General features: G+C 42.0%; 1 pseudogene; it reads right to left on the reverse strand.

Moving 5' to 3' along the window:
* Nucleotides 1-31,024: 31,024 nt before the first annotated feature.
* On the reverse strand, nt 31,025-231,120 carry LOC149456515 (uncharacterized; annotated as a pseudogene).
* Between the last annotated feature and the right edge of the window lie 57,238 nt (nt 231,121-288,358).

Genomic DNA, 288,358 nt, shown 5'->3' on the forward strand with positions numbered 1-288,358 from the left:
GGCAGCAGCATGAGGAGGCGGTACAGGGGCCCATGACAGATTACGGGCCTGGCAGCAGCATGAGGAGTCGGTACGGGGGCCCATGGCAGATTACGGGCCTGGCAGCAGCAATGGGAGGCCCGTAATCTGCCAGCACCCTATGACAAAATGGAACCCACCAGCAGTGTGAGGAGACCTGAAAGTGGCACATGGCAGAGTGTGGCGATGGAGACAGCAGCAATGGGAGGCCGTACAGGGACCCATGACACACTCTGGACCTGGCAGCAGCATGAGGAGGCGGTACAGGGGCCCATGACAGATTACGGGCCTGGCAGCAGCATGAGGAGTCGGTACGGGGGCCCATGGCAGATTACGGGCCTGGCAGCAGCAATGGGAGGCCCGTAATCTGCCAGCACCCTATGACAAAATGGAACCCACCAGCAGTGTGAGGAGACCTGAAAGTGGCACATGGCAGAGTGTGGCGATGGAGACAGCAGCAATGGGAGGCCGTACAGGGACCCATGACACACTCTGGACCTGGCAGCAGCATGAGGAGGCGGTACAGGGGCCCATGACAGATTACCCAGGAGGTGGTAGAGGCGGACATCTTTGCTGGACCAAGGACGTGCAAACATGGAGGCAAAAGCGGCGTGACCTGTCCAAGTTGCTGGTGCGGCTGTGCCGGCACCACGTTCACCCAGTGGGCCGTAAATGACATGTACTGTCCCTGACCGTAGTTACAGCTCCACACGTCGGCGCTGCCGTGCACTTTGGCAGAGACCGACATGCTCAAAGACTGGCCCACCATCTCTTCTACATGTGAATGCAGGGCTGGCACTGCCTTTTTGGCGAAGAAATGCCGGCTTGGCACTCTCCACCGCGGCGCGGCACAAGCCATCATTTCTCGGAAAGGTGCTGAGTCCACCACTTGGAAAGGGAGGGACTGCAGCACAAGCAACTTGGACAGGAGGACGTTCAGCTTCTGCACCGTCGGGTGCGTGCTCGCAAACTGTTGTCTCTTGGAAACGGATTCCAAGAAAGACTGCTGACGGAATCCGTGAAGAGGAGTAGCAGGAGAAGGAGCATCTGAACGAGCGGAAGATGCCAACGAGCGACAACTCCCCTCAGCAGAGGTGTTGGAGCCTTGACTGGCTGATAGAGGGCGATTGACGTCGGGTGACGGAGCAAGTAACGGAGCGGGTGATGGAGCGGGGGCTGGGGCAGGCAGAACCGCCGTATCTTTATCACGGTTTTCCCAGGCCACCGAATGGCGACGCTGCATATGCTGACGCAACGCTGTAGTCCCAATATGGGCCCCCTGGCCACGCTTGACTTTCTGGCCACATAGTCGACATACGGCTACGTTTACTTCCTCGGGCGAGTAGGAAACTTTGCCCCCGCTACTCCTCACTGGCTGACTGCTACTTCCTCCGTGCACACCGGCACCACTACTGGCCGTGGTGGTAGGCTGCAGTGGAGCTGGTGCTCTACTCCGTGGCCGTTTGCCTCCACTGACACTGCTGCGACCCTGCTGCCTCCTGGGCAACCCACCGACTGTTTTGCTCGCTGCCAAGCTGGCACCCTCTTCTCCTGATGATGCGGAAGCAATAGCCTGATGACGACGAGGCTGCCAAGTGCGATCATCATCATCATCATCAATTAGGGTCTCCGCCTCACTACTAGCCCCCTCGGCTGCGTGTGGGTCAGGAGACAGACCTGTCTCTAGACCGGCTACCGAGCCACTCTCCTCGCCAGTACTTCTTCGCCTGGCTGCTGAAGAGGCGGATGTCTCCCCCCGTTCCTGACCGCCCTCTGTTAGCTCTTCCTCACTGTACAGTGGGGCTGAGCCCACAGCATGCGATACATCGCTTGATGAGGGAACACCAAAGGACAGGGGCAGGTAGAGGACACGTGATTTCAGTGGGCTTGCTCCCGGGCCATGCCAACTAACGGTTGTGTCTGACGTACCCACCGACCGTTGGCTGTAGGTGTCAGAGGTGACCTGGGAAGAGGAAGACGACCGAGCCAACCAATCGATGACGGCAGGGTTGTCGGTGGAGACACGACCGCTGGATGACACCGGGAGCACTGGCCTCTGGCTGCGACTAGTGCTGCCTCGACCCCTTCCTCTGCTGCCACGTCTGCTCGCTCCTGAAACATTGCCTCCTCTGCCACTCCTCTGCGTGTTGTCTGACATACTCTTTAATTCAATGATTCTGTGTCCCTGAGTAACGATTCTGTGTCCCTGAGTAACAATTCTGTGTCCCTCAGTAACGATTCTGTGTCCCTGAGTAACGATTCTGTGTCCCTGAGTAACAATTCTGTGTCCCTCAGTAACGATTCTGTGTCCCTGAGTAACGATTCTGTGTCCCTGAGTAACGATTCTGTGTCCCTGAGTAACGATTCTGTGTCCCTCATTAACAATTCTGTGTCCCTGAGTAACAATTCTGTGTCCCTGAGTAACAATTCTGTGTCCCTGAGTAACGATTCTGTGTCCCTGAGTAACAATTCTGTGTCCCTGAGTAACAATTCTGTGTCCCTGAGTAACGATTCTGTGTCCCTGAGTAACAATTCTGTGTCTGTCCCTGAGTAACAATTCTGTGTCCCTGAGTAACAATTCTGTGTCCCTGAGTAACGATTCTGTGTCCCTCAGTAACAATTCTGTGTCCCTGAGTAACAATTCTGTGTCCCTAAGTAACAATTCTGTGTCTGTCCCTGAGTAACAATTCTGTGTCCCTGAGTAACAATTCTGTGTCCCTGAGTAACAATTCTGTGTCCCTGAGTAACGATTCTGTGTCCCTCAGTAACAATTCTGTGTCCCTCAGTAACAATTCTGTGTCCCTGAGTAACAATTCTGTGTCCCTGAGTAACAATTCTGTGTCCCTGAGTAACGATTCTGTGTCCCTCAGTAACGATTCTGTGTCCCTGAGTAACAATTCTGTGTCCCTGAGTAACGATTCTGTGTCCCTGAGTAACGATTCTGTGTCCCTCAGTAACGATTCTGTGTCCCTGAGTAACGATTCTGTGTCCCTGAGTAACGATTCTGTGTCCCTGAGTAACGATTCTGTGTCCCTGAGTAACGATTCTGTGTCCCTCAGTAACGATTCTGTGTCCCTGAGAAACAATTCTGTGTCCCTGAGTAACAATTCTGTGTCCCTGAGTAACGATTCTGTGTCCCTCAGTAACAATTCTGTGTCCCTGAGTAACAATTCTGTGTCCCTGAGTAACAATTCTGTGTCCCTGAGTAACGATTCTGTGTCCCTCAGTAACAATTCTGTGTCCCTGAGTAACAATTCTGTGTCTGTCCCTGAGTAACGATTCTGTGTCCCTGAGTAACAATTCTGTGTCCCTGAGTAACAATTCTGTGTCCCTGAGTAACGATTCTGTGTCCCTAAGTAACGATTCTGTGGCCCTAAAGTCTCTGTGGCCCTAACTCTGTCCCTACTACACAGAGGTCTGTCTCTCTTGAATGACCGGAGGCTAATGGAGAATTGTAAGATGGCCGCAATTTATAGCTCCACCATTACACAGTGCTGGCTGGCTGGCTGCTGATTGGCTAATGCGATCACATGTCATGAATGAATGCATTATGGGTCAGCGCGCCTTGTCTGCGCGCCTTCCCAGAGATCCCCGCTCCGTCGCCACACATGTCGCCGCCATTTTTGGGAAAATTCGATTCGTGCATCCGAAGTTTGCTAATTTTCGGATTCGGCGCGAATCCAATTTTTCCTGATCTTCGAAACGAATTCCACTTCGCCATGTTCGATTCGCTCATCTCTAATTGTCACTGGAGATGTTAGTGTGAGTCAGTTCCCACCCAGTATCAGTTAGTGTCAGATTGCCCACCACACTATCACAGTCCCACTTTAAGTTGCTAATAATCTCCCTTACTAGTATAACAATAAATAAATATTCCAATATATATACCATAGTTTGTAGAAGCTATAGCTTACACACAAATCAAACAACATAATTGGGATTTTTTTTCCCCCAAAGACATGTACTGTAGCAGAATACAATTTTGGCCTAAATTTATGAAGAAATATGATGTTTTTATTTTTTTTTTATATTGGATATGTTTTATAGCAGAACGTAAAAAAGTATATATTTTTTTAATTTTCAGCCTCTACTCGTGTAAGAAAATATACATTTCAATTGGGTACAGTGTTGCATAACCATGCAATTGCCAGTTAAAGTAGCTCAGTGTCAAATAGCAAAAAATTATCTGGTCATGAAGGGGGTAAAATCTTCCAGAAATTAAATGGTTGCATTTATTTTGAGAAGTTTCCTGATTGTAGTTGCGGTCTATGGTTGGTACCAAGAATAGGAGCTAAGGGAAGGAAGAGATCCAGTGGAAAAACTCAGAAGACACCCTTAGGGACTGAATGAGACCCTTTAAAGGGGAATGTGACCTATTTTGTTTTGATAGGTCAATATATTCAGGTGAGTGCACTGTGTGAATGATGGTGGGACTCACTTGGAACATATTGCATGAGAAAGAAATAAGGAATGCCTGGGTGTATATATTCCATGATCACAAAAGGTTTAACATGGAGGACTTTACTTGCATTAAATTAAATTAAACACTTTACAAAGTGCGTATATAAGTCATATATTGTTTGGATTATTGTATATTAGTCTACTACAGGAGGAGGTATTTAGTAGGTGAGATATATGCACAGGATGTATTGTATTTAGTATATATTGCTCTGCTCTTTTTGTTAGCTTATTATGAGAAAAGCTGAAGTATTCACATTTCTTTAGAATTGGCTAATTCTTAAAGAACATCTCAAAAAATGAAGAAATGAAGTGATATCTAAAATGTAATAAAAAATAGTAAGCCAATTGCACAAGCAGGAAATTAGATATTTACATTCCATATACCAAGAGGTAACAGAACAACTAGTGTACCATTCTTATATGTTATATAATTTTTCGTTTTAATGAAAGTAGAGTTCTATTTTAAGTTGAAGGTCAGGAATCTAAGTTCTGTAATGCTTTTGGTATATAACCCCATTATTTATTGTCTGTTACATCTTTGAACAACTGTATCATAAAACAGTGCAGTGTAGTATAGTATAGACGTATCACATAGCATCTGCATATGTAAGTGCTACTTTTGTAGATAATCTCCTAAAGGGAGCATAGTCTGCTCTTGTTTTAAATTAATACCAATACACCTAATACCATTTGTTTCAATTAAGATTGTTACATGACCTTAATTAGCTTATTTAAAGTAGCATATCATATATTTCATATCATAATACATTTTTAAAAATAAAGATTCTTTTCAAACTATTGTGTTTCATACTGTAATACATATCACTGGTTTCTGATTTACAGCTTATATATTCAGAATTTTCTTTGCAGTCCCTTTCTCTCATTGATCTCCATGGAAACACAAAAACTAGACAATAAAAGCAAGGCTATTATAAAATAAGAAATATTACAGCAAGCACAATTACATATGAATAAAATCATCTTCAAAGCATGTAGAAGTATCCTCTTAAAAACAGACTTGAACACCACTTTGTCATTTGTCCACACACTACAATAGGTTGCAGTTTCTGAGGTTATCCAAAGTTAAGTTTATGAGCTTGTAAGGGGGACTTTGATTGGATAGGTGTTGGTGCAAAACTGTACAAGTTTCCATCCTGCTTTTTCTTGAATAGAGCAGCTAGTCGCCTGTAGTTGGTTTACCTTACTCCATATTGTGTCATATTTCTGGCCAAAGGCTCACTCATGACACTCCCCAAGCCTGAGATCTTAACCACTTTAACTCCACCCTATAGCAGGATTACTGCTACAAGGCAGACTCCCTGCACAAAATCATGTATATATACACGTGATCCATGCTCCAACTGTGATCGCAGGCTGGGGGTGCCTGCACCCGCCGACCCAGCAATGCCATGATTCGGTGCTGCACCAATCAATCAGCAGATTCGGGTCAGTGATGTGCAGCCTGGATCTGCTAATTGATCACTGCCCTATCAGAGATCTTCCTGTACCTGTGTTTACAGAACACAGGCACAGAAAATGAATCAATCTTCTCTCCCTGGGACACATTCCGTTCCAGAGAGAGAGGAAAAAAGATCTATATGAACAGCACACTTTTACAGTAAAAGCATGGTTAGGTCACATTTAACCCCCTGATCACCCCCCAGTTAACCCCTTCACTGACCTATCACCAGTGTCATTAGTACAGTATACAGATTTTTTTACTGATCACTGTATTAGTGTCACAGGCGACTTCAGCTAGCATTAGCATCAGTTAGCATCCCTCCCAGATAGCATCAGATTTTCCACCACTACATCAGTCATCACAATTACCCTTTGACTGCTAGGAACATAAACAATAAACCTCCACTGCTAGTATAGTGTCTGATCGGATCAATATCTTTGATCAGAGCAGAACTATACCAGCGTTCACAATAGTATAGTGTCCCCAAAAATGCAGCGTTATCGGGATCAGCCCCAGTACCTACCAGCCACCTGCATTTATCCCCTACACTTAACCCACCCCCCTTCTCCCCCAGCAAGTGCAATGTCAGTAGATCACTGACACTTGATACATTGCACACAAAACTGCAGGGTTAGCAAGATCAGGCCTGATCTCTGCTTTCACTAGCAGGTAAATAGTAGTGGTTCAAGCAGTTCCTGGACAGCTAGGTGCTCATTTTCCCATGAATTGCACTAGGTACATATAAATTTAGTGGCTACAATGTCCAACGAAAGGTACTCTCGTGAAGAGGCCTACAGGATTCTGATTATGTCAGATGAGAGTGAAGAGCAAGCATGCCAGATATGGGGTCAAAATGAATAAGACCTCTAAGAGGGCAACAGGCTATACATGTAATTTTCAGATATACAAGGGAAAAGATAGTCATGTGGTGCCCCCCCCGGATGCCCAGACTACATGGGATTCAGTGGCAAGATAGTTTGGGACTTGATGTCACCCTTTTTACATATGGGGTACCACTTATATGTGGACAATTTTTATACAAGCGTGCCACTATTTAGACATTTGGACGATCTTGGAATTGGTGCATGTGGCACCATGCAATCTAATTGCCAGGGCTTCCCCCAATGGCTTGTAAATAAATTTCTTAGAAAGGGGGAAAAAGCTTGCTTGAGAAATGATGTATTGCTCGCAGTGAAGTGGAAGGACACATGGGATCATTTAATTCTGTCTTCCATTCATGCAGACACAACCATCCACATTTCCAAGGCAGCTGGTGTTGTTGAGAAGCCCCTCTGTGTCCACGACTATAACCTTAACATGGGAGGGGTGGACATCAATGATTAGATGATGAAGCCGTAGTTTCCCGAAAAGCCTGATGCTGGTACAAAAAGTGTCTGTTTATTTATTTCAATTGGCTCTATAAAACACTTTTGTGCTTTACAAAGCAACTTTACGAAGTGGATCCTTCCTAAAATTCCAGGAAGAGATCATCACGGCCCTTTTGTATCCAGAAGGTGCTGTGGCCCAAAGCCCCAACACAGTTGCAGTGAGTCATGTTCCTGATGTCATTCCTGGAAAATGAAGAAAGAAAACAAAAACAAAAAAGAAAAAAAAATTATATCTGCAAAATACTCACCAGGCCTCTTATTAAATTCCTTGGGGTGTCTACTTTCCAAAAAGAGTGATAGGTAGTGAGGAAGTGACATAAGAAAGTTACGCACCTACAAGCTTTCAAAGTGGTCATTAGATTTCGAGCTCCTGTAAGTGGCTAGGCTCCCAAAAAGTCTCACACATGTGGTATCCCCATACCAGGGGGCGGACTGACAACGCATGGGGCCCCCGGGCAATAGGGGATCATGGGGCCCCTGTGTCCTTGCCCAAACTCAAAAAAGCCTATGAAAAAGGTACCATGGGCATCTCATGGGGCCCCCTACTGACACTGGGCCCTCGGGCAGTGCCCGAGTTTCCAAATGGCTAGTCTGCCCCTGCCCCATACTTGGTAAAAGTAGCAGAATGTATTTTGGGGTGTAATTCCATATATACTCATGGCATGTGAGAGAAATATGTGACAACTTTGTATAAAAAAACATTTTTGTCATTTTCCAAAAACTTGAGTAAAAAATAAATATTCCATGAACTCAACATGCCTCTCAGCAGATGACTTAGGGTATCTACTTTCTAAAAAGGGGTCATGTAGGGGTATTTTTACTGCCCTGGCATTTTATCACCTCAACAAATGTGATAGGCAGTCAGAAAGTAAAATCTGTGTTAATTCTAGTATCTCTACAATAGCTTGTAGATGCTATAACTTTCACTCAAACCAATTAATATACAGTTATTGGAATTTTTAGCAAAATACATTTTGGCTTAAATTCATTACAAAAATTTAGTTTATTGGATATTTTTATAACAGCAATTAGAAAATAGTTTTTTTTGCAAAAAATAAAAAATCCAGAGGTGGTCGAATACCACCAAAAGAAAGCTCTATTTGTGTGAAAACAATTACATAAATTGACTTTATGTACAGTATTTCATGATCGCACAATTGTCAGTTAAACTAGTGCATCACCGTATAGCAAAAAATGGCATAAATTCCAACATCTAAACCATAGTTAACTATAACTTTCACACAAACCAATTAATATTCGCTTATTGGGATTTTTTTCCCAAAGACATATACCAAAATTCATTTTGGCGTAAATGTATGTCGAAATTTGAGTTTATAGGATATTTTTTATAACATAATGGAGAAAATATTTTTTTTCAAAATTTTCAGTCTTTTATTGTTTACAGCGCAAAAAATAAAAAAAAATGGAGGTGATCAAATGCAAACAGAAGAAAGCCCTATTTGTGTGAAAAAATAACATAAATGTTGTTTGGGTACAGCATTGTGTGACCGTGCAATTACCAGTTGAAACAGCACAGTGTCAAATAGCAAAAAATGGGCTGGTCAGGAGGGGGGGGGGTAAATCCTTTGGTGGGCAAGTGGTTAATATTTGAAAATAAAAGAATGCCCACACATAAAATTTTACTTCACAAAAATGTCCATGACATGTGAGATCTCATTTGACATACGATCAGATTTCTTTGCCACAGAAAGCCACACATGAGAGTAATCATTCTGTAACTGTCATTTCTGTGCAGAATGCAAGCATGTTTTTAAGACATCTTCTGTCTACACCTCCATTCCTCGCCTTGGGAGCACCACAGAGTTAGGTCCACTTCCTCATGTATGCTAAATCAACAGCATTAGCTTTCATCACCTCCTCACAGGACCTGCAGGTGAGGGTCAGTGAGCCTCAAGATGCCCTCTTTAGTATACCAGTCTCTCTCTGCTTGCCCCTTCTATAGCTCAGCTCAGCTGGGCATACTCTCAGATGGCACACTTGTTTCCAAGCTTCACCATTACTCACATCAGAGACACTGTGCAGACCTCCAAAGACTTATGCATCCTGCTGCATGGCCTGCAGAAGAAAGACAGGGAAGATAGGGCAACTACAGCTTTTCCTTACATGTCCAGGACCACCTCACTTGGTACTTCAGCCCTGCAAAGGGCCCCTTTATATCAATACAGATCTGGGGTGTTATTCTACCATGCCCTGTATATTTTGGGCTCCACCCACCACTGACATTTATGTGGACACTAACCCTACCCATTATAGCACTAGAAGAGGGATTTCTCTAAAAGGGGAGCCAGGGGCGGACTGACAAATCATGGGGCCCCTGGGCAATAGGGGATCATGGGGCCCCTGTGTCCTTGCCCAAACTCAAAAAAGCCTATGAAAAAGGTACCAGGGGCATCTCATGGGCCCCCTACTGACCCCGGGCCCTCGGGCAGTGCCCGAGTTTCCAAATGGTCAGTCCGCCCCTGAGGGGAGCTTAAACCTAATTACAACTTTCCCTTTACCATACTATGTGGGAACAGAGCCATTTAGTGGCAGAAAAGCTTAATGCACCTGCCAACAAGCTGAACTCATGTAAGGTTTGGATATATTTTCAAAAATACTAAAAGTCAAGTCACAGTAGTGGTTTCCTTAGCATCTGTCTGATACAGGATAGCATGAAATGTGACCATTGTTGGGTTCCAAAAGAATGTATCCATTCCATATGTTGTCATATGCTTTATCAATAAACATCATTAAACATAATTTTTTTCTGATGTTTTCTGATTAGCTATATGATGTGTTCAATTCTCCTGATCTTGTCCAATGGGGTTGATCCTTGGAGATGCAGAGTAGAGCTGACATTATGACACCAGTACTGCTATCTGCATCAATGCAGAGTGAATGAAGGGCATCTTGGGGCACCACCTCAGCAAGCAAATCCATGACACCTGCATTTAGAGAATTGGCATAATTCAATTGGAAAGTATGATGGTTGTTTGTGGTTAAAAGAACAACTGCAAGATCCAATGCTGAACTGTGGGCATTGTAGCTTGAGATGATTTTTTTTATTTTTTTAAATACTGCTATATGACCATTTTATGTTTAAATCATAGCCCAGAGTTAGGCTTCAGCTTAGAGGAAAACATCAATGAATTCTAGCTCAAAGGGTGCTTTAACACTTTTGATTTCCATAGCTGTCTTTGTAAACACTTTACATATGATGTATAAACCAACTTACATATTGATGAATCTGTTTAACATTTGTACTATGTCTGCTCTACTGTATATTACTAGCTAATAATTCATGCATTTCTTGTATAATAGAAAAGTTTATGAAAGAAAACTGTTTGTGAGAGGCTGCTGTTACCAAACTCTCATTACACTTAGCAAATTTCTAGTGGCATCCCTTGCTATCATGCTGATAATCTTTCATCACTTTTCTGACTTTTCTGAGTTACTGAGGCCAGTCAGAATATCAACCAAGAAACTAGCATTTTCAAAGAGTCGATGATGAAAGCCTCATATTTCTTGCATGGTAATTTTCCTTTAAGGACTTTAATCCCACACAGTAATTATTTTTATATACCTTTTTTAATTTAAAAGCAACAAAACTAATGAGGATCAAAGGAGTCTTACACTAAATGTGCATATAATAAACATTCACATCAAACCTCAATGCAGGATGCTGGGTAACTTCTGGACCAAATGCCTTCCTTGGTGACTGGGCTGTAATGGACACAGCCAGAGAGTTGGAACTGTGACTTTGGTATCATCATTATCATGATGACATAACAACTGGGTATTAATTGCTAATTCTGCCTCTCCAATGACATTCACTACCCTAGAATGACACTTGCATAGCTCAGAATTTGTTACAAAACAGTTTCCCAATTTGCTGCAATAATAATGTAATTCTATGCTCCACTGCCACCACCCAAGCAGCCACTGACAGCCCCACCTACACACCTGTCCACGCTTTATGTATAAAATCCCAAGGCTATGATGGCTCTTGGGAATATGAGTGTGGTGGGACTCATCTATACCTGTACACATATGGCATTGTGCTGATTCTTCTAATCAGCAACCCCACAAGGGGCAAGCTCTGTCCCAGGTGGGTTTACTTCAAAGTTCTACAAGACCTATAAAGACCTACTTTTACCCTTCCTGCTCAAGGTGCTTAACAAATATTTTTACCCCAAACTCTTCATGCTCATATCTCGCTGATCTCTAATCCAGATAACAATCCCTCCCAATTATCTTTCCATTTCCTTAATAGGAGATGATTTAAAAATCTATGCTAAGATGCAAGCCTCCAATTTACAACCACTTCTTCCCCAGCATATACACTCGGACCAGATGGAATTTGTACAAGGCCAAGCAACCCAAAACAAACACCCTTAAGATGCTCCTTAATATAGATCATATCTGCACCCACCATACTCCCCTTTGCCTTCTCTGTTGATGTGGAGAAGGCATTAGATAGGATTAGCTGCTCTTTTCTCTAACAAGCCAGCAAATAGGGTTGGGCCCCATCATCCTCTACAAAATCCTGGCTATATACACTGTCCCAAGTGCCAGGGTTAGAGTCAAATGGCTCTCTCCTTCATGGATTTCCTGCTACAAATACTACTCTTCAGGGCTGCCCCCCTCCCCTTTATTTTAAAGTGATGGAGCGCTTGGCTAAAACCATCTGTAATAACTAGACAGGTGCAGTTCATTTTTTTCTGAATCAAAATTCGGACACATCTTCCATTATTCAGAGATTCAGATATTTCCGAATTCCAATAGTAACAAATTTAAACAAACCTGAAATAATGAAACGAAATTCAGACGAAATTCGAATTGATTCCAAATTTGAAAACACATTCAAAATTGAAAACCAATTCAAAATTGAAAACAAGAAAAGAATGAAATAGAACAGAAAATAAAGAAATAGAAAAGACTAGACAACAAAAGAACAGAATAGAAAAGAATAGAGAAAAAAAGAACAGAATAAAAAACAAAAGAATAGAACAGAATACAGTAGAAAATAATAAACGTAAAAGTAGTAAAACAGAACAAAATAGAATAGAAAATAAAGGAATATAAAAGAATAGAATCCATTAGAATAAAATAGAAAAGATTAGAATAGAAAATCAAAGAATAGAATACAAAATAACAGAATAAAAATGAGCAAAATAGAACAGAAAATAAAGGAATAGAATCAATCAGAATAGACTAGAAAATATAAGAATATAATAGACAAATCAAAGAACAGAATAGAAAAGATTAGAACAGAGAATAAAATAATAGAATAGAAATTATTATAATAGAGGATCAAATAATAGACTCTAATAGAAAAATAATAGAAAATAATAAAATAGAAAGAACATACAGTTGCAAGAAAAAGTATGTGAACCCTTTGGGATTACGTGGAGTTTTGCATGAATTGGGCATAAAATGTGCTCTGAACGTCATCTAAGTCACACCAATAGAAGAACACAGTCTGCTGAACATAATACTACACAAACATTAGATTTTGCCATGGTTTAATTGCACATAACATGTAAACATTCACAGTGCAGGAAGGAAAAAGTATGTGAGGCCCTAGCTTAATGACTTCTACCAGAGCTAATTGGAGCCAGGAGTGAGCCAACCTTGACTCCAATCAGTGTGATGATATTGGATGTGTTGCTGACAGCTGTCTTGCCCTTAAAAAACACACACCTGTTTTGGGTTTACTGGTTTCAAGAAGCACTGTGTGATGTGAACCATGCCTCACAGAAAAGAGCTCTCAGAAGACCTACGATCAAGAATTATTGACTTGCATGAAGCTGGAAAGGGTTACAAAAGTATCTCCAAAAGCCTTGGTGTTCATGTGTCCATGGTAAGACAGACTGTCTACAAATGGAGAAAGTTTAGCACTGTTGCTACTCTCCCTAGGCGTGGTCGTCCTGTAAAAATGACTGCAAAATGACTGTTTGAAGTTTGCAAAAGAGCACCTGGATGTTCCACAGCACTACTGGCAAAATATACTGTGGACAGATGAAACCAAGATTGAGTTGTTTGGGAAGAACACACAACACTATATGTGGAGAAAAAAAGGCACAGCACACCAACATCAAAACCTCATCCCCACTGTAAAACATGGCGGAGGGAGCATCATGGTTTGGGGCTGCTTTGCTGCCTCAGGGCCTGGACGGATTGTTGTCATTGATGGGAAAATGAATTCCAGAGTTTATCAAGACATTTTGCAGGAAAACGTACGACCATTTGTCCACCAACTGAAGCTCTGCAGAGGATGGGTGCTGCAACAGGACAATGACCCAAAGCATACAAGTAATTCAACAAAACAATGGCTGCAACAGCACAGAATACGCCTTCTGGAGTGGTCCAGTCAGAGTCCTGACCTAAACCCGATTGAAATGCTGTGGCATGATCTTAAGAGAGCGATTCACACCAGACATCCCAAGAATATTGCTACACTGAAACAGTTTTATGAAGAGGAGTGGTCCAAAATGACTCCAGATCGTTGTGCAGGTCTGATCTGCAACTACAGGAAATGTTTGGTTGAGGTTATTGCTGCCAAAGGAGGGTCAACCAGTTATTAAGTCCAAAGGTACACATACTTTTTCCTCCCTGCACTGTGAATGTTTACATGTTATGTGCAATTAAACCATGGCAACATCTAATGTTTGTGTAGTATTATGTTCAGCAGACTGTGTTATTCTATTGTTGTGACTTAGATGACATTCAGAGCACATTTTATGCCCAATTCATGCAAAACTCCACGTAATCCCAACAGGTTCACATACTTTTTCTTGCAACTGTAACTGCCTTTCAAATTTTGAATAGAATGAATTTGAATACAAACAGAATACAGCAGAATAGAATATAACAAATTAGAAAAGAATTGAATAGATTAGAAAAGACTAAAATACTTTACAAAAAACTGAGCTGTGCTATGGTGACGTGAGTAGTAATCACTGTGAAAATTTTGCTGAAATAGAAATTTCCAATATGGAAGTAAAAAAGTTTAGAGAAGAAAGGAAGGTTGTGGGAAGTGGAGATTTGAGATTATAGAGAAGTAAAATAAAGAATGAGATTTGAAATTATTACATATTTCCTTTTTTGAGATAATAGGGTGATAATAATAGAGTGGAGAAGCTGTATATCTAGTAGTGTTTGATTGGTACATCTTGTAGTTACTTATGTAACGGTACATCGATGATCTTTGAGCCATAAGTCCCAGTGTTTTCGGAATTTAGCAGATGAGTTGTGTATTTGAGCAAAGGTTTTTTAAAAGGCTGCATTTTTGTTCAGGATTTCAGTTACTGTGTGAATGGATGGCGTTGTAGTTTGTTTCCAAAGCCTGGCAATACTCAATCGTGCCGCTATCAAAATATGCATTAGTACAGTTCTGGCCAGGAGTCTATTCCTATTCCCAAAAGTGCCAGGGCTGGATCAGGAATTGGATAGGAGTTTGTAATTGATGTTATAAACATGAAGATATCTGACCAGAATGGAGTAATTTGTGGACATTCCCACCATATATGGTACAGGGAACCTTATTGGTTACAGTTCCTCCAGCATAATGAGGAGTAGCGGTTGGATGAATGTGCTGCCAAATGTTGTAGAGTTATGTACCATCTGTGTAATATCTTTTGGGCTGATTCCCAATGGTTAATGCATCTGGTAGTTTTACTAGTCCAGTTTCCTGCTGTTTGCCATTATTGAATCTGGAATTGTTTCCCAATGTCTTATTCCCATTTATGCATCGTTGGTAATTTTCCTTGGTGACAATGTTGAAGAAGGATATTATATATGAATGAGATAAGTCGTTTGTGAGAACCTATTCTTTCATAAAAGTTGTTCAAAGATCTGGGGACAGAATCCTCTTGGTATTCCAGGTTGCGTAATGCCTGACAAATTCTTAATAATTTGAAAAAGTCCTTATGCGTAATTTTGTATGTTTCAGAAAGTTGTTGAAATGTTTGTAGGGTACCATTGGCATATAGTTGGGCAAGATTTTGAAGGCCTACTTTTGACCAGGATTTAAGTTCTAGATCAGGTGTCATCGATGATATGGAGAATAGAGGAATGAAGCCATTAATTGTAGGGCGATTTCCCTTTGAGGTTCGTAGAATAGACACCCAGGTGCGCTGAGTCACATTGATTGTGTCTAGGCAGTATCTTTGGGTTCTATGAGTGAGAGTAAGAGCTCCCAATGTGGCTTGAGTGTCACTATGGATAAGGGACTGTTCTATCTGTACCCATCGTTTGTCTATTTGAGACGACCACCAATGCTGTGCCTGATCCAACACTATTGCTTTTAGTATAATTGTAGATTGGGGGCTCCCATACCTAAATTTGATCAAGAAATGTATAGTGTCAATTTGTTGACCCATGCCTTTTTGTGTTCCCCGATGTAGGTGTTTAATAGTGATTGTAGTTTTTGTAATGATGAAGATAGTAATGGTATTGGGATGGCTCGAAAGAAATATAAAATGTGTGGTAAGAAATATTTTTACAATAGCAATTCTCCCAATCCATGAAATAGTGGTGTGAGAGAACTCTTTACATAGTTCTGTTATTTTAATGAGTAGATTGGAAAAGTTGATCTTAAATGTGTTCGAGTGGGGAGATGTTAATTTTATTCCTAGGTATGTAATTTGTGATGATGTGGCCCATGAGAAGGGAGAGATTGATGAAATTCGTTTATGTAATTTAGATGGGATTGCTATCGGCAACAAGGAAGATTTGGCTTCATTTACTTTGTACATGGATAATAAGCTAAATTGCAAGATTACCTTTTGTAATGCTATTATTGAGATGATGGGGTCGGTCATAGCAATTATGATGTCGTCAGCATATAGTCCTATTTTATGTGTTTTGTGACCTATTTTGATACCTCCAATGTCAGGTTGTATACGTATCGCTTCTGCCAATGGTTCTATGCATAAAGCAAAGATTAAAGGTGATAAGGAACACCCTTGCCTTGTACCATTCAATATCTGGAATGGGTCAGAGAGTATACCAGATGACCATACTCTAGCACTAGGGCATGTATATAAAGCCATATTTGCTTTCTTGAATTAACCTGTTATTCCAAATTTTTCTAGTACCAGTTGTAGGTATGGCCAGTATATTCTGTCAAATGCCTTTTCTGCATCTAATGAGATGAGCAGAGATGGTGTTTGTGGGTAATTTGCCCATTGAGCTAAATTTATGAATCTACGTGTGCCGTCTGGTGCTTGACGTCTGTTGATAAATCCAACCTGATCTGAATTAGTTTTGGTAACAATGATTGAAGTTGGTTGGCTAGTAGTTTGGCATAAATCTTCGTATCTGTATTTAAAAGTGATATAGGTCTAAAGTTGACTGGTGATGTGGGAGGCTTGCCTGGTTTTGGCAGTGTGATAATAAGGGCTTCTAATGTTTCTTTTGGGATATTTTGGATGTTGTTAATTTATTAACAAATTTATGTAGATATTGGATAAGGGTTGGAGCAAAGGTTTTGTAATATTCATTGGTAGAACCGTCAGGTCCTGGTGATTTATGAGAAGGGATATCATTAATTATTTTATTAATTTCAGAGGTGGTGAAGGGTTGTGATAAAGAGTCTAGTTGTTCTGTGGAGATCTTAGGAAGTTGTAGTGATTCCAGAAACTTATTGATTTGGTTATCAGTAGGAGGTGTAAATTCTTGAGAGTTTTTTATGTTATATAGTGTTGCATAGTATCTACTAAAACCATTGGCTATATCTAGTTTTCCCTTAGATGGGTCTTTTGGATATGCAATTTTCGATTTGGATTGATACCGCTTAAATTGTTTTGCTAAATGTGGCCCTGCTTTATTTGCCTGCGTGTATGATATAAATTTACATTTTTTTATCATAAAGTCATATTGCTCCATGAGTTGAAGCCTTATTTTCTCTCGTAGAGAGCGTAGCTGAGATAAAATCATTTGGTCTGGGTTTTGTTTGTGTTGTGATTCCAGGAGTTTAATTTGCGATAATATGTCTGTAATTGTTTTAGCTTTCATTTTTTTTTTCGTAAGCCCCTAATTTGATTATTATTTCTCTCATGTATGCCTTGTGTGCATTCCACAGAACAAAATCATCAATCTCGGTATTGTTATTGATATGGAAATAGGACAGTAATTCCTTCTCTTTTTGAGATTTATAATGTTGGTTTGTAATTAGGACTGAGTTTAGTCTCCATACAGAGAGGTTGTTGGGGTATGCTGTTGTAAACATTTCTGATGTTAGCGGGGCATGGTCTGAACATGTGATGGAGCCAATTTCAGTTCTAGATATTTGCTGTAAAGATCTTTTATCTGTTAAAAATAAATCAATCTGTGAGCAGGGGCGGACTGACCATTTGGAAACTCGGGCACTGCCCAAGGGCCCAGGGTCAGTAGGGGGCCTCATGAGATGCCCCTGGTACCTTTTTCATAGGCTTTTTTGAGTTTGGGCAAGGACACAGGGGCCCCATGATCCCCTATTGCCCGGGGTCCCCATGAGTTGTCAGTCCGCCCCTGTCCGTGAGTATAAATTTTGGGAGTGAGAAAAGAATGTATAGTCTTTTTCGTCATCATGGAGATATCTCCATGTATTATATAGATCTTCTGATTCTATAAATTATGTTAGAGTATGTGATTGTCTGCGTAGTTTGTTGGTCGAGTCTAGGTTTGTATCTATTACCTCATTAAAATCTCCGCAAATGATAAAGATCCTTGTCTTAGTAGTTTAATTTTGTTTGATAAGCTTTGGAAGAAGGTTTTATGTCCTTTGTTTGGTGCATACACATTTACCAATGTCTTTAAGAAATTGTCGATATGTGCAACTAAGATAATATACCTTGTGGGTCTGAGAATATTGATTGAATTTGTATAGATGTTGTGTCTTTTATTGCAATCATTACTCCTTTGTTTTTTTTATTAGCATTTGAAAAAAAGTATTGTGTGAATTTCCTATGTTTGCATGTAGGTGGGTTAGTCTTGTTAAAGTGTGTTTCTTGTACACACAGTATATCAGATCTTTTTTTTAAAGATTCTCTCCATAGAGATGTGCGTTTGTAAGGGCTATTAAGTCCTTTAACATTAAAGGACGTTATGATGACCATTTTTGGATTTTATATAATTGCTCTACAGTAACTAGTATTGTAGTTATAAGTTGTAGGTACCAAGCACAGCACTGATCACCCCCCCCCCCCCATGCTCTGAAGGGTATCCATCAATAGAAATGTTAGCTGAATATGAGGATAAGGAGAATGCAATAAGCTCGTAAGAATATAAAAGCGTAAGATGTATAAGAAAACATCAACAAAATAAAAACTTGTATGAGTGTGCATAGCAGACTCATTATCTGGTGGAGTGTGTAGTATACCTGTGAAGTATAGGGGCTAACTCTTCCCTGCTAATGCCGAAGTAGGCACTGAGACATCCCAATAGGGAACAGATAAAAGAGACCAAAAGTCCCAGTGTTCAGGTTGTCAGGGTTGTAACCCAGTCTGCATATATTTTGGTATGCATTTCTTTATGCATATATTGTGGCTCTGTAGTATAGTGATATTCCATGATGCCAGAATTTTTATGCCATCATTAGGGGTCAGAATTGGGATTAATTTCTCTTGAAAGTTGGCTAAGATTTTTATGGGATATCCCCACTGATATCTTATTTTGTGGGTTATTAGAGCTGATGTGATGCGTTTGAATTCTTTGCGTTTTTGTGCGGTATAGGCTGATATGTCCGAAAATATAGCAAATTTTTCATATGGAGTGGAAGTTTTCTCATATCTATCATGAGTGCTTCCTTAGCATGAAAAAAATGTATTCTGGCAATAACGTCTCTAGGGACGATATCTGGCAGATGTTTAGGTTTCATCAGTCTATGGGCTCTATCAATAATGAGCTCAGGTTGTGACATGTTTGGTAGAAGTGTTTTCAGTAGTCTACCCAGGTAGATAGATAACTCTGACGGAGTGACTGATTCAGGGATCCCTCTGATTTTAACGTTATTCCTCCTTGTGCGGTCTTCCATTTCAGCCATTTTTCTTAAATTTTTATGATTTTTTGTGATTGTGTCTCATAAGCATCTATCAAGGAATTGTGTGCTACAACACATTTCTGAATTTTCCTTTCTGCTGCATCTGTACGGTCTTCAATTTGGGTTAATTTTTTTTTTTTAATAAAATGTACAGATTTTTGAAGATCAGGTTGTATGTCTTTATGAAGGGGCAATAGCATCTGCTTCATTGTAATGGGTGTGACAGGGGAGTCTGAAGCAGGCAGCTCTGCCATTAAATATATTGCTTCAGTCAGATCTGTTGTTTCAGCAGAAGTGTGAATTGTTTTATTTTTACTTACAGGAGCCATTGTACACGGTGATAGGAGAGGAGATGAAGCTGGTCTCTTGCTCTTTTCCTTCACTGGTGACAGAGGATCAGCTATGTTTATGTCAGAGGCTGATGAGGATAGTGATATGTCTTCCTGTTGCAGCTCTGACTGTTCCTGTGTGTTAGAGCCAGCACCATCTTGGCTGTCTGCTGTGTGAGGCTGTGAGAAGAACTGTGAGTTTCTTCGGTCCCTTGGGGATTTTCTTCCCCTTTGTCATCATGGGTGGTAAGCGTTACTGGTCTGAGGTCTGTTGCTGTTTATGTCACAGCTATCTCTGATGCCTGAAGTCCCTTTGGGTTGCTATTACAGCAGGGTGTGTGAGGAGCTCCTGTTCAAGGCAGCCATCTTCCCGTGTGGCTCGGACACACACACCAATCTTTACTGCCATTTCCCATTTTTATCTGTAATTCTCTTTTTCACATGGCAACTGTGACTCCCTTATTGGTCTATCCGTGTTTTTCTGTACTTTGAAAAATATTTTTTAATAAAAACTGATTGAATAAAATGTATGTAACCTTAAAAATAAACTTCTCTTATGTGCTCCCATTTGGTATTGAAACTTTTTTTTATATCCGTATGATAAGTAGAAAAGAAAACTATTTTTCTCGTTTTAGAAATTAAGAGCTGTCGTGTTCACTGCACATTTCCTATGCTATGTCAAAAATCCTAGTTCTCATTTTGGACTACAGAATAATTAACCATTATGTTGTAGAGATAAAGACTATGTAGTTGAGTGGAAGGGCCACTTAGTTGCCAAAATGCTATGTTGTTAGTCCAGCACAAGGTTTAACCACCTCCCGCCCGCCATATAGTAATATGACGGACACAAGGTGGTTCTCTCTTTCTGGGAGGATGTCATAAGACATCCTCCCATTCTAGCCGTGCATGCGTGGCTCCCAGAGCGCGCATGCGCGGCGATTGGCGGTGCGCTGTGTCCCTCGGACACAACGGATCACCGATCCACAGAAAGAGCCGAAGATGTCGGCTCGGTCATGTGATCAGCTGTGTCCACTTACAGCTGATCACATGTAAACAGGGAAATGCCTGTTATAGGCATTTCTCTCCTCTTGAGCTGTCACGCTGACAGCTCGAAAGAAGAGGAGAGACGGTAATCGGAATTCCGCGGAGGGGACATGTACACTGATCATCAGAGCACTGATGATCAGTGTGCCCTGATGATCAGTGTAGCCCCAGCAGTGCCACCTGTCAGTGTCCATCAGTGCCAGCTCTCAGTGCTCATCAGTGCCACCTGCCAGTGCTCATCAGTGCCACATCAATGGCACATATCAGTGCCTACCAGTGCACATCAATGCCACATATCAGTGCCCATCTGAGCTGCCTTTCAGTGTCACTCATCAGTGCCAGTCAGTGCCACCTATCAATGTCAACCAGTGCCACCTATCAGTGCTGCCAGTCAGTGCCGCCTATCAGTGCCAGTCAATGCTGCCTATCAGTGCACATCAGTGCCACCTATCAGTGCCCGTCAGTGCAGCCTACCAGTGCCTGTCAGTGCCACCTAACAGTGCCAGTCAGCGCCGCCTATCAGTTCCAGTCAGTGCCGCCTATCAATGCTGCCTATCAGTGCCACCTATCAGTGCCATATATCAGTACTGCCTTTCAGTGCCCATCAGTGATGCCTGTCAATGCCCATCAGTGCCACCTACCAGTGGCTCCTCATCAGTGCCCATCAGTGCCACCTATCAGTGTCCATCAGTGCAGCCTATCAGTGCCCATCGCTGCAGCCTCATTAGCGCATATCAGTAAAGGAGAAAAATCACTTATTTACAAAATTTTATAACAAAAACTAAGAAAAAACATTTTTTTTCAACATTTTCAGTGGTTTTTGGTTTGTTTAAGAAAAAAAACCCAGAGTTGATTAAATACCACCAAAATTAAGCTCTATCTGTCACAAAAAAATGATAAAAATTTCATATGGCTACAGTGTTGCATGACTGCGCAATTGTCATTCAAAGCGCAACAGCGCTGAAAGCTGGAAATTGGCCAGGGCAGGAAGGGGGTATAAGTGCCCTGTAGGCTTGTGGTTAAAAGCTGAGTGCCTTTCTGGAAGATCAACAGATATTTTTTGTTACTTGCAAAATTTTAAAGTGATAAAACATGGAGAAATGTATCAATGTATTGAAGAGACGTACTGTATGTGTGATTTTCTTTTATTTGCCTTGATAAACTCTTTAGGATTACAAGCTTTGGTGTCATTTTGTTTGATGGAATCTGCAAGACCATGAAATACTGTGCTATCATCTTATAGTGATTTCTATGTAAAAAAAATGTTCTTTTGACATATCTACACCAACTACATTATGAGATGCAGGAGAGTAAGCTTGAGATCTGACCTACATCAAAATGAGTTTCATACTGCCCTAGGCCACTGTCCAGGGTCTCACAAGGCAGAGGAGGAAAATCTGATAATCTGCCATCATTTATGTCAATCTATTCTATATAGAAAGTCCCCTTTAAAATCTTCAGTCGATGGGAGTAAAGAAAATCATCACGCTTAAGCTAGTTTATATTTAGAAATGATGAAAAAATAGTAAACACTGGAATTTTTATAAACGAATCTAGTGAACCGTTGCATTTGTCCTTGTAGCAAATGTGTCATGTTCCATTTCTTCTTTTGTAAATTTAAGCAATGTAGCCATAATATCTGCTTTCCTGAAAGTATGAAACATTCTTTACTTTTAGCAGCAAACTAAGGATGACAGTTATGGACATAAAAAAATCTTAATATTTTTTGCTCACAGACTTGCAAAGTATTTTTCCCACAGCTATCTCTGTTTATTTTCCTAATGCATTATTTAAATGCTAATTCCTTATAGTACGACCACATTTTTTTTCCTTCGGAGCAAAATACTACCTGCATAGTTGCTCAGTTTTTCAGAGCACTTACAAACATGTCTAAATTGATTCAGTGTTAAGTAAAGTTCAATGTTTAAATTGAATTCAAAATGCTCACAGTTAAATGTGTTCCTCATTTGATCCACTGCTATTTTAAAGGATCTCTTCACACATCTGTTTATATCACATGCAAATATTATTCAGAAGTTGTCACTTGACATATAACATTATAAAAAATAATGCAAACTAAGTGGTAATAACATGGAGAATGTGTTCCTAGAAGCCTTCACCAGAGATTACCATGCTGAATAAATGTGTACATCTTGCCAAAGGCAAAAACTCATTTTATTTCACCTAATTGCTCTTTATGAGTAGGGCAGATCAATCTGAGTATAATATAAGAGAAGACAAATTGGTACTAAATGGGACAGTATCAGCAAATGAAAAAAAAAGTTCATGTTTGAGATTACAGTTCAAACACACAACCAGCAATTCAGCCAACATCAGGCTCCTACAGAAATAAAGCAAGCCTGTTGCTAAACAAAAACAACTAAATTAGAGCTAGCCTGTATAAGAACACTTACTTTTAGTGACTCCAATTTTTCTCTGCTGAATGGGAGATTCTGACACTTTAGGGTGCATCCAAAGCTCGTTTTCCTGCTGTGGTGTCACCCACTGGCTGCTATATCAATTTAGAGATGGTTAAGTATGTCACAGGGAACACTAAACGTAGAGTTCTATGGGAATATAAAACCTTGCTAGTAGCAGGAACTCCCTTAAGTATCACATAGAAGTTTTAGTGTTTAGGATGTTAGATCTGTTTTACTACTTCCAATGGTGGATAAAATACCAGGGGAAACCTTTAAATATTACTAGAACCTGCAGGGTACCTATCACTAAAATTAAAGTGGTTATAAAGCCTAACCATTTTTTACTTTAATGCATTCCTTGCATTAAGGTAAAAAATGTTTAGGCATGAGTATCAAATCCCTGATCACCTGCCCTATGGCCTATGCACCATGGTGATGATGTACTGCTCTGGTGACTATATATATATATATATATATATATATATATATATATATATATACACACGCTCAGCATAAATAAGTACACCCCTTTTGAAAAGTAAGATTTGAATCAATATTTCAGTGAACAGAAGAGCAATTTCCAAAATGTTGACAAAACTGACTTTAATAGTACATTTGTTTAGTTCAATTCTTAAACACACTCCAGCGCTCAAACCAGGGTACTTCAGATAGTGTGTAATGCTTCCTCAGGTGCAAGCCTCCATGAATCAGGAAAATTCCAGAGAAATTTGAAAAATGCATAGAAGAGGGTGCAGACTCCTCAATCATTACTTTTATAAAGAGCTGAGGAATAGAGCTGGAATCCCGAAACACATTAGCTCTACCTACCAGATGATTCCAAGACGGGATGGATTTTCAAGGTTGCAATTTCATATATGCCTGCTGTATTCATGCATTTGTGAATATGTTTTTGTCTCTCAGCATTTTGATTACATTTTTTAATAGTCATGCACGAGGAGTCTGTGCCCTCTTGTTTGTGTTTTTATGTTGGTTTAGTTCATTACATGAAAGTAGGGTTAATAATATAAACTTAGATTACAAAATCTTCAGTTTTACTCAACTTACTACTACAGCTAGTATTTTGTACCACTTCCATGATTTGTAAGGACAGCACCAAGTCTTCTAGGCATGGAATGAACAAGTTGGCGACATGTTACAACATCTATCTTTTTCCATCTTGTCCAAGAAGGACCTCTTTTAGAGCCTGGATGCTGGATGAAGAGTGATGCTCGTCTTGTCTCTTCAAAATCCCCCATAGGTGTTTGATTGGGTTTAGATCGGGTTCAGATCAGGAGACATATTTGGACACTGAATCACTTTCACCCTGTTATTCTTAAGAAATACAACAGTGGCCTTAGTGTGTTTCGGATCACTGTAATGTTGGAAAAGTGCACAATGAAAAGGGCACGGAGTGACGGTAGTATCTCCTCTTTCAATATAGAATAGAACATCTGTGAATTCATGATACCATCAATGAAATTCATCTCCCCAACAGCATTCATGGAGCCCCACAGAAGGCCACTGACACCACCATTTTTCACTGTAGGCACCCTGCATTTGTACTCCTCACCTTTGCAACACTATACAGGTTTGAAGCTATCATTTTCAAAAACATTTATCCTGGTCTCATCACTCCAGAGTACAGAGTCCCAGTAGTCTTCTTTTTCAGCATGGGCCCTGGAAAATTCTATGGGCTTTTGGAGAGGCTTCCTTTGTGGACGACACCCCTTGCATGCCATTCCTCTGCAGTGTATGCCGTATTCTGCCACGAGATACATTCATCCCAGTTTGGCTTTCTACTTCTTTACTAACTGCAGTGAACATGCATGGTAATTTTCTTCAATCCTTCTCATCATAAGATGCTGCTGTCGAGGTGGTAACTTCCGTGGATGGCCTAGACGTCTTTGTGAGATGGTTGCAGTTTCAGCTTTATTACATTTTTGTATTGTTTTTGCTACAGTATTCTGACTGATAAGTAAAACTTTGCTGATCTTCTTGTAGCCTTCATCTTTCTAATGTAAATAAATTATTTTCTTTCTCAGGCTTTGAGACATTTCTCTTCCATGTGGTGTCATTGCTGACAGCATGAAATGGTGAGGGGTTTTCTTTGTTAAGTAATGGCATTTTATAATCAAATGTCTGCTAGACACCTGTTTAATGAATAATTATACTGACCTGTTGTTGAATTCTTGGTAATTGGGATTTGTTGTATAAAATTTACCTTTGCTCCTAGGAGTTTTATTGGGTGTATTCATTTTTGCAGCATAGTCTTGAGTGAATTTGTTACGAAAAATAATTTTTTGTGCGTTGAAATTAACAAATTTTGTTTGAAATAAATGGCCCACATTTGTGGGAGTATTTTGTAGTATAGTGTCCCATAGAAAATGTTGATTCTGAAAGAAAAGTAAAGACCCCTGAAAATCAAAGTGAAAAAATGATGCAGCAGGCTAGTCCATTTTGCTGAAATTTCATTGTAGCAAATCAAAAATGGTACTCAGTAGTTTGTATGGCCCCATGTGCTGGTATGCTTACCTGACAATGTCGGGGCATGCTCCTAATGAAATGACAGATGGTGTCCTGGGGTATTTCCTCCCAGATATGGACCAGGGCATCACTGAGCTTCTGGACAGTCTGAGGTGCAACCTTGTGGCATCTGATGGACCGAAACATGATATTCCAGAGGTGTTCTATTGGATTTAGGTAAGGCAAGCATGGGGACCATTCAATGGAATCAATTCCTTCATCCTCCAGGAACTGCCTGCATATTCATCACTGACCCACCATCAAAACTGTCATGCTGAACAATGTTACAGTCTGCATAATGTTCTCCACGGCTTCTGCAGACCCCTGAACAGGGTGAACCTGCTCTCACCTGTGAAAAGCACAGAGCACCAGTGGTGCACCTGCCAATTCTAGTGTGTAATGGAAAATGCTAATTGAGTTCTGCAGGGCCGGTCAGTGAGCACAGGGCCCACTAGAGGATGTTGAAGTCTGTTTCTGATTGTTTGGTCAGAGACATTCACACCAGTGGCCTGCTGTAAGTAATTTTGTAGGGCTCTGGCAGTGCTCATATTGTTACTCCTTGCACAAAGGAGCAGATAACGGTCCTGCTGATGGATTAAGGACCTTCTACAGCCCTTTCCAGCTCTCCTAGAATAATTGCCTGTCTTCTGTAATCTCTTCCATGCTCTTGAGACTGTGCTGGGAGACACAACAAACCTTCTGGCAATGGCACGTATTGATGTGTCATCCTGGAGACGTTGGACGCCTGTGCAACCTCTGTAGGGTCCAGGTATTGCCTCATGCTACCAGTAGTGACACTGACCCTAGCCAAATGAAAAACTAGTGAAAAACAGTCAGAAAAGATGAGTAGGGGAAAAAGTCAGTGGCCTCCACCTGTAAAACCATTCCTGTTTTTGGAGTTCTCATTGTTGCCCATCTAGTGCACCTGTCGTTAATTTCATGAACACCAAAGCAGCTGAAACTGATTAACAACCCCCTCTGCTACTTAAATTACCAGATAAATATCCCAAAAGTTTAATTGGCCTGATGCTGATGCATCCTGTCAGCAGACAGTGTCACTAATCACTGTTACACCAGTTATAGTGTCCCTGATCACTGCCACACCAGTTACAATGTCTCAGTTCCTTGCCACACCTGTTACAGTGTCCATGATCCCTGCCACACCAGTTAAAGTGTCCATGCTCATCACCACAACAGTTGCAGAGTCCCTGGTCATTGCCACACCAGTGATAGTGTTCCTTCATTTTACAAAAAATTGTAACGAAAATTTACACGTTTAAAAAACTCAACTTTAAAATGCCTCTTACTAAATACCTTAGACTATCTACTTTGCAAAAAGGATTATTTTTGAATAAAAATGGTATGTGTACTGTACTAGCAGTTAATGTGACAATAAAAGTCTGGAGTTCTGTCCTGCAAACATCCAATGGTCACCCTAAGTCTATCACACCTTTGTTACCTCTCTCTGCACTATACTTCCTGTCTCAAGAGCTAATAATAGATTCATGGACCTCCGCTCATATATATACATATATATATATATATATATTTATTATCAACCCACTCACTCATGCAAAGGGATTTCCAACATATGCAGGTTGTTAACAGCCCAATCGGCTTCACAGAAACTACCCACAATGGATAAATGGGAACACAATCTACATTTCACGGCAGATGTTTGTGTCTGGCACCAAGCGATCAGAAACCCTTTAAAATATTGTAAATGCCTATCACACTGGGAATCAATCCTACAGATTCTACGTTACTGGTACTACACACCTGTAAAACAATCTTGTCTATACTCAACCCACTCTCCACTGTGCTGGAGAAACTGTGGCCTCACAGGCACAGCGTCTCATGTTTGGTGGAACTGCTCAGAGTTAGTAATTTTTGGAATGAAGTACATGCCTTATTGTTCCTACTCACTAGGATAAACTGTCACATTACCCCACAACTAGCCTTGCTGGGATTAGGGCTTGATACATGGCCCATGCATTATCATGTCATAATAACACACATACTAATTGCTGCACGTCTAGCCATTGTATGAATCTAGCAAAACACCAAAGCCCCCACACTCCATCTTATAGCCATACTCAGCCATTATTTACATATGGAATACATGCATGCTAAAGCACATCTTATGCTACCTAAAATTCTATGATCATTGGGCTCCATGGCTGTCTGACTCTAGATGTAGATTGGATGTGCCATAGAGATTTTATCTAAATATCCAAGAAGCATTCTTCTTACCGTAATCCCAGAACCCAGCTTTATAGTCTTTAATTTGTTTGTCTTCAGGTACCCAGAATTATAGCTGTATTAGATAACTATTGCCCTCTTAGACTTTTACATTTATCATATCGGTCTTATACCATCTAGCCCTATACAGCACCCAGATTTTCATATTCATGTTTATACTGTATATTTACATACTTACATATATACTTATATGCATAATCATTCCTAGTCTTCTACCATAATTGTGACTTAATCTCTGCCCGCTAATAGTTTTTTTTTCATATGAGAAGCTCTCCACCAACATATCAATGAGAGCTTGGAGAAAGGCTTAATTTGACCTTCCACATCCCCTGCAAAAGCTGGTATATTTTTTTGTAGAAAAGAAGGGTCACTCCCTTCATCCCTGTGTTGATTACAGGGATTTAAATAAAATTACCACAAAAAGCAGATGTCCATTACCTATAATTCCTGAACTTTTCAGCGCTTTAGGACAGCTAAAGTTTTCACAAAACTTGACTTACGAGGGGCATACAACCTAGTGAGGATTCATGAGGAGGACAAATGGAAGACAGCCTTTTGCATTAGATTCACTTTAAATATCTAGTCATGCCTTTTGGGTTGTGTAATGCACCAGCAACCTTTCATAATTTCATAAACTATATTTTCAGAGACTTTCTGGATCTGTTCATGATTGTGTATCTTGATTACATCCTGATGGCATCCTCATCTTCTCAATATCCATAGAGGTGCACCTTCTGCACTTAAAAAAAGGTACTTGGTCCTCTACAAGAGCATGGACTATATGCAAAAGCTGAAAAATGTGAATTTGAAAAAGAAATAATCCAATCTCTGGGACTTATTTTTTCTATCTCAGGCATTTCCATGGACCCCCAGAAAGTCAAGTCTATCCTTTAATGGCCTGTACCAAAGGACAGAAAGAACATGCAGAGCTTTGTTGGATTTTCCAATTTCTATCGCAAGTTTATTAAGAATTTCTCTGCCATCATTTCTCCCATTAATCAGCTGACAAAGCAAAATATTAAATTTCAATGGGCATCTTTGGCACAAGCTGCATTTGACCAGCTAAAGACTTTGTTCACAGCACCAATTCTACAACACCCAGACCCTGCATCACCTTACGTTCTTGAGGTGGATGCCTCAGAAAATGCAGGAGGTGCCATCCTGTCACAGCGCCAGGTCGTGAAGTCCCCCTTACATCCTATTGCTTTCTTTTCTACAAAACTCAGCCCTGCAGAAAAGAATTATGATATGGGGGATCTGAGCTTTAAGCAATTAAGTCAACACTGGAAGAATGACGCTACTTGCTAGAAGTGCCAGCTCATCCTATTTAGATCTTCACGGATCATAAAAATGTAGAGTACCTCCAAAGACCAAGTGATTAAGGCCTTGTCAAGCTAGGTGGGCATTATTTTTCTCTCGCTTAACTTTCCACACAACTTTTAGGCCAGGTTCCAAGAATGGCAAGCCAGAAGCATTATCACCCATGTACCCAGATGAAGTGCCTTGTCAATCAGATACAATTCTACCAGCCCAAATCTTTTTGCTGTTTCTAGCAGATTTTATTACTCAGATAAAGCAGGCATCTGTAAAGGATAACCTACCACAAGATGTCTGTCTTCAAGAACAAGGAGGTCTATTTCTGCATAACCAGAAGGTGTTTGTACCTCCAAATTTACGTTCCAGAATCCTTCGTTTATGCCATGGCCATCCTTTTGAGGGAAATTCTGAGGTATCCAAAACAGAACTTGTACAGTGCTCCCTTTGGTGGCCTAGTTTACGGTCAGACTACCAGAATTATTTCAGGACCTATGGAGTTTGCATTCGAAGCAAGAAAGACAAAAACAAAATCCTGGGGTTTGCTAAGGACCTTACCCATTCCCAGAAGGTCTTGGGAAATGATCAGTATGGATTTTATTGTCAAGCTTCCTCCATGTGAAAAATGTACTACCATCTTCGTGGTAGTCGACAGGTCAACCAAGATGGCTCATTTCATACCTATGTTGGGTACTCCCTCAGCAATAGAGACTGCACATATTTTTGTCAAAGAAGTGGTCAGACTTCATGAGATGCCTGGCAGTATCACTTCAGATTGAGGCGTGCAATTTACATCTAGGTTTTGGAGGGATCTTTGCAGAACACTAATGATTGAAACTTGTTTATCTTCAGCCTACCATCTGCAAACAAATGGCCAGACTGAACATACAAATCAAACTTTGGAGCAGTACCTTTGGACTTTTCATCTTTTGCACTAGATGATTGGGCATCACTCCTTCCCCTGACAGAATTTGCTTACAATAAAGCAGTTCACTTGGCCACATGGCAGGCCCTATTCTATGCAAACTATGGATATTTTCCAACATTTGTACCTGATTTCACCTGTTTATTCTGTTCCCACAGTCCAGAGAAGGTTGAAATTCTTGCAGTCAGAAAACAAGGTGTTGCAAGAAGCTATTACCAAGGTCCAGCAAGATAACAAAAAAACAGAGTTAGCCTTACCAGTAACTCCTTTCCTATAAGTCTTCCAGGACAGCCCCTTTGAGATGTAGAGCTCCTCCCTCCAGGACAGGAAACATGTAAGCACAGTGCTTTAAAAGGCGGAACTCCAGGCCTCCCTCTTCAGTTTCACCCAAGAACCACAAGAAGACATTAAAAGACATAACCATTTATGCATAAACGTACATTACCATTCAGTCTTAGGGTGGGAAATCCCAGATGTCCTGGAAGACTTATAGAAAAGGAGTTACCTGTAAGTCTAACTCTGGTTTTCTGGTTTTCTCAAAATGTCTTCCAGGACAAACCCCTTGAGATGATAATCAAGAACCTATCCATTAGGGCTGGGATACTGCCTGGAGGCCTTTGTGCCCAAATGCCTGATCTTCGCTAGAAAGCAGATCAAGTCAATAATACTTCACAAAAGTAGAAAAGCTGAACCAGGTGGCCGCCTTACAGATTTGTTCTGGCGAGACACTGGCTCTTTCTGCCCAGTATGCTGACATGTATCAGGTTAAGTGTGTATTAACAAATGGGGGCAGAATCTCAAATAAATTGTACATTTCCACAATTGCCATCCTAATCCATCTAGCTATGGTGGATTAGGAACCCTTCCGCACTCCTGCAAAAAGAACAAAACAGAGTCCAAATTTCTGAGTATAAATAGCTCTGGTAAATGGTTTGCAGCCGTTCACAAAAGTCCTAATTACTCCGTCAGAAAACCCCTGAACTTTCAGGAGTTGTTCTTCAGTAGCCACGCTGCCAACCTCAAGGTTCTTACTCCATGGACCATGACCCTTGGGCCGCTCTGTTGCCTAGATGGGCTCCCCAACCAAAGCTGCTGGCATCAGTAATAATGAAAACCGGATAAGGTGTGTTCCACTCCAGACCCTTGGTTAGATTGTATTGCTTCCACCACCACCAAAGGGATCTCTTGATTCTGAATGGGGTCCAAAGCAGATCTGTTCCCATTCCAAACCCTCAGAAGAAAAGCCTGCAGTGGCAGCTTATGGAATCTTGCCCAGTGGACAGCTGGAAACATGATGTCATGAGACCCACTGCCCTCATGATGACCCTTATTGTTATGGACAAATTGCTCTGCAACCCTGCCAGCACCTGATCTATCCTGAGAAACTTCACGGGAAAAAAAATCTCTCTCTACCGAGGAAATTGCGTACCCCAGACAGGTAGCTCTCTGTGAGGGAGATAAGCATGATTTGTCCCTGTTACAAGCCACCCCAGACTCTGAAGGAAGTCCTGAGCAACCTACAGAACCTCTGTCAACTGTTGTCGAGACCTGGCCATGAAAAAAAGATTGTCCAGATAGGGAATGATCATAATAGACTTCATTCTTAAGGGAGTCAAGGCCTCCACAAGCACCTTCATAAAAATTTGGTGCTGAGGCCAGACCAAAAAGGTAGAGCCCGACACTGCCAGTGATGGATCTCTGAACCCATCCTTACTGCTATTCTTAGGTATTTCTGACACGCATGTTGAATGGGAATGTGGAGATAGGCATCCCTCAGATCCAGCATAGCCATGAAACAACCTGGGTAAAGGATGTTCCTTACAGAGAAGATGGATTCCATCCTGAAGTGTTTGTATCTTAAAGACTGATTGAGAGGTCACAGGTTTAAGATAATGTGAAACTTGCCCGAGGGCTTTTGAGCTACAAAAACATGGGAATAACACCTGCTCCCCTGCTTGTTCCGGGGAACTTGGGTAAGGACCTGATGATCTACCAGGTCTCCAATTAGGCCACACAGAGCCTGTGCCTTTTCCCGATCCCTGGGAAGGTTGGTTACCAGATACCTGTGGGGGGACTGGAGTCGAACTCTAGCCTGTACCCTCTTTCTATCAAGTCCAGAATGTACAGGTTTGAGGATATTGAAGTCCACTGAGGGAGAAAGGTCCCTAGTCTTCCTCCCACTCGGATGCTCAAGTCATTGAGACTTGGTGGGGCCCTGAGGGGGATTGAATAAGATCCCCCTCTTACCCTTGTTCTTGTGCCCTGTCCATTGTTTCTTGGGCTGAACATCCTTAATTTGGACCTGCGTGTTTTGGAGAAAAAACCTGCTGGAGTAAGATCTCTTCTTACTCTCTGGATATGCCCTCTTTTTATTTGTCGTACGCACCAGAGTCTCCTTGAGACCTGGACCAAAAAGGTTATCACCCGTAAAGGGTAAGACACAAAGGTGCAATTTGGATGCTGAGTCCCCTGCCCAGGTCTTTAACCATAATGCCCTTCTGGCTGAATTCACCAGGGCTGAAGACCTCGCCACTAGCTTAACTGATTCGGCCGAGGCATCCACGAGGTAACCTACGACTTTAAACAGCAAAGGAAAGGATTTTAGAATTTGCTGCCTAGAAGTCAATGCCGAGAGATGTGTCTGTAACTGGGTAAGCCAGCACTCCAAATTTCTGGCTACACAGGTGGCCGATAAAGCCAGCTTAAAGCCAACAGGGGTGGAATCCCAGGCCCTGCAGATTAAGGTTTCCCCTTTTATCCATAAAATCCTTTAGGGCCCCCATACCTTCAAATGCTAAGTCTGTCCTCTTAGAAAATCCAGAAGGGGTAAGCGTCCAACTTTGGAACTTTGTTCCATGGCTGAGATATGTCGTCCTCAAAAGGAAATCTCCTTTTAAGATTACCTGAAAAAAAGGGCTTCCTTTCAGGGTTTTCCCATTCCAGCTTAAAGGTATCAACCAGGGAACTATGGACTGGAAAGACCCTAGTCTTTTTTTGCATGTAGACCCTGATACATATATAACAGGTAATGCTTAGATAGACATACATCCTCCTCCTTTATCTCTAAGGTTTCATATATAGCCTTAAGGGGTTGTCTACATCATCATGGAACAATTTGGTAACCTACGACTTTAAACAGCAAAGGAAAGGATTTTAGAATTTGCTGCCTAGAAGTCCCACAATGTACTGTGGCCGGGCAGAAGCTACAGGCAAAGTGACGTAACTGTAAGTCGCTCTGGCTGTACTAACACAATGAATGAAAATGAATGGGACTCGGTGATCATGTGATCGCTATGCAATCACATGATCACAATGTAAGCAAAGCTGTTATGAATTAATCTTATTCATAACAGCTCTGCTTCTCTTCCTAGTGAGCTGTGATTGGCCCACAGCTGTCACATGATCCATTGGCCCAAGTGGCCAGCTCCAGCCAATCACAGATCACTATCTTGAGCTGTCAAAAACCTAACTCATTCATGACAGTTAATGAATTAGTTAGGTTTATTGCAGGAGACATGATCTTTATTTCTCCTGCAAAGCAAAGTGTAAAAGAAAAAAAAATCCCTGATCACCCCCCCCCCCCCCCAGTTGTACAATTTTACATGGTAACATTGTACTATTCTGATAAAAGTAGTAACAAAAAATAAATATTAAAAAAGTGTTAAAAACAAAATACCATATTGAGAATTGAAGAAAAAAAAAATTAAGGGTTTTTTTTTTAACTACTTGCCAACCATTTACCCAAATTTTGCGGGAGAGCAACAGCTCTTGGCAAAGCAATGTAATCATATGGCGCTTCCTGTTTTGGGGTTTGAACTTTCCTGCACACCCTGCTGCCCCCCAGGACGGTCCAGAGAGAGAAGAGAGAACACGGCACCGAGTAAAAACACTACATTTTACACACACACGTTAGAGTAGCACATTTAACCCTTTGATCTCTCCTAGTAACCCTTTGATCGCCCCGTCACCCAGCCAGTGCCATTAGTACAGTGTCAGTATATAACATTTTTCACTGATCACTGCATTCCTGCCACTAGCGACATCAGGTAACATCAGGGTCAATAAGCAGCCCACTCAGCCAGGGTCAGCTAGCGTTACATTGCCCATATACTATCACACTCATGCTATAGGTCGTTGATCACCCCCATTGCTAGTTTAGTATTTGTACAGATCAATATAATTATCATGAACAGAACTATACTAGTGCCTCCTTTGTATAGTGTCCCCAAAAATGCAGTGTTAGCAGGATCTGCCCCATTCGCTGCCAGCACTAGTGTTTAGCCCCTCCGCTGTTCTTCACATAAGATTTGTATCAATTGATGGTGGGCCAAGGCAATTTATACACACAACAATACATCGCCACCCACCCAAATTCAGCTCTTGCCAGACAATTTGCATGGAAACCTATCACAGTTTCTGAATTTAAAACTTTTTTGGGCCTGTCCCTCAATATGGGCATTACAAAAAAGAATGAATTGCGGTCATATTGGTCATATTGGTCCACAGACCTGATTCATTGTATGCCATATATGGTCAAAATGGATCAGCAATGTACTGGTATGTCGCTGGATTTTGAGGGCAAAGGGGATATCTAGAGTTTACCAGACCCCAGAATTCTCAAAAAAGAATACCTATCAATGCATATTGCAGTTAGAGGGAAATTTTACTTTATCTGTGATAGCAATAAAAGTGATAAAAAAAAAATAAGGACAGTGTAAAAAAAAAAAAAAAAAAAGCACCCGTGCCCCCCTACGCGAGTTGACCCTGGGTCGGTATGTAAACAGCGGCTTCACCAGGCATGTGAGGTATCACCGCAAATGTCAGATCAAGGGCAGTAATTCTAGTACTAGACCTCCTGTGTAAGAAAAGGCTTGGTCTTCAAGAGTGGGTGATGTGTGGCATAAGCTTCTAATATTGGCCCTGAAATGCCAGGATAGTAGAAGCAACCCCTCCAAATAGTCCCTTTTTGAAAGAGGACACTGTAAGGTATTTGCTAAGAGGCATGGTGAGTATTTTGCAGATCTCAATTGTTGCCACATTTTTGTGAAAAACAAAGAAGGAAAACAAAAATGTATTTATTCATTTCAAAACCCTGTGACAAAAATGATATCTTTAAAATACTCACCATGCCTCTTATCAAATTCCTTGGGGTGTCTACTTTCCAAAAAGGGGTCATTTGGGGTGATGTTTGTATTATCCTGGCATTTTAGGGTCTACGAAACTGTGATAGGTAGTGAGGAAGTGATATGAGGAAATATGCCGTTTGAAAGCCTGGAGGTGGTCATTGGATGTGGGGGCCTGTATGTAGCTAGGCTGCCAAAAAGTCTCTCACATGTGGCATCCCCATACACGGGAGAAGTAGTAGAATGTATTTTAGGGTGTTATTCCACATACGCACATGGCATTCATGAGCAATATATCATTAAAGTGACAACCTTGTGTGATAAAAAAAAAAGGCATTTCCAAAACATTTGTGGCAAAAAATTAAATGTTCCATGGACTCAACATGCCTCTCAGCAAAATCCCTGGGGTATCTACTTTCAAAAGAGGGGACATTTGGGGGGGGGGGGGTTGTACTGCCCTGCCCTTTAGCACCTCAAGAAATGTGATAGACAGTCAGAAAATAAAAGCTACGTAAATTCCAATATATATACCATAGTTTGTAGATGCTATAACTTTCATACAAACCAATTAATATACACGTATTGAGATTTCTTTTACCAAAGACATGTAGCAGAATACATTTTGGCCTAAATTTATGACTATCTTTGAGTTTATTGGATATTTTTTATAACTGAAAGTGAAAAATATTATTTTTTTTCAAAATTTTCGGTCTTTTTTTATTTAAAGCGCAAAAAGTTAAAATTGCAGAGGTGATCAACTACCACCAAAAGAAAACTCTATTTGTGTGAAAAAATGACATAAATTTAATTTGGGTACAGCATTGCACGACCGCACAATTACCAATTGAAATAGTGCAGTGGCGAACAACAAAAAATGGCCTGGTCAGGAAGGGGGGTAAATCCTCTGGAGGGCAAGTGGTTAATTGAGGTGATAACCCTATGGCAGGCTGTAAATGACTCATCCTTAATTAGGCTATCCACACAATTGCGGCATAAGGGCTTTTCCCAAGCTAATCCCAATTTTGCCGCACAAACTGCACACTTCTTTTTAGTGGCCTGACTCTGTGTCTGGTCCTGGGTATCGCACCGGGAAGAGGAGGTACTGTACAAAAAAACCGGGAGCCACCAATACCACCCTTCAGCCTAGAGCTCCAATACAGGTTCCTTTGAATGTGTACCTATCCTTTCAGAGCAAAAATAAAAAACTGAGGAGGGAGGGCACCACCTTTTAAAGTACTGCGCTTACGTATTTTTTGTCCTGGAAGATGTTTTGAGAAATTTTGTTGATAGAAAGTGGAGAGGAGACTTGGATCTCAAACAAGATGACACAGTCTGGCTGTCAACTGTTAGTCAACTGTCCATCTGGCTGTCAAATGTCCGTCCAAAATGTTAGGCCCAGATATATTGGTCCATTTGCTGTCAAGAGACAAATTAATCCAGCAGCTTATGAATTTTTACTCCCTGAAACATATAAAATTAATTCTGTCTTTCATCTATCCTTGTTAAAACTTACAAGACTAAATCCATTCCTGGGACTTGAGTCAGGTCCACTAGCACCTACAGTAGTCAATGGCAGCGAGGAATATTAAGTCCAAGGAATTTTGGACTGCAGGAGAAGAAGGGAACTATTCAGTGCTCATTTAAATTGAAGGGCTATGGTACAGAAGAAAACTCATGGGAGCCAGAAGCAAATGTTGAGGTCAGAAGCCTGATAAAGGGGAGTCCCTGGTACAATCAGGCCGATCGGGCTGCTGGGCGGGGCCTGAACATGGCGGCAGGGGAGAGCTCAATGTAGGAGCTCGTGGACGGAGCTCCGCTGTCTGACCTCCCCAAACCTCCAAGCCTACCCCCTGAGGCATGTTAGAGCCCTGCGGTGTGGGACTTACCTGGCCTGACGGCTCCCGGTGGAGGAGAGGTTGATGCAGGCGAGGGGAGAGAGAGGAGCGGCTGGAGACTGGCAGAGAGAGAGTCCCTGGACGCTGGGAGATTAAGGGGGCCGGCGCAATCATGTGACCGGCCGCAAGGCACCACTGGGAGATCGGGAAGCCGGCCGGCGTTTTGCAGAGAGAGAGCAACGCCGACCTGCTTGCCGGTGGCCGACACATTCTCCCCCTATCCCCCTGGTACCCCTTGAGCCTAAAATAAAGTGGAAGGAGAACTACTGAGACATGGACAAGGAGTCTGAAGAGACCCTGGGGAGTTCCCCCACATGAATGGACCCTCAGAGGAACTGAGCGAGAAGGCACTCACTGGAAGAGGACATAGGAGGAGGGTGAGTGATTATGAATGAACTTTGACTTGCATTTGAGGAACTATTGTGCTGACCCCCAAGAAATAGAGTGTAAGTGAAAGGGGGAACCCCTGGAGACTGTACAAAAGGTGGAAGAGGCTCGCAGAAAGAAGAAGAGAGGCTTAAGGGGAAGGAGAGGGAGAGGAGGGAAGGAAGAAGAGGAAAAAAAAAAAGAAAAAGGAAAACCAACAGGGGGACAGGGCAGAGATTTGAAAGTTTAAAGAATTATTTCCCCTCCCTACCCACGAATTTATAAAGGAGTATAAGAAGAATAAGTGCCACAGATAAAAATGAAAAATAAAAATGTAAAAGGAAGTGGGCTTAAAGGGTCCCAGACTGGTACAATTAAAAATACACATCCCAAGGAAACGTAACCCCAGAAAGACCCCAGAGCAGGACTGAAAAAGGAGAAGCAGATCTTAGTATGGAAAGAAGTCCTAGAGTATCATTAGGCCTTGATACTAGTAATCAGCAAATATCAGGCAATATAGAGATGGAAAAAGATCTACAAATACCTAATAAAAAAGAAATGGCAGAAATGTTTAAAGAACTGGAGAAAACAATAAAACAAGAAATGGTAAATATCCGCAGTGATCTGGGACACCTGTTGGAGAGAGTTGAGGAAACGGAGGAGAAAGTTAAAGGTCAGACCCAGGCTATCTCTGAACTTGAAAAAGAACTAACTAATATAGGGAAAGCCCAAGAAAAACTGTTATATAAGGTTGAGATACAAGAAAATAAAGACAGGAAGAGAAACATCTTGATACGTGGGGTCCCAGAAAACCCAAAGGGAGAAAATTTGCAAGAGGTGGTTTGTAAAATATTTAACACTATAACAGACAGCTCTGAAATGGAAAGGTCTAAAATAGAAGGAACCTTTAGAAAAGGAAAAATTCTGAGAAATCTGGGGAAAGAAAGGCCGAGAGATATACTAGTTAAATTCTATGAACTTCGGGATAAAGAAAAAATCTGGAAGAAGACCAAGGGAAAATCAGTAATTAAGTATGAAGGAGGAGACATACAGATATATGCGGATCTGGCTCCAGAAACTTTGTGGAGAAGGAGAACTTTGAGACCCCTATTGGAAAGGTTGAAAGAACAAAATGTGCAATATAGATGGGGGACTCCCGAATGCTTAATAGGATGGAAAAATGGGACTACAGCATACCTCAGGTTTCCAGAAGATTTGAAAAATTTCTGTGACAGTTCAAAAATCCAAAGAATGGAAATTCCTGGCTGGGAAGAAGAACAATGGGAAAATAGAATGAAGAGAAAAGAGGACTGGCAATATGTGGGGGGGAGGAGGTGGAGGGGAGAGGGGGAGAGGGATTTAGGAAGAGAAATAGGGTTTTTTTTTTTTTTTTTTCTTCTCCTTTATCTTTTTCTATCCCCACCCTATCGCCCTCGTTTTTTTTTTTTTTTTTCTCTGTGCCTGTGATAAATCTGGGTGGGGCTTGGGGGGTTATGGGGAGGTTAGACAAGGGGAAAGTCGTCCATGGATGGAGTCTTAGCCCAAGGATCAAATCAAAAGTGGACTTTATAATCCATAAATGATTAATAGGCAAATGTTAGGCCTAAAAAGAGGGGGGAGGGGGGAGGGAGGGGGTTGGAAGGTTGGAAGGGTGGGAAATGGGAGAGGGGGGTTGTTTCCTCTGCAAGATAAAAGACGATATAAAAGCAAGTGAGAAGGAAGAAGGAGGAGAGGAGAAGAAGGGAGGAGAAGAAGAAATGAGAAAAGGAGAGAGAAATGAAAAATATAGATGGAGGAGAAAAGAGGAAATTTAAGGAAGATGGAAGAGATTCAGTTTATAACATATAATATAAATGGGTTGAACTGCCCTGGGAAAAGATATAGATTATTTAAAGAACTACACCATAGAGCTGCCTCAGTGATATTTCTACAGGAGACACATCTTGAGATAAAATCAAATGTTAGGCTGAGGTCTAGAAATCACCCAACATGGTACTATGCAGATTCCCCGGTTAAAAGAGCAAAAAATAGGTTTGGCAAAGAATATTAGGTTTGAGTTGGAAGATAGAAAAACAGATCCAGATGGGAGATTTTTGTTTTTAAAGGGCAAGTTACAGGAGATTGAGTGTACACTGGCCAATATCTACTGTCCTAATAAAAAACCGGAGGAGTATCTGAAAAAAGTGTTGAGGAAGTTGATGGACTTTAAAAAAGGACGTCTGATCCTGGCAGGGGATTTTAACTTATGGACCCACAAAGGGACGCCACCTCCCATATAAAGACAGAAGGAAGTAGAGCCCTGAAATTATTGAAAAAAGAATTACACATAAGTCAATTAGTAGATGCCTGGAGAATTACACACATGCAAGATAGAGATTATACTTTCTTCTCAAATATGCATAAGAGATATTCAAGATTAGATCATATATCAATAGAACATCAATTAATTGACCATCTGACCCAGGTAGAAATAGAGACAATATCTTTATCAGATCACACCCCAGTTATTATGAAAATAAAATGGGGGAGGAGGAAAATCGGAGGGCTGGGATGGAAATTGAATGAGACATTTTTAGTGGAAAAGGAAATAGCTCAGAAAATAGGGGAGGAGATCGGACGCTTTTTTAAGGAGAATGGGACAGGGGAGGTGTCAACGGCCACAGTGTGGGAGTCTCATAAAGCTTATATAAGAGGAATATTAATGGCGATTGGGGCAAGAAAGAAAAAAGAAAGAAGGGAGAAAATGAATGAGCTCTTAGAAGAAATAGGTAAATTAGAACAAATACATAAGAATAGAATAACAAAAGAAATAGAGCTGAAGTTAAAAAAAAAGAAAGAAGAATTGAAAGAAATGATAGAAGAGGAGAGGAGAAAGTATATAATAGAGTATTGAGTGAGAGATATAGATGGGGAGAAAGACCTGGAAAGTATCTGATGAGAGCCCTGAGGAAAAAGAAAAATAGAAATTATATAGAAAAAATAAAACATGCTAAAGGAAACCTGATGCATTCAAATAAAGATATCATCAAAGCCTTCATAGAATATTACAGGAAACTGTACAATATAAGCCCCCTGGAAGGTTCAGAAGCTATAGACAGTGAGAAGAACCAAAAAAGAAAGAAGTATTTGGAACCGGCTGGGTTACTAAAATTAAGCAAGGATCAATTAAATTCCCTAGATGCAGATATCTCACAGGACGAAATAAAATTAGCATTGAAGGGGAGAGTGTCGGGGAAAAATCCAGGACCAGATGGATATACAGTGAGATATTATAAAAAATTTAGTGAAATTTTAGTACCAAAACTTAAAAATTACATGAATGCACTAGGTGGAGAGATGGAAGTAAGAAGAGAATCATTACAAGCCCAACTCGTGCTCATTCAAAAAGAGGGAAAAGATCCCTCTCAGTGTTCGAGCTATAGACCTATTTCACTATTGAACACAGACACTAAGTTGTATGCAAAGGTCCTATCAAATAGATTGAAAGAGCTAATGCCTGAATGGATACATGAGGATCAGGTGGGCTTTGTTCCAGGGAGGGAGGGTAAAGACAATGGGGTGCGATCACTGATGCTATTCCAAAAGAGTAAAAAGGGAAAAGAACCGGTGGTGTTACTCTCTATAGATGCTGAAAAAGCGTTTGACAGAGTGAACTGGAGATTCATGATGGATACTCTGGAAGCCTTGGGAATTGGGCCTAGGATGAGAGAGTGGATAGGAAAGCTGTACAGATACCCCTCTGTGGTTATTGGGGTAAATGGGGAGAGGTCAGAACCCATTGAGATGTCAAACGGAACAAGACAGGGATGCCCATTGTCCCCATTGTTGTATGTTATATCACTAGAACCATTATTGTCAACAATAAGGCTGAATAGAGATGTAAAGGGAATCCTGATAGGAGATACAGAACATAAAGTTGCTGCTTTCGCAGACGACTTGCTGTTCTACGTAGGAAATCCCAGGATAACACTTCCAAATTTAATGAAGTCATTAAAGGAGTATGGAGAACTATCCAATTTAAAGATAAATCCAACAAAAACGGAGATTCTAAATATAAACATCTTAAAAAATGAAAAAGAAAAGATACAAAATGAATTTCCCTTTAAATGGAAAGATAGGGATATAAAATATCTAGGAGTAAAACTTACAGCCTCACACAAACATCTATATAAATTAAACTATATTTGACTGATTAATGAGATTAAAGACGAGTTAAAAAGATTGGAGGGAGGAACCCCGACATGGATGGGCCGTATTAATCTGGTAAAAATGGTAATAGTACCAAAAATTATATATAGATACCAAATGATCCCAATTAAACTCCCAGAGATTTTTTTTTAAATAATTAAGAAACTGATAACAAAATACATATGGAGGAATAAAAAACCAAAACTGTCATACGAACTGTTAAGTAGGAGGAAAGAAAGAGGTGGTTTAGGGCTCCCAGACTTTAAAAGATATTACAAAGTGGTAATATTGGCAAGAACCATAGATTGGATATTTAATTATAAAAAAAGCTGGGTGAGAATAGAGAATGAACTCAGTGGAATAGACTTGGGAAGAATGATATGGGTGCCAACACAGTATAGGGGTTTAAATGATAATGTAAATACATACACTTTGAATGTTTTAAAGATTTGGGATAATTTACACAGAAGTATGAAATGGACTTTTAATTCCACACTGATTCCACTAAAAAACACGGAGTTTTTTCCCCCAGGCAGAGAAGAAATAGGAGGGAGGTGGTTTTAAAAAGACAAGGTGCAATTAGGAGATATTTTGGTTGGAGATGAAATAGGATCATTTGGCGAATTGAAAAAAAAAGAGGGAGAGATCTTCACTAAACTAGACGAATGGCGGTATTTCCAATTGAGGTGTTTTGTTAGAAGTTTGCCAAGACCTTTAAGGACAAGAGACAATTGGAACTTGTTCGAAAAGGTATTGGGAACACAAGGTGATGGGAAACATGGGATTGCTAGAGTTTATAAAATACTCACTGAATTAGACACAAACACAAAGCCAACATATACAACAAAATGGGAAATGGATATGGGAATTGTGATAGATGAGGAAAAGCAGAGGAGAATGTATAGATTAACTCACGAGAACGTCTCTATGAGAGAAGTAGAGATGAACTATAAGTGTTTGACAAGATGGCACATTTCACCAAAGTAGAAAATAAGATGTGTGGAGAGAGTTCACCGTTGTGTTGGAGGGGATGTGGAGAAATAGGCACAATATACCATATATGGTGGGGATGCCCAAAAATCCAGATATTCTGGAAAACAATAATCCACTTAATAAGAAAATTGACAGAAATAGACATAGATCTAGACCCAGAAGTATGTATTTTGCATAGCACGGATATAACAATAAATAAATATAAAAAATCAGGGATATGGTACTATATAAATGCTGCAAAAGCCCTGATACCCAAGTTCTGGCGGCGAATAGAGGCACCAAAGGAAGAGGACTGGATTGAAAGAGTTGAGCAGATCAAAAAGATGGAAAGGTTGTGTCATACCCAAGAAGATAAGATGGAGGTTTACTATGGGAAATGGGAGAACTGGGAAAAAGCTAGATTATATATGAAGTATAGGAAAGAATAAAGAAAACAACAGAAAAATTTCACTTGCTGATATAAGAAGACGCAGAGAAAAGAAAGAATAGGCAGAGGGGATATGGGGTGGGGGGCGGAGGTGGGAGGGAAATGTAGCATAGAGTATATAAAGTAGAAATGTTGGATAATATAATATTATAGAATATATTTTTATATATATATATTTATATTGTGATGATGAAATGTAATTAAAATGAAAAATTAATAAATATTTAAATTATAAAAAAGAAGCCTGATAAAGGCATTCTTTCAGGTCCATCCTGAAAAGATGTTTTCAGATGGGCATCTGGAGGTTGCTCACTGGGAGGGGGCAATGTAAGAAAACCTATGTACATGTTGGAAGAAGGCTGGCATATGCTCATACTTATGTGCATGTTCATAATTCTGAGAAAAAGCTCAATACAAAATAGTCATTGTCACACAAGTGTTAGCGTGTCCAGAAAACAACTGTGCATACACATGTGCATGAACACATGTATGAGCACTGGCATCAAATGGTCTATTTAGGCTGCACTCTAACATGGATGGATTGCTGAGTGGTCTTCAGCTAGATCCTGCTTTAACTGAGCCTTGACCTGCTATACCTGGTTACCTGTGCATGACTCGGCTTTCCTCTGACCTCTCATTGGATTTTTGCCTACCTACTGTGTCTTTGGCTTGTATTCTGACTCTGCTCCTGTCTTGTGTTCCTGTACCTTGCTGCCCAGCTGTATACTGATCCCAGCTCATATCCTGACTTCCTATATGCCTGATGTTCCTGTACCTCACTGCCCGGCTGTTGATGACATTGTGGGTTGTGTTCTGGCTGCACTCCTGTCTGCCAAGCAAGTTTCACCATATCCCTGGTTCCTGCTTCTATGATCATCTGCTTCTGGCAAACCCCAGCTGGCACTGCCTGCTACACCGACTCTTATGCCACTCTGTTTCCCCACACTCCCTGTCACTACCAGGGGTGTTGGACAAGAGGTGCAAAAGAAGACCTTTCTCCAGCTCGATCTCCACTAGGTATGTGACAGGCTGTAAATTGGAAATTCATCAGTCACAGGAATCCCTGTATTGTTACCTACAAATAACTTAAATAAACCACAGAAACACTTTTGTAAAGACCTGAAGAACATGCTATGTGTTTACATTTTAAGTAGATATCATACTCTGCAAAAACATGAATGATGAAAGAGAAGAACTTTGAGAAAGCAACTTACAGATGTAACAAAAATAGCACAGGACATAGCCATCACCAAGACAACTGTATTTACTTTTTCGTTCATTTGCATAAAAAAGTACAGGTCTATGAAGACTATAACAATGGTTCACTGTCATTTCCATGGTCATCCCAAAACCTTGACCTACAATTCAGATAAAATGAAAAAAAAAACAACACTTTTAGATTTTTATTTAATATGAATGTAGCTCCTTATTTTCCAAATTCTTTAATACTGCTTGTGTCAGGGCTCCAGGGTGTGACCAGAGGTATGTGACTGACGCAGGGAAATGCAGGCTTCAAATAAGTTATAAACAATATAATTTATTAAAGACTAACAGTACAAACATAAACGCAGTGCAATACTAAAACATAACACAGTGCAAACGAACCAAACCAAACCACCCACAGATAACAGTACATACAATGCAAGCGTCGTCAGGCAGCCCGGGTCAATAACAATCGGGCAGGTAGGTACAAGGGGTCAGGCAGAGAATGGTCGGGGTCACAAGCCAGGGATAAAACAGGAGAAGTCAGCAGAGGTCCGGATCAGGCAGGGTCAGCAACGAATCAGACAGAGACAGGAACAGGAATGCAGGAACAAGATACAGGGCCCAGGAAAAACACACACCAAGGCAGAGACTGCAGGTCTGGCCATCCCTTAAATACACCTGCATGATCAACTTTAGGTGTTTGGCTGGCTGCAGGGTTGAGTCTCTGATTGCTGGGAGCACCCGCTGTTCAGCCCTGATACTGCAGCCCACAAGGCAGGTGAGTCCCACCATTACTGGCAAGTCCATTCCTGACAGTACCCCCCCTCAAGGAGCGGCCTCAGGACGCTCCAAACAGTCCTAGCTGGGCAAAATGTTCCACCGCCCGGGTCTGGTAACTGGCGAGATATCAAAGACTGGCACATTGGGCAGGACTCCGGGCAGCGGCACATCGGGCTGGACTCCGGGCAGCGGCACATCGGGCAGGACTCCGGGCAGCGGCACACCGGGCAGGACTTTGGGCAGCGGCACACCGGGCAGCAGCACATCGGGCAGGACTCCGGGCAGCGGCACATCGGGCAGGACTCCGGGCAGCGGCACATCGGGCAGGACTCCGGGCAGAGGCACATCGAGCTGGACTCCGGGCAGGACTCCGGGCAGAGGCACATCGAGCTGGACTCCGGGCAGAGGCACATCGAGCTTGACTCCGGGCAGAGGCACATCGAGCTGGACACCGGATCACCAGGCGGAGCAGCAGGCACCGGGCCACCAGGCGGAGTGACAGGCATCGGGCCCCCAGGCGGGGCGGCGGGCACCGGGCCCCCTGGAGGGGCGACAGGCACTGGGGCCCCAGGCGGGGCGACAGGCACCGGGACCCCAGGCGGGGCAATGGGCATTGGGCCCCAAGGCGGAGCAGCGGGCACCGGGCCCCCAGGCGGAGCAGCGGGCACCGGGCTCCCAGGCGGGGCGACAGGCACCGGGCTCCCAGGCGGGGCGATGGGCATCTGGCCCCCAGGCGGGGCGACGGGCCCCGAGGCGGGGCGACGGGCACCGGGCCCCCAGGCGGGGCGACGGGCACCGGGCCCCCAGGCGGGGCGACGGGCACCGGGCCCCCAGGCGGGGCGACGGGCGTCGGGCCCCCAGGCGGGGCGACGGGCGTCGGGCCCCCAGGCGGGGCGACGGGCGCCGGGCCCCCAGGAGGGGCGACAGGCATCAGGCCCCCAGGAGGGGCGATGGGCATCGGGCCCCCAGGCGGGGCGCCGGGCCCCCAAAGGGGGGGGAGACAGGCATCGGGCCCCCAGGCGGAGCGGTGGGCGCCGGGCCCCCAGGAGGGGCGACAGGCATCGGGCCCCCAGGCGGAGCGGCGGGCACCAAGTCATCAGGCACGACAACGGGCATCGAGTCACCAGGCATCAGGTCATTTGGCTCGCCAGTGGGAACCGCGTCATCTGGCATGGCAGTGGGCACCGAGTCACCAGGCACGACAGTGGGCTCCGAGTCAATTGGCATGACCGCGGGCACTGGGTCAGACATTGGATCGTCTGGCTGGACAGCGGGCATCGGGTCACCAGGCATCAGGTCATTTGGCTCGACAGCGGGCACCGCGTCATCTGGCAAGGCAGTGGGCACCGAGTCACCAGGCACGACAGTGGGCTCCGAGTCAATTGGCATGACCACGGGCACTGGGTCAGACATTGGATCGTCTGGCTGGACAGCGGGCATCGGGTCACCAGGCATCAGGTCATTTGGCTCGACAGCGGGCACCGCGTCATCTGGCAAGGCAGTGGGCACCGAGTCACCAGGCACGACAGTGGGCTCTGAGTCAATTGGCACGACAGCGGACACCGGGTCATCAGGTACCGGATCGCCTGGCTCGACAGCAGGCACCGGGTCATCTGGCGCTGGATCGTCTGGCTCGACAGCGGGCATCGGGTCACCAGGCATCAGGTCGTTTGGCTCGACAGCGGGCACCGCGTCATCTGGCAAGGCAGTGGGCACCGAGTCAGCAGGCACAACAGTGGACTCTGAGTCAATTGGCACGACAGCGGGCACCGGGTCATCTGGCGCTGGATCGTCTGGCTCAACAGCGGGCATCGGGTCACCAGGCATGACAGCAGGCACTGGGTCATCAGGTACCGGATCGTCTGGATCGACAGCGGACACCGGGTCATCTGGCGCTGGATCGTCTGGCTCAACAGCGGGCATCGGGTCACCAGGCATGACAGCAGGCACTGGGTCATCAGGTACCGGATCGTCTGGATCGACAGCGGGCACCGGGTCATCTGGCGCTGGATCGTCTGGCTCGACAGCGGGCATCGGGTCACCAGGCATGACAGCAGGCACTGGGTCATCAGGTACCGGATCGTCTGGATCGACAGCGGGCACCGGGTCATCTGGCGCTGGATCGTCTGGCTCGACAGCGGGCATCGGGTCACCAGGCATGACAGCGGGCACTGGGTCATCAGGCATTGGATTGCCTGGCTCGACAGCGGGCATCGGGTCACCAGGTATGACCGCGGGCACCGGGTCATTAGGCATTGGATCGTCTGGCTCAACAGCGTGCATCGGGTCACCAGGCATGACAGTGGGCACCGGGTCATCAGGTACCGGATCGTCTGGCTCGACAGCGGGCACCGGGCCCCCAGGCGGGGCGACGGGCACCGGGCCCCCAGGCGGGGCAACGGGCACCGGGCCCCCAGGCGGGGCGATGGGCGTCGGGCCCCCAGGCGGGGCGACGGGCGCCGGGCCCCCAGGAGGGGCGACGGGCATCAGGCCCCCAGGAGGGGCGATGGGCATCGGGCCCCCAGGAGGGGCGCCGGGCCCCCAAAGGGGGGGGAGACAGGCATCGGGCCCCCAGGCGGAGCGGTGGGCGCCGGGCCCCCAGGAGGGGCGACAGGCATCGGGCCCCCAGGCGGAACGGCGGGCACCAAGTCATCAGGCACGACAACGGGCATCGAGTCACCAGGCATCAGGTAATTTGGCTCGCCAGTGGGAACCGCGTCATCTGGCATGGCAGTGGGCACCGAGTCACCAGGCACGACAGTGGGCTCCGAGTCAATTGGCATGACCGCGGGCACTGGGTCAGACATTGGATCGTCTGGCTGGACAGCGGGCATCGGGTCACCAGGCATCAGGTCATTTGGCTCGACAGCGGGCACCGCGTCATCTGGCAAGGCAGTGGGCACCGAGTCACCAGGCACGACAGTGGGCTCCGAGTCAATTGGCATGACCGCGGGCACTGGGTCAGACATTGGATCGTCTGGCTGGACAGCGGGCATCGGGTCACCAGGCATCAGGTCATTTGGCTCGACAGCGGGCACCGCGTCATCTGGCAAGGCAGTGGGCACCGAGTCACCAGGCACGACAGTGGGCTCTGAGTCAATTGGCACGACAGCGGACACCGGGTCATCAGGTACCGGATCGCCTGGCTCGACAGCAGGCACCGGGTCATCTGGCGCTGGATCGTCTGGCTCGACAGCGGGCATCGGGTCACCAGGCATCAGGTCGTTTGGCTCGACAGCGGGCACCGCGTCATTTGGCAAGGCAGTGGGCACCGAGTCAGCAGGCACAACAGTGGACTCTGAGTCAATTGGCACGACAGCGGGCACCGGGTCATCTGGCGCTGGATCGTCTGGCTCAACAGCGGGCATCGGGTCACCAGGCATGACAGCAGGCACTGGGTCATCAGGTACCGGATCGTCTGGATCGACAGCGGACACCGGGTCATCTGGCGCTGGATCGTCTGGCTCAACAGCGGGCATCGGGTCACCAGGCATGACAGCAGGCACTGGGTCATCAGGTACCGGATCGTCTGGATCGACAGCGGGCACCGGGTCATCTGGCGCTGGATCGTCTGGCTCGACAGCGGGCATCGGGTCACCAGGCATGACAGCAGGCACTGGGTCATCAGGTACCGGATCGTCTGGATCGACAGCGGGCACCGGGTCATCTGGCGCTGGATCGTCTGGCTCGACAGCGGGCATCGGGTCACCAGGCATGACAGCGGGCACTGGGTCATCAGGCATTGGATCGCCTGGCTCGACAGCGGGCATCGGGTCACCAGGTATGACCGCGGGCACCGGGTCATCAGGCATTGGATCGTCTGGCTCGACAGCGGGCATCGGGTCACCAGGCATGACAGTGGGCACCGGGTCATCAGGTACCGGATCGTCTGGCTCGACAGCGGGCACTGGGTCATCAGGCGTGATAGGATCATCAGGCTGGATCAGTTCATCAGGCTGGGTACAGACATCAGGCTGGGTACAGACATCAGGCTGAAGTGCGGGTGCCGAGGCACCAGGCTGAACCACGGAAGGCAGGTTCTCAGATGGCAGGCTCACCGGTTTGGATACTGGCAGGATGGTACTGGTTGGAAAGAATTTCCGCTTTTTTCTGGTTTTAACTACTGGGGCACTGCAAGTAAACGCAAGTCTGCAAACGAATGGAGCAGCTGAGGACAGAGAAGAGCTGGAAGATGGAACAGAGGAGGGAGCAGTTGCTACAGAGGACTTCTTTACAGGGTTAAAGAAAGGATAGGTGCAGCGAGTGGGAGCAGAGGACTGGTATGTGGTAGTTAGAGTATACTGGGCAGTCACTGGGGGTGCTGTCAGGGATGCAGGAAGAGTGCCTTGAGTGGAGGAATGATGTTGTAAGCTGACTGAGGCTGGGTGCAACAAGTCTGACCATGTCTGCAGTATGGGTTGAACAAAGCTCAGCTTACACAAAGCCTGTCTGACCAAAGACTGCACTGCGTTTATACAATCTCTTAGTATCTGTGGTGAACATGCAGAATAACGCTCCAGAAAGTAATCCACATCATCCTCTAATAACCATACCAGGGACTCTACCTGGTCGGCACTAAATGGGGGCAAAAATTCATCCCTGCATTCGGGGGTACCAGATGAAACCAACTCAGCACAAACCTGAATCAATGGCTGCACCTCAGAGAATTCTGTGCCCTGATCTACTAGAACATGAGCGATCCATATACATTCTAGCAGTTCATCCCTGGGATACTCCTTCAGAGTTTGATAAGCATACTCTCTGTCATCAAACACTAGAAGAGATAAATACACAACCTCATCAAGATCCATCCTTCCCAGCAACAAGCCAAGATGGCTTCCCTGTGCAGCCACTTCTGGTCAGGATTGGCCTTGGTGTAATGTCAGGGCTCCAGGGTGTGACCAGAGGTATGTGACTGACGCAGGGAAACGCAGGCTTCAGATAAGTTATAAACAATATAATTTATTAACACTAACAATACAAACATAAACGCAGCGCAATACTAAAACATAACACAGTGCAAACAAACCAAACCAAACCACCCACAGATAACAGTACATACAATGCAAGCGTCGTCAGGCAGGCCGGGTCAATAACAATCGGGCAGGTAGGTACAGGGGGTCAGGCAGAGAATGGTCGAGGTCACAAGCCAGGGATAAAACAGGAGAAGCCAGCAGAGGTCCGGGTAAGGCAGGGTCAGCAACGAATCAGACAGAGACAGGAACAGGAATGCAGGAACAAGATACAGGGCCCAGGAAAAACACACACCAAGGCAGAGACTGCAGGTCTTGCCATCCCTTAAATACACCTGCATGATCAACTTCAGGTGTTTGGCTGGCTGCAGGGTTAAGTCTCTGATTGCTGGGAGCACCCGCTGGCCAGCCCTGGTACTGCAGCCCACAAGGCAGGTGAGTCCCACCATTACTGGCAAGTCCATTCCTGACAGCTTGACACAATACAGCCTGGAAATGGCAACTATATAAAAAATACAACCCAGAACCCTCACAAATGGACAGGTGCATATTAATAGATATAATTTTTTTTAACAGAGCTTTAGCAAGAAAGCTTTATTGAACTTTTTTTCATTTGCAATATAACGGAAATGTCAAACCCTTGAGGAGGAAAGTACAGAGCAGGGAAGAAGGGGGGAGAAGAGGGATGGCAAGCAGAATCTATCAAGGCAGACCAGATTTTGTCATATTTGGCAGGGCAGCCTCTACTGTGTCAACTTTCATTCATAGGAAATGCAGAGCTAATTGTTAAACTCCAATCATTATAGGATGGTGGCAAGGGAAGTTCCACTTAAGGAGAATTTCTTTTCCAGCATAGTAAGATGCATAAAGAGTAGTAACTTATGTTTTTGAATAGGAAGATCATCATAAATACCCAGTTATAGAACAAGGGGATTCAAATGATACAGTTAGGTAAAGTGCATGGGATGGTCTATTCATGATTATAGGTAGAGATGAGCGAATTATTCAAAAATTCGATTCGGCTGATTCGCCGAATTTGAGGAAGAAATTTGATTCGATGCAAATTTATTCGCTACGAATTTAACTTATAAAAAGGGTTTCTAGGCTTCAGAGAGCCTTTAAATTAGTGCAGAACACTGTACCTTTAATTTAAATGCCCTTGGAGATGAGGAAGGAGAAGGAGAAGGATGAGAAGAAGGAGAAGGATGAGAAGAAGGAGAAGGATGAGAAGAAGGAGAAGGATGAGAAGAAGGAGAAGGAGAAGGATGAGAAGAAGGAGAAGGATGAGAAGAAGGAGAAGGATGAGAAGAAGGAGAAGGAGAAGGATGAGAAGAAGGAGAAGGATGAGAAGAAGGAGAAGGATGAGAAGAAGGATGAGAAGAAGGAGAAGGATGAGAAGAAGGATGAGAAGAAGGAGAAGGATGAGAAGAAGAAAGATGAGAAGAAGAAGAAGGATGAGAAGAAGGAGAAGGATGAGAAGAAGAAGAAGGATGAGAAGAAGAAGAAGGATGAGAAGAAGAAGAAGGATGAGAAGAAGGAGAAGGATGAGAAGAAGAAGAAGGATGAGAAGAAGAAGAAGGATGAGAAGAAGGTGAAGGATGAGAAGAAGAAGAAGGATGAGAAGAAGGAGAAGGATGAGAAGAAGAAGAAGGATGAGAAGAAGAAGAAGGATGAGAAGAAGGAGAAGGATGAGAAGAAGAAGAAGGATGAGAAGAAGAAGAAGGATGAGAAGAAGGAGAAGGATGAGAAGAAGAAGAAGGATGAGAAGAAGAAGGATGAGAAGAAGGAGAATTCCAAGCCGGCAAAAAGTGTATCTGCAGAGCTCCGCTATTTCTTAGCGGAGCTCTGCAGATACACTTAGCGGAGCTCTGCAGATACACTTAGCGGAGCTCTGCAGATACACTTTTTGCCGGCTTGGAATTTTTCTTATTTTCATCCTACTTCTTCTTCTTCTTCTTCATCCTCATCCTCAGAAGAAGAAGAGGATGAGGAAGAAGAGGAAGAAGAAGAAGTAGGATGAAAATAAGAAGAATTCCAAACCGGCAAAAAGTGTATCTGCAGAGCTCCTCTATTCTGCAGATACACTTAGAGGAGCTCTGCAGGTACACTTTTTGCCGGCTTGGAATTCTTCTTATTTTCATCCTACTTCTTCTTCTTCTTCTTCTTCTTCTTCTTCATCCTCATCCTCAGAAGAAGAAGAAGAGGATGAGGATGAGGATGAAGAAGAAGAAGAAGAAGAAGTAGGATGAAAATAAGAAGAATTCCAAGCCGGCAAAAAGTGTATCTGCAGAGCTCCGCTAAGTGTATCTGCAGAGCTCCGCTATTTCTGACAGTTCTCTGACATTCACTCCATACAGCGGTTGAAACATTGTATCTATTTGTTTCCATAAATGGAAACAAATAGATACAATGTTTCAACCGCTGTATGGAGTGAATGTCAGAGAACTGTCAGAAATAGGCTATTTCTGACAGTTCTCTGACATTCACTCCTCAACCGCTGTATGGAGTATTGAATGTCAGAGAACTGTCAGAAATAGCCTATTTCTGACAGTTCTCTGACATTCACTCCATACAGCGGTTGAAACATTGTATCTATTTGTTTACATAAATGGAAACAAATAGATACAATGTTTCAACCGCTGTATGGAGTGAATGTCAGAGAACTGTCAGAAATAGGGGAGCTCCGCTATTTCTGACAGTTCTCTGACATTCAAAACTCCATACAGCGGTTGAGGAATGAATGTCAGAGAACTGTCAGAAATAGCCTATTTCTGACAGTTCTCTGACATTCACTCCATACAGCGGTTGAAACATTGTATCTATTTGTTTCCATTTATGGAAACAAATAGATACAATGTTTCAACCGCTGTATGGAGTGAATGTCAGAGAACTGTCAGAAATAGCGGAGCTCTGCAGATACACTTAGCGGAGCTCTGCAGATACACTTTTTGCCGGCTTGGAATTCTTATTTTCATCCTACTTCTTCTTCTTCTTCTTCTTCATCCTCATCCTCTTCTTCTTCTTCTGAGGATGAGGATGAGGATGAAGAAGAAGAAGAAGAAGAAGAAGAAGTAGGATGAAAATAAGAAGAATTCCAAGCCGGCAAAAAGTGTATCTGCAGAGCTCCTCTAAGTGTATCTGCAGAATAGAGGAGCTCTGCAGATACACTTTTTGCCGGCTTGGAATTCTTATTTTCATCCTACTTCTTCTTCTTCTTCTTCTTCTTCTTCTTCCTCCTCTTCATCCTCATCCTCATCCTCTTATTCTTCTTCTGAGGATGAGGATGAGGATGAAGAAGAAGAAGAAGAAGAAGTAGGATGAAAATAAGAAGAATTCCAAGCCGGCAAAAAGTGTATCTGCAGAGCTCCTCTATTCTGCAGATACACTTAGAGGAGCTCTGCAGATACACTTTTTGCCGGCTTGGAATTCTTCTTATTTTTATCCTACTTCTTCTTCTTCTTCTTCATCCTCATCCTCTTCTTCTTCTTCCGAGGATGAGGATGAAGAAGAAGAAGTAGGATGAAAATAAGAAGAATTCCAAACCGGCAAAAAGTGTATCTGCAGAGCTCCTCTAAGTGTATCTGCAGAATAGAGGAGCTCTGCAGATACACTTTTGCCGGCTTGGAATTCTTCTTATTTTCATCCTACTTCTTCTTCTTCTTCTTCTTCTTCTTCATCCTCAGAAGAAGAAGAGGATGAGGATGAGGATGAAGAAGAAGAAGAAGAAGTAGGATGAAAAGAAGAATGAAAAGAAGAAGAAGAATGAAAAGAAGAAGAAGAAGAATGAAAAGAAGAATGAGAAGAATGAAAAGATTCTTCTTCTTCTTCTTTTTTTTATTCTTCTTTTCATTCTTCTTCTTCTTTTCATTCTTCTTTTCATTCTTCTTTTCATTCTTCTCATTCTTCTTTTCATTCTTCTCATTCTTCTTTTCATTCTTCTTCTCATTCTTCTTTTCATTCTTCTTCTTCTTTTCATTCTTCTTTTCATTCTTCTCATCCTTCTTTTCATTCTTCTTTTCATTCTTCTTCTCATTCTTCTTTTCATTCTTCTTCTTTTAATTCTTCTTTTCATTCATTCTTCTTCTTTTCATTCTTCTTCTTCTTCTTTTCATTCTTCTTTTCATTCTTCTCATTCTTCTTTTCATTCTTCTCATTCTTCTTCTCATTCTTCTTTTCATTCTTCTTCTCATTCTTCTTTTCATTCTTCTTCTTCTTTTCATTCTTCTTTTCATTCTTCTTTTCATTCTTCTCATTCTTCTTTTCATTCTTCTTTTCATTCTTCTTCTCATTCTTCTTCTTCTTTTCATTCTTCTTTTCATTCTTCTTCTCATTCTTCTTTTCATGAAGAAGAAAAGAAGAATGAAAAGAAGAATGAAAAGAAGAAGAAGAATGAAAAGAAGAATGAGAAGAAGAATGAAAAGAAGAATGAAAAGAAGAATGAGAAGAATGAAAAGAAGAATGAAAAGAAGAAGAAGAAGAATGAAAAGAAGAAGAAGAATGAAAAGAAGAATGAAAAGAAGAAGAAGAAGAATGAAAAGAAGAAGAAGAATGAAAAGAAGAAAAAGAAGAATGAAAAGAAGAATGAAAAGAAGAAGAAGAATGAAAAGAAGAGGAAGAAGAATGAAAAGAAGAATGAGAAGAATGAAAAGATTCTTCTTCTTCTTTTCATTCTTCTTTTCATTCTACTTCTTCTTTTCATTCTTCTTCTTCTTCTTTTCATTCTTCTCATTCTTCTTTTCATTCTTCTCATTCTTCTTCTCATTCTTCTTTTCATTCTTCTTCTCATTCTTCTTTTCATTCTTCTTCTTCTTTTCATTCTTCTTTTCATTCTTCTCATTCTTTTCATTCTTCTTTTCATTCTTCTTCTCATTCTTCTTTTCATTCTTCTTCTTCTTTTCATTCTTCTTCTCATTCTTCTTTTCATGAAGAAGAAAAGAAGAATGAGAAGAATGAAAAGAAGAATGAAAAGAAGAAGAATGAAAAGAAGAATGAAAAGAAGAATGAAAAGAAGAATGAGAAGAATGAAAAGAAGAATGAAAAGAAGAAGAAGAAGAATGAAAAGAAGAATGAAAAGAAGAAGAAGAATGAAAAGAAGAAGAAGAAGAATGAAAAGAAGAATGAAAAGAAGAAGAAGAATGAAAAGAAGAAGAAGAAGAATGAAAAGAAGAATGAGAAGAATGAAAAGAAGAAGAAGAAGAATGAAAAGAAGAATGAAAAGAAGAAGAATGAAAAGAAGAAGAAGAAGAATGAAAAGAAGAATGAAAAGAAGAAGAAGAATGAAAAGAAGAAGAGGAAGAATGAAAAGAAGAATGAAAAGAAGAATGAGAAGAATGAAAAGATTCTTCCTCTTCTTCTTTTCATTCTTCTTTTCATTCTTCTTCTTCTTCTTTTCATTCTTCTTCTTCTTCTTTTCATTCTTCTTTTCATTCTTCTCATTCTTCTTTTCATTCTTCTTCTCATTCTTCTTTTCATTCTTCTTCTCATTCTTCTTTTCATTCTTCTTCTTTTCATTCTTCTTTTCATTCTTCTCATTCTTCTTTTCATTCTTCTTTTCATTCTTCTTCTCATTCTTCTTTTCATGAAGAAGAAAAGAAGAATGAGAAGAATGAAAAGTAGAATGAAAAGAAGAAGAAGAATGAAAAGAAGAATGAAAAGAAGAATGAGAAGAATGAAAAGAAGAATGAAAAGAAGAAGTATTCCAGTACAGCAAAAAGTGTATCTGCAGAGAGCTCCGCTATTTCTGACAGTTCTCTGACAGTTCCAGCGGTTGACAGCGGTTGAAACATTGTATCTATTTATTTCCGAATAAAAACATCTGTATCCTAAATGGAAACAAATAGATACAATGTTTCAACCGCTGTACATGTGAAGGAACTGTCAGAGAACTGTCAGAAATAGCGGAGCTCTCTGCAGGGACACTTTTGCCGGCTGATCGGGAAAAATCTGATTCGCGCACCCGAATTATGCAAATATTCGGATTCGACGCAAATCGAATTTTTCCTGAAATTCGAAACGAATTCCACTTCGCCTGGTTCGATTCGCTCATCTCTAATTATAGGCCCACATGTGCAAGAATGTGGGGGCAATGCCATACTATATTATAAAGGGTGCCAGTGGCACTCTGGAATAAGTTACAAAGGGTAGAGCATTGCATTGATGTGATGTAACTACTGAGGTGCATATTATAATCCATGTAAAAATTTAATTTGGACAAATTTGGTCTTTGCCGAAATTATATGTATAGTGTACTGGGCCTCCACATTTTCCCATTCCTCCTCTGAAAGATTAGGTATATAATTCTTCCATTTCTGGAACAAGGAAGAGATGTTAGAGATAAGTAAGAGATGTCCTTGATAAGTTAAGATAAGCATCAGGCAAGGACAGGTAATCACTCACAGGAACAGGAATACAGGAGGGGGAGCTGCAGATCAGACAGCACAGGCTAATAGTGCTACTGGGTTTAAATAGTCAGATTGGCGCCAACATTAGCAACAGGTTACCGAGTGTGTGCACGCACGAACGCAAATGCACATGATTATGTGCAGCAGAACGGGCTCTTGCACATCTGTGCCTACTCCGCTGTGCACTATGACGAGTATCTTCCTGACAAAGGAGTCATTTGGGTGGGTTTTGTACTGCCCTGTTATTTTAGCACCTCAAGACATGTGACAGGCAGTCAGAAAGTAAATGTTTCATAGATTCCAATACACGGTAAATATCATAGTTTGTAGATGGTATAACTTTCACACAAAACAATTAAGAGTAGAAAATATTATTTTTTTCAAAATTTTTGTTCTTTTTTCATTTATATCACAAAAACCAGCAATGAACAGATAACACCAAAAGAAAGCTCTATTTGTGTGAAAAAAAGGATCCAAATTTTTGTTCTTTTTTTCATTTATATCACAAAAACCAGCAATGAACAGATAACACCAAAAGAAAGCTCTATTTGTGTGAAAAAAAGGATCTAAATTTTGTTTTGGTACAGATTTGCATAACCGCGCAATTACCAGTTGAAATAACACAGTGCCGAATAGCAAAAAATGGCCTCGTCAGGAAGGGGGAAAACCTTCTGGGGCTGAAGTTAAACAGTTTCAGAAACAGTTTTGTTCCTTTTGGGATAAAGGTTTTACATAAAAAAAAATAAAAACTGTTTATTGTAAACACCTGTCAGTGGTAAATGGTTTGTTCCAACCCTGTAATTGCTACATCTGCAGGACTGTTTGTTCTGTTGAAAAACATCAGACTAATTGGCAAGATCACCAAGTGAAAATAAAAGAAAGAAAGTTTAAACAAGAAAATGAATGCACCCATCACATCTACTATTGGTAAGCAGCAATATAATAAATGTATGCGCTTGTCTTTAATACTGTTTTAGGTGCTTCAGAATATTTTTAATGGGAGGCCATAGTTCTACTTTAATGAGATAACATAAATTGATAATTTTACATAATTTACTGTACATTGTAGCCTGTATGCTTTTGTCCACTTGCATCTTGGGAGCAAAAAAATTTTGAATATAGGATTTGGTTATTGACACACAAATTAATGTGCGTATGCCCATGTAAATGCATAAGTTTTAATAAACCAGGTTCTATGTGTTTTCTTTGTTTGTCTACAGCTTGATAGTTATTATTGTTATTATTATTATTACAATTTTTTTACTAAAGTTAGTATTCACAACATTACATGAGATGTAAAGGCTGTTCCCTTTCAAAGTCTATGTCCTCTTTGCAAAATGATTGCTAGTAAGCATAATGGACCCATGTTCCCTTTAAATACACCCAAAAAAGTAAAACAACAGAAAGTGCTATCATATGATTGGCTGATTTAAATGAATACAGCTTTCTTTATCATACAAATTCATCTACCGTAATTAAACTACTTTGCTAAGTGAATAGATTCATTTCTAATAGTAAATGAACCAGATTTAATTTTTTGCACAACCGAATCTGTGCTTGTCATTTGGTAACATTATAAGCACACAGTGTTAGGTCTTTCCGTTCCCTATCGGGGGCCCCTATTTGCCTTATTTAGCAGACCCCTCCAAGTTACCTGCATGTCACATTTTGTCGAGTCCTAAATACCAAGAAGCTCTGCTTTGAAAATAGCCACCATCTCCCACGGTGGCTTTTTCTGCATCCAACCATATCCCCCCATGCCACACTATACTGTATGTTAGTGGGCTGCTGGTCAGTGGGTGTTATTGCAGTGCACCCCAGGACACTCAATTAGAAAAATAAATTCAAATTTTTAAAGAAAAACTCAACTTCCCTAAAGCTAAAGATGCTAAAATGAAATCCTTAGATTAACTGAGGGCCAACAATTTCTCCTGGGAGGGGAGTGGGAGTCAACAGTTCCCTACACAAGATGATAAACAGTTTCTATTATAGCCATTATTTTTTTATTAGTTTACATTCCAAGTAAAAGTCACAAAAGGTTATCATTTAGCTTTAAATGTGTTGCATCCATTATTCTGTGATAGTAACTTTCCAATAAAACAGAGGTTACAAATGCAAACTTTCCACAATATTTATTGAGCAATAACTTTACAATGTAAGTAAGAGGGATTGCATGCCAATATATAAAGAAGGATTTCAAGTAAAATTTATTGGCAGGTGGATAAAGGAGAATTAAAGCTCCTGACATGTCAACGCAGTAATTGATTTAGTAATTATTAACAGATTTTCCTGATGTCATCAAGATCTTTAGGTCAGCAGCTTCTAGCAAACAGCATGCACACTGCTTCCTAAAAGCTAGTTAGGATAAGAGGATATGATATATAAAATGAATTTCCCTTGTGTACCTGAAGAATAAGCAGGAAATTGTAAACAAGTGGCAGTTAAAATATTATATTGTATTGTCCCAGAAGTTAAAAAAGGTGAAATAGTTCACTTCAAGCAATTTGATTTTAGCTTAGCTGCAGTAACTTATGGTTGACTAAGAAATAATAGCATTTATATTTGATACTGTATTTCTAAAGTAAATGCTCTTGAATAGTTCCTGTAATGGTAAGTAAGCACATTTTTGGAAACAGTGTGTGTATGTACAATATACTTTTTTTTGTGCATGTGTATATGTAAAAAGCAAGATGACAAGGCAGTTCAATGTTGATTATCAGTGTGTAGTTGGGTTGGCATTATGGTTAAGGGAACCTGTTACTTTGCACTGAATAGATGAAGTGATAGGTTCCTTTTAATCACTTGAGCTCCAGAAGGTTTTACCCCCTTCATGACCAGGCCATTTTTTGCTATTTAGCACTGCGCTACTGGTAGACTGGTAATTGTGCAGTCATGCAGCACTGTACCCAAATAACATTATTCTATCATTTTTTTCACATATATAGAGCTTGCTTTTGGTGATACTTGATCACCACTGGGTTTTTTTATTTTTATTATATAAATGAAAAATGACCAATAATTTTGAAAATAAATAGTTTTTACTTTCTTCTGTAACACATATCCAATAAAAATGTTTTTAAAAATCTAATTTCTTTATAAATTTAGGCCAAAATGTATTCTCGACAACTTGTCTTTTGTTAAAAAAAATCTCAAGTGTATACTAATTAGTTTGTGTTAAAGTTATAGCATCTACAAACTAAGGTATAGTTATAAATACAATATAAGTATATACTGGAATTTTTACTTCTTTTTTCTTGTACTTATAATGGTGATGATCAGCGACTTATAGTGGGGAAATCTGACACTAACTGATGCTGGCTGGGAGGTAAGTTAAGTGACTACCTGATGCTGACATTACCAGAGACACTATTACAATGATCATTGATAATACTATACACTGTCACTGTACTAATGCCGCTGGCTGGGAGGGGATTAACATCTAGGGGTGATCAAAGGGTTCACAGTGTGTCTAACAATGTGTAATGTGTGTACTGTGTGCTGCTTTTTACTAAATATCTGTTTGTTGCCTCATCCTGCTTTGCCTCTGTTTCCTCTGTACAGAGCCCTGTGTTGCTTCTGATTTGAAGCAGCTGATCAGTAGGTCTCCACCATGATTCATTGGCTGAATCCTGCTCACAAAATCCAGCTGTGTTGATCTGAGACATTTGATCCTATAGATTTCTTTGAAGATGACTACTTTAACACACTCACAATCTCATCACCTTCACAGTGTCCTCATCTTCAAACACTTACAACCTTCACAACTTGAACCCTTCTCTTTTCCCCTCTGCAACTGACCGCCTCTATGACAGAATCTCTCCCCTGTCCCGCCCGACCTGGCCACTGCTGTCTACAACAGTCTGCTTTCATCCACACTAGACTCACTTGCTCCTCTAACAACACGAAGCATCAGGCCCCTCCCATTACAACCTTGGCAGACTGACAACACCAGAAATCTTAAACGACATAGTAGTGCTCTGGAGCGATTGTGGCATAAAACCAAATCTCGCCAAGCATTCACCCTATATAAATCTGCTTTCTTAACATACAATTCCTCTCTCCATGCTGCCAACAAACCTGCTTTGTCACTCTCATCAATAGTTTGTCATCCAGTCCTCGTCGTCTCTTCTCTACTTTTAACTCTCTACTTTCTCCACCTCCACCCAGTACCTCACTCACTGCTCACGAAATTGCAAATCATTTCAAAAACAATATTGATGCAATTTGTAGGGACATTGCCACTGCACAGACATCCATCCCAATTAGCATACCTTATACTAAACCTCCCTCAACACTTTCCTCTTTTGACCTTGCTACTACCAAAGAGGTCACTAATGTTTTCTCAGAAGCCTGTCTCACTTCCTGCCCCCTGGATCCTGTCCCCTCACAGTTACTACGGTCACCCTCTTCTTCCATCCTATGCTCCCTCACTCACATCTTCAATCTCTCCCTCTCTAACGGTGCCTTCCCCTCCCCTCTAAAGCATGCACACATCACTCCCATAGTTAAAAAGCCCTCCCTGGATCCCACCAACCTGAAGAACTTAAGACCCATCTCCCTGCTGCTATTTACCTCTAAACTCCTAGAATGCTTAGTCTAAAATCGCCTGAGCTCCCACCTCACCGACAACAACCTTCTTGACACATTACAGTCTGGCTTTCGCTCACTACACTCCACTGAAACTGCCCTACTAAAACTCACTAATGATTTACTAACTGCTAAAACCAATGGCTACTACTCCATGCTCTTACTACTGGACCTCTCTGCGGCTTTTGATACTGTTGACCATCCCCTCCTCCTCAAAAAACTCCACTCTCTTGGCCTGCGAGACTCTGATCTCTCCTGGTTCTCCCCCTTACCTATCGCAGCGTTCCTTCAGAGTTACCTATCAGTCTGTCTCCTCCTCTCCACTCCCTCTTTCTGTAGGGGTCCCTCAAGGTTCCGTCCTTGGACCCCTACTCTTCTCCATCTACACCTCCTCAATTGGTCACTTGATAAACTCCCATGGCTTTAAGTACCATCTCTATGCTGATGACACACAAATCTATCTTTCTACTCCTCACCTCACCCCTTCAGTCTCCTCTCACATTACTAACCTACTAAGCGACATATCGGCATGGATGTCACTCCACTTCCTCAAACTCAATCTTTCCAAAACTGAGCTCTTAGTATTCCCTCCAGCCCATGCCCCCTCCCCTGACTTCTTCATCAAGATCAATAACACAAACATCAGTTCCTCCCCTCATTCCAGGGTACTAGATGTAATCTTAGACTCCCATCTGTCCTTTCAGCCCCAAATCCAATTGCTGTCAAAATCTTGTAGACTTCACCTATGCAACATCTCCAAGATACGCCCGTTCTTAACCTCTGAAACTACTAAGCAACTTATTCACTCCCTTGTTATCTCTTGCCTTGACTATTGTAACTCCCTCCTCATTGGCCTACCTCATTGCAGGCTATCCCCTCTTCAGTCTATCATAAATGCTGCTGCCAGACTCATCCACTTTACTAACCATTCTGTATCTGCCACCCCTCTCTGCCAATCCCTCCACTGACTTCCCGTTGCCCAATGAATAAAATTCAAAACATTAACAATAACATTTAAAGCCATTTATATCTCTGCCCCAAATTACATCACCAATCTTGTCTCCAAATAACACCCAAACCATACTCTCCACTCCTCACACGTCCTCCTGCCCTCTAGCTCCCTTGTCTACTCTTCCCATGCTCATCTCCAGGACTTCTCCAGAGCTTTCCCCATTCTCTGGAACTCTGTACCCCAATTTATCAGACTATCGCCTACTTTGCTCACTTTTAGGTGATCTCTGAAAACCTATCTCTTCAGGGAAGCCTATCCTGCCCTCAGCTAATAATGGAATCTTCTACTCCTCCTACAAGTCCATCCCTCACAGTTACTACCTTTTGTACAACTAGCCCCTCCCTCCTAGATTGTAAGCTCCAAGGAGCAGGGCCCTCCTATCCCTCTTGTATTGAACTGTATTGTTGCTGCATTGTCTCCCGTTATATTGTAAAGCGTTGAGCAAACTGTTGGCGCTATATAAATCCTGTATAATAATAATAATAATAACACCCATACCAAAAGTTACTGTTAGCACGTCAATGAACAAAATAGCTCTGCATTCCTAAACATGTGGTGTCCAATACAACAAAACTCTCTTTTTTGTATATTTAGCAGAACAAAGGGAGAGAGCAAATAAGAGTTCAAAGTTCATTGTTTACATTGTTTACATACTACTTTAAAATGTAATCTCTCAAAAGTAGGTCCCTACTATTCCTTTTTTTAAACTTGTATTGTGATTGTACTTTCTCTTTTTACTTGTTAAAGCACTGCACACATTGTTGATGCTATATAAATGCTGCATAATAATAATAATAAAAAAAAAATAATAATAATAATTAACTTTAACAGCAGGTTCCTTTGCATGATGTTAATATAACGTTGTACAGTCTCTCGAATGCTATTTTTAATGATTTTTTAAGTTCTTTTTTTAGTTTCTACACTCATTATTTTTACTTAACACATCAGAATTGTGAAATCTAAAATTAAAGTTTGCCTTTACGTTTAGGAGAGCTTTCTCTTTTGATATAAAACATACAACTGCAACATACAGTACATGGGTAAAAATAACATGTTTGCAGAAATAGCATAACAATAAAATAAGAATGAGTTTAAATTGAGCAGGGAGGAATTTGAACTACAGCACCATTAATGTTATATTTTGGATTTGTAAAATTTACAAGATTGTGTTTGAAAAAGAGTTGATACACTAACTTTTTTTCACTTTCAAATGTGTTTTATTGAGGAAAAAAAAACTTACAACCGTGGTAGATAAGTACAATATGGCAAGGTCACAAATGAATAGGCAGGGTCATAGATCCAAGATTACTCTGTAAAATTAACCATGTGAAAAACAACACAATATGAGCTATGAAATAACATCATCGGCTGCACTGCAAAGCCTGGTTACACTTACATAAAAAAATAGCAAAACAAAGGGAGGGTCCAACAGCAGGCAACAAGCTTCCTAGCAATAAAAAGCACTTCATGTAAGAAAAGTATTCTATATTTATCTTCTGGGTTAAACAAAGCTTTGGGTCGACTGTCAAAGGTGAGCCCATTTTATCATGAAGGAATTGAACCACTTGAGACTTGCAATTCTGTATAGCCAGACAATCCCATAGTATATGAGAAAAGGTCCCCAGATGAGAAAAGGGGTCGGAACATTTGGGAAATGTAGGGGAATAAGGGGGGTGATATTTGGTAATGCGCACTGGGGACAGGTATGCTCTATGGAGAAGCTGTGTAAGGCGATCTGAGATCTAGGGAGACACCTGCTTGCAAGCATCCAATATCTCTTCCCTGTCCCCATCCTCCATGTCCCTGACATCTAGCACACATCTGTATTTACGCTGATAGGCCAAGTTAGAGCTGAGGGAGTGAGAAGTTTATTATTAAATATTGAGAATGGTTTCTCAGCGTCTGTTCCTAATATTGTATCCAGGGTGGGAAGGGCTGGGGGACAAGAAAATTGTGTGTGTAGAGCATGCCATAGTTGTAAATAGGAAAAGAGCATATGATTGCGAAGGGAGAACTCCTCCTTAAGTCCTTGAAAGGATTTAAGTCTAGCTCTAGTGAAAAACTGATATAAATATAGGATGCCCCTGTAAGTCCAAAGACAGTTGTCGTGTAAAGTTAAGAGTTCAGGTAGTTGATTGTTACATGTGCAAGCATGGAAAGGTGGTGCCCTTGTCATGTGTACCATGAAGTCTCAGATTATCAGGTGGTGTTAGGCCATGCTAGAACGGTCATAGTGTTCCCATGTTCCCTGCATTCCACGTAATATAACATGCAAAATGTGGGTATCAAAGTGGACAGCTGGATAGCAAATTAAGAACAGATACCACTGTTTGTCCTGTTTATCTAGATAAAAGAGGTGAGAGAGCTGCAAAGTTATGTAATGTAGGTTAAAATCAGGTAGGGCTGCTCCCCCTAGAGAAACAGGATTTTTCATTGTTTGCTAGGGTAGCTTGTGGTGACTAGATCCCCAAACAAACTAATTGAGAAGAGTGTATATAAGTGAGAAAAATGTAGGAGGGATGTAGACTGGGGCATGCATCAAGAGATACAGTGTTTTTGTCAGTAGAATCATTTTGATTAGGTTGATTCTCTCCATAAACCCTAGGGGGAGGGGGCTGCACACCTGGGTCTTGGATTTAATCAAAGCAAACAGGGGTTCATTATTAGGGGTTATGTAGTTGGCAGGAGAACAAATAATTTGTACCTGTAAATATCTAAAAATGCTCACACTAGCTAAGGGTTAGGTGATACACGAACTATTTAATGTTAGTTTAAAGAAAATGTAAGGATATTTTTTCTCTCAATTTCCAAATGCTGCTGCACTTCCTTGAAGGGTATATTGCTTCTTGATCTTGTGAACTATTGCTTTGTACCTGTGATATAAGCCCCCCCCCAGCACTGGCTGCATTATAAATATTGAAGGTGGCTCATTTCCCTTATAGGGTTTTATAGAGCCACTCATGACTGCACACTCACAGCTGGCACTTGCAGAAGCTGCATGCATATATAGAAAAAGATAGCTAGACAGCAAGTCACTTCCCCTCTCCTGCCAACTGGTGTCTCTTTTAAACTGGCATAGAAGTGGACTTCTCTTCCATGATGTCCATGGAAGAAATGCTCTGAGAAGCAGAGCTGGTAGCAGTGTGCAGATAGCTTTTTAATTGTATGTACGCACATACTGAGCTAATCATGCACAGAGTAATATTTACAAACTGGTTTAAAAGTGTTAGCATAAAAAACTTGAGCATTCAATAATGCTTTATCTGGAGGTTACCCAAAAATTGAAAATTAACATCCTTCTATGTGGGTAATGTGACAGATGTTAGGGCTGCAAATTTTCTCTTAAAATTACCAAAGAAAAAAAATATAATGAGTATAAATGTGTCAGCAACCAAAACACTCCCCCAGTGTCTCACACACTGGTTCCCCACCGCAGTCTGTGGCTCCACTTGCCGTCCATCAGGTTTCTCTTGTGTTATGTAGTGATGTAGTGGACATTGGCTAAAAATATAGCATATGGAACATTGATGCTGCACTGCTCTAAGTGTCATATGATATCTGAAAAAAGGCTACTGACATCTATATCTAAAGCTTACACTATTCAACACTGTACTAGTGATATTATTAAAAAAACAAAAAATGGCATTAGGATGTAAGGATGGTTTTAAAACCTGGCCAACGTTGGCCATAGCTGTTGATGGTGATGAAGACAGAAGTCAGCTCCAAAGGACTGATAAGTATTAATCATTTTATTTTGCAAAGAGCTTATTTTTTTAATTTATTTTAGATGGTGATAGAGTTGCTTCACAATGGCTGATGAACCATAAATTAAGCCTGTTATGCGTCATCTGTTGGATGAAAGGTTTTACTTCTCCAAGAAGGAAGACTTTGAACTTAAATGGTTACCTTCCACAACTTCTAAATAAAGCATTCATTTTTATTAGAAAAAACATCTCAAGTGTTCTTTTACCATGTGCTTCATATACATAAGCTTCGCTCACATATCCTTCCTAAACCACTCTTTCAATCCATACGTGTTTAAAAGGTTACAAAAATAGTTTAGAATTTACACCCTAAAGCCTTCCTAGTCTAGGTGACATATATTAAGGATACAATAAAGCAGACATAGCATATATTAAAGAACCTTTCACAAATGCAGTCTACTACAATGTACATTGTTCAGTAGATGTTAGGAGTTTTGGCCTGCTTTTCTGTAAATGATGCATGTTATCCTGGTGGGGCTTACAGCTTCTAATTCATTTTCATTTAAAAGCCTCATTTAATTTGACTTCCTCAATTGTCGTGATGATCTGTCGTTGCCTTGGTTACTGTGATGAAAGAGTAAGTACAGCTCATCTTTCACCATCGTGAGGAGAAAGATATTATAATAAGTAAGATTCCAAATGAATGGAATGTGGAGAATATTTCAAACATTAACATAATTTCATTTTCAGTTGAAGCTGAAAATTGAATATCTTTGCAGCATATCAGTTTTCCAAACACCTTTAAGAGGACAAAATCTGTTCCTGTAAAAAGTCTAAAATTTTATCAATGAACCTCTGCAATGCAGTATGTAATAGCCTAGAAAACCCCCTATTATCAAGTTGTATTTTAGTGTTTAATCGTCTTGCGTAATCTCATGCAAAAATATATTTTACATTCTTCTAGGCAGATAGTGTAATGTCATGAATGATTTAACTGCTTTCTATTAGCTGTAAGGTGGCCTGTAGCACTGAATGCTTCTGAACAGCTTTGTTTTAAATAAAATATACCTTTTAAAATACTGTGCATGTGGATGCCTTCTGAAAGGTCAATACAATATGCACTCCTTCTATTCAAAATACTTCTTTCTTTGAATATAGTGCTATCAGGATTGTTGAAATTATTTTGACACAACTGTGTCACATAACAAAATTATTGGACGTATAGCATTGTTTCTAAGAAAAGAAGAGAAGAAAAGAGAAGAGGAGAAAAGAGAAGAGAAGAGGAGACCTTCACTGTGCTGAAAATCCAAAGCTTTGAGGTGTTGAGTGCCTTGTGCTTTCTATATTTTTCCATTACTTCTGCCAGCCCCTATATCACTACAGGACACAGTAGTGTTATGTGGCCATCATAAGGAACTAGAGAGTGGGCTATAGGCACAAATGGTAGGACAGGTGAGCATTAGAATTTTCTTTACAGAGAATACTTTACAAATAAATTTAGCATAAATCACATCAGCACATCTTACATTCATTAGTTAAATATTTTTGTTAATTTATTACAATTACTGATTTTTTCACTTCCTGGTGGTTCAGTGAGGCACTGGTGATGTAGGTCTGGCCTCACCGCTTCAGTCTGGAAAGGCTACATCACAAGCGCTTTCCTGAGAAATCTTGTATGTAAACTGCAAAATGTCATGAGATCTTAAGAGAAGCACATCCCCCACCCCACCCCCAGAAGCACTATCTCATATTCCAGAAGACAGACTCAGAGTTCCAGGCAAAGTCCCAGGAAGTATAGGCAAATAAATTCCCAGCCCTTAATGAAAATGGCCACAGTGAAAAGAATGGAGAAGAAAATAAAAATAAGGCATGCAAAGAATAAAAAGTCTACAATTATCTATAAGTATATGTTTGTAGAGTGCCATTACGAAATGCTTCTTTGCTGTAATTTTTAACATAAGGGTGATTTTCCTCTTTAGCATAGTCAATTTAAATATTGGTGGCCTTCAGAATGTTCATTTCCCTAACCAATATTCCAGCCGGCATCTCCATATCCCAACCCAAATACCTGGTGCATTTTAGCCAGAATCATTTAAACAAAAAACACAATGTAAAATAGAAGAACTTATTTGCAACTTTGGTGCAGATCAAGGCCCAAAAAACTCTTCTCTGTTAGTTTTAGTAATTATAAACATAAGAACATTAACAAAATGATGTACAGAATATGAGACTGAAAGTGTTTCATTTAAAATTTACCTGATGAGGAAAACATATGCAAAAGTGAAGCACAGTTAAGGTCACCAAATGCCTTCAACTGGGGTATCAGGCTTTATACATAGACAAATACAAATATAGGTAGTTTTGGCTGTCACAATGTTTTTATCCAGTAGTAATAGGTCTTAAATAACCAGTGAAAGTAACAGTCAAACCAGATCTAAAAACAAAATCCCTATGTAATGATAATGAGGTCTAGGGAATGAGGTGTCATAATCAAAATTCATATTCAGCCTTTACATTCTCTAACCCCCACCCCAGCACTTATCGATAAGGATTTACACATTTCTAACCGCATTAGTAGTATCTGGTAAACTTTTAATTAGCTGGTTGTAAAAGACAGGCAATATGAAAATCAAGGATGTTTTTTAGAGATGGGACCTTCCTATGGAGGCTGTGGATTATTATGTAAGTAGGGTTGAGTATATTGCAAGTGTGCAAAGGTCATTTATTTAGGAATTACTGTACTTTGCTATGACCCAGAATTATTTTTGGTTTCATAAATGGTTTAAAAACTAGGAGCGTGGCCATGGGAACTAAATTTGCTTCCAGCCTGGCAAATTTATTTATGGCCAGGTGGGAGGATATAATTTATTCTAGAGATTGGCCGGATCTAATATTCTACTGGCGCTATATAGATGATGTCTTCCTTCTATGGCAAGGTAGTGAGGAATCCCTCAATAATTTTGTTGGGACTTTGAATATTAACAATCTAAATATATGTTTATCCCATACTCATAGTTGGAGCAAAGTTAACTTTTTGGCTTTAACTCTAATGAATGAAAAATTGTTACTAAGTCTTTCTTTAAGTCCACTGATAAAAATAGTTATATCCCAACTGTTAGTTGTCACCATCCTTTTTGGTTGAATAATATTCATAAAGACCAGGTTTTAAGAATAAGGCAAAATTGCAATAATTTAGATGACTTTTATGCACAATCTGAGATGCTAAAGGACAGATTAATAGAAAGAGATTATGATAAGATTTTTTTGGATAATGCTATAAAGCAGGCAGCCGATACCAATAGGAAATCTTTGTTAACTGTCCAGAGGGACAAAAGGAGATCTGAAAGAGTTTGCCCCTTTGTTACTTAATTTTCCATACAGCTCACACAGGAGAACAATATCATCACTAAACATTGGGGGATCCTGAGAAGTGATCCAGTCTTGGCAGAGGCATTACCAGAAAGGCTTGAAGTTGTTTTCCTCAGAGCACCCACTCTAAGGGCTAGAATAGCTCCAAATGTATTTAACCCTCCCAATGGGATATCATTATTTTCTGACTTGAACGGTTTCTATCCTTGTAATAGATGTATTTTATGCAAATTAGAGGGTACTAAGCAAACTAAGATTGGCTCCTTTATGTCTCACTCTGCAGGAAGGAGCTATTTCATCACCTCTAATAGCAGATATGTGGTATACCTATTTGAATGTCCCTGTAAGAAACAGTACACAGAGAGGACAACTTAAAGGATCGCCTGAGAGAACATCTTTATAATATAAAAAAAAAACTAAGGAACACTCCCTTTTGAGACATTTTAGAAAGTATTACCATAGGAATCCTGCAGCCATTAAATTTACATGGATTGATCTGATTTTTCCGCATTGGAAGAGGTGCAATAAGTGCAGGTTGGTATCCATGCTTGAACGAGATGGATATACAAGATGTGGACTTTGTCCCCTTGGGAGTTCAATATTAAAATAGATATTAATTGTTTCATTGATAACAGTTAAGGTTTTTCCTCCCTTTTTTGGTTATTATCTTGCATACTTTTTCTACCTTTATTTATTAATAATTTTCTGTATCTAGTATAATACCATTTTTTTATTCAGCATTAATACATTTTTATTTTTTGTTTTTTGGTATTTTTTTTATTATGGCTATATCTCAGTTGCTTTTATAGTATGATAATTTTCTTCTTTCTTACACTGACCTATTATGTATTTGACTGTTTTTTAATGCCAAAAATAGCCTGCTTTTTATTGAACTTTTATCTTTAGTTTTTAAATTTCATAATATTTAAATATGATGTATTTTCCTCATCAGGTGTAGACTGCAATACTATAGGGTGGGCATGGTTTGTGTCTGCTGTTTAATGTTTCTAATTATTCATGTCAGTGTTTGGTGCAATAATAATATTGTTTATTTTTTTGGATCATGATAAAATGGTTTCAGTCCATGCAGCCTACATTAAATGGTGTATGTTCTGTTTATTGTTTGATCTAGCTATCTATCTTCAGAGCAAATAAAATTAGGTAGGTCTGTGTAGCCTACAGCAAAATAGCACAAGTTAAATCACATTGCATGTGCAGGCTATTTATGGGATATGAGCAGGACACAAGCAGGAGGTGGATCCCTTTAAGGACCTGCGTGTGCACAAAACACATCAGGGAGGGGCCTAGATGCTGGCATCATGCCACTGAGCAGGGGCGGACTGACAACTCATGGGGCCCCCGGGCAATAGGGGATCATGGGGCCCCTGTGTCCTTGCCCAAACTCAAAAAAGCCTATGAAAAAGGTACCAGGGGCATCTCATGGGGCCCCCTACTAACCCTGGGCCCTCGAGTTTCCAAATGGTCAGTCCGCCCCTGCCACTGAGTCTGCATTTGGATCAGTGGCCATCTTTGTAAGTCTGGCTGCATCTGTTTGTTTGTTTTTTTCCACTTGGATATGTTTTAAATCTATTTAATTGGTATTTATTAATGATAATACTACACTATATATGCTGACCAAATCTATAGATTATGAAATATAATATTTCTCTGATATGATTTGGCAAATGAAGAGCTTTTACCCAGAAGTGAAAGGTTTAACACAACAATTTTCATGAAGTGTCACTGACTGGTTGGCAAATCTATTCTCTTTCATAATTGGCTAACTTCAAATCCCCTGTATTTAGTATACACCAACCAATTTAAAACAAATCTTGGCACACCCTTTATGGCATTTAAGCATGACAGTTCATGACTGTTTCCTAGGAAATTAAGTATTCATGAAGGGCTGGCCACCTTCATTGCATATCTAAATGAGATATCGTTTGAAGTGCATATTGCAAAGCCAGCAGGTTTGTCCCATTGTTAGATAAACTAGCTTTGGCAAGGAACTGTCTAAAAGAGGATTCTCAGCAAAGACTTCTGTTATACAGTAAAGAAGGTGTAATTAATAAAATATTCCCTTTGGCGACTATGGTATCTATAGAACAGGAATTTATGGGAAGACATATTGCACACCCAGACTGATACAGCTTTAACTGAAATATGTTCATAATTACAATATTATTTACAGTGTTTAATGGAGATTTCACATAAACTCATTATATAACAATATAGTTCATCTTGGGCCGTGTGGTGAGCAATTTTCCACTAGGATACAGTTTTGAAAACAATCCTTCCCAGATTCGAGTAGTGACCAGGGGGTGTCTATGCCATCTGGAGTGCCATAGTAGGCTCTTTATGGTTTCATTTCTGGTGAGTGCATATTGATGGTTGTTTCACAGCACAGAAGACATGTCATGGCTTTTGGATTGGAGACACTTGGTTTTGTCATTCTTCCTCAGCATTTGGACTTTATTTAGGAACTGTTATATGGGTGTATTAATTTGATTCTGATTTTTATTCAAATTTATTCTCCATATTTATTTATTTGAAGTATTTATTGTTCATATTTCTATTATTTCATGAATGAACATTTACTGGATTATGCGCTGCACTATTTGGTTTATATTTAATGGCATTATACCAAAAATTAGGAAAGCTGGGAAAACAGGCACTTTATTACAGCACTGTCATAAGTATCAATAAAGACAGCACCTGAAAAAACATATCCCTCTTAATTGTAAATAGTTTTCAAAGCTTAGTTAATTTAAACCATCAAAGTAGTATTTAACCCAAAAGCAAACATGTATTATATTACAGATTACCAATTCTTTGATGTGGTGGCTGCATTAGATTTCTCCTTCAAATGTAGCAGTTAGAGGGTTGAGGCAAACAATTTACCACTGGGAGGTGCTTACAATCGTCAGCTTCTATTTATTCATGTAAAATCTTTATCCCAAAAGAAAAAAATATGCTTTTGCTGTAACTGCTTGTGTAACTGCAATGTGAGCTTGGGTTTGGTTTTAGTTTGTTAGTGCATTTAAATTTGCTGGTACATCCAACACTCCCCTCAACCCAGATGGATAATGTGCTGTCCAAAGGTGCCCCTGTGCTCCTTTATACAGAGTTGGGGAATTGTAATATAGGAAGTGTGTTACTGTCAAGATCACCAGCTAAAAACAAAGGGAATAAGCTAAAAAATAAAACTATTGCAGCCACCACTTCTAAGGGTTGGTAGGCTGCAATAGAAGAGCCATTTAAACTGCACTATTGCAGTCTGTCACTGCCATTTGGTCTATTGTGTTCCAGTAGTACTGATACCAGTTATTGCCTGATCTTCTGTTATTGACCCAGTCTGACTCTGCTCTGGCATTCCCTGTCACTCTACCAGGGACTCCTGAACCAGGGCTGTAAGAGAGGCCTTCCCCAACACTTCAGGCTCCACCACCAGGTACGTTGCAATCTACCTTTAACACTGCAGGTTGTGTTCTGTTTGTGGCAAATTTCTCAGGAACCTGACCACTTACAGTCTGTTGTGATGTGATGTTGGGCATAACTACTGGTAATACAGAAGCATGAGAGACCCTGGACTCAAAGCTGGCAAATAACTATTAGAGAAAGAGTATCCCAAGGGTTTATTGTGATCGTTCAGGAGAACATTCACTGCAACTCATTCATTTTTTTACATACTTTAATATTAACATAATTACTAGAGATGAGCGAATCGAAGTAGCCGAAGTGGAATTCGAGTCGAATATCGGAAAAATTTAGATTCGCGCCGAATCCGAAAAATAGCCTAATTCGGACGCGCGAATCGAAATTTTTCCGAAAATGGCGGCTGACATGTGCGGCGACGGAGCGGGGATGTCTGGGAAGGCGCGCAGACAAGGCGCGCTGACCCATAATGCATTCCTCAAAGACATGTGATCGCATCAGCCAATCAGCAGCCAGCCAGCTAGCACTGTGTAATGGTCGAGCTATAAATAGCGGCCATTTTGGAATTCTTCATTTGCCTGCAGTCATTGAACAGAGGCAGACCGCTCTGTATTAGGGACAGGGACAGAGTTAGGGCCACAGAAACGATACTTGGGGACAGAGAAACGATACTTAGGGACAGAGAACTATTACACAGGGACACAGAATTGTTAATTAGGGCCACAGAATCGTTACTTAGGGACAAAGAAACGCTAGTTAGGGCCACAGAATTCATACTCAGGGACAGACAGAATTGTTACTGAGTGCCAGAGAATTGTTACTTAGGGCCACAGAAACGTTATTAGGGCCACAGAATTGTTACTCAGGGACAGACAGAATTGTTACTGAGTGCCAGAGAATTGTTACTTAGGGCCACAGAAACGTTATTAGGGCCACAGAATTGTTACTCAGGGACAGACAGAATTGTTACTGAGTGCCAGAGAATTGTTACTTAGGGCCACAGAAACTTTAGTTAGGGCCACAGAATTGTTACTCAGGGACAGACACAGAATTGTTACTGAGGGCCACAGAACTGTTACTTAGGGCCACAGAATTGTTACTCGCACAGACACAGAATTGTTACTCGCACAGACACAGAATTGTTACTCAGGGCCACAGAACTGTTACTTAGGGCCACAGAATTGTTACTCGCACAGACACAGAATTGTTACACAGGGACACAGAACTGTTACTTAGGGCCACAGAATTGTTACTCGCACAGACACAGAATTGTTACTCGCACCGACACAGAATTGTTACAGAGGGCCACAGAACTGTTACTTAGGGCCACAGAATTGTTACTCGCACAGACACAGAATTGTTACACAGGGACACAGAACTGTTACTTAGGGCCACAGAATTGTTACTCGCACAGACACAGAATTGTTACTCAGGGACACAGAATTGTTACTGAGGGCCACAGAACTGTTACTTAGGGCCACAGAATTGTTACTCGCACAGACACAGAATTGTTACTCAGGGACACAGAATTGTTACTGAGGGCCACAGAACTGTTACTTAGGGCCACAGAATTGTTACTCGCACAGACACAGAATTGTTACTGAGGGCCACAGAACTGTTACTTAGGGCCACAGAATTGTTACTCGCACAGACACAGAATTGTTACTCGCACAGACACAGAATTGTTACTGAGGGCCACAGAACTGTTACTTAGGGCCACAGAATTGTTACTCGCACAGACACAGAATTGTTACTGAGGGACACAGAATTTTTACTGAGGGACACAGAATTGTTACTGAGGGACACAGAATTGTTACTCAGGGACAGACACAGAATTATTACTCAGGGACAGACAGAATTGTTACTGAGGGCCACAGAACTGTTACTGAGGGCCACAGAACTGTTACTTAGGGCCATAGAATTGTTACTCGCACAGACACAGAATTGTTACTCGCACAGACACAGAATTGTTACTGAGGGTCACAGAACTGTTACTTAGGGCCACAGAATTGTTACTCGCACAGACACAGAATTGTTACTCGCACAGACACAGAATTGTTACTGAGGGCCACAGAACTGTTACTTAGGGCCACAGAATTGTTACTCGCACAGACACAGAATTGTTACTGAGGGACACAGAATTTTTACTGAGGGACACAGAATTGTTACTGAGGGACACAGAATTGTTACTCGCACAGACACAGAATTGTTACACAGGGACACAGAATTGTTACACAGGGACACAGAACCGTTACTTAGGGCCACAGAATTGTTACTCGCACAGACACAGAATTGTTACTCGCACAGACACAGAATTGTTACTGAGGGCCACAGAATTGTTACTCGCACAGACACAGAATTGTTACTCAGGGACACAGAATTGTTACTGAGGGCCACAGAACCGTTACTTAGGGCCACATAAACGTTAATCAGGGACACATAATTGTTACTGAGGGCCACAGAACCGTTACTTGGGGCCACAGAAACGTTAATCAGGGACACAGAATTGTTACTGAGGGCCACAGAACTGTTACTTAGGGCCACAGAATTGTTACTCGCACAGACACAGAATTGTTACTCAGGGACACAGAACTGTTACTGAGGGCCACAGAACTGTTACTTAGGGCCACAGAATTGTTACTCGCACAGACACAGAATTGTTACTCGCACAGACACAGAATTGTTACTGAGGGCCACAGAACTGTTACTTAGGGCCACAGAATTGTTACTCGCACAGACACAGAATTGTTACTCGCACAGACACAGAATTGTTACTGAGGGCCACAGAACTGTTACTTAGGGCCACAGAATTGTTACTCGCACAGACACAGAATTGTTACTGAGGGACACAGAATTTTTACTGAGGGACACAGAATTGTTACTGAGGGACACAGAATTGTTACTCAGGGACAGACACAGAATTGTTACTCAGGGACAGACAGAATTGTTACTGAGGGCCACAGAAATGTTACTTAGGGCCACAGAAACGTTACTCAGGGACACAGAATTGTTACTCAGGGACACAGAATCGTTTAATTAAAGAGTATATCAGACAACATGCAGAGGAGTGGCAGAGGAGGCAATGTTTTAGGAGCGAGCAGACGTGGCAGCAGAGGAAGGGGTCGAGGCAGCACTATTCGCAGCCAGAGGCTAGTGCTCCCGGTGTCATCCAGTACAGTGAGGAAGAGCTAACAGAGGGCGGTCAGGAACGGGGGGAGACATCCGCCTCTTCAGCAGCCAGGCGAAGAAGTAGTGGCGAGGAGAGTGGCTCGGTAGCCGGTCTAGAGACAGGTCTGTCTCCTGACCCACACGCAGCCGAGGGGGCTAGTAGTGAGGCGGAGACCCTAATTGATGATGATGAGGCTGATCGCACTTGGCAGCCTCGTCGTCATCAGGCTATTGCTTCCGCATCATCAGGAGAAGAGGGTGGCAGCTTGGCAGCGAGCAAAACAGTCGGTGGGTTGTCTCCATCGCCACACTCTGCCATGTGCCACTTTCAGGTCTCCTCACACACTGCTGGTGTGTTGAATTTTTTGACATAGGGTGCTGGCAGATTACGGGCCTCCCATAGCTGCTGCCAGGCCCCTAATCTGCCATGGGCCCCTATATACCGCCTCCTCATGCTGCTGCCAGGTCCAGAGTCTGTCATGGGTCCCTGTACGGCCTCCCATTGCGGGTTGTCTCCATCGCCACACTCTGCCATGTGCCACTTTCAGGTCTCCTCACACACTGCTGGTGTGTTGAATTTTTTGACATAGGGTGCTGGCAGATTACGGGCCTCCCATAGCTGCTGCCAGGCCCCTAATCTGCCATGGGCCCCTATATACCGCCTCCTCATGCTGCTGCCAGGTCCAGAGTCTGTCATGGGTCCCTGTACGGCCTCCCATTGCTGCTGTCTCCATCGCCACACTCTGCCATGTGCCACTTTCAGGTCTCCTCACACACTGCTGGTGTGTTGAATTTTTTGACATAGGGTGCTGGCAGATTACGGGCCTCCCATAGATGCTGCCAGGCCCCTAATCTGCCATGGGCCCCTATATACCGCCTCCTCATGCTGCTGCCAGGTCCAGAGTCTGTCATGGGTCCCTGTACAGCCTCCCATTGCTGCTGTCTCCATCGCCACACTATGCCATGTGCCACTTTCAGGTCTCCTCACACACTGCTGGTGTGTTGAATTTTTTGACATAGGGTGCTGGCAGATTACGGGCCTCCCATAGATGCTGCCAGGCCCCTAATCTGCCATGGGCCCCTATATACCGCCTCCTCATGCTGCTGCCAGGTCCAGAGTCTGTCATGGGTCCCTGTACGGCCTCCCATTGCTGCTGTCTCCATCGCCACACTCTGCCATGTGCCACTTTCAGGTCTCCTCACACACTGCTGGTGTGTTGAATTTTTTGACATAGGGTGCTGGCAGATTACAGGCCTCCCATAGATGCTGCCAGGCCCCTAATCTGCCATGGGCCCCTATATACCGCCTCCTCATGCTGCTGCCAGGTCCAGAGTCTGTCATGGGTCCCTGTACGGCCTCCCATTGCTGCTGTCTCCATCGCCACACTCTGCCATGTGCCACTTTCAGGTCTCCTCACACACTGCTGGTGTGTTGAATTTTTTGACATAGGGTGCTGGCAGATTACGGGCCTCCCATAGCTGCTGCCAGGCCCCTAATCTGCCATGGGCCCCTATATACCGCCTCCTCATGCTGCTGCCAGGTCCAGAGTCTGTCATGGGTCCCTGTACGGCCTCCCATTGCTGCTGTCTCCATCGCCACACTCTGCCATGTGCCACTTTCAGGTCTCCTCACACACTGCTGGTGTGTTGAATTTTTTGACATAGGGTGCTGGCAGATTACGGGCCTCCCATAGATGCTGCCAGGCCCCTAATCTGCCATGGGCCCCTATATACCGCCTCCTCATGCTGCTGCCAGGTCCAGAGTCTGTCATGGGTCCCTGTACGGCCTCCCATTGCTGCTGTCTCCATTGCCACACTCTGCCATGTGCCACTTTCAGGTCTCCTCACACACTGCTGGTGTGTTGAATTTTTTGACATAGGGTGCTGGCAGATTACGGGCCTCCCATAGATGCTGCCAGGCCCCTAATCTGCCATGGGCCCCTATATACCGCCTCCTCATGCTGCTGCCAGGTCCAGAGTCTGTCATGGGTCCCTGTACGGCCTCCCATTGCGGGTTGTCTCCATCGCCACACTCTGCCATGTGCCACTTTCAGGTCTCCTCACACACTGCTGGTGTGTTGAATTTTTTGACATAGGGTGCTGGCAGATTACGGGCCTCCCATAGCTGCTGCCAGGCCCCTAATCTGCCATGGGCCCCTATATACCGCCTCCTCATGCTGCTGCCAGGTCCAGAGTCTGTCATGGGTCCCTGTACGGCCTCCCATTGCTGCTGTCTCCATCGCCACACTCTGCCATGTGCCACTTTCAGGTCTCCTCACACACTGCTGGTGTGTTGAATTTTTTGACATAGGGTGCTGGCAGATTACGGGCCTCCCATAGCTGCTGCCAGGCCCCTAATCTGCCATGGGCCCCTATATACCGCCTCCTCATGCTGCTGCCAGGTCCAGAGTCTGTCATGGGTCCCTGTACTACCTCCCATTGCTGCTGTCTCCATCGCCACACTCTGCCATGTGCCACTTTCAGGTCTCCTCACACACTGCTGGTGTGTTGAATTTTTTGACATAGGGTGCTGGCAGATTACGGGCCTCCCATAGATGCTGCCAGGCCCCTAATCTGCCATGGGCCCCTATATACCGCCTCCTCATGCTGCTGCCAGGTCCAGAGTCTGTCATGGGTCCCTGTACAGCCTCCCATTGCTGCTGTCTCCATCGCCACACTATGCCATGTGCCACTTTCAGGTCTCCTCACACACTGCTGGTGTGTTGAATTTTTTGACATAGGGTGCTGGCAGATTACGGGCCTCCCATAGATGCTGCCAGGCCCCTAATCTGCCATGGGCCCCTATATACCGCCTCCTCATGCTGCTGCCAGGTCCAGAGTCTGTCATGGGTCCCTGTACGGCCTCCCATTGCTGCTGTCTCCATCGCCACACTCTGCCATGTGCCACTTTCAGGTCTCCTCACACACTGCTGGTGTGTTGAATTTTTTGACATAGGGTGCTGGCAGATTACAGGCCTCCCATAGATGCTGCCAGGCCCCTAATCTGCCATGGGCCCCTATATACCGCCTCCTCATGCTGCTGCCAGGTCCACAGTGTCTCATGCCATGTGCCACTTTCAGGTCTCCTCACACTGCTGGTGTGTTGAATTTTTTGACATAGGGTGCTGGCAGATTATGGGCCTCCTATAGCTGCTGCCAGGCCCCTAATCTGCCATGGGCCCCTATACCACCTCCTCATGCTGCTGCCAGGTCCAGGCGAACGTAGTCACACAGGGGAGGAACTTCTCAGTGTAATGAACAGAGAAATCGACAGATGGCTGTCTCCGCGCAAACTGAAAATGGGAACCATGTTGACCGACAACGGAAAGAACATGGTGTCTGCTCTGCGTCAAGTAAGGTTGTGCCATGTGCCATGCATGGCTCACGTGTTCAATCTGGTTGTCAAGCGGTTCCTAAAATCCACCATCCCACTGCAAGACATCCTTAAAATGTCACGTAAACTTTGCATGCATTTCAGCCATTCCTACACCGCAAAGCACACCCTCCTTGAGCTGCAGCGGCAGAACGGAATTCCACAGCATCGCCTGATCTGCGACGTTGCAACAAGGTGGAATTCAACCCTACACATGGTAGACCGCCTTTACGAACAGCGAAAGGCCATCACCGATTTCCTGATGTTACAAGCGGATAAAGGTACTCCCCTGTGTAACTTCGATGTCAGCCATTGGCAGCTCATGCGTGACACCTGCCGCTTGCTCAGGCCCTTTGAGGAGGCCACGCTATTCGTGAGTCGGCAGGACTATGGGATGAACGACATCATTCCTCTGTTGCACGTCCTGGAACAAATGCTGTTAACAATGGCTGGTCAGGGTGCGGTAGACGTGGCGCACCGATCTCAACGCCACATGACCCCTGTGGGGGCAGGACAGGAAGAAGAGGAGGAGGTAGAGGAGGACATTGGTGCTCAGGAATTATTGAGTGAAATGGGTGGTTTTTCCACTCAGCGGACAGGAGTGGAGGAGCAGGAGCATCTGGTAGAGGAGGAGGAGACAGAGGACCCAGACGCACCGTGGCAGTATGCTGTGGAGATGGAGGCAGGGAGTCCCTCGCATTCCTTGGCACAAATGGCCCATAGCATGCTCGGTTGCTTGTGTAGCGACAGCCGAATAATAACTATCAGACAGAGGGATGACTTTTGGCTGTCCACCTTGTTGGACCCTCGCTACCGTTCAAAAATGGTGGCCTTTTTCACACCTGCTGAGAGGGAGGCCAAAATAACGTACTATAAAAACCACCTATGTAGTCAGCTGGTCTCTGCCTGTCTGCGCCAACGTCCATCCTCAGACACTGTGGGCCCTGTGCGCTCGCGTTCCGCTGCCATGGCAGCAGGGGAGGGGTGGGGTGGTAGGAGCAGTGGCAGCTCCACCAGCAGCGGCTGCCTCAGTCTGCAGTCGATGATGAGTAGCTTTCTTCACCAGCGCAGTGAGGAAACTACTAACCAGCCGCAGCAGCAGCAGCAGCAGCATCAGGTGGACCTGGAGCAGGACCTCAAACAACAGGCTTAGGCCTACTTGGACAGCACCCTGCCAACCGAGGTAGACAATCCCCTTGACTACTGGGCAACGAAACTTGACCTTTGGCCCCAACTAGCTGAATTTGCCCTTGAAAGGCTGTCATGCCCGGCCAGTAGCGTGGCATCGGAGCGCGTGTTTAGTGCGGCAGGAGGTATTGCAACTCCGCGGAGGACACGACTGTCCACCCAAAGTGTGGAGAGACTGACGTTTGTGAAAATGAATCAGGCGTGGATTAGTCTGGATTTCAAACCACCAGTTCCTGACACACCTGACTAAATCCGCCATGAATCATGCCCCAAACATGTGCAACTTTCAGGTCTCCTCACCCTGCTGGTGTGTTACATTTTTTGTCATAGGGTGCTGGCAGATTACGGGCCTCCCATAGCTGCTGCCAGGCCCCTAATCTGCCATGGGCCCCTATACCGCCTCCTCATGCTGCTGCCAAGTCCAGAGTCTCTCATGGGTCCTTGTACGGCCTCCCATTGCTGCTGTCTCCATCGCCACACTCTGCCATGTGCCACTTTCAGGTCTCCTCACACTGCTGGTGTATTCCATTTTTTGTCATAGGGTGCTGGCAGATTACGGGCCTCCCATAGCTGCTGCCAGGCCCCTAATCTGCCATGGGCCCCTATACCGCCTCCTCATGCTGCTGCCAGGTCCAGAGTCTCTCATGGGTCCCTGTATGGCCTCCCATTGCTGCTGTCTCCATCGCCACACTCTGCCATGTGCCACTTTCAGGTCTCCTCACACTGCTGGTGGGTTCCATTTTTTGTCATAGGGTGCTGGCAGATTACGGGCCTCCCATAGCTGCTGCCAGGCCCCTAATCTGCCATGGGCCCCCGTACCGACTCCTCATGCTGCTGCCAGGCCCGTAATCTGTCATGGGCCCCTGTTGTCGCTTGTTGGCATATTCCGCTCGTTCAGATGCTCCTTCTCCTGCTACTCCTCTTCACGGATTCCGTCAGCAGTCTTTCTTGGAATCCGTTTCCAAGAGACAACAGTTTGCGAGCACGCACCAGACGGTGCAGAAGCTGAACGTCCTCCTGTCCAAGTTGCTGCTGCCAGGCTCGTAATCTGTCATGCGCCCCTGTACCGCCTCCTCATGCTGCTGCCAGGTCCAGAGTGTGTCATGGGCCCCCGTACCGACTCCTCATGCTGCTGCCAGGCCCGTAATCTGTCATGGGCCCCTGTACCGCCTCCCCATGCTGCTGCCAGGTCCAGAGTGTGTCATGGGTCCCTGTACGGCCTCCCATTGCTGCTGCCAGGCCCGTAATCTGCCATGGGCCCCCGTACCGACTCCTCATGCTGCTGCCAGGCCCGTAATCTGCCATGGGCCCCTGTACCGCCTCCTCATGCTGCTGCCAGGTCCAGAGTGTGTCATGGGTCCCTGTACGGCCTCCCATTGCTGCTGTCTCTATCGCCACACTCTGCCATGTGCCACTTTCAGGTCTCCTCACACTGCTGGTGGTTTCCATTTTTGTCATAGGGTGCTGTATGGCCTCCCATTGCTGCTGCCTCCACCGCCACACTGTGGCTCCACACTCTGGTTTTGGCCCCGTGACTGCCCAAATGAGTGAAGTGTGCAGTGATTCTAAGATCGACGGCACTCATCTGCATGTCATACTGACTGACAGTATTATTTCTCTTCCCCAGCAGACTCCAAGGGCATTTAAATTAAAGGTACAGTGTTCAGCACTAATATTAAGTCTCTCTGAAGCCTAGAAACACCCTTTTTTAAGTTAAATTCACAGCGAATATATTCGACTCGAATCGAAATTTTTCCACGAATTCGCCGAATCAGTCGAATCGAATTTTTGAATACTTCGCTCATCTCTAATAATTACAATTTCTTTATACGTTTTACCCATATTTTTTTTCTGTAAGGCTACCCTTTCCCTGGTCAAGCAATCACAGGAACAGCCCTGTAAATACAGCGGTGAACATATTTGATTTTTGATACCTTTGTTTTATTCTTTTACCTCTTTTATTCATCTTTATTCTTCTTATTCTCCTTTCCGGAAATTGTTGTCACATACTTATCTGATTCCATTGTAGCCTGCTCTAATCCACAGGAATACAGATTCCTTGATGTATAATCAATTCGTTTGTTGATATTTTGCTATACTGATGGCTTCAGGCCATAGATAAATACTAGTACAATTGTGCACTTTTTTGTATTGTGTTAATACTTTTATCAGTCATTTTGCCCTTGGCGATGGTATTCTCAGTCAACCATTGAATTTCTACATACCTTGTTTGTTGTGCTTGAATGTCAACCTATTATCTACTGCTTTATTGTATGTACTTTAAAACACTATTTACAATAAAAATATTATGAATCTAAAATATTAGCAGCTGAAAGGATACTGCAAGGACGAACATAATTGGATTTTGTGGGGACACCACATTTGGTTGGAGCCTTATCTCAATTCCCTTATAGTCCTTATTAGCCTCTTCCTGTGGGACAAAAATGAAAGGCTAAGTTTACTTTTGCAGAAGATATTCGTACACTGTACACCACACTAGTAGTCCCAGACCCTTTAGACATAATAATTTCTCCTGAGATTTTCTTTTTCCAGAATGTTGTCCCAGAAGAAAGAAGAGATTCCCATTGAGCGAGCTGACCAATGACTGCTTGCTATTGGAGCATTATGATGCTTACAGGCTCTGGTGTTGCTGGTGCAGTGAATGCCGTGGGGCTTGTCTTCTGTAAAAGTGTATTTACCCTTTAAGAAAAGAGAAGACTAAAGAAGAGCTAAAATGTTGCCACATGAAAGTAGTAAGTGTCAAGCCTTGTAACCACTTCCCCTCCTCACTTTACTCCTCCGCCCCTTCCTCCTTTACCACTTCTTGCTTCTTCTCCACTGCTTTAACATGCTAATATCAGTTGGAGAGACTAGTTTTATTTTAATCACTAGTCTTCATAAAAATAACATGTGTTGATACTGATATAAAAGTCCTTGTTTGGGTATTTTGTGTTGTGAGGTGACAATGCTTTGCCCTATTTCCAAGATTCTCCTGTCTTTAAACCATCCAGTCACATGCTCTCCCAAAGTAAACTATATGATTCTGTGTTAACACACATTGTCGAGGCATTTTCCACTGTTGTCACCATTTGAGTTTATGAAAAGGGAAGTTTGTCCTGCCTTTTTGCTGTATTGGAAGCCCCCCCCCCCCCCCCAGTCAAATTGCCTGCAATTTGACTGCTATGTAGTCTCTTGGCCCTGGTGTGGGGGAAATTACTGAGCCTCACCACTGCCTACTAGGATAGCAGGGTATTTGACATCCTGTGAAAATGCATTTCAAACCATTGAAAGAATGTATTCTAAGTGCCCAGCTACCCCCTGGAGGCAGTAATAAGGCATGGTTAACATTCTGACATTGTTAAAGAATTAAGATTTTTTTTTCTTTTTTTGGCAAATGCTTTATTTTTAAATTACCATTACAGGTGATTTAACTTTCAATAAAGTTTATTTTCCGTTTTAATAGAAGGCTCCCTTTAATAAAAAGGTCTGTAAAAAATGCAGCCAGGCACAATTAGGAAATTTGCTCTGTGAAAAACACGTGTGACCTGCCTTGTTATTACTCTAGTGTATGTAGAAAGGGAAAGGCCTGCTGGACATTAGCAGTATGAAGATATAACAAAGGAATAAATATGCTTTGAAATACACAGCATTTTGCTACTTACAGGGCATTAAGTTTGTGTTTATATCTATGTTAGGAAACCTGCCAGTGACTAAGTGCACTTGCAATGCACTTCCAAGTGCACTTGGACTGCACTTGCAGTGCACAGCCTATTTGCCTTTAGTAAATAAACCACATAGTATTATTTCCTATGTGTCCAGACTTCAGGGACGCCCTGTAGTTTAAATGTACTCAGCACTATTAAAATGCACATAATTTCCTGAGACAAATATTTTTATGGGTTTAAATCGACTGTAACCCATTTGTTGCCAGGCCCTGTGCTCCAATTTTAAACTCAGCTGGATGGACCATTTTTGCAATTTTTCCATTGCTTTTTCATTTTTCCCTTACAACTTTCAGAGTTTGTAGAAGACTCCCCAAATCATATATTTTCTGATAGCACATGACCAGGAGAATAAAAAGAATTTACTACTGATTTTTAAGGCCCCACGATATATGTGCAAATGTTTATCAAATCAATATTTTAACTGAAAATACAATAAAATCATTATTAGCACATAAAAACACAGCAAATTTTACAAAATTCCTGCTAAATACAAAAGTTTAAAATGTATTGAGTTAATAAATAACAAATATTTATACATTTTAAATTGTGCCTTTTTGTGAAATGATGAAAATCATACATACGTAAAAATGTAATTATCTGAATTTCGCTAAAAAGCTGGATGTTTTCCTTCTTCACTTACAGCTTTCAGGGCTTGTAAAAAAAAAACATATATTTTCTGGCAGGTGTGAAGGCAGGAGACAGGTGGAGGGGAGGTAACATTTTAGGGACTGCTAGAGGGGATGAAGCAGAGGGTCAGCAGGTAAAAGGCGGCAACGTTATTTTCCCAAGGGGGTAATTTTAGGTAAATAGCTCTGATCAGTGGCTTGTTAGCTGATGATTAGAGCTATTGCTTTGTTCAGCAGAGTCTGCTGAACATTTCTGCTGTAAGTTCATGGTCAGTGAAGTAACCATGAGCTTAAAGCAGAGGAGGAATGTAGGTTCCTATGGTGTACAGACCTGGCCTGCTGTAGGTCTGTATGCTGTATGGACCTGGCAGTGAAAGGGTTATTATCAGACTGGGTGTACATACTGTACTGTAGCCATGCTTCAGATTTGAGCACCCTGCAAAGATCATGAAAAGACTGAAGTGTATAATGTTGAAACAGGTGGGAAAAAAATACTGGCAGTACAGGAAAGGAAAAACACGCATCTTTTAGACTTAGCAGACTCTCTAATGGAAAATCCTTCTATGTGCAAGCCTGCGTGTATATATACAGTATAATTACAATATACTGTACATAGCAACAAGGTTAAAAAAAAAACATTAGAACACATTGATAACATTTTTTACATCAATGTAGTCTCATCTCCGCCACCCCCTCTGCCAATCCCTCCACTGGCTTCCGATTGAGCAACGGATCAAATTCAAAATCCTAACACTGACGTACAAAGCTGTCCACCATACTGCCCCGTACTACATCACTGACCTAATATCCAAGTACTGCCCAGCACGCACACTCCGCTCCTCACAAGACCTCCTTCTCTCTAGTTCCCTGGTCTCCTCCTCCCATGCCTGCCTCCAGGACTTCTTCAGGGTGTCACCCATTCTCTGGAACTCCCTGCCCCAACCCATCAGATTATCACCTACTCTCCTCTCCTTTAGGCGCAACCTGAAAACCCATCTCTTCAGGGAAGCCTACCCCACCCCCTGCTAACCTGCCGACCTCCTCCACTCTTCCTACCACTCCATCCCCCACAGCTATCTCCTCCTGTACTACTATCCCCTCCCTCCTAGATTGTAAGCTCGAAAGAGCAGAGCCCTCGATCCCCTCATGTTTTCCATTGTATTGGTATTGTTCTGTCACATGTTCTGTCCCCCTTTGTAATGTACAGCGCTGAGCGAACCATTGGCGCTTTATAAATACTGTATAATAATAATAATTTACAAATATTTTTGGTTAGGGAATGTTTTGTTCTATGATTACACATTTCAGCACTATTCCTGTTTATTGTAGTGCATCCTTTTTAATGGTCTTTTCGAAAGTTTTAGCTTGGACAACTAATAGCTACTGTTTCTTTTTTTTTCTTTCTGAAAAGGAAAGCATTTGGCCCTTTCTTAAAGCAAATTAAAAAGAAAGTAAATGGTTACCAGGCAGAGAAATGACTCCAGGGCCAAGAATCCATTTTTTTAGAAACACAATAGCTCTTATGAAATGAAAAGCTACCTAGGCTTCTTCAGCTGAAATTTTCTGCATGATTATGTCCTTTTATGTTTGAAATATAAAATAAATCTATCCATGGCACTTACCCTGTTTCAGCCTTAACATACCATCTCCACCCCTCTTAGGTACAAGTTACAGTACCTGAAACCTCAGCTTGGGTTGTATGCTCTCTCAGCAAGGTATAGAGGCATTGAAAATTCTGTCATATTTTAGATTAAAAATGTATGACATAGTATTCTGTCTTTACTCCTTGTATCCATTGTGTAGTTTTCCCTTTGTAGATAAGTTCACAGGGGCATTTTTTTAATATACTACAAAATTGCTGAAAGCCTGTGTACATTAAATATAGCATATGAGAAAGAATATAATCAATAACACAGCGCAAAAATAAAATATACCAATATTTTTTTTAAAAGATTTTTTAAAAAGTGATAAAGTCCACTGTCCCAAAAAATGGTGGTTAAGTGTTCCAATAAAAAAAAATCTGTGCCAAAATGAAATGTGTTCTTTAAATGATATCACCACACAGTGCTCTGTGATCAGCTTCTAATACAATCCACACTCACCAGATTTGATGAACTCTTAGCTTGTAGGGCTTAAGAGTCAACAAGGCTTTTACTGGTGAAGTGTGTTCTCAGGAATAACCAGGATTCAGAATGGGAGTACTTGCTTTCCAACAATCCTCAAGCAGGCAGAAGAGATGCAAAAACAAGAGGGACACTAATAGTGTAATACTGTAGCACTTCTTTATTAAATAAAACCAAAGTACATATTGCACTCACATGTTATAAAAAATATATAGGCCTTAAAATGGTATATGCTCCATGCTTTCCCACATCAATGCAGTGCTTAATTGGCAACAATGGCTCCGGAGTGCTGCTGGTAGCGTGAGCTCCACTCACTGGACGCGATGTCATGAAGCCCTAGCCGGAACTGGAAATTACATCGATGCATTTCCCCCCTCCTCCAGGGTGTTCTCACAGACCTGTCTGTGACTGATATCATGCTGGATATCTATACTGATAAGGACTGGGTAATATGTTAGGAACGTAAGAATGCCCAATTGTTTGATCGAAATGAAAATTACCAACCTATAGAAGACTAAATTCAAAGACACCCCGAAAATGAAAGTGAAAAAATTATGCAGCAGGCTAGTCCATTTTGCTGAAATTTCATTGCAGCAACTCAAAATGGTACTTGGTAATTTTTATGGCCCCCACATGCTTGTATGCATGCCTGACAACATCAGGGCATGCTCCTAATGAGACGATGGATGGTGTCCTGTGGTATTTCCTTCCAGATCTGGACCAAGGCATCAGTGCGCTCTTGGACAGTCTGAGGTACAACCTGGCGGTGTGGAATGGACTGAAAAATGATATCCCAGAGCAGGGATTGACTGACAACTCATGGGGCCCTGGGCAATAGGGAATCATGGGGCCCCTGTGTCCTTGCCCAAACTCAAAAAAGCCTATGAAAAAGGTACCAGGGGCATCTCATGGGGCCCGAGTTTCCAAATGGTCAGTCCGCATCTATTCCAGAGGTGTTCTATTGGATTTAGGGCAGGTGAGCATGGAGGCCATTAAATGGTAGCAATTCCTTCATTCTCCAGGAACTGCCAGCATACTTTCGCCACATGGGGCTGGGCATTGTCGTGCACCAGGTGGAATCCAGGACCCACTGCACCACCGTAGGGTCTGAGAATGAGTCCAAGGATATCATCTCAATACCTAATGGCAGTCAGGGTGCCATTGTCTAGCCTGTAGAGGTCTGTGTATCCCTCCATGGATGTGCCTCCCAGACCATCACTGACCCACCACCAAAACAGTCATGCTGAAAGATGTTACAGACAGCATAACGTTCTCCATGGCTTCTCCAGACCCTTTCACGTCTGTATTATGTGCTCCTGCTCTCCTCTGTGAAAAGCACAGGGCACCAGTGGTGAACCTGCCAATTCTGGTGTTCAATGACAAAAGCCAATAAAGCTCTATAGTGCTGGGCAGTGAGCACAGGGCCCACTAGAGGATGTTGGCCACCCTCATGAAGTCTGTTTCTAATTGTTTGGTCAGAGACATTCACACCAGTGCCCTGCTGGAGGTCATTTTGAAGGGCTTTGGCAGTGCTCATCCTGTTCCTCCTTGCACAAAGGAGCAGAAACCGGTCCTACTGATGAGTAAAGGACCTTCTACGGCCCTATCCAGCTCTCCTAGAGTAACTGTCTGTCTCCTAGAATCTCCTCCATGCTCTCCAGCAAGTCTTTTGGCAATGGCACATATTGATGTGCCATCCTGGAGGAGTTGGATTGCCTGTACAACCTCTGTAGGGTCCAGGTATCACCTCATGCTACCAGCAGTGACACTGACCCTAGCCAAATGCAAAACTAGTGAAAACAGTCAGAAAAGATGAGTAAGGAAAAAAATATCAGTGGCCTCCACCTGTAAAATCATTCCTGTTTTGGGGGTCGTCTCAGTGTTGCCCACCTAGTGCACCTATTGTTAATTTCATTAACACCAAAGCAGTTGAAACTGATTAATAACACCCTCTGCTACTTAACTGACCAGATCAGTATCCCAGGAGTTTAATTACCTTGATGCTATACTCTGATTAAAAAGTATTCCTTTAATTTTTTGGAACTAGCAACCACACAGCAACTTTTTGAAGGGCACAATCCAACCTCCTGGCATCTGCCACATCCCTACCACCATCGGCCATGATGTCTAAGCGCTGAAAAGACCTCAGACTGCTGCAGATCATTACTGTATCTCCTCAGTGAGCCCAGGCATCAGCCAAGATGGCGCTGCACAGAGAACGGAGCTCTAATGATAAGTCCTCTGAACCAAGCTCTCCGATTGCTAGCTCTGGTAAAATTAGACCCAGAATAGAAGAACTGACCCACACACAGGCTGCTTCAGCTCTCTTCATGCTGTCTCTCCCAGACACCCAGCAGTCATCAGTGATAGAATATTTCCCAGCCTCAGATCAGCCCATTTCTGACCAGACTATGAAGAATATGTTGATTTCTTTAAAACAAACGCTCTATGCTGTTCTTTCCATGGCAGTATCCTCTCTAGCCCTTACTGTGCATGCTCAAGACCAGCGCATTATACACATAGAGTCTAAAATGGCAGAGATATCCAATGCACACAATGAGCTTGTTGATGTGGTCACAGAACATGAAGATTAGCTTCAGCTTATAAAACTCAAGGTTCAGCAACCTGAGTTCATGCAATATTTGCAGACCCTGATGCACTCTCTAACACCAGACCTATCCAAAAAGGACATGGAAATAGAACTCAAAGGATCCCAAAACCATCCCACCTACCTGCGCCCATGCCTAGGAATGTATTGACTGCCATCCACTTTTTCACCACTAAAGAAAGAGTAATGCTTGCAGCAAAGAGGGCTGATAAACTGTCTGAACCCTTCACTAACATCAGACTTTATACCGACCTCTTCAAACCAACAATGGAAAATAGAAGAAAATTTTCCACCACCACCAAGGCCTTGCAAAACCATTGTATTACCTACAAATGGGGGTTTCCTACCAAATTACTGGTAACTCACCAAAGACGAATGCATGCCATACAGACCCTAGGGGGAATACAACTACTAAGAGCGCGACTCCAGATCCCGCCTGAATCCCAGACACCCACCCTTCCTACCTCTTCCCACATGGAAACTGAATGGGCTTACCAATTCACCTGATGGAACCTTCTTTGCCCTAACTGTGCCACCTTGCTGTTCCAGTGGTCTACCCAGGTCACTCCGAAGTTGTACCAAGACCTGAACTACATCCACCAAATCTATCCTCTAGCCTCCTCCACAACAACCTGATTACTCTTCCTTGAGGTCTCTGCTCCATAACCACCTTCATCTCACTATGGCCTTTAAACGTATGTCACTGAACTTCAGGGGTTTCAATAGTCCCTAGAAATGAGCAGCCCTGCAGAAAGAAGCAAACAACCTTCATGCTGACATTCTATTTGTGCAGGAAATGCTCTTTGTCTTGACTAAAACCCCGTCATTCAAATTTAAATACTATGGCCAAATTTTTTTTTCGTCAGGACCCACACAAAATAGTTGGATTTTAACAGCCATTCAGGACACTTTATTTTCAACTACACCAAATGCACATAGACCCACAAGGCTGTTACATCATCATTGTGTGGAACATCAACCAGACCACCTACACTCTGGTCAATGTCTACATTCCCAACATGAAGGGGATTCACTACTGTAAGTGTCTCCTGAAGAAATTAGATACTTTAAGAATAGGCAGCTTGATTATAAGGGGAGACTTTAATGTAGTGAGTGATCTCACTAAGGACATTTCTATTGGCATAGAAGTGAGACATATATTTGCATAAGAGTGAGACATTACTTACTTCTCTCCTGCCTACCTGTCATACTCCTATATAGACTACTTCATAGTTAATAAATGGACTCTCCAAAAGGAAACAGAATTGACAATTGGTACCATTACTTGGTCCGACCACACCCCTATCTCATTAACTCTTGGGTCTTGTGTGAGATCCTCATTAAATTGAACACTAGAGTACTAGTGAACCAGAGCACTAAGCAGATTGATGAAGTACTACTCCTGATTAAACTCCTAAAAGAACAGAATAAACAGTTACTTTCTCCTCCACCTAACCAATAATCTATTTCTGGCGAGGCACTAACTATGTTTACTGTTTCTATACAAATTTAAGTACAACCTAAAATTAACCAAAGCCAATTATTATTCCCTAAATAATAAGGCTGGGGCTCTTCTTGTACGTTGAGTTAAAGCTCACCAAAACTAAAATTACTTCTCTCAACCACCCCATCTCTAAACAACTCCTGACCAACCTTCAGGAGATTGCAAATACCTTCAGTAACTACTACTCCTCCCTCTACAATCTCCACAAGGACCATTCCACATGTCAAACCACAGCGGATGTCATCAAAGATTTTGTAGATGCCATTGATCTGCCCTCTCTAAATTCTTCCCAAAAAGAATCCCCTTCTCAGCCATTTTCTGATACAAATACTTTTCAAGAAATTAAAACTTTGCCCTCTCACAAATCTCTGGGTGAAGATGGCTTTACAAACACATTTTATAAACACTTTGGCAACATACTATCGCCCCACTTGACTAACCTTTTCAATAATGCTGCATCCTCTGGTTCTCTACCGAATGACCTACTACGCTCAGTGATCACCACTATTCCTAAACTGGGGAAAGACCCCCCTTTCTACAGTCAATTATAGGTGGATATCCCTTTTGTACATGGATATTAAATTACTAGCCAAAGTAATCACCCACAGACTACAAGTTTTCCTCCCTTCCCTAGTGCACCCAGATCAGGTTGGCTTTATACCAGGGAGGCAAGCACCAGATGCCACTATTAGGCTTATCAATCTTATCTACCACACCACCCACATGAAAACGCCTTCTCTGCTGCTCTCCTTAGATGCAGAGAAGGCATTTTATAGAGTGCACTGGGGCTTCCTCAAACACATCCTCTCTAAAGTCAGCATAAATGGATGCTTCCTGTCTGCAATTCTTTCCTTATATTCCAACCCCTCAGCTAGAGTGCTCACAGGAGGAGCACTGTCAACACCCTTCAATATAACCAATGGCACCTGACAGAGCTCCCCTCTCTCTCCGCTCATCTTTGCCATGATAATAGAACCCTTTGCCACTAAGATCAGAGGAGGCCCCGTATTTCAGGTACCACATGCTCTGGCAAAGAAGTTAGTCTGTTTGCAGACAATGTTATACTTTTGGTTACCAACCCATCCCAATCACTATCAGCAATCCCAGATGTCCTACATGTGTTTAGCCTAGTGTTTTTCCACAAACTGAATGCCAAGTCACTGATCATGCCACTCCACCTCTCCCAACCATTAATCTCCCAACTGCAGAACAACTTCCCATTTGTTTGGGCAGACCAATCTATTAACCTAGCCTCCTCTACCACCCAGCTATTTGACTCAAACTATAAGTCCTTCCTTCAACACATTTCCCATCTCTTAATCTCTAGCTGCCTTACCAGTCTCTCCAAACTTGGTAGTATAGCCTCCTTCAAAATGCTTATTTTACCGAAGCTCCTTTACCTTTTACATGCCCTAATTCCTATCCCTCAATCATATTATACATTTCTACAAAAACAAATTAAAAAATTTACAGTGTATGGGACTTAAAACTGCCTCACTGTGCTAACTCTACTTTACTGCAAAGTGAAACAAAAAACAAGAAGCACACCAACCTTGCGCATTGGAGTGAGCTCTGAGGAAGAAGGCATGGCCTTCGAAACATGTCAGCTGTACTGAGTGTCTACCCCCATGATGTGATTCGCGCTGGCTCCGTATCTCTGAAGTCCCTTCGAGGACTGCATGCCTGATTTTATTCACTGTTTGTGAGTACCATTCTTCAATTAATAAATTTGGTTACTGAGGTAATGCGCAAGGGTGGTGCGCTTCTTGTTTTTTGTTTCACTTTGCAGTATCGGTCGGGCTTCCCCAGCCTTGTTTGGAGCTGCACAACCTTTAAATACACTGGTGGTCGTTTTTTCTGGTTTTGGTTCCATCTACTCGCCACCGGTCTGAGACCTAGAGTGCAGGAGAAATCGCATCTGGTCTACTAACTCTACTTTAACCAGACCTCATTACCTCGGAGGAGTTGGAGTACCCCACAACTTCACATACTACTATGCCACACTCCTTTACCAAATATACTATTGGGGGCACCTACCCTGGAAAAAATATGGTCCCTCACAGAGACTTCACTTTATCCACAAAATGGGCTCATTGACTCCCTCCTCCTTACCATGGTAGGTCTGCCCCCTCTTCTAGTACCATTTCCTTCCATCACTGCATCCCTAGAGGCTTAAAAACAGCTCCCTACCCACAAACTCCTTATCCCCCCGAAGGGCACTGAACAAACACTTACCTGACTTACCAACACATCTCCCACAATCACACTGAATCAGGTTGTTATCAGACCTTACAAAGGATAAAGGCCTAAAACCATTTGACACCCTGTGCAAGGAATTTAACCTTCCGCCCACAGACATGTACACATGCATGAGGATTATGCATTTCCTCAACTCCTCAAAACTCCCACCAACATCCACGATTCCCAAACCCATATGCAAATTCTTTACACACTCATCCTATCCCAAAAGAGGTATTGCCTCATTCTATAATGTCCTAAGTAACCACTACCCATACACTCACTTCCTTAACAAAATGGATGACTGAACTAAATGAATTATGCACACCTACTATGTGGCAAAGTGCATTTAGAGCAACTTACAAAGCCTCCCACTGCTCTAATCACTGGAAGGCTTGCCAGAAAACTTTCCATCAGTGGTACCTAACCCCCTATCAGCTTTCAAAGATACAGTCATGGCCGAAATTGTTGGCACCCTTGATATTTTTCCTGAAAATCAAGTATTTCACACAAAAAAGGTATTGCATTAACACATGTTTTGCTATACACATGTTTATTCCCTTTGTATGTATTGGAACAAATATAAAACAGAGGCAGAAAAGCAAATATGACATAATGTCACACAAAACCCCAAAAATGGGCTGGACAAAAGTATTGGCACCCTTAACTTAATATTTGGTTGCACACCCTTTGGAAAACATAACTGAAATCAGTCGCTTCCTATAACCATCAATAAGCTTCTGACACCTCTCACCCGGAATTTTGGACCACTCTTCCTTTGCAAACAGCTCCAGGTCTCTCTTATTGGAAGGACACCTTTTCCCAACAGCAATTTTAAGATCTCTCCACAGGTGTTCAATGGGATTTAGATCTGGGCTCATTGCTGGCCACTTCAGAACTCTCCAGCGCTTCTTTGCCATCCATTTCTGAGTGCTTTTTGACGTATGTTTGGGGTCATTGTCCTGCTGGAAGACCCAGGATCTTGGACGCAAACCCAGCTTTCTGACACTGGGCCCTACAGTGCGACCCAAAATCCTTTGGTAATCCTCAGATTTCATGATGCCTTGCACACAGTCAAGGCACCCAGTGCCAGAGGCAGCAAAACAACCCCAAAACATCATTGAACCTCCACCATATTTTACCGTAGGTACTGTGTTTTGTTCTTTGTAGGCCTCATTCCGTTTTCGGTAAACAGTAGAATGATGTGCTTTACCGAAAAGCTCTATCTTGGTCTCATCTGTCCACAAGACGTTTTCCCAGAAGGCTTTTGGCTTACTCAAGTACATTTTGGCAAACTGTAGTCTTGCTTTTTTATGTCTCTGTGTCAGCAGTGGGGTCCTCCTGGGTCTCCTGCCATAGCGTTTCATTTCATTTAAATGTCGACGGATAGTTCGCGCTGACACTGATGCTCCCTGAGCCTGCAGGACAGCTTGAATGTCTTTGGAACATGTTTGGGGCTGCTTATCCACCATCCGGACTATTCTGCGTTGCAATCTTTCATCAATTTTCCTCATCCGTCCACGACCAGGGAGATTAGCTACAGTGCCATGGGTTGCAAACTTCTTGATAATGTTGCGCACTGTGGACAAAGGCAAATCTAGTTCTCTGGAGATGGACTTGTAACCTTGAGATTGTTGATATTTTGCCACAATTTTGGTTCTCAGGTCCTCAGACAGTTCTCGTCTCCTCTTTCTGTTGTCCATGCTTAGTGTGGCACAGACAGACACACAATGCAAAGGTTAAGTGAACGTCTCTCCTTTTTATCTGCTTTCAGGTGTGATTTCTATATTGCCCACACCTGTTACTTGCCCCAGGTGAGTTTACAGGAGCATCACATGCTTGTAACATTCTTATTTATCCGCAGTTGTGAAAGGGTGCCAATACTTTTGTCCAGCCCATTTTTGGAGGTTTGTGTGACATTATGTCGAATTTGCTTTCTTTCCTCCCTTTTTTTGTTTTGTCCCAATACACACAAAGGGAATAAACATGTGTATAGCAAAACATGTGTTAATGCAATACGTTTCGTGAGAAATACATGATTTCCTGGAGAAATATCAAGGGTGCCAACAATTTCGGCCATGACTGTATACCCTGGCAGTTCCCCCAGTTGTTGGAGACAGCATGGTAGCACAGGTACCTTAGCATTACTCAACCTAGCCTTAGCGTTACTCCATATTGGCATAGAGAAACTTCCCCAAATACCAGGTCTATAGTGATACACCTGTTACTCGCTGCTAAACTAAATATTACTAGATTGTGGAGAACCATGGAAACGTCAACTATATGCATGACAGTCTCCGACCTTAAGTTCTAGTGTGAGATGGAAAAGCTGATAGCTAGGAAGAACATGCAAATGGAGAAATTTATTTCCAATGGTCTTCTTGGTTCACCCACCCGAAATTTATGATACACTTGTAAATCTTGTTCAATACACATTATTAAGCTGGTGATCTCTCCTTCTCTTTCTTTATCCCCTCCTTCCCCCGTTTTCTATCCCCTCCCCCATCTGAAACACACTCTATGACCATTTTTAACTCAACCCTCTATGTTTTTATGTGCCTTTAAGAATGTGACAATGTTTCTATGACCCTTTCATGATTTAATATGTACTGAATTTCCAAGACAGACAAACAGTTTGTTCTTTACAACCTTATCAATGCATTATTCTTTTTGTATTTGTTAAAATTGTTAAAATCTTAATAAAGAACTATTGAAACTAAACTTCCAACCAGCCAGAGTGATTGGAAGATTGCAAGACTCTATAGCCTTTTGTTATGCATACATGATATACATATACAGTAAGTGTACAAAGCCTGCTCAGTAACAATACATATATTGATACATCCAAAACAAACAGAAGAGTATTTCACATGATATTGGATTTAGATATTTTTGAGTAGTTATGTACAAATATAAAGTGGTATACACTTGCTGATTCATAAGGCTAAATAACACAGAAGTAGATATTGAATATATACAATAAGTAAAAAAAACATAGATATGTGCATCAGAGGGCAATATAGAGGTAAAGCTGCTTCTCGTGTTCACCAGGCAAAGTGGCTTCAGAGGTTCACATAAGTAGAGTAAAAACAAGACATCTTTAAGTGGTATACGGTAACTCTCATGTTACAGGAAGTTAGAGAGAAGGTAGGAGCTAGTCAGAATCCCTGATTGTTTTATTAATAAGCATAGGTATATATCAATAGGAGACTGATAATGTTCCTTTTGTGACTGGTGTAATAGTATTCAGCAGTGTAGAATGCATTGGAACATTATACTAAGAGGTACCCTCCTCGTTTATATTTTTTGCCCATCCTTTCCTAGAAACAAACCAATTTACAATGGGGAAGTAAAGGACCACTTTAGCAAATCTAATGTATTCTGGTATTTATTTTTGTGATGAATACCTGTAATGATGATATTTAGAATAGGAACAACAAATAACCAATATAACACACATTACATCTTCTTGTACCTAACTCACTACCTCTCAAATGAGTGCAAGTAGATTTCAATCCCATTAACACAAACGTATCTGCACAGTTCCAATAGACAACCTGTCATAGACCCATTTCTTGAAGCTTTCCAACATTGCCCATTGACATCAGAGAAATCCTTGAGGCCTTGATAACTGAGGAAGAACTCCATTCAGCCATAGCATCATCTGAATCAGGTAAGGCACTGGGACCAGATGGATTCTCAGTGGTCATATTAAAGAGCTTTTAAAGACGGTCTTACACTTTTGACATTTAACTCTCTTACGAAAGGTGCGTTGCTTCTGACGGATATACTGTGCTTCCCAAAGAGGGTAAAGATTAAACACAATGCAGTAGTTACAGACCATTGCCCTACTTAATGTAGACCTACTGTAAAACTTTTTTCCAAGATTCTCGCTCATTTCTCACCTTACTCATATCATCAATACCGACCAATTGTGTTTTATTCCCTAATGAGAAGCACATGATAAGAACACCAAAGTGGTCAATCTCTAATGTGAATGCTCCTTTTGATGGATGCAGAGAAGGCTTTGGACCTGTTGATTGGCAGTTTCTACAGTCTACCCTTTTGTATATGGGTCTGAGTGCCCAGATGTTGTCCTGAATCTCGGCTCTGTACTCTTTCCTAAAGACAGCAGTTCACAAATACCAAAAAGTGCATCAGGGGTGAAATGTCAGACTCCTGCAGACAAGTCCTGCAGCTTTCAGTCTCTACTTTCATACGGTTTAGAAGCTGCAGGGCTTGTGAATGAACTACAAGACTGCTCATAAGCAACCTTGCAGTTAATTTAGAACTATAAGCCATCAGCCGTAATGGGTAAATGTAACTGTAGTTCATGCATTCACAGGAAACTGTGATGGAATGATATGGATGTGTGGGTGGAGCCCCGCATGGCCATGTTGCTTTTGAATTGTGACAACGAGTGCTATGAGAAGATCCCTTATTCACCATCACAATGCGAGGGGGATCAGGGGAACTGGCTGCTGGAGCTGGAACATTTAACATGTTCAAAAAGGTGAACTTATCCTTTAATTTTTTTTGTTTTTATAAATAGAACCCTTATTATGTTCCATAGAAGCTAATGTGGACATTGTTGGCCCCGATCTGGCCATCATAAAGTTTTGGCTTTGCTAACCAGTTCCAACTTGCTTCAAGTCCATTCCTACCATCAGGGACAATAAGAAATTTTGTTTCCATTATCTTGTGTCTCATGACTTCCGTCTTTTCACCTGCCACGCCTCATTTCTCATCTAACTATAGGGGCTATGCTGAGGGTGATTACCTCAACTTTTTCCCTTTCTGAGATTTTGCTGTACCCCTTCCTCAAGTTTCTACTTTGTGAACCCTAGAGTTTGTATCTGGAACCACCAACAAACACATTGGTCATCTTTTTGAAGCAGATAAATTGCTTATCCTGCATTTCATGACACCTGTCATGATTTAGCCGCAGTTTTCCTGCCTATGTAATTCCTACCTCATTGCTGCAGTGCTTCTCTTAGACCTGTGACTCCATTCACATGTGCTGTTTGGCTGTTGTGCTCCTCTATGTGCATCGCCTGCTATTCTGTAGTTGTATATTTCCTTTACCTCCCATCACTTCCCGGCCTACCTCCCAGTTTGCCTCCCTACTCAAGACATGCTCAGTGCAGCCCTCATTGCCAGAGCAACTTTCCAGTTCTCTGAGCTCCTGTGTGTCTACTATTATGTATATTAAGTGTCTGACTTCCCCCATACTAAACCTGGCATTGTCTACCATCTGTGCTTGCCTGCCACCCAACATGACCTCTGTTTGTTTCCTGGATTTCCTTCTGTACCCTGCCATTTATACTCTGCACATGTGAGTGGTCTCTGCATCCTCAGCTGGGTGTACCTGGGGGCTGCAGACTGGATCCAGTTTGCTGCAGGTCCATCCCCACCATTAGGGGTTCTGGTGAAGAAGCAGGATGGGGTTTAGATTCCGGACCCTGGGGAATACCAAGTTGAAGCTCTACAAGGGCTCACTATCACAGAAACCTGACAACACCATCAGGTTGTCTTTCTTCTTTAGTGATTCAATCCTTTCTAGACTCTCCTATTCATACTGTATATGGTCAGCATATAAATTTCATCATTTCCTTTAGACCACTGTGGCCAAGAAATGTGGTCTTTGGAACACTACCATATTTGAAAAGTTATGCAATGAAACAGCATACAAAATCACCTTTTCCCCTGTCATGCCAGCTTCTCGTATCCCCCTTCAGACCTTGTACCTCCCTACATCCAAAAATGGGAAAGAGATTTGGAAGTAATCTTGTCCCCAACTCAACTGTTAGGTCCATTCTGTTCACATATACTGTATGTCCTGCACTGCTAATTAATTTCATAAGCAGGGATACAAGATTGATGGTATGGAGTCCTGGCAGTTCTCCAACTGATTTTTTGCCATACTAAAAATGTATACTGGCAATGTTCCTTTGCAGAGGGTTCTTTCTTAAACATTTTCTGGAATTGCCTGAAAATATGTTCATTCTGGGAAAAAGTAAGACAATTAGTGCTCCAGCTAAAACCAGTGGACCTGAGACATCAACCTGTGAGCTACCTGCTACAGTACATATTAATGGAGTACCCAGGGGCGGACTGACAACTCATGGGGCCCCCGGGCAATAGGGGATCATGGGGCCCCTGTGTCCTTGCCCAAACTCAAAAAAGCCTATGAAAAAGGTACCAGGGGCATCTCATGGGGCCCCCTACTGACCCCAGGCCCTCGGGCAGTGCCCGAGTTTCCAAATGGTCAGTTCACCCCTGGGAGTATCGCTTACTTGCTACAAATCTTCATTAATGGCTCAACTTTTAAAGGCATCTTGAGCTTCCCTGTGCAATCTGTTATGCTTTCAATTAACCTCTGGCTGGCCACACTTAAAGACATCAACATTAAGAATCTCACAGCTTCACTATACCGAAGAGAGAGAAACATAGTAAAATATGGTATCCCTGAATGGTCTTTACATTCTACTCAGCATATTTAGACATGCTGCATCCAGTGACAGTGGGGCAAGTATAATAGAGTGGATGGTTACCTCCTAGCTGGTCATACATGGCCTGGTTCTAGACAGGATGGCCTTGCTAATGCTAACAAAGAGTGTGAATGCTAGTGAGAGATTGCATCTAGTGCCAGGACAAGGCTATCTAGCACCAAGGGCAAATAAGTCAAACTGCCCCCACCCAAGAGGTATGAGGAATGTGTGTCATCCCAATTAACACAAATCCTCACTCCCAAATTTCTCCTTTAGCACAAATTCTCCCCCAGCACAAATCCCCTATTCCCAGCACAACACCCCTCCCCTCCCAACCCCCCAGCCAGAACAAATCCCCCCATCCCCTCCTAGCACATACCCCCCACCCCCAGGGGCGGACTGACCATTTGAGCACTCAGGCACTGCCCGAGGGCCTGGGGTCAGTAGAGGGCCCCATGAGATGCCCTTGGTACCTTTCATAGGCTTTTTTGGGTGTGGTTTGAGTGTGAGCAAGGACACAGGGGCCCCATGATCTCTTATTGCCCGGGGGCCCCATGAGTTTTCAGTCCGCCCCTGCCCCCCCTTAGCACATACACCCCACCCAACTCCTCTATCTAGCACTAATCCTCTTCTCATCAGACCTCAGATGCAGCACAGCTGCAGAGTTGAGGAGGTGCTTACGGCAAGCTGACTTTTAACAGTTTTGACAAACAGCCAGTGAGTTGAGATGTTGTTTCTGCAGGGGTATTTGTTAGCAGCTCCAGGACACTGATGACTGTAAGATCTTGACTTTACAGAGTTTGCTCACCTGCCCAACCCACATTCTTTACTGGGAGGAGATGGGGGTGGGTAAGTAAACCCTGCACAGTCCCATTCTGACAGTCCCCATGCAGAAACACTGCAGGAGCAGGAAGGAGTAGATGGTGGGGAGAGAGAGCACAGCCCACACCTCCTCCTGCCTCTTTTCTGTTCTCTTGATTAGGCTTGTCACTTCCTGCTAAGCTGACAGGAGTAATGATGCTGCTATCACTACTCCTGTCAGTTTGTAGCAGCAGGAACTCTCCACACGGTGCCCCCCCCCCCCCAGACACACACACACACACACGCATCAAAATGATACCATGATACCTCCTGCTCCCCACCCTTGCTCTGGTGTTCTGGCCATTATTGCATCATATATGCCTTTATTTGATTTTGTTCATAAGATTTTTATCTTATATTAAATTCACTATAATGTTGCATTAGCACACAGAAGATAATTAGAAAACAGAAGATTCATACCAAATGGTGTGCATGGGATACATTTGGGGAACATGTGGTTCCTTTTAAAGGGGTGCATTTTTCTACAGTAAACAATGTTAAATGTGGTGCTACTTATTCTCTTATAAAATCATTTAACAAACAGTGTATTGAAGTTTTACTGTTAACATTTGTGTGTGACACATATACATATGATGTCACCTTAGCTGTGTGCTGTAGGTCCTCTAAATTAGGTTGGTTGCTTGTTTCACTGTAATTTACTATGTCACTGTCTGCTGATAAATGTAATGAGATATAGCACCATTCAGTGAGGCTTCATTCTTATGCTGCTCAGCTAACAATGTATAGTCACTTACCTATCAATTATGTGTGAAGTTTTTGAATTAAATCCTGATCTAGATCGTACTCTTTTTCAGGAAATGATCCAAGTAAGGTGTCTCAGGGGTGTTTTATCATTCCTCTAGTTAATACCAGAAGATGTTATCCTGATATAAAATCCAAAATGCCATTTGCATAGAAATGAGGGTTTGGACTAAAATCAAGATATTAGCCATGAAACGTTCCAAAAGCACCGAAGTGCCTGCAATGACACTATTTTATATTTGTCTAGTCATATTTTAGAAAAATGTTTCTACTGTAATCCAAGACATTGCTGTATGTTAAAGAAAAACTGTTATATAGTTTTCAGCAAACTAACCAATAACCATGCAGAAAAATGGTAACAGTAAGCAATTTGTGCAATCACAATTATTTTACATAGACTATATGCATAGAATGCAGTGTGACCTTAAAAAAAAGGCATAATTTCACAAACCATTCTTTTTAACCCTTTCGCTGCCAGATCCGTGTGGCGTACGGACATACAGCACTGCTTGCAGCTGGGCAAGTCGGTACACCGTATGGACATATTTCTCCTGCTATAAGCTCATGAGTTTATAGCAAAATTGTTCAGCAGATTCTGCTGAGCAAACCAGTAGCTCTGATTAGTGTATTACAATCCACTGATCAGAGCTATTCACTTGAAAAGTTAACACCCTCCCACCCTCCCATGAGCACGCTTGCTGACACCGCCAATGATACTGCATCTCCAGCTCTGTGCTCTGTGTCTCCTCTTCATCTCTACACCCCCACTCTTTCTGTTCTGTGTCTTTGTCTTTTCTGTTCTGTGTCTTTTTTGTCACCCCCCCCCCCCCACAGAACCGATTCATTTCCCCTGCACCAATTCCCCCTTCGCAACCTTGATCTCCTGTAGTTACTCTGCAGCCACTGGCTTCTTATCCACTCCCATTGGCTGCGGGTGCTGCAGGACAGCCATGGAGGCTTTGTACCTAATAAAAGACAAACAAAATCAAGCGCTGGGTAAAAATATGATAAAAAAGGCTAGCTGCTGGCATAAAGGTCACCTCTAGAACCTACAAATAATAAACCATAAATAAACAAACAATGCAGCGCTAGTTGCCATAAAGGAATACAAATGCATATAAATGACAGTATCAGATGTGTCAATTGTATATAAATGACAGTGTCAGATGAAATAATTGCAGTGACTAAAGTCCACAAGTAGACGGTGCAGAACAAAGCAGAAAATCCGTGACTCCTGTGATGGTGCAAGTGAGTATAGATTTGCACTAACCAGATAGAAGAAATGCTTGAGCATGGAGTATATAAGACCTACTCCTGGTTCTCTGGATGTGGATCACTGGAATAGGTAGTGGTCATCTATGCTGCAGCCACCAGGTGTCATACATCAGGGATCCATAGAGGACCTCCGGAAATACCAATCTCAGCCACAAGGGGGGGTTTTCATACCAGACATCAGACTTCAGATAAGCAGGAGTCAGGCAAACCTTCAAGGAGTAGGGGCTCCCATACACAAAAGAGCCCCAGAAAAAGTGTCCCCTACTGGTTTACTGGTACACTGCACCGCATGGCTTGTTAAAGACAGCCGGCGGCCATTTTGGAAAATCTCTATGTAGTGTATTTCTTATATATGTGCATCACCATTATTAAAAGTTACTACACTATCAGAGGCTTTGTCTGGGGCTCTTTTGTGTATGGGAGCCCCTACTCCTTGAAGGTTTGCCTGACTCCTGCTTATCTGAAGTCTGATGTCTGGGATGAAATCCCCCTCTGGTGGCTGAGATTGGTATTTCCAGAGGCCCTCTATGGATCCCTGGTGTATGACACCTGGTGGCTGCAGCATAGATAACCACTACCTATTCCAGTGATCCGCATCCAGAGAACCAGGAGTAGGTCTTATATACTCCATGCTCAAGCATTTCTTCTATCTGGTTAGTGCAAATCTATACTCACTTCCACCATCACAGGAGTCACAGATTTTCTGCTTTGTTCTGCACCGTCTTTAGTCACTGCAATTATTTCATCTGACACTGTCATTTATATACAATTGACACGTCTGATACTGTCATTTCAATGCATTTGTATTCCTTTATGGCTACTAGCACTGCATTGTTTGTTTATTTAGAGGCTTTGTACCTGTTTGCTTGGGCCTTCTCACTGATCCCCTGATCTGTCCTCTGATTCTTCAATCATTGCTGCTGGCTGGCTCTCCCTCCCGCCAGCTGCAGCCATTGCTGGGACGAATGAGAAAGCAGTCATCAGGATGGAGGCCGGGGGGGGGGGGGGGTTGGTTTCCTTCAATGGACATAATTCACAATCAGTACTGATGCTTCTATGTCCATTTATGACTGGAGCATAGTAAACAATGTTTACTATACTGCAGTTTTGTGAATGAGTTGGAGTCTACACAGACTCCTATGAGTTTATGCACAGTGCAGCTCAGGCTGCACAAAAAAGGACTGTCTTCAGTCCCTTTTATCTCTCTCAAAAAAGAGACAACACAAAACAGAGGATCTATTTAGAGCCCTGATATCTCATCCACTCCCATACCCCTACACCCACCAAAATAATAATAATAATATACAAATATTTAAAAAATAAAATTGTACAAATAAATTAATAAAAAAATAAGAATGAAATAAAAAAACATAGCAAGGCCTTCCTTGCACAGGGCATACTACAGCGTACGCCACTGCAAGACCATGATTACTCACACAGGGATGCACGGGTAGAACACCTGTGCATTTCCGTGCGGGTAAACACAGCCCTACAGGGGCATACACTTTAGTACGCCCTTTGTAAATGAGGTCCTAGTAGCAATTTAGCAGGAATTTTGCAAGTTATGTCGTATTTGTGTGCATTAATAATATTTTAGTGTTTTTCTACTGAAAATAGCGTTTTGATGAACAATTGTGCAACTATTGCAGGGCTTAAAAATCAGAAGCACATTTTTTAATTCTACAGGCCATGCGCTTTCAGAAAATGTATGGTTTGGGTGTCTTTTACATATTCTGAAGGCCGTAAGTGAAAAATGGTAACCTCCAGATTTTTAGAGCAGATTTTACTTACAGTTTTGCACACCTTCAGTTTTCACTATTTCACAAAAAGGAGCAATTTAAAATGTACAAATATTTCTTATTTATTAACCAAATATGGTTTTAGCTTTCATATTTAGTAGGCATTTAGCAGGAAGTTTGCAAATGTTGCGATGTATATAACCACTAATAATGATTTTAGTATATTTTTGGTTCAAATAGCAATTTGATGAACATTTGTGCAACTCTTGTGGGGTCTAAAAAATCAGTAGCATATTTACTTAATTCTATAGGTCATGTGCTTTCAGAAAATATATGTTTTTTTGGGGGAGGGCTTTTATAAATTCTGAAAGCTGTAATTTAAAATTGATAATCTCAGATTTTTAGAGTACATCGTTTTTATTTACAGTTTTGCGCACCTTCAGTTTTCACCATTTCACAAAAAGGTGCCATTTAAAATTTACGAATATTTGTTACTTATTAACTCAATACAATTGTAACTTTTATATTTAGGTGGAATTTAGCAGGAATTTTGCTATGTATGCATCCACTAATAAGGATTTTAGTGTATTTTTAGAGAAAATATTGTTTTGATTACCATTTGCGCAGATATCACAGGGCCTAAAAAATTTGTAGCACTTCTGGTTCTGGTGCCACATGGAGAGGAGGTGAAATGACCCCCCCCACCCTCCTCCACCATTAAAGCCTGCTACGGCTCGGGGTTTACCCCCCTCCTCACCCACTACTCTGAGGGAACCCCATGGACCTACTTTGTGGAGCGGTCGCACACCCACTCATCTTCCGCCCACCGCCTGTCGCAAAGAGACACCGCAGCTGCTCCAGTCAAGATGGCACCAGCAGCACACACAGACGCCAAAGACCAGACAAATATCCTGCTGCCACAGCTCTCCCCAGCACAACCTTTGGACCCTGCTTCCCCAGTAGACTTAGCCCAAGCGGTGGTGGTGCTTCTCACATCCACCCTCACAAAAGCTGTTGATAGAACGGATTTTCTCCATTGAAGATGACTCTGCTGCTATATTGGCAGCGGTGGCCAGATTCACAACCACACATGAGAGCTGCAAGACAAGGTAGATGACCTTAAAAACCACTCATGGCGGAATAATCTGTACATTATATTCCTGCCTGAATCATACACGATCTCCATGCTTGTCAATATATGTTCAACTGCTATTCTGGAACAACTGGGCCTGCATTTTCTTTGTATGGTTAACTGAGTGCCCTCCATCAGACTCTCACCCAAAACTCAGACCATTTATAGTCCACTACTTAAAGTATGCCAACAAGCAGGCCACCCTACAAAAATTCCACACCACACCCTGTCTGTGGATGACCATAAGTGGCTTTTGTTTGCCAACTACTCCATAGGTCATGCGCCAACGTAAAACTCTTTCTTTAATCTGCTCTGCTCTCTATTGTAAGCATATTAAATTCACTATGGCATATCCTGCTGTCCTGCATATCCAATCTACTGATGGAAACTGCATCTCCTTCACCTTACCCTCTGAAGTGGAACACTACCTTAACATTACCTCAGATATGGCAATGGCTCAGGAAGAACCTTCTTCACCATCCTCCTCCTCCCCCTCTGGAGGAAAATCTGCACCCTTTCAAAATCAACCAAGTCCTCAGAAATCACCCTACAAGTGGGTTCACTTTGGTCGAATGGAAGTGCACTACAATAACCACTTAATTGCCTCCTTGAGGTTTAAGAAGTAGATTAACAGATAGTCTGTTTTACCCTTCTGGTGGGCCATTTACTCATTTATTTTTGTTCTTTCTACCAATGTTTCTATTCCATGTTTTTAGCAATGATTTTCCTCAGGGCTCGTCACACCCGATCGACCCTGGGTGGGCACTTAATGAATTTCCTGCATATCTTTAGCTACTTGTCTTATTTGCCTCCAATATGGCTAGTTTCTGTTTCTGCTTCCTTCATTCTGCAAGTGAGGCGTGTCTTTAAACTCTTTGCCCGTCCTTTTTTTTATCCATCCCTACTCTGCCCCTCTACCCCCCCTCGTCTTTTCCCCATTCCCCCTTATTCTTCCTCCTTCCCTCTACTACACCCCTTCCCTTTTTCTTCCCATATCCCTTTGTTTCTTTCTTCCTTCCCTCTTTTTCCCCTTCCCCTTTTCCTGTCCCTCAACCTTTCCCCTTCCCCCCAAGATTCCCAGAATCCTAATCTATTTCAAGGTGGTAAATCCCCATGTTTTGGAGTTTCCATGAGATTTGCTTCATGTGAAAAAAATTATCTCCTTAATGTTAGTGTGGAGCATCTCCTCTTTCATTAAAAATTGCCCTCCTGTGGGCTGCATTGTTTTCCCATGCTACAACAGACATGGCTCCTTCTGATGACAAGAATCACCTAAAGATAACCTCTTGAAATGTTATGGGGCTATGCTCTCCTAATAAGCATATGCAGGTTCTAAGGCAGGGGTCCTCCAACTATGGTCCGCAGCCGAATACGGCCCACCAAAGACATTTATCTGGCCCATCAGAAAAGAAAAAGGTACCAGCCGGCAAATAGCTAGGCTGCTTGCTGGGTCCTTGGCCGCGAAGACCCAGCAAACGGCAGCCTGCAAGTCCCGTATTTCACCTGCTGCAGACAGAGGAGCAACAGGACAGGAGGTTGCTATGCAAGACAGTAATATTTTTTATGGGCATCTCTGATCACTGTCCTATTATAATACAGTTGTCTGGGTTGAAATGGCTGAGACCCACAGGTTCTTGGCACTTTCCTTCATACTTAGCTAATAATGATGATTTCAAACACCATCTTTACAGGGTTCCTGTTCCGGGAAGCTGGAAAAGCATTCCCCAGAGGGTGCATAATATCCTACACCACACAATTTAAAAAAACAATCTCAACTTCATTACTGACATTAATGTAATCTTATAGCAATAGCCAAGGGTTCCAAAATAAGAGCAAATATTAAGGGTGAATGTGGATAACCCTGATGGGTACCTCTGCCCAACATAAAAAAGTCAGAATTACAGCCTGGGAGTCTAATCCTTGTTTTGGGGGAGGCGTATAGAGCTCGTACACCAGATAAAAATTCATCACTAAAGCCCAATTTCTGCAACAGTGAAAACAACAGTAACCTTTGTGACCCTGGTAGTTCTGACACAGGTGTCAGTAGTTTTGTTATTTTTTATTATTATTTTTTACAATTGTATTTTTAAATAATTTTTTACAAATGTTTTAGGTGCCCCATTGGGGGGTGGGGGGGGGTTTGGTGAAATATCAGGGGTCTACACAGAGGAGGACGCAGCCCTCCATCTCTGCAGCCTCAGCTGCACAGAATGAATGGACAGGAATAGCTCTGTACAGAGATTCCCATTCATTCACAAACTGAAGCATAGTAAACACACAGATCACTGTCTCTATTAATTTAGACAAGGAATTACACATTTACCGGCCCCTTCCCCGCTCTCCATCCTAAGTGCATCCCCGGCAGCAGTGGGAGATAGGAGGGGCGGAGAGGGTGGCATGCAAGGGACCAATCCCCTTTGCTGCTGAAAGGCTGCAGGAGGAAAATGAAGGCCATCAGTTCCTCTATATGCCTCCCATCCTATCTAGGTTTACAGGGGAGCCACATGGGTGACCCTTGTGACCCCTGGAGGTACGTCCCTAATGTGTATTAATTAACTTAACAGCCGTGCATCTAGCATTTTAAAAAAAGAAGTCTAAGAAATTACACGCAGCCTATTTTCCCTTTAAACATTTCCATTAAAGCTGAGCATCTGAAAAACAGCAAAATACTTAACTTTTAATTTATGAGCTAGTCTTGTGACTATAAGTTATGCAGCCTAGAACCAACCCCAGCCTGTAACTGGACAATGAAGCAGGAACACAAAAACAAGGTAATCATCTTGCTTTCTCTTTCTATAAACATGTTCACATAGTCCTATGAAAAGCAATTTAGTATTTATTAACTAATTATCCATCTCCCAGTGTGAGTGCTGCTGTGAAGGGAATTAGAATAGACTCATATCAAGACATGTTCAGGTACGTATACTAACCATAACATATACTGATGATGATATATTCTTAAAAAAAAAAAAAATCTTTGTGTGTGTGTGTTTGCGTGTTTGCGTGTGTGCGTGTGTGTTTGCCCACTCTCAAAGAAATGATCAGTCTAACAATCGAATGGTAGGTGTATTCTAACACTGAGAGACAGAATATCAACAGAAAATTCTAAATAAATACATGTCTAACAAATTATGCACTGATTTGCATGTTCATGAGGGAAATAAGTATTTGATTCCCTATCATTCAGCAGTATTTCTGGCTACCAGATGTCTTTCATACAGATAACAAGCTAAGATTAGAAGCAATCTCTTAAAAGGAGTGTTGATAATCTCATTTTGTTACTTGTATAAAAGACACCTGTCCACAGGAGCAATCAAACAATCAGATTCCAAACTCTACACCATGGTAAAGACCAAAGAGCTATTCAAGAATGTCAGGGACAAGATTGTAGACCTACACAAGGCTGGACTGGGCTACCAAACTATCGCCAAGTAGCTTGGTGAGAAGGTGACAACAGTTGGTGCAATCACTTCAAATGAAAGAAACACAAAACAACTGTCAGAGTCCCTAAGTCTGGTGCACCATGCAAGATCTCACCTTGAGGAGTGTCAATGATCATGAGAACAGTTTGGAATCAATCCTGAACTACAAGTGAGGATCTTGTCAATGATCTCCTGGCAGCTGGGACCACAATCATCAAGAAAACAATTGGTCACACACTACGCCGACAAGGATTGAAATCCTGCAGTGCCCGCAAGGTCCCTCTGCTCAAGAAAGCACATGTCCAGGCCCATAGGAAGTTTGCCACTGAACATCTGAATGATGCAGAGGAGGACTGGTTGAAAGTGTTTAGGTCAGATAAGACCAAAATCGAGCTCTTTGGCATCAACTCAACTCGTCGTGTTTGGAGGAGGAGGAATGCTGCCTATGACCCCAAGAACACCATTCCAACTGTCAAACATGGTGGTGGAAACATTCTGCTTTGGGGGTGTTTTTCTGCAAAGGGGACAGGACAACTGCACCACATCATAGGGACAATGGGTGGGGCAATGTTCCATCAAATCTTGGGTGAGAATCTTCTTCCCTCAGCCAAGGCACTGAAAATGGGTCGTGGATGAGTGTTCTAGCATGACAATGACCCAAAACACACAGCCAAGGCAACAAAGGAGTGGCTCAAGAAGAAGCACATTAAGGTCCTGGAGTGGCCTAGCCAGTCTCCAGACCTTAATCCAATTGAAAATCTGTGGAGGAAGCTGAAAGTTCGAGTTGCCAAACGTCAGCCACCAAACCATGATGACTTGGAGAGGATCTGCCAAGAGGAGTGGGCCAAAATCCCTCCTGAGATGTGTGCAAACCTGGTGGCCAACTACAGGAAACGTCTGACCTCTGTGATTGCCAGCAAGGGATTTGCCACCAAGTACTAAGTCATGTTTTGTGAAGGGGATCAAATACTTATTTCCCTCATGAACATGGAAATGAGTGCATAATTTGTTAGACATGCAATTCTTTTGAATTTTTTTATTGCTATTCTTTCTCTCAGTATTACAATACACCTACCATTCGATTTTGTAGACTGATCATTTCTTTGTGAGTGGGCAAACATTCAAAATCAGCAGGGGATCAAATACTTATTTCCTTCACTGTATATATATATATATATATATATATATATATACACACACCAGGAGCTAAGCTTTAAGTGTAAACAGCCAGTCTGTAAAATGGCATGCCTTTCATTTGTGAAGCTGTGCCTTGCATCTGTACACTCAGTACACTATAACTTACACTGCATAACGTTTATTTGGCAAGAGTATCTTAAAAATATCAGCAAGTTAATGGATTCTTTTAACCAATATGTTTTTCTTGGGGCCACCAGGGAATTAGCAATAAACCTTCTTCTTTAGGTGTAGTGGCTAGATAATTTGTTTTTCTCATAGCTAGACAGGACTGGACAACACATTTTCCACCAGGCTATAAAAAAATCTAAATAATATCACACCAATATCAGAGCTGAAAAACATTCACTAGAACCATAAATTAATAAGTGTACATTCCCTGATTTTTATTTTCTTGGAGTCATTACAACATTTCTGGCCTCCAAAATCAAGCAGATTGCAGGTAAGAACTGTGCATGTTCAACTCAAATATTGCTGTTTATTAAGTATGGTATGGTGACCAGTACAAAATGTACAGTTTTAACCTGACATAGGCTCTATACCTTCCTCATCAAAGGAGAAATACAGTTTTGATTGGAGCTTTATTTGTATGGTCATCTCTTAATTTATAGTTCTTTTCACATCATATTTGATGCAGAAAGGTATACTTTTTCTTTTTTTCCTATTTGGCTACTATAATTAGGCTCCTATGAATGCATATAGCATAATATCAGACAGCAAATATTTTCAGACAGATGGGTCAACAATGGCAGCCTATATATTGCTGTTACCACAGTTTTACTATCAAATACAGTATATCCTTAAAGGCAGAGATAAAGTAATCAATCCAGTTAGATTCTGATGAGGCAGACTCTTAGTCTGATATCTGTAAACAATTCAATTTGTGTCCATTAAAACTGGTAATACATGGATCGAAATTCAACCAGTTCAGTGGAGCCCAATCGAGATTCATTCCATGTATTGGCAGGCTGTAGTGACTTTTGGGGGACTATTTATCAAAAACATAATTCTATTCCAACAGCTACAAGCCCAGCCGTCTGTTAAGGGTTAACCTTTCTTGGTTAGAATTCAAATGACCTTCTAGTGAAATTACACACACACATTGAGTAGAAGGGACTCTTTCCAGAGACAATAGACTATTTGAATATCTACAGGTGGTCCCAAGACAGACAATCCTGAGAGCTTATGTGGTGACTATAAGACTAGCAAAAGTATATATTATCAACAAGCGCTATTGTCTATTGGAGTTGAGGAGATTGCACCTACAAAAAGTTAATTAGAAAGTCAAATACAACGTTGGACTTCCAAACAGTGAATCACCACACATGACCAAATTAACAATACGTAAGACCATACTTGTAAGTCTGAGAAGATTAAACAAAACCTTGGAGAGAGTGATAAGCCAACAGACTTCTCAAAGGAAGGCTACAAGGATAACTGGTTGCTTACCCTATTATCTTAACAATGGACAAGTAAACAGCGGTTTCCTGTGTCATTCCTAAGACCCAAAAGGTGAAACTCAGAACTTATATTTTTACCCACAAAATCTCTTAAAAAAGAGACACATTATTCACACTCTATTTCAAACAAAAATATATTCAGCAGAGTTGGGGATTGTATACCACTAAATTGAGTATGAAATGGTGAAAAGTAAGATATTTTGTGAATTGGTATCAGTTGTATGTTTCTATCAGAAAGCAAATGTTTTCACACAAGTTTGAACCTCAGGGAAATGAATAACTGAATACACATATATCTTCTATGGTTCCTATACAGGACATTATAGGTAGAATCAAATATATATTTGGATGAGACGTCTATTTAATACCTAAAATCACCTTGGGTTCCACCCCAGGTATGAGTCATCATAAATACTCAAATTGTTTTGTGATCCCTGACTGCCCCCCAGTGGACAGGTGAGAGATAGCTTAGGTACATACACTTCTCGACCGGCCAATCAAAAAGCCTGTTGGGAGGGTCTTTTAGAACAATGGTTTGGATGGTATAAAAAAGCCATGCACCTCATTTAAAAAAAAGCAAGCTGGAAAAAACACACACAAAAAAAGAGCAAGCTAAGAAAAACCCAAGGAAACCGACAAGCTGAAGAAATCTGACGAGGCTGAAATCTATCCTATCTGAAGAACTACTACTTAATCCTTTCAAACTTTTAAAAAAAACTTTTACTAAACTTCTAAATCTCTGTACTTCTACCATCTCTCACTTGGTCCCTGCGGCCATTACTGAAGGCGTTTCAATTGCCAGCTGAATCCACTGGGGAGGCGTCATAATCCAGGTTCTGGGTGTGGTGAGACTGTTTAGATCTAATACTGTATTGTATATTTTCTCTGTTGCTTAGAGTGAAAATAATTACATTAGAGTGATAATAAGTGCATTGGGTGTTCATATATATATATAGAGAGATCCAGATTATTACTGCTAGAAATTGTTTGGTGTCATATAAAAAAATTTACATATTGCATAATTAATTATTTTTTATTGGTTAGAGTACAATTTATCAGGGAATATTTTCTCCCATTCCTATGGCCACGTTTTGGGAGAAAATGACCCCTGAAGTACTCTAAATTACAATTTATTACTAAAATGTAATTTTAATCTTTATTACCATTATTAGAATTGTTTGGTGTATAATATTGGTATAGTATATCTTTGATCGTGTGTACCAGTATCCATTCATCACCAGTCTTTTGCGTTTTGTGTTAATATATATATAATTTTTGTACATAAATAAATTTATATATTTATTTATTATAAGGCAATTTTTGTGTGTATGGTACGAAATCATACTGGCTAAAAGGACTCAAGGTATAATAATAAGGTGTCCAAATTATTGGTTCATTAAATATTTGCCGTATTTTAACTGCTGGAGGCACTGTAATATTTTATTTAAGGGAAAGGGACACCGCCCTTCATAAGTAGAAAAAATCCTTACATAAACCACCACAAGGCTAATTGTATCCAAAGTTGATACATCAATTGACTTGGCTACCGCCAGCCTGTCATCATATTTTCTACATTTAATTACTGCCAATTGTTATATCCATTAGCAGTAATCATTGTGTTCTGCCGGGCATGCCTGACAACCCCACTCCCCACATCGACAGAACACAATAGAGTTGAAGAAGGCATTCCCCATCCACACTAACTTTGTTGATGGGGGAATCAAACAATTTTATTTCCTTCCACCACAGGAAAAAAGCAAGTCACCTATGGGCTGCTTAAGTTTCAACCTCCTGACAAAGTGCCACAAACAATACTTTTCTACACACCGTAGAATATAGTTGGGTACACTGATGATAAGAGGGTTACAAGCATGGATGTTCCTAGCTGAACACTGCAATGGAGATATGTGCGTGAACCAGAGAACAGACCCTAATTACAACATCCTAATCACACTTTACCATTGCATGCAAATCAACCAAGAATCTGACACTCCCAGGAGACAGTCTGACACACTGCCCAGGATACAGCTGAATGTCTATCTGCTACATTTTGAGGACAGGGGAATGTTCTAGCCTTCACAAATATATTTGCTTTGGCTCCATACCCTAATCTCCCATTCTTTACTTTCTCCAAATGCATTCACCTCAGTTCACAATTCTATTTTTCATCACCCTCACCACTATACTCTTAGTTTTCTCTCTTCACCTCTTAAAGCAGAACTTTGATTCAGGAAAAAAGCAAGCAGAAAGTTTTTTTTTTATTGCAGAAGAGACATACTATGGGATATATTTCTGAAAACGTCACTGTACAAATGTGACAAACATTTTCTAGTATGCTTGTTTCCTATGATTGTCTGCACCATCTAGTGGCCATAATATAGTACTTTCCTGAATGGTGTGTTTCCTGAAAAATACTGCATTATGGTCACTAGATGGCATTTAAGATCACAGGAAGTAATCACATAAGGCAAATTACTGCATTTTTTTCATTGCTGCTGTGTAAACCTTCATCACCCCTCTACTGTAAAAAAAGCTTCTTACCGTCTTGTTCACAAACTTCTTTAAAATGTACATTGTTTAAAGTGTACATCTTCTGCATGCCTTCATGCTGGGATTAATTCAAGTAGTATTAATATCTCAACTTTTTTTAGCTTAACGTATTAAGCACAATAAAATACATATTCCCCAGTAAACGGTTTGTAAAAATTAATACTCTAGCACTTGCAGTTTACAACATTCACTGCTGCCAACTCCTGGTCTCTCAGTGCTACTTCTCTGAATGTCCTGTCTTCACAGGAAAGAATTAGCAGTAGACAATGCAGTCTTGGATCAGTCTGTTAGCTTGAAGAAAGGAGGAGGGAGTAGCAAGAGAGTGCCTTTCCATGCTAGGCTATGGGACTGTGTTTTTCTATAAATTCACACAATGCAGGGGAACATTGCTCTAGTCTTTAAATGCAAGGGTGACTCCATATTGCACTGAAGGAGAAAGGAGCCACCCTGAACCAGAAACCCTGGAGCAGCGGTCATGGCACCAGCATAAACAGGGACATAGGTGATCATTAAAAGATGATGAAGCTGCATACTCAGTAATTGATAAAGTCATCTGCTGAAAGTGCTCTAAAACTGTAGGTTTAATATTACTTTAACTCCAGTGCAAATGTGCAAAAGTTACATTCATCTTGGGTTGGTGATCTAGATTGAAGCCACCAAACCTGGAAGAAGTAAGCAACTTTAACTCTATTACTCCTAATGTGGCAGAAGACAAGTGGCTGAGCCACACACAAAATTCAAAAGAATATACTGTAGAATGCTGCTGGGAAAAAACCCATTGGCTCAGGCAATTAGATAGTGGTTTGAGAGTTGGGGCTTAAGAATGGTTTCCATGTTTCATGTTACATCCTAAATATAGACGTAATATGAAACATGTTACAAAGAAGGACTTTGTAACAAATCAAAGAAATAGGACACCATACTGCTTCTTTTTTAATTTCAATAATTTATATTGATAGTTTTTCAAAAATTTAACAGGGAGAAAACATTTGGTTCAGTATAAATGTAAGCATATAATACAGCTGTATTAAGATGTTACCCCACCTTTTGGCTAGGGTTGGAAATAAAGTTACAGCATAGACATCAGAGGTATGCTAGGGGTGGACTGAACCGTGAGGAGGAGTAGTTAGTAGTAAGGGGGGTAATAAACAGGGGGAGAATAATAGGGGGAGGATAGCAGGGAGGGGGGGGGGAACTTTTGGTATCAGGGGTTTACAGAACAGTTTTGTAACCAGTTAGACCATAAGGAATTAAACTTATGTTGGGTGGAGTTATTGATGGCCAGTCTTTTTTCCATTTTGCATTGAGTTGAGATCTGAAATTAGCGATTGAAGGGAAGGAGCTGAGGTTGTATTCCATAATCGGGTTATATTTAGTTTAGCTGCAAAAAGTATGTGGACAATGATGGTACGGGAGGTACAAGGAAAATTGTTAATCCCGATGTGTAAGAGTGCAAGTGCCGGATTAGGAGTTGCCGTTATTTTGGAAACTTCGGTTATTAGTTGGAATATACTATTCCAAAGAGATTTAATAGATTTGCAGGACCATAGTATGTGAAGAGTGGAGCCTATGTCCCCGCATTGTTGCCAGCAAGAAGGGGGATGATTTGGGTAGAAAATGGCTAGTTTGGTAGGGGTTAGGTACCACTGATAGAGTATTTTCAAGTAGGATTCCCAATGTGAGTTGCAGTGAGAGGATTTGTAGGTGGATTTAAATGCGGTAGTCCATTTGTGAGCTGGAATGGTTTCTGCTAAGGTTTTTTCCCAATTGGATAAAGAGGTAGATTATAAAGTAAATTGCAGGTCCGTTAAATATTAGTAGAAGGTAGAGATGCCTTTACTTGGGTAATGTGGTCTGGAGAAATAAGTGTAGGTCGTAGCCGAGATTCTTATGGTATGGGGTATGTTGTTTGTTTGGATGCAGTGTGTGATTCGTAGGTAGGTGAAATATTCAGCGGCAGGAAGATTAAATGTGGCTTGGAGATAATGAAATGAGTGCAGGATGTGATTTTTGTAAAGATCTGCTATATGATGTATGTTTCGTTTCTCCCACTGGGTTAAATCTAGGGAGGGTGTAATGGAATGTAATATGTTGAGTGGGGTCTGGAGTTGTTTGGGGTCTGTGTAATCTGTGGATAAGAGATCTTTCCAAGCTTGAAGGGTGGCTTGGATACATGGGTGCCTTAAGTAATAGATCGTTTGCGAGAATATTGTAGTTAAAAGTAGATAGTGTGGTTTAAGTGGGAAAAAAGGTGAGGTTTCCATTGTGGATCAGGACTTTTCTCTGGTTGGGTGCCACCAAAAATATATTTGGTCCAGGAGAGTGGCATTATAGTAGGATTTAAGATGTGGAAGTCCAGCGCCTCCTTTGGAGGGTGGTCTGATTAAGAGATTGGTGGTACAGCTAGGGTTTTTGGAATTCCATAGGAATCTGGTAAATATCGATTGGAGTTTGAAGAAGAAAGTATTGGGGACCGGTATTGGGAGTGTGCTGAAAATATAGAGAATTTTCGGTGGGATGAGCATTTTTAATGTCGCCACCCTGCCTAATTTAGATAGTTCTGAGGTATGAAGGTTGGCAATTTCTTGGGGTATAGTTTCAAGTAATTTTTTGTGGTTCAAGGAAAATAGTTGGTCTGTTGTGGCCGAGAGTTTTATTCCTAAATATGGGATATTATTTTTTCCCAAGTGAAGGGAAATTGTTTAGCAAGGGATAGTTGAGTGAGATATGGTGTGTGGAGGTTTAAAATTGAGGATTTGGGCTCGTTTAGTTTATAGTAGGATACCATCGTATATTGTTGAAGATGGGGACGTATTGTTTGGAGGGATTTGCATGGGTTGATAATCATCAGTATGATGCCGTCTGCGAATAGGCTGAGTTTGTGCTCAGTGTTAAGATATCATATGCCCGTGAACAGTGGGTCGTCTCGAAGATTAGAGGCTAGGGGTTCAATAAGCAATGCGAATATGACCGGAGATAGGGGGCAACCTTGTCTGGTGCCATTGGTAATATCAAAGGGGTCTGATAGTGTTACGTCCGTTAATACTCTGGCTGATGGGAAGGAGTACAGTGCTAAAATGGCTGTTAACATCCAAACTGTGATGCCAAATTTCCGTAAGGTCATGTGCAAGAATAACCAGTGTATACGGTCGAATGCTTTTTCAGTGTCCAGTGATAAAAGCAATGAGGGTTGTTTGGTGTGTTCTAAGTGATGGATGAGGGATATGAGTCTTCTAGTAGCGTCAGGTGCCTGGTGGCCTGGTATGAATCCTACTTGGTCTGGGTGTATCAAAGTGGGGAGATAGGGGAGTAGTCTGCGTGCTATAATTTTTGCATAGAGTTTGACTTCTGTGTTAAATAGGGAAATTGGTCTATAATTTTGGACAAACTGTGGATCTTTGCCAGTCTTTGGTATTGTGGTTATTGTCGATTGTAGCATGTCCTTGGGGAATGTGCCAGTGGTGGCCGCATGGTTGAAGAGTCTAGTCAGATATAGCGATAGGTTAGGGGCAAATTGTTTGTAGTACTCATTTATATAACCGTCATTTCCTGGAGACTTGTTAAGAGGAAGTGTTTTAATGGTGGATTCTATTTCAGTGGGAGTGATCAGAGTTGATATGTCGTCAAGTTGGGTTGAGGAAAGTTGAGGAAGTTTAATTGTGTGGAGGAATTGTTGTATGGACGTAGGTGTTGGTTGAATGGTGTTGGGGTCGTCTTTAAGGTTATATAGTTGTTGGTAATAGCTCGTGAAGGCATTAGCTATGTCCTGTGGGTTTGTGGTTAGGGATCGTGAGGATGGATGATAAACTGAAGATATTTTATTCCTTAGTCGTCGTTGTTTAATCATTTTGATTAGTAAAGAGTTGGCTTTGTTGCTAAGGGAGTAGAATATAGTTTTTGTTTTTTGTAGGTTGAGGTCATATTTATAGAGCAGGAGGGTTCTAAGTTTGCTTCTGTCAGTGGTGAGTTGGGCAGATGTTGCGGAGCTTGGGGATTTTTTGTTTAATTCTTCTTTTGTTTTAATGGAGTGGAGGAGTTTGTCAATTTGTTGGTTTCTCTGTTTGGAGATTCAGGAATTTAATTGCATAAGGATACCTCTCATGTACACCTTATATGTGGACCATAATGTGTATATCGATGTTTCAGGTGAGTAATTTAAGTCAAAAAACATAATGTGAGCGTCCAATATGAGTTCTTTGTGGTCCTCAATAAGAATGTGTTAAGTCTCCAGATTTGGGGTATTGAAGAGTGTTGATTGTGATCTAAGGAGATGGAAATTGGAGCGTGATCTGACCAGGTTATGGTACCAATTTCGGAGGATGTGGCGTGTTGTAAAGTCCACTTGTCCGTGATGAAAAAGTCAATTCTAGAGTAGGAGAGCTGAGAGGGGGCATAGTAGGTGTAGTCTTTTTCCGTACTGTAATGGCATCGCCAGATGTTGTAGAGGTCATTTTTGTTTAGAAAGACGTTAAAAGATTGTTTGGAGGAGCGTTAGAGGAAAAGTCCAGGAGTGGGTTGGTGATAATGATGAAGTCTCCTCCTATAATTAGTCTGCCTTGTTTCTGAGTGGAAATAGTGGATTTTTTTTTGTTGTAGAATTGGAGCTGATTGGTGTTTGGTCCATAGATGTTGACCAGGGTGTACAGGATTCCATTAATTTTGCATATCAGGATATGGTAGCGTCCTTGAGAGTCCGCGATTTCTGAAATGAAGTGGTATTGAAGAGAGTCTCTAATGGCTGTGATGATGCCGTTCTTCTTTTTGGGGCTGGTTGCTATATATATTGGAGAAAAATGGTGTATGTAAAATTTGGGGATTTTGTTGGTGGCAAAGTGGGATTCTTGGAATAGGACATCAGCCTGCAACGAGTGAGCTTCTTTTTGTAGTAGGGATCTTTTGAACGGTGAGTTGAGGCCATGGACATTTAAGGATGATATTTTAATCATAGTCTTGGATGTAGGCGAGTTGTACGAAGTAGCAGAGGTATTTCATGTTGTTTTGGAGAAGTTTCCACAAAGAAGAGGTGACATGATGGATGCGGTCGCTGGTTTGATGAGGATGTTTCATCTTGTAGGTCATTATTTCGAAAGAGGAGGGGTTGAGTCAATCGGCTGGTATAGGCAAGAGGGTAGAGGGGTAAAAAAAACTTGTTGAAAACACAAGTGGTATGTGTAGCACCTATTGCTACTATGTAACGGGGGGATTTGAACATACATGACCTATGTGGTAAGTCATGTTGATGAGTAATTTGGTGTTTGAGGGTGATCATAATAGGGCCGTCTGCCAGCCATTAGTGGTTGATAGGGTCCCAGCTTGTTGGGTGGTTGCTGGTGGTGGTGATCTTAGGATCCAGACCATTCTGCTTCCATGTGTTGCGTATGGTTGGAGGTGGTTTGGTGAGAGTCCGCTGGCGGAATCTTCCAGACTTTCAAGAGGTCGATGCCTGCTTCAAGAGATTTAATTGTAAAGAGCCTTCCTTGCTGTTTAACAATGAGTTTTGTGGGAAAACTCCACTGGTAGCCAATTCCGTGGTTCCACAGTGCTTTTGTTATGGTGACAAGCTTCTTGCGGTTGAGAAGAGTGGCTTTAGATAGGTCTGCAAATAATTTTATATTCGCTTGGTCTGGCAGTAGTGATGCAGTGTTTCTTGCGGCTATCATAATTTTTTCTTTTAGATGGTAAAAGTGGATGCGTGCCAAGATGTCCCTAGGAACTGCGGCCGGTAAGAACGACAGTTTTGGTAATCTGTGCGCACAATCTATAGCGAGTTCTACATCTGTTAGGGAAGGAATGAGGTTTTTCATGTATTGTTGTAAAAATAGTACTATGGCGTCCGAATTGATGTTTTCTGGGATTCCGCGGAATTTGATGTTGTTCCGCCTAGAGCGGTCTTCAGGATTCGCAAGTTTGAGATTAATCTGTTCTATGTTGGTGCCCTGGTCGGTGTATGTGTCTATTAGCTGCAAACATTTCCCCCATTTTATTTTCAATATGGCAGATACGGTGGTCATGTTATTGTACCGTTGTTGAAATTTGCGATAGTGTCGTCGTCAGGTCATCATGTAAGGTTTGTTGCAGTGAGAGGAGCATACTTTTCATAGACAGTTCAGTGATAGGTTGGTCTGAAGCAGGAAAATTTTCTATTAAGGATGGAGCAGAAATAGCAGAATTGAGTGTAGAATAGGAAGGCTGAGTGACAGAAGGATTTTCTATGTCCAGCCTAGGTCTGGACTTAGCAGGGCTACTTGTGGTGGGAGACAGGGGCGTAGAGGACTCACCAGGGTCTCCAAGGTATAATGCTGCTTTGAGCCTGGGGTCTGTGGTGTGCTCATGTCTCCCTTCTGTCTGTGAGGCTTCTGTCTGTGAGGAGGAGCCGGTGCCATCTTGGCTGCAGGGGCTGAGAGCTGGGAAAAAGCTTGTCAGCTTTCCCGGGTTCCCTGGTGATCTGCGGCATCAGGGCATATTCCCTGGGGATCCAGTGGAGACCTGTGTCCCCTTATTAGCATGGCGAGAGGTCGCTGCTGGGATTGGTGAGTGCCGGGTTATGGCTGGCAGGGATGCGGAGCTCTCTTCACGGAGCTGTCATCCCTGAGCCGGCTGCGCATGCGCCCCCCATACTGCTTCTTTTTAAGAGCACATGGACAACATTAAGGCTGTGTTGGAGGGCCATGCATCTGACCTGGAAAATCTCAAAGTAGAATCTCAAGCTGAAAGAGTAGCAGGACGACACAGAGAACAGGGCCCTATGCAGTCATGTTCACATCCATGAGAAAACTTGAGAGAAATTATAGATCAGTACATTCCACCTGAAAGACTAGCTCTAGACAGGTTCATAGAGCCCTCTACCACAGAACAACTGATGAGGGTATCATTGTATAATGTCACTTCTTTTGTTAAAGTTGCATTTTATTATCGAGTGTAAAAAAACATTCATTCCATACAAAGATTACTAAATCAGATTGATCTAATATGAAATACAATTGCAGTTGAGCACAATTCTATTAGATACATTGGAGGAAATAAGTATTTGATCCCTTGCTGATTTTGAATGTCTGCCAACTCATAAAGAAATGATCAGTGTAAAAATCGAATGGCAGGTGCATTGTAACACTGAGAGACAGAATAGCATCTAAATATTCAAAAGAATTGCATGTCTAACAAATTATGCACTGATTTGCATGTTCATGAGGTAAATAGGTATTTGATCCCCTATCATTCAGCAGGATGTCTGGCTACCAGGTGTCTTTCATACAGGTAACACACTGAGATTAGAAGCGGTCTCTTAAAAGGAGTGCTGCTAATCTCATTTTGTTACCTGTATAAAAGACACCTGTCCACAGGAGCAATCAAACAATCAGACTCCAAACTCTCTACCATGGCAAAAACCAAAGAGCTGTCCAAGTATGCCAGAGACAAGATTGTAGACCTACACAAGGCTGGACTGGGCTACCAAACTATCACCAAGCAGCTTGGTGAGAAGGTGACAACTAGAGATGAGCGAATTATTCAAAAATTCGATTCGGCTGATTCGCCGAATTTGCGGGAGAAATTCGATTCGATGCGAATTTATTCGCCGCGAATTTAACTTATTTAAAGGGTTTCTAGGCTTCAGAGAGCCTTTATATTAGTGCAGAACACTGTACCTTTAATTTAAATGCCCTTGGAGTCTGCTGGGGAAGAGAAATAATACTGTCAGTCAGTATGACATGCAGATGAGTGCCGTTGATCTTAGAATCACCGCACACTTCACTCATTTGGGCAGTCACGGGGCACGACGAAGAAGAAGAAGAAGAAGAAGAAGAATGAAAAGAAGAATGAAAAGAAGAAGAAGAAGAATGAACAGAAAAAGAAGAAGAATGAAAAGAAGAATGAAAAGATGAAGAAGAATGAAAAGAAGAAGAAGAAGAATGAAAAGAAGAATGAGAAGAAGAATGAAAAGAAGAATGAGAATAATGAAAAGAAGAATGAAAAGAAGAAGAAGAAGAAGAATGAAAAGAAGAAGAAGAAGAATGAAAAGAAGAATGAAAAGAAGAAGAATGAAAAGAAGAAGAAGAATGAAAAGAAGAATGAAAAGAAGAAGAAGAAGAATGAAAAGAAGAAGAAGAATGAAAAGAAGAATGAAAAGAAGAAGAATGAAAAGAAGAATGAAAAGAAGAAGAAGAAGAATGAAAAGAAGAATGAAAAGAAGAAGAAGAAGAATGAAAAGAAGAAGAAGAAGAATGAAAAGAAGAAGAAGAATGAAAAGAAGAAGAAGAAGAATGAAAAGAAGAAGAAGAATAATGAAAAGAAGAAGAAGAAGAATGAAAAGAAGAATGAAAAGAAGAAGAAGAAGAATGAAAAGAAGAAGAAGAATGAAAAGAAGAAGAAGAAGAATGAAAAGAAGAAGAAGAATGAAAAGAAGAATGAGAAGAGAATGAAAAGAAGAATGAAAAGAAGAATGAGCAGAATGAAAAGAAGAATGAAAAGAAGAATGAAAAGAAGAAGAAGAATGAAAAGAAGAAGAAGAAGAATGAAAAGAAGAAGAAGAATGAAAAGAAGAAGAAGAAGAATGAAAAGAAGAAGAAGAATGAAAAGAAGAAGAAGAAGAATGAAAAGAAGAAGAAGAAGAATGAAAAGAAGAATGAAAAGAAGAAGAAGAAGAATGAAAAGAAGAAGAAGAAGAATGAAAAGAAGAATGAAAAGAAGAAGAAGAAGAATGAAAAGAAGAAGAAGAATGAAAAGAAGAATGAAAAGAAGAAGAAGAAGAATGAAAAGAAGAAGAAGAAGAATGAAAAGAAGAAGAAGAAGAAGAATGAAAAGAAGAATGAAAAGAAGAAGAAGAAGAATGAAAAGAAGAAGAAGAATAATGAAAAGAAGAATGAAAAGAAGAAGAAGAAGAATGAAAAGAAGAAGAAGAAGAATGAAAAGAAGAATGAAAAGAAGAAGAAGAAGAAGAAGAAGAGGAATGAAAAGAAGAAGTAGAATGAAAAGAAGAAGAAGAAGAATGAAAAGAAGAAGAAGAATAATGAAAAGAAGAATGAGAAGAAGAATGAAAAGAAGAATTAAAAGAAGAATGAGAAGAATAAAAAGAAGAATGAAAAGAAGAAGAATGAAAAGAAGAAGAAGAATGAAAAGAAGAATGAAAAGAAGAAGAAAAAGAATGAAAAGAAGAAGAAGAATGAAAAGAAGAAGAAGAATGAAAAGAAGAAGAAGAAGAATGAAAAGAAGAAGAAGAAGAATGAAAAGAAGAATGAAAAGAAAAAGAAGAAGAATGAAAAGAAGAAGAAGAATGAAAAGAAGAATGAAAAGAAGAAGAAGAAGAATGAAAAGAAGAAGAAGAAGAATGAAAAGAAGAATGAAAAGAAGAAGAAGAATGAAAAGAAGAAGAAGAATGAAAAGAAGAAGAATTCCAGTACAGCAAAAAGTGTATCTGCAGAGAGCTCCGCTATTTCTGACAGTTCTCTGACAGTTCCTTCACATTTACAGCGGTTGAAACATTGTATCTATTTATTTCCGAATAAAAACATCTGTATCCTAAATGGAAACAAATAGATACAATGTTTCAACCACTGTAAATGAACTGTCAGAACTGTCAGAAATAGCGGAGCTCTCTGCAGTGACACTTTTGCCGGCTGATCGGGGAAAATTCGATTCGTGCACCCGAAGTTTGCTAAAATTCGGATTCGATGCGAATCGAATTTTTCCTGATATTCAAACGAATTCCACTTCGCCAAGTTCGATTCGCTCATCTCTAGTGACAACAGTTGGTGCAATTATTCACAAATGGAAGAAACACAAAACAACTGTCAGTCTCCCTAGGTCCGGTGCACCATGCAAGATCTCACCTTGAGGAGTGCCAATGATCATGAGAACAGTGAGGAATCATCCCAGAACTGTCAAACATGGTGGTGGAAACATTCTGCTTTGGGGGTTTTTTTCTGCTAAGGGGACAGGACAACTGCACGACATCAAAGGGATGATGGACAATGTACTGTCAAATCTTGGGTGAGAACCTTCTTCCCTCAGCCAGGGCATTGAAAATGGGTTGCGGATGGGTGTTCCAGCATGACAATGACCCAAAATACATGGCCAAAGCAACAAAGGAGTGGCTCAAGAAGAAGCATATTAAGGTCCTGGAGTGGCCTAGCCAGTCTCCAGACCTTAATCCGATTGAAAATCTGCAGTGGGAGCTGAAAGTTTGAGATTCCAAATGTCAGCCACCAAACCTTAATGACTTGGAGAGGATCTGCCAAGAGGAGTGGGCCAAAATCCCTCCTGAGATGTGTGCAAACCTGGAGGTAAACTACAGGAAAGGTCTGACCTCTTGATTTCCAACAAGGTATTTGCCACCAAGTACTAAGTCATGTTTTGTGAAAGGGATCAAATACATATTTCCCTAATGAACATGCAAATCAGTGCATAATTTGCTAGACATGCATTTCTTTTGAATTTTTGGTTGTTATTCAGTCTTTCAGTGTTATAATACACCTACCATTCAATTTTTAGACTGATCATTTCTTTGTGAGTGGGAAAACAGTCAAAATCAGCAGGGGATCAAAAGCTTATTTCCTTCACTGTATATCATGGACAATTTAGTCAAATCCCTATATCATCTACATATGCATTTAAAGCATGAATCAAATGTTTTAGAGTGAGCCAATAAGGTGTGGGCTAGGTATAGTCTATAAATCACCCCCTCTTAAAATTGCCTTCCTAGTTCCTTCCCCCATGCCCTAATTTAGTATGTGACTATCATGAACATCAGGATCGGCTCATACATATCTGAAAGGGGTCATAAAGAGGGTTCATGGTTTTTAAACAATATCTCTCTGTTATTACATGCTCTAAACAGTGTGCCTATGGTATGCTGAAAATTAAGCAGTTTGGTGTGTTTCTAAGAGTCAACAGGGGGGGGGGGTCATCCCCATTTTGATCACCAAAGATCCACTTTCTTCCAGTGGGAGCCCTTCAGGAAGTGAAAACACCTAACCTTTCCAGGACTCCCCCATCTTTTAAGGAAGGAAAGTCTTTGCCCAGGATAGCCTCCCCAACATATTTGTTTTATGGTTTATTTGAGGATTAAGGGGTCCATCCTTTTTTGCTAGCAGTTTATTTGTGGTTTGTGCATTCACCTATTTTACCTATTTCTAAAATATCTCAGTATACTATGATCTTCAGTATATTTCCTTGTTCTATCAACCTACGATGTTCATGAAATCTGTACCTTGCTAATGGTATGACCAACACAGGCAACAGGGGCAAGAAAGCCATAGATGACAAATTCAGATGAACAGTTGTGGAAGAATGAGGAATAAACAAATTTTCCATTATCACTAATAATGCTTTTGGCCCATATTGCACAAACTGGCACAAGTGGCACTTCTTTTTACATCGATACATACCAACAAGACTACAAAATTGGCAATGAGATAGTTGGTTGACTTTTTTGTTATTAATAGTAGTAGTAACTTGCTAGGGGCAATCTTACTTCTAATACTGGAAGCCTTTGTGTAAATAAATTGTGGTCTACCTGGTAAAGTAGGGCCTAATTAAGGGTTCTGCATGAATATATTCCATTGTTTTTTATAATATTTCCATCTGTCCATAACTAATGTCAGGGCTTTTTTTCAGCAGTGAGATATGTGAGATCCCTTCCCCGATGTGACAGTTCATGTATACTGTAACTTGTTTAATTTTTTTGCAGTTTCCTAATAAAATAAAAACTTGTAAAAAAATTAAAAAGAATATGACTCACAAATTTAGTCAACTTGATAGAACAGAATGTAGCAAAGCAAACCAATAAAACAGTATTGGATACATTGTGGGCAGAGCAGATTTTTACTTTTACTTCACCTTGGAAGTTCAGGCAAAAGGACGGTTGAACAGTACTGTTCACAATTGAAGTCATTTTACTTTTGTCAGGTGAAATGCAAATAATGTTAGAATGTCATTTGCTATGAAAGATTTATTGTTACTTAATGCAAGTTTACTTTTCCTATTGCATGTGCATTCCAGACATTCATAAATCATATTCAAAAGAAAAATGATATATTTAGCCTACTAAAGTGTTAGCAGTGTGGTGATCTAAAATGCATGTCAAAGCTAAGTATAAAGCTTTATATACATATAAATCAGACCAAAAGCAGTTGCAGCTTCGCAGCAAGACTGTATTCATATAGAAACTATTGTTTAGATCTCTTAGGCACATCCATTGAACATGAATGTGAGCCTAGTGAGACACCAATTTGTGCTGCAGCAATCAGGCTCTTGATTTCACTTTTTAGAATATATTGATCCACTAGATATGTGCACAGTGGAAATTTCTGTTTTGTTTTGTATGCATTTGTTCATTGAAGAACTTTGTTTCGTCATATTCGTTATGTTGACCAGATTAGTTTTCTAAATTAATTTTGTACCTTTAGCATACGTTTTCTACCTGTATGTTCTTTGGTCCAGGTAGATTCGAAAAATATTGCAGTTTATCCACAAGATTGCTATATATTGTATATATTATCAAATCAGATGGATTCAATATTTTCAGATACTAATTCAACCCACCAAGAGGAATGGCACGAGCTGGTTGGAGAATATCTACTGGCACCATGTACATCCAAATTAACAAATGGAACAAATTATCAAACAAATTTGAAAACGTAATTCGTTTCCCCATGAGTCTGAACTACTATCGCATGATGTGAATGAAACAAAAGCATCTGTTATTTCCATTATAACTTTTTTTTCAGATTCGTTAAAATTTTGTTACCATGTCCATTCTGAGATATGTATACATCTGAATCTCTAAAAATTACATTTTTTTGCTGAAAAAGGATACTGTTTATATATCTTGATGCTCCACCTTTACTCATTAAGGTGCTGCTAGGACACCATGACACTGAACTGTGCACCTTCAGTCACACACACAATTTGTTCCAGTTGTTTTTGCTAAGTTACCAGCTCACAGCTGCAATGGCTAAAGACAAAAAAAACAAAAAATCAGTGCAAACAGATTCCTCAAATCCTAATGCCAAGAGACAAAGGAAAAATACATGATAAAGTCCAATATAAGTAAGTCAATATAGCACTAGGACAAGCTCTTGAGGCTGTAGCACGCTCTGAGGGCAAGCTCTTGAGCAGGGGCAGACTGACAACTCATGGGGCCCCCGGGCAATAGGGGATCATGGGGCCCCTGTGTCCTTGCCCAAACTCAAAAAAGCCTATGAAGAAGGTACCAGGGGCATCTCATGGGGCCCCCTACTGACCCCGGGCCCTTGGGCAGTGCCCGAGTTTCCAAATGGTCAGTCCACCCCTGCTCTTGAGGCTGTAGCAGGCTCAATAAGCTGAATTTGGAAGCTGATTGGCAACCATGCACAGCTGTACCAGATTCTGGAAATGGAGAAATCTCCACCATTGTTTGAATATGCAGAAGTGAAAATCTTCTGATGCGGTGACTCAAATTCCTGTAGGTTTTAGAGCTTTTGAAACATCTTTTCAGTATTTACACTTTTTTCTGAAAACAAGTGGATAACATAATTGCCAGATTACTCATCAAATTACACTTTAAAATTTCCTTTTGAGTTTAAAAGAAAGTTTCAACCCTTAGTAATGTTTCATAAAAATATATTTTCTGCATGCCTACCTGTAAAGGAAAAATGAATATTAACTGCTTAAGTGCCACCCTATAGCAGAAATACTGCTACAGGGTGGCATGGGTGCACAAAATCTTGTATCTATACGTGATTATGCAGTTACGCGAAGGCCATTCATGGCCTCAGCTGTCAATCAGCGGGTCCCAGCTGGTGATTCCCCGCTGGCACCCGGCGATCTCTGAGGATTTTTCAACATGTATGTAAACAATACAGACATGTATGTAAACAATACAGATATCTCCCCTGTCAGCTCTTGCACACTGCTTTGCATGGCTTTGCATAGCAAAGCCATGCAAAGCAGTGTGCTTACAGTGAAACATACACACACAGCCCACATTGTAAAACAGCACACAGTACACAGTTAACCCTTTGATTGCCCCACATGTTAACCTTTTACTGCCCAGTGCCATTAGTACAGTGTAATTGCTTTTTATTAGCACTGATCACTGTATTGGTGTCACTGGGGATGTCGGTGACACCAAGTTAGTTCCCCTCAGTGTCAGAAAGTCCCTCTAGAAGTCACAAGTAAAAACAAAAAATTCCAGTATATATACCATCATTTGTAAACACTATAACTTTCAGGTAAACTAATTAATTTACATGTATTGGGATTTTTTTATAGCAAAGACATGTAGCAGAATACATTTTGGCCTAAATTTATCACAAAATTTGATTTTTAACATTTTTTTACTGGACATGTTTAATAGCAAAAAGTCAAAAATATTGTATGTTTTTTCAAAATTGTCAGGCTTTTTTTGTTGATAGTGCAAAAGAAAAAACTGCACAGGCGATCAAATACCACTGAAAGAAAACTCTATTTGTGGGAAAAAAAAACCTGTACATTAAATTTGGGTGCAGCGTTTGCATGACCGTGCAATTGTCAGTTAAAGCAATGCAGCGCTATATTGCAAAAAATGGCCTGGTCAGGAAGGGGGGTAAATCCTCTGGAGGGCAAGTGGTTACAGAAACACAATACTAAAGCCAGGGTGTACCTAAAGTTACAGAACACAATATTCCCTTCAAGAGAGAAATATAAAGGAGGCTTATTTTTATTACTGTTGCAACAATATTGAAGTTACAGGCTTATTAACATGCCTTACAGAATTGCACATACAACATAATCATGGTATTTGATGCTTAACTGTAGCCTGCACAAGGAATCTAGCAATGTTTGCATATCCCAGAGGTGCTGACGTGCCAAAGTGCATTGTTGAGCTCATGGTAGTTCCTTTCCTTTTCAGTCAGCCTTCATAAAAGAGAGTTTACAATGGTGTAGATATACGTCCACTGTGAGACATAATTATGTTCACTAGCACATAAATATTAATGCTCCATCAGTCCCATAAAGCTTGACACAGTTAATTTACATACTATAAGGACTGAGAGGCAGTTTAAGGGCAAATTGATGGCAGTGCTTTTCTGATTATTACTGCACACAGTTCCAATAGGGATATTGCATTTTATCTACTTTACCCACAAAGCTCTGCTGTAGTATAATTCATTGTTAACAATCTGTTTCCTACCTGCAGCTCTGTAGTTCACAGAGCAGCCTTGACATTATAAGCAACATTTCCTCATCCAGTAGTACTTATACATATGATAGAAAGTTTTCTAGGGACTGTCACTTTATAGGTCTATGACTAGCTTTCACATGGTAGGCTGCTGTACATTAAAAAACAAGCGTCAAGTATTATCACTGCATATAATAAAGAGAAAGAAAGGCTCTACAACCCAATAAAATGAGGAGATCTTCCCGAACTGTCGGGTACAGAAAGGCAGTTGCACAGCTGCAATTACATTTATTTACAACTATGTTAATTTATTTTCTATTCCACCTGACTCTCATTTCTTGTTTATTTTCCTATTGGATTTTAAAGGATAAGTTCGCCTTTGGGAATATGTTACATGTTCACCCGTTTTTTAGGGTTGAACATGTAACATGTTCCCGATCCTGCAGCCGTTGCCCCCCCCCCCCCCGTGACAGAAGTATAGGAGAAGTTCCCCATACTAGTTGTAACTTTTCAAAAACAACTCTCTGCCCACATGGGCATGTCATTCATTCACAGTCCTCTGTGAATGAATGGACTACAGGTCCTAACAGCCTTTGCCGCTGTCGGCTTGTAGTTCTCAATTAACTACCACGACACTGCGGAGCGCTGTAGTAGGTCACTGAGCCTTCCTGTCAGCAAGTATTGGCTTGTTCATATGGGATGTATGAGCAAGCAGATACACTGACAGTGTACAGGAGACCTGCATGCATCATGGATCTGCTGATTGCTGGTGCAATGCTTTAGAAGCTCCAAACACAAAAAAATTAAATATACATTTTTGTTTTACCTGGAAAAGTGTGCATTTATTATTTTTTGTGGAAAGGTGAACTTATCCTTTAAAAGATTTGATTATATATCTGATTATGTCTGTGTTTTTGATTATTTTTGTGCTTGCCTATGTATGGTGTCTTACATCTCCAAGCAATTCTAATTATGTATGAATTGCCTAATTTACAGCATCTGCTGCCAGGAGGGCTTTATACACTATATAATGTGTCATTTTTGTATATGGCATTTGTTGTGAACAAGGCCCACAAGACTGAAATGTGTTAACATCTGCTGTCTGGATAGTTTGTCTTTGATGGAGAACTAATACATTTTGAAGATCTTAAGCTCAAGCAATGAGTTGTGGATCATCTTTCTTCATGAGTGTCACTGCATAGACATGTTCTACCATTTATTTCCTGTGACAGGTTTGCATTGGCATTTGACTGCTCTACATGTGGAGTCAGAGACGTATGCAAATACTTTTGGAAGTGGTAGTAGGTTCTACAGGGTTCCAAAGGCAAACAGCAATGTAAGCATAACAGATTAACAGTTTGCCATCTGCAGAGGACTTCTATCCTCATAGTACATTTGCTGTTTTTGCTGTTTTCTCAGTATTCTTTCTGTTCTTGAGGACTAGATTTTCAGCTAATAACCTAGCTGAGTTCAGGATGAGAAACAAAAGTTTTACATTTTTTTCCATATGAGGTGTTGTGTTACCTTAAAATATTCCTTACTAAAGTGGATTTATCTGAATATTGCCTGAAAAAATTATTAAGAATGATCTTGTCTGTTGAAGACTCACTATGCCTTTTAGAAAATAATTAGGGGGCACTTGCTTTCTAAAATATGGTCATTTTGTGGGTATCTACATTGTACTGTTGTTCCAAGCCTTCCAAAGTTTAACTTATGCCCCTTTAAAGCCCAAAGGTGCTCCTTGGATTTTGGCCCCATCTATGTATGAAGGCTGTGAAAAAGGCTCACACATGTGGTAACCCCATACTCAAGAAGACTAGCAGAATTTGTTTTGGTTGTAATTGTAAGTATGGCTATTCTGTGTGTAAGAAATACCTTGTTAAAATGGCAACTCCTCCCCCCTCTTCTGCCACATTTTGATTATTTTTTTTAGGGTGTTTTGACAGGTACTTACTCCCACTTTTGGTTAGATGGTGGCTTGTGCATGCACAATGGAAAGCTGGCTGTGAATCTGTAAGGAGTCGCAGACGGGCACCTGAAGACTGGTGAGGAACCAGCCTGGGTGAGAACAGTGGTGGATCCTTGGACAGGCAAGTGTCTGCTTATTTTTGCATAACTAACTAAACTTCAACTTTAATTTCATTTTTAAAAAGAATTGTGACAGAAAACTCACCATGCATCAGGCTAAAATATACAGGAATCAGGACTAATATATTTTCAAATCAATCTTGTATATAAGATACATGTATACTTTTTCAAATACTGTATATGTACCATAACTTGTAGACTCTGTATAATTGGGCTGGAAGAGGGTAAAACAGTCCAGACGTGAAGTGGTTATTATTATTGCTATTAATAAAATTAATCAGACATCATAAAACTTGTTCTGCCAGTGATTTATCAGCCCTTTCATTAACAAATGGGAGCCAAAGATACTTTAACCAATTCACAAAAGCTTATCAGTTTGTCTTTGTAAATCAGTGAAATCATTTGGCACATTGGCTTTCAATGTCACAGCAACTTATCCAAACATTGTACACACATTCATGTGCCAGTCAACGTCTTTCACAATGTTTGTATTGAAAAATGTACAAAAATAAGCCTCAGAAGAGTGCACTTATAAACATTTTACAGTCTAAATGCCAGTACAGAAGCATAATGTAACAAGGAAAACAAAATTAATATATGATATATTAATTCCCTCCAAGAAGTGACATGCGGTGCTTAATAGAAATCAAGTAGTTTGCGCATGCAAATCGGATATCAACAGCTTATACTGTAAATGGGTCCAAATCAGCATCAAGGTTGTCAGACCTTTTCTTATAGTATAGAGGTCCTACTATAGTAGATAGAGGTCTGTATGGCATATAATAAGTAACCAATACAGCCAAGTTGAGAGTGGAAACTTGTGTGCCAGTCATCTTCAAAGAACTTTGCTGTTACTGACATCATGTTCAGCAGCATTTAGTAGGGAAATGATATAGAAATACACATAAAATTGCACTCATCACACTGGTGTTTATTAAAACTTGCTGGCATGATCAAAATAAGCATCTCCTTGGGCAATCAATCTTACCTTGGATGATTTTAAGAAATAATTTTAATTACGGCTTTTACAGAAGAATGGCTTCATGATGATCATACTTATTGTGTTAAACTGCAAATGCTCAAGATGTAATTTCATGCAGCTAAAAGATGTTTTGAAAATTATTCATGGACTGAGCCTTTGTCAAATTATTTGATATACAGGTGTCTTGCACAAAAGTTTAATTTTATACTATAATGTCAAAATTTATTAAGTGCAGATAATGATGGTATTTAATAGTCAGTTTATTGGAAGGATAACTGTGTTTAAAATTAAAGTGATTTATTGCTTTCTATATTTATCTATCCTTGAGCTTTCATTCTATGAAATCAATACATTGCCCAGATGTGACTTTGTCAGTTAAAGTAGAAAAGAAAAAAGCAAAGTTCAATGACATTTATGTATACAAAATTAAAAGCATTTTATTTATTGGAAAGATGTTATATTTAGTATTAGAATATCCTTTCTACTTTAAATACCGTATGTGTATTTTTCTTTACTATAGTAAACATTTTAAAGTAATATTAACACAATATATCCATGCAAACATTTCCAATTTCTAGTAGATGTGCATTTAACTAGCCATGCCTGCTCGAAATTGAAAATAATAATGTTCATAAAAAAATTAGATATATTTTGTGTGTATTTTACAGCTTCCCTCTATGATCCTATGATAGACATTTTAGCTGGTATTTTGAGAAAGGGAAAAAAAGAAATCATATATATATATATATATATATATATTTATATTTATATATATATATATATATATATATATATATAATATATATATAGTTAGATACATGGTAAGGGAATCATACTCTGGTGCTAACCAGTATTAGTAGCGGTAGCAAATGCATGAGACATCCAGCAAGGAAACAAGTAAACACAGTTTTTAATACAGGAGGGCTTTGTATATCAGGCCCATAGCATAAAACACACAAAACATCTGCTCACCCAAGCTACTTACTAAACTCAAGTCAATTCCTGAATGAGCACAACCACTCTCATCATTTCCAACAGAAGAAGGGCTGAATTTTTGCATCAAGTTTTTTATACATCTCTGGGATAAACTCTCACCACAGGAAGATAGTGCTAGAAGAAAAATTACTCTGGAACAGCTGGTGGAAAGGGGCATTGAGAAGTTATTTTATCATCAGGTATGCAGAGTGTTTTTAAAATTTGGCTCTTAATTGTTATAGAACTTATTAGGGTTGATCTACTAAAATGGGAGAGTTCAAAATCTGGTGCAGCTCTGCAAAGAAACCAAACAACTTCCATTTTTTTTTTAAAATCAAAACATAATTGAACAAGCTAAAGTTAGAAGCTGCTTGGCTACCATGCACAGTTGTACCAGATTTAGCCGTTTTAGTAAGTCAACCCCATTGTCTTTTTTTCTGTTTTGTTTTTAGTTTTCCTATCATGTATTTATTTGTTGATTTTGGTACTATTACTTTACCTCTTATACACCTGCATTGCTGAACTACTATTTTACCAATTTACTACACTTTCTACAGAGTCATACTGTATTTACTCACAATTGTGTTGAGCTTATTTCCCCTGAGCCTGCTACATTTCAGCTCCAGATCTTGACCTGTGATTTTGGTATTTCTTTTTTTTCATGGATTATGCTTCCCTCATGTGTTTTTTTCTTTTTCTCTGAAACACTTAATAGCACGAATTGCAAGAAACAGAATAGAAATAAATCTGTCATGTTGCTCTTCAAGGGTGTTTCTCTCTGCAAATAAATGTTTTCTGATGACATTGGATCAATTTCACTTCTGCTACTCCTACCACACTTAAAATGTGCTGATAATTTCCATCTCCTTTAAACACTATACTTACCAAATGAGGCCAGCATGCCAGTTACATTCAGGTTAAATCTGTTGTTAATGCATCCACATTTTTCTCTCAAACATGTTTTGATTAAAACATCTATTGTAATGATCAATAAAATACATTTGACAGCAAGGTATATTAAGTGTTATTTTGATTGAAACAAACCTTTTTTCCACCCTTAATATTTCTCCAGCCAAACTATCAAGAAGCTGTATCTTCTTTCCAAAACTTAAAGTGAAAGTATAATGTATATCCAGTAAATATATACTTTGAGTTATATTGTAACATTTACTTCAAAGTTAACTATTAATGACTTTCACATTTCAATTTGCTTGATACAGCATATAACACTTTGAAAGAATTTCATATACATTTTCCTACTTTTTCTAGCAGTCATTTGTAATGTATATTAAGGAATGTAAATAGCCTCCCCACTTAAACTATACTTATCATAAGACAAGTATAATGAGGTGTGGGCATTGCTTGTACTCTTATGCAAAATTCTAGTTTACTTAGTGTTTAGTCACTTCTTACAATTGTCAGAAATCCTATACTTGCTACCGGGCAGTGGCTGAAAACATTCAAGCCAATGCATCACTATGAGAGCAAAATCATTAGCGTATTCAGTTGCAGAGGTCAACAACTGCAAACTATGTATAACTCTAAGGCTGCAGTCACATTTGGGCATTTTGTAGCTTGATATGCAAAGCTTGAAGCTCCAAAAATGCTCAAACTTAAAAAAATCAGTGTTTCTCTATGATGCCTGTTCGCGCTATAAGGTGTGAACAGGCACCATAGAGGACAATTGATTTTTTAAGTTTGAGCTTTTTTGGAGCTTCGAGCTTTCAATAAATTTTTTAGCCTTAAAATACATTTTTAGCCTTCAATAACAACCTCTTAGACAAAGAGCTTAACCATTTATCAGTGACTTTAAACTTTTAGAGTAATGGATTTTGAAAAACCGTGCATGTCATGGCACATTTTTGTACCAGGTTGGCAACAAAGTAAAGTAGTGCATGCTGAGGATTTACTTGGCTATCAGGTACCTAGTATTTTTACAAGAAGGTGAAGCATTGACCTATATAGAAGAATAGGTGTACTACTATATAGGTCAATAGTACCACATACTTGAACGGACAGAGAGCCATTATGTAGTGATACCTAGCAGAAAATCAAGTCTATTTATGTAGCTCATTTGGCATATAAGCTCACCTCCCAGAGGCAAAGGAAGGGATTGGGCTGCGCTGAAAACACACAGCACAATGGGTGCTGAACTCTGGAAGCTGTTCCCTGCAGGGGCTCCAGGCCCCTTTTCTTCAGTGAGTGCCCCCACAGAAAGCTGCTTTCCTTGGGGGCACCCGTGCGGGCTCACTCCCGAGCTGCCCTGTCTGCATCCATTGACACAGAGCAGGAGGATCTACCCTACTTCACTCCTGTGTTACAGCATTTTATTGACAGCTCCCATCAGCTCCTGCTGCTATCAATCAGCCCAATGAGAAAAGTCGCTGCTCTCATGCATATTGCTGGATCGAATCAGGCTCAGGTAAGAAATAAGGGGGGCCGGGGGGGAGCTGAAGCACAGAAGGTTTCAACCTTAAAGTGGTGTTCCACGCACTCTGTAAAAAAATGAAAGTCAGCAGCTACAAAAACTGTAGCTGCTGACTTTTTAAAAACAGCCACTCACCTGTCCCACAATCCCAAATTGCCCCCGCCGCAGCCTGTTTCACCGGCCGTCCTGTATTCCAGGAGGCTGGCATCTTCAGTGTGGGCACCTGGCTGTGGCAGCTTGCAATTTCACAGCCGGGTGCCCACTGCGCATGCACGAGTAGTGCTGCACTTCCTGAATGGCCCCTTCATCTTCTGGGACCTGTCACGTGTCCCACAAGACTTTGGGGAGGAAGGGTATGAGGACAACTTCCGTTTCTGATTGCCTAGGCGATCGCAGCGGAAGTGGGAGCAGGTACCTGTCAAATTCGGGTACCCATCCCCCTGCTCCCCAAAGGTGCCAATCCTAAATGGGGAGCGGGGGACCAATCTTTAAAGCGGAACTTCCCCTTTTGGGTGGAACTCCATTTAATGCATTAAGATGGAAAACCTTAAGGATTTAGAACCACTTTAAGTTTGCTAGAGTGTTCAGAGCCCTTTAGGTAAACAATCATCTTCCAGCGCTACAGTGGGATCTTTAGAGATAAGATCCTCTCAATTCCCTGCTTATGAATCAGTACAATGATTTGTAAGAACACCAAAAAACTTGGTGGTGACATGTGAGCCTGATGGAGGAGTAATCCAGTGGTATTCTAAGTGGTCTGTGTTTATATACACAAAGGAGTTTGTGCCAGTCATGAGAATGGATGGAAATTTGCTGCAGTGAGTTTCTTCTCGAAGGGAAAGTAACCTCACGTGCACCATTTTTGCACAGTTTATGGACATTTTATGGACTTTGTTATGTTTTATGCACTTTATCATTATTAATGGTGGAGTAGTAAGTCACAGCGCTACTTTGGAGTTGGATTAGTATCGAAGATACACTCCCATTTCAAAACAAACTTGATAATTTAAAATAGCATCAGTGACAATTCATTTTTGTTTATACTATATTTACATGTGTATTCTATATGTTTAATAATGTTCAATATTGCTTAGGTTTATTTTTTTTAATGATGTTGATTTTTACAGTTTTACACTCCAAAGAGAAGGGTCTTGAGTTGTTAGATAAAATGTAGATAGGCAACTAAAAGTGGAAAAAGGAATAAAATAGGAGTACTTTTTGTATGGTACCGCTCTAGGTAAATAATGTATATTTTATTTGTTGATTGTGTGCTGTAAATTCCTTATATTGTATATTTTGTAAGAAATGATACATACTGAATATAGTGTATCCGAGACATTCCCTCTGAAGTATACAAAATTGTAAACATTGTGTTCCTACACCTCCTATGAGTTAATCATACATATTTACAAAATACACACATTCCTTGTGTAGAAGTGAGATATGCTTGGTACCACAACATGTACCTTATTCCACCTCAATCTGTACCTAATGTGTTTGCACTTTTGGATATATATACTGTATTTCTTAAAGGGGTTTATTTACTAATGTAATAACAATTGTTCACTTTGCAAAGTGAATAGTCAAGGTGCTTGGTATACAGGGGGTTTTTCAATACATCAAATGCAAGGGCAAAAACAGGATTTTTTAGCCAAACATAACACATTACAACATGCTATGTGTTTTGAGGTGTGTTTTTCAAAAGAAAAATAGAGCAGGTGACATTTTTCTTGTGTTAGGACCCTTTCCTGAGCTGGGGTGCATGGTTATCTAAACAAAAATAGGTGTAAACAGGCCCTTACCAGACTCAGTGTACATTTCCTTTTCTTGGTGAACAGTCTCTATGCCTTTAGTAAATCAATAGATTGTGTGTTATTTTGACCATATACAACATGATTAATGTATTAAGTGCATAATTATCACCCCATAGGAGCTATAGGTGCACAACTGTGCACAACTGTTGCAATTTTATACATTTCAATAGCAATATCTCTGGTACACTTTATATGAACTGTGTGCATATTTTTACAGTACTAAAAAAAGTTTGTGCAATTGAAGAAATCTGCAGCTGCAAATGTACAGTATGTTGCTCATTGTGCTTTATTACAGTATTTACATTTTTATAAATTTTGGAGTGTCCATAGGATTATTATTTGATGAATTTAAGCTCATGCATACCAAGTAATACTGTGACGGAGGGTAGGCAGGACAGAACACACAGAGCAGATGGCAAACGCACAAAGCTTTTTTGTGACAACAAAATGACAGTCACTCAATGGGGAAATGGCAGGGAGGGTGATCTCGCCAGTAGGGGGACAGCAAGGAGGGGCCAAAACACTTGCAGTCCAGTATCGAGAGCAAATAAAATGTCTCTGTAGCAAATTGTAATCCAACCGGGGGCTTAGGGGATCATCACAGAGACAGTTCAGGTAAAACAGGGGAAAGCATATGCCCACGGATCCGATAGGGTGTCCGGTCTCCCAGGGACAAGAAAGTAAGACACAGGTACCTGTTGGAGGTCCAGGACAGGCGAGGGGTCTCGCCCTTTGGGCTGGGGGTCTCAGGCAACAGGCAGGCAATCTCCCCCCTTTGCTGGGGTCACAGGCATGGCTTTCAGGCAATCTACCCCTGGGCTGGGGGTCTCCGGCAGGCTGGCAGGCAATCTCCTCCTAGGCTTGGGGATCTCATGCAGCTGGCAGGTAATCTCCTCTCAGATGGGGTCTCAGGCAGGTGGCAAGCAATCTCCCCCTAGGCTTGGGGGTCTCAGGCAGGTAGCAGGTAATCTCCCCTTAGCTTGGGGTCTCAGGCAGGTGTGGGCGATCTCCCCCTAGACTTGGGGGGTCTCAGGCAGAGTCTGGTCACGAGGGTCCCACTGCAGCTGGGCTCCCTCCGTGACTGCACAGTAGAATGGATGATCGGAGAGCCTGGCATCAGCCTCTTAAGCTGATGCAGGACGCTCTCTGGTCATCCTGGTAACTCGGGGCGGGCCGGGGGTGGCGTGCATCGTCGCCCGGCAATGAGGCACCCCCCCTGGACACGGGCTGCACTTCTCGTGAGTGCGACCTTTGTCCAGGGACATCCGCTGCGGATGACAGGGATCGTGCGGCATCAGCCTGATGCCGTGATCCCTCTCATCTCTGCAGGAGGCTCACACCTCTCAACAGAGAGGTGTGAACCTCGCTATCCCGTCTCCTCCGGCCTCACTGGATGGGGACAAGATAGTGGCAGAGGTGAGAGGGGCCGCGCCTCTCGTCCTGCGCAGCTTGGCTTCAAAGAGCCGCGGCAGGACGAGAGACAGCAGGGGGTCACCTCGGATGTGGGCCAGCGGAGGGGGGAGAGCGCCCACTGTGACACTAATACATTTTAGATATTAAGTGTGTGCTTATACAGGCAGTCCCCGGGTTACAAACAAGTTCTGTAGGTTTGTTTTTAAGTTGAATTTGTATGTAAGTTGGAAAAGGTACATTTTTTAAGTGTAACTCCAGCCCAGAAAAATAATTGTCAGAAAAATAATTGAGAAGAAGAGAGCCAGTAAATGGCATTTCTCAGAGAGGACATCTACATTGATCATCAGTGCCCTGATGATCAGTGTAGCCCCATAAATGTCCATCAGTGTGGCTAATAGTGCTGATCAGTGCTTTGTATCAGTGCAAATCAGTGCTGGCTATCAGTACCCATTATGCTGGCTATCAGTGCCTCTTCTGTGCTGGCTATCAGTGCCCATCAGTGCTTTGTATCAGTGCCCATCAGTGCTGCCTGTCAATGCCCATCAGTGCCGTCTATCAGTGTCACCTATCAGTGTGCATCATTGCCACATATCGGTGCAGCCTCATCAGTGCCTCCTCATCAGTGCCCATCAGTGCAGCCTCACCAGTACCCATCACTGCAGCCTTTCAGTGCCCAACAGTGCAGCCTATCAGTGCCCATCCATGCAGCCTCATAAGTGCACACCAGTGAAGGAGAAAAATCACATATTTACAAAACTTTATAACAGAAACTAAGAAAAACTTTTTTTTTTTAAAATAGCATCAGTGAAAATTAATTTTTGTTTATACTATGTTTGGTCTTTTTTAGTTAGTTCGGTAAAAAATAAAAACCCCAGTGGTGATTAAATACCACCAAAAGAAAGCTCTATTTATCTAAAAAAAATATAAAAAATTTTTAGGGTACAGTGTTGCATGACCGCACAATTGTCATTCAAAGTGCGACAGCACTGAAAGATCAAAATTGGCCTGGGCAGGAAAGGGGTGAAAGGACCCAGTAGGCAAGTGGTTAAACAGGAGCATAATTATCTTCGTGCTCCAAGTAAATACCTGAACGTACCTACATCAAAAGCATTGCAATCTTCCAAGAAAAATCTATAGAAAATGACTTGACAAATAATAGAAATGCCAGTGCAACACAAGTCTAATGCTTTTTCTGGACATTTTTCAGTATTTTGAAGCGACAGGGATGGAAACTTATATTTTAATAATCGACAAGCACTCTGCAAAATACAACATAAAAGTGACTGCAAATCACTCTGTATTGTATATTTTAATAGAATCCGTACATTGTTTGAATAACCAGTAGTTTGCCACTTATAACCACTTTCTATTGTTTGAAAATGCACTAATTTCTTCTTATCACCTGGCTCTATGGCTTTAGTCGTTTTATTTCATCTGGCTCTCAGCATGTATCCTTTTGTTCTACAGCATTATCTACTCTGGGAGTTATGTTCGGTTTTTATTATAAGCCTGACAATGGGTAATTTGGATAATTATGCTTTCATTGAGAAGTTTTTATTAAAAAAAATTAAAAATAATAAAACCAGAGAAACCAATGTGCATTTTGATTCAAATTTTACAGCAATAAATTAAATACATGTACATTTTAAAATGTGAAAAAAACACCTCAAAGTACAGAGTGGTCACAGCAGCTGTAGCTATAGCACCATAATAAAGTTTTAAGAACTGAAAAAAAAACTATGTGATGTGAATGTGTCATATTTTAAATAGTTTCACAGATATTAAGCAGGCTGAAAGAATATTTAGATAGATACGTGGTTACTGGTCACATATAGTCTGCCACAGATTAAGAACAGCTATCAAAGGTAAACTTGTCTGATAGGCTACTTACCCAACAGAATGGAATTGCATACACATGGTTACAGCTGAACTTCAAGAAAACAGATAATCACACAGATGAAATACATATGTGAGAAATTTTTACCCACAAAGGATTCGTATTTCTGTTAATTTACTCCTTACTCCTAAAGTTTACATAGCCCTGCCATATAGTACATCCTGCCTGGTGACCTAACCTTTCTCTTTTTTAGCAAAGTACACAGCTAGTGTTCTGTCCTCTCTACACGTTTCTCTGTGTGCAACTCGACATGCAGCTAAACCCTCCTATTCTGCAATAAGCCAGACTGAATGTAATCTTGAAGCTTTGTTAACAAAACAGGGTGGGTGAAAATATTAGTTAAAATTAGAAATTCGTACAATTAATGTAAGAACATACAGAAAACACAATGAATAGTTAGGCTATAGGTGGTGATAAGTGATTCTCACCATTGATGCTCCCTTTAGGGGATGAAAAGAGATGCATGTTTTAGTCCAACATGTGCTCTGATAGCTGGCTCATTCTTTCCCAGTTTCTGAGATGGAGTCTGAGCTTTCAAGATGCATCTCTTTCCTTTATCAGAATTATGGGAATTTTTATTAACTCTTATCTAAGCAGTCTCTAGTTTCTATAAAGCAGTAAATTCATTACTGGCTCAATTTGGTGGTCAAATTTGATATTGCAGGCAAGATAGATGCAATATATTGCAATCCTGGAGGCAGAACACCTAGGTATTTTCCCTGCCACCAGCCTGTGTTTAGACTGCAAAAGCGCAGAGCAGCAACAGATTGATGATCCCCCAGACGAAGCTAAGAAATCCCTGTAGCTCAACGCGTTGGGGAGGGGCAGTGACGTCACCGCGCATTCTATCTATGATACGGCGAGTACTGAAGGTGTGTGGACACACACCCTCCACTCTGTTTTAGCTGCAAGCTGTGGGATCTTATATATACAAAGCGCAATTGTATTATATTAAATGTGAGTGCAACATGGAAGCACATTAAAGCTGTTTTACCCCTAGGATAAGACACCGTATCTTTTATCTCTTTTTTTGCATGAGACATATGAGGAATACAAAGGCAGAGGATTAAGGAGTGGATCAAAGGAGGGAGTATCCCTCACAGTCCTGCAGCCACACAGGTTTACAACATCACTGCAAAGATCTTATCTTCACACCGAAGGAGAGTATATCTGTTCAGGCTGGAGATTTATTTGCACATTGGGACAGTTTTCTCACAATAGACTTTTCATTTTATTTTATTTATTTTTTAATTATCTTTCAGATTATTGCATTTTTATATTATATTATTGATTTTTCTTGAGGTTTACAAATGGAAGATTTGCACATTGTCATAAGGATTGCACATATAGGGATCTGCTAATATGATATGATTGTATCAATTTTTCACATGCTTTATTATTTTTATTTATAAGCACTTTTGCACTTTTGGATTACACCTTTTTGATGATATTAGAGCGCGGTAATTATTTAAATATTTTGTTGATAAACGCACATCACACGAGAGTGGGCATATTAACCAGCGATCTAATACTCATATTTTTATAATATACCTCAGTGGCTCACAAGTCAATTTGTTTAGATTGATGGGGTTATCTGTCTGCTCACTCTACCCTAGACTTTTTCCTGTGTCCTACTAACAGTTAGCCAACAGCTAGCTAACAAAACTGACAGAAACAGCATTGTGTTTTATTCCAAAACTGAATGTACTTCTGCGAATAGTTCTGTAAAACTGCAATAGAATCGCATAAACTGAATTTACAATACATTTGTATACATATCTCTTACAAATGCATACAACGAACACATTCCTTACAAACAGCTATCTATAAATCACATTGAATACACTAAAATGCGAACTAGATATATATATGACTTTAACAAACACAATTAATGAACCTATAGCCATATGTATATCAAAGGGAGAAAGTAAACCTTCACCGGTGTGTCCTTCTGGAAGCTAAATTGGAACTGGACTGATGTGTGAGTGAAACGTCCTGTTTCAGAAAAGAACAGACTTTAATTGCAGTGATGGCTAGATGGCTCCCTAATCAACACAATGATGAGAGATACAGAACATTCTTCATATGCAAGACACCAGATTGGTTCAGGGATGCCCATCACTCTTTTCTAGTCTTCATGTGAAATCAAGACAAATTTAGTAGTTACACTTTTTGAAAAAATGTTTTTAATAAATACATAACTATATTAATATGTGTTTTTAATATCTATGTGGAGTTCAGCTTTGGCACCTTCCTTTCTGCTTCTCAGAGAAAAACAAGTGAAAAATTAGTAAGACTTCAGATTTATTGTCCAACAAGTCTTTATGAAGTTTTTCCCTTTGTTAAAAAAACCCAAAAATCTAGGGTAACCTAAAATAGACAGATTAAAAATTTGTCTGGCTTAGAAAGAACTGGCTGCATTTCAATCCATGTATGGGCAGGTTGGTTGTTCTGAAGTCGATCTATCAATCGACTTCAGTACAACTAGCCTGTCAGGTTTTTTCTTGTTTGATCACTGCCAAGGGCTATAGCCCTAAACAGTGATTATTGTATTCTGACAGCTGGTAAACTGCCTTCTGTCAAAATACAATAGCCCCACAGGAGGGATACCCCCATCAATGCAGTCAGTGCAGTTGAGCAATTTTCTAAAGAAAATTGGCTATTGTATGGCCTGCCTTAGGCAGTTCATTATCTGAGAAACAAGGAGGTGAACGTGAGGCTACACTACTCATTGTTCAGCAACAAGACATAGCATAGTCTTAGCTATGTTCGTGGATAATGATTTCCTTGCTTTTACTACATAGAAAAATGAGCTACATTCTTGGTCTTCTCTGCATCTATACTGTGAGAGATACTACTTATCACAATCTCAAAATTGATACATGTTCATAGGAAGAGCCACCAGGTCTTTTGTTTTACGATGTAATTATTTTGTGAGCAAAGGACTCAGATCACTGGTGTATGTGAACCATTACAGTGTGCTTTCTTCAGTGTGTACTGCCATCAGCTGAATTCTTAACCACTTCAATACTGGACACTTCCTGCCCAGGCCAATTTTTAGCTTTCAGAGCTCTCACACTATGAATGACAATTGCACAGTCATGCAACACTGTATCCAAACTAAATTTTTATCATTTTGCTCACACAAATAGAGTTTTCTTTTTATGCTGTTTTTTCATCACTGGGCTTTTTATTTTATGCTAAATATATTTTGAAAATACAAGTTTTTCTTCATTTTTGTTGTAAAATTTTGCAAATAAATAATTGTTCTTTATTAATTTAGGCCAAAATGTATACTGCTACATTTATTTGGTGATAATAACCCAAATCAGTGTATATTAATTAGTCTATAGGAAAGTTATAGAGTCCACAAACAATGGTATATAGCTGAAAATCAATCAATCCTAATGTACTGATGGCCTATCTCATTTCTTGAGGCCCAAAAATGTCAGGACAGTACAAATATCCCCCAAGTGACCCCTTTTTGGAAAGCAGACAGTCTAAGGTAATTAATAAGAGGCATGGCAAGTTTTTTGAAGTTGTAATTTTTTGTCATTTTTTTTGGAAAAGGAAGTAATTAAAAAAACACATTTCTTTTTTTTTAAGTATTGTCACTGGTGCAGTACAACATTATCATATAACTGGTGCAGCGGTGATCAGGGACTGACTGGTGACTGTATGAACAAAAAAAAAAAACATTTTTTAAAACTTTTTTATTTATTAAAATTTTTTTTACACTTTTTTTTATAGAGTAATTTAATGTTGCCATAGTAACATTGTACTACTCTGGGGAAGTGATTGGTATTTTTCTTACACATAATTGCTTATAGCAATGAATTTCATTGCTATAAGCAAGCATTTTACTGAATGAAATTGATTCATTCAGTTTATTTTGTTGTGATTAGTTGTGATTGGCCACAGGTAATCACATGACACAGATGGGCTATGATTGGCCCAGTCTTTGCCATGTGATCACTATGATCAGTCGCAGATAGCAACACAATTGTATACAATGGATGGCATGAAAGAAAGCCATCCATTGTTTGTAACTGTCATGTGACCTGCTGTAATTGGTCACAGCGGTCACAAGGTACTGGCACAGCCAGTGACAGATCTCACTGCAGAGCGGCCCTGTGGGCATGCACGAGGTGGTGGTCCATCCACCTGGATCTACAAAAATCCCACTCGAACGTCATTTTACTATAGGCCGGTCATGAGCTGGTTAATATTGGGTAGTCATTTACAGATATTTGCTTATAGGTATGTCTGTGTGTGTGTATGTATATATATCTATATATATCTATATATATATATATATATAGGTGTGTGTGTGTATATATATATATATATATATATATATATATATATATATAGTACTGTATAGATTGATGTGTAGACATGTATATATACAGTATATGTATAGAGATGTGTATGTATTTGTACTATTAAGAGATTGAAAAAGCAGTGTGATAATATATCGTGACTCTGATAATATAGTAGAGAGAGGGAAAGTGCTTCAATCATTAGATAATCCTCCTATGAGAAGTAAAGACACTACAGAGGCTAGATTGGATTGTGAAGAGGATTATTAAATAGTTACTACTCAGTTTGGGAAGCTTTTTTTTTTTTTTACCTAGAAAATCTGTTCAGTCTGGAGAATGTTTAATGTCAATGTTTAAGAGCAAGGAGCAAATTTATAGTTATGTATAGTATCTCTATTACATAGTCATATTTATTCAGTAAAAGAATGCAAAGCGCAAAGTGCTGAAGTGCTGTATCATCATAATAATTTACTTTTCCATCACTGTGTAAACTTTGAATTTATAGTACCTTATTCAATTGTTGTTTGCCATTTATTATGACAATGATTATTATTTTATTCTGTTTTTCCAGTATTGATCAACATCCACAGAAGAGAATCATCTAAGGACCAGTAGTAAAAAGAACAGTGAAACAAGACTTTGACTGAAAAAACTGGAAAAATCAATAGGGAGTGTTTTGAAGCTTGATTGGAAATAGTGAACTTAATCTACCACTTAAGAAAAGTCCCATAGCCAAAATTACTGTCACCGCATGCAGGGCCAGGAAAGAGCTTTGTAGACTAGTGGTTTGATTAGTCATTCTCCCAAGGGTCACTGATAAGTGGCACCTTATAGACAACTCTGGGAATAAAAACAATTGTTATATTTGTATTTCTGTCCTGTCTTTAGTCATGTCATCTAGCAAGTCACAGTATGAAATAAAATATTGTTACAGTAAATATTTTAGACACGGTTAAAGGCATAAGGATGTAACCAAAGTGTCCATGTAAGATGTTAATTAGGTATACTTGGCTGATTTAAAAAAAAATGTGCAAAAGGTGTTTATTCATTAGGAACATGTTGGATACAAGTTTTCTATTTACACAATCACATTTAGGAATAAAACTTGGTCATGCCATGCCATATCTGTAATACTAAAAAAAAGCAGCAAAAGCAAGTACTGTCTTATTCTACTTTGCATTTTTCATATTCCCAAAATTGACAAGGTTACTGCCTGTGCTCCTAGATGTAATGATAAATAGTAATTTATTCGCTAATATATGTCCATATAAATATCCTGGTGGGTCCTTGTGCATTGGAGCAGAGATTGCTCCTGGTTCGAAGGGCACATATGTGTCCAAATAAATGTTCAATTATTTACAGTTATAAAGTTGGTCCTGCAGCTCATATAAGGACTGGGATGGTCCAATAGACTCAACTAACATATATACCTGTACAAAATGGGCAGAGAAACAAAAAAAAATACTGCATATAAAAAGTATAATTGAGAAAGTGACATTCTTTCTTGTGAAAGTGAAAGAGTGAGCAGGTTTAAATCCAGTACATGATGAATCCCTTGTGGAAGATAAGTATCTGACAGCTCTCTATATCCAGACGGGACTATGAGAAGGAACAAGGCACAGTCTGTTTGGGCAAGATGACAGTGTCCTGGTGGGTCCTCATGCATTGGAGCAGAGATTGCTCCAGGTTTGAAGAGCACAGCTGAGGTTGTTGGTCAATGCATTTGGAATGTTTGCCTCTTTGCTCAGCCTAGGTAGTTCTCTGTGCCCATCTTTATATACTTTATGTATGCTGCATTTTCCAAATTAAGGTAAAAAAAGGGATGTATCTTAAACAAATATTTATTTTTATGTTTTGGACAATGTGGGGTGGGTAGATCCCCTATCAAGTATTTATTTATTTTTCTATTGCTGTCTGTGCTCCTCTATTTCCTACCCTATCTAAATAAAAAAGAAATAGCTTTAGATATACTTTAAGATTTACTCTGTAATGCTTCAAATGTTTGTGCATGTTCAACATATCTAAAAGATCCACTATATTGCCAAGGGTTTGAGGACACTTGGCTATTACATCTACAAGCTTCCATTCCAAAACCATAGCCATTGATATGGAGTTGCTGCCCCACCATACCTTCATTTTCAGAATTAATAGCCTCCACTCTTCTCAAAGGCTTTCTATGAGGTTTTGAAGTATGCACTGTATGTACTGTATAGTTGTGTGTTCTTTTAGCCTAAAAAGCTTTTGTGAGTTCAGGTAATGATGTTGGATGAAAAGACCTGGCTTGTAGTCAGCTTTCCATTCTTCCAAAAGATGTTTAGTAGGATTCTGTGCAGGCAACGTCAAACATCGTCAAGCATCATCAAACACCATACCAAACATTTACAGACCTATGGACCCGGCTTTGTGCACAGGGGTACAGTCGTACCAGAGCAGGAGTATCTTCCTCAAACTATTGCCACAAGGTTGTCTCAAATATATTTTTATGCAGTGTTTTTAACAGAAACCTTCCTTGGAAACATCACAATTAAAAAAACTAGGACATCCACATACTTTTGGTCATATAGCTGGCATGATGTCTTAAAACACTGGGTGATATGAAGTATATAGTTAGTTCTTAACACTAGATCATCTATTGAAAACAGGACTGTTAAGCACATGTGCTTTAGCAGATAATTCTGCAAAATGTTTGTGATGTTTGTCTAGCAGAGCCTGGACAGGTGTACCTCACAGAACAGTTCAACACAGAAAAAGCCATCAGAGTTTTCTTTATACATAACAGATGCATACTCTAAAGCTTGCAGGCCTAACATTTTTCATTTCATTACAACACGTTTTCTCTAAAAACAACATTTTGTGGGAAGGGAGCAGACAGCATTGACCAGTTCTAACCCTTCTTTATCCAAAATTAAAACAACAATAAAAGTTATTTTTTTAAAACATTTTTGTAAAGTTCTTTAAAAGCTTTTTTTTTAAGTTTTGGCTAGAGTGTGGAAGGAATATAAATTATTGTCCCCATCATTATGTCAATGCAGCAGAAATAGAATAGACATCTTTCAAGCTAGGTTCACATCTATGCAGATTGCAGTTGATGCATTTTCTGGGTGCATTTTTCATATTTTTTTCACACCCCTTTTTGATGCATTTTTTTTTGCATGGTTGTTAAGGAGCTGGCAGCCGCTGGTGTCCTCATCAACTGATAAGTCATCAGTTATCAGCAGGGTTCATCTATTGCCAGCAATTAAAAAAAACCAAAAAAAAATCAATAAAAAAAACTGTGTGACTCCCCCCCCCCCCAATTCTTACCAGGCCCTTCGAGTCTGGTATGGATTTTAAGGGGAACTCCATGCCAAATTAAAAAAAAAATTCTGAGCATGCATCCCGGCAGGTCAGGAAAGGGTGGGCAAGTGAGCGCCCCCATCCAAACCATATTAGGCCTCATGCCCTCAACATGTGGGGGTGCTTTGGGGCAGGGGCTCTCCCTTAAAGCACCTTGTCCCCATGCTGATGAGGAAAAGGGCCTCTTCCCCACAACACTGGACTGTGGTTGTGGGGGTCTGCAGGAATGACTTATTGGAATCTGGAATCCCCTTTAACAAGGGGGGCCCCAGATTACAGCTCCACAATGTGAATGAGTAGGGGGTACATAGTCACCAAAAAAAGTGTCAAAAGTGAATAAAAACTCAACAACAGTTTTTGACAATTCCTTTATTAAAAAACTAAAAAAAAAATGTCCCCCGAAGTAGATCCAAGATCAATCATGATGAACAAGATTACCAACACAAAGAACAGAGCTCTTCTCCAGACAAAAGCATCTGCTGTCTTACAGCTCTTAAATAAGCCATGGGGTGGAGCAAGCTTGTGACATCATCGACCCAGCATGCCCTGGTTTGTTTATAATCAGCTAACAGCTGATGACTCACCAGTTGTTAAGGATGTGGCAGCCACCTGCTCTTTAACAACCATGTCATTTAATGGTTGTTAAGGACACCAGTGGCAGCCAGCTCCTTAACAACTAGCTTAATTTTTTTTTTTTAGATGACCATTGCCAAAATTAGGAAACATAAAGGGTTAGCTGAGTTAGTCAAATGTATTTATGATGACTAACCTTTGTACTCAGGCTTTATCAGATGTTTAATTTACATATATTATTATAAATTATCTATATTATCAAGAACACGTGCTGTGATCTCTTATCTACATAAAGGCAATCAAGCCCACTTAATCCCTATATTATCCATTTAGAATAGACACAGCCTGACTGGTAAGAGCCTAACAGAAAGTAATTTTGATATATTATAAAAATGGCAAGGGTTGAATATCACATCTAATGTGTTCTCTAAACTCTGAAATCCATATACTATATGGTAAATATCTGTTAATTCTACAAAATAATCAGCAACTGATGGGGAATAACTCTGATAGAGGGCCTAGTAAATTATACAGTTAAATAAAATGCCACACTAAACTGTTAAAAAAATGTATTTAACCCTTCAGGGGACCAAGTGCATGTAACACTCAATTAGACCCATTTCAAATTTGTCCTGCCATGGCATGGTTGGACAGTTTGTCCCCCATGGTCCAACTCCAATTCTAGAAGGGAGACAGATTTGTCAGTGACATCTCTAGTCTCTGGCAACAGAGACTGCAATACTGTGTGATTTGTAGATGCTTCTAAACATAAACAGCCTTGGCAGATAGATCACAGAGCCCCGCAGCGCGAAGTGATCTTTCACTTTTATAAATAAATTATTAATGTTGCAGGGCTTTGTCACACACAGTACCAGCCCCAACAGTGCTGACTGTTAATTCATAAAAGTGAAAGATCACGCAGTGCTGTAAGGGCTATGTAAGCCATCTTCGGCTACTTCAATCAGTCAGGGCACCTGAAGATAATTCAAACATCCTTGAAATCTTTACCTATCATGAATGAACAATCAGTGCTGTCAGGGCTGCATCAATTGTTCATTCATGCTAGTAGAACAGTCAGCTTTGAGACTGTACCTCCCACCACAGGAATGCCATAAAGTAGACTTCTGACTGGGGTTAACTTACAACCATCAATATTATAAAGCGGCGCTTGTACTTCAAAACAGGACCATTGATTCGAATGGGACCAAGTGCTATATGCAAAAGGGGAATGAAATAAAAATGTAAACACATTCACAAGACATGTCCATTAATTTCAAGACTATTAAGCTATTGGGAAGGTACCACTGCTTAGCACTGGGGCAGAAAGAGATATCTCTACCTAACAGTCTGATGGCAAATCTAACCCTACTTCACTCCACAATATTATCCATGTATGTTACTCATCTGCTTACTTGTTATGATGTTTGGGAAGTGACCTTTTTTGTAATTTATGCCCTAAAATTTATCTTCCAAAGCTTCAGCTTCAGACATTTGCCAATCAAATTCTTTAATACAGATTTTACATTTGGAAATAACCCTATTATCTGTGTATTATGTATTATGGAGTGCTTTAACCCCTATAAAGCAAGCACATACTGTATCAGTTTACCATACAGTAGTTAGATCTAGGAAGAATTAGTTTGCTGTTGCAGCAGCTATTGGTTAGATGCATATTAGTGCTTTATGCAATTTATTTTAAATAATGTCCTACAGTGCCTCTTCTGTGTATAAATGTATCCAGTCACTACTTGCTTAGGTACACCTAATTTTTAATACAAAAGGACTAAAGGATTATGGTTGCAATATAATAAATTAATAAACCATGCAGGCATAAGCAAAAGGTTTCACGGTTGTTTGACCAAATGTTAGACTATGAAAGAAGCAACTTGACAACTATGAGCAATAAATGATTGTTTGAGCAACAACAGAAACTGCAAATCTGCTTGGATTATTTTGCAGCACAATCTCAGGAATTTATGAAGAATGGTGTGAAAACAAAAACTGTTAGTAACATCTGTGTACATCTGTGTACAGCAGTAAGAGAAGAATTAGAAGACCTGCGCATACAACTGCTTAAAGAGTGTATAAATCCAAAAATGTTTTCTCTCTTATTTTCACCCGGTGATTTTGTCCATGGCCCAGTACCAAAAATGACATATGCTTTATTTAAGCAAATATACTCACAAGAGATGATATTAAAAAGCATTGTACTTAAAACATAGCGCAGCAGTAGCAATGTCAACCTGTCGAGAGGGTAGTGTTAGATGGGCTAGTAGATTTATGACAAACTCCAGCTAACACTTTTTAGGCAGGTGCAGAAACAGTTATTTCATCTTGGGATAGGAAAAGGTTTTAAATAAATAAATAAAAGCTGATATATGTGGCCTAACAGTTTTTCTGGGCAGCTTGGTCATTTTAAAGAAGTTTAAAAATTACACTTATTGACAGTATTAATGGGTAATAAAACTATTAAAACTATGCTACGGGGCATAAACTGCTGTGTTGATGCTATTGACAGACTGATATATATACAGTATATATATATATACCGTATATATACACAGTGAAGGAAATAAGTATTTGATCCTGTGCTGATTTCGAATGTTTGCCCACTCACAAAGCAGTGGTCAGTCTGAAAATCGAATGGTAGGTGTATTGTAACACTGAGAGGCAGAATAGCAACAAAAAATTCAAAGAAATGCATGTCTAACAAATGATGCACTGATTTGCATGTTCATGAGGGAAATAAGTATTTGATCCCCTATCATTCAGCAGGATTTCTGGATACCAGGTGTCTTTCATACAGGTAACAAGCTGAGATTAGAAGCAGTCTCTTAAAGGGAGTGCTGTTAATCTCATTTTGTTACCTGTATAAAAGACACCTGTCCACAGGAGCAATCAAACAATCAGATTCAAAACTCTCCACCATGGCAAAGACCAAAGAGCTGTCCTAGGATGTCAGAGACAAGATTGTAGACCTACACAAAGCTGGACTGGGACTACACAAGCAGCTTGGTGAGAAGGTGACAACAGTTGGTGCAATCATTTGCAAATGGAAGAAACAGAAACAACTGTCAGTCTCCCTAGGTCTGGTGCACCATGCAAGATCTCACCTTGTGGAGTGCCAATGATCATGAGAACAGTGAGGAATCATCCCAGAACTACATGTGAGGATCTTGTCAATGATCTCCAGGCAGCTGGGACCACAGTCACCAATAAAACAATTGGTAACACACTACCCTGACAAGGATTGAAATCCTGCAGTGCCCACAAGGTCCCTCTGCTCTAGAAAGCACATGTCCAGGCCTGTCCAGGGGCAGACTGACCAGAGATGGCCCTGGTACCTTTTTCATAGGCTTTTTTGAGTTTGGGCAAGGACACAGGGGCACCATGATCCCCTATTGTCCAGGGGCCCCATAAGTTTTCAGTCCGCCCCTGGGCCTGTCTGAAGTTTGCCACTGAACATCTGAATGATGCAGAGGGGGACTGGTTGAAAGTGTTGTGGTCAGATGAGACCAAAATCGAGCCCTTTGTCATCAACTCAACTTGCTGTGTTTGGAGGAGGAGGAATGCTGCCTATGACCCCAAGAACACCATCCCAACTGTCAAACATGGTGGTGGAAACATTCTGCTTTGGGGGGTGTTTTTCTGCTAAGGGCACAGGACAACTGAACCGCATCAAAGGGATGATGGACAGGGCAATGTACCATAAAAATCGTAGGTGAGAACCTTCTTCCCTCAGCCACAGCATTGAAAATGGGTCGTGGATGGATGTTCCAGCATGGCAATGACCCAAAACACACAGCCAAGGCAACAAAGGAGTGGCTCAAGAAAAAACACATTAAGGTCCTGGAGTGGCCTAGCCAATCTCCAGACCTTAATCCGATTGAAAATCTGTGGAGGGAGCTGAAAGTTCGAGTTGCCAAACGTCAGCCACCAAACCTTAATGACGTGGAGAAGATCTGCCAAGAGGAGTGGGCCAAAATCCCTCCTGAGATGTGTGCAAACCTGGTGGCCAACTACAGGAAACGTCTGACCCCTGTGATTGCCAACAAGGGATTTGCCACCAAGTACTAAGTCATGTTTTGTGAAGGGGATCAAATACTTATTTCCCTCATGAACATGCAAATCAGTGCATCATTTGTTAGACATGCATTTCTTTTGAATTTTTTGTTGCTTTTCTGTCTCTCAGTGTTACAATACACCTACCACTCGATTTTTAGACTGATAATTTCTTTGTGAGTGGGCAAACATTCAAAATCAGCAGGGGATCAAATATTTATTTCCTTCACTGTATATATATATATATATATATATATATATATATACTTTCATTACCAAGGTGTCACACAAGAAACATTCAAGAACTTTGCACTTTGCAACCTTATTGTTGCAAAACAATCTGATGGCATTTTTTACAGAAGGATTTTTACATTTCTGAATGTTCCAGTGAGCACCATTGGGGCCATAATCCTGAAGTGGAAAGATTATCATTTCAGTATAATCCAGCCTCGACCAGGTACTGCTTGCAAGATTTCTGACAGAGGAGTGAAAATAATTATCAGAAGAGTTGTCTAAGAGCCAAGGACCACTTGTGGAAAGCTTCAGAAAGACCTGGAATTAGCAGGTACAATTGTTTCAAAGAAAACAATAAGTAATGCACTCAAACACCTTGGCTTGTATGCACGCTGAACATGCAAGACACCATTGCTGAAGAAAAATCATGTTCAAGTTTTTAAAGTTTGCTGCACAACATTTAGACAAGCCTGTGAAATACTGGGAGAATATAGTCTGGTCAGATGAGACCAAAATTGAACTCTTTGGATTCCATAATACACACTTTGGAGGTCAAATGACACTGCACATCACCCCAAAAACACCATACCAACAGTGAAGTTTGGAGGTGGGAACATCATGGTGCGGGGCTGTTTTTCAGCATACTGTACTGGCAAACGCCATGTTTAGAGATGAGCGAATCGAAGTATCCGAAGTGGAATTCGAGTCGAATATCGGAAAAATTTCGATTCGTGCCGAATCCGAAAAACAGCCTAATTCGGACGCGCGAATCGAAATTTTTCCGAAAATGGCGGCTGACATGTGCGGCGACGGAGCGGGGATGTCGGGGAAGGCGCGCAGACAAGGCGCGCTGCCCCATAATGCATTCCTCAACGACATGTGATCGCATCAGCCAATCAGCAGCCAGCCAGCCAGCACTGTGTAATGGTCGAGGTATATATAGCGGCCATTTTGGAAATCTTCATTTGCCTGCAGTCATTGAACAGAGGCAGACCGCTCTGTACTAGGGACAGGGACAGAGTTAGGGCCACAGAAACGAGAATTGGGGACAGAGAGAAGTTACTTAGGGACAGAGAACCATTACTCAGGGACACAGACTTGTTAATGAGGGCCACAGAATCGTTATTTAGGGACAAAGAAACGCTAGTTAGGGCCACAGAATTCATACTCAGGGACAGACAGAATTGTTACTCAGTGCCAGAGAATTGTTACTTAGGGCCACAGAAACGTTATTAGGGCCACAGAATTTTTACTCAGGGACAGACAGAATTGTTACTGAGTGCCAGAGAATTGTTACTCAGGGACAGACAGAATTGTTACTGAGTGCCAGAGAATTCTTACTCAGGGCCACAGAATTCATTCTCAGGGACAGACAGAATTGTTACTCAGGGACAGACAGAATTGTTACTGAGTGCCAGAGAATTGTTACTCAGGGACAGACAGAATTGTTACTGAGTGCCAGAGAATTGTTACTCAGGGACAGACAGAATTGTTACTGAGTGCCAGAGAATTGTTACTCAGGGACAGACAGAATTGTTACTGAGTGCCAGAGAATTGTTACTCGCACAGACACAAAATTGTTACTTGCACAGACACAGAATTGTTACTCGCACAGACACAGAATTGTTACTCAGGGCCACAGAATTCATACTCAGGGACAGACAGAATTGTTACTGAGTGCCAGAGAATTGTTACTCAGGGACAGACAGAATTGTTACTGAGTGCCAGAGAATTGTTACTCAGGGACAGACAGAATTGTTACTGAGTGCCAGAGAATTGTTACTCGCACAGACACAAAATTGTTACTTGCACAGACACAGAATTGTTACTCGCACAGACACAGAATTGTTACTCAGGGCCACAGAATTCATACTCAGGGACAGACAGAATTGTTACTGAGTGCCAGAGAATTGTTACTCAGGGACAGACAGAATTGTTACTGAGTGCCAGAGAATTGTTACTCAGGGACAGACAGAATTGTTACTGAGTGCCAGAGAATTGTTACTCAGGGACAGACAGAATTGTTACTGAGTGCCAGAGAATTGTTACTCAGGGACAGACAGAATTGTTACTGAGTGCCAGAGAATTGTTACTCGCACAGACACAAAATTGTTACTTGCACAGACACAGAATTGTTACTCGCACAGACACAGAATTGTTACTCAGGGCCACAGAATTCATACTCAGGGACAGACAGAATTGTTACTGAGTGCCAGAGAATTGTTACTCAGGGACAGACAGAATTGTTACTGAGTGCCAGAGAATTGTTACTCAGGGACAGACAGAATTGTTACTGAGTGCCAGAGAATTGTTACTCGCACAGACACAAAATTGTTACTTGCACAGACACAGAATTGTTACTCGCACAGACACAGAATTGTTACTCAGGGCCACAGAATTCATACTCAGGGATAGACAGAATTGTTACTGAGTGCCAGAGAATTGTTACTCAGGGACAGACAGAATTGTTACTGAGTGCCAGAGAATTGTTACTCAGGGACAGACAGAATTGTTACTGAGTGCCAGAGAATTGTTACTCGCACAGACACAAAATTGTTACTTGCACAGACACAGAATTGTTACTCGCACAGACACAGAATTGTTACTCAGGGCCACAGAATTCATACTCAGGGACAGACAGAATTGTTACTGAGTGCCAGAGAATTGTTACTCAGGGACAGACAGAATTGTTACTGAGTGCCAGAGAATTGTTACTCAGGGACAGACAGAATTGTTACTGAGTGCCAGAGAATTGTTACTCGCACAGACACAAAATTGTTACTTGCACAGACACAGAATTGTTACTCGCACAGACACAGAATTGTTACTCAGGGCCACAGAATTCATACTCAGGGACAGACAGAATTGTTACTGAGTGCCAGAGAATTGTTACTCAGGGACAGACAGAATTGTTACTGAGTGCCAGAGAATTGTTACTCAGGGACAGACAGAATTGTTACTGAGTGCCAGAGAATTGTTACTCAGGGACAGACAGAATTGTTACTGAGTGCCAGAGAATTGTTACTCAGGGACAGACAGAATTGTTACTGAGTGCCAGAGAATTGTTACTCGCACAGACACAAAATTGTTACTTGCACAGACACAGAATTGTTACTCGCACAGACACAGAATTGTTACTCAGGGCCACAGAATTCATACTCAGGGACAGACAGAATTGTTACTGAGTGCCAGAGAATTGTTACTCAGGGACAGACAGAATTGTTACTGAGTGCCAGAGAATTGTTACTCAGGGACAGACAGAATTGTTACTGAGTGCCAGAGAATTGTTACTCAGGGACAGACAGAATTGTTACTGAGTGCCAGAGAATTGTTACTCAGGGACAGACAGAATTGTTACTGAGTGCCAGAGAATTGTTACTCGCACAGACACAAAATTGTTACTTGCACAGACACAGAATTGTTACTCGCACAGACACAGAATTGTTACTCAGGGCCACAGAATTCATACTCAGGGATAGACAGAATTGTTACTGAGTGCCAGAGAATTGTTACTCAGGGACAGACAGAATTGTTACTGAGTGCCAGAGAATTGTTACTCAGGGACAGACAGAATTGTTACTGAGTGCCAGAGAATTGTTACTCGCACAGACACAAAATTGTTACTTGCACAGACACAGAATTGTTACTCGCACAGACACAGAATTGTTACTCAGGGCCACAGAATTCATACTCAGGGACAGACAGAATTGTTACTGAGTGCCAGAGAATTGTTACTCAGGGACAGACAGAATTGTTACTGAGTGCCAGAGAATTGTTACTCAGGGACAGACAGAATTGTTACTGAGTGCCAGAGAATTGTTACTCAGGGACAGACAGAATTGTTACTGAGTGCCAGAGAATTGTTACTCGCACAGACACAAAATTGTTACTTGCACAGACACAGAATTGTTACTCGCACAGACACAGAATTGTTACTCAGGGCCACAGAATTCATACTCAGGGATAGACAGAATTGTTACTGAGTGCCAGAGAATTGTTACTCAGGGACAGACAGAATTGTTACTGAGTGCCAGAGAATTGTTACTCAGGGACAGACAGAATTGTTACTGAGTGCCAGAGAATTGTTACTCGCACAGACACAAAATTGTTACTTGCACAGACACAGAATTGTTACTCGCACAGACACAGAATTGTTACTCAGGGCCACAGAATTCATACTCAGGGACAGACAGAATTGTTACTGAGTGCCAGAGAATTGTTACTCAGGGACAGACAGAATTGTTACTGAGTGCCAGAGAATTGTTACTCAGGGACAGACAGAATTGTTACTGAGTGCCAGAGAATTGTTACTCGCACAGACACAAAATTGTTACTTGCACAGACACAGAATTGTTACTCGCACAGACACAGAATTGTTACTCAGGGCCACAGAATTCATACTCAGGGACAGACAGAATTGTTACTGAGTGCCAGAGAATTGTTACTCAGGGACAGACAGAATTGTTACTGAGTGCCAGAGAATTGTTACTCAGGGACAGACAGAATTGTTACTGAGTGCCAGAGAATTGTTACTCAGGGACAGACAGAATTGTTACTGAGTGCCAGAGAATTGTTACTCAGGGACAGACAGAATTGTTACTGAGTGCCAGAGAATTGTTACTCGCACAGACACAAAATTGTTACTTGCACAGACACAGAATTGTTACTCGCACAGACACAGAATTGTTACTCAGGGCCACAGAATTCATACTCAGGGACAGACAGAATTGTTACTGAGTGCCAGAGAATTGTTACTCAGGGACAGACAGAATTGTTACTGAGTGCCAGAGAATTGTTACTCAGGGACAGACAGAATTGTTACTGAGTGCCAGAGAATTGTTACTCGCACAGACACAAAATTGTTACTTGCACAGACACAGAATTGTTACTCGCACAGACACAGAATTGTTACTCAGGGCCACAGAATTCATACTCAGGGATAGACAGAATTGTTACTGAGTGCCAGAGAATTGTTACTCAGGGACAGACAGAATTGTTACTGAGTGCCAGAGAATTGTTACTCAGGGACAGACAGAATTGTTACTGAGTGCCAGAGAATTGTTACTCGCACAGACACAAAATTGTTACTTGCACAGACACAGAATTGTTACTCGCACAGACACAGAATTGTTACTCAGGGCCACAGAATTCATACTCAGGGACAGACAGAATTGTTACTGAGTGCCAGAGAATTGTTACTCAGGGACAGACAGAATTGTTACTGAGTGCCAGAGAATTGTTACTCAGGGACAGACAGAATTGTTACTGAGTGCCAGAGAATTGTTACTCGCACAGACACAAAATTGTTACTTGCACAGACACAGAATTGTTACTCGCACAGACACAGAATTGTTACTCAGGGCCACAGAATTCATACTCAGGGACAGACAGAATTGTTACTGAGTGCCAGAGAATTGTTACTCAGGGACAGACAGAATTGTTACTGAGTGCCAGAGAATTGTTACTCAGGGACAGACAGAATTGTTACTGAGTGCCAGAGAATTGTTACTCAGGGACAGACAGAATTGTTACTGAGTGCCAGAGAATTGTTACTCAGGGACAGACAGAATTGTTACTGAGTGCCAGAGAATTGTTACTCGCACAGACACAAAATTGTTACTTGCACAGACACAGAATTGTTACTCGCACAGACACAGAATTGTTACTCAGGGCCACAGAATTCATACTCAGGGACAGACAGAATTGTTACTGAGTGCCAGAGAATTGTTACTCAGGGACAGACAGAATTGTTACTGAGTGCCAGAGAATTGTTACTCAGGGACAGACAGAATTGTTACTGAGTGCCAGAGAATTGTTACTCAGGGACAGACAGAATTGTTACTGAGTGCCAGAGAATTGTTACTCAGGGACAGACAGAATTGTTACTGAGTGCCAGAGAATTGTTACTCGCACAGACACAAAATTGTTACTTGCACAGACACAGAATTGTTACTCGCACAGACACAGAATTGTTACTCAGGGCCACAGAATTCATACTCAGGGATAGACAGAATTGTTACTGAGTGCCAGAGAATTGTTACTCAGGGACAGACAGAATTGTTACTGAGTGCCAGAGAATTGTTACTCAGGGACAGACAGAATTGTTACTGAGTGCCAGAGAATTGTTACTCGCACAGACACAAAATTGTTACTTGCACAGACACAGAATTGTTACTCGCACAGACACAGAATTGTTACTCAGGGCCACAGAATTCATACTCAGGGACAGACAGAATTGTTACTGAGTGCCAGAGAATTGTTACTCAGGGACAGACAGAATTGTTACTGAGTGCCAGAGAATTGTTACTCAGGGACAGACAGAATTGTTACTGAGTGCCAGAGAATTGTTACTCAGGGACAGACAGAATTGTTACTGAGTGCCAGAGAATTGTTACTCAGGGACAGACAGAATTGTTACTGAGTGCCAGAGAATTGTTACTCGCACAGACACAAAATTGTTACTTGCACAGACACAGAATTGTTACTCGCACAGACACAGAATTGTTACTCAGGGCCACAGAATTCATACTCAGGGATAGACAGAATTGTTACTGAGTGCCAGAGAATTGTTACTCAGGGACAGACAGAATTGTTACTGAGTGCCAGAGAATTGTTACTCAGGGACAGACAGAATTGTTACTGAGTGCCAGAGAATTGTTACTCGCACAGACACAAAATTGTTACTTGCACAGACACAGAATTGTTACTCGCACAGACACAGAATTGTTACTCAGGGCCACAGAATTCATACTCAGGGACAGACAGAATTGTTACTGAGTGCCAGAGAATTGTTACTCAGGGACAGACAGAATTGTTACTGAGTGCCAGAGAATTGTTACTCGCACAGACACAAAATTGTTACTTGCACAGACACAGAATTGTTACTCGCACAGACACAGAATTGTTACTCAGGGCCACAGAATTCATACTCAGGGACAGACAGAATTGTTACTGAGTGCCAGAGAATTGTTACTCAGGGACAGACAGAATTGTTACTGAGTGCCAGAGAATTGTTACTCGCACAGACACAAAATTGTTACTTGCACAGACACAGAATTGTTACTCGCACAGACACAGAATTGTTACTCGCACAGACACAGAATTGTTACTCAGGGCCACAGAATTCATACTCAGGGACAGACAGAATTGTTACTGAGTGCCAGAGAATTGTTACTCAGGGACACCTAATCGTTGAATTAAATAGTATGTCAGACAACATGCAGAGGAGTGGCAGAGGAGGCAATGTTTTAGGAGCGAGCAGACGTGGCAGCAGAGGAAGGGGTCGAGGCAGCAGTATTCGCAGCCAGAGGCCAGTGCTCCCGGTGTCATCCAGCGGTCGTGTCTCCACCGACAACCCTGCCGTCATTGATTGGTTGGCTCGGTCGTCTTCCTCTTCCCAGGTCACCTCTGACACCTACAGCCAACGGTCGGTGGGTACGTCAGACACAACCGTTAGTTGGCATGGCCCGGGACCAAGCCCACTGAAATCACGTGTCCTCTACCTGCCCCTGTCCTTTGCTGTTCCCTCACCAAGCGAAGTATCGCATGCTGTGGGCTCAGCCCCACTGTACAGTGAGGAAGAGCTAACAGAGGGCGGTCAGGAACGGGGGGAGACATCGGCCTTTTCAGCAGCCAAGCGAACAAGTACTGGCGAGGAGAGTGGCTCGGTAGCCGGTCTAGAGACAGGTCTGTCTCCTGACCCAGACGCAGCCGAGGGGGCTAGTAGTGAGGCGGAGACCCTACTTGATGATGAGGAGGTTGATCGCACTTGGCAGCCTCGTCGTCATCAGGCAATTTCTTCCGCATCATCAGGAGAAGAGGGTGGCAGCTTGGCAGCGAGCAAAACAGTCGGTGGGTTGCCCAGGAGACAGCAGCAGGGTCGCATCAGTGTCAGTGGAGCCAAACGTCCACGGAGTAGAGCACCAGCTCCACTGCAGCCTACCACCACGGCCAGTAGTGGTGCCGGTGCGCACGGAGGAAGTAGCAGTCAGCCAGTGAAGAGTAGCGGGGGCAAAGTTTCCTACTCGGTGGTGTGGCAATTTTTCCTCAAGCCGCCCGAGGAAGTAAACGTAGCCGTATGTCGACTATGTGGCCAGAAATGCAAGCGTGGCCAGGGGGCCCATGTTGGGACTACAGCGTTGCGTCAGCATATGCAGCGTCACCATTCGGTGGCCTGGGAAAACCGTGATAAACATACGGCGGTTCTGCCTGCCCCAGCCCCCGCTCCATCACCCGCTCCGTTACTTGCTCCGTCACCCGACGTCGTCAATCGCCCTCTATCAGCCAGTCAAGGCTCCAACACCTCTGCTGAGGGGAGTTGTCGCTCATTGGCATCTTCCGCTCGTTCAGATGCTCCTTCTCCTGCTACTCCTCTTCTCGGATTCCGTCAACAGTCTTTCTTGGAATCCGTATCCAAGAGACAACAGTTTGCGAGCACGCACCCGACGGTGCAAAAGCTGAACGTCCTCCTGTCCAAGTTGCTGGTGCTGCAGTCCCTCCCTTTCCAACTGGTGGACTCAGCACCTTTCCGAGAAATGATGGCTTGTGCCGCGCCGCGGTGGAGAGTGCCAAGCCGTCATTTCTTTGCCCAAAAGGCAGTGCCAGCCCTGCATTCACATGTAGAAGAGATGGTGGGCCAGTCTTTGAGCATGTCGGTCTCTGCCAAAGTGCACGGCAGCGCCGACGTGTGGAGCTGTAACTACGGTCAGGGACAGTACATGTCATTTACGGCCCACTGGGTGAACGTGGTGCCGGCACAGCCGCACCAGCAACTTGGACAGGTCACGACGCTTTTGCCTCCACGTTTGCACGTCCTTGGTCCAGCAAGCATGTCCGCCTCTACCACCTCTTTTTCCGCCGTGTCCTCAGCCGCCACCCCCGTGCCAAGTCCCATTACCCGACCGGCATATCACATGTGCAGGGCGCAACGGTGTCACGCTGTGCTGCACCTGGTATGCCTTGGCGAACGTAGTCACACAGGGGAGGAACTGCTGAGTGTAATGAACAGAGAAATCGACAGATGGCTGTCTCCGCGCAAACTAAAAATCGGAACCATGTTGACTGACAACGGAAAGAACATGGTGTCTGCTCTGCGTCAAGGAAGGTTGTGCCATGCGCCATGCATGGCTCACGTGTTCAATCTGGTTGTCAAGCGGTTCCTAAAATCCACCATCCCACTGCAAGACATCCTTAAAATGTCACGTAAACTGTGCATGCATTTCAGCCATTCCTACACCGCAAAGAACACCCTCATTGAGCTGCAGCGGCAGAACGGAATTCCACAGCATCGCCTGATCTGCGACGTTGCAACAAGGTGGAATTCAACCCTACACATGTTAGACCGCCTTTACGAGCAGCGAAAGGCCATCACCGATTTCCTGATGTTACAAGCGGATAAAGGTACTCCCCTGTGTAACTTAGATGTCAGCCATTGGCAGCTCATGCGTGACACCTGCCGCTTGCTCAGGCCCTTTGAGGAGGCCACGCTATTCGTGAGTCGGCAGGACTATGGGATGAACGACGTCATTCCTCTGTTGCACGTCCTGGAACAAATGCTGTTAACAATGGCTGGTCAGGGTGCGGTAGACGTGGCGCACAGATCTCAACGCCACATGACCCCTGTGGGGGCAGGACAGGAAGAAGAGGAGGAGGTAGAGGAGGACATTTGTGCTCAGGAATTATTGAGTGAAATGGGTGGTTTTTCCACTCAGCGGACAGGAGTGGAGGAGCAGGAGCATCTGGTAGAGGAGGAGGAGGAGGAGACAGAGGACCCAGACGCACCGTGGCAGTATGCTGTGGAGATGGAGGCAGGGAGTCCCTCGCATTCCTTGGCACAAATGGCCCATAGCATGCTCGGTTGCTTGCGTAGCGACAGCCGAATAATAACCATCAGACAGAGGGATGACTTTTGGCTGTCCACCTTGTTGGACCCTCGCTACCGGTCCAAAATGGTGGCCTTTTTCACACCTGCTGAGAGGGAGGCCAAAATTACGTACTATAAAAACCACCTATGTAGTCAGTTGGTCTCTGCCTTTGTGCGCCAACGTCCATCCTCAGACACTGTGGGCCCTGTGCGCTCGCGTTCCGCTGGCATGGCAGCAGGGGAGGGGTGGGGTGGTAGGAGCAGTGGCAGCTCCACCAGCAGTGGCTGCCTCAGTCTGCAGTCGATGATGAGTAGCTTTCTTCACCAGCGCAGTGAGGAAACTACTAACCAGCCGCAGCAGCAGCAGCAGCATCAGGTGGACCTGGAGCAGGAGCTCAAACAACAGGCTTGGGCCTACTTGGACAGCACCCTGCCAACCGAGGTAGACAATCCCCTTGACTACTGGGCAACGAAACTTGACCTTTGGCCCCAACTAGCTGAATTTGCCCTTGAAAGGCTGTCATGCCCGGCCAGTAGCGTGGCATCGGAGCGCGTGTTTAGTGCGGCAGGAGGTATTGTAACTCCGCGGAGGACACGACTGTCCACCCAAAGTGTGGAGAGACTCACGTTTGTGAAAATGAATCAGGCGTGGATTAGTCTGGATTTCAAACCACCAGTTCCTGACACAACTGACTAAATCCGCCATGAATCATGCCTCAAACATGTGCCACTTTCAGGTCTCCTCACACTGCTGGTGTGTTTAATTTTTTGACATAGGGTGCTGGCAGATTACGGGCCTCCTATAGCTGCTGCCAGGCCCCTAATCTGCCATGGGCCCCTATATACCGCCTCCTCATGCTGCTGCCAAGTCTAGAGTCTCTCATGGGTCCCTGTACGGCCTCCCATTGCTGCTGTCTCCATCGCCACACTCTGCTGCCATGTGCCACTTTCAGGTCTCTTCACACTGCTGGTGTGTTAAATTTTTTGACATAGGGTGCAGGCAGATTACGGGCCTCACATAGCTGCTGCCAGGCCCCTAATCTGCCATGGGCCCCTATATACCGCCTCCTCATGCTGCTGCCAAGTCTAGAGTCTCTCATGGGTCCCTGTACGGCCTCCCATTGCTGCTGTCTCCATCGCCACACTCTGCTGCCATGTGCCACTTTCAGGTCTCTTCACACTGCTGGTGTGTTAAATTTTTTGACATAGGGTGCAGGCAGATTACGGGCCTCACATAGCTGCTGCCAGGCCCCTAATCTGCCATGGGCCCCTATATACCGCCTCCTCATGCTGCTGCCAAGTCTAGAGTCTCTCATGGGTCCCTGTACGGCCTCCCATTGCTGCTGTCTCCATCGCCACACTCTGCTGCCATGTGCCACTTTCAGGTCTCTTCACACTGCTGGTGTGTTAAATTTTTTGACATAGGGTGCAGGCAGATTACGGGCCTCACATAGCTGCTGCCAGGCCCCTAATCTGCCATGGGCCCCTATATACCGCCTCCTCATGCTGCTGCCAAGTCCAGAGTCTGTCATGGGTCCCTGTACGGCCTCCCATTGCTGCTGTCTCCATCGCCACACTCTGCTGCCATGTGCCACTTTCAGGTCTCTTCACACTGCTGGTGTGTTAAATTTTTTGACATAGGGTGCAGGCAGATTACGGGCCTCACATAGCTGCTGCCAGGCCCCTAATCTGCCATGGGCCCCTATATACCGCCTCCTCATGCTGCTGCCAAGTCCAGAGTCTGTCATGGGTCCCTGTACGGCCTCCCATTGCTGCTGTCTCCATCGCCACACTCTGCTGCCATGTGCCACTTTCAGGTCTCTTCACACTGCTGGTGTGTTTAATTTTTTGACATAGGGTGCAGGCAGATTACGGGCCTCACATAGCTGCTGCCAGGCCCCTAATCTGCCATGGGCCCCTATATACCGCCTCCTCATGCTGCTGCCAAGTCTAGAGTCTCTCATGGGTCCCTGTACGGCCTCCCATTGCTGCTGTCTCCATCGCCACACTCTGCTGCCATGTGCCACTTTCAGGTCTCTTCACACTGCTGGTGTGTTAAATTTTTTGACATAGGGTGCAGGCAGATTACGGGCCTCACATAGCTGCTGCCAGGCCCCTAATCTGCCATGGGCCCCTATATACCGCCTCCTCATGCTGCTGCCAAGTCTAGAGTCTCTCATGGGTCCCTGTACGGCCTCCCATTGCTGCTGTCTCCATCGCCACACTCTGCTGCCATGTGCCACTTTCAGGTCTCTTCACACTGCTGGTGTGTTAAATTTTTTGACATAGGGTGCAGGCAGATTACGGGCCTCACATAGCTGCTGCCAGGCCCCTAATCTGCCATGGGCCCCTATATACCGCCTCCTCATGCTGCTGCCAAGTCTAGAGTCTCTCATGGGTCCCTGTACGGCCTCCCATTGCTGCTGTCTCCATCGCCACACTCTGCTGCCATGTGCCACTTTCAGGTCTCTTCACACTGCTGGTGTGTTTAATTTTTTGACATAGGGTGCAGGCAGATTACGGGCCTCACATAGCTGCTGCCAGGCCCCTAATCTGCCATGGGCCCCTATATACCGCCTCCTCATGCTGCTGCCAAGTCCAGAGTCTGTCATGGGTCCCTGTACGGCCTCCCATTGCTGCTGTCTCCATCGCCACACTCTGCTGCCATGTGCCACTTTCAGGTCTCTTCACACTGCTGGTGTGTTAAATTTTTTGACATAGGGTGCAGGCAGATTACGGGCCTCACATAGCTGCTGCCAGGCCCCTAATCTGCCATGGGCCCCTATATACCGCCTCCTCATGCTGCTGCCAAGTCTAGAGTCTCTCATGGGTCCCTGTACGGCCTCCCATTGCTGCTGTCTCCATCGCCACACTCTGCTGCCATGTGCCACTTTCAGGTCTCTTCACACTGCTGGTGTGTTAAATTTTTTGACATAGGGTGCAGGCAGATTACGGGCCTCACATAGCTGCTGCCAGGCCCCTAATCTGCCATGGGCCCCTATATACCGCCTCCTCATGCTGCTGCCAAGTCTAGAGTCTCTCATGGGTCCCTGTACGGCCTCCCATTGCTGCTGTCTCCATCGCCACACTCTGCTGCCATGTGCCACTTTCAGGTCTCTTCACACTGCTGGTGTGTTTAATTTTTTGACATAGGGTGCAGGCAGATTACGGGCCTCACATAGCTGCTGCCAGGCCCCTAATCTGCCATGGGCCCCTATATACCGCCTCCTCATGCTGCTGCCAAGTCTAGAGTCTCTCATGGGTCCCTGTACGGCCTCCCATTGCTGCTGTCTCCATCGCCACACTCTGCTGCCATGTGCCACTTTCAGGTCTCTTCACACTGCTGGTGTGTTTAATTTTTTGACATAGGGTGCAGGCAGATTACGGGCCTCACATAGCTGCTGCCAGGCCCCTAATCTGCCATGGGCCCCTATATACCGCCTCCTCATGCTGCTGCCAAGTCCAGAGTCTGTCATGGGTCCCTGTACGGCCTCCCATTGCTGCTGTCTCCATCGCCACACTCTGCTGCCATGTGCCACTTTCAGGTCTCTTCACACTGCTGGTGTGTTTAATTTTTTGACATAGGGTGCAGGCAGATTACGGGCCTCACATAGCTGCTGCCAGGCCCCTAATCTGCCATGGGCCCCTATATACCGCCTCCTCATGCTGCTGCCAAGTCTAGAGTCTCTCATGGGTCCCTGTACGGCCTCCCATTGCTGCTGTCTCCATCGCCACACTCTGCTGCCATGTGCCACTTTCAGGTCTCTTCACACTGCTGGTGTGTTAAATTTTTTGACATAGGGTGCAGGCAGATTACGGGCCTCACATAGCTGCTGCCAGGCCCCTAATCTGCCATGGGCCCCTATATACCGCCTCCTCATGCTGCTGCCAAGTCCAGAGTCTGTCATGGGTCCCTGTATGGCCTCCCATTGCTGCTGTCTCCATCGCCACACTCTGCTGCCATGTGCCACTTTCAGGTCTCTTCACACTGCTGGTGTGTTTAATTTTTTGACATAGGGTGCAGGCAGATTACGGGCCTCACATAGCTGCTGCCAGGCCCCTAATCTGCCATGGGCCCCTATATACCGCCTCCTCATGCTGCTGCCAAGTCCAGAGTCTGTCATGGGTCCCTGTACGGCCTCCCATTGCTGCTGTCTCCATCGCCACACTCTGCTGCCATGTGCCACTTTCAGGTCTCTTCACACTGCTGGTGTGTTAAATTTTTTGACATAGGGTGCAGGCAGATTACGGGCCTCACATAGCTGCTGCCAGGCCCCTAATCTGCCATGGGCCCCTATATACCGCCTCCTCATGCTGCTGCCAAGTCCAGAGTCTGTCATGGGTCCCTGTACGGCCTCCCATTGCTGCTGTCTCCATCGCCACACTCTGCTGCCATGTGCCACTTTCAGGTCTCTTCACACTGCTGGTGTGTTAAATTTTTTGACATAGGGTGCAGGCAGATTACGGGCCTCACATAGCTGCTGCCAGGCCCCTAATCTGCCATGGGCCCCTATATACCGCCTCCTCATGCTGCTGCCAAGTCCAGAGTCTGTCATGGGTCCCTGTATGGCCTCCCATTGCTGCTGTCTCCATCGCCACACTCTGCTGCCATGTGCCACTTTCAGGTCTCTTCACACTGCTGGTGTGTTAAATTTTTTGACATAGGGTGCAGGCAGATTACGGGCCTCACATAGCTGCTGCCAGGCCCCTAATCTGCCATGGGCCCCTATATACCGCCTCCTCATGCTGCTGCCAAGTCTAGAGTCTCTCATGGGTCCCTGTACGGCCTCCCATTGCTGCTGTCTCCATCGCCACACTCTGCTGCCATGTGCCACTTTCAGGTCTCTTCACACTGCTGGTGTGTTTAATTTTTTGACATAGGGTGCAGGCAGATTACGGGCCTCACATAGCTGCTGCCAGGCCCCTAATCTGCCATGGGCCCCTATATACCGCCTCCTCATGCTGCTGCCAAGTCTAGAGTCTCTCATGGGTCCCTGTACGGCCTCCCATTGCTGCTGTCTCCATCGCCACACTCTGCTGCCATGTGCCACTTTCAGGTCTCTTCACACTGCTGGTGTGTTAAATTTTTTGACATAGGGTGCAGGCAGATTACGGGCCTCACATAGCTGCTGCCAGGCCCCTAATCTGCCATGGGCCCCTATATACCGCCTCCTCATGCTGCTGCCAAGTCCAGAGTCTGTCATGGGTCCCTGTATGGCCTCCCATTGCTGCTGTCTCCATCGCCACACTCTGCTGCCATGTGCCACTTTCAGGTCTCTTCACACTACTGGTGTGTTAAATTTTTTGACATAGGGTGCAGGCAGATTACGGGCCTCACATAGCTGCTGCCAGGCCCCTAATCTGCCATGGGCCCCTATATACCGCCTCCTCATGCTGCTGCCAAGTCCAGAGTCTCCCATGGGTCCCTGTACGGCCTCCCATTGCTGCTGTCTCCATCGCCACACTCTGCTGCCATGTGCCACTTTCAGGTCTCTTCACACTGCTGGTGTGTTAAATTTTTTGACATAGGGTGCTGGCAGATTACGGGCCTCCCATTGCTGCTGCCAGACATGTAATCTGCCATGGGCCCCCGTACCGACTCCTCATGCTGTGACGTTGCAACAAGGTGTAATTCAACCCTACATATGTTAGACCGCCTTTACGAACAGCTAAAGGCCATCACAGATTTCCTGATGTTAAAAGCGGATAAAGGTACTCCCTGTGTAACTTAGATGTCAGCCATTGTCAGCTCATGTGTGACACCTGCGCTTGCTCAGGCCCTTTGAGGAGGCCACGCTATTCGTGAGTCGGCAGGACTATGGGATGAATGAGGTCAAATCGGCCATGGGCCCCCGTACCGCCTGTTCACGCTGATGCTGGTCCCACAGTGTGACCTGGGTCCCTGTACGGCCTCCCATTGCTTCCACTCTGCCATGTGCCACTTTGAAATCTCCTCACACTCCTGCGGTTGTCCATTTTGTCATAGGTTGCTGGCAGATTACAGGCCTTCCATAGGTGCCACCAAGCCCCATATCGGCCATGGGCCCCCGTACCGCCTGGTCACGCTGCTGCTGGGCCCATAGTGTGACCTGGGTCCCTGTACCGCCTCCCATTGCTCCCACTCTGCCATGTGCCACTTTCAGGTCTCCTCACGCTCCTGCTGGTTTCCATTTTGTCATAGGTTGCTGTATGGCCTCCCATTGCTGCTGCCTCCACCGCCACACTGTGGCTCCAAACACTGGTTTTGGCCCCGTGACTGGCCAAAGGAGTGAAGTGTGCAGTGATTCTAAGATCGACGGCACTCATCTGCATGTCATACTGACAGACAGTATTATTTCTCTTCCCCAGCAGACTCCAAGGGCATTTAAATTAAAGGTACAGTGTTCTGCACTAATATTAAGTCTCTCTGAAGCCTAGAAACACCCTTTTTTAAGTTAAATTCACAGCGAATTTATTCGACTCGAATCGAATATTGTCCACGAATTCGCCGAATCAGTCGAATCGAATTTTTCATTTCTTCGCTCATCTCTAGCCATGTTATTGAGGGATGAACGGAAAAATGTACTAAAACATTCTTGATAAAAATCTGATGCCATCTACCAGGATGATAAAATAAGGGTGAACATTTCAGCAAGACAATAGTCAAAAAACACAAAGCCAAGGGAAATCTCAACTGGTTTCAAGTTGTTACCGACATGTGGTGAAAATATGTCAATAGCACCTTTAGAAATATATTTACCATGAATAATCACAGCATGTTCAATACTTATTTTACCCTCTGTATGTATATATATATATATATATATATATATATATATATATACATACTATATACAGTATGTAAATAGATAGCAAGATGGGGTGAGTCACTCCTGCCAGGCGCCACATATCTTTCAAATTACCACACAGAGATCACATAAATGACAGGCTCCAAACACATCAACAATACACATCAAAAGAATGAGGATGAGATCTTCATGTAATGTAATTTCTTTACTGTAAACTGTACTGTAATTTTTAGTAAATAAATTGCATTTTAGGAGATCTCTTCCTTGTTCTTTATATTATATTATATATATATATATATATATATATATATATATATATGCACTGCTCAAGCAAAGTAAAGGAACACTATTTAATCAGAGTATAGCATCAAGTCAATTAAACTCCTGGGATGTTGATCTGGTCAGTTAAGTAGCAGGGGAGGTTGTTAATCAGTTTCAGCTGCTTTGGTGTTAATGACATTAACAACGGGTGTACTAGATGGGCAACAATGAGACAACCCCCAAAACAGGAATGGTTTTACAGGTGGAGGTCACAAACATTTTTTCCCTACTCATCTTTTCTGACTGTTTTTCACTAGTTTTTCATTTGGCTAGGGTCAGTGTCAATACTAGTAGCATGAGGTGATACCTGGACCCTACAGAGGCTGCACAGGCAGTCCAACTCCTCCAGGATGGCACATCAATACGTGCCATTGCGAGAAAGTTTGCTGTGTCTCCCAGATGGACTGGGCTGTAGAAGGACCTTAACCCATCAGCAGGACAAATATTTTCTCCTTTGGAGGAACAGGATGAGCACTGCCAGAGCTCTACAAAATGACCTACAGCAGGCAATTGGTGTGAATGTCTTTGAGAAAACAATCAGAAACAGACTTCATGAGGGTAGCCTGAGGGCCCAACACCACAATTGGCAGGTCGGCCACTGGCACCCTGTGATTTTTACAGATGAGAGCAGGTTCACCCTGAGCACATGTGAGAGATGTGAAATGGTCTGGAAAGGCTGTGGAGAACTTTATGCTGCCTGTAACATCGTTCAGCAATACTGTTTTGGTGGTGGGTCAGTGATGGTCTGGGGAGGCATATCCATTGAGGGACACACAGACCTCTACAGGCCCGCAGTTTGCCCACCACTGGGCTAGACAACGTCACCCTGACTGCCATTGGGTATCAAAATGAGATCCTTGGACTCATTGTCAGACCCTACACTGGTGCAGTAGGTCCTGGGTTCCTCCTGGTGCATGACAATGCCTGGCCTCGTGGAGAGAGTATTTAGGAAGTTCCTGGAGGATGAAGGAATTCATACCATTGAATGGCCCCATGCTCACCTGACCTAAATCCAATAGAACACCTCTGGGATATCATGTTTTGGTCCATCTGCTGCCACCAGGTTGTACCTCAGACTGTCCAGGAGCTCAGTAATGCCCTGGCCCAGATCTGCAAAGAAATAACCCAGGACACTATCCATCGTCTCATTAGGAACATTGTCAGGCTTGCATGCAAGCACGTGGAGGCCATACAAACTACTGAATACCATTTTAAGTTGCTGGAATGAAATTTCAGCAAAATGGACAAGCCTGCTTTCTTTTACAGTGGGTAAAGCAGCTCTATGGATGGACCACAAAAATAGTGAGAACAATACAGCAATCATTTATGGATCAGATGAAATAGGAGTTATGCAACGCAAATCTATAACCACAAATCTGTCGATAATGACTGGTGCCATCAAATCTTCATGTAGCCCAGGAGCATCTCCAGCACTCGATTAATTCTGTTTTGTAAAAAGAAAAAAATAGCTGTTGTGTAGGTAAAAAAGTGTCCCACCTAGTAATCGATGGGTATACCTAATTAATTGAATAGTCAAAAAAATTATATTTTTTGTTGGCTGCCAAAGTTCAGTAATTTTGTGTAATTCATAATAAAGGGGGCACTAGAAATATCAAGAATTTTGCTTGTCCACAATGGTAATCTATAAAATAGTGTCTCCAGCATAATAAAACTGCCATTGCATACTTCTCCTTATAAGGAAAGAGTAGACTTGCCAGACAAATTTAATATTTTGTGCAGCTTAAAACAAAGTGCCATAACAAGATGTCTTCTCCTTTTAGTGTCAAATTAATGTTCATCATAAAGAGATTATGTTTTTATTAGCATCCCTATCACTTAGGGAGAGTAGCAAGTAAAGCTGTGGTATGGGATTGTCTATCTAGGTTATGGACTTCTGCTTTGTTCCACTGAACAAAGTATATTGCTCACTTCATTGAATAACCTTCTTTGACAACTTGGGCATTTGGAATAGTAAAGAAGCACTGGACCATGATATGTCTGCAAGAACAGAATTCATATTGCAACATTTTCTGTCCAGTTAGAATATGCAACCATATGGAAATGATGACAGTTTAGAATTGCAATGTGAAAAAGTTCTAGGAAAATTATTCATTGACCTGTAAGACTACATAATGCAATATACTATCTATCTATCCATCCATCCATCCATCTATCTATCTATCTATCTATCTATCTATCTATCTATCTATCTATCTATCTCTTCTATTGCAATTTTTAATTGTTATGGATTTTTTAGATTGTATACCTCTATTGTAATAGTTGGCAATAGTTGTGAATAGTATTTGACTGCCCCAATCCCACTTTTAACTATTTTAATCAATTGCAGTTGATCTACATGTATACGCCATTTCAGTTATTCAAATCCAGCCATTTAGTTTCAATGACTCGAAGTAAATTTGTTAAAAACAAAGTTTTCCAAATAATGATTGCATTGATTTATTTAACCACTTCAATACAAGGCACTTTTACCCCTTTCCTGCTCAGACCGATTTTCAGCTTTCAATGCTCACACACTTTGAACAACAAATACTCAGCCATGCTACACTGTAGCCCAACAAAACTTTTATCATTTTTTTTCACACAAAGAGAGCTTCCTTTTGTTGGTATTTAATCACCACTGGGTTTTTTTATTTTTTGTGATATAAGCAAAAAAAAGCAAACATTTAAAAAAATAACATTTTATTTATTTTCTATTAAACATTTTTGCAAATAAGTAATTTTTTTCATAAATTTATGCCAACATGCATACTTTTATATTTCTTTTGTAAAAATAACCCAAATAAGGGCATATTATTTAGTCTGTGTGAAAGCTATAGAGTTTACAAGCTATGGTACCAATCACTGAAAATTGATCACACCTGATATACTCATGGGCTTTTTCATTTCTTGAGGCCCTAAGGCTATGTTCACACTAGCGTTGTGTGCAGGCGGCAGAAAGGCGTTCGGGAAGCGTTTTTACCGCTTCCCAAACGCCTCGGACAATTCTGCACATTGAAGCACATGGTGCTGTTCTAACGGGAGCATTAGCGTCATGGCAAAACGGACGCCTCTGGTTGAGTCAGGAGGTGTTGAAGCCTCCTATTCTAGTCTATGGTGCCGCTCCGCAAACGCCTGGCCGGCGCTTGCGGTGCAGTTGCGACGCGGTTGCGGGGCATTTGCGGAGCAGTAACACCATTCAAACTTCATTATAGGCGTTTGTAGGGCATTGTTAGTGCTCGGCAAACACCTAGCAACCGCCGCTGAACCGCGCATGTGGCGTTTGCCGAGCGTTAAAAAACGCCGGACCAACGCTTGCCAAACGCTATAGGGGCATTTGGCAACAGTTGGTAAAACAGTCAAGTGTGAATGAGCCCTAACATGCAAGGAAAGTACAAATATTACCCAAATTACCCCTTTTTGGAAAGTAGACAGTCCAAGGTTTTTAGTAAGAGGCAAGGTGAGTTTTTTGAAGTCGTCATTTTTTCCCATAATTCTTGGAAAAATGAAGAAGAAAATGTCAATTGACAACTTTGTGTAAAAAAATAAACTTTCATTTTCTTTCCACAACAAAGGGTAAACAAAAAGATTACCTGTGGTTATAGTAGAGCAGTTGTCTGCAGAGGAGAGCACTACTCCAGGAAACAGGCAGAGATGTGGTCAGTAACAGCCAAATGAATAGTCCAGGCAGCAGGCAGGAACATAGTCCAAAAAAAGTCTTGGGTCATTGCAGGCAGCAGGCAGAGATATGGCCAGCACAGTATTGGTCCAGGCAGCAGGAAGGAACATCAGACTTAGGGCCTTGGTCAGGTAAGACCTGGTCAAAGGGGTAGAAGCTTTGTTCTACCCAATCTCTTTGAAGCCTCCGGACTAACAGACCCTGATCTGGTAATTACCTGGTGAAAACCAAAAACTGTGTAATCTTGCATCCCACTCCTACAGTAGTAGGGCAAAAGATCAGTTCAGCTGGAAGGCAGAAATGTGGTTTAGAAACAATTCACACAGCAGGCAAAAGCATCACCAGTAAACAGGCTAGGGTCAGTTAACGTGGAAGGCTTCTTCTTCCTAATTCTGTGGGTGTATTGTTTCCTGGAAAATATTGCTTGTGAAGCCTGTTTACAGAATCAGAGTGAATGTTTTCTGGGGGAATCCTTGCTGGTAGATCAGGGAAGTGATGATTTCTTCTATATATTTGAGGTGGTGGGCCTTACCTTTGACTTTTGATAGATGACAAACGCATTGTAAATGGCCAAATTAAAAAAAATAAATTGCAACTTTTTTTATACCAGAAGAGGGACTTGATAAATGGGGCTGTGACCAGTGAAGTGGACAAGGGATTCATCCACACAAATGTGTTGCTCAGGGACATAAAGTTCTGCAAATTTCTTAGCAAAATAATTTTTTAGGGGGAGGATTTTGTATAGTTTGTTATAGTTGGGATGATCTTGGGGAGGGCACTGTGAGTTATCATTGAAATGCAGGAATCGCATGATCAGATCATAGAGTGACCTGAACATTACAGCAGAATAAATGGACATATGATGGATGGGGTTGGTGGACCAAATGTAAATCAATTTTTCTTTTGTAAGTTCCATGTTAAAAGTAAGGCCTAAAAACAATTATTGTTATCAATATATTGCTGGGCAAACAGGTTTGTCTGGTTCACAATGTATTGAAGTAAATCAGTAGGAAAAAACGAAATAAAAAAACTATTTTGGAAAACTTTTCAGTATTTGTCTGAGAGGATTGAAGCTGATCCTGAGCTGGAAGGCAGCCATAATGGATTTCCAGGGCATCAGGAAGGTATGTTTGGGCCCTAATTCTTGGGGTCTGGTGGGATATTCCAGTGCTGGTACTGGGCCTTTCATCCTGGAGTCTAGAGCCATTGGTATTTGCTGATTGACCATTGGAGTGTATGGAACTGCTTGTGGTTGCCTGCTCTTCAGAACACTGTATCCTTTTAGGAGGGACTGCTTCCTCCTCCAATTTGGTTGCTGACCCACCACTTTCTACTGGCTCATATTCCGAATTGGATAGTGAGAGCTCCCTGCTGCTGAGAAGTTTACATGCCTCCTCACTAGTAAAATATTTTTTGGACATTGCGGCTCTGGGGATTGTGGCTGTATGACAGGTAAACTGCTCATGGGTAACTAAGATGGGTACACTGCTGATGGGCAGCAGTGATGTCAACTCTGTGATGGATACACCGATTAGGCTACACCGATGGCTGTGGTGACAGGTACACTGACTGGCCAGCACTGGTGAATGCACTGATAGGTGCACTGATGGACTGCACTGACAGGTATACTGATGGATGCACTGATGGTCTGCACTGACAGATCCACTGAAGGGCTGCACTGACAGGTCCACTGATGGCTGCACTGATGGGCTGCACTGACAAATCCACTGATGAAATGCACTGGTGAAATTACTGACAGTTACACTGATGGATGCACTGATTGACTGCACTGACAGGTCCACTGATGGCTGCACTGATGGGCTTCACTGACAGGTCCACTGATGGGCTGCACTGACAGGTCCACCGATGGAATGCACTGATGGGCTGCACTGACATATCCACTAATGGCTGCACTGAGAGGTCCACTGATGGGCTGCACTGACAGGTCCACTGATGGCTGCACTGATGGGCTGCACTGACAGGCCCACTAATGGCTGAACTGACAGATCCGCTGATGGGTCCATTAATGGCTGCACAGACAGATCCACTCATCTGTCCACTGATGGCTGCACAGACAGCTCCACTGATGGGTCCACTAATGGCTGCACTGACAGATCCACTGAAAGATCCACTGATGGGCTGATCTGACAGATCCACTGATGGGTCCAATGAAAGATCCACTGATGGGCTGACCTGACAGATCCACTAATGGCACTGACAGATACTCTTTATTAGTGCACAGTAGTGAAGGGGTTAACTGTTAACTCACTGTTCCCAGGGTCTCCTCCTTACACAAGATTGGTGTGTGAGGAGAAGAAGACAGGAACAGTGAGTTACTGCTGTTTGTTTATATTTATGATCGGCTGTGATTGGTCACAGCCAATCACATGATAAAAAGCCAAATTAATTGGCTCTTTACCCTGAGTGAGGAAGCCCACTCAGAGGGACGAGAGGACCACTTGGCCATCAATCTGCTATAGGAACATGTTAAAATTCTATCACTTTTCCTTTAAAGTGCTACATTTACTATTAAACTCATATTGCCATATTTTCTTCCCTCAGTTTCATTAATGCTGTGGCAACATTGTAGCACAATATCACAAATAATGGAGGCATTGCTACACTTCTGTCAGCTGCAATCATTGGAAATGCAAGGCAATATACACATACTGTATACAAGTGAGTAAAGTGTTTATAGACAAACCACGCCCAGCCCTACCTTTCCTGCCATGTTTCCTCCATTTGCATATACCACACCCACCTAGCACTCTTAGGGTGCGTTTACACTTGCTTTGATTTCAACACACATTAACCACTAGGAAACCGCCCGCAGTAAATATGCTACTACAAGGTGGCCCCTGTGCGCAGGATCACGTATATAAACGATTCTGCATTCCAGGGTAGAGGGTACGCGTGAGGCACCGATCGCGGCCACGGGTGTCAATCACCGGGTCCTGGCAATCACTGACAGTGAGGAAGGCTGCATTGTTTTCAATGGAGCTTTCCTCCCTGTCAGCTTTCAGCACACTGTTCCGGGATCACTGGTCACAGCCTTCCGGATCAGTGTGTAACAGAGCAGTACACACCCCTGCCCCCTAGTAAAACACTCCCCTCACATAGTTAACCCTTTCATTGTCTCCAGAAGTTAACCCCTTCCTCCCCAGTGCAATTAGTACAGTGTCAGTGTTTTTTTTTTTTGCACTGATCACTGTATTGGTGTCACTGGGAATGTCAGTGACCCCAAGTCAGTTCCCCCCCAGTGTCAGAATGTCCGCCGCAGTCCCGCCATAAGTCGCTGATCGCCGCCATAAGTCGCTGATTACTGCCATAAGTCGCTGATCGCCCCTGTTATTCGTATAAAAAATAATTCAGTATCTATACCGCCATTTGTAAACACTATAACTTTCATGTAAACCAATTAATTTACATATATTAGGATTTTTTTTAGCAAAGACATGTCTTTGCATGGATTTTGTTTAGCAAAGACAAAAAGTTATACATTTTGGCTGAAATTTATGATGAAATTTAATGTTTACATTTTTTTACTGGACATGTTTTATAGCAAAAAGTCCAAAATATTGTTTTTTTCTCAAAATTGCCGGGCTTTTTTTTATAGCGCAAAAAAATTAAAAAAGCACAGGAGATCAACAACCACCAAAAGAAAGCCCAATTAGTGGGGAATAAATTGTTAATTTAATTTTGGTGCAGTGTTGCATGACCGCGCAATTGTCAGTTAAAGTAGAACAGCGCCGTAACACAAGCCACTTATGTAAAGTACTTACTGCTTCAACATGCTTTTTTTATGTGTTTATGATGCTTCTGCGATGCCTCAGTGATGCTTCGGTGGTGCTTCGATTATGCTTTTTTGAAGCTCTGTATGTGTTGATGTCTCGTACCTGCAACACCTCCAAAACAAAGCGAAGCCAAAGCTGAATAAAAGCCTCTCAAAAGCTGCAGGCGCTGTAAGTGAGCTTTGTCATAGACTTCTATGGAGGCTTTGAAGATGCTTTGAAGCAGCACTAAAGCAACATGGGGTATAACTTTTGAAGCAAAGCAAAGGAAACACAACGTGTAAACACGACTGTAAGCTAACCATTTTATTTAGTGATAGGTGCTTTGATTGGTGTTCAGAGTGCTTTAACCTTTTCATTGTCAGAGCCATTTTTGCATTTTTTTGCACACGTTTAGATAAATTATTTTACACCTGAAGATTACACAAAACCATCAAACATTATATATTTTCTGCAATCAGACACCCTAGACAATAAAATAGTGGTAGTTCCAATTGTTTATGTCACCCAATATTATTGCAAAATTTCAGTAAGAATCAAACTAAAGTGAATTTTAGGGCAAACAAATGCAGTAAATTACCCAAATTTTTGTTGAAATAATAAAGATGAGGTTGTGTAGAGTAAATTGATACACAACATGCCAAACCTTAAATTTGTGTGCGTCTATGAAATGGCAACAAGCTTCAGTACCCTATATTTGCTATAGACGACGCTTCAACAGCCACTATAGGTCATCAGTTACGGAGGAGGTCTGGTTATAGAATTATTGCTCTCATGGCAATATGTAACATGTGTATTGCAATTGACGTTTTCACACATACATGACCCGTTGTGTTTGTGTGTTTGTATGTGCATATATGTGGGGGTGGTCAAAATTGTTTTTGGGGGGGGGGTGTTATGTGCTTGGGTGTAACTTTATTTTTTTTACAAAAATTTTTTTACCAAATTGTTTTGGTGACAGGTTCTATTTATTTATATCTCCTCTGTGATCCATTAGATGTATTGCAATGCAAACTTCATTGCAATGCATCTTCATCCAGCTATTCTAGAAGGGAAAGTGACAGTCATGACCCAGAAGTGACATCATGGATATCGCCTTCCAGGTCACACAAAGAAGGGGAGGGAAGCGGGCAGACCCCATTGAGGAAGCCTAACACAAGGTATCAGTAAAGCTGCAGTTTTGAGAGTAACGTTTCATGTTTTGAGTTGCATTTAAAGAATATGTACACCCAGCATTTCTTATTACTGATATGTGTCTGTTGCAATGTACTTTTATGGAAAAAATATCCTGTTCTCTTTGTATTGCTCAAGTTGAAACAAAACCAGCACTCAGATCTTCATGCTCCACAGAAACACAGTGTTTGTCACTCGCTGAGGTGCGGCCCTCTAAGATCAAGGAATCTTGATACTACAAAAAACCCACAAAAGGGAGCACTGTCCTCTTGCATTACTGAGATAAAAAATAGTGAGTGCATACTCGCAAACCAAAGATCATAAAACACAGACAAGGAGCCAAAGGTGTCATTTCCAGACAGCGGAGGTCCTATGGTAGAATAAGTTAATGCGTTTCAGGAGTCAAACTCCCTTCCTCAGAACTGAGACTCCCGAAACGCGTTAGATAATTCTACCATAGGACCCCCTCTGTCTGGGACTGACACCTTTGGCTCCTTGTCTGTGTTGTATGACCTTTGGTTTGTGAGTATGCACTTGCTATTTTTTTATAAATTATTTTTTATCATAGTAATGCAAGAGGAGAGTGCGCCCTTTTGTGTTTCTCTTTGTATTGCTGCCTTTGTGTGAAATCCCTGGTGTTCCTGCCAGTCCCTCTGGTTTCCTAATAAAAACTCACCAGACTAGGCATTGCAACAAGAAATGGGAAAGAGAGTTAAGAGAGGGAAGATATGGATAACAAAAAAATGCTTTTTGTTGCAATGCTACAAGTCCCATAACTTTTTATTTGTGGGCATTAGGACCCTTGCAATGTCCTTTCTGCCTCACAAGGGAGCTTACAAATTAAAGTAGAATTAAGGGCAAAACCTTTTTCTTTTCCTTTTAAATAGAGTAAGGGAAGGTTATAACTTCTGTCAGGTTTTTTTTTCTCTCACTGGGGAGATTTCTCTTCACTTCCTGGCCCAGCCAAAACAGGAAATGTGCCAAAATGCCCCCAAATTGAGGAAATCCATGGTTGTCCGCACTGTACAATTTTGTCTCTATTACTGTTCTGGGAACAACCCAACATTTTGGATTTTCTTTTACTTATAATATTTTTTGTAATTCCTTTATTTATGGCATTTTACAGTTAAGGCATAATGGCCAGAGAAAAATAAAGCAACATAGAAATGTAAAATGATTACAAAAGAAATGGCAATATACAGATGAAAAGACCAAACAGAATGGTATACAGACAGATATGCAATTGAACAGGTCACGATAAAATCCAGACCTTCCCTGTTTCCAGAGTCGGGGAGAGGAAGCCCCGGCAAGGTCCCCGGGAACGAATTCAAATAACAGTTCAAATACAAAATATCCCCGTCAATTAGAAGTTAACATTGGGAATCGCGATTGCACAAAGGAGATGTGAAAAAAATAGAGAGAGAGGGGAGGGGAAGGGAAAGGAAAGAGAGAGAGAAAAAAAAAAAAATAATACATATATCTCCCCGATGGAAAAGGACCAATAAAAGAAAAGGGGGGATCAAAAAAGGATAACAGGACAAAACAGAGCGGCCTTACCACCCAAGGGCCCAGACAGACCCCAAACCAATCAGACAGTGGACATGTCAGGCCAACACGAGCCATATCAAGCGGATGCCCAAAGATAAGCATCGGTGTAGACAAAATATTGCCTGGACCTCCAAGAATCTCTAAACACCTGCCCATGGTCATACAGAGGTCCTCCATATCTCGCAGCTCGTTGACCTTAGAGAGCCAAAGGGACGCACAGACCTCTAACACAGAGGGATACAAACCTTGCATTTAACAGTTGAATCGTCAAGTAAACCTTATATTTTTTGATAGGACGATCAGCAAGGTGCAGCAAGTATGCCGTAAGGTCGCGGGGTTGAGGTTTCCGATCAGGTTTCCGATGAGGTTTCCGATCAGACCAAACAAAGTCTTGGAAGAGAGCATGAATTTTCTTAAAAAAGAGAGGTGGCAAACAAATGGGGAGGGCCTGAAGGACGTAGAGGATCTGGAGGAGCAACGTCATCTTGAGGGCACTACATTTCCCAAACCATGTAAGAGCAAGAGAATGCCAGCACAATAAGTCTGATTCATATGCTGTAGAAGCGGTTCAAAGTTGGCCGACTAAAGAGAAGAAGGATCAGGAGTAATATGGACCCCAAGATAACAGATAGACTCAGATGCCCAGTGAAAGGGGAACATAGGATGAAGCAGGCTCACCACAGCATCCACAGTCATAATATTGAGGGCAGCAGATTTGGAAAAGTTAATCTGAAAGAAGGACAGAGAACCGAAGACACAGAAAGCATCTACCAGGGCCGTCAAGGAGGTAAGCGAGTCAGTTAAAAAAAATATCAAATCGTCCGCAAAGGCAGCCACCTTATGAGCCCCGGAGGGCTTGAGTAAGCCAGGAATATTTGGATCTCTCCGAATCGTGTAGAGAAAAGGTTCCAAGGAAAGCACGAAAATCAATGGAGAAAGGGGGCAGCCCTGCCGAGTGCCATTTGTTATGTCAAAAAAGTATGACCTAGCCTCACTGACCTTAACAGCTGCAGAGGGGCAAGAGTAGAGAGAGGAAATCCAAGACATCATAGCGGGTCCCAGGCCAATATGACGCAAAGTGGACATAATGAACCGCCAACTGACACTGTCAAAGGCCTTCTCCGCATCCGCAGAAGACAGGGGCGGTGGGAGGTTCTGGCCGAATGGATCAGGTTAAGGACTCTCGTAGTGTTGTCTCTCGGTTCCCATAGAGGAACGAACCCAACCTGATCCCGGTGAATGAGAGACGATGAGTGTGGTAACAACCTGTTTGCCAAAATACTGGCAAATAATTTCAGATCCGAGTTCAGCAGAGCAATTGGCCTGTAATTCCCACACCTGGAAGGTCTTTGCCCTCTTTAGGTATCAGAGAGATGTACACCCTGAGGGTATCACAAGGCAAAGGGTGTCCCTGGACAATGGAATTGAGAGCCAAGACAAAATGGGAAGAGAGGACATCAAGAAAGGTCCGGTAATAGGTCAGAGTAAATCCATCAGGCCCAGAGGGCTTCTTGGGCTTTGACTGAGCCAAAGCCACTCCAAGTTCCTCCAAAGTGATAGGGGCCTCCAACTCTGCACAAATCTCCGAGGTAAGAGATGGCATACCCGAGGCCGAAATATAGGAGAGAGGGGAAGGTGCCCCCTGTGGGGGGGAGACTCTTGCAGAAGAATGGCCTAAATTGTACAGATTACGATAATATCTATGAAATTCAGCAGCAATATCGGCTGACTTAGTCAATTTCTGATCCTAAGAATTTTGGACATGTGGAATGTAGGTTCAGGTTCAGGGGCCCCGAAGAGCCCTCGCCAGCAAAGTGCCTGGTTTATTTGAAAATTCATACATAGAGCAACGGGCCAAAGTCAATTTTTATTTGGTCTTGAGATGGAGAAGGGATCGCAAGTCCTCGCAAACTCTGGAGAGTTCTAGATAGGTGGCCCGCACTTTATGGGAGTGCCCCAACCTGCCAAGGTCTTGCTGTCAATCTGACGAGAATGCTCTCGCTTGAGATGTGCTCCTATACAAATCAAAAGGCCCCTAATTACTGGCTTGTGGGCCTCCCAAACCACAAAGGGTTGGCCACCGAATCAGTATTAGTCGCAAAATACTCCACTAGAGCTGTTCGCAAGGCATTGAAGGTATCTAGGGACTGAAGGAGGGTCTCATTCAATCTCCAAGAGGAGGGGCCTCGGGTCAATGAGTCCAGTAGAAGGGTAAGATGAAACGGAGCATGGTCTGAGAAGGAGATAACATCAATCTGTGAGCTGAGTGCAAAAGAAAAAGATAATCAAGACAGGAATAAGTATGGTGAACAGAAAAATGAGTAGTTAAGACCCTGGGGATTCAGTAGATGCCACGGGTCAACTAAGCGTAAGAGCTGTAAGTCACCTTTCAAGCATCGGAGACGAGCATTGGAAAGATGAGAGGAGCCCCAAGAAACATCCAACAAGGGATCCATTGCAAAATTAAGATCCCCCCCACAAAAGTCAAGGTCCCCTCGACAAAGCCAAAGAGAATGGGTAGCAGAACATGTAAGAATAGAACCTGGTCCACATTGGGGAAATAGACGTTGACAAAGGTATACTGCACTCCCTGAATCGTGCCCTTAAGCAACAGATAACGGCCAAGCGGGTCTGACCGCAACGAGACACACGACCACAGCACTGCACTGCTGATCAAAATACTAACACCTTTGGACTTAGAAATGGGGGAGGATCTGTGATACACCCAAGTAAAGTCTTGATTAGTTAATTTCAGAATATGATCACATTTGAAGTGTGTTTCCTGTAGAAAGGCAATTTGAGTCTTACTCTTTTTGAGGTCAGCCATCAGCTGTGATCGCTTTTCGGGAGTGTTGAGACCCCGAGTATTAAGAGTGGTTATCTTCAAGGAACCCATGATGGAAGGAGGCCAGGAGAAACCGCTAAACAAGGAGAGAGGCCCAAGATGGGGCCCACGGGTGGGAGAGAATCCCCCCCCAAAAAAGGAGAAAGGGGGAAGGAAATGAGAGGAGAGAGTGAGAAGAAGGGAAAGAGGGGGAGAGAAAGGGTAAAAGAAAGGAGGTGGAATGGGAAATATCTACAATAGTGGACAAACTGAAGTCCCTGGGAGGAGAGCAGAGCACCTCCACAAGGATTAGCCCTATGGGGAGTCAAAACAAAACATCAGGCAGGTGAGGTCAGAAAAGAAGAGATAAGTCAGAATAGGCACACAAAAGATAAAGAAAGGGAGTTACACGAGCAAGGGACAAAAAATACCACTATAACATACACAGGTAAGAGAATTTCCCCCTAGGATCCACTGAGGAGCAACACCAGGAAACCACATATATGTCCCCTTACCTCCATCAGAGCGGAGGAGAGGACATCCCCAATTCATCTTGAGAAACCGGGTGAGAGAAGGGCCCAAAACCGGGGTAGCCAGTCCCCAATCCAAAGGTGCAGGGGGACCGAGAAACTGTAAAATGCACCCTCAACCCCCCAAGCAAACAGCAGTTAACAATATGCAGAGGCAGGTGAGACAATGTCAAATAATGAAAAAGGTATCAGCAGGATATCAAATAAGGCCAACAATGTGACCCACATAGATGGCCAAGAGGAAGGTCACATCCTCCTCCTCCACCGGAGGCATTCCCAACACCGAAAGGAGAGGAGGAGGCCAAACAATCACCCCCCGAACGGCCTGGAGAGATAATACCGGCATAATACCAAGCTAACAGAACCAGGCTAGCAGGGCAGGGAGGGGAGAAGAGAGCCCCCCCCCCAACCAAACAACAACAAAGCTCCAGATATCATTAAAAAACTTAGGTTACAGTAACAAGCTTTCCAGCACCTGGAGCCATCAAAAACAGAGGTCATCACCCTAGATACAAAAATCTGTCCAAGTCAAAAACAAAAAATGAGTAGAAAAAAGAGTCGCCCCACATTCAGGAGACAAGGGAAGAGAGAAGCACAAAGCTCCCTCCATTATCCCTTAGCATCCCCTGGTACAATGTAACCCAGATGGTAACAAGCAAAAGGGCCAATCAATCTTCAGCAGGAGTAGGCCTAGGCGGTTTCCTCCTGGCAGAGTCTTGGCTTCAATCACTGGGGCCTCTGTGGGCTCAGAAATGAAGCAAGTGAGGCATCTGAATACAGTAGAGAGTCCAGCCAATTTGGCACCTCAACAGCAGACTTTCCCAGGAGGTCACACAGTGCGGGTAGTTGGTTCGGAGAGCGGAGAGGAAACTCAGCCCCTTCTTTATGGATAATGAGATGGAATGGATGGCCCCAGCGGTACATTGCCCCAGCCTCATAAAATTACCTCCAGCAATGGTCGCAGCATCCCCCACATCATACGGGTTTGCCTAGAGAGTTCAGGGTATATATGGATCATGGCTCCATCAAAGTCAATTGGACCAGCGGTTCAAGCGTGTCATAATATTTCTTCCTTTAATGTGTAAAAGTGAACCTGGCAGAGAACGTCTCTGGGAGGCAAAAGAGAGGTATTAGCAGTAGAAGATGTAGAAGACTGGCGGGGTCCCAGGACCCGGTGCACCCAATCAAGCTCCAGTTCAGCTGTAGGGGGGTTTCCAAGAAGTTGGTTGAGGATGGTGGTTACAGTAGCATGTAGATTCACCCCCGTAGTGGCCTCAGGGATACCCCAAAGACGGAGATTATTGCGGCGATTATGGTTTTCCCCATCATCCAAATGAAGATGAACATCTATGAGATGGCGTCTGAAGGCCTGTTGATAAGCCTGGCAGATAATCTAGCTTCAGTAGTGATGGAGGAACCCTCCAGAACAGATACCCACTTCTCCACTGTATCAACCTGTTGGCATAGGTCATGTAATTCCCGGGTGAGGGCATTAACAATGGAGGTAGCCATAGCCTCCAAGTCTTGTTCGGTAGGAAAGTCTGCCATAAGGTCCCGGATAGAACCGGCCATAGGTCTCCCTACCTCCTCCTCCCAGTCCAAGGGTGGTGGCGAGTCCTCCAGGGGGAAGGGTGGAAGAGGAGAACGGGGAGGATGGCCTGGTGGGAGCCGGAGCCCCCACTCCAGGGGGAACACCGCCCGACTACGTAGAAGTGTGGTGCCATCTTAGGGGAGGCCACGGGAGAGGAATCAGAGTGCGGGCAAAGAAAGTAATGGATGATCTCCCCCCCTCGTGTGCTCCCGGTTCACTGCGGAAGTCTCCAGACCCCAAGCATGTGAAAACTGCTGCGCAGTGAAGCTGATAAGGTAGTCTGTCAGTCCCAGCCCGTGCAGAGCTCCAGAGAGAGCGTCCTCACACTGCCATCGGCAAGCCACGCCCCCTACTTATACTTTTGATGATAATGGTAAACACGTCAAATAGAGATGGTGAATCTCCTTAACAGGTACTCAAGCAGCGCTAAAAATCTGACAGGTGTTCTAATTCCTCTCCATTCTATCCAAAAGTAAAAATTATTTTGCCTTTAGTTATGCCTTAATGCCTTATCATATTGAGTTTTGGCCTATTCACATCAATCCCTGCCTCACAAGTGAGCTAACAATATAATACTGCTACTCCATGCTATTGCGTGATTTTAGATTGAAGTCAATTAATCCATGAGTGTGTCCTTGGATTTTGGGAAGAAGCCAAAGCACCTGGAGGAAATGTTGGTAGAATATCTATGCAGATAGTATGCTTGGTAGGAATAATCACTTATTAGGTCATTTAATAGTACTTTTTCATGCCACCAGATCTCTGAAACTGATTGAAACTCTTATTTCTTAGAGCCATCTTTACTGCCATTGTTCTCTTTCTGTGCTCTTGATGTCAGCACTCAATTACTTTTGCAAAAAAAAAAAATACTGCAGGAGAAAGTATATTGAGGTAAACAGAAATAAATATTGTACATCTCCCGCAGTTACTATATATGGAATGCATAATTTGAAGGGCACAGAAAATTAGATGCTGGTGATGCAGAGCAGAATACAGCAATTATCAGCTTTTATCTGTAACTCCTACACACATTGCAAGGTCTTTACATATCACAAACATGTCAGTTTCAACAATAGATGTATCAAATAAAACTATAGCATCACAACAACAGGCAAAAAAGCGTGTAGAAAATTATTTCCTCCAAGTTGTGGGACTACCTTGACATATAAACCTTTACTAGTGTACATTTTAATTCTCACTTTCTGAAGACACAGCAATACAAAACCAAACTCTGATCTGGGAAAATTAAAAAAAAACAAACATTCTGATAGAAATCCCTTAATCCCATCTCTTCCAAAATCCTCTTAAAACAAAACAAGAACTCACACATACACAGATGACAGTTAGAAATGTCCCAAAAGAAAACTGAAGGAGCAACATAATGTGCCCTCTAAAGGCTGGCCCTATCAGTACATGTCATAACTGATATATAAACTCCAGGTACTGTACCTTTTGGAAAGATTTAGTCACACAAGAACATTGGATGCTGATTTGTGCTATTCAGCAAAGAAATGAATTGTAGTTGGGTTGTGCAGAACAGGAACATAAAAAATAGATGTTTTCCAGTAGAAAAGGTATAAAGTTATAGCCCTTGATTAAATATTGCCTATGGAAAAACAAGAGAATAAAGACTATAATTTACTTTATAACTATCCATCCTTAACATTGTGTCTAGGGTGATGCAAGTTTCATATTAAAATACAATTTAATACAGAACAGATTGGAAGTGCAGTTTTTGCTGAATTCCTTAATACAGGCTGAATATTCAAGGGCACACTTTGTGCATGAATACATAATGAATAAACCTTGAAATGATTTGACAGACTGACGACTCAAGGTATATTCCCAGTAAAATATTCATTTAATTAATTCAATATGTTAATGGTACATATAGTATAATGTTCAGTTTGCAACCTATGCTGACCTTTAATCCATTCACCTGTTCCTTAGGACCAGACACATATATTTGACCCCTGGGAAGGTGGGCTTCAACACCAAGCGGTGTTGTTGAGAGCGTACTTGCGATAGACAGCTTCTGATCAAGTGTCGGCTAATCACATTGGTTCCAAGATCTGAAAGCCCACCTCCACCTTCCAGGATTTAGATTAGGGCTTAAAGGGCCAGGGACAGTGGCAGCAAGTGGTTAAAATAATTAAATATACACTAGTTTAATTACAACTAATTTTAATCAACTGAACTTGTTTTTATATTGGCCTTCTGCAATCCTCTGTACTCAGATTGGGGAAGGACAACACTCTGAGCAGAACAGAATCTGCAGCAATGCACATGTGCTGACTAAGAACATGCTGATAGGAGGAGATTGAACTCTTTTTATAGCATTTGTAAAATGGTGTGATTTGGTAGCTGGCACCCTTATTGGCCTTCTGATTTTTGTCCAGGGATGACAAACTGACAAGTCAAAGACTTTCTCTTTTTACACTAATATATGCCAAGTAAGGTGTCAATAGGTTTCCATCAGTGCAAAGGAGGCCTTCCATAATAATATTCAGGGCCTTTTAGATAAAAATAAACCAAAGAGGGGGTTACCCAGCTAGGGGTAGACTGACCATTTGGAAACTTGGGCACTGCCCGAGGGCCCGGGGTCAGTAGGGGGCCCCATGAGATGCCCCTGCTACCTTTTTCATAGGCTTTTTTTTTAATTGGGCAAGGACACAGGGGCTCCATGATCCCCTATTGCCCGGGTGCCCCATAAGTTGTCAGTCCACCCCTGCACCCAGCAAAATATACCAGTGTTTATTAAGAAATCTTTCCATTTGTTTGTACGAACTTTGAAATTGTGTAATAAATTTTACTCCCTTGAAAGATTCATTGGAGGAAGTGCTTTCTGTTACTTGGGGTTCTAATTATGACTGATATGTTTTTTCTACTAATTCCTTCTGATATCCTTTTTTAAAGAAATGTTTTAGTTAGTACCTCGCTTTGTTTGATGTAGTCGCCCAAGTGGGTACAGTTCTTCCTGAAAAGGCAATACTGTCTCTTAGGGATATTAGATATTCATTTGTGATAGTTACTATTTTAAAGTGATTTTTGGTGATCATGTTATATTCCTCATGGCCCAATCTGTCAGGGCAGGAGTGGTGGAATGGGCAGGCAGGCCTAATGGTAAGGTCACGCAGCGACTGACGACAGCCGCTACTCACAGACCAGTCCCTCAGGGCGCAGAGTCTAAGCCCAGGCTGCCCTTCACCAGGGCCCCTGATGGTGGGGATGGACTTGACGCAGCCTGAGACCAGGTCGCGGCCCCAGAGTAACCCCAGCTGCGGTAACGACTGCCGCCAATGGCGTACAGCTGGTGGGAGCCAGATGGAAAACGTATAGCGTGGTCGGACAGGCCGGGTCGATAACAACGGAGCAAACAGTACAAGACGGTAAACAAGAATACTCAGGTCACGGGCCGGGTTCAGCAACGGGAGGTCAGGTAATGGGATAAAGCAGAGAATAGTCTTGTCCAAGCTGAGTTGGTTACCAGGAGAACAACGAGAACAAGAGCTTGCTGCAAAAGAACATACAGGACACGAATGCAAAGAGCAACTGCAGACAGCAGGCTTAAATGTGATCAGCCACACCCTTCTAGAGGAGGAGCCGCAGAGGCCTGAAAGTATAAAGGCTCCCACCATGCTTTGCAGGAACTTAAGATGGATGCCAGCACATGGAGCAACACAATCTCTGAGGAAAGGTAGGACCTTGACACAATCTGAGATCTAAAAAACGATAGAAGTGGTATCACAAACACTAGTGAATTTGAAACCTACAGGATTATTGCTACAATATGAAACAAAGGATATGACAGTAGGATCCCAGTCCCAAAAAATTACAGTATCATAAATGTATCAACCAAAAAACACATTCTGGGACAAAAGAGGGTTATTATTTTAGATGCAATTTTGTGCCCATAACTGTTTGTGGGTCTGTAGGTAGTGGTTATTCTCAAAATAAAAATAGTTGTGTTCCAAACAATCATTTGTACAACTAAACATAAATAAACTTGTTTATAGAGTTAGTGGGAGGCAGTGGAAAGAAAGATGTTAATTGAGTTTAGCCCTACTTTGTGAGGTATAGAAGTATATAAAGATGCCACGTCTGTATGAAAGTTTCCATCTGTATTGTTTAAGGTTGTCTAAGACACCCAGGCAATCTGTAATGAAGGAAAGTGAATCTGTCACTAATGTCTGCAAAAAAATGTTCATGTAAATGGATAAGCTTCTGGTAATACTGTCCATAGCATATGATATGAAACTGACAATGAGCCAAAACAAAACCAAGCAGGTAACTTCTGCCAAACATCCCTATAAATAGTACAAAAAGATACGACCAAAAGGTCAAATACACCTATGGGACTTTGAGAGCAGGGAAGTATAAGACATACAATAAGTTAAAAGACCAATAGTCAATCTTTATTTATAATAACAAGGAATGGCCAAACTGCCAGTAAAGCAAGATGAAACATAGTAGGATACACCATTTGAATTAACCAACATACACACAAATGGATTATGGATACACCAATATAAATACATGTCTTGATTGGCAGTGGTGTATTCTTCCCATAGCTCCTAACATGTTTCGGAACAAAATTCCTTCCTACCAATTACTGGTATAGTGGTACTTTTTTATACATATTGGTATCTGAGAGAAGTCTGTAGGCTTTATGTTTGTAATCTGCCATGTCTTGCAACAAAATCCCTCAACCTTTATTGGCTTGCTTTACAACCGCATCACAATTATTGGTGAGTGTTTGGAGAGAATGTAATTCCTGACTGTCTAGATTAAGTTTGGTCTTAAAAACACCTGTGCCATTAGAAATGGCCTATGCCAAACTACTTAAAATATGCCAATGATAAAAAGTGTCACAAATGAATCTTTGGTATGGTTGGTGGGGTATACATTGGACTTGGGTTTAAAGTTTGTATGTTGAATGGGTACAAGGTTACCCAAGAACCAAACTGGTTCTATATTATTATAGTGGTCTTATAATTCTTTCAGATTGTTATGTAGACATAAATCATCTTCGTCCTATGTGGAGTTAGTGACTGGAGGAAGTTCAAGTGGGTATAATAGTGTTGTACAGCAAGGTTACAGCAAGGTTACAAACAAATCTGCTGAGATCTTTAAGCAGTGTAAATGGGTTAGGCTTATAAGTAAGATCAAAATGTAAACCTTTGATAAGGAAAAATATCTCATAACTAGACACCTTATGACTGGATAAATTGAATATTTTTATGGTGTTGTGCGAGTGACTATTTTCTCTTTTTTAGCCTTCTTAGATTTCCCTCTTCTTCTTCCTCTTCTCTTTGCTATTTTATTTGAGGTTGGAGATGACATACAGTATCTGCTGTATTAGTGGAAGTAGAAGAAGGATTGATTAGTGCTGCTGAGGGCTCAGAGAGTGAAAAATTAGATGAAGGTGGGATCTCTGGAAGAGAATTATCTTGAGATAGATCCTCAAATTGGTTACTAACTGGTACCACATATAGTATCTGAGTTTTGTGTGTGGGAGGAGTACCCACAGACTCAAAAGGCAGATTAAAGTGGTTGGAAAGGGTGAAGATTTTTTTACCTTCATGCATTTAAAAAAACCTTCAGTGAGCAGCTCCCCCTGCTGCCCTCCCAATATGGACTTGAGCTTGATTTTCATCCACAGATATGCACATGAGCATCAGCTCTCCTGGGTCTCTCTCTCCTTATTGGCTGAGACACAGCATCTGGAGGCTCCTGTTGGCTACCACTGCTGTCAAAAAAAGGGCACTGGGGGTGGGACTGAGCCACGCTTGTTGTGTCCCATAGACACACAGAGCCGTCTGGGGAGAAAAAATAGTCATAAAGTAGAAAACAGTATGACAGTATATCAAAAACAGGGGTAACACATCCAACTACCTTGGTAAAGAGCATATTTTCAAGCTAAGATGTCAAACGTTTTTTGACATAGTACAGGTATATATGACAAGCGAATAAAGGTTTCATGAGCAAAGAAAAGTAGAACTGTAAGAGTAATTATATGTTCAAACATATAAATCAAATAATTGTATTAAGCATTTAAATTAAGACCTTGTCTAGCTATCCAAGTATCCCAGGACATATGAAATTGCTTGAGTTTGCCTAGTTGTCAAAACTTGTTCTGGATAGATAATCTGCCTGGGTGTTCAAGCTACCAGGCACATACATTGTTGTTAGCAGTTGTAAGCTGGCTTGGGCCCATTCCATAATTGGAGTAACCTCCCTCAGGAGGGGTATGTTGTGGGTGCCCCCCTGTCTGAGTATGTAGGCTACTGCCATTGTATTGTCCAACTTCATCAGATCGGGAGCACCCTGACTGAGCCTTTTGAAAGCCAGGAGTGCTTGGAATGCTTCCCTCAATTCTAGAATGTTGGAAACCATATTGACAGCCCAGAATGACCACTGGCCCCGGGCCCAGTGAACTCTGCACAGGCCACTTCGCTGGCATCCAATTGGAACACCTGCCACTGTATCTCAAGTAATGAATGGCATTGTAGGAGATTCTGCCATATTGACCACCATTCCAGGCTCATTCTCATCTTGGAAGTGATTTGTATCTTCTGCCCAAGATCCTCCAATCTCCATTGTTCTAAGAACCCCACCTGAAGGGGACGTGAATTCCATTGCGCCCATATGACCATCAGAATAGCCGAGGTCATAATTCCTAACAGCCGCATACATTCATTGCAGGAAAGTAGAGCCTCTTCTGGGCTATTGACATCGTGTTCAAGATGCATGACATCTTGTTCTCCAGGAATGCCACTGATGCTGGCCGAATATTAACTTATTCCTAGGTACACCAGGTTCTGGGTTGACACAAGGGAACTCTTCTCCCGGTTGATTAACCATCCAAAGTTCTCTAGTGTCTCCATGGTTAACTTCTGGTGTAACAGATGCGTCTCTGTCTTGATTCAGGAGCAGAATGTTGTCCAAGTAGTGATATATTCACACTCCCTGTGACCTCAGGTATGCCACTAGGGCCAGAAGAATCTTTGTGAATACTCGTGATGTGGTCAGCCCAAAGGGTAAGCATACAAACTGGAAGTGGAGCTTCCCTACCGGAAACCTTAGAAATTTCTGGCAGACTGGGACTACCAGTACATGGAAATACAGTATGCGTCCTTGAGGTCCACTGATAGAAACCAATCCCCTGGCTGAATGATTTTCAGAATTGTCTGGAGAGATTCCATTTTGAATCTGTCTTTCTTGATTTACCTGCTAAGCCTCCCGAGGTCTTTCACCGTCTCCATGCTCCCAACTTTTTCTCCACTAGAAATAGAGGTGAGTAGATTCCAGAAAAATGTTCTTGCTGGGGTACTGCAACTATCACTTCCTGGTTGAGGAGGGTTTCTATGTATTTTCATAAAACATCCTGCTTTTCTCTTGCCAAAGTTAATTTTGTCGGGACAAAAATTCTGCGGGGATGCCTCAGGAACTTCCAAGCATGGCAGAACCAGATGATAGAAACTACCCAAGGCTCCTTTATGTCCCTGAATGCCACTACGTCATCTAGCAGAAGGGTTACGTGTCTAGCGAGGCACATAAGTGCTGCGTCTACCACCGGAGGTTCTTCCAAACTCTTAATACTCTCAGGCTTGAAGGGGTATAGCTTTGTAAACTGATTCTTAAAAGTGATTCTCTTATATGCTTGGTTCCACTCATCAGTAATTATGTCCTGAATTTCTTCCATGAATGGGAAAATTACCCACTCCTTTTTCAAGTTTGAAAAAAACTTCCTTTTCTTCTTCTGAGGTTCTTCCCCAGCATATTCCCAAAGCAGAGCCTACCTAATCTCTTTCTCGAAAGGCTAGACCAAGGCATAATGAAAACCGTCATAATGGCCCTCATCCTCCTCCAAGGAAACAGCATCTGAGGCCGAAGGTTCCCGGGCCTCTGGAATCACCTGACTAGCTGGCGGCATCTGCGGAGACAAGGAGCACGAGGTGGATTGAACTGGGGTGGCTGAAGGCTGTGACTGCAAACGCCTTTAGCGTCTCCTCAAATACCTGCTTCATTAGCAATACCATCTCCGCCTTATCGGGTTCTTGGTGTTTGGTTGTTCTTTGAAGCAAGTCTCACAATCATGGCTCTTCTAGGGCATGTCCAGCATCCTCCTGGTCTGTGTTGGTCATGATGTGAATTTCTGCTGTATCATGATGGAGAGCACTGACCCCTAGAGGCTGAATGGGAATGCAAGGCTTCTGTCTTTCTCCAGGACTGTTGGTCCCCCCTTGCAGATGAACATCTTCTACTCCTTTCTGAGCTTCTTCTTGCTGATCATTGGGAAGGACCATGACCAAGACCCGAGGAGCTGGGACAGCAGAGACAAAAAAGAGAAAATTAGTCATTGACTTGAAAAACAAGAAAAAGAATATGCGCAACTAGTGACCAGTGTCGCTCCCCTTAGCAGTGTCCACAGCTCTATCCATCCCCATCATCCCCAGCAGTTGCCATGGAAGGATTTTATCCCTGCCAGCAGCTGCCAAGGAACCCCTACTGGTGTAACATCCCATAGCCGGCAGTACTTTACCATGGCCTGATGCTGCCCCGAGGACCAGCAATGGGGCTCCCTGGTCAAACTGCTGTTAGCAAGGAGTACAGGGACCACATCCAACCTTGAGAGCAATTCTGGATGGACAGCCAGTGAGCCATTAGACCAGCTTAGAGGGGAGAAGCCACCTGTCTTGATTGAAAGAGGAAGAAAAAGGAACGCTTAGGCTAAGGTGGGTCAAAAATGTATTAAGTTACGTCCTGGTCAGGCAGGGAGTGGGCAGGGCCTCATCCAACTGTGCTGACATGGAGCAGTCAGGAAAAGGGCTTTACTGGTTTCCCCAGTTTAGTATTGACATGCCACTGAGTGTTTCGTTCTGTAGCATGTAGCATACATTTTCAAATTGTCCTTGAGCTCGCTATTCTCCTGGACCTCCTCCTTATGCTGGCGACTATGTTAAGACAAAAGACTAGTTTGTAACTGTTGTCTGTAAGGCTACAATTACAGTGGCAAGTGTGTAAAGGTGACTTGCGTTGTCATCCACTCTATATACTAGACAGCTGAAACAATAAAGAATGTTTTCACTACTAAAATACCGCATGACTTAATAATATAACTCATGTGGTATTTTAGTAGCTGTGTGATATCTTACCGCATACTCAGATACGTTAAGACACCGCTTAGTAATCCCCTGGTCTGACCATTGCGCCGTATTCACGGCTATGGCCTCGTTAGCTGCATCCCCCACTGAATCCTCTTGGATCATTAATGATAACCTGCTTGCAAACCCAGCACACTGTCTAGAAATCGAAGCAGCATTAAAAGACTATTTCACTCTTAACCAGTCGCCCGATATATCCCCTCTCCTGTTATGGGAAGCGCATAAACCGGTATTACGAGGGTTCTGCATTAGCAAAGCATCCTTCTTAAATAAAACCAAAAGGCAACAACGTCTTTTACTGGAGCAAACCTATGATCGTTCCCATCAAACCTTTCAGACGGCTCCTACGCCGGCCAATCATGAAGCCTTGGAGCGATCTAGATTGGCTCTAGATCTCTTTCTCACAGATCAAGCTGAACTCTCACTTCGTAGATCTAGACATAAATATTATACTAGGGCGAATAAACCCAATACATTCCTCGCCCTCTCTCTTCGTAGGCTCGACCAACTCACTAAACCTATCCGGATTCGCACCTCCTCTGGCAACCTTACCAGTAACCCAGAACATATTCTACAGACCTTCCATAAACACTTGTCACAGCTCTACTCTTCTTCCACACCTTTTGACCCCGCACAAGCTGATATGCTTCTCACTTCCATTTCCTTTCCAAAACTCTCAGAGTGCCAGTTGGCGACGCTTGAGCGACCCATCTCCCCTGCCGAAACCCTAGACGCTATTAAAAATCTAAAATTACGGAAACGCCCAGGACCGGATGGCTTCTCGGCTACCTATTATAGGAAATTTGCTCATCTCCTCACTCCCATCCTTACTAATGCTTTTAACGCTTTACTATCAGGCCAAACCTTCAACCATGAAACAGTGCAAGCGAACATCTCAATGATCCCAAAGCCGAATTCTGATGACACGCAGTGGTCCAATTATAGGCCAATTTCTCTCCTTAACATTGATATCAAACTGTTAGCAAAAATCCTCTCTTCACGTCTTAACTTGTGTATTGGTTCTCTAATTCATAATGGCCAAGTGGGCTTTATCCCAACTAGACAAGCAGGAGATAACATCAGGCGTGCATCTCTTTTAGCTAACTTAGCCAGGTCTCGTAATATTCCTGCCTGTTTCCTCTCCCTAGATATCCGGAAAGCATTTGATACCGTCTCATGGCCATACCTCAACTATATTTTGCACCGTTGGGGTTTTGGCTCACACTTCTTAACCTGGATCTTCTCGCTGTATCAAGAGCCTTCAGCCAGAATTAGGTATCTGGGGCACAGGTCAGCTCAGTTCCCGATTTCTAGAGGCACGAGACAGGGCTGTCCTCTGTCCCCCCTGCTCTTTGCCCTTGCTATAGAGCCCCTAGCCCTCTTAATCAGAGCTAATCCGGATGTTAAGGGAATCGAGATAGGGGGCACACATCATAAATTATGTCTCTTTGCGGATGACGTCTTGCTCTTTCTCACATCTCCATTGACTTCCTCGCCTTCCTTACTCCGGCTTCTCGAGAAGTTTGGCGAGCTCTCGGGCCTAATAATAAACCCTAATAAATCAACAGCACTCAACATTTCTCTCCCCCCTTTAGAATTGGCGCACTTGAAGCAGATTTTACCATTCCCTTGGTCACAGTGCCATATCCCTTTCTTGGGAATCAAACTGACTCCTAAGCTATCAGACCTTTACACAGCTAATTATCTTCCGATGCTAAGCCACCTTTCTGCCCTTCTGACCAAATGGTCTTCCCTTCCCCTCGCATGGCTAGGCAGAATAGCAGTTATTAAGATGTCAATCCTCCCAAAAATTCTATATCTGTTTAGAGTCCTCCCAGTCCCAGTCCCCCCTCATTACCTCCGCACACTGCAGCGTCGCATCTTTTCCTATGTTTGGGGCAATACTCGCCCTCGTATACCTCGCTCCACCCTCTATCGCCCTAAGCTCAGTGGAGGTCTAGGCCTACCCGATATTAGCAAATACTATCTAGCAGCGCACGTAGCCCAGTTACCTAAATATCATGCAACTTTTGAAATCCCTCAATGGGTTGTGCTTGAATCGATTGAATGTGACCCCTTATCCACAGCTAACTTGCTCTGGTTGAGACCAATAGACCACCGCACTATATCCAACCCCATCACGTCTCACTTCCTATCCTTGTGGGACAAATTGAAAACCCGCTATCTCCTCCAATCTCCACATAATCCTATGCTCTCGTTCCTGCGAAACCCAGCTTTTCCCCCGGCCTGGCAGACACCCCTTTTATTCAAAGCCTGGTCCTCTGCTAATTTATTCCGTACACATCACTTCCTACAGAGGAATAAGTTTAAATCCTTTGCCTTGCTGCGGGAAACACATGGCCTCCCAGCCTCCGAGATATTTCGGTACTTGCAGTTACAACACTTTTACGCCCCCTACACCACAATAATCAATTGACCAGACACCATGTCTATCTTTGAACGATCATGCTGCAAAGACCCTCATAGACGTGGGCTTATCTCCTGCTTATATTCACTCTTTACTACCTCGATTACCACGTCCCCCCCTCTGTATACCCACAAGTGGGAAGTGGATTTGGGTAAGGAACTTGATCCGTCTGAATGGGACCATATTTGGGCCAACACAAAATCATCCTCACAGAACATCATAGCATTGGAAACGAATTATAAAGTCTTAACCCGCTGGTACTTGGTCCCGGCGAGAATCGCAAAATTCACCCCTAATTACTCGCCCAACTGTTTTAGAGGCTGTATAGACACAGGAACACATTACCATATATGGTGGGACTGCCCAATACCCCGAATCTTTTGGGATGAAATTTTCGCCATGTTATCTACACTTAGCACTACTACCCTACAACCCGACCCAACGACCGCCCTACTCAACCATTGCCCCCCTGGCATCTCCAATTCGCAATTTAAGCTCATCATGCAAGTTACGACAGTGGCTAAACAGGTTATAGCGAAATCCTGGAAATCTCCCACCCTAAGTGTCGTGGCCGTCAAAACCAGAATAACGCAAGCCATGATACATGCAAAGGTGGAAGCCACAATTCTCGACACGATTCCTAAATTCTTACGCATATGGAGCCCCTGGGTAGAGCGCTTCCTCCCACCTAATTTTGACGAATCACTCCTTCTCCCCTGATTTGTGTATTATGTGCTAACGATATTGTCATTGGCCCTTTGTACACAATACGTAGGAGGAGTTATTGTACACCTGCCGAACGCTCATGGAGTCATTGTTGCTGTTCCTCTTCCCCTCCCCTCCCCCCCCCACCCCTGTCTGACCCCCCTTTAAACTTTCCCCTATTTCTTTAACGCATTTGGGAGACATCATTTTGATTGGCTGGAACAATAATGTCTTCTGTTGTCAACTATTACCTACCTGTTTCTGCTAGTAATGCATAGACAACTGTACTATGACCCTCATTCATATTGTTTTTTTTTTTTTCATGTTCTTTTGCCATTTCAATGTCCAATGTGCATTAGCAATGTCTCTTTGTTTGTCCCACTCTGATTTATTGTTAATAAAATTGTTTGAACAAGACACCGCTTAGTGTATGGTCCCTGTTCGAAGTCCGCGATCAAACTTTAATTATGTCCGAATGTTTGACTGTGAACCAAACGGGGGTGGGGGAGTGGTTTCAGCCCATCACTAATAAAAAGGTGTCAGAACACACAGCACATTGCAGTTTCTGCGTTTGGGACTGCGTAAGCATAAACTGGTCAGGGTGTCGTACTTACCCATGTCCACAGTCAAAAATGCCTACAATGGAAACATGAGCATCACAACTGGACCACAGGCCAATGTAAGAATGATGAAGTACATTTTCTTTTAAATCATGTGGATGGCTGGGTGCATGTGTGTCAATTACCTGGTGAAGAGATGGCACCAGGATGCACTACATGTGCCAGATACCACAGCAAACCCTCAGAGGTCTTGTGGAGTTCATGTCTTGACTGTTTTGGGGGATTTATTAGTTGGGCCATCATAATGTTATGGTGGGTGGTCATAATTTTATGGCTGATCAGTGTGAATGTTTTCAGTTCCCATGATTCTGCCACGGAGTCAATCCATGCATATGAATGTCGGGTACACAATACTTCAAGATCCAGTGTTTTCAACTTTTTTTGCCAGTCTTTTCATCATCCCTCCCCTTCTCCATTTTCAAAGCCGAAAGTACCTCATGATGTGTATGGAATGATGCATGCACTGACCCCTTTGGGTTAGCACACCCTTCTTCCCCAAGTGAGTGTTGATTAGTTATGGGGAACATGCACCTGAAGAGTTTTGACACCCATGCATGAAGAGCTGTAACAGCCCTTCTGTCAATTATTTTATAGTTAACATTCTCAAATATTATCAAGATGCTTAAATCAAAATGTGGGGATTAAAGTGTGCAGCATACCTACAGAGACTAAAATATATAACCTGCCTGCTTATAAGGTAGAAAAATGTGGCACTTATAGGCTGTACAGTGCTGTGTTGATTTAACGGTAGCACCACATAACACATAGGCCTTATTTAAACACAGAACAAACAATCAAGATTTTTGTCAAGATTTTTATTATCATCCTCCTGCCAAAACCATTACAAGTAGTAGCAAAGAATATAGGATCCAAGAGCCATAGTCTAAGATGTTAGTAAGTCTTTAGTACGAACTTTAATATGTAAAACTAAATCCCAAACTTTAAGCAGTACAACTGATATTAGCACCACTTACAATAATCTTTAGTTCTGTGTGTTTCAACTCTGTTACCAGTTCAGCAACATTAATGCCACTACAAGTTTACTTTTAATCACAGTCAGGGATTAGGTAATGGTTAAATATGTACACACAGTATGTATGCTTAGTTAGATATATGGTTCATAACCAAGGCTAGATTTCCATCACTGAAGCCTATAGGCACACAGCATTCAGCATCCATAGCAGGGGCAGACTGACCATTCGGAAACTCGGGCACCGGCCGAGGGCCCGGGGTCAGTTGGGGGCCCCATGAGATGCCCCTAGTACCTTTTCATAGGCTTTTTTGAGTTTGGGCAAGGACACAGGGGCCCCATGATCCCCTATTGCCCGGGGGCCGCATGAGTTGTCAGTCCACCCCTGATCCATAGTAACACCCTGGTATAGCCTAGTTTTTACAGAACATGTTTTTTCTGTACGAGTCTGATAATAAAAGAAAACATGTTGCCAATGACTATATAAGGAAAAGATGTGTTTTTGCCCTATCTAAGCACAGGTCTACTCCATCTAATGGTAAATCCAGTCCTGGTTGTATTTTAGTGGTTTTTTATTTGTCCCTGCAATTACTTATTTCCTGTAATTTTCAAAGAATTCATCTCTACAGCACTAACATTTAGCAGTAAATATGGTTTATGGATGTTTTGAAGATTATGAATGTGAATTAATGAATGCTAGTTTAGGATGAAGTTTCAGTCCTATAGTTGAAAAATAAATCTGTCTTGTGAACTTGAACTTGTGCATTCTAGATTCAAGCTTAACTACATACATAGTTATATAAGGGTGCTTGCGGGGAGAGAGGTCATGTGAGATGACCCCTCACAGTTATATAGCATTATTTTAAAGCACCAGAGTAACACTAGGACACTAGGCCTCTGCTATGTAAGAGTTTAATTCCCTGATTTTGTAAATAGGTAGTGCAATGACCGAGAAAGGATCCCCCCTAGAAATATTTAATCCAAGGGAAAATCCCACTTGTATTCTCTCGTTAGAGAAAGTACAGATCCAAACTTTAAGGTGTGTTTAAACTTTTTAATACATCTTGTGGTAGAACAAGAGAAGGTGGAATACTTGACATGACCTTTGGGCTCCAACAATTTCTTAGGATAGTTGTCAGTGGGTGGATCTCAACATCCAGAAGCCTCTACTTCTGCTGGAGTGAAGAAGTCCAAAATACAGCTTCTAGTGTTTCTCTGTTCCAGTTAATTGACTATATAGCATAGGAAAAACTTAAGCCCATGTGGTCCTTAGGCACACAACCATACAGAGGTGCAATACCTTCTTGGCCCCAGCTCCAACCCTAGAGGCTCAATCCAAACAAACAGTTTGCTCGCACAGAAGCCTTCTCTTGCCAGAAAAGAGAAAAAATCATAAAGAAATTTCTGATCCCTGAGGGGGGGACTGAAGGAAGGATCCCTCTAGAATAGTGTTCAGTTGTTTTGTTGGAGACCGAACCATACAACTGATAAAAACTCAGCACCCGAGGTTCAACATTTAAAAAGAGATGTAGGATTCTACAGCTCTACCAACAGATCGACTGCCAGGTAATGTGAAACTAAAAGTCTTTGAGCACCAAATTCCAGGAGAGGCTTTGAAAAAATGCAAAACGATTTGCAGAAAAACAGGGCTAGGAAATACATATTTGCAGATATATCATTAAGTTAGCTTGAAAACGGGCACTTTATTTTTTTTTTTACTAAAACCACATGGTGCAAATTCGGGTGCAGCCCTGCATAGAAACCAATTAGCTTCCAGGTTTTATTGTCAAAGCTTAACTAAACAAACTGAAGTTAGAAGCTGATGGGCCGCCATGCATAGTTGCTCCACAATCTGAGCGCACCAATTTTAGTAAATGTCCCCATTATGTTAAAAAAGACTTTGTCCTCACAAAGCTGCTAAGCCCAGAGGAAAAGAAAAAAACTATTATAATGTATGCCCCCCCTCCCCCCTTGCCCTCACCCTCCAAAAAAAGAGTTAAGAAAGCCAGCACAGTTATTCTTTCCTCATAGCTGAGGTCCTTATTCATCTGGTTTCCTTATTCTACTGTGTGCTTTTTGTGAACAGGTGCTCAACTTCATACTACATACTCCAAATGAGGTCTTAGTAATGCTTTTGCTCTAATAAAAGCTGTGGCTGTGTAGGATACAAAAGTGTAACATACACATCTCTGCATGCAATTGAAATCATTCTACAAAACCATATAACCAGATAAAGTTTGCTAAAAGATAGAATATTTTGCTTACCATAATTGCTCCTTGCAACTATATTTGAAATAAAGATTATTTATAAAATGCTAGAAGTAAAAAAAAAACCCAAAACTTATTGACAAACATTTCTTTTTTAAATGTGTTTTTTGTATGCAGCCAAAGTTGTATGTACACTAGGGTTCTCTCTTATCAATTGCAGAACCTTTGTTGAATTATTCAAAATACTATTAAGTAAAAACAAGTAATGATGATATTGAAAACTGTGTGGGAACCAAAATGTTTTTCATGTGTCATATGGGTAATAATTCATAACCAATAACACCTTCTGCAATTAAACATGACTAACTGATAAAAATGTCTTTAGTGGGATGCTTCATCATTGGTCTGAAATATTGTTTACGTGAACAAAATGTCTCACTCAGAATTTGATCACTACATTTCTGAATCAGTGCAGTTTCCTATTTCCTGCTGGATAAACATTTAAAAAGGCAAAAACATAGCTTGGTAATTTCACTGTGTTATTGAAAACTAAAAATGTGCGGTGTATTTGGTAAAATTCACCTAAGAGCAATAATAATAAAAAAAGTGCATTAAGAGCCCACTTTAGAAGTAAGGGACAGAGCAAGAGTAAAAGGTAAAGGGTAACTAACCTGGCAAAAAACTTCTAGCATAAAAATGCCTCATCTCTCTGCCATAAAATCTCTCCTCCTGCTTGCAAGCAATTTTTTAAGAATTGTACACTGTGCATGCTGGTTTGTGAGGGAGTTACATAGGAGCCATCTCACCCTGGCCAATCAAGGAGGATAAAGATTTCTGGAACAAGAAGACAGGGAGAGGATGGAAACATCTGCTAAAGAGCAATGAGGACATTTCAGACATTGATGTTCATATGTGCTGTGCATACTTGTGCATTATGGCAAAAGCTCTGGAGAGGCAAAACATGTTACCTTCACTTTAAGTCAGAATAAAGTTTAAGACCAAAACTGTTTGTAGCTTTCAATAGAGTAATTGTTATATGAGAAAAACTTACTAATATGCCTGATCCCTGTTAAAACGTACCAATTTACTATGGTAGGCTGATGCAAATATTTGCACAACATACACATACATTAGACAGTGATGAATTATTCTACTGAAAACATTTAGTTCATATGACAAGCTCAGTCTATGCTCATGGTGAAGCAGTCATGACTAGAACCTTTATGTTCTGTGCATGAACTTTAATTAGAAGTTATAGTCTATGGCAGATGGAAGATACAGGCAGCTACCATTTGTTGCCTAAGTATCATTTTTGCACAAGTATCAAACAGTTTAACATGGCTCTTATCACTTTCTTATTTTCTCTTCTCTGCTCCATTAAAAGTACAACTCCTGCTGCTTTTGAATATCCATGGTAACGGTCTCCGTGAATGCTATGTATGAATGATGAACTGACACTGCGTTAAAGGATAAGTTCACCATTTAGACAAAAATAATAAATGCACATTTTTGTGCAGGTAAAAAAAATGTGCATTTATTATATTTGTCTACAGGACCCTGGAAAGCATTGAACCAGGGTTCAGTAGATCACTGATGCCATGCAGGTCTCCTGCAGACCTCTCAGAATATCTGCTTGCCGTATGGGATGTACGGCCAAGCAGATATTCTAACAGGAAGCCTCAATGAACTACCACAGTGCCATGGTAGTTCATTGAAATCTACAATCCCACAGCCACTAAGTCTGTCAGGACTTGCAGTTAATTTATTCATAGAAGTCCATAAATGAATGGCGCGGCTGTGTGGGCAGAGCCCACAGATAGTATTGGGAAACCTCTCCCCATGCTATGTGTCAGACGGAGGGGGGGCAGCGGGCAGCGGCTGTGGCTATGGGAATATGTTACATGTTCCACCCTAAAAACGATGGGAACATGTAACATGTTCCCAAAGGTGAACTTATCCTTTAACAAATGCTTCATGGTAACTGCTTTGGTTACATTTGTCTACATGTTTGGAGATAGATGTACTTTCTGTTCCCTTGTGTGCTTAAAGAGCTGATTAGCCTGTCTCTGTGGACGGTCTGGTTTTGAAAATGTCCTTTTCCATTTAAATGTCTCTTATCAGTTTCTAATTAATAAATACTTGCCTGTCCCATCTTCCTATACATTTAGGCCAGCTTAGGGAAAGTCACAGATACCTACCATTTGTTTGCATAATTATCAAGCAGATTTACACAGCTCCAATCAATTTCTCATCATGTCTCCTCTGCTCCTTCACAGGTAACTGCTGCTTTTGAACATCGATGTTAACCATCTCCATACTGTATATGAATTACCAAATGACGCATTGCTAACAAATGCTTCATTGTAACTGCTACAGTTAAACTAAAACAAAAAGAAGAAAACACAAGAATGGTGCTCACTCTGAAAAAGCTGCAAGTGAACCAACCTTGGAAAGCATTTCTTTCTTTACAAGTCTGGTTCATACTTTCTCCCCCCCTAAAATATACAGTACTCACTTTACCTTATCTTCTTACATGAGTGTCCTCTCTTCACATTTTCATTACTTCACCCCTCTTCTCCATCTCACAGCATATATATACAGTATGTCATCTTCACTCATACCTTCTCCCCATTACTGCGCCCACCACCTCCTGCAAACACTGAACCCCCAAGCTGATATACAGTAAATATTAGGACAGGGAGGCATGCACTCATATACACCTTATACCCATCTTACTTTCCTCTCTCTCCTGCTTCCCCTAACCTCCGGGGATATCTTCCCTAATCCTGGCCCTCCACTATGTTACTACCATCCCCATACCTTTATGCAGTGTCATCTTAATAGCATCATGGGCTCCTGGGCAAAGTAATGCACTGGGGCCCCTAGCAGCCTGCCCCAATTTACACACCTACTCTCAAGAATTAAAGTATAAATAGCTGATAGAATTAAACATGTATTAGTTAGCACTTTCATTAAAATTGATTTAAACAATAAGAACACATGCCATAAATCAAAGCCTAAACAACACAAGGAGCACAGTACAGGGAAAGAGGCAGAAGGGCTCAGTACGGGGGGGTCAGGAGGGCACAATACTGGGATCAGGGGTGCATAGTATAGATTCTGGGACACTGCCTGGGCCATCCCGGGACAGTTTAGATAAAAGCATGACTGTCCCAGCAAATTCGGGACAGGCGTCAAATATTATGTAATGCAAAATTATCATGGGGCATTTGGGGTCCCTGGGCAGTGTCTACTGGTGCCCAAGCATTAAGATGGTCCTGCCTTTATGCTGCCTTTGATACAGTGGACCACTTGCTCTCTCACCTGGTTCTCCTTTGCAGTGTCACCTACAACTCTATCTCCTTCTGTAGATTTCCTCATTCTTTATTTGTCCTCCAAGGCTCTGTTATCTGGCCCTCTCAATTCTCAATCTACACCCCCTCCTTTGGTTTCTTGATAACCTACCATAGCTTTTAATGCCATCTTTATGCTGATAACACTGAAATCTATCTTTCTACTCCTCATTGTACTCCTTCAGCCTCTTCTTGCATTACTAATGTAATAACTGACACTATCAGTATGCATGTCCCACCACTTCCTAAAACCATATATTTCCAAAAAATATACGTTTTTCATCAAGCTCATAAATACAGCTATCATTCCCTCCCTTCATTCCTTGGGGCTAGGTTTAATCTTGGACTCTGACATGTCCTTTCAGCCTCAAATCCAGTCACTGACTATTTCTTGCAGGTTTCACCTCCATGACATTTCCAAAATATGTTCCTTCTTCAATGAAACCACAAAGCTACTCATGTATATTCTTGTTATCTCTTGCCTTGACTATAGCAACTCCTGCTGCCAGATACATCTACCTTATCAATGACTGAGTGTAAGCCACCCCACTCTGACAGTTACTCCAGCGTCCTATCCAAGTGAGGACTATTAGTATGTGTTACACTGCATAAAACCACAATTAAATATTTGTGTCAATATATTACACAACCAAATAGTATAAAAATATATTCATCCTAGACATACACTATAGGCATATACAGTATAAGCATATTACCATGATAGGTTACCACCTGTGCAATACATCCATCCGTGAAATTTCCTTGCCAAATATTCCATGGTCAACTGTTAGTGGTATTATACCAAAGTGGAAGGAACTGGGAAAAACAGCAACTCAGCCATGAAGTGGTAGGCCACATAAAATGACAGAGCAGGGTCAGCACATGCTGAAGCGCACAGTGCGCAGAAGTCGACAACTGTCTTCAGAGTCAATAGCTGAAAACATCCAAACTTCATGTAGCCTTCAGATCAGCACAACGGTGCATAGGGAACTTCATGGAATGGGTTTCCATGGCTGAGCAGCTGCATCCAAGCCTTATAACACCAAGTGCAATGCAAAGTGTCGGATGCAGTGGTGTAAAGCACACCACCACTGGACTCTAGAGCAGTGGAGATGTGTTCTCTGGAGTGACAAATCATGCTTCTCTGTCTAGCAATCCGATGGACGTGTCTGGGTTTGAATGGTACTTGCCTGATTGCATTGTGCCAAGTGTAAAGTTTGCTGGAGTTTTGCTTTGATTATGGTGTGGGATTGTCTTTTCAGGGGTTGGGCTTGGCCCCTTAGTTGCAGTGAAGGGAACTCTTAAGGCATCAGCATACAAAGATATTTTGGACAATTTCATGCTCCTTACGCCTTACTGCACACTAGTGCATGAAGCAAGGTTCATAAACACATGGATGAGCGAGTTTGCGGTGGAGGAACTTGACTGGCCTGCACAGAGTCCTGACCTCAACCTGGCAGAACACCTGGGGATGAATTAGAGTGGAGACTATGAGCCAGGCCTTCTTGTTCGACATCAGTACCTGACCTCACAAATGCGCTTCTGGAAGAATGGTCAAACATTCCCATAGACACACTCCTAAACCTTGTGGACAGTCTTACCAGAAGAATTGAAGCTGTTATAGCTGCAAAGGGTGGGCCAACTCAATATTGAACCCTACAGACTAAGACTGAGATGCTATTAAAGTTCATGTGCATGTAAAGGCAGGCGTCCCAATACTTTTGGCAATAAAACATATATTCAGAATGCAAACATCTGCATAGTTCATCCAACATGTTTCCTGGAGCAGCATCCACTTTATCAAGGATAAAGGGAGAGAAAATATAATTATAATTACAATTATTCCATGATACATGTATTGAGTATATTATATCACAACTCTGCCACTTTAAGGTGTGAAGCTACTTACCTCTCATAGGATTTGTGTTTACATATACAGAAACCCTTACTAAGTTAAAACCAATTACACAGATGGCTATTGGTTCTCTTGAGACACATTGACACATATCTTTAATTGGGATTTTTTACAGTGTGGCACATATTAATAGTCTTCACTTTGATAGAATACTTTTGATATATTAGTGAAACCCACATTCTCATTTTATGGTATAACTAGCCTAATCAAATTTTATGTATGTTTGTATGAATAAAGATATATGTTTTTTCTATATAATGTAGTTTATGTGATGCAATTTTTTTGCAAAATATCCCTTTTTTTTCTTTTGTTATTTTGTTAGCATTGCTCATTTTGGAATATGGAGAAATGTTTCTTCTTTTTTTTGCAACATACAAGCCACTCACAGCTCTGTCCAGAGATACATCACATTCTCATGTGGACTAGTCATGTAATTACAAGAGTCACGTTACTGAATATGTAAACCTCATTTTATTGCCACATATGGATACGGTCTCTGCTGTGTCTTTTTTAATGTTTGTATAATAAAAGTGGATTTATATATATATATATCTCTAATTTTATTGCTTTTGTGTTACCATTTTTTATATTTTTTTTGGATTTGAAAGCCAGAGGGGGCCTGGATAGCGGTGTACCTGTGACCCAGATGTTCGGATATGACCAGAGGGTGCCCAGGCTATTGACCAGACCATGATGCCCGGTTGCTGTTGAATTGCATACAATGCTCATATTGTGTGTACTTGTGGTAAGCACACAACCTCACTATTTTCTCTTATCTCACCGAATGTGATCTGGAGCAGCATTGGATCATCTCCGTTTTGCTTCTGACCGTTATATATGAATCATTATATGAACTGCTGTATGGTTACTTCATATTGTAACAGTCCCCGTGCTTGTCATCTGTTCTCTAGCGCTACATACCCCATGCATAAGTTTTTATTTTAAGGTTTTGAGGTTTACCCTGTATGTTAGCTGCTCACCTGAACTGTTTGCGCTCACTTACCCACCCTTTATATTTGTACCATTCATACCTCGTTACTAAGTTGAGCAGCAGTAATTTTGTATATGATGGATATCTTTGAAATGAGGTCTAACAGAACAGCAATTGCTGACGATGTCTTTACTCAAGACACGGTTGATAATGACCTACACTGTATTTTTCTTCATTTGGCTAATCTCGCTACATCAGAGGTTAGAACCATATGGGATATTACTCTCCTTGAGAAGTATATCAAGGAGGGGTTAGTACACAGATCCTTAAGATGGGATATTCCCCCAGAAAATGGGGATATCAATTGTGAAACCGAATGGTTCAATTTTTTCAACAATATGGACTTGGAATTATTAAGATTTTTGGTAACCCGTAAGAAGAAAAAACTATCTTACTTGGGTAAAGAAATCAATTTAACACGCGAGAAGTTGCGACCCCATATGAATAAAGAGGAATATAAAACCGAGTTGGATCGGGTTAAACAGCTTTTGGAAAAAACCCGAAAGGGAACAGAAAAATAAAAAGAGGAAAAAATATAATAGGGATTTACTGGATTATAAAAATAATAATGTATTTGGTTGGCAGGATGTCAGCAGCACTGGGAAAGACGTGGCTTCTGATCCTAACCATGAAGTCCCTAGGGGGTCTGGACCACGACCTCCTCATCCTCATACCAATACTGGAAATACTTCCAGACCTTCTTCCTCAGTGCCCAAATCGGCTAAGCGTGGTCCTTATAGAGACGAATACAACGTCTCGACTTACAATAGATATAATGACCTTTATGACTACGATGATGAGGAGATAGGGAATAGGGATATGAGGTTACACCCCTTGGATCAATATCCTAGGACAGGAACTCAACAATTTCCGTATTTTGGAGGGTGGGAACAACCACCCAGACAACGGAGGGTCTCATGGAGGGACTCACAGGATGTTTATTATAATCCTGATTATGATAGGAGTAGCAATAGGGGGAATCACCAACCATATTGGAGACCCCCTGAACCTAGGAATCGGGGGGGTCCCCCTATGAATCCTAATAATAGGGGAAGGACCTATTATGGTAATCAGAATTCATATAATCCACCGTACAATAGGAATGGTAATCAAAATATACGAAACCCTACCCCCCAGGTTAATATGGGACCTGCTCCCCGCAACCCCCAACCCAACCATTTTTTAGGGGGAAATGCTACGCGGAAAAGAAGTACGCGCACAGAGGAAAGCGAGGAGGGAAAAGAGTCAATAGACCACAAAAAGAGGAAAATGTGATAGCTAAAGGCATCTTTAACTTAAGTAAGGTAACTCTTAATAATGATGAGCTTAACTTACTGAACAAAGGTCTAAAATTTGCACCCAAGAGAAAATTAGATAAATTTAGCACATATGTGGACATACATAAATTTACACGTCGATTATCGATAAAAAGATATTTTTTAAATACGCCTTCTGTACGCAACTCTTCCGGTAATGTTAATGATGTTGTTAGACGTTCCAACCTACGAAATGCTTCACTGTTTAATCCCCCAGCACAGTCACATATTAATACTTTTAAAAGTATGGTTTTAAAGGATTTGGATAACATTAAAGTTAAGAATTTACGGAATCAACATAAAATTAATGACAGTATTAAATCTCCGTTGGCTAATAAGGATTTAGTGGTCAGATCCGCTGATAAGGGGGGAGGCATGGTTATTTTAGATAAGGCAGACTATATGACACAGGTATATCTGTTGTTGGATGACAGGGACACATATCAAGTGTTACCTAAAAATCCAATGGTGACTTATAAAAAAGAATTGAAAGCGATTATTAAACGAGGTTTTGAAAATAATATAATAACCAAAAAAGAAAAAGCATATTTATGCCCAGTAGCTCTGTGGCTTCCAATAATGTACTGCCTCCCTAAAATACATAAAAATTCAAGTTGCCCCCCTGGAAGACCTATCATTAGTGGTATAGGGTCATTGAATTCCCGTATAGGGGAATATGTTGACGTTTTTCTTCAACCTTTGGTTAGATCCACACCTGCATTCCTACGTGATACGAAGCAAATATTAATAGATCTTAAAGATTTTAATATTAATGAGAAAACTTATCTGGTTACTGCAGATGTTTCTGCTTTATATAGTAACATAAGGCACAAAGATGGAATGGAGGCGGTCCAGTTCTATCTAGATACTGTTTCTGATATTCCCAGACAGCAAAAAGAGTTCATTCTGGAACTTCTGGACTTTGCTATGCACAAAAACTTTTTTTGGTTTAATCATAGCTTTTATCTACAGGTCACGGGTGTTGCGATGGGGGCTAGGTTTGCCCCCAGCCTGGCCAATTTGTTTATGGCCAGGTGGGAGGAAGATTTAGTTTACTCACGCGACTGGCCCCCTCTTATATTTTATCGGCGCTACATCGATGACCTGTTTCTTTTATGGCAGGGGGATGAGCTTTCTTTAAATAATTTTTTTACTACTTTAAACAATAATGACCTCAATATTAAGTTATCATATGAATATGATCTTAAAGAAATTAATTTTTTAGACCTTGTTTTAATGAATAGTGGTACTAAGGTTGTGACCAGGACGTATTTTAAAAGTACGGACAGGAATGGATATATACCGACTGATAGCTGTCATCATCCAACCTGGCTAAACAATGTTCCAATGGGACAGTTCCTTAGGTTGAGGAGGAATTGTACCACCTTACCGGATTATCATTACCAATCAGGGTTACTGAAAGCCAGATTTGTGGAGAAAGGCTATAACTCTCACATTCTGGATCAAACTGCCAATGAATTGGCTTATTGGATAGGGAGGATTTGCTTACTATGGAGAAAAGAGTAAGACCGGACAAATTTTGCCCCTTTATTACGGATTTCTCCATCCAATTCAGAGAAGTCACCAGAAGTATTAAGAAAAATTGGGCTGTCCTTAGGAATGACCCTATATTGGGCGATTCTTTACCAGAATTCCCTGAGATTACTTTCAGGAAGGCACCTCCACTCAGACTCTTGGTGGCCCCAAATGTAGTTGATCAGCCAAGGAGGATGACTTCACCATTTGGCCTTAAAGGGTTCTTCCCGTGCAATAAATGTATTGCCTGTAGACATAATGGAGTACATAAGACCAAAGTTAAGGAGTTCAGTTCTAGCATTACCGGAAAGAGGTATACCATACATCAGACTATCACATGTAATACCACGCACACTGTATACCTTCTGCAATGTCCCTGTAATCTCCAATATGTAGGTAGAACTACAAGACGTCTGAGGGATCGCCTCAGGGAACATTACAACAAAATTAAAAAGGGTTTTGAGTACCACTCATTATCAAAGCATTACAAAGATTGTCATGCTAAAGACCCCTCATCACTGAAATTCACAGCTATTGATGTGATTGACCAGCATTGGAGGGGGGGCATAAGAGGAGAGCAGTGTCCCGTCTTGAGACGAAGTGGATTGTAGAGCTCAAGTCTCTTCAGCCTAGAGGCTTGAATGTAGACCTGGACATCAACTGCTTTATTGATAACAGTTGATTCCGGTTTTAGTAGGTTCATTGTTTCCATCGATACAGCTTGTTTATGTGTTTAGACTTCTATTCGTCCACGGTGCTACTTATATTATGTTTTTAGCTTTTCTACTAGTAATGTGCTAATTCCGGTGTATTATACCGTTACCTGGGGTGCATTCACAATATTGTTTCACCATTGAGTGATGGAATGGGGTCCCTGAATTTATATTGACATATTTACTGCTGGGTAATGACTGTTTATATAGAATTCTATCCATCATCTTGAGATGGTTTATATCCCTCTTTGACATTAATAGGATTTCTTAATAAAGGGAGATTGAAACTATTGGGCATGATGTTCTATTCTGCACTTTTGAACGTTAGTGTCAGGAATGGACTCAGCACTGGTGGTGGGACTCGCCGGTCGTGTGGGCTGCAGTACCAGAGCTGACCAGCGGGTGCTCTCAGCAATGGACTCAGCACTGGTGGTGGGACTCACCTGCCGTGTGGGCTGCAGTACCAGAGCTGACCAGCGGGTGCTCTTAGCAGCCAGAAGCTCACAATCAGCCAAACCTGGGGCTGATTACAGAAAGGTGTATATAAGGCATGACCAGGCCTGTGCTCTGGGCCTTGGTGTATGTTTTCCCATGGGCCCTGTATCTTGTTATTGGAGGTGGTGCTGCCTGAACCCTGTAGAGTTGTGATCGCCCACGGAACCTTCCCCTTGCGGGGTTGGGAGAAGTGGGTTGTCCTGTGTCGGTAGGAGTATGGCAGCGGTGCCACCAGATGCCCCTAACACCATTCGGGTGTTAGTTCCAGAGAGTCGCCGTGCTGACTGCGGGCTCTATTATATCCAGAAAAAGATCATCATGGATTTACTCGGAATGCCCATTGAAAGCATTTTTTGTCTGCAAGCTTTCCCATCTAGCGGGATGTTTGATGTGACCTTTTTTCGGCTGGCGGACCTGCAGACGTGTATGCTAAGACGGAATGAAAAGGCTGATGACCCGCAATTAGAGGGAATTTCTTTTCTGAGGAATGAGTCCAAACACCGGATGCCATTGACTGTCCAAATGTACAATCCATTTGTACGAGAAGACGAGGTGAGGACCTTTCTGCATAAATATTGTTCATTTGTGTCGGTTGGAGTGAACCAAACGAACATTTTGGGAACCTTTAATGGTCACCGCCGTTACTATGTTCAACTTAAGAAGGATGATGGAGGCATTGGCGGCTGCATGCACCCCCCTCAGGCTTTCTCCATAGGGGCTAATAGGGGCGTGCTCTGGTACCCGGGGCAGCCGCAATTCTGCAGGGGCTGCTTCTCCTTTGGGCACACCCGGGATCAGTGCGATGTTGGAATTGTCTGTAGGAATTGCTATCGTCCCGGACATAAAACGGCTGAGTGCCAGGAGGGCAGAAAATGCCATTTGTGCGGAAGCGAGGAGCATTTGGCCCGGCAGTGTCCCCGGCTGAATGTGCCCTCTGAGGACTCTGGTCACAATATCAGTGGGGCGGTTGGTGGGAGGGCCCCCTCATATGCTGAGGTGGCTAGGAGAGTGACCCGTGCAGAAACAGTGGAGGTTCCTGCAGAGAAGGAGGCGGCAGGTCAGGCAGAGGTGCCCAAGCCTGATGATACTGCAGTGGAAGCTCAGGTCCTGGCAGTTGGGACCTTTGAGCCCCCGTTGTTTACTGCAGTGGAGGGTGGTGGGGCGATGAGTACAGCTGATAGAGTCCTGGCAGTTGGGAACGTTGAAACCTCGCTGGCTACTGTGGTGGAGGGTGGTGGGGCAATAAGTCTGGCTGATTGGGTCCTGGCAGTTGGGACCGTTGAGCCCCCGCTAGCTACTGCGGTAGAGGGTGGTGGGGCAATAAGTACAGTTGAAGAGATGGACTTGTCCTGCGATACCCTGAAGAGGAAGCAAGAAAGTCAAGAGTCCTTACCTGCTTCACAGAATATACTGGAGTTTCCAAGTCTGGAGTTAGACTCTGATTCCCCTATCCAATCGTCGGAGTCCTTTGCCAGTTGCAGCCATGTTGAAAATTTACAGGCAATTATGGGCTTCAAACTCCATCCTTCTGATGGAGGGGAGGGGGTGGGTGGGATGGGAGGAGTCGCAGGGGTTGCTGTGACAAACAAAGGGAGGAGGTGTAGAAGCAAGAAGCTTGCTAGTTGACAGCATAGCCCTGATTGTTGTTAAATTTCTTTCTGTCTAATGAATATCTCTGTCTCCTCTTTAAATGTCAGAAGTATAAGATCAGCACCAAGACGGGCAGCTGTATTGAAATACTTGTCTCTAGTACCTGGAGATATTTTATGCCTACAGGAGTGCAACTTAAAAGAGGAGCCGCACCGAGATTCATGGTCGCACGGCCCCGCGGTGTGGTCAGAGGGATCTGATGGCAATGCTGGGATTGGAATCCTGTTCAAGGGCTGGCGCTTCAAAATATTGAAAGTTGTGCATATTGCAAGGGGGAGGGCGGTGTTAGTGTGGGTGGAGGTGGATGGTTTGGTGTTCCGGGTGTTAAATGTCTATGCCTCCACAAAACGACAGGAACGCATTGAATTGTTTGAGAACCTGAGATCGTGAACCCTTAATGGTCTTGGGTGATTTCAATTGCACAGTTGCGGCTGGGGATAGGAGGAGGGATGGGGGTGGTGGGGGGGTGGGGGGAGGGGGAGTGGATAAGTCGGGTAAAATTTTATTAGAAATTTGTTCAGATTTTGGATTGGTTGATGTTGGGAAAAACAAGGGGCATACCTTTTTTGCTGAAGGCCGAAACACAAGCTCACGTATAGACTTTCTTTTTGTCTCCAGAGACTTCAGTCCTGAATCCTTTGTGGTGCAGCCAGTAGCGTTCACGGACCATGGCCGAATCAAATGCAAAGTGAGTATGGAGTCAGATAAGGTGTATGGTAGGGGAGTGTGGAAACTGAATGCGGATTTGCTAGATGATGTGAATGTGAGAAGAGAGTATGGGAGTTTGTTTGAGAGATGGGAGAGAAAACGATTGGAGTTTGAAAGTATAGTTGAATGGTGGGAATGGGTAAAAATGATGACTAAGCGTTTTTTTGTAAGGAAAGGGTGTGAGAAAGTGAGAAGAGAGCGTGAAGAGTATGAATGGTGGCAGAAGCGGTTGACATATTTGTTGGAAATAAGCGAATGGGGCGAGAATGTGAGAAGCGAGATTGCAGAGGCACGAGTGAAGGTTGGGAGTTTTATGAAAGCGAAGGGTAAGGCAATAATTGCACAAGCCAGAATGGTTGTGAGAGAGAATGGCGAACGGTGTACAAGGTTTTTCTTTAAGAAAGTGTATAGACGGAAGAATGAGATTGTTAGTGTGGTGGATGAGAGTGGGAGTGAAATAAGTGGGAATAAGAGGGTATGCAGTGAAGTACGGAAGTTCTATAGTGAGTTATTTTCTGTAAGAAGGAGAGATGAGAATGTGGAAAAAGAAGTGATTGGTGAGGTTGAGGAGAAGTTGGATGAGGAGGAAAGAATGGCTTTATGTGAGGATGTGAGTGTGAGTGAAGTTGAAAGATGTTTGAATGGGATTAAGACTGGAAAGACTCCAGGTATGGATGGTTTGCCAGGGGAGTTCTATCGTGCGTTTTGGGGGGTGATCGGGAAGCGTGTGCATGAGGTATGTGTGACTGTGCTGGAGAGTGGGAGATTATCCAAAAGTATGGCAGAAGGTTTGATAGTTTTATTGTACAAAAAAGGCGACAGGAAGGACCTCAAAAACTGGCGGCCTATATCGTTATTGAATATTGACTACAAGATAATTGCGAAAGTGCTGGCTGAAAGAATGCGTGGAGTGATTGGTAAGATGGTTGGTGAGGAACAGGTGTGTGCGGTGCCAGGGCGAATGATTGCTGAAAGTTTGGGATGTTTGCGGGACGTTTTGTGGGATAGTAAGGAGAGGAAGCAAGGGGCGGCTGTGGTTACGATTGATTTTGAAAAAGCTTACGATAATGTTGCGCATGAGTTCATGTATCGAGTGTTGGAAAGAATGGGAGTGCCTGAGAGGATGATGAAGTGGATTAGGTGTCTGTATGCGGGTATCATGAGTAGAGTGCAGGTGAATGGGTGGTTGACAGAGGGAGTGGAAGTGAGAGCGGGTGTGAGGCAGGGGTGCCCTTTGTCCCCTGTCTTGTTTGTATGTGTGATTGAGCCTCTGTTGCGGATGCTTGAGAGAGATAAATGTGTGAGAGGTTTGATGGTACCCGGGAGTGGAGGGAGAATGTTGAAGGTGATTGGATACATGGACGATGTGATTGTGGTATGTAAGGATGAGAGGAGTTTGAAGCGTGTAAAGTTGTTGTTGAATGTTTTTTGTGCTGCAAGTGGTTTTAGGGTGAATATGGAGAAGAGCGAATGTAAGTTTTTTGGTGAATGGAGGATGAGTGGTTAGTGTGATTGGAAGGTGTGTAAGGGGAGCGTGAGGATGCTGGGTGTCAAGTTTGATTGTGATTTGTTTGGGCGTGAAAGTTGGGAAGACGTGATGGGCAGAGTGCAATCCAAATTGAACTTTTGGTCTCTAAGGACCTTATCCTTTGAGGGTAAAGTATTAGTGGTGAAGGCTGTGATCCTGCCAATCTTGCTATTTCTGTACCTGGTGTTCCCCGCCCAGGACAGGGTGCTGAAGAAATTGGTAAGGATGATGTTTCTGTTTTTTTGGTCCTCCCGCACAGAAAAGTTGAAACGGGAGAAAGTGGTTAAATGTAAGTTGAATGGTGAGAAAGGTATGGTGAATGTGGAAAAATTTTTGTTTGTGAAGTATGTGGGTATGTGCGTGAAGATTAGTAAGAAGGAGAGTCTAAGTGGATGTATGGTGAGGTATGTTGGAGGGAGCGTTTTGAGGAAGTATGGATGGGGTGAGAGTGATTTGCGTAGACCTGTTAGCTTTAGAGCTCCATGGTTTTACATCAGGATCGAGAAAGGGATGGAAAAATTGGGGATGAAGGATGTTGAGAGGAGTTTGTGGAATGACTGTAAAAAAGTGTCGAAAGTATTGGCTGAGAGTGAACAGATGGAATGGATTGGTGGGTTGACTGTTAGTGAATGTAAGCGAATGTGGAAGAACATTTGTATGGAAGGGATGGATAATAGACAGAAGGATATTGGATGGATGGGGGTGCATGGATGTTTGCCTGTGAGAATGTTTCAGAGGAGAAGAGGAATGTCCGATACCGAACGTTGTCCGAGAGAGGGTTGTGTGGGGTGTGAGAGCGTGTGCCATGTTTTCTGGGAGTGTGGGTTTGCTAGAGAGGTATGGAAGAAGTTGGAGAGGATGATAGAAGGTTTGGCTGGAGTTAGAAAGTTGACTTATGAGATGATGTTGTATGGGTTGTGGAATGTGGGGGTGATAGAGGGGAGAGTGCTATGGATGTTGATGGGTTGTGTGAAAGAGAGTTTGTGGGATGTCAGGAATTTGGGTTTTTTTAAGACAGAATGGTTGAGTGTTGATGAGTGTGCGGCCATGGTCCGTGGTCGTTTGTATGCTTACAGTCACTATGATCGGCTTAAACTGGGGGCTGAAGAAGCCAAAAGGATTTGGAAATTTGGGTGTTGGAAGAATTGGACTGCTGCTTAGGGGGATTGCAGAGTAGGTCTATTGATGGCCTTTCTTGCGTCCTCTGGAGGTTCGCAGTGCTGCGATGATCTGGTTCCAAGTCTTACCAACACTTCTGGAGTCTGAAGGGGAGGCGATCGTTTTTTTCTTCTGTCTTCCTTCTGGGGTCCCAGGGAGGTACAGATATAAGAGGATTACTGTTCATGACGTGATGCTGTGTTATTATTGTGCTTCTAACATCTTTGTTTTTTCTTTGTTTAAGGTGGCATTCTGAGCTACCGGAATGGGTGGGGTGGATGGTGAGGGCGAGAATAGGTGTTTTCTTGTATAGTTGTAGGGATAGTTATGTTTTGTTTTGTTTTTTTGCTCCTTGTCTGCAATTTCACGAAGTTCTGTCATCTAAAGAAACAGCTTACAAGTGGAAAAGCACAGTTTCATTTTTCTGAATGCAATGGAGAAAATTGCAAGCTTGTTTGATGTATGCTGGAAATGCCTTTTTTGTTCCTTTTGTACCTTTTTTTTTGTATATATTTGAAGAAAAAAAAACAAAAAAACGCATGACACATGATGTAAATGTTAATGCTTTATTTACTTTATTGTTTTGTTTATTGTTTATTTTTAGTATGATTTTGTAAATATTGCAGTTTTTTTGACTTTGAGGTATTCTGTTTTCTTTTTGGTTGATGATGATGGAATCTGTAAAAAAAAAAAAAAAAAAAAAAAAACTATTGTTATTTTTGTGAAATTGTTGTTTGAAATTTTATAATAAAAGAATTTTAAAAAAAATCCTGTGTTCCTGCTTCGTTGCTGACCCGGCTTGATCCTGATCTCTGTTGACCGTCTCCTGTTCTGACTACTGGCTCATCCCTGACTATTCTTCTGCCTACTCCTATGCTGTTTGACCCCCTGTTGCTGTACCTTGGCTTGTGACCTGTTTACTCTTTGCCTGCTGCTCTGTACTGATCTGCCTCCACCGTTACCGACCCGGCTTGTCTGACCACGCTAACTACTCTGCCATCCATCCATCCTGCACGGATCCAGCCGTACCTGCACATACCTCTGGCGGATCCCCCTACCACTAGCAGGTGTACTCAGGGGCCGCGACCTGGTCTCAGTCCTGCGCCAAGTCCATCCCCACCATCAGGGGCTCTGGTGAAAAGGCAGACTGGGGCTTAGACTCCGCGCCCTGGGGAATCCTGCCCTGAGGACAGCTAGAGGTACCACCAAACGGTCATTACAGAACCCCACGGCCGGCCTGACCGTTCCACCTCTCCAGCCCTGACTACGCCTGTGTTCCTGCACCTCCTAAAGATTAGTGGAAGGTTGGTTTGCTCACTGTGCATTTATATTATATATATATATCTGGGTGGCTAATAATAACCTGTATTATACTATACCTGAAACCTGCGTTTCCCTGTGTCAGTCCACACCTTTCTGGTCATTCCTAGATTCCTGACAGTTAGTTCTTTTATATTGAATAATATTTATTATGTGGGTATAAATATTGTACATTTATTATATATTATATTTCTTTACATGATATCATATGATCATTAGCATCGTTTTATCGTTTGTCATAAGTATGTGACACTTATTTTTGATAATAGCATATATAAGTCATTGGAATGTGTCACGATTATATTGTTTTATCTAATAGTTTCTTATTCCATTTTTAACTTGGGTGCAGTTATGGATGGATCACTTTAAGGACTCTAATTATATGTGATCCAGTAGTTTTTATATTCATTAAAATGAACATATGTGGTTCTTTTATATTTATGTTTTTTAAATTTATGCCATTATCATTGATATAAATGTTTATTAGGTCTCTGGGGTATTTCCCTGGTGATCTTGTGTATCTAGATCGTGTTTATACCATTATAAGTTGCTGCTCTGGTCTCCGCTTCTATGGAGGATGAGAACAGCCGTCCAGACCCGCCCTAAGCCTGCCTAAGTGTGGGCAGATCTTGTCATTGGGCTTCAGTGTCCATATTGATGACGCGCTCGCGCATGCGCAGTAGTTACACGGTAGCGTGTGATGTCATTCGCGCATGCGCAGTATCGCGGAGCGGCACGTGGTGCGTTATGCGCATGCGCGACCGCGGGCTTTTTAAACTGGCGTCTATGGGCAGGATTCACCCCTTTGAAAACGAGCTTTAGCTCGAAACATGTTAGGGGATCCACCCTACTGACGCCTTTGCTATTGAGGACCCACTAGCCTTCTCGGCCTTTTGGCTGCGATCTTATGGTTGTAGTCAGAAGGCAGGTAGTAGGGGACCAGCGCCCTTGGCCTTGGCACGTATACCAAGCGTGACTTGCTGCTATAGGGGGTGGCGCTTCCTGAACCCGTTGAGTAGGGATGACCTTTCCTGAGCCTCTCCCGAGGGATTGGTGAAGGGAGGTTGCTCGTTGCTGTGGGATGGCTCCTGTTCCACCGGATGCCCCAAACACCGTTCGGGTGATTATTCCAGAGGCCAGGAGGGCTGAATGCGGACTCTATGTTGTCCAAAAGAAGATTCTGATGGAGTTGCTGGGGATCGCCCACGAAAATATTTTCTGCGTGCAAGCTTTTCCGGCGAGCGGTTTCTATGATGTCACTTTCTTCCGTCTTGGGGATCTACGGACATGCCTGTTGAGGAAAACCGAAAAGGAGGATGACCCTTTGCTGAAGGACGTTTGTTTCCTGGCCAGTGAGTCAAAGCAGCGTATCCCTGTGACGGTGCAACTCTATAACCCGTTTGTGAGAGAGGAGGAGATTAAAGCCTTTTTGTATCGATACTGCGCAGTGGTATCTGGTGGAGTGATGCAGACTAATATCTTCGGCATGTTCAATGGACAGCGCAAGTATTGGGTCCAGTTGAAGAAGGACGCAGGTGGGATCGGGGGCACGCTCCATCCGCCCCAGGCCTTTTCCATCGGGGCCAATAGAGGGGTTCTGTGGTACCCAGGCCAGCCGCAGTTTTGCCGCAATTGTTTTGCGTTTGGTCATACGAGGGAGCACTGTGACGCTGGAGTTGTATGCCGGAATTGTTTCCAGACAGGACACCGGACGGCAGAGTGTTCAGCTGGGAAAAAATGCCATCTGTGTGGTAGCGGGGGGCACCTGGCAAAGCAGTGCCCTACCGTGGATGGGATTGCCCGCGGTGTGGAGGGCGGTTCTGGGAGTGGTGGTGGTGATAGGAGGGCAAGGTCCTATGCGGAAGCCGCTAGAGGTGTGGGTGCAGTGACCACGCCAGGTATAGACCCAGGGCCTGAACCTAGGGAGGAGGTGGCAGCAGCAGCAGCAGCGGCAGCTGTGGTGGAACCCCCAGTTGTTGGGGGGGTGGAGTCTGGAGCTGGGGCCTTGGTGGAATTGGCCCAATTACCTGAATTAGAGTCTGAGGGGATATCCCAAATGGAGTCAGAGCCTGAACCCCGGGTGGAAGTGGTGAGGAAAGCTGAGTCACCGCTTGCTGGGGGGACGGCACTTGAGCAGACACCTGTGGTAGATCCTGGAGGGGGGGTCCATCTGGAGTTAGGGCCCGAATCCAGGGAGGATGAGAGGGTGGTGGCTGAATCCCAGCTTGATGAGGAGGTGGTACCAGGCCAGGTGCCTATAGAGGGTGGAGGAGAGCTGGTGAGAGAGGAGGAGGAGATGGATCAGTCTTTGGGGTCCCTTAAGCGGAAGCAGCCTGTCGTGGTCTTGACTCAGATGATTGAGGAGGTTCCTAGTCCTGGTAGGAGGGAGGAGGAGGTGGAGTCGGACTCTTCATCTCAGTCAATAGAGTCTTTTGCAAGCACTAGCACTTCTGAGACCTTGCAGGATTCAGGGGGCTTTAGAAGGCCGGCTGTTGTAGAGGGGGGCTCCAGGAGGAGCAGGATTAGGAGGGAGGGGCTTCGGCCCAGTAAACAGACCAAGGCCCAGGGAAAAAAGGCCAAAAAGTGAAATGCTTTATGACTAATGCGTTTTTTGTTTTCTTTTCATGCACCTTCGTTTTTCCTCCCTGAATGTTCGGGGACTTCGGTCGGCTCCAAGGAGGGCGTCCATACTGCATTATCTGTCTCTACTGTCAACTGATGTCCTTTGCATCCAAGAATGTAACCTCCTGGAGGAACCTGAGAAGGACATTTGGCCATATGGCCCGACAGTTTGGTCTATTGGGACGCAGAAAAACGAGGGTGTTGGTATTCTGTTTAAGGGGTGGAGATTTAAAATTCTGGGGGTGGTCCATGTTGTTAGAGGCAGAGCCCTATTGTTAAAAGTGGAGGTGGATGGGTTTGTGTTTCGAATTTTAAATGTGTATGCCCCAGTAAATAGAAATGAGAGGATCTCTTTATTTGAAGATTTGCGGTTCTTCTTGACCGGAAGGGATCCGTTAGCCATTCTAGGTGACTTTAATTGCATCTTGCAAGGAGGGGACAGGAAGAGGGGTTTTGGGGGGAGGGGTGGGGGGGGGTGTGTTGGGGGGATAAGGGGGGGAGGTGGGGGTGGGAGGGGTGGTGTTGGTGGTGGTGGGGGGGGGTGGGGGAGGGGATGGGGAGTGTGGGGTGGGTGAGGGTGGGGGGGGAGGGGTAGATAGGTCTGGTAAGATCCTCAGGAGTATTTGTGAGGACCTAAAGTTATGTGATGCCGGGAAAGGGAAAGGTTGTACGTGTTTTTCTGCCAGCCATCATACGCAGTCGCGTATTGACTTTTGTTTTTTATCTAGAGAATTCCAGGTGGAGAATTTTTTGATTCAGAGGGCGCCGTTCACGGACCATGGTCGAGTTGCGTGTGGAGTGAGTGTGGATTCGGATCGGGAACATGGTAAGGGGGTGTGGAAGTTGAATGTGGAGTTGTTGGAGGATGAATGTGTACGGAGTGAGTACAGAGTGTTGTTTGGGAGGTGGGAGAAAAGGTTGTTAGATTTTGAGAGTGTGGTGGGGTGGTGGGAGTGGGTGAAGGCAAACACGAAGGCCTTTTTTGTGAGGAAGGGGTGTGAGAGGGTGAAGAAAGCTAGAGAAGAGTATGATTGGTGGCAGAAGCAATTGGAATGTTTGGAGAGGAGGAGAGAATGGGGTGAGAGTGTGAATGAAGAGGTGGCTGAAGCGAAAGAGAAAATCAGGAAGTTTTTGGTGTCAAAAGGCAAGGCCATTAAGGCACAGGCAAAGGCCGCTGTAAAAGAGCTTGATGAGAAATGCACGAGATTTTTTTTCAAGAGGGTGTATGGAGGTAAAAGTGAGTTGGTGACTGTATTGGATGGGGATGGTCAGGAGGTGAGTGGTAATAAGAGGGTGAAAGAGGAGGTGTGGAAGTTTTATGGGAGTTTGTTTGCAGAGAAGGAAAGGGATATGAGTGCGGAAGAGGATGTGTTGGAGAGTGTGGGAAAGTGTTTGGAGAGAGAGGATAGAGAGTTTTTGGAAGAGGATGTAGAGTTGTGTGAGGTTGAGAGGAGTTTGAAGGAAATGAAGAATGGGAAGACGCCTGGATTGGATGGTTTGCCAGCTGAGTATTATACTGTGTTCTGGGATATGATTGGTGGATGGGTGTATAAAATGTGTGTGCAAGTGTTGAAGGATGGGAGAGTGCCAAGAAGTATGACTGAAAGTTTGATTATTTTGATTTATAAAAAAGGGGAAAGAAAAGACCTAAGAAATTGGAGGCTGATATCTCTTTTAAATGTTGACTATAAATTAGTTGCCAAAGTTATCGCTAACAGGTTGAAAGGAGTGATTGAGGGAATGTTAGGTGAAGAGCAAGCGTGTGCGGTACCGGGGAGGATGATATGTGAGAGTTTGGTTTGTTTGAGGGATGTTTTGTGGGATGTGAGGGAGCGTAAGCAGGTAGCGGCTGTTGCGACGATAGATTTCGAGAAAGCGTATGATCGGGTGGTGCATGGTTTTATGTGGAAGGTCTTGGAGAGAATGGGGGTGCCTGAGCGGATGATTGGGTGGATAAAGAGTTTGTATGCTGGGATTCGGAGTAGAGTGCAGGTGAATGGTTGGGTGACTGAGGATGTGGCTGTGAGATCGGGAGTAAGACAGGGGTGTCCCTTGTCCCCGATCTTGTTTGTTTGTGTGATTGAGCCTTTGATCAGAATGATTGCGAGAGATAAATGTGTGGGTGGAATGGTGATACCTGGAAGTGGTGGGAGAATGTTGAAGATCATTGGCTATATGGATGACGTGACGGTGGTATGTAGGGATGTAAGAAGTTTGAAAAGAGTGAGGTTGTTGTTAGATATTTTTTGTTTGGGGAGCGGTTTTAAAGTTAATTTGGATAAATGTGAATGCAAGTTTTTTGGAGATTGGAAGGAGATTGGACAGTGTGGTTGGAGAGTGTGTATGGGTAGTATAAAAGTGTTGGGTGTGCGTTTTGAGAGGGACTTGTATGGGAGAGAAAGTTGGGAAGAGGTGGTGGGAAAAATTGGAAAGCGAACGGCGTTTTGGTCGTTGAGGGCTTTGACTCTGGAAGGTAAGGTTTTGGTGATCAAGGCGGTATTGATGCCGATATTATTATTTTTGTACAGTGTTTTCCCGGCTCAGGACAAGGTATTGAGGAGGATTGTGAGAGTGATCTTCCAATTTCTTTGGTCTTCCAAAGCGGAAAAATTGAAACGTGAGAAAGTTGTGAAGAGTAAGATGAATGGTGGGAAGGGAATGGTGTGGATTGAGAGGTGGTTGTTAGTGAGGTATGTGAGTATGTGTGTGCGTTTGAGTGAGAAGGAGAGTATGGCAGGATGTATGACAAAGTATTGTGCGGGAAGTGTGTTGCGTAAGTTAGGTTGGTATGAGGTGGAATTAAGAAAGCCAGTGTGTTTTAAAGCACCGTGGTTTTACCTGAAGATTGTGAAAGGGGCTGAAAAGTTTGCGTTGCATGGGATTGTGAAGGAAATGTGGAGTGATTGCAAGAAGGTATGTAAGAAGTTGGACGAGAATGAGGTGATGGAAGGGGTGGGTGGTTTGAGGTCAGTTGAATGTGAGAGAGTATGGAAGAATGTGTGCGATAGGGAGTTAGATAATCGTCAGAAAGACGTTGCATGGATGGGGGTGCATAAATGTTTGCCAGTAAGGATGTTTCAGAGGCGGCGTGGGATGTGTGCAACTGAGAGGTGTCCGAGGAGAGGTTGTGTGGGGATAGAAAGTGTTGAGCATGTGTTTTGGAAGTGTAGGTATGCGGTGAAGGTGTGGAGATGTTTGGGGGGTATGATAGAGGGGTTGGTGGGAGTGAAAGGGGTGACGTATGAGATGGTGATGTTTGGTTTATGGCAGTTGGGTAAAAATGATGGGAGGGTTTTATGGATTTTGGTGAATTGCGTGAAGGAATGTTTGTGGGATGTTCGGAATATTTGGCTATTTAAGAAAGAGGTTGTAAGTGTGCGTGGGTGTGTGGCCATGGTCCATGGACGGGTGTACAACTATGGCTACCTGGACTGCAAAAAGTTGGGGGTTGCCAGAGCAAATGAGGTGTGGAAGTTTGCGTTATGGAAAAGTTGGTTTGTGGCTTGATGGGAGTTTTTTTCCATGAGTTGCAGGAAGTTTGATGTCTTCTCTCTCTTTTTAGTTTGAAGGTAGCCAGGTGCCTGAGGGTTTTTTCAGAATCTGGAATTCGCAGGAGTCTGTGAGCCTTGTGACCTTTTACTTTTTTCTTTTTGTAGATATTAAAAGTTGTATGGCTTTTGGTATATGCATCTTTATATGTTTTAATGAAGCTGGAACTTACCTTTCCCTTTTTTTTTTGTCCTAGGTGACATGTTCATTGGAGGGACAGTGCCTTTTGGAGGGATGACTAGATGATCTTTGTCTAGCTTTGAGGGTCGGCTTTTGAAGGGACAGAACTTCCTTTGGACATGTACCTTGGAGCTTTGCGGCATCACATGAATTTGTTGGAAATTGAAGTGCTTTTTGCTTCTGCATATATTTGCATATGTATTTGCATATGTATATACAATGCTATGTATGTAAATTAGCCTTTATGGCTTGTATATATGTGTATAATGGTGTGTGCTGGACAAAAAACAGACACATTGGATATTGTTGTTTTTATTTTTTATTTTTTGGTGTAGTTTGTTTTCATTGTTTTTTTCTTTTATGTACAAATTATTTTACATTTTGTATATTCTTTGGAATTTTTGAAGAGTTTTTTTTTGTTGTTAAATTTTTTTTCTCTTCTGTAATTTTCTTTGCCTGTGTTTCTGTGATGTAACTTGTAACATGGCAAAATGTGATTACTTTTACTTTGAAATTTTCTAAATAAAAGAATGAAAAATTGAGGACCCACTAGCCACCAGGGAACTACCTCACCAGACCTGGATGAGTATATCTGCATTATCACCCATTATACTATATGACTTTATACTCATGGTACCACTAGCCACCAGGGTTTCATCTATTGGACCTGGATCTGTATGCAGTGCATGTTGTATGAACCACTAACCACCAGGGAGCCTATATATTTGGGCCTGGATGTATATTTTGTCGATGTAAGTTCTGGTTGTTCTGCTTACATCTTGTGTTCTTAATAAACGTACTTCACTATTAGCGCTTTCTTGCCTCCCGGCTCGTTTTTTAATGAGCTTATGCAAGGTGGCGTTTTGGATTTGAAAGCCAGAGAGGGCCTGGATAGCGGTGTACCTGTGACCCAGATGTTCGGATATGACCAGAGGGTGCCCAGGCTATTGACCAGACCATGATGCCCGGTTGCTGTTGAATTGCATACAATGCTCATATTGTGTGTACTTGTGGTAAGCACACAATCTCACTATTTTCTCTTATCTCACCGAATGTGATCTGGAGCAGCATTGGATCATCTCCGTTTTGCTTCTGACCGTTATATATGAATCATTATATGAACTACTGTATGGTTACTTCATATTGTAACAGTCCCCGTGCTTGTCATCTGTTCTCTAGCGCTACATACCCCATTCATAAGTTTTTATTTTAAGGTTTTGAGGTTTACCCTGTATGTTAGCTGCTCACCTGATCTGTTTGCGCTCACTTACCCACCCTTTATATTTGTACCATTTTTTATATGCCCTAAAAAATCATTTTTTCTACAAAAATCTATTTTTATTGCAGCTGTACAGTCCCCCCCCCAAAAAAAAAAAAAAGATGAGGTGGCTTCATATTACCTGAACTTTATTGCATCTTTTGACTTATCTTAATATCCAATGCACCCTCTTACAGGTCTTCTGCTGAAAAACGCAATATTTTCCGGCAGAACTGAACGTTCCTAGATTCAGTTCATTGGAGCTTCTCTGAACTATGCTGAAGTTCTGAATGTTAATCTGAGCCCCTTTAAATCAATCTGAAACTTTAACATTAGTTCCAGTCATTTTTACAGCTAATAGGTAAGGGATTGTTGAACACATGGCACAAGGATCATGCAGATCCTCATCAATCATGATATGCAATGCTGACTGACTCTCTGAAAGAAAAAACACAAGGATCCACTGACATGTCCACTCCTGATGCTACTTCTGATAGATTCAAATCTGACAGCTGGTTTGCAAACAAAGGAGCTATGTCATTGACAAAATATGGTCATACCCATCTGCAAAAATTTGGCAATGACCATATATAGTCAGTAATGTCAGCCATTCCCCCTGCCCCTTTGTCTATATTATAATTATAGTTACAGAATAAAGGAACAGGTAAAACAATAAAAATGTGGTTTGGAAAGTTCTGGCTTTGTAGTCTTGTATGTCTTGTTTGGTTAATTTTGGGATGAGCAGAATATATCTGTGTTCGGCATGAGACAGATTCAGATGACATTACAGAATCCAAACCCCAATGAAGTCAATGGGATCAGAATGTTAAAAGATAAGTTCCCCTTTGGAACATGTTACATGTCCCACCTGTGTTGACGGTGGAACATGTAACAAGTTGCAGCATATGCAGTCTCTCTCCCCAGTTCCCCCTCCCAGCGAACAGGAGATTTTCTCCACCTGCCATCTTTCACTATTTGAAAACAGCATGGCCTTGTGAGACTCCACCCACACAGCTGTGTCATTCATTTACAGTTTCCTGTGAATAGATTCCTACAAGTACCATTATCCATTGTAGCTGATGGTTCGTAATTCTCAATGAACTACAAGGGCGCTGGTGAGTGCTTTGGTAGTTCATTGATCTTCTTTCTCTCCGGTAACTGTCTGCCCGTATGAGATATGGGCAAACAGCTATGCTGAGAGTCTGCAGGAGCCGTAGATTGCACCTATGATCTACTGATTGCAGGTGCAATGCTCTGCAGGCTGCTTAGAAAAAAAGTACTTTTTTTTTTTTTTCAAAAGGTGAGCTTATCCTTTAAAAATCAGTTCTTGGTTTTTTTTCTAGGATAATAGGCAAAGGATTGTCAAACAAATCACATGGGGTGCTTGGCACTGCCTGGGGAACATGTACCAAAGCAAAAAAAATTTTAAAGCAATTCTAAAGGTTAATTTGTTTTTGGTAAATAACAAACATGTTTATACTTACCTGCTGTGTGCAGTGGTTTTGCACATAGCAGTCTGGATCCTCCTCTTCTTTGGTCCCCCACAGGCTCTCTTGGCCCTTCCCTGAGGTTGGGTGCCCCCAAAGTAAGCCGCTTGATATAGGATCAACAGCTGCTCTATTTGTCCATTCACACACAGAGCTGTGGCTTGGCTCCGTCCCCTCTCTCCTCATTCACTGACTGGCTGTGATTGAGAGCAGTGGGAGCCAATGGCTCCAACTTGCTGTCTCAGCTAATGAGGAGGCAGATACCCGGGAAAGCCGACGCTGTCCTTCACATCGCTGGATTGTGATGAGTTTCACGTAAGTATTGAGAGGCTAAGGGGGACTATTGCACTTAGAAGGTTTTTTTACATTCATACATAGAATGGCCTAATGGACCTGTATTTGTACTGAACTGGGAGCTCATCCATGTTAATTTAGAATGAAGTAGCATTGTTCTGCTGACTAATTAGTCATCACTTATCAACTGAAAAATGAAAAAACCCTAACAGAAAAAAAACTACTAGAACTTTTTTTTCAAATTCTTTATTTTAAATACAACAACTTCCTTCTGTAGGAAGTATTACACAAAAAGGTTAAAAAAAGAGTATAAGTATGTCACAAAAGATGAAGAACATTATACAATCGTGCAGGTGTTGTCAAGTATCTTAGAATACACAAACATCAAATTGTAACCAACATGGGAATAAACCATCCCAGATGACACTGCTGCAACTTTTTCAAGATACAGTATAAGAAAGAAAGCACAGAAAAGAAAAGACAGAGAGAAAAAAGAAAATCTCTCCCCAATATCAGATGGCTTTCTGAAAATTCCAGCAGGTTAATCAGAGCGCTACCGATGAAGAGGTCCTGTTGACTGTTAGGAGCGTATAATGTTGCTAATGTCATCTGGACGCAGCCAATCCTACTCTTTAGAAAAAGAAAGCGACCGTTCAGGTCCATTAGGATTTCCTTGAATGTCCAGGGAACATTTTAGAGATCAAAGTGGAAACCCCCTTTGATTTGGCCTCTTGACTGATATCATGGTAAGCAAAGGGGTAAACTGATTTTGGAGGACAGGGAGTTCACCCTCTCGAAAGTGAATCTCCGGAATAAAGGTGATGACAGAATGATGGCATTTAAAGTGTTACTAAACCCAGGACCCTGCATCCACTATATCTGGTCTCCCACAATACACAGAACATGGAAGTTCAATTATTTTAGTAAATATAAACTGCTAAATACCTTTTCTCATCAGCAGTTAGAGCAGTCTTGTGGCTTCTATCTGTGTCCAGCCCAGCACAAGCTTGTGGGAGGAGTTTTCTTTCTGCTCTAGGAGGATGCAAATCCCCTGATTCTGTCTGGACAGTGCTGATTGACCCTGTGCTGATCACATGCACTTCCCAAGAAAAAAACCTCTCTAACAATATATACCAAACTGAGCATGTGCATGCCTATGGTTCAGTATGAAGATAAGTGGTGGTTGCTTGAAAAAGGGGAGGAACAGAGAAGAAAGAATCAAAGAGCCTTTTACACAATACAGAATATTAACCCCTTAGTTTCCACAGTGAGTATAACAAGCATGCTTTACTGCATATATTGTACAGACTGATTTTACTGTTGTGGGTTTAGTAACACTTTCCAAGGAGCATGCGCCTCTTTTCAGGAACATTAAGCACCTTAGCATTAATAGAAGTAAGAAGAGAAAAAAAAGGGGGGGGGGGGCAAAAAAGGATGGAGAAGGGAGGGAAGGGGGGAGATGGGTGAGGGGTGGGAACAGAGAAGATGGGAAAAAAAGGGAGTAAGACAATTGAAAGGAGAGCAAAGAGTAGGGACAGACAGAAAAAGCAAGAGAGAGTGAGATGAGAAAGCTATTGGAAGCAGCTAGAGAATAGCAACTTCCCTTAAGTGCTAATATAGGAAATCCCAATAGCATTCACTAATGGGTCAAGTAACCGCTTGAGCGCAGGCCTACGGGCGGAAACAGTCAGATATCGCCAAGGAGCATTCTCCCAGTTCCCTACCCCCACTAGTAGAGATAAACAGATAAATGGCAACAAATGTTCAATGAGAATAAAGTTAGTAACAGGCATAAAATACATATACAGGCATTGTCTTCATCCTCCTCCAATGTATACCCTAGAGGACAGAAAAGTGCAATTGTGTCAATTCAAGTTATGAGGAGACACACAGGATGACCCACACATGCATGTCTTGAGGGGACTGTCACAGTGAACCATGTGCAAGGCAATCCTTCAAGGCATACCATTGTGTCATATTGGGTCATCCCATGCATCTGCCCACAACGTCCAACTGGACAGTCCAACCATTGGAATCACACATCAAAGGTACATTCAATTTTATAACCATCTTGTCTCACTTTTCAAATACAAAATAAGACTTTCTAGGATGGGGAGTATGCTAACATTGTCAGTCCCCATTCCAGTGTGTCATACCCAGCAGGGCCCCCCACCAGTCCCCTCCATAGAAAGTCCCAGTCAGAGGAGTCGCAATTATCATTGAGTATTAAAATATCCTGAACCTCTACTGTCAAGGGGGAATAAAGCGACAACCCAACAAACACCATCACAACCCGGTGTGGGGGTATGCACAAATGGGTCTCCCCTCCCTGGTTAATATCCAGTGGGTCATCTACTCCACCCCCGGAGGTAGATAGAGGTCATGGTGGCTAATTTCACTGAAAGGATCCTGTCAGGAATGGTCTTTTCTAGTGATGCAGGCAGATGCCAGGGCTGGAGCTATAATAGCGGTATTGGCATCCCAAGTTCTACGTAACAGCGTCTCTGACCTATGGTCCATCTGATCGTTGAAGTTACCTGAATGCTCAAAGGACAGATCAGACTTTGTAGATACTTGCAATAACACAGTGTCTAGTTTGGGAGTCTTGAAAAATGTATCCTCCTCCTCTTCCCCAAAGGGGTACTGCCTTTTCCAGGTTTTTAACTTTAAAACATTTCTCTCAGGATCCTTCCATTCTCTCTAAACAATATCCTTGAGAATCTGATGCATGGATAGCACCCTAGCCTGAGGTCTCACCAACCTCCTGTACATCTTATCTTGGGCTGAGGCATGTGTTGATGGTTATGGGATGTCCTCTGAGGCATAAATAGCCCTTAGAAGTCCTTCCATGTCCTCCACCGTGAATTGGTGTCTACCTGGTCTGGATTACTCGCTAGCCTGACTAGCACCTTCCAAATCCTCCCCCTCTTCCAGGGAGCTTTTGTCAGAGACCTCATCCTCCTCGACCCCCTCTGCTTCCCCATCCAATTCCCCTTCCTTCCCTAGAGGACCATGTATCCACCTCCCTGTATGTCAGAGCTGTATTAAAGGATTGTACTGTAGTTAACATCTCCATATAAATCGACAAAAAATCCTTCATAACCACAGAAGTCTCTTTCCCTGACAACTTGTGGATACACTTATAACAAAAGGGTCCAGCACGGTCTTATGAAACCTTCTCATTACAATATCCACACCATTTGCAGCTTGGGGGGAGAGGCTTGTGGGTGCAGTTCTACTAGATTCTAGGAAGATACAAGGGAAGAATGGGCCCTCAGTTGGCTGCATCCCCATCAATACACCTACCGGAGTATGGGTGAGGTCCCTTTCTCCGCCACCTGAGTCAGACTCACCACCTGTGTTCTTCTTATTGGCTGCAGCCACTGCTTGTTCATCCCCTTCCATGATGTCCCACTTCTCTGGAGGCTGTGGGGACTCCTCTGACCAGGCACCTTCACCTGGGTTCCCAGGTTTGTCACCACGCAGCAGCACCTGGAAGCTCCTCACCAGCCTCATGGGGGGGAGATGAGACCAGTGCTTCCATCTTTAAACTGGAAGCTCTGCCTCCAGAAGCCAGTCCGAGACTGAGGCTGGGCCCCTGCTACTTCCTGCTCTGTTCAGTAGCACCAGGCATGTGCCTCAGCGGCGGCTGCCTCTCCCCTGCTGCCCACACATGTGAGATGCACCCTGGCGCCTTGACGCCTGGTCCTTTCTCGGCCCAGCCTCCCTGCTGCTCTGGTCTGTGAAGCACCAGGCACTTTCCCTGTGCCTGAAAAACTCTGAACCTCGGGAACCCCTGGAGTGGGTTATTCACCCAGGCTAACCAGCACATCCTTCACGGCTTTTACCGATTAACCACCCTGGGGGGACTTTACAGCCCCAGGCTTTTAGGTCTCCAGAAAACAACAAACGTTTTGCTGCTGGGAAACACAATAAAAAACTGAGGCATGGAGGGAAGGGTGGGGAATTTAAACTCTGTTGTTTTGATTGTGTTTCATTTCAGGTGGAGCAAGTCATCCCTCAGGTGTGCCATCCTGGAAGCTGACTAGATAAAACACATTATAAATTTAATAGTGGTACACTATTCATCTACTTGTCAAAGAAGATATTACCTGTTTATTCAAAATTCACAAGACACAGAGATTCATAGAACCATAATCATCACTTGGAAGAAGGACTAAATCGTTGCATACATTTGAAGATATATAATATGTGGAAAAAGTAGATATAAATCCTATGAAAATAAATGAAAGTTATCATAAAAAGAAAGAAATAAGAGTAAAGAAAGAAAATAAATAAGAAGGCCCAATGTTACATAGACACTGCTGTATGGATTAGCAGAAGGGACAGAAAGACCACATTATAATGGTAAGTTTTCATCATTATTGTCCTGGTGACCCAAAGAGCTCTGATCAACTAATTTTAGTTTAGTAAACTGAAATTTTGTTGTTGGTATGGGAATGTACATCATTTTTCATCTCTATATTACTTAAATAAATAGGCTCTGTTTTGAGGATGAAGATTTAACAAAAAAAATGATAAATAGAGTATTTAGAACTGATTTAAATCAATGAAATTTACAACATTACAAGTAACAAACATTTTGAGAAAGAAAAAAGAAAGAGAAGTGCACATAATACAGGTTAACAGATGGTGATCTGAAAGACAAAAAGAGTAATCAGAGAAAGTAACATCTGAACTTAGCTGAGTGAAGTTGAGATCAAGAAAGCGACAGTGTCAATGTTTAAGAGGATGAGTCCTCTGGGAAAGACCAAATGAGAAGGTTAAATTGAGATATTTGGAAGCAACAAGCAAAAAAATGGGTCATTAATAATGATGTTAAAGTCACCCAAAAGGAGAGTGGATAGTTCACAAGACAAAAATCTGCATAGCCTATTTAAGACTACTTTTATTATGCAGATTGGAAGGAAAAGTTCAACTGATGCATACGATTAAAGTTGAAACTTATTTTTCTTGTAAATTTGTCCTTGACTGCAAATAAAAGACATGCCTGCAAGAGCGATACTATAGACTAAACAAAGACATACGGTTAACTGGAAACAATAAAGGAAATCTATGTGATGACATCTACTGACAGAAGAGACATCTGTTCAAAGGTAGACATTTCAATAATATTGTTTACAGAAAACATATTCATTTGTTTTCCTCAATTAGGAGATAATGTATCAAATGTTTCCATTTGTCTTGAAAACTAAATCTCAGCAGCGTTTGACTTTCAAAATCTTATATTGTATTCTAGAGGAACATATTTTTCATACTTCACTAATTGAATATAATGCATCTGTATTTCCCGGTGGGTCAGAACACATTGTATTCAGAATGCACTCAGTCCACTTAATTTGATAGCTCCAAAGCTGCATTAATTTGGTTTGAAAATGGGCCTCAGTAGTGATGAGTCAAACACCCCTGTGTTTGGTTTGTGGTCAAACATTCAACCCTAATGATTGTTCAACCACAAACTTTGAACTTAAAGTGTTACTAAACCTACAACAGCAAAATAAGTCTGTATATGCAGTAATGCATGCTTGGTATACTCACTGTGGTACCTAAGGGGTTAATCCTCTGCATTATGTAAAAACGCTGTTTGATCCGACTTCTTTGATCCTCCACTTCTTCCAGTGTCCCCCTATTATCTCCTGATACAACATATCTGTGGAGTCACTCTGCACATGCTCGTTTTTTTGTGTATTGATAGAGAGGTTTTTTTTTTTTCTTGGGAGAGTGCATATGATCAGCACAGAGCCAATCAGCACTATCCAGACAGAGGTCAGGGGTTCTGCATCTTCCTAGAGCAAAATTAAAACTTTTCCTACAAGCTTTAACCAGTGCTCGGCTGGACACTGATAGAAGTCACACGACTGCTCTAACTGCTGATAAAATGTATTTAGCAGTTTATATTTACTAAAATGATTGCACTTTCATGTTCTGTGTACTGCAGGAGACCAGATATAGTGAATTCATGAACATGGGTTTAGTAACACTTTAATGCAAGTCTATGAGAATCGAACTTGTAAATCCAAAAGGTCTCATTTTGATGGCTTATTTGCAAGTTATTGGCTATAACAAGGGTATGGTTACTGTTCTGAGGAATGAGTATCCCTACCCTTGTACCCCTACCAATTCATTAAAGAGTTAAATTTAGTAAAAAAAATAAAGACATCAGTCTTTTGAAAAATGTCTTTATTGAACAAAATACAATACAAACAAGTCCGTTATTAAAAAAAAGCCACAAAAAATGGTTCCATCATTGTAATCCATCGTCAGTCACGGCAACCAGCCTTGTCACAATGACGCCGACTCACCGAAATGAAAAAAAAATTGTTCGCTGACCAGTCCACATCCGCTGAGCACTTGCCGCAATCTGACATTTGCCAGTCAGATGTAAACAATTGGGCGGAGCAAGCGGTGATTTCACCTCTAGCTACGTCTAGTTGTGATGTGATTTTCCAGAGCATTGCACCTGACCTGTGTTTTTTTAAGGGGGTGGGGGGCCCTGTCAGGTTAGCTGTATGGGGCCCCATGGTTTCTAACAGCAGCCCAGGGTGCGGGTTTAAGATCTGTGGGGCTGAATAAGGCTTTGGTTGGTTTGATGATTTTTTTGACCTCTGACTTAGTTTGCGAATTATTTGATAAAAGTTAACATGAACCTTTGTATCTTACATGTATTTCTACTAGTACCCTTCACATATGTACAGAGGCGGACTGACAACTTCAGGGGCCCCCGGGCAATAGGCGATCATGGGGCCCCTGTGTCCTTAACCAAACTCAAAAAAGCCTATGAAAAAGGTACCAGGGGCATCTCATGGGGCCCCCTACTGACCCCAGGCCCTCGGGCAGTGCCTGAGTTTCCAAATGGTCAGTCCGCCCCTGCATATGTATACTTCCTGAGGAAGCCAGGATGACAAAACATGTAGGAGACTATGTGTAAAGGATTCTTTCAACACAGCAACTTTATGTACAGCGCATCTTTATCTATCATCTATATGTAATTTTTAAATGGATTTTAAATAATTTTTGTAATAAAAATTCATGATATTTTAAATGATTTCAGTTTTTGGTCACAAATTTGGCACCACAAAAGTCTAATTCCAAATGCTTGTACAAGTCTTCCTCAACCAAAAAAATTATACTGTTCCATCAATTACATACAATAAGAAAAAGAAAAAAAGAATACAATGTCTGTATAATCTAACTGGGGTACTGTTAATTATATTAAAGTGCTCAGTGACAAATAATTCAAAATCGTGTGACAATAATCTGTGGCACCACAATGGTGCTCTTCTGCTTCGCTAATTCTTCACAAGCTTCTAGTTTTGGAATGACAGTGCTGTGTAATGCAAAAAAATCTAATAGGTTCTCACCTTTGCTCTCTCCTAATCTTATTCCTAAGGATCACAAAAAGCTAAAACAAGCAAGATTTGAGTACCTGCAGTAGCTGTATTTAAATATGAAACCTTAAAGCGGAGTTCCACCCAAAAGGGGAAGTTCTGCTTTAAAGATTGGTCCCACGCTCCCCATTAAGGATTGGCACCTTTCGGGAGCGGGGAGGGAATGGATACCCAAATTTGACAGGTACCCACTCCCACTTCCGCTGCGATCACCTAGGTGATCGGAAATAGAAGTTGTCCTCCTACACTCCCACCCCGAAGTCTTGTGGGACACGTGACAGGTCCGAGAAGATGACGGGGCCATTCAGGAAGTGCAGCACTACTCGCGCATACGCAGTGTGCAACCATCTGTGAAGCCGCAAGCTGTCCCAGCCGGATGCCCACACTGAAGATGCCGGCTCCTGAAATACAGGACAGCCGGTGAAACGGGCTGCGGCGGGGGCAATGCGGGATCGTGGAACAGGTAAGTGGCTGTTTTTTAAAATTCAGCAGCTACAGTTTTTGTAGCTGCTGACTTTTATTTTTTTACAGAGTGAGTGGAACTCCGCTTTTAGGCAAGCAGCAGTTCACTAATTCTATAAACTAACAGTGAATGGACTGGTGTCTTTATTTAACCTTACCAACTATGGAACTATGTTACAGGAATTGGCTGGTACAGTGTAAAAAAAAATTCACTCTTGGCATTGCTATGATATGCAGTACTATAGTACTAATCTGCTGTGCGCAGAGAGCAGCGTTGAGAGCTTCCAACCCAATGCAGCTTTCATCTATAATCCAAGATTTAAGCAGAAGACTCCAAATTGCTGATTTTCTACAGATGACTAACTGAAGATAGCTGCTTGAATTCAAATATTAAACATGATTTTGCTTCAGTCTGGTATACAACACTCAATGCATGTAGAAGATTACGTTTAACAGCCTTGGGTGCTTACAGGATAACTTACTAAAAGGAATTTTAGAACTGTCACACTAGTCTCTGTCCATTTTAAGTGACCAGTCAGGTTCATCCTGATTTAATATTTTATTTCTCTAAAAGTGATAGTTTTTTACTATAGTATAGTATATACTGTTACTGGTTTGGTTTTAAATACACATAAAGTACTTTTTCCATAGGAAAAATATGAATATTGCTATTAATGTATTTTTCTTATAGAAAATGATAGAGTGTCACAAGTGTATCCATGCTGGGCAAGCAACAGGTTTAATTTAACCCTTTTGCTGCCAGGCCCTGTGCTCAACTTTTAAAACCAGCTGGCCAGGCCATTTTTGCAATTTTTCCATTGCTTTTTTATTTTTATATAAAAAGTATACAGGCATGCACTAGTGTAAATAATAAAGCAGCTAGCACTTAAGGTATAGGTAACAATCCAAATAAGTATAAAAGAAGTGCAGCGCTAAAAACACACAATCAATAAATTAGGTGGAACAGTCAAGTGCAGCATAAATGTGTATATACCTTGCGTAAGTATAAATACAGCAATAAAATAAAAGTCCATGACAATCCATGCAGTAAAGTGCAAAAAATCAATAGCAACGTTCATGGTTGTACATATTAAATTACAACTCCCCCATAGCAGTGTCCTCTATTGCCCTCCACATCAGCCCCCCACAGTAGTATCCCCCCTTCCCCTATAGAAGTGCCCTCTGGCCCCCTTCCCCCCCCAGTATTTTCCCCTGCCCCATTTCCCCCATAGCAGTGACCTCTAGCCCCCCACCACCACCACCACCACCACCAGCAGTGTCCTCCTCGCCCTCTCACCAGTGTACAGCTGCTGCTGCAGGAGGACAATCCAGGGGATCGGTTCTAGTAAACGCCTCTCTGCTGCCCCTTCCATTCTTGTTCCTCCTTTTTTTCTGCTGCCTGTCTCTTCCCCCAAGTGCTCCTCTTTCAACAGGGCTCCTAAAGAAATTGTGAAAAATATTAAAGAATAAAAATGTAATAATAAACACTTCTTACACCATCCACTGCCCTACTGACTCCAACCTCTGCCCTACTGACACTGTCCACTGCTCTACTGACACCAACCTCTGCCCTACTGACACCATCCACTGCCCTACTGACTGACACTGTCCATTTTAAAGTAGGCTAAATTTGTATTTTTATAGTGACATTTGTTTTATTATATTTTCTACATTTTTCTTGCTATTTAGTTAGGCCTTTCTACTTATTTTGTTTTCAAATGGTGCTGAACCCCAGTGATATTTGATCTCTTTCATGTTGTTCAGGTAGATTTCCACCTCTCAAAGGTTGCCTACCCCTGCTATAGACACACTCCTAAACCTTTTGGACAGCCTTTCCAGAAGAGTTGAAGTTGTTAAAGCTGCAAAGGGAGGGCCAACTCATTATTGAACCCTATGGACTAAGACTGGGATGCCAATAAAGGTTCCTGTGCGTGTAAAGGCAGGTGTCCCAATACTTTTTGCAATATACATAGTGTATTTTTTTTATATATTACAATTTTTTTTTATATTTATAATATTTTTTTGTATTTTGTTGGCTGGTGGGGGGGCTTTGGAGAGACATCAGCGACCTCTAATGTCTCTTTTGAGACAGAGAAAGGGACTGAAGACAGTCCCTTTCTCTGCAACCTGAGCTGCACTGAAGATGAATGAGATAGGAAGTCTGTATAGACGCCTTTCATTCATAGCACAAGCTAGCAGATATTAAAAACAATTTACTATCTGTCAGTGATTAATAAACACAAAAACAATCTGTACTGAATGCTGTCTATATTCATTAAGGAAAGGAAGGGGGCTGGTGAACATGTTTACCAGCCCCCGCTCTCAGGAAAGGAAGGGGGGCCCCCTCTCTAAGCTGACAGCGATATGTCAGGGGCTGCAGAAAATGGGGGGAAGGAGGGAGAGCTGGCTAGCAGATTCAGGGAGGGGTGCCTGGCCATCAGAGAGATGGGGGACACTGTAGGGGGGGGTTGGAGCAGCACAGGGGGTATCTACTTTGACTGACCAATCCCTCTGTGGCTGTCCAGCAGCACTGAAAGTTGGCAGAAGAGGCAGAGGAGGGAAGCCTGCAGCTACAGAAAGATTGTGGTTTGATGTTTTCCTGGACTAATGGAGGGAGGAGCCTGGACATGGCGGTGAGGGAGAGCGCGATGTGAGCGCTCTCCGCAAGTCAGCCACCTTCCCCTCATGGTGTCCTGTAGCAGCCAGAGAAGCCTGAAAAACTGTAAAATCCTACCTGTGTGAGGGGGAAGCCTGTCGGAGAGTTGAGAGTGCAAGGAGACCGGAGGAGGACAGAGCGTCTAGGGTCCGCTGCAGTGGGACGGCTGAGGTTATCCGTCCGGGGAAGTGGGTGGATCGGAGCCCGGGGGACACAAAGCGGTCACGTGATCTCTTGCAAGGGAGCACTGGGAGGAGGAGAAGCCGGCCGGCGTTCCCAGGCAGAGAGAGATGCCAGCTCTCCCAGGGACAACCTTGAGTGTAAACATCATGAAACGGGACCCAGCAGGGGAATCTCCCCCTAAAATATAAAGTAAAAAGCACAATACAAACGGAGGGGCTGGTGAGAAGCACAGCTCACAGCCCATAGAAGGAAGAACTTGAAGTCACCTCAGATAATAGAGAAGACGGCAGGAGGGTGAGTGTGAGAGCTGAGGTGTAATGTAATGTACTGTATTGTGTGAAATGAACTATACCTGAAGTGAAAGTAAAGGGGGAGATCACCCAGGGGGAGTAGAAGAAAGGAAGATAAAGTAAATCCACAGGTCCCCAGAAGATATAGAGTCTGGTGAAGGAGAATTTAAAGGGATAAATGGGATTGTAAAACAACTAACCCACCCCACAGAGTTTGGATAAGGAATCAAATCTTTGACGGCATGAAAAATAAAATAGCCAAAGGAGGTGGGCCCAAGAGTTACCAAACAGGTACAATTAAAAAATATATACCCTCATAGGGGAATCTGACCCCAGAGAGACAACAAGGACTAAGTGAAAGGAGTGTGCTGGAGATTACTATGGAAGACAGTCCAAGACTATCCCTGGAAATGGCTAATAGTAGTCAAAAAAGGAGAGAAAGAGTGGAGGCGGCACAACAAGAAAAGGAACTACAAATGCCAAACAAAAGAGAAATAGCAGAAATGTTTCAAAGGCTTGAAAAATCAATAAAACAAGAGATGGCGATAATACAGAAAGATCTGGGGCAAATGATAGCAAGAGTGGAAGAAACAGAGGGAAAAGTGGAAGAACAGGCCCAAACTATTTTGAAATTAGAAAAGCGGACAATAGAAATGAGAAAAGAACAAATAAAGCTGCTATATAGGATAGAAGATCAAGAAAATAGGGATAGGAGTTGTAATCTAAGGATAAGAGGAGTACCAGAGATGTCACATGGTGAAGACCTAATGGGAATGATATGTAAAATCTTGAATACTATAATGGACAGACCAATATCAGAGCTTAAATTGGACAGTGTGTATAGAATAGGAAAGCTCCAACAAGAAAGGGGTAAAGAAAAATCAAGAGATATAATTGTACAATTCCATAATTTTGGAGATAAAGAAGAGATATGGAAGAAAATAAAAGGAAGAACATTGATTAAATATGGAGAAATAAATATTCAGATCTAGCTGTAGAGACACTGACAAGAAAGAGACCTCTGAAACCAATATTAGAGCAGATGAAGAAGCAAGGTGTGCAATATAGATGGGACTTCTCGGCATGTTTGATGGAAAAATGGACGTACAGCAAGACTAAGATTTCCTGAAGATTTGAGAGACTTTTGTGAGAGACTTGAATTAGAGAAAATGGTGATGCCTGGGTGGGAAGAGGAGGAAGGAGAGATAGGGGCCAAGGGAAAAGAAAATTGGCAGGTAGTTGGAAGGAGGAATAGAGAATAGAGAGGAGGGGAGAGGGGAGGGTTTTTTTTTTGTTTTGTTTTTTTTCTTCCCCCCTAAGCCTCTTTCTTTTGCTTCAGTTCTTCCATATAGATGGATCATTGAGGACGCAGTAGATATAGTGACATGGAGGAGGATAGGTGGCTGGCGAACCATTCGTGGTCAGAGCACCACCTTAAACTTGAATCAAGGGTGGTATAGGGACCACGAATGATTTGTAGGCAAAAAGGTAGCCTAAGGGATGGGGAGGGTGGTGGGAGGATAGGGAAGGGGAAATTGAGGGCGGGGAGGGAGGGTAAAGGGATAAGTGTGATACTCAGCAAAAAGAAAGGAGATAAAAGAATTAAAGAGAATCCTGGGGAAAGAAAGAAGGGAAAACATATATAGTAATGGAGGAGGTTAACTTTATGACTTACAATGTTGAAGGGCTAAATAGTTGGGAGAAAAAAATTTAAAATACTTAGAGAAATACAAACAAGATTTATTGAGGTAGTGTTTATACAGGAAACTCATCTAATACAAGAAACAAATGTGAAATTACATTCTAAGCACTACCCGTTATGGTACTATGCAGACTCCCCAATTAAATGTGCCAAAGGGGTGGCAATTGAGTTTGCAAAAAATGTAAGGTTTTGTTTGGAAGATAAAATGAAGGATTCGGAGGGGAGATTTTTACTCTTAAAGAGGAGATTGCAAGAGGTAGAATGTACACTGGCAAATATATATTGCCCCAATAAAAAATCAGAGGCCTACCTAAAGAACATAATGAAGAAGAAATTATAACGCTCTCCGATCATGCACCTGTCACAATAAGGTTAAAATGGGGAAGAGAAAAAAAAAAAGGTAAATACGTGGAGACTAAATGAGACACTTCTTCAGGATCAGGAAACGGAACAGATAAAAGAGAAATAGAACTATATTTTGAAAGACATGAGACTGAGGAGGTGTTGGTGGTGACTGTATGAGAAGCGATTGGGGGAAAAAAGAAAGGAAAGAGAGAATAAACACACTTCATAGAGAATTAGAACAGGTGCATAAAAAGAATATAATGTAACAGAATAAGCAGAAGGTATGGGAAAAACGAGAACTAAATAAATTAATGGAGGAAGAAAAAAGGAGTGTTTATTAAGATGAGTAGTGAAAGATATCGGTGGGGAGATAGACCAGGAAAATTCTTAATGAGAGCTCAAAGAAAAAAGAAAAGTAGGAACTATATAGAGAAAATAAGAGATAACAAAGGAGAACTAATATATTCTACCATAAATATTTCAAAAGTGTTTAAAGATTATTATAGTAAATTATATAATATCAATCCCCAACAGTCCATAAGAGATGAGGAAGAAAGAAAAAAAAAAGACAGACATACCTAAAAGAGGTGGGGTTACCAAAATTGAGAGAAGAGCAGTTAATATCCCTAGAGAGACCAATAATAGAAGAAGAAATCGATAGTGCATTGAAAAGTACTATGGCAGGGAAAAGTCCAGGACCAGATGGGTATACTGTGAGATACTGTAAGAAATGTAAAGATTAATTGATACCTAAATTAACTACATATATGAACGCATTGGGAGGGGAGATGGAAATGAGGGAGGAATCCCTCCAGGCTCATATCACAATAATACCAAAAGAAGGGAAAGATAGTACACAGTGTTCTAGTTATAGGCCGATAGCCTTACTAAACATAGATACCAAACTGTATGCAAAAGTACTGGCAAGTAGGCTGAAGGAGTTAATGCCAGAGTGGATCCATATGGATCAAGTGGGGTTTGTCCCCGGGAGAGGGGGTAGGGATAATGGATTAAGATCAATAATGCTTATACAAAAAAGTAAAAGAGAAAAATTCCCTGTATTGTTATTGTCGGTAGACTCTGAGAAAGTGTTTGACAGAGTAGACTAGGGGTATATGTTGGATACACTGAAAGTCCTGGGGATGGGTCCTAGGATGAGAATATGGATAGGGAAATTGTACAGTAATCCCTCAGCTGCAATAAAGGTTAAAGGAGAAATATCAAAGAGCTTTAAGATGTATAATGGGACACGTCAGGGATCCCTTTGTCACTGCTGCTGTTTGTCCTGTCCTTAGAATTCATTTTAGAGAAAATATGGAAAAATACAGATATCAAGGGAATCAGGATAGGAGAGACAGAGCATAAAGTTGTGGGGTATGCTGACGACATGCTCTTCTATGTAGGTAACCCAAGGATAACATTACCCAATTTAATGAAAACACTGAAGAAATATGGGGAGTTGTCTAACATAAAAATTAACCCAACTAAAACAGAAATCTTGAACATAAATCTTCCAAGAGGAGAGAGAAAGGATTTGCAAAGGAAATTCTCTTTCTCTTGGAAGGGAAAAGAACTAAAATACTTTGGAATAAATTTAGCTGTCTCTTTGAAGAATCTACACAAAGCAAATTATATTCCATTATTAAACGAAATTAAAGATGAAATGAGAAAATTTGGGATAGGTGGTATATCATGGATAGGTCGAACAAATTTAATTAAAATGGTAATCGTTCCAAAAATTCTATATAAATTACAGATGATCCCAATAAAGCTGCCTGGATTGTATTTTAGGATAATGAAAAAAATTATGTTAAAGCTTATATGGAGAAATAAAAAACCTAGAATAAGTTATGAAGTTCTAACTAGAGAAAAGGAAAACGGGGGTTTAGGTGTACCTGATTTCAGAAGATATTATAATGCAGTTTTGATAGCACAAATTTTTGATTGGACACATAACTCACAGGGAAAAAGTTGGATATAGAAAACACTTTAAGTAAAACACATTTGGATAGGATAATATGGTTGCCACCTGGATAAGGAAGGGAGATGCTCAGTTAAGAGATTTATTGAAAGGTGAGGAAATTTGCCCCTTAGTAGAATTGAAGAAGAAGAAGAGAGAGTTGTTCAGTAAAATAGATGGGTGGCGGTATCTACAAATAAAACATTTCATAGAAAAACTTCCTAGGCCCCTAAGGAAGAAAGATCAATGGAACCCATTTGAAAATTTGTTTAGTACACGGGGAGATGGGAAACATGGAACTTCAAAAATATATCAAATTCTCTAAGTTAACAACAAACACGGCACCAGTATATATGGAGAGATGGGAGAGGGAATTAGGAATAAAAATAGAGGAGGATAAACAAAAAAAGATTTACAAGTTAATACACGGTAATGTGAGCATGAAAGAGGTAGAGATGAACTATAAATGTTTGGCGAGATGGTATTATGGCACCAAATATAGTACACAAACAAAATAGGGATAAATCACCTTTATGTTGGAGGAGTTGTGGGGAACAGGCACAGTAGGTCACATTTGGTTGGAGTGTCACAAAAATCAAAAATATTGGGAAGAAGTACTTCACTTGACACAAGAAATAACTGGGATAAAAATATTAAAGGAGCCAGGAGTATATCTTTTTCACAGAGTTAACGGTTGAAAGGTATAAACATTCTGGGTTATTGCACTATATTAATGCAGCAAAGGGTTTGATTACTAAATTCTGGATGGAACAGGAAGCACCAAGAATATCGGACAGGATTAAAAAGGTAGACCAGATATATAGGATGGAAGAACTATACGACATAGATGAGGATAAAATGGAGTGTTTTCATGAGAAATGGAAATAGTGGGAGGAATTCAAGAAGGTTAAATTAACTGAAATTGTATAAGATAGAAAAATATATGAATACACTAGGACTCCAAAAGAGAGAAAAATGGTGCTGAGAAGTGGGGGTGGGGGGAGGGAGGGGAAGGCAAGGTGTGGGATAGGGAGGGGCGAAGGGGGAGTTTGTATTTTTTTTGTATGTTGGGTGAAAATAATGGAATAAGATATGTTGAAATTTTAATTGATGGAAGAGATAAAATGTAAAACTTAATTAAATATTAATAAAAAAAAAAGAAAGATTGTGGTTTGCGCGGGGGGAAATCGATGCTGGGGGGAATTAAGCAGGCAGGGTAAGGCAGTGTTATGGACAGTTGGGGGGGTGGGGGGCATTTTAGAAGTCAGCATAGGTGGGTGGAGGGATGGGAGACACAGGGCAGAGAAGCAAAGGCGGAGGGTGTCACATTATGAGTGCTGATATACATCTATACTCCAACCAGAGCTGGATTTAATTGTTGTCAATTTCCTAATATGTGAAGTGGTGATAATTTCTTAAGAATCTGTCACTATCACAATGGTAGTACTGGTGGTACTAATAACAATCTGAATTTATCACCTGTGTTGGCAATGTTACAAATGCTGGCACAAATGCTTGCCTGAATAAGGTGGAGGTAGTCCTTAGGGAAACCTCTGCCAAAACACTATGATAATAGCTTTACTGAATTCCCCCGGAATATACAAGTGGTGCATTTCAGTATAGTTGGAAGGGGGGTCTAGTACATGGCTGTGAATGTCTAGCAGGGGGCACATGTATCATAGGACAGGCAAAACAGAATTGCAATCTATTGGCAGATTAAATTCTTTATATAGTTGTGCCTAGCCATGTTGTCAGGCAGGGTAAAGGTCACACAGGGTTCTCACTGTTGCAAGTTGAGGGGTTCCAGGATGTCTGTTCTGAATGGAGAAAACTGGTTTTGCAGTTTTCTCCAGGACTGGTAATTTCTGCACTGAGTTCTGAAGTCCAGATGCTTTGAAGAGTCTTGGGAGAGATGAAGCCTTTAACCCTGTATCCACAGCATACTAGCCATTTTAATTAAGGGTCTGGCTGTGATTTGGGTCTGAAATCAGGAGACACAAGGACCTCTGTATGACCAGATTGAAACCAAAAGTGTGAGCCCAGAACAGCAGCATTGCAAGAGTAAAACAAGGGGCCGAATGAAGCATTTGTACTGTTGTGTAGCATTGTAAGAGGAATGCTGAGCACTTAAATACTCCTGTAAGGGCAACTGTTTTTGTGTTATAACTGAACTTTACTTTTAAATAAAAGTGGTCCAAAAGCCCTGAAACATATTTCCCAGCTGGACTGGACGTAATGACAAGCACTACACTTACGTGACCCCTCACACACACACACACTTCCCCTACACACAAACATACACACACTAACACAATAGCTATGTTTCAACTTTTTAATTCAACTGCTTTCCTAGAATTCAGCAAAGTGATCCAATGATGATGAAAACATTTGTGTGTGAACTTGCACAAAAAAAGTTACTCTGAAATAAATATATCTAGGTTTTTTTCATAAAATACTATAAAAAAAAGAAGGGGGAAAGCCAAAATAATTAATTGTTCAGCACAAAAAGTTATTGAATCCCCAGCAAGTGTTACTTTTGCAGGAAAAAAAAAAAACTGTGATGCCAGTCATGTAACTAGTGCCTATATTGGCTACAGAGAAGTTCATAAAAATGTTGAATCTATTTTCAGAGATGATATCAATGTATAGATAGGAAAACCTTGCCACTCTCCATGTCAGATAATGCTGTAGAGCAGAGATAAGGGGATACATCACTTTCCATGATGGTATTGAGAAGTCTTTTGAATCACTGGTGCACATTCCAGCTACATTGGTTGATTCAAAAGCACAGCATTATCTGTTCTTGTAGAGAAAATAGATTTCCTATACTGAATGGAGATGCACAGAACATTTTTAATGTACACTGTAGATGGGAGAAGCCAGAAGCATGGCAATTAAGGATAGGAAACACTATTTGCTTCAGCTGCTGAAGATATGTTCAATTATGAAAAAAAGCCTTCTGTGCAGGGATTGTGCAGACATTGTAAAGGGGATGCATAAAGGAATATCTGTAACATGTATTCACACAGTATTCTTCCTCATTCTAAAATAAGCTTTGGGGCCCACCACAAATATCAGCTATTTTATTTTACAAAATGTAAGTAAGGAGACTGGAAGATAAATCGGATCCCAGAGTATGACAATCGTTAATCCACAAGCCATTGATTGGTGGTAACAAAAAGTCAGGAAGCATCTACAGACATTTATAGGAAACCTGTACTGAAAGAATTACTAATGCTGACCTCTGCTTCTTAAAATGCTAATCTCCTGGCTGTCATGCTGATACAAATGTTTCAATACTTTCTATGTCACTGGCTCAGTCAACTATGGATCAGGTTTTCCCACTATACATGGATTTAAAGCATATTTATTTCCTAATAATTAACTTCTACTGTTTGATCCTGTTAAGTCTGATACTAATAAAAGCATTTTGTTAGGTCTGTGAGTGAGCTCTTTATTTATTGTGCACTCACCTCTGTGAGCTATAGAACACTGCTCCTTATGTTGTAGTAATAAGAAGATGAGGTGTCCTGGAGTAATAAACAAGTTCCTGTCTCAGTGCGACAACCCTACCTCTCCATACATACACTACGGTGACAGGACATGATGGGAGTGTTGTGATAAAAGGATAACGAGTATGTTTCTATCAAGTTCTACAGGTGAAAAAAGGGGAAAAAGACTAACTAAAACATCACATCTAAGAATTACTTAGCGGCAATATATTAAATATTTGTACTTGGATTTAAATGCATTTGTTGTGTGCTTGTTTCAAATCAGTGACTGAGAATGTACTGAGAACCAGGCATCCAGCATTTTTAGAAGGAAGTAGCAAATATAGCAAGTAACTGTTAAAGGTGTATATGTAAACATTTCAGTAGCTTATGAGTACTAAAACAATGAGAAGTTGAACTTTTTTCTAGTTTTGGATAGATTGGGGAAGGATTACAACCTCTGTCAAGTTTTCATTACTGTCTGTGCCCCCACTGAAGACAAAAAAATGAGGTAAAGGGAAATCCACCCAAATTGATTGTAGGGATACTCACCTTTCAGAAATATTACTGGAACAGGTGTCTTCATCAGGGTGTTTCTGTTTTACTCTTGTGCTGGTGACAACTATGGGGTAGATTCACTAAAGGCAAAGAGACTGTGCACCATGCAAAGTGCAGTTGTACTCTGCAAGCTTTGCTCATTTATTAAGTTCTGGAGCAACTGCTCTTGCAGAGTGCAAAAGCACTTTTCAAAGTGCACAGTCTATTTGCCTTTCGTAAATCAACTATGAAATGTTAAGTTTGTCTTCACTTTTTGTCTTAGTGACAGTGGTCACAAGGACAGGACGTGTGACTCAATCTCAAAATAGGACAGACAGCAATAAAAACTTGACAGAGTTTCTAACTCCCATTTACTTAAAACTAAAAAAAATAATATTTTGGGAGTAGTTCTACTTTAAGACATAGGTTCTACTCTTGAGAATAGATTTTGTGTTTATATACTAAAATTACTACTTAAAGCAGAGCTCCACCCAAAAGGGGAAGTTCCACTTGTTTGCACCCTTCACTTCCACATTTGGCACTTTTTGACGGGAGCAAGTATCTGGTTTCGACATGTACTTGCTCCATCTTCCGGCTCAGTTTGCCACGGCAAAGGTCAAACATTCCAGGGTATGTAAACTTTTCACCAGGGCCATTTGGGTGATTTTTGTTATCATTATGATTTAAAAAAGATCCAAACAACTATGTGATAATAAATGGTCTCATATAATCATTATTATTAAATTAAAGACAGTTTTTTGGTATGGTCAGTCATATTTTCAATATCAATGCCAAAATTTCACCATTTCGGACAGGGTATGCAAACTTTTGAGCACAACTGTATACAAATCTATCTATCTATCTATCTTTTATCTATCTATCTACTGTATCTTTCTACTGTAGCTATCAATTGTATGTGTAGAGATGTAACACTTTAGCTAAATTTCTTTTTTTAGTTTTTTTTTTTGCTGTAGCAAACAGTGCACATCTGTATTGCACAAAGAGTGTATTTTCACAAGTCTAGACAATCAGCACCCTTGGGGGGGGGGTGATGGGGGCTGGTGGTGCATGCTGTTAAATGTCTGGGACACTTCCTGTTTTATCTCTGCCCTCATAGGCTTGCTTCTATTCTCTCTGTCTTTCAGTCTTATTGGCTGATGGAGAAAAGAGTGGCCTAGAGGAAACAAACTGTGACTGTCCCCCAAATATTGAGATGCGGTGAGTGATTGAGTAGGAAGTATACAAAAGAACCTTTCCATGTTATCTTTCTTTAGAATATAAAAAATTAAACACCACTTGAACCCCAATTGTCAGGGAGCCAGAGTCTAGCCAGTATAGCCTATGTTAAGGGAGTACTAAGAGACTTGGTTTGAGACTTAAGAGAGATTAACCACATGCCTACTAGGACAACTTTTTCATTTTTAGCACATATATAAAAATTTTAAGTTTTTACTACAAACTATTTTAATCCCCTAAAAGTAAATCTTTTCTGAAAGCAGAGACCCTGGAGAATAACATGGTACAGTAAAATAATTTTTAGTGAAAACAAACATTATTATACCCATTGTTTGTAAAATATAAAAGATTGGGTTACATTAAATAAACATGGCAAGTCTTAAAATTGTCCATGCCCTACTAATTGCAACAATCTATAGTGCTCAACATTTTACACTTTGAAAGCATTTACAGGTCATATGTTTAGCACTAGCCATGAACTTTGGCCCCAGAATTATTGATTTCACTCTGACACTTTTGATAATAGCTCACACGTGTGGAGCAGTTGATATATCCATATACATATTTGCACTACACTGCACTTTTTATTGGGATGTGTGTAAGGGTGACAAAGGTGCTCTAAATAATAATAATTAATCGTTGAACCACAAATCATGTAATTATCATTCTGTCCTTATTGTAGCTTGGTCTTTAAATTCCTATTGCTAGCACTGCCATAATAAAATTACAAAACTCTTCATGTACTCCTAAAAATAGGTTCCATATAATGGGAGCTTTGGTACTTTGGTTTGTTAGTTTGATGATTCTCTTTCAGCCACAGTTTACTAGACATGTTCCAGACCCTTTTGAGGAATATGTTTTTTGTTAAGAGCTATACCCAAACAGATTGCTCAGACACATGCGGCGTGGCTAAATTACAAGAATGCAATGCTAAAAAGAAAAGCCAGGTCTCTCATTGTGGATTTGACTAATATTGTAACTTGTATGTGGCTTGTATGACAAACTTGTATGTGACAAAATAAGCATGGTTCAAAGGGTGTTTTGAAAAATAGGTTTGCAATTCTTTATTTTGTCAAGACTATCAGTTTGTATATGTTGTTGACACAACACACAAGTGTTTTTTGTAACTGGACCTAGATTATAGTCTTTACAAAATAGAGAGGTAGGTAGAAGTCGTGTTTTCTTTAGAATTTAAAAAAAAATAAAAAAGCAATTATTACACAACATACTTATTTAGAATCCAAAATAGAGAAAAAGCAAACACTTTTTGTGTGTTTGAAAAAATGAAACATTCATATTATAAAACGTAACACCTTCCCGTCTGGCCTATAGCAGATTGGAACTGCTCAAACGGCCATGGGGCAACGCAGCAGAGCAATCTGTCCACCGGACACAGCCGATGACATATGACTACACTGGACCATTGCCAGTGTCATGTGAACTCTGTGACCAATCGCAGCAGATCACATGTCAATTGTATACAATGGATGGCTTCCTGTTATGCCATCCATTATATACAATTGTGTTGTTAGCTGTGATTGGTCAAAGCAGTCACATGGTACAGACAGGGCCAATCACAGCCCATCTGTGTCATGTGATGAGCTTTGCCCAACCATAGCTAATCACAACAAAAGACAATGATTGTAAATATCAATCTAACACATTGGTATTAGCAATCATAATGTGTAAAAAAAAAAAACCTGATCACTTGCCCAGAGTAGTACAATGTTACTAAGCTAACATTGTATTGCTTTGGTCACAGTGTGTTAAAAAAAATAGTAAAACAAGAATAAATAATGTGATAAAAGGTAAAGAAAAAATAGAAAAATTGGAGAAAATAAAAATGTTATTATTATTATTTTTATTATTTTTACATACTGTCACCAATCAGTGTCCCTGATCACCGCTACACCAGTTATATAATAATGCTGGACTGGACTGGTGACAATATGTAAAAAAAAAGAAATGTGATTTTTTAAATTTCTACATTTTCCAAAAAATTGTAACAAAAAATTACAACCTCCAAAAACTCACCATGCCTCTTACTAAATACCTTGGACTGTCTATTTTCAAAAAAAGGGTAATTTGAGAGGTATTTGTACTATCTTGTTTCTGGGCCTCAAGAAATAAGATGGGCCCTTAGTACATCAGGAATGATCGATTGTCAGATGTATATACCATGGTTTGTGGACTCTAATATACACTAATTTGGAGTATTTTCACCAAAGGAAATGTAGCAGAATACATTTTGACCTAAATTTATGAAGAAATTTTATTTATTTGTAAAAAATTTTAACAGAAACAAAGAAAAACATGGGTTTGTTTTTCAAAATTTGTGGGTGGGTGTTTATTTAGCAAAAAATTAAAAACTGCAGTGGTTATTAAATACCACCAAAAGAAATCTCTATTTGTGTGAAAAAATTATATTTTTTTTATAGGTACAATGTTGTATGACCACACAATTGTCATTCAAAGTGCATTAAAACTGAAAGCTGAAAATTGGCATGGGCAGGAAGGGGGTAAAAGTGCCCAGTATTGAACTTGTTATTATAGAGGAAAGCTACATACCAAACATGCATTGTTTGGCAAAAATCAATTCTATATTGATTATTCAACACCCGTCATATATACAGCCCTGAGCTCATAAGATTAACAACCACAATAATACACATTGTACTATCACTAAATAAAATCTAAGTTGACTGAGAATATACTGTATACAGCCTTTCTAGTGAGAGAAGACAGATGGTCTTAATATTTTATTAGTTCTGCAAGTTCTATAAGGAATATAGCAGACAGAATGTACTAATGTCTCTTTACATGATACAAAAAGTATTGCTGCCTATACTGTATATCTTACATACAAAAACACAGCTCATATAAAAGCAATATGTATGTTGCCACAAATAAAGTGCAGTATTATAATATCCTTTACCAGTTATATATTTTTCAAATCCATCAGTAATTTATAATAACCTTCATACACATGAAAATATTTTATCACTTAGCAGCCATTTTATGTTGTCTTCAATGTTAGCATTTTGTTTCTGCAGTGCCATTATAACTTTTCAGCAGAAGGACCATTAGACTCTTCAGCATCATTTTAACCTAGTAGTGAATCTAACCCATTCACAGTTAACTGACCTGGCAAACTAAAGTGGCCATTCACCACCATAACAACCAAATATCATGATTGATGACTCTGTGACTGGCTACACTTTTAGGGCTCGCTCACATGTGAGGTTGGAGGGGCAGTAAAACTTTTCTGCTAAGCCACGGTTTAGTTCCCCCAACAGCTACCCCCTTTAGCTGCAGAAGCAAAGGCCCATAGGTGTACACATGTCACAGCTGTGATGGTTTGCTTCCCAGCTGCATCAGAGATGATACCTCCTGTCATTTAAGGATGGCATAGTGCTTGCCAATCGTGACCAATTCAAATGAATAGGGTGTTTGTGTGGAGTAGAAGGGGTTAAAGAAGGTAATGAAGAAGTGATATAATGCCTGCCAAATGGTCTCTGAGGAACAATTGGAACATGGATCACCCTCCAGAGAGCACTTCTTATGTGAGCAAGGTGTTATGATGACACTGGGACTTGTGTGTTGAAGATTGGGGACACTGTGACTCATTCACATTTTATTTTATTGCCCCTAACTGCTAACAGAGGCAGCGGTCATTACTGTGATGCTTTGCTTCTCAGCCACAAAAATAATTATACCCCTTTAGTTTCTATAGTGAACGAGGCAGTTTTGTGGGGTCCAAGGGATTAAAGCAGGTCCCCTAAGAAAGCCAGGAAAGGATGGGAACCATACTGGGTCACATGCCCTCAACAAGGTGGAGGTGTCTTGAGAAACCTCCTTGTCCTCATGTTGATGAGGACAAGAGCATCATCCTGACAATGTTTACCCGGTGATTGTGGGGATCTGTGGGTGGGGGGCTTATCAAAATCTGGAAGTCCCCTTTAATAAAAGCATCTCTCTACAAAAAATCAGTGTGGGGTACATGATACCCTTTCTCATTCACAAAAAAGTTACATAGAAATAAAGATATCCAAACATTTGATAAGTCCTTTATTAAAAAATAAAAATCCCCAAAGAGTCCCTCATTGTAAATCCATCCATCATCAAACATGATGCTTAAAAACAGCAAGCAAATGAGCGCAAGGTAAAGTCTAATGAGAGCAGCTAGCATAAAAGGTAAACCTCAAATCCTTCTCATAAATATATCAATAGATACCGGTGAATTTCAGGCAATGAGGGTTTCTATTAGGTGATTTTCGAAAATGCATAGAGAGCGAATGTTCCTTATATCCTTTTTTAATATGGTATAAGTGCTCTCTAAGCCTGTCCCTAAGCCTTCTAGTGGTCCTTCCCACATACTGCTTACCACAAGAGCATTCTAGAAGATAGACGACATGCGAGCTATTGCACGTAATGACTGACTGTATGTCATATAGTTTTCTTGTGGAGTTGGAATAATAAGTTCTTACAGGCATTTTGTAGACTCCATTGTTAACACATAACATGCATCTATTACATGGATAGAAACCTTTTTGACTAAAACCAAAAGATAGTTGTTACGGAGGGTTAACTACATTAGGAGCTAAGATATGCCGCAAAGAGGGTGCTTTCCGGTAAGTAATCTCAGGGTAATCCGGTAACACATCTCCTAAAACAGGATAATTTTTTAGAATGGTCCAGTTCTTATTGATAATTCTTGCTACCTCTTTGTATTGGACAGAGAAATTTGTTATAAATGTGCAAAGTCTGTCCGACCTAGGTCTATTTCTTGGGGCAAGGAGGTCTTCTCTTTTTAACTTGCCTACTTCTGTAATTTCTTTTTCTAAAGTGGCAACATTTTAGCCTTTCTCTACAAATCTATTTTTCAATGTATTGGATTGGGAGATATAATAATCAATTTTGTCACCATTTCTTATTATGTATGCTGTGATCCGTTTATAATAAAAATACTGCACTACTGGAAGTCTTTTCTCTGGCTTGTTTTTTATGAGCCCCCCCTCAAGGTGTATCCCTGGTATTCCACTGGTACCCTCATGAGTGATTCTCTTTGCTGGATGATATATCCCTGGAGCCTGGAGATGTATGCGGTGTGTTGCCTGTTATGCTGAGGTTTGCCAGATGACCCCCAGAGTTCTGTTTCCAAATCCAGATGACCAGGAGTTGGTATGAATTAGTCAAATGCGCAAGTTATTGCGCTTTCTGGTTAGTGCAATATATATCCAGTTATTATCACTGGAATCACAGATCTTCACCTTAAGGCTGTTATTATTGGACTTATCAATAATATTTATCACATCACTTTGAGCACTTTATATGTCATGCCTGGATGTAAATCACGCAATTGTTATTGTGGCGCTCCTTAGCGCCTTATATTGTGTATTTTTATTGTTTTAATTGTTTTATTACATGGTTTTTACTCATTTACATTTTCATATAGCACTGCATATTCTATTGATATAAACATGATGCTTGCCATTGCCAATTCACCAAAATAATAACAAAAAAAAGACTTGCGCACACAAAGCTGTCATCTGCTATAACAAGTAAGGGGCTGGAATAGTGGTGATGTCATTGCCCAAATAAGGCCATGTGGCCACATTTAGGTAGTGATTTAATGCTCCATTCCCCTCCCCCCCATTTACTTATGTGGTGGGGGATTTCCGGCAATGTAAGTTAATGAGCCAAGTGACAAATGTATGAATGTCTGAACACTAAGCTAATGCTTAGACAGGAATAGAAAAGATCAGGAAATTATAAAAGAATAGGTTTTTAGCATATGCTGGAACCTTCTGAGATCTCAAGTTTATTTTGAGTTCTGAAATGTCCACATGGGCACGGAGCGTATGTAGAAAACGCTACGCATAAAAATAAGTGGGGACAGTTGGCATACCTGCTGGGTGCCATTCTGAATTAGGAAGGTTCTGAAATAGTCTTACTCATTTTAGTCAATGGTGAGACGTCAGAATATAAAGCACTAGTCCTTTTTTAGATATTGTCTCCTGTTCCAGTGTGAGCTGGTGTGGTATGTATGAATTGCCCAGAAAATGGTGTTTTATTAATTTTTAGGGGGACCATCCACTTTTTTGCTTGAAGGGTCCCCCTAAAAAATTAATTAAATGACCCTTATCTCATCATGCCCTGGGTAGCCAGAAAAGGTGCCCCCCCCAGCCATACCAGACCACTTTTCTTCAACATTGGAAGGGTACCCTGCAAGGGGGGTGACAAAGGTACCCCATATTGAGAGGTTTGGCCTGGTATGGTTCACAAGGGAAGGATTGCATTCTTGTTTCTCTCTACAATTTCCCAGCCTGCTAGGATGCATGCATCAGATAAGGTCAGAATGTAGCTTTTTTTTTTTTTTCTGCTTTTTTTTTTTTTTCATTTTTGTGTAGGGTTCCCCCTTAAATTTATACCAGACATGAAGGCTCTGGTATAGAAGTTGGGGGAACTCACACTGTTTTTTTCTCTTTATGTGGGTCCCCTTTAAAATTAATACCAGGCCTCCACCCAAACCCCTATGCTGACTTTTATTATTCCAGCCATGTAAGTGAATGGGGCTAGTGATGTCACTGGTTGTTAAGTAGTGTCTGCACCCTCTGACACCCTTATCAACTATTGACAACAGGAAGTTCTCAAGTATAATAGGAGTAGTAATACTGCTATTATACATGCCATCTCTCACCGAATGGGCAAGGTGATGACACCTATCCAGCACTAATAACTGCAAATACCAGTATAATTTTCCAGAAACAATACCCTTATAACCCTCAAATATCAATATAACTCTCCAGCACAAACAAAACTTTACAGGACCATTACATCTGTGATGAAATTAGTCGGGTGGGGCCTATGGGTGTGACGGTACCACGCATCATGATCTTATTGCACATACGGACAATGGAACTCTGTACAGATTGTTTTTAACATGAATTGTCTGGCCGTTGCTGGCCGCAGTTTCATGTGAGTGCACACTTTTTATTTTTTCCTATTAAATCAGCTATACAATTTTGCACTGTGGAGTGGCCTTGTGTTTTTTTATTTTTGAGAGATATTTAGCGTTATTATACATCCTATATCTGGAAGGATTGATGATACCTTAGCTGAGGGTGCCTGGAACAACCCAAAAGCACTGTTAGACCATTTGACTAATAAGCGATGGTCTATGGATTTGGTAAGTTGCTGACCTCTAGAGTCTGTCTCACGGGCACTGGGTGATTTTTAGAAGAATTTCCAGCCTTGCACTTTCTCTGAATGTGATTTCTTGAGTGGGCGTATAATTTTTTTTTGTCCCTGTTACGGATCACATACTAATTACAACTGTCACTGCATAATATAATTTGATACACTTGTTTGTTTTCTAATTTATGGATATATTTTGCATGTAGTCACTGTCTTTTTGGCATATGTCACTGTAACAATTTGTCAAACAGGAGGGTGTAATGCTGCATTATTATTTGATTTTCAAATTCACTAGACACAAAACCTTCCAGATATGGTTTGAAACTCCTTATTCATGTACATGTCTATGCCATTCCCTGCCCTGAGTGAAGGTTTGTGTTCCAAGAGCTGTCTTCTCTAAAAAATAAAATCAGTAACCATGTCCTCAATTTGTACTCCACAAAAAAAGTTCATATTAACCTACTCATCCTTAACAACTGCACACACATTCCTGGCCCTTGGCCTATTAAGAGGGGATGAGGATGGAATTTCCTGACAGCAGAAACCCTCCTTTACTTGATTACTATAAAACAAATCCTCAAAGTAACATATATATATAAAGATGATAGATAGATAGATAGATAGATAGATAGATAGATAGATAGATAGATTTGTTTATCTGTTTTATATATAGACCAATGCAAAAAAGAGTAGAAAAAAATAAAAGGCAAGAAAGGTCACAGATATGAAATATTGGTGATGGGGGCAAGGGGGAGGGGGGGCTAGTGGAATTTCATGCATATAAAATGACTGTTTACTTCCACAGGTTTTGAATTACACAGAGTTTATTAAAGGTGATTGCTGTTTTGCCAACAAATTTGTCAATCTGTCACCAAACTGTAAGAGTTGTTTTTTGTTTTTTTTAAGCATATATGAGAAATCAAAGGATAACCAGGAAGTCACTTGAGAGTTACATGATAATACATTTGTGAATCTCAGCTTCAGTAACACTAACTGAGTGCAAATGTGATATTTAACAGAAGTCTCTTATTATCTGTAATTGTGTGAATGTGTAAAACTAAATAAAAAATTGTGTTGATATACTAATCATGAAAATAAGTGACTGTGGATGCTGACAGCAGCTTTGGTGTTTGTCTGTGTACTGAAAATATTCTCCTGTACTGCTGGATAAAAGGAACAGCAGTGAGTAAAAAAAGAAGAGCATCATTAATTCAGGTTTACAGGAGTGCACACAGGAATGCTTACAGTAATGATTAAAAGGCATGTATAGTGTTTTTGTTTTTATGTTTTTTATTTATGTGTTATGTTCAAGACTTAAAATAATATTATTAACTTTTGTTTTAGTGCATATGAATATTACATATTTACCACTTGCAGCCACCAGGTAGCATGATAAAGACTGCAATTGCAGAGCTGTATCAAGCCGACATTGCTATCAATAGGAATAGCCTGTGCAATTTGATATTTTGCTATTCTGGTCTATTCTCAACACATACACACACATGTGCAAGATCTCTTGGGTCCATATACATTTTCTATGAGAAGCTAGGTCATTTTAAAGAAAGAGCCTTTCAGATTCTTCAAGGAAGGTCTGGTAGATTAAAAAAAAAAAAAAAAACCTGACTGGCTGGGCAACCTCTATCTCTATCTTTCCTTGGCTGCATGTACGAGGGGTGTTCAAGTCAAACCGGGACTTTTGAGTTTATATAATAAAAGAACAAATTTCAAGAAGTGGAAACCACATTTATTTTTTACATACTCCCCTGCTACATTTAGACACGTATCCCAGTGTTCAACTAATGCCTGGAGAGCTTTGGCATAGAAAGATTTGTCAGTACGGCTGAACCATCCTAGGACAGTCTGCTTCACTTCATCATCAGTGCTGAAATGCTGACCTCCGATGAACTCTTTTAGCGGTGCAATTTCCTGACAGGTTACACGTTATTTTTCCAGGATCAGGTATTCCACACATTGATTGTTCACAGGAATGAGTGCTGTGGGCTGGGAACCACCACGGCCAGGATCATCACTGATGGACATACAGCCATCTTTATAACGTTTGCACCATTCAAATGTCTTACTACAGCTGAGCATCTCATCACCGTACTGTGCTTGAAGTCTTCTGTAGAAATCCACGGGTTTTATGCCTTTGTTCACAAGCAAATTCATCACCACACGCTGTTCTATGCATGCACTAACACTGTTATCTGTCGTTTTGATTAACGGCCTCTGGACTGTCCACTGACATGTGTGCCGCCTATCAGTAATAATAATAGGACACACTTGCCACTTACTACTACATGTAGTACCGCCATGCTAACATCCCTTTTTATACCTGTAAAACTAAAAGTCCCAGTTTGACTTGACCAACCCTTGTATCTCCGAGCAACACTAGCCTCTGGTAGTGGAAAACATTATGAGAATTGCTGTCTTTTGACAGAATTTTGGGAGTTTAAATATAGATGGGAGAGGAGCACTGTAAAAACTAAGAAGATGTCAGAATGAGAAGAATTCAAACGTTTTTTGTTAAACTAATGTGAACACAGCCAATGTGTTGCAGGAGTTTAAAGGCACTTCTCTGTTATGGGACAATAGGGTACATTTTAAAAGGCATATACTGTAACGATCAACATATTGCATTTGTATTTTGAATGAAAAATGCTAAGATATTTAAAAAGAACAGCAGTTTGATATGGAATAAACATCTTATCAGGTGGGGTAATAGGTAAATAACAAATGCATTGGGGTTGATTTACTAAAACTGGAGAAAGTGAAATCTGGTGCAGCTCTGAAAAGAAACCAATCAGCTTCCATTTTTTGTCAATTGAAAAAGCTGAAGTTAGAAGTGAATTGGCTACCATGCACAGCTGCACAAGATCTTGCACAATCCAGTTTTAGTAAATCAGCTCCACTGATTTGATTCATTACTTGTTTTTGTATCCAAAGACCTAACCCACATGTCTTTTTGATATGTATCCTAAAGAAGGGGGTGCTTATAAACCCTCAAAATGTAATGGTTGTACTCATGTTTAATTTGCATATGATGTTGGATAGATTTTTCCTTCTGACTACTCTCTTAATCACTCCTAACTCACCCACATAGAAGCTACATTTGTGAAGGGCCTGTATTTCCAATAGTCACTGTATTTCCAATGGTCATCCCAAGTGTTGAGGTGCCACATAGGAATCCTACTTCAGAAACAGTAAAAACTCAAAATAGTGCAAATTAACTTTGCACCAGTGCTACCCTATTTACCTAAACAGAAGTCATTTGTAGCAGAACACAGGCAGAAGTAATTACCTTGCAGGACAGGTGCATTCCCTTTTATTACATTTAGTCAATCAGGTGCAGCAGAGGTAAAGGTTGGAAAGGGGCATTATGCCAGGACACCATGTGAAAAGAGTAGAATCCAGATGACTCCTTTGTGTTTTACTTTGACATTACTGCTTGTGCCAATGTCCATTTAATACTCTGCTCAATCTCCATTTACATTAGAATGCATTTGGAACACCCCTCCCCCATTTGCTGCCTATGGCATTCTTTGAACCCTTAAGCTGGCCCTTAATTTGGCCAGTTCAGCAGGAATTGACTAAATTTTGATCCATGTATGGATAGGCTGGTTGTACAGATGTCGATCTACTGTTGTGTTTTTAATCAAATTTTACACTTTTTTGGTGAAGGGGTAGGGGTACTATGTACCCTATACTCATTCACAAGGAAGGATAGGATCTGGGGGCCCCTTGTTAAAGGGGGATTCCAGATGCCAATAAGTCACCCCCCACAGACCCCCACAACACAGCACAGGGTTGTGGGGAAGAAGCCCTTGTCCCTATCAACATGAGAAGTTCTGCAGACTTTAAAGAGTAACTCTACTTTTGTTGAAAAAAAAACTTCCCCTCTGGGTAGTGTACATTGCAAGGATTTTAACAAAGTTTGTTGCAAAGTCCTATCTTTTGAAATAGCTGATTGTCTGTGACCAAGTGGAAAGTGAATCTATTGGTAGTGGTTTTATAATTATCAATCAATTGGTACACCTGCAGGACTTTAATGAGGAAAATTGCAGGGTCTTCATTCCTTTAGCTGTGAATTCCTATTTGGAGTATGTCGCCAAAAATGAAATTTTTGTTGCAGGGGATGCCTGAAATCTTACTTTTATCTTAATGCAGACTTCCGGTAAAATCAGTGAGCCAGTCATACAATCAGGAAGTGATGTTGGGGGGGTGTTCTGTACACATTCTGTGTACAGGACACCTCCAGGTAGCCATATTGCATTGCATTTTTCAGAAAATTACAGCACTGCAGATTGAAAAGGAAAGGTAATTTTTTGTAACAATCAATTACAATATGACTTGTGCTGCAATTGTATATGCTATATTATATTTTTTTAATTTGCTATTTTCCCCCCACAAAAGAGGAGTTACCCTTTAAGGTATAGCACCAACACCATATTATATGGCTGTGCTGTATAGTAGTCCAACTATGGATATCACCATATACTGTATGGCAGCACTCTGTTCAACATTTCAGATAAAATAAAATGTAGATTACAGTTTAGGGGGACAGGGGACATTAGAAAGGATTACTGCTCTAAGACTTTTAACTCTATTCCAAGCTAACAATGTATTGTAGAGTTCATATTTCAGACAGCTCACGTCTTGGTAACTGATCTGTTATTCAGCATAGCAAAAAAAAAGGGAACAAACCTTTATGGAATCAATTTCAAAATGTTTCAGTCAAAGTTCCAACTAAGATATTAAACATGCCTCCACCCCTTCCCCCAAGCGTATCATATATATATGGGATATACTGTGTATGTATAGATATATGTGTGTATATATATATATATATATATATATATATATACACACACAGGTGAAACTCGAAAAATTAAAATATTGTGCAAAAGTTCATTTATTTCAGTAATGCAACTTAAAAGGTGAAACTAATATATGAGATAGACTCATTACATGCAAAGCAAGATAGTTCAAGCCATGATTTGTCATATTTGTGATGATTATGGCTTACAGCTCATGAAAACCCAAAATCCACAATCTCAGAAAATTAGAATATTGTGAAAAGGTGCAATATTCTAGCCTCAAAGTGTCCCACTCTAATCAGATAATTAAGCCATAACACCTGCAAAGGGTTCCTGAGCCTTTAAATGGTCTCTCAGTCTGGTTCAGTAGGAATCACAATCATGGGAAAGACTGCTGACCTGACAGTTGTGCAGAAAACCATCATTGGCACCCTTTCATTACTGAAATAAATGAACTTTTGCACGATATTCTAATTTTTTGAGTTTCACCTGTATATATAAAACCACTTCAGCTCCAGCAAGATTTTACCCCCATCATGACCAGGCCTTTTTTACTATTTAGCACTGTGCTACTTTAACTGGTAATTGTGAGATCGTGCAATTTATATAATTGTTTTTCACACAAATAGAGATTTTTTTTGGTGGTATTTGATCACCACTGTTTTTTTAATTTGAATTTAAACCAAAAAAATTACCAAACATTTGAAAAAAAAAATTTAATTTCTGCTATAAAACATATCCCATAAAAAAAAACTAAAAATTTTGTATTCTGCATTTTTTTTTTGGTAAAAAACCCCCAATAAGTGTATATTGATTGGTTTGTGTGAGAGTTATAGCGTCTACAAAATAGAATGAGGGGGAACTACATTTTATTTACAATATTTAAAGCAGAACTAAACCCTCCTATCCTTTACAGTCAAGATTCTTAGTTGCAGTTGTCATGGTGCTGCACATGTGATCATTTAGAACATTTATTGGCTTGATGGTTTGCTTGTGAATATATTTTCCAGGCATGCCTTGAATGTAACTGTTTTGTGAAACAGTTAAATCAATGGGTTTATTTTAACTTGTCTGCTAGTATTTTGTATCTGTTTACAGTACAGTAATCAATAATTCTTTTAATACATTTACTACAAGCAGTAATCTTTTTCACCCTGGAGAAGAGATGCTTAAAAGGAGACTGAAGTTGGAGGAGAAGCAGTTTAACCTTAAACTGCATAGGGTGTTCTTTACTGTCAGACCGGTAAGGATTTCTCTTCCACAATCAGTGGCATCAGCGATAGGTGCTGATAATTTAAAAAAACTTTAGATTTATGTATTATTTCAGGTACTGATATAGCGCTGTCAATTTATGCAGTGCTTTACATATACAGTATATTGTACATTCACATCAGTCCCAAACCCTCAAGGGGTGTACAATCTAGACAGGAGCCAATTCACCTACCTACATGTCTTTTGGAGTGTGGAAGGAAACCGGAGTACCTGGAGGAAACCCATGCAGGCACAGAGAGAACATGCAAAATCAAGGCAGGTGGTGCCATTGGGATTCAAACCAACAACCCTAGTACTGCCAGGCAGAAGTACTAACCATTTAGCCACTGTGCTACCCAAGATGGGCATTTTACAAAATGCAATATACAGGGATATGAGAAATGGTATTGACATAAACACACACACTTGGATGGGCTGGTACCTTTACTCAACCTTTCAACTGTGCAACTAGGTAAAATTCAACTGTGTAGATGTTCTTAAAGCCTAAATGCAGCCAAAATAAGAAACACACAAAAATCAGCAAGGGACATAACTTGCAGTCAGTAAAATGGTTTGCTTGTGCTGATCCCATTATTTTAAGTGAAATCCTCCTCTGTTGATGCCCCCCACCCCTGCTGCCACAATCTTCTGGTGCAGCAGACATTAATAGAATTAAGGGACTGTCACAGGCTCTCATCAAGAGTACCTGATTATGCTGTCCTTTCCACCCAGCCGCTTCATTCATAGCCATACAGCAGCTTCAATGAAAAAAATATGATCTATTAATGGAGGATGGGAGGATAATTGAAAGATCCATCCCCTACTCAGATCATAGATCATATTTCATTCAAAGGCATTGTAGTACAGCTTCAATGAGTGGAGCAGCTAGGAGTAAAGGGCAGGCATTACCCATCACAGCTCCAAAAGGTAACAAATGCTTTAAACCAAGCTCTCACTGACCATTGTAGCTGCAGGAAGCATGGAGCCATTCATCCTAAAAATTTTTTTATATATATATATATATATATATATAAATATCAGATTATTTTCCATTAAGTTTCATGTTTTTACAATAAAAAGTACTCATTAAAAACATTCAGGTCACAGCATTCAAATCAACATGAAAGTGAGCAGAAAATACAACATAAACTGCACATACAATACAAAGAAAAATTACCAATCTTGTTATGTGAAGTCATATGCACAGTCTACTAGTATATAGATGCCATATGTTAGCATAGACAAAGGTAATTGTTTACTCCATTTCACAAGAAGTAAAAAGGTAGTCAGTCAATCAGATATGTCATTGAATGAAAATTAAATTCTAACCTGTAAATTGGTGTTTACTTGAAATTCTCCTAGAGGTGTATGCTATCTTTTAGAAAGAAAATACATCTGTACAGCTCTAGCATCCAGGTCTGTGGAGGGATGGGGGTGGGGGAGTGGTTGTTAGATACCCAATTAGGGACTACTACCCTATGAGCTGTAAATAATGCTTTTGAGATAAACAAGGAGGTATGAATGTCTAGAGTAGAGGAATCAAATAATCCTAGAACACATACTGCTAGATTATTAATGAGATTATAATTAAAGACTTGATTGATAGTTGAAATCACATTATCCCAGTAGGGAGGTAGTTTTGGGCATGTCCAAAGAATGTGTATAAAGGATCCCTGGCTGGCTTCACATTTGAAAAGTTAGAGTCAGCTCTTAAATCTATTTTATATGAAAATTCTGGTGCTCTGTAGATCCTATGCAGAATAAAGAGCTGGATAAATTTATGGGAAGCAGAGAGGGCCACTTTTTAATTCATGTAGTATACTATCCTAATCCTCATCAAAAATGTGCCCCAAATTGGACTCCCATTTCTGTCTATTTTGGGGGAAAATGTAATTAAGAACTTATTCAAGAGGTGGGAATTCAAAAATTAGATCACTTACTTCTTCAGAATGAGAAGTATTGGTTGTCTTTGCTAACTCATCAAAGGTCTGTGTAGAAAAAAGTGTTGGTACCACTTGGCCCAAATGCATTTTCAGGATGTGGCAGAGTTGTAATGTTTAAATATGGTTGGAAAAATGGTTTGCAGTTATTGAAAGGAACATAGGGTACCTTCTTTACACAGTTGGGAGAGAATAATTTTAGTCTCTTTCCAGTTTTGAAAACGTTTAGGTTTGTAATTGGTCTAACTACCAATTACAATAATTTTTTGCAGACTTCAATATTTTATCAATAAGTTTTATGGTAGGAAAGTTGGAAAATAATTTAATATATGGGGGGCTTCAAAAAGTTTCAGCACTTTAATACATATATATGTTAAAAAAAGTGTGGAAACTTTTTGAAGAACCCTCTTACATTGTGGAATCTAATACAGTGGGTTTAGGCCTTTAAAAAAGTGTATCAGGGCATTGTAAAATTGTGGATGTACACCTCTTTTATCCCAAACTGTGATGTGTTGTACTTGGGATGCAATAACATTTTTCCAAGTGTTGGGGACTGCTTGGACTCCCATATGTTTAAAGCACCTAATAATTTCTAACTTTATCCTAGAAGGATTTTGTTTACATATTAAGTATCTAAAGACACCATTAAATTGTTAAATGATTCTAAGCAGGATCCAGCAGAGACAATTATAAAGAAAGTAAAGAAACTAGGTCATCCAAGTCATTTTGATAAGATTGGTCCCATTTGTGTGGAAGGGGTAGGAGGTTTAGTGAAATATGCTTGGAGAGATCCTGAGATATTGTATACCCACATTTTTGAAAGATTCAACAACCTTAAGATGAGATAGGGTGTCTGGCAGGGAGACAGATAGAAGGTCTAGTGGCATAATGGATTTGTCTGAATTGACACAGGCCAAATAAATTGCCAAATTAATTCAGTATGGACATAGTATTTATGTAGAATGATGGAGTGTCTGCCAGAAAAAGAAAGTGGTGTATTGCATGGTGTATCCAAAGAGCCAGGACTTATAACTATAGGTATAGAGTCCTATGGAGCAGTACAAACATGGTTGGTGTAATGAGTTCTCCTGCATCCAGTATTACCTTCTGGCATGTCACTGGGAGTAAGATGACAGGGTATTGCTGGGTTGGTGGTGACTAAGTACTGTACTTCAGTTCAGTCCCTAAATGTGTGCATTGGGGAGTTGGTGTCTCTAACCTGTAGGGGGTGGTGTTACCATGAATGCCACTTTAAATTCAAATTTCATGCAGAGAGGCTCTCTCCCATAGAGCAAGGCAGTCTGTAGGTAGGGTATAGACTGGAGGTTCTCATCCTGGGTGGTTATGTTCCCAAAACCTGAAATAGTTAGTTAGGTAGGGTAGTGGGTTAATGGTTAAGTGGCTAGTTGCTTTTCATTTGAACAGCTGCTTCAATGTAGACTGAGCCATCAGGAAGAAAGGGGATTAATAACCCTATACAATCACACTGTGGGCACGTAGGTGCCACCCACAGCTTTGGTGTAGTTAGGGAGAGTAGTAGTTTACAGTCCCCATTTATACATCTGGCGTGTTAAGCCCTGTCCACATATACAGTATGTGGTGATTAAAAGAGATACCAATGCTCTAGCAATTCTTAGAATTATAATCATCTTTAGCCCCATGCTTGGCAACGTCTCTTGGATCTGTCAGTTTGTGACATGTGGCTCATCAAAAAATAAGAAAGATAACAGCAAAACACTAAAAATATGAGACTACAAAAGCAGCAAAACAACAAAAAATATGAGACTACAAAAACCATGCCTCAGACAAGGATTAATGAATAATATTAAAATACAAAAATAACACCTGACAGGGCTAAACTTGGAGGAAGGGGAGCTCATAACACCAGGTTGACCATGTATGATAATCAAACGAAGAGATATCAGGTATAGATCTTGCAGTGTCACTTGTAGCTCATCATCCAGGTTGTCACATTTACCCCTAATGCAGTTGATCAGACACTATAGCTAGCTTCTGTCTTCTTCACCTATAGCAGCCCTCTTTCTCATAAGGCTTGAACCTTCTGCCATCTATAACCTAACTATTCATTGTGTTTACTGTATGTTCATACATTGCTTGTATGTATTATTGATCTGTTTTGTCTTAGTAATTTCACACACCCTGTATTGTTAATACAGCTTCAAGGTTACATTCAGTCTGGCTTATTGCAGAATAGGAAGATTTAGCTGCGTGTCAAGTTACACTTAGGGAAATGTGTAGCGAGGAGAAAACAACGAAACAGTGGCTATCCAGCAAGCGGGATACACAGTGACTACACAAAGACCTGCTACACTGTCAGTGCAAGCACTTGTATATGGTAACACAGCAGTCTCTACGCAGTCAAGCACCTCCACACGCAACATGTTGCAGAGTCAGACACCTTCACTTAAAACCAGGTCACAAGTCTTTGGTTACTCTAGATCCTCATCTGCAAACAAGGGAACCCCAAACAAAGTGAAACCTCTTATGACAGACATCATACATGCATTGTAATCTACCAATTATCCTCCAGGTCCAACCTTCACATCAGAATGGTACAACAGGGACTGGGTTAAACCAGGGACTCTTAAAAAGATATGATTACACCTCTCCTTTTCACCATAACAATACTGTCAGGGCTCCCGGGTGTGACCAGAGGTGTGTGACTGACGCAGGGAAACGCAGACTTCAGATATGTTATAAACAATGTAATTTATTAACACTAACAATACAAACATAAACGCAGTGCAATACTAAAACATAACACAGTGCAAACAAACCAAACCAAACCACCCACAGATAACAGTACATACAATGCAAGCGTCGTCAGGCAGGCCGGGTCAATATCAATCGGGCAGGTAGGTACAGGGGGAGCAAGCGGAGAATGGTCGGGGTCACAAGCCAGGTTCAGCAGGTAGCGGGCAGCGTGGTACAGAGGGTCAGGCAGAGGAGAATGGTCAGACAAGCCAGGGATTAGGAGCAGGAGAATGGTCAGACAAGCCAGGGATCAGAGCAGGGTCAGCAGAGAATCAGACAGGAACAGGAACAGGAAACAGGGCCCAGGAGAAACACAACACCAAGGCAGAGTCTGCAGGTCTGAATGTCCCTTAAATACACCAGTATAATTAGTTCCAGGTGTTTGACTGGCTGCAAGGTTGAGTCTCTGATTGCTGGGAGCACCCGCTGGCCAGCCCTGGTACTGCAGCTCATAAAGCAGGTGAGTCCCACTATTGCTGGCCAGTCCATTCCTGACAGTACCCCCCCCTCAAGGAGCGGCCTCAGGACGCTCCAAACATTCCTAGCTGGGCAAAATGTTCCACCGCCCGGGTCTGGTAACTGGCGGGATATCAAAGACTGGCACACCGGGCTGGACTCCGGGCAGCGGCACACCGGGCAGAGGCACACCGGGCAGAGGCACACCGGGCAGAGGCACACCGGGCAGAGGCACATCGGGCTGGACTCCGGGCAGAGGCACATCGGGCTGGACTCCGGGCAGAGGCACATCGGGCTGGACTCCGGGCAGAGGCACATCGGGCTGGACTCCGGGCAGAGGCACATCGGGCTGGACTCCGGGCAGAGGCACATCGGGCTGGACTCCGGGCAGAGGCACTCCGGGCAGCGGCACACCGGGCAGAGGCACTCCGGGCAGAGGCACATCGGGCTGGACTCCGGGCAGAGGCACATTGGGCTGGACTCCGGGCAGAGGCACATCGGGCTGAACTCCGGGCAGAGGCACATCGGGCTGGACTCCGGGCAGAGGCACATTGGGAGATTACCAGGTGAAGCAGCAGGCACTGGGCCCCCAGGCGGGGCAATAGGCATCGGGCCCCCAGGCGGGGCGACAGGCCTCGGGCCCCCAAGCGGAGCGGCGGGCACTGGGCCCCCAGGAGGGGCGACAGGCATCGGGCCCCCAGGCGGGGCGACAGGCATCGGGCCCCCAGGCGGAGCGGCGGGCACCGGGCCCCCAGGCAGAGCGACAGGTCTCAGGCCCCCAGGCGGAGTGGTGGGCGCCGGACCCCCAGGCGGAGCGACAGGTCTCGGGTTCCCAGGCGGAGCTGCTGGCGCCGTACCCCCAGGCGGAGCGACAGGTCTCAGGCTCCGAGGCGGAGCGACAGGTCTCAGGCCCCCAGGCGGAGCGACAGGTCTCAGGCCCCCAGGCGGAGCGGCGGGCGCCGGACCCCCAGGCAGAGCTACAGGTCTCGGGCCCCCAGGCGGAGCGGCGGGCACCGAGTCACCAGGCACGACAGTGGGCTCCGAGTCAACTGGCAAGACTGCGGGCACCGAGCCAACTGGCGGAACAGCGGGCTTCGAGTCGTCTGGCAAGACTGCGGGCACCGAGTCGTCTGGCAAGACTGCGGGCACCGAGTCGTCAGGCGGAACAGCGGGCATCGAGTCAACTGGCGGAAGAGCGGGCACCGAGTCGTCTGGCAAGACTGCGGGCACCGAGTCGTCTGGCAAGACTGCGGGCACCGAGTCGTCTGGCAAGACTGCGGGCACCGAGTCGTCTGGCGGAACAGCGGGCATTGAGTCGTCTGGCTGAACAGCGGGCTTCGAGTCGTCTGGCAAGACTGCGGGCACCGAGTCGTCTGGCAAGACTGCGGGCACCGAGTCGTCTGGCAAGACTGCGGGCACCGAGTCGTCTGGCGGAACAGCGGGCATTGAGTCGTCTGGCTGAACAGCGGGCTTCGAGTCGTCTGGCAAGACTGCGGGCACCGAGTCGTCTGGCAAGACTGCGGGCACCGAGTCGTCTGGCAAGACTGCGGGCACCGAGTCGTCTGGCAAGACTGCGGGCACCGAGTCGTCTGGCAAGACTGCGGGCACTGAGTCGTCTGGCAAGACTGCGGGCACCGAGTCAACTGGCGGGACAGCGGGCACCGAGTCGTCTGGCAAGACTGCGGGCACCGAGTCGTCTGGCAAGACTGCGGGCATCGAGTCAACTGGCGGAACAGCGGGCACTGAGTCGTCTGGCAAGACTGCGGGCACCGAGTCGTCTGGCAAGACTGCGGGCACCGAGTCGTCTGGCAAGACTGCGGGCACCGAGTCAACTGGCAAGACTGCGGGCACCGAGTCAACTGGCGGGACAGCGGGCACCGAGTCGTCTGGCAAGACTGCGGGCACCGAGTCGTCTGGCAAGACTGCGGGCATCGAGTCAACTGGCGGAACAGCGGGCACTGAGTCGTCTGGCAAGACTGCGGGCACCGAGTCAACTGGCGGGACAGCGGGCACCGAGTCGTCTGGCAAGACTGCGGGCACCGAGTCGTCTGGCAAGACTGCGGGCACCGAGTCGTCTGGCAAGACTGCGGGCACCGAGTCGTCTGGCAAGACTGCGGGCACCGAATCACCAGGCACGACAGTGGGCTCTGACTCAATTGGCACGACAGCGGGCACCGGGTCATCAGGTACCGGATTGTCTGGCTCGACAGCGGGCATCGGGTCACCAGGTATGACAGCGGGCACTGGGTCACCAGGCATCAGGTCATTTGGCTCGCCAGCGGGCACCGCGTCATCTGGCAAGGCAGTGGGCACTGAGTCACCAGGTACGACAGCGGGCTCTGAGTCAATTGGCACGTCAGCGGGCACCGGATCAGGTACCGGATCATCTGGATCAACAGCGGGCATCGAGTCAACTGGCCTAATAGGATTGTCAGGCTGGATCAGTTCATCATGCTGGGTAGAGGCATCAGGCTGAATGCAGGCGTCCGGCTGAGTAGAGGCTTCAGGCTGAGTAGAGGCTTCAGGCCGAGTAGAGGCTTCAGGCCGAGTAGAGGCTTCAGGCCGAGTAGAGGCTTCAGGCCGAGTAGAGGCATCAGGCCGAGTAGAGGCATCAGGCCGAGTAGAGGCTTCAGGCCGAGTAGATTCTTCAGGCCGAGTAGATTCTTCAGGCCGAGTAGAGGCATCAGGCCGAATAGAGGCATCAGGCCGAGTAGAGGCATCAGGCTGCGTACAGGCATCAGGCTGAACCACGGAAGGCAGGTTCACCGGTTTGGATACTGGCAGGATGGTATTGGTTGGAAAGAATTTTCGCTTTTTTCTGGTTTTAACTACTGGAGCACTGCAAGTAAACGCAGGTCTGCAAACGAATGGAGCAGCTGGAGACAGAGAAGAACTGGAGGATGGAACAGGAGAGGGAGCAGTTGCTACAGAGGGCTTTTTTACAGGGTTAAAGGCAGGATAGGTGCAGCGAGTGGGAACAGGGTACTGACATGCAGTAGATAGCAGGGCAGGAGGAGCTGTTGGGAATGCAGGAATAGAGTTTTGAGGGAATAGATTAGAAGCAGGACTGGGTTTTTGTAAGCTGACTGAGGCTGGGTGCAACAAATCTGTCCATGTCTGCAGTATGGGTTGAACAAAGCTGAGCTTACACAAAGCCTGTCTGACCAAAGACTGCACTGCGTTTATACAATCTCTTAGAACCTGTGGTGAACATGTGGAATAACACTCCAGAAAGTAACCCACATCATCCTCTAATAACCATACCAGGGACTCTACCTGGTCTGCACTAAATGGTGGCAAAAATTCATCCCTGCATTAGGGGGTACCAGATGAAACCAACTCAGCACAAACCTCAATCAATGGCTGCACCTCAGAGAACTCTGTGCCCTGATCTACTAGAACATGAGCGAGCCGTATACATTCTAGTAGTTGATCCCGGGGATACTCCTTCAGAGTCTGATAAGCATACTCCCTGTCATCAAACACTAGCAGATATAAATACGCAACCTCATCCAGATCCATCCTTCCCATTAACAAACCAAGATGGCTTCCCTGTGCAGCCACTTCTGGTCAGGATTGGCCTTGGTGTAATGTCAGGGCTCCCAGGTGTGACCAGAGGTGTGTGACTGACGCAGGGAAACGCAGACTTCAGATATGTTATAAACAATGTAATTTATTAACACTAACAATACAAACATAAACGCAGTGCAATACTAAAACATAACACAGTGCAAACAAACCAAACCAAACCACCCACAGATAACAGTACATACAATGCAAGCGTCGTCAGGCAGGCCGGGTCAATATCAATCGGGCAGGTAGGTACAGGGGGAGCAAGCGGAGAATGGTCGGGGTCACAAGCCAGGTTCAGCAGGTAGCGGGCAGCGTGGTACAGAGGGTCAGGCAGAGGAGAATGGTCAGACAAGCCAGGGATTAGAAGCAGGAGAATGGTCAGACAAGCCAGGGATCAGAGCAGGGTCAGCAGAGAATCAGACAGGAACAGGAAACAGGGCCCAGGAGAAACACAACACCAAGGCAGAGTCTGCAGGTCTGAATGTCCCTTAAATACACCAGTATAATTAGTTCCAGGTGTTTGACTGGCTGCAAGGTTGAGTCTCTGATTGCTGGGAGCACCCGCTGGCCAGCCCTGGAACTGCAGCTCATAAGGCAGGTGAGTCCCACTATTGCTGGCCAGTCCATTCCTGACAAATACACAGCCAGCTAATCATGACACAATAGACTTTGCTGAGTTTTTTGTACAATGGAAATTAATCACAGAGGGACTTGAAAAGTTCAATGACCACCCTGAATGCTAAAGAGCTTGCTGATCTTCTTTCCAAAACACTATCAGAGGCTTAAACCTTCCATGTAGTGAATATATAGACCTCCTGATCAAATGACTTTGAAACAAGTTAGCTGAAAATGCCAGGCGAATCAGGATAATAAATATAAACTACCCAGGCACTGGTCTTAAAATGATCTGGAATAGACTTGATGGATGTTATGGCTCAGTAGAAGCAATAGAAACTGCATTATTCAAATTATTTGATAACTTTCCTTAGATACCTAACAAGACCTATCAGAAACTCAGGGAACTAAGTGACTTACTAATAGAACTTCAGGTAGCCAAGCTGAAGGAGACTTACAAGGACTTGCTTTTCTTGACACAGCCAGAGGTGTCAGCTCCATTGTACAAAACTACCCTATAACTTACAAGACCAGTAGATCACACATGGCTCCAAATGTAAAAGACAGTATAATGTTCAGTTTCCCCCTTTCTCTGTTTTTTGTGGACTTTGTAAGCCAGCAAGCTAGAACAAGAAATGATACTTGTGTTGACTTTGCATTGTCATGTGCCACTCCTACAGGACTGAACCCTCACAAATCTCCAGTAGCAGTACACAAAACTAATGTGACTCCTCAAGATTATTTTCACTGGTCTGCCAGCCCCTTTAACTCAGAAACAAAGCTCAAAGATCCTGGTAAGAAGTGTCCCATGCACTGGAAGCCACATCTTCTTCTAAAATGCAGAGCCTTCAGACAGAAGTACATGGAGGATTGAAAAGCCATACTGAAGGAGAACAACATCTACTACAAGTGCTGCTCATTGACATCTCACTTTGCCAAGGATTGTAAGGTCAGCGTAAAATGCACAGCATGTGACAGCTCAGATCACAACACAGTTTTTCACCTGAGGCCAGCTCCATGGACTTTATAATGCACTCACAGCACTAGTGAGCATGGTGAGGAGGAAGAACATGCTGCTACAATTACACCAGAGATCACTTTACAATACACAGAGGTCTGTAAAGGAATCATAGGTGGCAGGTCCAGCTCCAAAATCTGCTTGTCTAGAATTTATCCAGCAGGCCAAAGGAACAAAGCCATTAAGCTTTATGCAATTCTTGATGATCAAAATAATAAGTCTTTAGCCAGCCCAACCTTATTTGACTTATTTGTCATTAAAGGTTCCAACATTCCCTACTTCTTAAGAAATTGTGCAGGAATAGTGGAGAAGGTGGGGACGAAAGCATCCTGCTACCTAGTCAAGTCTATTGATAGGAAAACATGCCTGCCCTTACCAGCTCTTATTGAAAGTAATCAGATCCCTAATCACAGATCTGAAATTTCTACACCAGATACAGCAGTTCACCACCCACACTGGAAACACATAGCACACTTGATACCAGAACTCGTTCCTTAGACTCAGATCTTACGAGTCCATAAAAAAAGGACTCAAATTAATGGTCCCCACAATGCTCTCTATGTCCAGAAGTTAGACCTAGAATGGGTTATTACAGGAGATGTCTGTCTAGAAAACATGAAAAAACCTGACTCTGTTAACAGCATGCTTACAAGTACATTAGAGAATGGACATGTCTCCCTTTTCCAGCCATGCTACAACCATTTCCTCAAAAAGGGATTGCCATTTACTACCCTTGTCCCTTCATAGGCCCCTCTAGTGACAACCTTGCTTGTGGCAGTGACCAAGACCATTTAGGGTGGATAGACTTTCAAAGAACAAACAAAAACAATCATGTGGCAATGTTTTTGAGGACACATTATTTTTGTAAATAATGGATCAGGGACTAGTTAAAGATGACAGAAAAAGCCAGGTCGCACCTCTTCCCTTCAGACCACAGAGGCGACTCCTACCTAATAACAGAGAACTAGTATGAAGGCATTTTTCTTCTCTTCAATGTAACTTTTAAAGAGAGCCAGTGATGAGATACCACTTCCTTTTTTTCATGGAACAAATCTTCGGAATAGTCATGCAGAAATAGCTCCCACTCTTAAAGACTCTGAGGAGTGCTGGTACTTACCGATATTTGGATACTGGTATACCCACCTCAGAATCCGGTTCTGACCAGTAGTAGTGTTTGACTCTATTACCAAATTTGAGGGTATCTACCTAAACTATATCCTCTTGATGGGCCAAGACCTCAATAACAATCTCCTAGGGGTGCTCTTATGTTTTTGCAGAGACTCTGTTGCTTTCATAGCTGACATCGAACAGACATTCGATTGCTTTCTTATCAGAGAGAAAGACAGAAAATTCTTGAGATTTCTTTGGTTTAGAGATAATGACCCCTCCAAAGACATCATTGAGTATCACATGAGGGTACACACCTTTGGCAACAGAGCTTATCCTGCAGTTGCTATCTATGGATTATGGCATTCTGCTGAGGTGGTTGAGCCTGAGTATGGCTCAGATGCTAGACAATTCACAGAAAAGGACTTTTATGTAGATGACTGTTTAAAATTTCTGTCTTCCAATGAGTCTGCAATTAGCCTCCTAAAAAGAGCTTGTCTAAGAAACTTACAGTTGCAAGAAAAGTATGTGAACCCCTTGGGATTACGTGGAGATTTCTGTAGGTCTTTAGCTGACACTCTGGGATTCTTCTTTACCTCATGCAGCATTCTGCGCTGTGCTCTTGCAGTCAGTTTTACAGGACGACCACGCCTGGGGAGAGTAGCAACAGTGCTAAAATTTCTCCATTTGTAGTCAGTCTGTCTTACCATGGACACATGAACATCAAGGCTTTTGGAGATACTTTTGTAACCCTTTCCAGCTTCATGCAAGTCAACAATTCTTGATCGTAGGTCTTCTGAGAGCTCTTTTCTGCGAGGCATGGTTCACATCAGACAGTGCTTCTTGAAACTAGTAAACCCAAAACAGGTGTGTGTTTTTTAAGGGCAGGACAGCTGTCAGCAACACATCCAATATCATCACACTGATTGGAGTCAAGGTTGGCTCACTCGGGGCTCCAATTAGCTCTGGGAGAAGTCATTAAGCTAGGCCTCACATACTTTTTCCTCCCTGCACTGTGAATGTTTACATGTTATGTGCAATTAAATCATGGCAACATCTAATGTTTGTGTAGTATTATGTTCAGCAGACTGTTTTCTTCTATTATTGTGACTTAGATGATGTTCAGAGCACATTTTATGCCTAATTCATGCAAAACTCCACGTAAGCAACAGGGTCATCATAGTGACACTGTACTATTTGTGCGGAGTGATGAAGATTTTGTTTTCTTTTTTTTACACTGATTGCTTTTACACCCATAAAGGCTGTAAAAGCAATCATTTCTCCTCTTGCAGCCACTGAGAAATAATGTGAGAGCTGTGATTGGTCACAGCTTGTCACATGGTACACGGCTGTTGTGAATAGCCTTTTACCATGTGACCTCTGTGATCATTCACAGATTTCACAAGTAGTAAGCAATGAAGTCAGGAAGTGACATCTTGTTTACTACTAGTCATGTGATCACTGATTGGCTAATCAGTGATCACAAGAATTGGGACCTCACACAGAGATCCAGTACAGTGATCTGTGTTTCGCTGTGTCCTCTCACAGCGTGCACCGATCGTAGTGCCATGCCCTCCCAGGGAGCGAGCACATGCAATGAATGCGGGGGGACATTTAGAAACGTCCACCTGCTTTGGCAGTGCTCCTGTCCAGCCGTTTATCTACATGGGCTGGATGGGAAGTGGTTAAAGAGTCCCTAAAATTTAGAAACAATGGCTTAGAAATGACAGAACTCAATTCTTTAAGGACCCGTGTGTGTATGTCATCAGGTCCAGGTGCTTTATTCACTTTTATTCTGTCTAAATATTTCTGGATCATACAATTGTGAGCCAATGTGGATCATCTGGAGCTGTATCAATACTATGCCCATTATGGACAAGGGCTCCCCCATACTCCTTTGTATACACAGAGCTGACGAAGGTATTTAATAAATTTGTCTTCTCTTTGTCCCCAGTCACCCACTCTAGTTTATTTTATAAAGGGCCTACTTGCTTGGACTGGACCTTTTTGCTATTAATATATTTAAAGAATTTTTTGGGGGTTGTCCTGCTATCTTTCTCAGAGGAAGTTGGAATGATGAAACGCATCAGGGCGTGACCATCTGTGACTTCAGCATGCACTCCGGGACCACGTTGCGTGATCACGTGACTGTTGCTGCGGGAATCCATAGGAACCAGTACGTGGTGAGACTGTCACCAGCCGCAGAAACGGCGGCCAGTATATTGGAAGTGCTATGCTTACAATGTGCTTTACTTTTTAACTCAATGTGAGTGTCATTTTTAGTGGTTTTTTTTAACATAATAAATGTGTTTACAGAATCACACTATGTTTTTGTTTTATTTTGTCCCTATATGGAGTGGAATTGATATAATTTAATCTGGATGATGAGGAGATCGGAGCAAGAGTGATCAACAATTCACTGATTGGTGGTTGTTTTTTGGGCTGCTGGCTGATTATCCTATTGTCACTTTCACAACCATTCAGCATCAAGGAGGTTGATTTTCTACTAATTTTCTACTGCTGATTATTCACCAGCTTCTGGTGAGTGTTGAATTCAGTGGGGCAATAATCACTGCAGGATCACATTGATAGTTGATCGAGCAACTTTAAAGAGATATCACATCACATCACTGAACTGAACTTTTTCACAGTTTTTTCACTTTGGTGGAAGTTTCTATATTATTTCCTTATAATTGGTTTTTGATTGGATATAAGTTTTTTAATGATTCTTTTTTTAAGTGTAATCTAGTATGACAGAGCGCTGTTTATGTGAATCTTTCTAGTCACTGTATATTGATTCATGAGTTATTTAAATAGGCTGCTTTGTTTTACTATAGTATAACATCAGCCAGGCGCTGTGTAGTTTTGTGATAAAAGTAATACACCTTATATGGAGGTGCGCCTTTAATAATTCACATGTTAAAAAATAGATAACCAGCCTGTGGCTTTAAGAAACCAGGTTCCAAGATGGACAGCCTGTCCGCTCAGAGGGAAGCAGTGGAGAGTAGAATGCCTGTCAGTGCAGGGACCACGTGTATCTGATGTCCCAGCGTCCCGGCGACGTCACCACGATGTGGAGAGACGGAGGGGGGGAAATTCTCGCTGGAGCCGGAGCTTTAGAAGGAAGAGGTCGGTTGCCGGGACAACATGTTGCTAGTGCATGCGCTTTATCATGTCCTTGATAAAGCAGTATATAGCAGTCTTGTAACTTCTATCAGTGTCCAGCGAAGCACATGGTAAAGTTTGTAGGAGGAGTTGTAACTCTGCTCTAGGAGGATGCAGAACCCCTAACCCCTATCTGGACAGTGCTGATTGGCCATGTGCTGATCACATGCACTCTCCCAAGAAAAAAACCCTCTCTAGCAATACACATAAAACTGATTATGTGCAGAGTGTCTCCACACGATATGTCTTATCAGGAGATAAGAGGGGAGACACTGGAAAAAGAGGAGGATCAGAGATGTCAGGATCAAACAGTGTTTTTACACAATGCAGAGGATTAACCCCTTAGGTTCCACAATGAGTATAATAAGCATGCTATACAGACTGATTTTACTGTAGTGGGTTTAGTAACACTTTAATCTTTCATTTAAATATTGTATACTTCTCTATATCTGTAAAAGATATACATCTACTTTGTGTAAACCAAATGCCTGCTAAAACTCATTTATTAACAGAGTGCTGTACATGAGAGCCTGTGCAATGAGTAGAGCTGTGGAAGGGACCCACAGCAGGTGGAGTCATTACAGGCTAATTGTGTAAAACTACAGGGAGGTAGACACAAAACCCTGTGCAAGGATAGAGAGTGGCAATTAATGGTCTTTATATCAGCAAGCTCCTGTATAGTAATTTCACAGTGGATTACTGTATAGATCTAGAAGGAGGAGATTATGTAGCAGGAATGCATCTACAGTGTTAACCCTTTAGAATCTGACTTGGGTGGTCTCTATGGTCCATGAGCATGGGACCCTCAAGAACCTGCTCTTCAAGAAAGGCCTACTTCTGACTTTTTTCTTCCAAACTCCTTCAAGGCACCCCAGCTGGGATTAACCCAGACTTTGTGGCTTTTCCTACCTGCTGTTCCAATGGCTGGGGCCCTATTCACTCCCCTCTCTCCATAAGATGTTTTCTATGACCAGGAGAATAAGGCAATAGCCAGACAGTTTTTTGCTTTTAATCTTTTATTGAATTGACCATTTGCCTTCTGGGACAGTTTTGACATTTTTCACATACATGGTAAAATTAGCATTGCAAATTAATTAGAAACACCAAATAGTCAATATTTTCTGAAAGCAGAGGTCTTGGAAAATAAAATAGTGGTAGTTGCACAATATTTGTACAGTCATGAGATGCCAATTCTCAGGAAAAAATATACTTGAATTATTTTTATGCATACTAACACAATATAATACATATGTTTTAGCTAAGTATAAAAAGATGATGTTCTGTCGAGTAAAAAAACATTTGAAGATTCTGCATCCAAGTGTACAACAAGCTGTTGCTTACATGTGTCCGGTATCCATGTCTTCAAGTGCTGTGCAGTGGAAAGGTCTTGTCTTCTCCAACACATGTGAATGAATAAATATAGCTGGCACCAGGGGCAGACTGACCATTTGGAAACTCGGGCACTGCCCAAGGGCCCGGGGTCAGTAGGGGGCCCCATGAGATGCCCCTGGTTCCTTTTTGATAGGCTTTTTTGAGTTTGGGCAAGGACACAGGGGCCACATGATCCCCTATTGCCCGGGGGCCCCATGAGTTGTCAGTCCGCCCCTGGCTGGCACCCGCTGTAGCTCTTGTGATACTTTATTTACTTGAGGGAATACAAAATACAAAATTATCTCCATAAAATCTAAACTTGCCATCGTGCACATCACAAAAGTGACAGGAAACCATTGAATGTTGTTTAATGTTATAATTGTTCATTGCCGTATATTGTTCCCCTATCCTGACTCGTAATGAACGACTAGCGCAGCCTATATATTGTACAGAACAAAAAATACAAATCGCAGCATAAACCACACCTGCTGTACCACAATTGATGTATTGTTATATAGGCTAGGTTCACAGATTTCTCCTGTTACTAATGAACATACTACCATTTTTTTTTGTTATGTACCTTGCAATATTTGCATGTATTCATCCTACAGTAATAGAAGCCTTTATATGATAACTGCATTTTGCTACCACCCTCTGAAGAGCAAAAAAGACTTGGGAAAAAAGTGATCCTAGAGTAGGTGCTTTATGACTCGCTACAGCCTTGCTTTGCAAGCCTTGCCTTGCCTTGCAGCATCTGAAAAAAGAATGGGAAGATTTTCTTGTATTCGATAGAGTAGGAAGTTACAAAAGTAGGACCCTGTTTGTTCTTTCTAATGCTATTTCTTTTACATTGGCATTCTGGAATAAAGACTCAGGAACATTTATTTGCCTTTTCACATCCTCTAGAAATAAATGCAAATGTTCCCGCAGTCTTTGAGAAATAGAGGAACATTCTTCCCTAATGGACTCCTCTTGGGAGCAGTTACGTCTAGCCCTAAGAAATTCTCCCACTAGTATAGCTTTTAAAGTATGGGAAGGGTGACACCTTTTAGTCAGGATAGTGGTATTTCATGTGCCTTGTTTACAAAATGTCTTAGTATCTATTTGATGAGAATTTCAATTTCCTTCAAATGTGGTGTCCAAAAATATAAATAATAATTTTGTCCAAAAATATAAAAAATAATTTTATATTTATCCAAATCATATGTGAATTGCAATTTAAAATAATTGTGGTTCATATCTACAAGAGATAGAACACTTTCTGGGTTATCCTTCCATATAAGTAGCAGGTCATCTATGTAGCAACTATACCTCAATATATACTGTTTATGGGGTTACTTCTGTGAAGATAACTTTCTCCTCCCATGTGTTCATATATGTTTGCTAAAAAGGACATTGGAGAAAGTAGATGTCATTGAACAAGAAGTAATTATGTTGTAGGAATTCTATAGACATAACCAAGAAGTTATGCAACTTTAGGTCAGAAGAACTGAATATATATAGATGTTCTTTCACTGATAATACAGCCATGTTATGGGAAATTGATGAATACAGTGACTGACCCATGTAAAGTTTTCTTCCCAGATGATCTCATTCATCTGAGAAAGAACCATTTTGTGACCTCTGATATAACCTGGGAGTCTTTTTACTAATGGTTGTAGATAATTATCCATCCACTCATACAGTGGTTCAAGAATAGAACCAATATCTGCTACTATAGGTCTCCCCTTAGGTTGTTCTCTAGACTTATGAATTATAGGCAGGTGATGGACCCACTGAAGGTCGATATGCGTGAACCTGGATGACTGTATGTTGTATTGCCTCAAGTAAATAAAGTATTGCAAGAGCTACAGTGGGTGCAAGCTATATTTATTCATTAAAATTCTGCATGCCTGTGAAATGGTGACAAAGAAAGTTGCCTAAAATTATCCATAGGTGACTCTTTAAAAACCTTTATAGGTTATTTATTTATTTCTTTCAGGTACTTATATAGCGCTGTCAATTTACGCAGCGCTTTACATATATATATTATGCATTCACATCAGTCCCTAACCCTCAAGGGGTGTACAATCTAAGGTTATCAGTTTAGAGTAAAACATGAACTCTATTGCCAGAATTATTGCTCTCACTTCAATGCAGCAATACCTCACATGTGTGATGCAATCACTGTTTACATATCCATTCCTAAACTAGGTGCATGTTTGCATTTGCATGAGAGCACATGGGGATGGAGGTGCTTTAATTTTTTTCCCATTTATTGTGTTCACATTTTTTTTTACATTTTTCTTTATTTAACTTTATTGTTACATAGTTATCTATTTAGTCTGGCTGAAAAAAGATTTGAAAAAGAGATTTGCAGCCCCTGTCACCATTTAAGCACTGCTTAAGACCTAACATCCAACTATGATGCCCCACTGCCCCTTGATAAAAGAGATTCTTGGGTAGAGTGGAGAAGCTCTCTGACAGCTTTATCTGATCTGCATGTTTCACGTCCTTATCCTCCTTTACCCTCTATAGAAGTACAAAGCCGAATACTTTGCATATTCTCGTATGCTTCCTCTTATAGCAATAGCTGCTGTTACATAGTTACATAGTTAATCTGGCTGAAAAAAAGACAAAAGTCGATACAGTTCAAACAAAAAAAAAAGTTATAATCGTATACACACAGTTGATCCAGAGGAAGGCAACCCCCCCCCATCCCACCCAGCAAAGCATGATCCAATTTGCTCTTGCAGGGGAAAAAATTAAATCCTGATCCCCCCACAAGCAACCGGATATCCCCTGGATCAACTTTACTTATAAATGTTAGTATTCCGTTATAATATATGTATCTAGGAAAGAATCCGGGCATTTTTTAAGGCATTCCACTGAGCTGGCCAGAACCAACTCTTGAGGGAGTCTATTCCACATTTTCACAGCTCTAACTGTGAAGAAACTTTTCCATATTTGGAAATTAAATCTCTTTTCCTCCAGACGTAAAGAGTGCCCCCTTGTCCTCTGTGATGACCTCAGGGTGAATAACTGTAAACTGAGTTCACTATATGACCCACTGATGTATTTATACATGGTGATCATATCCCCCCTTAATCTCCTCTTCTCAAGAGAGAATACATTCAGTTCCTCTAATCTTTCCTCATAGCTGAGCTCCTCCATGCCTCTTGTCAGTTTGCTTGCCCTTCTTTGCACTTTCTCCAGCTCCCCAATGTTCATTTTGTGAATTGGTGCCCAAAACTGAACTGCATATTCCAGATGAGGTCTTACTAATGATTTGTACAAGGATAAAATCTCTCTCTCTCTCTCTCTCGTCTACACCTCTTTTAATACAAGAGAGGATTTTCCTTGCTGTGCATTGTATGTCATTATTAAGCTTATGATCTACCAAATGTCCCAGATCCTTCTCCATCATTGATTCCCCCAGTTGTAACCCCCCTAGTATGTATGGTACATGCATATTCTTAGCCCCCAAGTGCAAACCTTTACATTTATCAACATTAAACTTCATTTGCCACATAATTGCCCAATTAAACAGTGTATTGAGGTCGGCTTGTAAGCTGAAGACATCCTGTAATGACATTATTCTACTGCACAGCTTGATGCTATTTGCAAAGACTGAAATGGTATTTGTAATGTCAGACCCTATATAGTTTATAAATGTATTAAAAAGTAAGGGTCCCAACACTGAACCTTGGGGTACACTACCAACAACCCTACACCATTCAGAGTATGAATCATTAACCCCTATTGTCTGAATATGATCTGTTAGCCAGTTTTCTATCCATTTACATACTGATTTTTCCAAGCCTGTAGACTTTACCTTACACATTAGCCATGTGTGGGGAACCGTGTAAAACGCTTTTGCAAAATCCAAGCATACCATATCCACAGCCACCCCTCTATCCAAGGTTTTGCTCACCTCATCATAAAAAGAAATCAGATTTATTTGACAACTTTTGTCTTTCATGAATCCATGATGATCCCTTTTTAAATATAGACAACACATTGGCCTGACATCAGTCCAGTGGTACTATGATAGTCATTAAAAATTAGAAACACTGACTTTGAAATGACAGAGCTCAATTATTTAAGGACCTGTGTGTGTATGCCATCTGGTCCAGGTGCTTTATTGAAGCTGGAAGTGACTAAATATTTGTTTCATTCATCACAGAGGAGATCAGGGAATGGATGTTCCTCCATCTCCCCTGTAGGCATCTTAACTAACTGCATTTAGCAGTCCCAGGCCCCCCAGTGGAATGGGAAAGGACCGGAACAGTGGCTAGAGGGGGGGGCCCCTTCCAAGCCCTGTAGAGCTGCTTGGATCACTTGCACATGAAAGCCAATCGCCAACTCTAAAAAGGCCATGATCCAGGCATAACTGCTTCCCATCTGGGAATGCAGATCTCCTAGCCCCTCACTGTTGGGAAGGAAGCCCTAAGGCCTACTCCCAAAGAGGAGGCAAGATGGGGATCATTCTTGACTATATCTCTTCAATTTTGTAGGTTCCACTCAGTACAAAAAGAATACTGCGCCCCAGCAAACTGGTGCTGCCTACACTTTCCCATATTTATATGTTCATCATCCACCAGGCTCTGACAGACAGGTACCTGACAGTTCTCATATTTTATCTGGTGGCAACACCTTGTAACCAGTGGGGAAATGACTTCATCACTCTCACTTTACCTTTTAAGTATATAAAGCACACTAAGATTCAAGTAGAAATACATATGCCTCTTCTATTTAGAACATTTTTGCTTATTCTGGAGTTTACCTTTATCTTGCTGAGCTAGTATATTTTAAGGAGAATAAACTTTTTTGTGTACTTGTTGTTTTAAAAAAAATGGGAAACAATTTGAAAAAAAATGCAAATTTCTAACAGTTTAACCAAGACTAAATGTTTTACCATCTTACCAAATAAAAAGCGGAAAAAGATTCATTTTAACTGATAATTAACGACCTAGAGACCTTGACAGAGGCAAGGTAAATAAATAATAATGTTGTCACAAAGTTAACTAGCTTTATTAAATGCATAGCCTAATCTAATTATAAAATCATATTTTAAAAACATGTCAGAAAAACATCTGGGAATAGTTTTTCCAAATGATGTATTGTCACAGCTGAAAGCTGGAGAAAATGTTTGATTCTTCTATGACTCACAAATAAGTCAGATTCATGACAAAACATGACATTTCACTGACAAATCGTGATAAAACAGCAGCAATTTATGCAAATGTCCCTGCTGTGTTAAAATATAATTTAGCCCACCATTCTTATTTGAACTATATATTTTACTTTTATAATAAAAGACTATGATGATGTACCAGCTTTACCAAGGACAAAATGAAGATCACTAAGCTGTTCTAGAACAAAAGAGTGCTGTTTGTCTAGGACAGTGATACTTTAGACTTGTTTACTTTGGAACCCCACATTTTCGGAAGTCATTGTTCTATGAAGACAGCCATTTGTGTAACATTGCTGGTGCCCAAAGTACTGATGAGGCAATAAGACTGAATTGCTAGCTCCCTCATCACCTCCTCCAACGCTCGCCTCCAGGACTTCTCCAGAGCCTCTCCCATCCTCTGGAACTCCCTACCACATCATGTCTGGTCAGCCCCCACCCTGTCTGCCTTTAGGCGATCTTTGACAACTCACTTCTTCAGGGAAGTCTACCCCACCTCCACCTAAGAACTGTACTTGAATCACCTCCACCAGATCATCCCCCAAAGCTATCACCTTTTGTATCACCTCCCCCTTCCTTTAGATTGTAAGCTCCATGAGCAGGGCCCTCACATTCCTTCTGTACTGAAATGTATTGTAATTGTACTGTCTCCCTTATATTGTAAAGCGCTGCACAAACTGTTGGCGCTATATAAATCCTGCATAATAATAATAATAATTACTAAAGGAAATGAGAATCTTCACTTGATAAACTGAGTGAATATCCCTGTTTATTAATTTAATCTGCACATGACTTTGTAAACTGAACACAGCTATAGCTAATTAAATGAAAATTCTCATCTCCTTTTAGCAAATCAACCCCAGGGGGTCTGTGAACATAGGTGTTGCTAAATCACTGTTTTTAAAGGCTACATTCACCTTTGGAACATGTTACATTTTCCACCTGTATTTAGGATGGAACATGTAATATGCTTCTGCCTTCTCTCCACCCGACCCCCCCCCACCTCCTGGTTACAATGGGCTTGGGATCTTCTCCCCACACCCACTGTCACAATGTAAAAACAGCTCAATTGGGAAGGGCTCCACCCAGACAACTGCATAATTTATCCATAGACTTCTGTCAATGAATGAACTACAAGTACTGTTGGCCACTGCTGCTGAGGGCTTGTAGTTCTGAACAAACTGCAAGGGGCTGGTGAGTGCTCTAATAGTTCATTGATTCTTCCTGCAATTCAGTAACTTCCTGTCCATTCAAAGAACAGGTAGACAGTGTATTGAGCGCCTGGAGGAGCCTGACATTGCACCTTCTATCTCCAGTGTAAAAAAAATAATGAATGTACTTTTTTTTACCTGCAAAAAGATGTGCATTATTACTTTTTTTTTTTATATAAAAAGTGAACTTAGCCTTTAAGACCCAGCCTAATGGTGAGCCATTGTGATATGGCCACAAATGTGGGAAGATATTTCTTCTGGCACCTGAAATGCTAATAAGCTCTTCTCCAAGATTTTTAAATGTGGCTAGGCCACTGCAATAAATTTCTAAGCTCTGGTAAGTCATGGCTCATTCTTTTGGTAAAACAATACAAACTGTATTCTGAAATAATTTTAACACCCAAAAGATACGATATACAATACAGTGTTCAGCACAATTGATAGTTTGGGGACCTTAACTCAAGATGTGCAACTGTGGCTAGATCAAACCTGGTCATTTGATTTTTTTCATGAGATCGTACTCAAAGTTGCAAAAATCCCTATTCTTCAGAGACTGGCATATAAATGTGAGTAAAGAAATATTTAGTTGTAGTAGATAACAGATACTGTATTTTGTATTTAATTTTCCTAGCAAAGCAATACAGAATATAACAATAAAGACCGATTGAGTTTAACTGCCCTATTGTTTTTCTCCTCCAGTTTTAACCACTTGACCTCCAGAGGATTTACCCCCCTTAATAACCAGGCCTCTTTTTGCTACTCAGCAATACACTAATTCAACTGATAATTGCGCGGTCATTCAATGCCTCACCCAAACAAAATTTACGTCCTTTTTTTCACACAAATAGAGCTTTCTTTCGGTGGTATTTGATCACCTGTGCGCTTTTTATTTTTCACGCTATAAACAAAAAAAGGCCAAAAATTTTGAAGAAAAACAATATTTTTTACTTTCAGCTATAAAAAATATATAGTAAACTCAAAGTTGGTTATAAATTTAGGCCAAAATGTATTCTGCTACATGTTTTTGGAAAAAAAAATCCCAATAAGTGTATATTGATTGCTTTGTGTGAAAGTTATAGAGTCTACAAACTATGGTATAGATACTGCAATTTACGCCATTTTTTTTGCTATACAGCGCTGCGCTAGTTTAACGGACAATTACGCTGTCATGCAATACATAAATGAAATTTACATCCTTTTTTTTCCCACAAATTGAGCTTTCTTTCGGTGGTATTTTATCGCCTGTGTGGTTTTTATTTTTTGCGCTATAAAAAAAAAGGCTGACAATTTTGAGGAAAAAAAACAATATTTTGGACTTTTTGCTATAAAACATGTCCAGTAAAAAAAAATTTAAAAATCAAATTTAGTCATAAATTTCTGCCAAAATGCATTCTGCGACATGTCTTTGCTAAAAAAAAAAACCCAATACTTGTAAATTAATTGGTTTACGTGAAAGCTATAGCGTTTACAAATGGCGGGAAAGATACTGGGATTTTTAGTTTTTTTTTTATACTAATAATGGCGGCGATCAGCGACTTATGGCGGCGATCAGTGACTTATGGTGGCGATCAGCGACTTATGGCGAGACTGCGGGACTGTGGCTAACATTCTGACATTGGGGGGTACTGACTTGGGGTCACTGACATCCCCAGTGACACCAATACAGTGATCAGTGCAAAAATAAAAACACTGACACTGTACTAATGGCACTGGGGAGGAAGGGGTTACGTTTTTATTCAGGGAAAGGGTTAACTGTGTGAGGGGAGTATTTTACTAGGGGACGGGGGTGAGTACTGCAGGGAACACCGCTGTTCGGGAGAGAGAAACTCTTCTGTCCCGATAAGCGTGTCCTGGAGCTGTCAGGGAACTGACAAAAAGCACAGCTACTGAAGCTGTGCTCTCTGTCAGCGATTGCCGCTGATCGCCGGGACATAGCCGGTAACAACCGGGTGTGACCCGGCGACTGACATCCGCGCCTGTGATCAGCCGGACAGGTAGGGCGGCGGCGCGCCTCGCACGCGCCCCCTACCTGTTTACAAAACACACGTTTTAAAACGTGCCTTTTCCCAGCCGTTCCACCCTGCCGCCGCATTTATACAGTGGCTGGGCGGCATGTGGTTAAAAAATATTAGCTTAGTTGTTTTTCTCTCTGGGAGCATTATGCTAAAGCAATGAACCTTTGTTGTTATGCCTCCGTACTTTTTTGTTATTTATGATAGGGACCTTTTTACTGCCACTGTAGCATAGTCATGTCAGTAATTATGTCAATCACTTGTTTTCAGATCTGTGCTTTTACAAAGGCACACAAGCCCTTGCCACAGCTTTATAGGACATAACACCATGAACAGTCTGACATTAATGATACTTTGTCAATAACCATTAAAGGTTCTTAAAGACTTTTTCAGCTCATCAGCTTGGTTCCCATGAGCCTCATTATATGCAATCTGTGGCAAGTTACAGCTGTAGCCCCAGTCAGAATACGAAAATGTCCCAACTATACAGATGTACTTTTTTCCCGCATGGCAACTAACGTTGATGCTGCCAATTTGAAGGATTTGTTAAGCTTGCCTCCTTTCTCTGAAAATATATTATCTTCATTTAAAATTCCAGACTTGCAGGATTCTAAGCTCTATCTAATTCTGGTAAATTGTCATATTTATTTTTGTCTGTGTCAAATATTGATGTAATTTACATTGATGGGTTTGTATCTTTTATATGGAGCTCAAAAATGTCAAAAATGATAACAATATTTCTGACAGCTTTTAAATTTCACCCTAAAAAGTATACATCATGCTATTCCAGAAATACATACACATTTATCCCTGTGTTATCTCTGTCATAATTATTGGTAGAGCTGCAAAATGTATATATGAAGCAATTACATTTATATGCTCAGAATAAAAACTACTTTGCATGGACATAGGTCTTCATGTGAACAAACTTTTAGTAAATAATTTATCTTATAAAATTACTTACTTGAAAAGTTTCTGTGCTTAACTGTGCTATTGTGTCCCACACAGAGAAATTTAGATAATAAATATAACCTAAAAGTTAACTACACTTTTGTGGGAAAAAATAGCAAATAAAAAAAATATAGTGTACACAATTGCTACACAAGTCATATTGTAATTGAATGTTGATAAACAATTACCTTTCCATTCTTTCTACAGAGCTGTAATTTTCTGTAAAATGCAATGTAATATGGCTACTTGGAGGCATTCTGTACACAGATGATGTACTGAAGGCCCCCAGAATTTTCATTTCCTGCTTGTGTGATTGGCTTACTAATTTTCCCTGAAGTCGGTACTAAGATACAGATCAAATTTGTGGGCATCCTCTGCAACAAAAATATCCTTTTTTGGTGAGATGGTACCAAAGGGAAAACACATCTAATGGGATGCAGACCCTGCTATTTTCCTTATTAGAGCCCTGCAGGTGCAGCAGCTGATTCATAGTTATGAAATCACTTCCATACAGATTTACACTGCACATGGACACAGACAAACAAGCATTTATTTTTTTTCAGAAGAACACAAGTTTGTTAAAATCCTTGCAATGTACACCAGAAAGGAATGTTTTTTCCTCAACAAAAGTGGAGTTACTCTTTAAAATATATATAGTTTATGAGGTCTTTTATAGTGGTTACTCTCTTTCCTTCATTTGATAGTAGACATATTTTACTCAAACATGCGTGGTCATGCCTATCAAGTTGTCTAGTCCCACCTTCAGAGATTTTTCATAAATCCCCCAGGGCATATTTGTAATGAAATCATATTTATTATATTTTATCTGAAATTTGCACCACAATTGTTAAATGCTCATTCAAAGTTTGATGATGAACATAGTGACATGGGTTGTGGCAATTATGTGGACTAAAATATTATTATTATTATACAGGATTTATATAGTGCCAACAGTTTGCGCAGCACTTTACAATATAAGGGAGACAGTACATTTACAATACAATTCAGTACAGAAGGAATATGAGGGCCCTGCTCATGGAGTTTACAATCTAAAGGAAGGGGGAGGTGATACAAAAGGTGATAGCTGCGGAGGATGATTTGGTGGAGGTGATTCAAGTACAGTTCTTAGGTGGAGGTGGGGTAGGCTTCCCTGAATAAGTTTGTTTTCAAAGATCGCCTAAAGGCAGACAGGGTGGGGGCTGACCGGAAATACTGTGGTAGGGAGTTCCAGAGGATGGGAGAGGCTCTGGAGAAGTCCTGGAGGTGAGTGTGGGAGAAGGTGATGAGGGAGCTAGAGAGGAAGATATCTTTGGAGGAGCAGAGTGGGCGATTTGGGCAATTTCTGCGGATGAGGTTGGCGGTGTAGCTAGGGGCAGTGTTGAGGATGGCTTTGTAAGCTGTAGTTAGTATTTTGAATTTTATACGTTGGGTTAGTGGAAGCCAGTGAAGGGATTGGCAGAGAGGGGCACCAGTCACTGTTTGTTTGTAATATGTATGAGCCTAGCAGCAGCATTCATAATAGACTGAAGGGGTGTTTTGAAAATTCTCGTAGAAACCTTTGTTATGGCAGAAAAAAATGCCTGGCACGTGTAAAAGTGTGTAACGCATTTAGGCGCATTTAGGCATATTTACAGGAGTCAAGTGCTTGGGTATTCATTCATTTCATTAGCCAGAATAACAACTTATTCTGACCCTTTAAATGAATTAATGCTCCAGGTTTAAAGGTGCCTAGCATGAAAGCACATTTACACACATTTACAAGTGTCAAGTGCTTTTTTCTGCCAAAACTCTAGATGGACTGATAGTGCTTTTTTTTCCTACCTCCATGTGCATGGACATATAGGTTAAAAT

Source organism: Staurois parvus, unplaced genomic scaffold, assembly GCF_062004578.1.
Source record: "Staurois parvus isolate SC_StPar_1 unplaced genomic scaffold, SC_StPar_1.0 ptg000361l, whole genome shotgun sequence".
NCBI classification, from domain to species: Eukaryota; Metazoa; Chordata; class Amphibia; order Anura; family Ranidae; genus Staurois; species Staurois parvus.